Source organism: Dendrobates tinctorius, unplaced genomic scaffold (genome assembly GCF_039654945.1).
Source record: "Dendrobates tinctorius isolate UK_male_01 unplaced genomic scaffold, ASM3965494v1 ptg000270l, whole genome shotgun sequence".
In the NCBI taxonomy this organism is placed as follows: domain Eukaryota; kingdom Metazoa; phylum Chordata; class Amphibia; order Anura; family Dendrobatidae; genus Dendrobates; species Dendrobates tinctorius.
In genome coordinates, this window is record NW_027361937.1 from 10,402,073 (window position 1) to 10,630,989 (window position 228,917).

The 228,917-nt window shown below is 44.6% G+C and overlaps 1 protein-coding gene across 9 annotated transcripts; it reads left to right on the plus strand.

The window, feature by feature from the left end:
* Window positions 1-49,402: 49,402 nt before the first annotated feature.
* Window positions 49,403-211,679, plus strand: GSS (glutathione synthetase). 9 transcript variants are annotated; one of them, XM_073559421.1, is made up of 14 exons: window positions 119,611-119,767; window positions 128,010-128,168; window positions 140,528-140,663; window positions 145,952-146,097; window positions 147,882-147,957; window positions 148,047-148,186; window positions 151,753-151,869; window positions 158,607-158,687; window positions 162,382-162,459; window positions 176,550-176,616; window positions 177,425-177,619; window positions 181,535-181,616; window positions 186,461-186,650; window positions 206,456-211,679. In XM_073559421.1, the coding sequence occupies exons 1-14, from the start codon at window positions 119,751-119,753 to the stop codon at window positions 206,577-206,579; spliced, it is 1,608 nt and encodes a 535-aa protein (XP_073415522.1). In that variant the 5' UTR covers window positions 119,611-119,750; the 3' UTR covers window positions 206,580-211,679. The 9 variants fall into 9 exon arrangements, with proteins under 9 accessions (XP_073415529.1, XP_073415527.1, XP_073415525.1 ...); XM_073559428.1 differs by lacking the exons at window positions 119,611-119,767; window positions 128,010-128,168 and adding an exon at window positions 49,403-49,538; XM_073559426.1 differs by lacking the exons at window positions 119,611-119,767; window positions 128,010-128,168 and adding an exon at window positions 49,443-49,630 and having other exon boundaries at window positions 140,526-140,663.
* The last annotated feature ends 17,238 nt before the right edge of the window (window positions 211,680-228,917 follow it).

Consider the following 228,917-nt stretch of genomic DNA (forward strand, 5'->3'; position numbering starts at 1 on the left):
CTGATAGGTTCATCCACCTGTCAAGTGAAAATGCTGACAGGCTGACTCTTGTCAAAATTAATAAGTCCTAGATTGGGCCAGACTTCTCAACCCCACCGGATGACGATGTAAGGAGGAAGACCGGGCTGCAGGTACCTGTACTGGACCAAGTCCGGAACCGTAAAGGCCGCGTCCCCTGTTGCCCAGGGAAGGAATAGGGGACCGGACAGGTCCCATGAGCCATAAAGAGGGGGCCCGAGTAAGTGGAAAATCAATGGAAAAGCGCGCGAAGTGGGGCAGAGTTTCCCAAAGTGGGGCAGTGTGTCAGGGTGAGCAGCGCATTCCGCACCATGAGCACCAGCGCTGTTACGGGCTGCAACCGATGGCTCCTGATACCACTAGTGGGACATTGAGAGTAAAGAGCTCTGTGCACCCAGTGGCTGTGAGTACCGCGCACGTGCGGAGAAGCGAGGGCCGAGTAAAGGACAGTAGCTTGCGGCCCTATCTGCCATCTGTTACACATCAGCCCACGTTTAACCCTGGGATTGCTGTGGCCCTGTTTGATTTGGCTGTACAGGCTCATTGACTAGGGGCTCAACGCGTAAAACTGGAGACCGGCCGTTGCCGCCAGAAGACGGATCATCGCTTGAGGGACCCCATCTGTGGACATCTCCCCAGCCATTGCCGGTGCTACAACCCACAGGGGATTATCAGAGGTGGAGGAACATAAAGGACACGATAAGTTTAATAATTGGACTGTTATTATTCTGCACTTGCTTTTCACCCTTTAACCATTTATCTCCCTGTGAGGAGTTTACCTACCCTGTTAATTAAATTGTTAAATTTGTTAACACTTACTCTGCCTCCTTTGCATCACTGCATCCAGCAACCTGCTTACATTTGGTGTAGTCGGCAGGATGCAGTCTACAGGCGCAGAGTCAGCAGACCAAGTGGTCATGGGTGCCAAAGAGCCAGCCTGCCACTGGGGGTCATGCTCAGCAATCTCCCGAAGTTTACGGGGAGCAATTCACTGCTGTGGGACTGGACTGAGCAGGTTAAGGGTATGGTGCGGATGCATCCTATGACCCCCGCTATGCAATAGAGATTGCTGTGATGGCCCTGGACGGGGAAGCTAGATGTTCGGTGATATTTCCTTCACCAAGGTGCTGCAGATTCTGCAGGAGATGCATGGATCCCACTAATGTTGGAGAATTGTGAATGCGATTGTTTAGCCGCTTTCAAAGGGAGGGGGAATGTGTGACCCAAAATATGAACGTGCTACAAGAGGTGCATGCAGCGATTGTTAAGCGGGATGATGTGGGCGAGGAACCCCTCCAGATGTGGTTCTGAGAGATCAACTTGTAGCAGGCCTCCGAGATGCACCACTTAAGCAAACTTTGCGGGAGAGCCTGAGACACTTTTCTGGACTGATAGAGCCCACAAAACCCTCAGAGGAAAGTCTTCCAGCAATTGATCCGAGTTGCCCAGGCCCAAGAAACGTCGATTGGAGGAAAAGTTTTGGAGAAAGTGATAGTCCCTGCCACTGCTAAACTCGTACTACCGCCGGGACAGATTGTGCTCCCACTGCCTGTACGAGCCTTCACACACTCGAAGGGGTGGAAGTCCAAACAAAACCAACCGTGATAGACCAGATACCCACAGGACTCCTCATCGCTCGGGCATTAGCCATCGTCTGCGACGGGAATGTAGTGGTGCGGTGTGTCAATCTAGGAGAGGATAGTCTTACTCTTCTCCCAAAAGTGAAGTGGCACAGGTGCTGGGCATGCCGGAAGAGCTGATGCAACCGGAGACCGTGCAGTTGGCGGTGAAACCAGGCGATCTGTGGATTGTGGCTGTTACCATGACTCCAAAGTCCTTGACTGGAAGTATGCAGGATGGGCGGCGAATCTTGAAACAGATGTGGGTTGAATTGACAGGACTTTGACCACAATAAGCGCAACAGGTGAAAGCCGTACTTGAGCGTTACCAGGATGTCTTTGAAAGGCATGAGGACGACTTCAGGTGTATCACGGTCATAACCCACGAGATACCCATTGGAAGTACTGCACCGATTCGGGAGAGGTACTGATAGATCCCGCCACAAATGTACTAAGAAGAAAAAGAAATGTTGGCCCGTATGTTACAGAGTGGGGTAATACGGGAGAGCCAGAGTCCGTGGGCAACTCCCATCATCTTAGTAAGGAAGAATGACGGGACTCTCCGATTTTGTGTTGACTATAGGCGGCTGAAGGCCTGTACAGTGTGGGATTTCTACTCCCTATCCAGAATTGAGTTGTCCGTCTTGGGGAAGGCAAAGTATTTCTCATCCTTAGACTTGGCCAGTGGATATTGACAGATGCCCATGGCTGAGCACGATCGGCCGAAGACAGCGTTCATGTGACTATTTGAGTTCAATCTGACTCCCTTCGGCCTAACTAGTGCCCCTGGAACATTTCAGTGACTGATGGAAAGATGCTTGGGAGATCTGAACTTTGAGGCTACCCTCATCTACCTGGATGATATCATCGTCTACGCAGCCACATTTGAAGAACACCTTCGGCGGCTGGAGCAAGTGTTGAGTCTGAAAGTGCAGCCCCAGATATGTCACCTCTTTTGTAAACAGAGTACTCAATTATTAAGGGAACAGATAGGGCAATCTGTCACAAAGACAGGGATCGTCGAACAGTGTGCTGCCTACCTGGCGCTCGAGTCTGACACATCGCTGATCGGGTTGACAGATTACTGTGCGGGGCTGGTGAGGACCCAGCGGTCATGGTGCACATTGGCACAAATGACAAAGTTAGAGGTAGGTGGAAGGTCCTTAAAGACGATTTCAGGGAATTAGGCCTCAAGCTTAAAGCAAAGACCACCAAGGTGGTATTCTCTGAAATACTGCCTGTACCACGTGCCACGCCAGAGAGGCAAAGGGAAATTAGGGAGATAAATAAGTGGCTCAGGAATTGATGTAGGAAGGAGGGGTTTGGGTTCCTGGAGAACTGGGCCGATTTCTCAGTTGGCTACAGGTTCTATGCTAGGGACGGGCTGCACTTCAATGGGGAGTGTGCAGCTGTGCTGGGGGAGAAAATGGCTAGAAGGTTGGAGGAGCGTTTAAACAAGGGATTGGGGGAGGGTATTCATGTGCAGATAGTGACCTAGGCACAAATAAAGAAATTGGAGGTGGAATGGGGGGGTGGGGTTAGAACAGTTAAGATTTTAAAGAAGAATAGAGATAATGAGAGATGCATAAAGTGCATGTATACTCATGCAAGAAGCCTCACCAACAAAATGGAGGAATTAGAATTAACTTTGCTAGAACATAATTATGACATGGTGGGAATATCTGAGACATGAGACAAGAGCCATGACTGGGCTATTAATTTACAGGGCTATAGTATGTTCAGAAATGACCGCACTAAAAACCGAAGGGGGTGTGAGTGTGTGTTTATATGCAAAGTCATCCTTAAAACCCATCCTGCGTGATAATATATGTTAATCTAATGAAAATGTAGAGTTGCTGTGGGTGGAGATAATGAGGGGAAAAAGTAATAAATTATTGATAGGGACTTGTTATAAGTCTCCAAAAATAATGGAAGCAACGGAGAATATCCTGGTAAAGCAAATATATGAAGCAGCAACTCAAGGAGAAGTCATTATTATGGGGGACTTCAACTACCCTGAAATACATTGGGTAACTGAAACCTGCAGTTCCGGAAAAGGTAATAGGTTTTTGACAGTTATGAGAGATGGTTACCTTTCACAACTAGTTCAGGACCCAACAAGAAGCGGGGGCTCTGCTAGACCTAATCTTAACCAACAGGCCAGACCGCATATCAAATATAAGGGTTGGGGGTCACTTGGGTAATAGTGATCACAAAATAATACGTTTTCATGTATCCTTTAATAAGATGTGTAGTAGAGGGGTAACTAGGACACTAAACTTCAGGAAGGCAAATTTCCAACGGATGAGAGATGATCTTGGCGCAATTAACTGGGACGATATCCTGACACATAAAAGTACACAAGGAAAATGGGAGACGTTTATTAGCATCCTGAAGAGGACCTGTGCACAGTATATACCTTATGGGAATAAACATGCTAGAAGTAGGAGGAAACTACTATGGCTAAATAGAGCTGTAAGAAGCGCAATAAGTGACAAAAATAAAGCATTTAGTGAATTAAAGCAAGTAGGTAGTGATGAGGCATTAAATTAATATAGAAAATTAAATAAACTCTGTAAAATGCTAATCAAGGTAGCAAAGATTGAGACAGAGAGACTCATTGCCAGAGAAAGTAAAAATAATCCCAAAATATTCTTTAACTACATAAATAAAATGAAACTAAAAAATGATAGTGTAGGTCCCCTTAAAAATAGTCTGGGTGAAATGGTGGATGAGGATGAGGAAAAAGCCAATATGCTTAATGACTTTTTTTTCAACAGTATTTACACAAGAATATCCCATGACGGATAACATGATCAGTGATAACAAAAATTCTCCATTAAATGTCACCTGCTTAACCCAGCAGGAAGTACGTCGGCGTCTAAAAATCACTAAAGTTGACAAATCCCCGGGCCTGGATGGGATACACCCTCGAGTACTGCAGGAATTAAGTACAGTCATTGATAGACCATTATTTTTAATCTTTAAAGATTCCATAATAACAGGGTCTGTACCACAGGACTGGTGTATAGGAAATGTGGTGCCAATATTCAAAAAGGGGACAAAAACTGAACTTGGAAATTAAAGGCCATCCTGGATCTGGAAGCTGTCAAGCCAGGGAGGTCAGAGAAAGAGTCCCTGTAGGAAGTGACAGCCAGAGTGTGGGAGCTGATCAAGTAGACAAGTGGACAATTAATCGAGTGCACGAACAGGATAACAAAAAGGGGGTGGGCGACCTAGTAGACGAGAACCTTCGTGGGCTGAAATCAGTCGCAGGAAGAGAGGTCGAAGTGCCGTTTTCACTGGGCTCCTTGTTCCGTTGTCATTTTGTGGTTCACTCAGTTGTAGTTGAAGAAGCTAAGTGTGTTATGGACGGCGGAACGCACCAAATATAAATAATAGTAGGTGCGTTCGCCGCCCGGGGTCCACCGTGCGGTAGGTGACAAGACCGCTGCTGGACAATGGCAGATGCATCTAGTAGGTGCGGTACTGCGCTCGGGTTAACGTCACCCGAACGCTAAGAGCGGCTCCGTAAAAACACAGAGTCGCTTGGCGAACACTAAAGCAAAGGCGCGGGCCCTGTTAGCGTCACAGAGGCCTGCGTGTGGCGTCACAGCCACGAACACCAATAGCTGCTGTTACTACAGCGCAGCGGCAGAGAAAGCCGCAAGCGTAGGCGCCGAGGACCGGGCGCCGAAGGACGCTAGTGTAGGCGTGGAGCAAGTGGCTTGTAGCTTGCCACAACCCTGGAGCTGACTATACTCACTCAGTCACCACTCGTAATATCAGAGGGTAGGGGTTTCATAATGAGTCAGACACCAGTCCATGCATCCATCACCATACACACACAGAATAATATGCTACACTAGCGCATGGCCGAGCCGCCATGCAGGCTTTTTATAGCCATGCGCTTCCGGGACCTTCCAGTACTTTGGGAAGGACCAATCAGATCCGACATAGGACCTGCACATGTGACCCCTGCTCTCCACTGAGAGGACAAGTTGCGGGCATGCCCAGTAGCACGGCACGAGGACTTAGCCTCTGGAGCAGTTCCCTGCAAAGCAGGTTGCGCTACCATTGCTGCACCAGAGGTGGCAGCAACATTCAGGCTCACAGAACGAGTCTGAGGGGAATGCCTGGCTCGCCGTGATTGCTGAGCAGGAGTCTGAGTGGTCGGAGGAGAATGAGAGACCACAGGATGTCTGGCTCTGGATTCCCGCTGTGCAGTGCCAGGAATCTGACGCCTAACAAAGTGCTGCTGTAGAAGATGTATTGTTGGTACCGTGTTGAGAGTCACTACCAGGCTGTTAACCTGGATGCTGTGCATTGCCATAGTGTGAACAGTGCCACATACAAGTTTTTTATTGTGCATTAATATACCAGGCATCCGCCCCCTCCATGTATTGATAGGCTGTGAGCGGTTGTTTCATCAGTATTCTTGCACCTGTGTTGTCATATCTTAATTATATGGGTCCACTGCATCCTGATAGTGCATTTGTCTGGAGGCCTGGACGGGTAAACCTCTCTGCTTTTTGCTGTTTACCGTGTTGAGAGTCCTAAAGGCATCTTGGATGTGCTGTGTCCTGAGGAAAATAAAGTTGAACTGTTTAAGTTTATTCTGGCCTCTGACTCCAATTCTTTGAATACCAGGAAGACAGGGGCGCACCTACCATGAGGCAAGTTGAGCGCTCTGCCTCAGGCGGCACTGCCTCCCTGAAGATAGGGGGCGGCAGATTGTGCAGTTATAGTAACTGAACTTGTGTTGGAGTCGCAGGTTCAGTTACTACTCTATTGCCTTGCGGTCCCGGGGGCTATCCCTGCCTTTCCTGCACTGCACTGATACGCCCCCATCCTCACCCTCCTAGAGAGACTCACCGCAACCTGCAGAGCCGCACACCACATATATGGCTGCTCTGTGCGCACAGGACCTGTGATGAGGTCACAGGAGGGGAGGAGTTAGGGGTCACATGATCAGGGGCCTCGGTGTGTGCAGGACTCTGCTGTGCAAGTTGTCATGGTGCTGGATGAGGGGAATTTTATGTGTGGGGTCAGGAGGGGTTTACAGTAGGGTTCCCCAACTCCAGTCCTCAAGGCCCACCAACAGATCATGTTTTCAGGATTTCCTTTGTATTGCTCAGATGATAATTGCTTCACCTGTGCAATACAAAGGAAATCCTGAAAACATGATCTGTTGGTGGGCCTTAAGGACTGGAGTTAGGGAACCCTGGTTTACAGGATGGATGTAGCAGAGCCTTGTGTGTACGAGGTGTGAGGAGCAGAGCCGCGTGTGTACGAGGTGTGAGGAGCAGAGCCGCGTGTGCATGAGGTGTACGGAGCGGAGCCGCATGTGTACGAGGTGTATGGAGCGGAGCAGTGTGTGTACGAGGTGTGCGGAGCAGAGCCGTGTGTGTACGAGGTGTACGGAGCTAGGCAGTGTGTGTACAACGTGTAGGGAGCAGAGTCATGTGTGTGCGAAGTGTAAGGAGCGGAGCCGTGTGTGTACGAGGTGCACGGAGCAGAGCAGTGTGTGTACCAGGTGTACGGAGCGGAATCGTGTGTGCATGAGGTGTACGGAGAGGAGCCGTGTGTGTACGAGGTGTACGGAGCGGAGCCGTGTGTGTACAAGTTGTACGGAACGGAGCCGCGTGTGTACGAGGTCTACGGAGCGGAGCCGCGTGTGTACGAGGTGTACGGAGCGGAGCCGTGTGTGTACAAGGTGTACGGAACAGAGCCATGTGTGTACGAGGTGTACGGAACGAAGCTGTGTGTGTACGAGGTGTATGGAGTGGAGCCGCATGTGTACGAGGTGTACGAAGTGGAGCCGCGTGTATACGAGGTGTGCAGAGCGCAGCCGCATGCGTACGAGGTGTACGGAGCGGAGCCGCATGAGTACGAGGTGTATGGACCGGAGCTGCATGTGTACTAGGTTTACGGAGTGAAGCCATGTGTGTATGAGGTGTATGGAGCAAAGCCGCATGTGTACGAGATTTACGGAGTGGAGCCATGTGTGTACTGAGTGGAGCCGTGTATGTGCAAGGTGTACGGAGTGGAGCCGCGTGTGTACGAGGTGTACGGAGCGGAGCCGCGTGTGTACGAGGTGTGCGGAGTGGAGTCGCGTGTGCACGGGGTGTGCGAAATGGAGTCCTGTGTGTACGGAGCAGAGCAGAGCCGTGTGTGTACGGGCTGTACGGAGCGGTTGTTAAAAAGGTACTACTGGCCTCTCGGATCCTCAATATTAATCTGACCTGATGGCAAAATGACTATAGTTGCCCATAGGATAAATAGTATATACATGATCTCATTTAAATGGTACAAATAAGTGGTGCTTATAAGAAAAGGATGTTATACCCATACATGTTATTGTGACTTGCTTGGGCAAGTGAATGACATATCCTATGGACAACTATAGTCATTTTGCTATCAGGTCAGATTAATATTGAGAGGCCAGTAGTACCTTTTTAACAACCCTCCATTTTCTGTTCGTTGGTTATAGGGCACTTCCTTCACTGTGGTACCCCTTTGTTTAATTGTTGTTTGACTACAGTAATTTGGCTTTTTACAATTTTACCTCATAAAGGTTAAGTTTTAATATCCACCTTGCTACACAGATAATCTATTTTGTGGATTGTTCTATTCCTGGTTTATATGCTAATTTAGGGATATTATTTCTGCAGTGATGTATTTATTTTATTTTTTGAGGATACTGTTTTAAATCGGTGGGCGGTCCTGTTAATGTGCAGAGCGACACTGTCACTTTTTTTTCTTCATCTGATGTAGTTTAGAATTTTGGATAAAATTAAGTAATGTGTTCTGCAAGCGGTTCTCTAGATAACTGTGCTATTTCCTGCAGAGATGAGCCCTGGCTGGAAGAAGTGACGGGGGTCTGTGCTGGATGATAGATGAAAAGCAAAGATGAAGGACTTCACCTAGAGACATCACTGGTGAGTTAGTTTGTTACCTGTACACTGACACTATACACTGCATACTATATACAGCGGTCCGGTGTATAGTGTCACCAGTGATCACTGTATTACCTGTACACTGACATTATACACAGAGCTCCTGTCTATAATGTCAATGGTGATCACTGTATTACCTGTACACTGACATTGTATACAGAGATCCTGTGTATAATGTCACCGGTGATCACTATATTACCTGTACACTGAATTATTTCTTCTATTGTACGTGTAAAAAACTGGAGTCTGAACTGAGAGTAAGTTAATGTGTATGCACAATGTAAGTGCATATTAACACATGACCATTAATCAGAGAAAACAAAAAGCAAAAAACACAAATATCCTGAACTAAAAAGTAAAAAATAAACTGCAAATAATGCATAAAGGTAATAATAATAATAATAAGGGTATTTAGTAGAGTTGAGCGATACCGTCCGATACTTCAAAGTATCGTATCGGATGGTATCGGCCGATCTTTAAAAAAAGTATCGGTATCGCCGATTCCGATACCGGAAGTCCCATTCAAGTCTATGGGACTTCCGGTATCGGAATAAGAAAAACCCTTTCCTGCCCTTGTACAGCCTCTCTGGGGTCTGTACGGGCCTTTCGGGGGGCTGTGCCGGCCTGCCAGGGGGTCTGTGCAGGCTCCGGTGGTCTGTGCCGGCCTGCCGGTGGTCTGTGCAGGCTCCGGGGGGCTGTGCCGGCCTGCCGGGGGGCTGTGCCGGCCTGCCGGGGGGCTGTGCCGGCCTGCCGGGGGGCTGTGCAGGCTCCGGGGGGCTGTGCCGGCCTGCCGGGGGGCTGTGCCGGCCTGCCGGGGGGCTGTGCCGGCCTGCCGGTGGTCTGTGCAGGCTCCGGGGGTCTGTGCAGGCATCGTCCGATGGGACTACAAGTCCCATCGGGCGATGCCTGCTACCATGACAGTGATTGACACATTAGCCAATGATGGGACAGTAGTAGTCCCATCATCCGGCTAATGTGTTAAATGTAAAAAAAAAAAATAAAAAAAAAAATTACATGCTACATACATACAACATGCATACTACATACATGCTACATTCATACTACATACTACATACATGCTACATTCATACTACATAAATACTACATGCAACATACATACTACATATATACTACATGCATGCTACATACATACTGCATGCTACATACATACCACATATATACTACATACATACTACATGCATGCTACATGCATGCTACATGCTACATACATAACACATATATACTACATGCATGCTACATACATACTACATACATGCTACATACATACTACATATATACTACATACATACTACATACATACTACATGCATGCTACATGCATGCTACATACATACTACATATATGCTACATACATACTACATGCATGCTACATACATACTACATGCTACATACATACCACATATATACTACATACATACAATACATTCATACAATACATACATAGACATACAGTACATATAACATAGAGTAACATACTTACCAATACTTGTCACATTGTTCCCCGAAGCCATTGTCTTTTCCGGGATAAATATTAACATAACAAACCACAAAAATACTCACCCACGATCCGAAGCAGTCCACGAGTGTGTCCCACGACGATCTTGGGTAGAGAACTGCAGCATCAGATGATGCTGCCGTTCTCTACGGGCTGCAGGAATCCAATGACGGAAGGTAGGTATCCTTCCGCACTGTATTCCTCCGCCACTTAAAAAAAAAAAAAGTCCCTAGTCTCACTTTATGCCATTGCTGTGTGGGAAATTCCCACACAGCAATGGCATAAAGTGAGACTAGGGACTTTTTTTTTTTAAGTGGCGGAGGAATACAGTGCGGAAGGATACCTACCTTCCGTCATTGGATTCCTGCAGCCCGTAGAGAACGGCAGCATCATCTGATGCTGCAGTTCTCTACCCAAGATCGTCGTGGGACACACTCGTGGACTGCTTCGGATCGTGGGTGAGTATTTTTGTGGTTTGTTATGTTAATATTTATCCCGGAAAAGACAATGGCTTCGGGGAACAATGTGACAAGTATTGGTAAGTATGTTACTCTATGTTATATGTACTGTATGTCTATGTATGTATTGTATGAATGTATTGTATGTATGTAGTATATATGTGGTATGTATGTAGCATGTAGTATGTATGTAGCATGCATGTAGTATGTATGTAGCATGCATGTAGTATGTATGTAGCATGCATGTAGTATGTATGTAGCATGCATGTAGTATGTATGTAGCATGCATGTAGTATGTATGTAGTATGTATGTAGTATGTATGTAGTATGTATGTAGCATGCAGTATGTATGTAGCATGTATGTAGTATATATGTAGTATGTATGTAGCATGTAGTATGTATGTAGCATGCATGTAGTATATATGTAGTATGTATGTAGCATGCATGTAGTATGTATGTAGTATGTATGTAGTATGTATGTAGCATGTATGTAGTATGTATGTAGCATGCAGTATGTATGTAGCATGCATGTAGTATGTATGTAGCATGCATGTAGTATATATGTAGTATGTATGTAGCATGCATGTAGTATGTATGTAGTATGTATGTAGTATGTATGTAGCATGCAGTATGTATGTAGCATGTATGTAGTATATATGTAGTATGTATGTAGCATGCATGTAGTATGTATGTAGTATGTATGTAGCATGTAGTATGTATGTAGCATGCATGTAGTATATATGTAGTATGTATGTAGCATGCATGTAGTATGTATGTGGTATGTATGTAGCATGTAGTATGTATGTAGCATGCATGTAGTATGTATGTAGTATGTATGTAGTATGTATGTAGCATGTAGTATGTATGTAGCATGCATGTAGTATATATGTAGTATGTATGTAGCATGCATGTAGTATGTATGTAGTATGTATGTAGTATGTATGTAGCATGCAGTATGTATGTAGCATGTATGTAGTATATATGTAGTATGTATGTAGCATGCATGTAGTATGTATGTAGTATGTATGTAGTATGTATGTAGTATATATGTAGTATGTATGTAGCATGTAGTATGTATGTAGCATGCATGTAGTATGTATGTAGTATTTTTTTTTTTTTTTAACATTTAACACATTAGCCGGATGATGGGACTACTACTGTCCCATCATTGGCTAATGTGTCAATCACTGTCATGGTAGCAGGCATCGCCAGATGGGACTTGTAGTCCCATCGGACGATGCTTGCACAGACCCCCGGACATCAGCACAGCCCCCCGGCAGGCCGGCACAGCCCCCCGGCAGGCCGGTACAGACCCCCACAGGGTGCACAGACCACCGGCAGGCCGGCACAGCCCCCCGGCAGGCCGGTACAGACCCCGGGCAGTCCACACAGCCCCCCGGCAGGCCGGCACAGCCCCCCGGCAGGCCGGCAGAGACCCCCGGAAGGCCCGAAATGACGGCGCATCATGATGCGCACACACCGCGCATCATGATGACGTCAGGCCGTCAATCAACTGAACTTCCGATTCCGATGCCGAATTCCGATATTGAAAAAATATCGGAAGTCGGTATCGGAATTCCGATACAGCAAGTATCGGCCGATACCCGATACTTGCGGTATCGGAATGCTCAACACTAGTATTTAGTAAACATAATTTTGATCAAAATAATGTACAAGCCATCCCGCCACGTCACGGCAACCCTTGTGGGACAGTCCCTACTCTAGTATTTAAAACTTTTCACTTGCCAAGTGACGTGAATGTGAACAAGGATCGAGCGACTGAACCACTAGTAAAAGCTTATGCCAGACTGGATCAGAAAGAGCAGGGAAAACCATCCTCTCTGGCCTAAGCTTTTACTAGTGGTTCAGTCGCTCGATCCTTGTTCACATTCACATCACTTGGCAAGTGAAAAGTTTTAGATACTAGAGTAGGGACTGTCCCACAAGGGTTGCCGTGACGTGGCGGGATGGCTTGTACATTATTTTGATCAAAATTATGTTTACTAAATACCCTTATTATTAGTAATATTACCTTTATGCATTATTTGCAGTTTATTTTTTACTTTTTAGCTCAGGATATTTGTGCTTTTTGCTTTCTCTGGTTAATGGTCATGTGTTAATATGCACTTACATTGTGCATACACATTAACTTACTTTCTCAGTTCAGACTCCAGTTTTTTATTCATTTTATTGTGCATTCTGTGCATATATGGGTGTGACCGCCCTCTTTCTGAGCTGGGAAAACCATCCTGTCTTGCCTAAGCTGTTACTAGTGGTTCAGCCGCTCGATCCTTGTTCACATTCACGTCACTTGGCAAGTGAAAAGGTTTTAAATACTAGAGTAGGGACTGTCCCACAAGGGTTGCCGTGACATGGCGGGATGGCTTGAACATTATTTTGATCAAAATTATGTTTACTAAATACCCTTATTATTATTATTACCTTTATGCATTATTTGCAGTTTATTTTTTAATTTTTAGTTCAGGATATTTGTGTTTTTTGCTTTTTGTTTTCTATTGTACGTGTGCAGTAATTTTTTTGAACTTGTGCTTACGGGACCATTGGCTCCTTTCACTAGCACAACAATTACAACCCCTTTTAGTCGAGTGCTAACTATCCATACCTTATATAGAGTGTATACAATTACATTTATTTACAATAATCAACATAATAAGAGCATGTATGCAAATATAGATGAACATGTACATTGTGCAAAGAGTGCTATACAGATTGTGCATAATATAAAGTGCCGTGCAATGTTAATATTATAAACAGGGATTGTACAATATGGGTTTAATCTTAATTGAACAATAATCGCACAGGTGTAATAACTTTATAATCGTTGCGATGGCTTACCCCATTCTTTGCATAAACAACATGCCTTTCAGCGTCCTGTATTCCTCAGTGCACATGCCAGGAAAAGGGTATCTCACATACCACAATGCGCATGACAGAGAAAACAACTAAGACGTCAAAGTACACCTGCGCAGTATAGCAGTTTAGATGGACCCGCGCCATTTTGAATATGGGAAAAAGATTCTAATTAAACAGGGCACAGTAATGAGATTAGATTATAGCGCTGACAGACCGCGATTCGTTATATGATTTATATAAAAAAACCTGTATAAAAAATAAAGAAAATAACAAAACGAAAAAGACTCCTGTCTCAGGGCATATTGCTCTTGTCTCAAAGCACATAGCACTGGATCAGGATTCCCATCCCCATTAATCGTGTGTATAATGACTAAGAAAAAACCCAATAGTGTGAGAACACCCCCCATTTGCTGGGACTGGTAACTCACCACATAGAGATGGGGGAGACGCAAGCCTCACTAAAGGAAGAATCTCAACCCCAAATTCTAAAGGGTTAAATAATTCTCTTATGTCATATATCATTCATAGAGGGAGGGACCTGTCCTTAGATTATAAAGAGAGCCTTCATTTTTTCAGGAACAATTTTTTATTAATTCTTTATAAAAAAAAAAAGAGAAAAAAACGGAAAAAAAAAAATCTTTGACCAATTCTTCAGAAAGTCATATATTGCGATTCTTGGCTGCATTCAAATTTCGCACAATCTAGAGAAATAGAAAAATAAAATAAGAATAAGTCATATGATAAGTGGCACAATTCCAGGAAAAAGAAAAAATCACAGAAAATATAAAAGGAAAAAACACCATAAAGAGCAATACATCACAGGACTGTTTGTAATTTGAAATCCACATTTAAATCAAAAGGTTTCAGTGTATTCAACTATCGAATCCAAAAAAGTTCTCTGATTTTTAACATTTTTACCCGATCACCACCGCTTCTCAAAGGGGGGATATGATCAATACTACAAAATTTTAAATGTTTTTCAGTGTGGCCCTGTTCCAAAAAAATGTTTTGGAACAGGTAGATCAAGTTTCTTTTTTCTTATCGTGTACCTGTGGAGGTTAATTTGACTTTTAAAATCCCATGTGGTTTCACCCACATACCACATCCTACAGGGGCACTCCAACAAATAGATTACATGGTCACTAGAACAAGTCAAGTAATGTTTAATATGAAATAACTCATTGGTAATTGGATGTCGAAAATTCTCACCCTTCAGCATATTAGTTCAATTAATACATCCCAAGCAGGGAAAACAACCTACTCTATTCTTGCCCTCAAGCGACATTTGTTTGCCTGATTTTGTTGGGCCCATATCCGAATGAACCAGTTTATCTTTAATATTTTTGGAACGTTTATAAGAAATCAGAGGTGGAAGTATGATCTCTTCAATATCAGTTAAACATTTGCCTAACATAGGCAAATTTTTTTTTTTACTATCCCCACAATAACGTTACTTTCCTGAAAAAAGTGGTTACCAAAGGAATCCTTTTTATAACATTGTCTCTTTTTACTCTTTTAGACAAAATACTATTTCTATCAATATTCTTGACTTTCTCTGCACACTTTTTTAGAATTCTATTAGGGTAATTTCTTTGCTTAAATTTTTGCATCATTTGATTAATTGAAGTCTCCAAAACAGTGTCATCACTTACTATCTTTTTAACCCTCAAATATTGACTATAGGGCAAAGCCTCTATTAACCTACGAGGATGGGCACTTTCAAATTTTAATAGATTACTTTTATCCATTGATTTGACAAACAATTCTGTAGATAGTTTTAAATTCTCATATTTAACAAAAACATCCAAAAATTGGATTTCTTTTGCAGAATAAAGTAATGTAAATTTAATATCATCATCTAAATCATTTAAAAATAGCTTAAAGTTCTCCAATTCTTCTATGGTCCCTTTCCAAAGGAGGAAGAAGTCAGCTATGTATCTCCACCACTCAAGCACATTGCCAAAGTGGTGGGATACATAGAAAAGGTCCTCCTCCATGGCCAACATCACCAAATTTGCATATGCAGATGCCATATTAGCACCCATTGTGGTGCCTCTTAATTGCATACAAAATTCATCTCTAAATAGGAAATAATTATTATTCAATAGAATATCTAATAATTGCAATATGAAATCAATAGCCTCTGGAGTGTATGTAGAGCCGAGCAATTTTCTACGGACTGCCGCAAGTCTTAGGCTAGTTTCACACTAGCGTTTTTGAGCGCAGCTAAGCCCCGCCCCTGCCGCGCCTCCGCCGGTAGCTCCGCCTACCGGCGCATGACGCTGCATGCGCCCTGCGTCCCCTATCTTTATCACTGGGGGCGCAGGCCGTCGCTGCGCTCAAAAACGCTAGTGTGAAACTAGCCTTATATTGTGATTAATAGATGTATGCAGAGAGATGACGTCAAATGATGCCAAGATAACATCACATTCAATATTAATTCCATTAAGTTTGCACAAAAAGTTCAGTTGTATCTTCCACAAAAGATTGTGTTTGTCTCGATAGAGGCCCCAACACCTTATCTAAAAATATGCCAATATGACTGAAGATAAAGTTACTACCCAAAATAATCGGTCGACCAAGTGGGTCAATTAGTGTTTTTTGTATCGTAGGTAATACATATATTACGGGTGTAATGGGTTTATTCACTAGCAAATATTTGTAAAGATTGTCATCAATAATATTATGACCTTTTGCTTCATCTAATACTAATTTAATTTTTCTTTCTATGTCAAATTTAGGGTCACATGACAGTTTTTTATAGACACTGCTGTCAGCTACTTGGCGCAATATTTCGGCTTCATATTTAGATGTATCCATGACAACGACACCACCACCCTTATCAGCAGATTTGATGGTGATGTCGTCGTCACTAGAGTTGAGCGATACCAGCCGATACTTGAAAATATCGGATCGGAATGGATCGGCCGATCTTAAAAAAAGTATCGGTATCGCGGATTCCGATACCGGGAACCAATGCAAGTCAATGGGGCCAAAATATCTGAATTAAAAAAAACCCTTTCTTTCCTTGTAGGTTAATTCTACATGAAGAAAAACAACTAAGAATAATGTAGAATGTATTGTGGGAGGTGGAGGAGACATTAAAGCCATAGAGGTTTAGCCCAATCAAATGGAATAGCAGGAATTAAACTTTTTTTTTAAAGACGTTAGGAGTTACAAAGATATTGACTATGTTAGCCTCATTTATATTTTGCCAGACATGTATGTCTTCTTCTTCTTTCTTCTTCTTTCTTATTCTTCTTCCTTTTTTTACCTTCTTCTTCTTCTTCTTATTCCTTTTTTTACATTCTTCTTCTTCTTCTTCCTTTTTTTACATTCTTCTACTTCCTTTTTTTACATTCTTCTTCTTATTCCTTTTTTTACATTCTTCTTCTTCTTCCTTTTTTAAATTCTTCTACTTCCTTTTTTTACATTCTTCTTCTTCTTCCTTTTCTTACATTCTTCATATTCTTCTTATTCAACAATTATTATTCTACATATTCAACTTCTTCATCTTCTTCCTATTCTTCTTCATCATATTCTTGTTTGTGTCAGGCATTCCTGTAGTTGTTATCTAGAAAAGTTAGAAGTTTACACCTTCCGTTCTGCCTGTCACAAAAGATTTACAACAGGATTTGTCCGCGTTCAGTTTGGCCTGCAGCAGCAGGCCTTTTCCAGGGGCACCACGAGGAGGAACGGACTCACCCCCATACACTGCTTAGTCTTCTTCTGCTTATAAATAAGATAATATCATTTGCTCAGAGTATTAGTCTTATGCTTAATGTTCTTCTGCTTTGTTTTTTTTATGCTTCTTTGTCTTCTCTCTCTTGTTGTTCTGCATCTTGGTGGTTGTCTTCCTGTTCTTTGTCCTCTTGAACCAGCTGACGGTACTGGCACCCGTAGGGGCAGCAGAAGGAACAAGAGCCAATGGCACTACCGAGGACCAGCTGACGGTGCTGGAACCCGGTTACTAAGCAGGAGGTACCTGTGCTACAAAGCACTACCAAGGACCAGCACACGTTGCCGGAACTCGGATACCGAGATGGAGGCACCTAGGCCAAAGGCTCTGACGAGAACCAGCTGACGGTGCTGGAACCCGGAGGGGTAGCATAAGCTGCAAGAGCAAATGGAAATAGCGAGGACCAGCTGACAGTGCTGGCACCCAGAGGGGCAGCAGAAGGAATAAGAGCCAATGGCACAACCGAGGACCAGCTGACGGTGCTGGAACCCGGTTACTAAGCAGGAGGTACCTGTGCTACAAAGCACTACCAAGGACCAGCAGACGTTGCCGGAACTCGGATACCGAGATGGAGGCACCTAGGCCAAAGGCTCTGACGAGAACCAGCTGACAGTGCTGCAACCCGGAGGGGCAGCTGAAGTTACCCCTGAAAAGCAAAGTTGGCATGCCGCAAGCTGGCCGCAGTTACCGAATCACACAGTCCTACAGGGGGTGCTTGTCCTACTGGCACTACGGAACAAGCCTTTCTTACCAGAACCCACAGTCCACATAGGAAGCACCTAAACTGCTGGCACCCTAGCCTCGGCTAACCCAACCGTAACACGACATGGCAACTTGGGGTGGCAAACTGACATTGACACTTCCCGGAAACAGCAGGCAGGGCTGGAACCAAGCTGGGCAGGAGGGAGTACCCGTGCCAAAGTCAGTTATGAGCAGCAACTGGCGATGTTGGAGCCCAGGGACAAGCACTTAGCAGGCTGAGGCCTGATGTGCTGTCAATTGGGAGGCAGCAGGACAGATTGCCATCAAAACAGCAGGGGAACAGCTGACGTTACTGAACCCCACAAACACAGGAGTTAGTGTTTTACTCTGTGAAGACGGCACTTCCGAGCAACAACTGGCTGTGTTGAAGCCCAGGGACAAGCACGGAGCAGGCTGAGGCTGCATTGAAGAAATTTTAAGATCGGTTGTAGACTTCTACTAATTTTAACCAAGCTCCACTTAGGCCTGTGGCTTCACTGATATTCGTATTTCCCCTGTCCTCCAACCCCGCCAGTTACAGCTCCGAAGTGGCGTCTGCACAATCCACACTTGTTCCTGTGTTACAGGTGTTCAGTCCGGTCAGTTAATCCCCTGATGTGTGTCCGGCAATGTCGCCTAGTTATGGGAATGTGGACAGAGCAGGCGACATTGCCGGACACACATCAGGGGATTAACTGACCGGACTGAACACCTGTAACACAGGAACAAGTGTGGATTGTGCAGACGCCACTTCGGAGCTGTAACTGGCAGGGTTGGAGGACAGGGGAAATACGAGAGACAGTGGAGCCACAGGCCTAATTGGAGCACGGTTAAAAATCAGTAGTAGTACGACTGTGTAGGCAGCAGGAGACTTTGCCATCCACACAGCAGGGGATCAGCTGACGTTACTGAACCCCACTGAGACACGGGAGCAAGTGTCTCTTTCCGTGTGGACGGCACTTCCGAGCTACAACTGGCTGTGTTGAAGCCCAGGAAATAGGAGGGTGTAGGCAGAGGCCTACTGTATTTGGAATGTGGTGACAGCAGGAGAGACTGCCATCCACACAGCAGGGGATCAGCTGACGTTACTGAACCCCACTGAGACACAGGAGCAAGTGTCTCTTTCCGTGTGGACGGCACTTCCGAGCTACAACTGGCTGTGTTGAAGCCCAGGAAATAGGAGGGTGTAGGCAGAGGCCTACTGTATTTGGAATGTGGTGACAGCAGGAGAGACTGCCATCCACACAGCAGGGGATCAGCTGACGTTACTGAACCCCACTGAGACACGGGAGCAAGTGTCTCTTTCCGTGTGGACGGCACTTCCGAGCTACAACTGGCTGTGTTGAAGCCCAGGAAATAGGAGGGTGTAGGCAGAGGCCTACTGTATTTGGAATGTGGTGACAGCAGGAGAGACTGCCATCCACACAGCAGGGGATCAGCTGACGTTACTGAACCCCACTGAGACACGGGAGCAAGTGTCTCTTTCCGTGTGGACGGCACTTCCGAGCTACAACTGGCTGTGTTGAAGCCCAGGAAATAGGAGGGTGTAGGCAGAGGCCTACTGTATTTGGAATGTGGTGACAGCAGGAGAGACTGCCATCCACACAGCAGGGGATCAGCTGACGTTACTGAACCCCACTGAGACACGGGAGCAAGTGTCTCTTTCCGTGTGGACGGCACTTCCGAGCTACAACTGGCTGTGTTGAAGCCCAGGAAATAGGAGGGTGTAGGCAGAGGCCTACTGTATTTGGAATGTGGTGACAGCAGGAGAGACTGCCATCCACACAGCAGGGGATCAGCTGACGTTACTGAACCCCACTGAGACACGGGAGCAAGTGTCTCTTTCCATGTGGACGGCACTTCCGAGCTACAACTGGCTGTGTTGAAGCCCAGGAAATAGGAGGGTGTAGGCAGAGGCCTACTGTATTTGGAATGTGGTGACAGCAGGAGAGACTGCCATCCACACAGCAGGGGATCAGCTGACGTTACTGAACCCCACTGAGACACGGGAGCAAGTGTCTCTTTCCGTTTGGACGGCACTTCCGAGCTACAACTGGCTGTGTTGAAGCCCAGGAAATAGGAGGGTGTAGGCAGAGGCCTACTGTATTTGGAATGTGGTGACAGCAGGAGAGACTGCCATCCACACAGCAGGGGATCAGCTGACGTTACTGAACCCCACTGAGACACGGGAGCAAGTGTCTCTTTCCGTGTGGACGGCACTTCCGAGCTACAACTGGCTGTGTTGAAGCCCAGGAAATCGGAGGGTGTAGGAAGAGGCCTACTGTATTTGGAATGTGGTGACAGCAGGAGAGACTGCCATCCACACAGCAGGGGATCAGCTGACGTTACTGAACCCCACTGAGACACGGGAGCAAGTGTCTCTTTCCGTGTGGACGGCACTTCCGAGCTACAACTGGCTGTGTTGAAGCCCAGGAAATAGGAGGGTGTAGGCAGAGGCCTACTGTCTTTGGAATGCGGAGACAGCAGGAGAGACTGCCATCTCCACAGCAGGGGAACAGCTGTCAGTGCTGAACCCCACTAACACTTGAACGAATGTGTTTGGCTCTGTGGAGACGACACTTCTGAACACCAACTGACGCTGTTGGAGCCCAGGATTAGGTGAAGAGCAGGCTGGGGCCTGTTGCTTTTGGCAGGTGAAGGCAGCAGGAGACTTGCCATCTCCACAGCAGGGGAACAGCTGGCAGTGCTGAACCCCACTAACACTTGAACGAATGTGTTTGGCTCTGTGGAGATGACACTTCTGAACACCAACTGACGCTGTTGGAGCCCAGGATTAGGCGAGGAGCAGGCTGGGGCCTACTGGATTTTGGCAGGTGTAGGCAGCAGGAGACTTGCCATCTACACAGCAGGGGAACAGCTGGCAGTGCTGAACCCCACTAACACTTGAACGAATGTGTTTGGCTCTGTGGAGACGACACTTCTGAACACCAACTGACGCTGTTGGAGCCCAGGATTAGGCGAGGAGCAGGCTGGGGCCTGTTGCTTTTGGCAGGTGAAGGCAGCAGGAGACTTGCCATCTCCACAGCAGGGGAACAGCTGGCAGTGCTGAACCCCACTAACACTTGAACGAATGTGTTTGGCTCTGTGGAGACGACACTTCTGAACACCAACTGACGCTGTTGGAGCCCAGGATTAGGCGAGGAGCAGGCTGGGGCCTGTTGCTTTTGGCAGGTGAAGGCAGCAGGAGACTTGCCATCTCCACAGCAGGGGAACAGCTGGCAGTGCTGAACCCCACTAACACTTGAACGAATGTGTTTGGCTCTGTGGAGATGACACTTCTGAACACCAACTGACGCTGTTGGAGCCCACGATTAGGCGAGGAGCAGGTTGGGGCCTGTTGCTTTTGGCAGGTGAAGGCAGCAGGAGACTTGCCATCTCCACAGCAGGGGAACAGCTGTCAGTGCTGAACCCCACTAACACTTGAACGAATGTGTTTGGCTCTGTGGAGACGACACTTCTGAACACCAACTGACGCTGTTGGACCCCAGGATTAGGCGAGGTGCAGGCTGGGGCCTGTTGCTTTTGGCAGGTGAAGGCAGCAGGAGACTTGCCATCTCCACAGCAGGGGAACAGCTGGCAGTGCTGAACCCCACTAACACTTGAACGAATGTGTTTGGCTCTGTGGAGACGACACTTCTGAACACCAACTGACGCTGTTGGAGCCCAGGATTAGGCGAGGAGCAGGCTGGGGCCTGTTGCTTTTGGCAGGTGAAGGCAGCAGGAGACTTGCCATCTCCACAGCAGGGGAACAGCTGGCAGTGCTGAACCCCACTAACACTTCAACGAATGTGTTTGACTCTGTGGAGATGACACTTCTGAACACCAACTGACGCTGTTGGAGCCCAGGATTAGGCGAGGAGCAGGCTGGGGCCTACTGGATTTTGGCAGGTGTAGGCAGCAGGAGACTTGCCATCTACACAGCAGGGGAACAGCTGGCAGTGCTGAACCCCACTAACACTTGAACGAATGTGTTTGGCTCTGTGGAGACGACACTTCTGAACACCAACTGACGCTGTTGGAGCCCAGGATTAGGCGAGGAGCAGGCTGGGGCCTGTTGCTTTTGGCAGGTGAAGGCAGCAGGAGACTTGCCATCTCCACAGCAGGGGAACAGCTGGCAGTGCTGAACCCCACTAACACTTGAACGAATGTGTTTGGCTCTGTGGAGACGACACTTCTGAACACCAAGTGACGCTGTTGGAGCCCAGGATTAGGCGAGGAGCAGGCTGGGGCCTGTTGCTTTTGGCAGGTGAAGGCAGCAGGAGACTTGCCATCTCCACAGCAGGGGAACAGCTGGCAGTGCTGAACCCCACTAACACTTGAACGAATGTGTTTGGCTCTGTGGAGATGACACTTCTGAACACCAACTGACGCTGTTGGAGCCCAGGATTAGGCGAGGAGCAGGCTGGGGCCTACTGGATTTTGGCAGGTGTAGGCAGCAGGAGACTTGCCATCTCCACAGCAGGGGAACAGCTAGCAGTGCTGAACCCCACTAACACTTGAACGAATGTGTTTGGCTCTGTGGAGACGACACTTCTGAACACCAACTGACGCTGTTGGAGCCCAGGATTAGGCGAGGAGCAGGCTGGGGCCTGTTGCTTTTGGCAGGTGAAGGCAGCAGGAGACTTGCCATCTCCACAGCAGGGGAACAGCTGGCAGTGCTGAACCCCACTAACACTTGAACGAATGTGTTTGGCTCTGTGGAGACGACACTTCTGAACACCAACTGACGCTGTTGGAGCCCAGGATTAGGCGAGGAGCAGGCTGGGGCCTGTTGCTTTTGGCAGGTGAAGGCAGCAGGAGACTTGCCATCTCCACAGCAGGGGAACAGCTGGCAGTGCTGAACCCCACTAACACTTGAACGAATGTGTTTGGCTCTGTGGAGATGACACTTCTGAACACCAACTGACGCTGTTGGAGCCCAGGATTAGGCGAGGAGCAGGCTGGGGCCTGTTGCTTTTGGCAGGTGAAGGCAGCAGGAGACTTGCAATCTCCACAGCAGGGGAACAGCTGGCAGTGCTGAACCCCACTAACACTTGTACGAATGTGTTTGGCTCTGTGGAGACGACACTTCTGAACACCAACTGACGCTGTTGGAGCCCAGGATTAGGCGAGGAGCAGGCTGGGGCCTGTTGCTTTTGGCAGGTGAAGGCAGCAGGAGACTTGCAATCTCCACAGCAGGGGAACAGCTGGCAGTGCTGAACCCCACTAACACTTGAACGAATGTGTTTGGCTCTGTGGAGACGACACTTCTGAACACCAACTGACGCTGTTGGAGCCCAGGATTAGGCGAGGAGCAGGCTGGGGCCTGTTGCTTTTGGCAGGTGAAGGCAGCAGGAGACTTGCCATCTCCACAGCAGGGGAACAGCTGGCAGTGCTGAACCCCACTAACACTTGAACGAATGTGTTTGGCTCTGTGGAGATGACACTTCTGAACACCAACTGACGCTGTTGGAGCCCAGGATTAGGCGAGGAGCAGGCTGGGGCCTGTTGCTTTTGGCAGGTGAAGGCAGCAGGAGACTTGCCATCTCCACAGCAGGGGAACAGCTGGCAGTGCTGAACCCCACTAACACTTGAACGAATGTGTTTGGCTCTGTGGAGACGACACTTCTGAACACCAACTGACGCTGTTGGAGCCCAGGATCAGGCGTGGAGCAGGCTGGGGCCTACTGGATTTTGGCAGGTGTAGGCAGCAGGAGACTTGCCATCTCCACAGCAGGGGAACAGCTGGCAGTGCTGAACCCCACTAACACTTGAACGAATGTGTTTGGCTCTGTGGAGACGACACTTCTGAACACCAACTGACACTGTTGGAGCCCAGGATTACGCATGCCGCATGCAGAGGCCAATGGGCAGCGGTTTTTATGGAGGTTGTTGACTACTACTGATTCTAACCATGCTCCACTTAGGCCTCTGGCTCCACTGTCTCTACTATTTACCCTGGCCTCCAACCCCGCCAGCTACATCTCTGAAGTGGCGTCAGCACAATCTACACTTGTTCCTGTGTTACTGGTGCTCAGTCCCGTCAGTTGATCCCCTGATGTTTGTCCGGCAAGTTCGCCAGCTCTGTCCTCATTCCCACTACTGGTTATGGGAATGTGGACAGAGCAGGAGACCTTGCCGGACACACATCAGGGGATAAACTGATGAAACTGAGCCACAGGAACACAGGAACAAGTGTAGATTGTGCTGACGCCACTTCAGAGATGTAGATGGCGGGGTTGGAGGCCAGGGGAAATAGTAGAGACAGTGGAGCCAGAGACCTAAGTTGGGCACGGTTAAAAATCAGTAGTGGTTTGAATGTTGATGGAGCTGGTGACTTTGCCGTCCACACAGCAGGGGATCAGCTGGCGTTACTGAACCCCACTAACACAGGAGCTAGTGTGTTTCTCTGTGCAGACGACACATCTGAGCGACAACTGGCTGTGTTGAAGCACAGGGATTATAGTTCAGGTGGTAGAAAAATGAACACACCAGCAGACCTGGATACAGTTGCCAACCACTAATTTAGTCTGTAAGAGGAATGGCAAAGTCTTTGGAGATCCAGGCCTTGTTCATTTTCAGAAAAGTCAGCCGGTCAACATTATCGGAAGATAGTCGCGTGCGACGGTCTGTTAGTACACCACCTGCGGCACTAAAGACACGTTCCGATAATACACTGGCAGCAGGGCAAGCCAGCACCTCCAATGCATACTGGCTAAGCTCTGGCCATGTATCCAGCTTAGAGACCCAAAACTTGAAGGGGGAAGAGCCATCTGGGAGTACAGTGACAGGGCAAGACATGTAGTCTGACACCATCTGACGGAAGCGTTGCCTCCTGCTGACTCGAGGCGTCGCTGATGGTGTAGACAATTGTGGTGGACACACAAAACTTTGCCACATTTGGGCCATAGTGGTCTTGCCTTGTGCTGCGGCGCTGCCTCTGCTCCCTCTTTGTGCAGAGTTTCCTCCACTGCCTCGACGCACAGAGCTGCTTTGTAAAGCACTAGCAACAATGCTGTCGGGTGGAATGGAAAACATTATGGACTGCACCAGTGACTCTTCGTACTCCCGCAGTTTACGCTCCCGGTTCAACGTTGGTATGAGCCTTTGTACGCTGTCCCGGTAGCGAGGATCTAGGAGGGTGTACACCCAATAATCAGCCGAGACGAGAATGTGGGCGATGCGGCGGTCGTTTCTCAGGCACTGCAGCATGAAATCAACCATGTGCTGCAGACTCCCAACTGCCAAAGAACCGCGGTCCCCTGTTTGAGGCGTGACCTCGGCCTGCTCTGCATCACCCCACCCTCGCTGTACATACTGAGTAGAGGTTTGTGTACCTCCCTCCTCTGGAGAGATGTCTTCCTCCTCCATCGACTCCACCTCATCCTCCTCACAAAGTGTCCCCTGCCTAGGCCTTTGTGAGGAAACACGTAGCGCAGACTGTCCAGAAGCAGATGGCATTCGGGACTCCTCATCCTCCACCTCTTCCGAAACCTCATCCCTTAGTGCTTGCAGTGTTTGTTGAAGCAGGCAGATAAGGGGGACAGTCATGCTGACTAGTGCATCATCTGCACTCGCCATCCGCGTGGATTCATCGAAGGCACGCAAAACGAGGCAGATGTCCTTCATAGAGGCCCACTCAATGGTGCTGAAGTGTGAACGGCGCACAGTGCGACTTGTTTGCGCCTGATGCAGCTGGTACTCCATGACTGCTGCCTGCTGCTCACACAACCGCTCCAACATACAGTGGGGAAAAAAAGTATTTAGTCAGTCAGCAATAGTGCAAGTTCCACCACTTAAAAAGATGAGAGGCGTCTGTAATTTACATCATAGGTAGACCTCAACTATGGGAGACAAACTGAGAAAAAAAAATCCAGAAAATCACATTGTCTGTTTTGTTTTCATTTTATTTGCATATTATGGTGGAAAATAAGTATTTGGTCAGAAACAAAATTTCATCTCAATACTTTGTGATATATCCTTTGTTGGCAATGACAGAGGTCAAACGTTTTCTGTAAGTCTTCACAAGGTTGCCACACACTGTTGTTGGTATGTTGGCCCATTCCTCCATGCAGATCTCCTCTAGAGCAGTGATGTTTTTGGCTTTTCGCTTGGCAACACGGACTTTCAACTCCCTCCAAAGGTTTTCTATAGGGTTGAGATCTGGAGACTGGCTAGGCCACTCCAGGACCTTGAAATGCTTCTTACGAAGCCACTCCTTCGTTGCCCTGGCGGTGTGCTTTGGATCATTGTCATGTTGAAAGACCCAGCCACGTTTCATCTTCAATGCCCTTGCTGATGGAAGGAGGTTTGCACTCAAAATCTCACGATACATGGCCCCATTCATTCTTTTATGTACCCGGATCAGTCGTCCTGGCCCCTTTGCAGAGAAACAGCCCCAAAGCATGATGTTTCCACCACCATGCTTTACAGTAGGTATGGTGTTTGATGGATGCAACTCAGTATTCTTTTTCCTCCAAACACGACAAGTTGTGTTTCTACCAAACAGCTCCAGTTTGGTTTCATCAGACCATAGGACATTCTCCCAAAACTCCTCTGGATCATCCAAATGCTCTCTAGCAAGCTTCAGACGGGCCCGGACATGTACAGGCTTAAGCAGTGGGACACGTCTGGCACTGCAGGATCTGAGTCCATGGTGGCGTAGTGTGTTACTTATGGTAGGCCTTGTTACATTGGTTCCAGCTCTCTGCAGTTCATTCACTAGGTCCCCCCGCGTGGTTCTGGGATTTTTGCTCACCGTTCTTGTGATCATTCTGACCCCACGGGGTGGGATTTTGCGTGGAGCACCAGATCGAGGGAGATTATCAGTGGTCTTGTATGTCTTCCATTTTCTAATTATTGCTCCCACAGTTGATTTCTTCACTCCAAGCTGGTTGGCTATTGCAGATTCAGTCTTCCCAGCCTGGTGCAGGGCTACAATTTTGTTTCTGGTGTCCTTTGACAGCTCTTTGGTCTTCACCATAGTGGAGTTTGGAGTCAGACTGTTTGAGGGTGTGCACAGGTGTCTTTTTATACTGATAACAAGTTTAAACAGGTGCTATTACTACAGGTAATGAGTGGAGGAAAGAGGAGACTCTTAAAGAAGAAGTTACAGGTCTGTGAGAGCCAGAAATCTTGATTGCTTGTTTCTGACCAAATACTTATTTTCCACCATAATATGCAAATAAAATGAAAACAAAACAGACAATGTGATTTTCTGGATTTTTTTTTCTCAGTTTGTCTCCCATAGTTGAGGTCTACCTATGATGTAAATTACAGACGCCTCTCATCTTTTTAAGTGGTGGAACTTGCACTATTGCTGACTGACTAAATACTTTTTTTCCCCACTGTATGTAACGTTGAATTCCACCGGGTGGGTAGGTCACATATGATGCGATGTTCCGGAAGGCCAAATCGTCGCTGCAGAGCAGCGAGGCGCGATCTTGCCGTGCTGGAACGCCGCAAGTGAGCGCACTCTATGCGGACCTTGTGCAACAGTGCATCAAGATCCGGATAGTCCCTCAGAAAGCTCTGCACGACCAAGTTAAGCACATGTGCCAGACATGGGATGTGTGTGAGGTTGCCTAGGCCAAGAGCTGCCACCAGATTTCGGCCATTGTCACACACTACCAAGCCCGGCTGGAGATTCGCTGGCCCAAACCACACATCGCTCTCCTGCTTGATAGCATTCCAGAGCTCCTGCGCTGTGTGGCTTCGATTCCCCAAAGAAATTAATTTGAGTACAGCCTGTTGACGTTTGGCCACGGCTGTGCTCATATCGGTCGTAACAGGCTCCTGCTCTGCTGTTTCTGAGGAACTTGAGTAGGAGGAGGAGTCTATGTGTACAGACTGGAGTCCTGCAATCCGTGACGTTGGAAGAACACGTACAGCGCCACTCTCCAGATCTGTACCCGGCTCCACAACATTGACCCAGTGGGCAGTGAGGGAAAGGTATCGTCCCTGTCCATGGTTACTGGTCCACGCATCGGTGGTCAGGTGGACCTTGCTACTAACGGCGTTTAGTAGCGCATGTTTTATTTTGCCCTCAACATGTTTCTGCAGGGCAGGGACGGCTCGCTTGCTGAAAAAAAAGCGGCTGGGCACGTAGTATTGGGGGACTGCCAATGCCATTAAGTCCCGGAAGGTGTCAGTGTCCACCAGCCTGAATGACAGCATTTCAACTGCCAGAAGTTTGGCAATGCCAGCATTCAGAGACTGAGCTCGGGGATGGTTTGCCGAGTAAGGGCGCCTTTTATCCCATGCCTGTGCTACCGATGGCTGTGATGGATGGGAATGTGCTGCTATGGGTGGAATCTGACAGGGTCTCCGGACAACAGTGGCAGAGGTTCTTCCTTGGCGATCCTGTGAGGAAGCCGAACCAGCAGTGTGTGAGCTGGAGGAAGAGGCCCCAACACGAACTGAAGAGGTGGTAGGTGGTGCAGTACGTTGGCCTACGTCTTCAGGGTGTCTCTGCAACTCCAACTCGTGCTTGGTGCGCACATGTTTCCACATATTTGTGGTATTGAGGTTGCTGACATTTCTCCCTCTTTTGACTATCTGATGACACAGCTTGCATTTGACAAAGCAAATGTCATCTGCAACTGTGTCAAAAAAGGACCACGCACTGCAAGTCTTGGGAGCGCCCGTTTTGCCTTTGGAATGAGGAATGCTCCTAACGGGTGCCGAAGTGGAGGGTACAGGCAACCAAGTCTTCCCCCTCCCTCTGCCTCCTGTTTTGGCCGGTAGAGGTATCTCTTCCTCCGAGCTGCTCCCACCACCTTCCTGTTCCTCACGCCATGATGGGTCAAGGACCTCATCATCTTCCCTCCCCTCTTCAAACAGCTGCTTCTCCGGGGTTGTCTCGCCAGCACCGTACGCACCAGAAAGTGGCAACTGAGTCTCGTCATCATCTGATGCGTACTGAGGTGTGCTGACCATAGGCACTGGCCCACTCGCCTCTTCAGATTCAGAGGGACAAAGAAGTTGCGCATCACTGCATACTCCCTCTTCTTCACATTTAGGAATGCTGCTTGGCTGGCCCCCTCTTTCCAAGCCAACAGATTCCGAGAACAGAAGTAGAGACTGTGATGGCTCCTGTCCATGTCTCTCTGACTGCCTGGGCACTTTGGCAGGTGGTGAAGAGACAGATGGTTGCTCTTCGGTGCTCTGGTCCTGAGAGGCTGTGGAAGTAATTGAAGTCGATGCGTTAGCTGCCATCCATCCGACAACGGCTTCAATTTGTTCCTCCCGCAGCAGTGGGGTACGTTGAGGTCCTACAAAGCTGCGCATAAAGGACTGTTGCCTGCTAAAACTGGGGGATGCTGATCCACTGGTGCCCGCAGCAGGCCCAGAATCCCAACGTCCTCTACCTGCAGAATCCCCACGTCCTCTCCCTGCAGAATCCCCACGTCCTCTCCCTGCTGAAACTCCACGCCCACGCCCACGCGCCTTACTCCCTGCCTTCTTCATCTTGCCAGACTGCTTAAGATAGGCAGAAAAGTACAAAGGGGGGCCTTAGTGTGCTTATTCCTGAACAGCTGGTTACAGGTACAAGAAACACTAATTTTATGAAGTGTGTGTGTGTGGACTACACTTTAATAGGAGCTGATGTGGCCTACACAAGTTCCAAATGTAGTGTTTGGTGAACTTTTTTTGTGCTTTCTTTGTTGGAAACAAACTCAAAGTATGTGAACAAAGAATTGAAACTGATAGTATCACCAACTTTTTGGAGCTATTACAGTGCAGGCAGGTAACCTACAATGCAAAAGATGAGGCTCCAAAAAAATTGGGTAATACTAATCTGGCTGCGCTGGCAGGGCACAAGCCAGAAAAAAAGGCTCCTCTATCTACTCCTATATAGTGTTTGCAACCAACCAATGTTGATGGATACGGATGGATGCACACTAATAGGAGAAGAAAAAATGAGCTGCACTCAAAGACAAATATGTGTGAGGCAGTGACGCACGTTGAGCGTCCTACAACCAGACGTAGCTGCAGGACACTCTACTCTGCGTGAGCTGCACTCACACACAGTCAGAGACCTCTCAGACAGCCGTGAACAGTGCAGCTAAGTGGGCACTGGCACTGACAGGCTGCAGAAAGGCTCCGCTGTGTACTCCTATATAGTGTTTGCAACCACCGTAGATGGAGACGGATGGATGCACACTAATAGAAGAAAAAATGAGCTGCAATAAAAGAAAAATGTGTGAGGCAGTGACACGCTGAGCGTCCTACAACCAGACGTAGCTGCAGGACACACTACTCAGCGTGAGCTGCACTCACACACAGTCAGAGACCTCTCAGACAGCCGTGAACAGTGCAGCAAAGTGGACACTAGCACTGAAAGGCTGCAGAAAGGCTCCGCTGTCTACTACTAGTGTTTGCAACCAACGTATATGGATACGGATGGAAGCACACTAGATTGAAATTATGTAAAAAATGCAGCTCAAAAATTAAAAGATGTATGAGGCAGCAGTGAGGCACGCTGGGCAGCCTACAACCTGACGTGGCTGCAGGACCCACTCCACAGCGTGAGCTGCACTCACACAGCCCTTGCAGACAGCTGTGAACACTGCTGCTAGGGCAAAGAAGGCTACAGTGGTGGTTTATGTAGCCTGGGTAAAGCACTAGATGTTTGGTGGAATCGCTATTTCTAACTGTCCCTCACAGTCTTCTACAGCAGCCTGTCCCTAACTGAATTCACAGCAGAGTGAACCAGAAATGGCGGCTGCGGTGGCTTATATAGTGCATCATGACATCATTTCGGCAGCCAATCACAGCCATGCCAATAGTTAACATGCCTACATGCCTAACAGGATGTGCCCACACTTCGGAGGATTCCCATTGGCTTAATCAAAGCAAGCAGGCTCATAGCATGATGGGAACTTCCGATTCCGATTCCGGTATCCGATATGACAAAAGTATCGGAAGTCAGTATCGGAATTCCGATACCGCTAATATCGGCCGATACTTGCGGTATCGGAATGCTCAACACTAGTCGTCACCAATCAACTCCAAAAGAGCCTGATTCTCATCATGTGTCATATTAGGTTTTTTTAAAAAAAAAAAAAAATTTCATGTACATGTTTCAGATAATCAATGTCGCTGTTAACTGCACTAATGAAAGTCTCAATAACAGGAACATTAATGATAGGTACAAAATCACTCTTATTGAAAAACATCAATTCTCTTGATTTAAATTCAGCATCAGAGGGGACAGATTCATCCGAATTGAATGCATACCAATATTTCAACTTAATTGTTCTAAATAACTTAAACAATTCTATTTCTAATTGAAACCAATCAATATGCTTATTTGGGCTAAAAGGTAAACCCTTTAGGGCCTGTCACACTAAGAGATATCGCTAGCAATATCGCTATAACTGGTGACGTTATAGCGATATTGCTAGCGATATCGCTGTCTGATACTTACCTACGACCGGCTCCCCTGGTGGTTATCGCTGATCGCGCGAGAACGTTCAGGACTGTTTCTCGTCGTCAGCTTCCTGCTGGGCTTCCTGCTGTGACGACGAGCGACGCGTGGAGCCGGGCGGGAGGACGCAGGATCGCCTAGTCTGACAGGTAAGTAGCGACCCCCGTCCCCAGCAATGTCGCTAGTGAGATCTGCCTGTGTGGCAGCTCACTAGCGACCACTTAGCGATGTACCAGCGATCCTGACTGCGTCATATCGCTGGTCGGGATCGCTTGTACATCGCTAAGTGTGACTGCCTTTATTAAGTACAGATAATTGATTATCAGACAATTGTTTAGATAATAAATTTACCAAAAAATTCAGTCCTTTTTCTTGATAGAGGTCTGCCAATATAGATGAACATGCACATTGTGCAAAATAGTGGTATACAGATTGTGCATAATATAAAGTGCAGTGCAATGTTAATATTAAAAACAGGGATTGTACAATATGGGTTTAATCTTAATTGAACAATGATCGCATGGCTCCCCCGTCCTCCCTGTTAGGGCTGGCGGAATGCACCAAATTATAAAATAATAGTAGGTGCGTTCGCAGCCCGAGGTCCACCGTGCAGAGGTGGTACACTGCTGCTAGGTAATGGCGGGAGAATAGAGCGGCGTAAAAACAGTCACACGTGTGTTACATCACCCAATGTGAACAGGTGCGAACTCTGTTAATGCACAGAGTTGCACAACCGCTGAACGTAGATGCCAGAGCCTGTTTAGCTCACAGAGCCCGGCCAAAAGAGCACACAGTGTACGGCCACAGAACTCTACCCCAAGGACACGGGGTTAGAGTCCTTCTAGGCCCACTGAGCGCGCGGCGTCGCTGCCGCGAGCGCCGCTATAGACGCTGGCTATGAAGTGGAGCACGTGCACTGAGGCGTGCCGAGTCCCTGGTGAGGACTGATGCCTGACTCAACCTCTGTCCTTCCTACACCTAAGCCTGGACGCTAGCAGGCTAGGCTGCACAACACACGTACCAAGGGTAGGGGTTTCTTAATGAGTCATTCACCAGAGACATTCATACGTGCATGCATCACTTACTCCACATAGTCTGTAAATACAGTCTTATCCTAGCGCATGGCCGAGCGGCCATGCAAACCTTTTATAGCCGCGAGCGTCCGGGACCTTCCTGGCTTCTCGGATGGGCCAATCCGAACAGAAGCAGGACCTGAGCACATGACCTTCTATCTCCAATGGGAGATCACTCCACGGGCATGCTCAGTGGCCCGACATGGGGACTTAGTCCCTGGAGAATCTCGCTGCTGAGCAGCATGTATTGCTATAGCTGTGCCAGAGGTGGCAGCAGCAAGCAAACCCACGGAGCTGGTCTGGGCAGAGCGCCTGGACCGACGAGTTTGCTGAGCAACCTCCTTTGTGGCTGGAGAGGAATGGGAGACCGCTGGAAGCAAGGCTCGGGATTCCCACTGTGCAGCGACAGGAACCCGACACCTAACACTTACCCTGCTGTATGCATGGCTCCTCCGTCCTCCCCCTGCTGTATGCATGGCTCCTCCGTCCTCCCCCTGCTGTATGCAGGGCTCCTCCGTCCTCCCCCTGCTGCATGTATGGCTCCTCTGTCCTCCCCCCGCTGCATGTATGGCTCCTCTGACCTCCCCCTGCTGTATGCATGGCTCCTCCGTCCTCCCCCCGCTGTATGCATGGCTCCTCCGTCCTCCCCCTGCTGTATGCATGGCTCCTCCGTCCTTCCCCTGCTGTATGCATGGCTCCTCCGTCCTCCTCTGCTGTATGCATGGCTCAGCATCCTCCCCGTCCTACCCCGTGTATGCATGGCTCCTCCGTCCTCCCCCTGTTGTATGCATGGCTCGGCACGGCACCTCCCGTCCTCCCCGTCATACTTACTCCCTCCTGGTGCGGTCTCTGCACTTCCCTGCTTTTCCGATGGTCTCCAGCACCTGCAGCTTCCTCCTGTGTTCAGTGGTCATGTGGTACCGCTCATTACAGTAATGAATATGCGCTCCACGCCTATGGGAGCGGAGTCGCGTGCATATTCATTACTTTACTGAGCGGTACCACGTGACTGCTGAACACAGGAAGAAGCTGCTGGCGACGGAGACCATCATAGAAGCAGGGAAGTGCAGAGACCGCACCAGGAGGGGGGAGTATTATGTGACAGCTGCCAGCTCCTGCCGCTGCCGACCCCCTGGGACAATGACTTGAGTATAAGCCGAGAGGGGCACTTTCAGCCTAAAAAATGGGCTGAAAATCTCAGATTATACTCGAGTATATACGGTATATTATATGTGTATGTATATATATATATTATAAATGTGTGTATATATATTATACACGTGTGTGTTTTGAAGATTTTTTTTAAAACGATGTGTAAAGGACAGAGAACTGCTGTATGTAAAAGCTCATGTTAAAATCGCATTGCATATGGATGTCATACGGATGTTCCGTTTAAAAATCGCACAGAAATTGCATTGCACTCGTATGACAATCGCATTGCACTTGTCTGTTTTTTTCGGTCCGGAAATTGGACTTTTTTTTTCTTGCAGATGGGTAAAAGAATCTAAATCTAAAAGAATCTTACATTTTGATAGAAAAGAATAGAAAATAATGAATTATTGCCTTTTACAAAGGTCACTCTGTGATCTAAGTGCAGACAGAGTCTTAGTAGTACAACAATAGGAACATTGAACAGCAGACATGTTTGCAGAGGTACTAATTGAGAATGCTATGTAAGTCATCTAGAACATGGCATTGTGGCTTACCCTTACCAGAGAGTTCCCTATTATACTAACACATGGATACTGCTGACAATGAGGCATATCACATTTCATTCTTTTATCTTCTTCCAATGACCGTGAAAGCCAAACAAAAAAAAACTAACATCATATATTTGCCTATGTAGAGTTATCTGACATGATGATAATACTGTAATAATAATAAAGTGATTTAGATCTTTTGTGCAGCTCTTCATACAGTCAAAATTGTATCAAAATTCCATTCACATGAATAGTGGTATCTGAACCTGCATGTAAAGCCATCACTACATTTCACCTGGTTACTGAGGCACATTTGAGTAGCTATACAATATTGTATAGGTAGACTGTCAGTTGGGAAAATTAGGCAGTTAGTCCTAGTTGAAGCTATATTTCTTTGTTGGGCTGACAAATTGACTGCTTGTATTTGATCTGGCTAGAGGTACCAATGTGGATGTATAAATACAATTTCAGGCTCTGCATTGTTGATTAATAAAGAGAAAAGTCCTCCCCCAGTTTAATACCACCTTTCTTTCTGTATTTATATATGGATGCTGACTGCACAGTTTTCATATTCATGATGGGGTACCACCATGTCCATTGTGGGCTTGCTCTAACTAGGAAGACAATCAGTTTACGTCACCCATTCAGCTGTCGTACTTCACCTGTCAAACTCTTTCTACCAATCCCTAAATCTCACTTGATGGTATTTCCATCCTGCTAATAGATAACCTAGGCGACTCTGATCTCTAGGGATTACACTGTATAAAATCTGGCTTGGGACAAAGTGCTGGTGTCTTATCAAGCTTTTCTTTTTCCATTACTCGATGGGTCTATAAAAGCTGACCTTATCTCGTAGAAAAGCGTTGGGAGCAAATCAATACTATAGAACAACTGAGAACTAAAGAACACATGCCAGACATTGCTGTAGTGACATTATGATGTTAGTTTGACATGTGCACATGCCACGCTTTGTTACAGAGTGTGTAGGTGCTTGATCGGAATTGAAAGAGAAGAAACCAAAAGTGCCATGTAAAAAGGCATAAAAAAGTTCAATTTATCAAATTACATAAATAATAACCCCCCCCCCCCCTCTTTTTTTTAACTTTTTTCTTCACACATACACATGATGACAAAATTAAATAAAGCAAAGACACAGACGGGAAATTTTGTCTCAAGGAACTGAGCGGCTGCAGAAATTGAATTTAGAATTTCAAGAACTTTTTTCCTCTCAATACAAAAGACTATTTGACTTACTGAATGCCGAATGCTGTGGGTTCTCAACCCCAAATTAAAAGGCTCTGATCTTAGAATTCTAAATAAAAAAACTGTGGACAAAGCAGAACATTTTTATCAATGCTAATTAATGTCATTGATTGCAAACCACCATGCTTTTGGAGATCGCTTAATGCCTTAAGGCAGGTAAGATTAGATTTCAACTATCCAGACACTTGTTGGGAATCTCTCTCAGGCAAAACTAACAGGTCAAGGAAATTCTTATCCTCTCTTGCTGACAACTTTATCTTCCAAAAGGTAAGGGAGAAAACAAGGGGAACTGCTACCTTGGATCTAATCCTTATAAACAGGGAGGAAATGGTTGAGGAGGTAAAAGTGGCTGGGACCCTAGGAGGTAGCGACCATGCTATTTTAGAATTTTGGATTACTAGAGGTGGAAGACCTGTGAAGACTCAGACGTCAAGGTTAGATTTCAGAAAGGCAGATTTTAAGGGATTCAGAAAGAGAATTGGAGGGATCCAATGGCTGGATATCCTTAAAGACAAAAATGTCCAGGAAGGATGGGAAATCTTGAAAAATGAAATTCTCAAAGCACAGTTGTTAACAATTCCGAAAAGAGGGAAGAATAGGAAGCATTTAAGGAAACCAGGATGGATGAACACAGAACTTAAGCACATGCTAAAAAGGAAGAAAAAAATGTTTATAAAATGGAAAGAGGGAGGCATATCTAAAGAAGAATATAATGCTGTCTGCAGAACCTGCAGGGCACAAATCAGATTATCTAAAGCTGAAAATGAACTGAGGCTTGCAAGAGATGTCAAAAGCAATAATAAAGGATTTTGGGGATATGTCAAAAGTAAAAGAAAAGTCAAAGATGCTATAGGATTTTTACAGGATGAAAATGATGAAATGGTAAGACAGGATGTTGAGAAGGCTGAACTTTTAAATTCCTATTTTGCATCTGTTTTCTCTCAGAAAGGAAATGCAACATCAACTGTTATTCACTGTCCTATTAAGGGAATAGAAGAATCCAGGATATCTATAAACAGAAAGATAGTGAGGAAACACTTAGCTAACCTAAATGAATTCAAGTCTCCAGGTCCAGATGAATTACACCCCAGAGTACTGAAGGAGATAGCAGAAGAAATTTTTGAACCCCTCTCCATAATCTTTGAAAATTCTTGGAGAACAGGAGAAGTGCCAGAAGACTGGAGAAGAGCAAATGTTGTTCCTATCTTCAAAAAGGGGAAGAAGGTGGACCCAGGCAACTATAGGCCGGTGAGTCTGACTTCTATACCAGGAAAGATCTTTGAACAAATTATTAAACAACATGTATGTCAATACCTGGATAAGAATGAAGTGATTAAACAGAGTCAGCATGGGTTTCTAACTAATAAGTCATGTCAGACTAACTTAATTTCCTTCTATGACGGTATCACTGATTGGGTGGATCAAGGAAATGCTGTAGATATAGTATATCTTGACTTCAGCAAAGCATTTGACAAAGTCTCTCATACAATCCTTATTGAAAAAATGACTAAGTATGGAATGGACAAGGCAACTGTTAGGTGGATTCATAACTGACTTAGTGATCGGACCCAAAGAGTGGTCGTAAATGGCTGCACATCCAGTTGGAAGAATGTCTCAAGTGGGGTACCACAGGGCTCTGTCCTGGGCCCTGTATTGTTCAACATCTTTATCAACGATTTAGATGAAGGAATTGAGGGTAAACTGATTAAATTTGCTGATGACACAAAGCTAGGAGGGATAGCTAATACTAGAGAAGAGAGAGAGAGGATTCAAAAAGATTTAAATAAACTGGAGAAGTGGGCAGCAACTAACAGAATGGTTTTTAACAGGGAGAAATGCAAAGTACTACATCTGGGCAATAAAAATGAAAAAAGCATATATAGAATGGGAGGAATAGGGCTAAGTGACAGCACATGTGAAAAAGACTTGGGTATACTAATAGATCACAGACTGAATATGAGTCAACAGTGTGATGCAGCAGCAAAAAAGGCAAATGCAATTCTAGGATGTATTAACAGAAGCATACAGTCTAGATCACGTGAAGTCATTATTTCCCTCTACTCCTCTTTGGTCAGACCTCATCTGGAATATTGTGTCCAGTTTTGGGCACCACATTTTAAAAAAGACATCAACAAACTGGAGCAAGTTCAGAAAAGAGCGACCAGAATGGTGACCGGTCTGCAAACCCTGTCTTATGAGGAAAGGTTGCAGGATTTGGGAATGTTTAGTTTGCAAAAGAGAAGACTGAGAGGAGACTTAATAGCTGTCTACAAATATCTAAAGGGCTGTCACATTGTAGAAGGATCAACTTTATTCTCATTTGCACAAGGAAAGACTAGAAGCAATGGGATGAAACTGAATGGGAAGAGACACAGATTAGATATTAGAAAAAACTTTTTGACAGTTAGAGTGATCAATGAGTGGAACAGGCTGCCACGAGAAGTGGTGAGTTCTCCTTCAATGGAAGTCTTCAAACAGAGGCTGGACAGACATCTGACTGGGATGATTTAGCGAATCCTGCTTTGAGCAGGGGGTTGGACCAGATGGCCCAGGAGGTCCCTTCCAACTCTACGATTCTATGATTCTATGATTCTAAGATTGATTCTTTGTGTGTGCTCCATAGAAAAGAATGTTGAACATCGGTACCTAGATAAAAAAAACAAACAAATCAAGAGTTCTCCCATTGTATTATTGTGACTATATAGGAAAAATTACAAAAGCTATATAAAAGTATGCTCTTCAACTCAATCGGTTGCACCAAGAGTACAACATTTGATCTTGCGTTTATACAACAATCCACTTAAGAAATCTTTTTTTAATTTGTTGTGTTTTGGGGTCTTTACTCTCTCTCATCATATCTATATGACAATTGTTGCGATCTGTTGTGTGTCATACTGGAGGCAGGCCATTAGTTATAGATGTTCGGCGTTCGTGCTGTTGCCATGCACGGCTCATATAATGGCTAGAAGAGGTTTAACAATATACTAAAAAAACAGTGTTAGCTCCTGATGTGCCCACCAGTAGGTGAGTGGGAGAAACTCCTTGAGAAAAGAGATACACATTGATGAGACAGAAATATAATGCTCTAATTATCTCTACAATTATGAGTTAGATATGAATTAATACATGATTCCAGCACCAAGCAGGTGCAGCCTGAAGCATAAACCTGGTCATTGCAAGTGGGTTTGGGGGAAATAGAGATAATATAGTCTCCCATCTACAGGCTGCCTAGGCAGTAGAATTGTGTCACTGTATTTATAAAGAGGAATTTTATATCAATACAGCAAACTCTCTTGTACAACAGCTGCAAATCATTTATGTCAGAGGAAAATTAAAATCCATAAGACATTTCTGACATCCATAAGACATCTCCAGGGAGGGGACATTCAAGCTCCCCCTACCCTAACACAGAATATCAGGGACAAAGAGTTGACACTTGGGACATAAGGGGAAGAGGAAACCAGTTATAGCTAGGAGAGGAAAAGTAATTAAAGCTAATTAAGATAGGAAGAGCTAAGTATTAAAGCGCCCTTAGAAACAGAGGACCACCCCCTGCAGGTATTAAAGAAGAAAGGTCTTTCAGAGAAAACAGATATCAAAAGGAGATGTGTGCTTTCTATACACGGAACTTCCAGTCACACAGCACAGATGATAACCAGTTCATCTCCTGGGTCCAGATTGGAATATTGGGGTATGTTTTTGTGAGATATAGATTTTCAGTGTTGTAGCGAGATGACGGATGCGACGCATTAACTCACATCAGTGAATGGCCACTAGGATCCCTCCAATTGAATAACGGTCTGATAGATGGAGCTATGCCTGTCTATTTGGGGTCTATGTAACGGTAAAATCATGATAAAATATATGACGACAAGGTATATCGATGGGTAGCTTCAGAGGCGAAGATATCTTGTGAGTTAGTGACTTAATAAAATCCTGAATTGCGGAGAACATACCACAAATCCTCCCCACATGAGATCTTCAAGCGGAGGTGTGTGGGTGTAACTTAAGAGCTAATTAAAATCAAATGCCAATTATAATCTGTGTTCAATGCTGGAAGTTACATAGCTGTGTAGGCTTGACCCACGTTTCACCGGACGTTTTTAAAACAAAGTGCTTCTCTTTACTAAGCTCTGAGCTATTTCCGTCATCAGTGTTTAGTGAGTTTCTTTAGTTAATCCTTTTTATTTTATTTAATTGTATATGCTGCATTGTTTTGTCCCCTTTGTAAAATCTATTGTATATTTTTATAAACACTTCCTAGCTTTCTGGATTAAATATAAAATTTTATAGCACTGTTCCTTTTTCTCTGTACACCGCACCCTGAAGCCATACACTACCTATAACGGGTGTCCAATTGGCCTGTAAAATGAATAGTGGTGGCAGCTAATATTTCTTGGGTTATTTTAGAGTTGGCAGTGTCTGTACTTAGGTGTATATATATAGTCCATGAGTTGGAATACACAATACGCTCACTGTCATTTCCCCAATAACTGGCCTAGTAGTGGAAACATCCGCGGCCCCCTTCAGTATTCATCTGTCAATTGCGTAATTGTCCTCACTATAGGAGGCATCAGAGGGCTGTTTTTGACAAATAGATAGCAACGGGTGGATCTGCGTGACCCCCCAGCTATGATCTTTGACAATTGGTGGCAGCAGTGGGATCTACGTAACCCTACCAACTGTGATTGTTGGCAATTGCTGGCATATTACAGTGGATCAGTGATTGGTCTGGTTTAAGAAATCATCCCTGGCCCTGAAAACTTGCATGGTTCTTTTGACAATTCTGTGCAGAGTTTTGAGGATCAGACAAAACTGGATGTGTAGCGATTACACCTGTCTGGTTTTCTAGTCCTTCGTTTATTTGGCAAGTGACTGCTAAGATGAGTGTGAATTCGCAGAGCAGCAGACCAAGGCTGAGACAGCTAGGTGTCCAGCTGAGCGGGAGTACCAGATTAAATTAATCCAACTCCAGAAGGAGCAATTTACCCCCTGAACATTGAGTCCTGCAAAGCCAACTACTTTAAACCCAACCTGAGCATTTTCCTGCTATGGAAACGGATGGAGACTTGGACATATTTTGGCTCGAGTATGAAAAGGCCTCCAGCTGCTTGAGGACCAATGGGTCGGAAATTTAACCCCAGGGCTGTGAGGAAAAGCTCTGGAGGTGTTCTCATCTCTCCCTCGAGATCAAGACAGAGACTATGAGGCCATCAAACAGACCCTGATAAAGAAGTACCAGCTGACTTCTGAGGTGTACTGAAATAAGTTCCTAACTTTCCAGCGTGGACCCCACGACAGCTACAGTGATGTGATGGACAGACTCAAACCAACTTTGAGCAGTGGGTCCAAGGGCTATCAGTCACCACTTCGGGGAACTGAAGGTCCTGATGGTGAAGGACTAGTTTCTTCATCTTTGCCTTGTGAAGGTTTGACAGTTCATGCTGGAACGGGAGTCAAAGGAGGCCGCACAGATTGCAGCCACCTATGAGGCCAACCATACAGCTGAGATGTGGAAGACATATGTCACCAGCTGGAAAAGGGGTTAGCCAACAACCACCATCAACGTCCCTGTCAGCCAGCCTTACCCCATCTTCCAGCACCCGGCCTTACTCCCAATGGTGCTATAACTGGGACCAAACTGGTCACATCAGACCCATCAGTCCAGGAGTCTACTACAGCTGTTCTGTGTGTGAGGCGGTTGGGAAGGCTCATGGAAATTCGCAATCCGGCTACTGTGGGCGACACCATAAAGGACACTGGTGCAGAACGAACCCTCATCTCCCCTATCTTTGTGTTACCTGAAGAACTCATCCCTAGGAAGACCCTGACTGTTATCTTGTTTGTGGGGTGTTCGCCGTCCCTTACCAATGGCCTAGGTTTTCCAGGATTGGGGTAAGAGGAGGTGGTTAAGGGAAGTGGTGATGTCCGAGAACCTCCCCACAAATGCGTTATTGGAAACTGATCTTGGATGGTTGGGTTCCCAATACATTCCTGACCCAATACATTCCTGACAACCCTCCCTTATCTGGTACGTTAATGTAGTTTATCTGTCAATACTGTGAATGTCAGTGTCATGCATAATGATAACATGTTTTGTGGTAAAGGAAAACTTAGCCATGTTACACTGCAGGGTGATGTTGCTGAGGATTCACTAAAAGGAGCAAGGATCAGTGCTAAAAGCAATGGGAATATACATGAGGATCATGAAGCAGGTAGTCCTGCACAGCTGACCAGTGTCACGATGGACTGTGACATGGCCGGTGGTAGATGCCCCATGATTAGCACTGCTCCTGCAGTATTAGGGGAGAATGGGGAGAAGCACAGATATCATAAGGAAAATGGTCACGTGCAGGTGACCAGTGTCATGACAGACTGTAATATGGCTGGTGGTGGCTGCCCCATGATCAGCACTGTTCCTGAGGTATTAGGGGAGGATGGGGAAAAGGACGGGGGTCAAAAGAAAGGTGGTCTCGTGCAGGTGACCAGTGTCATGACCAGGGCTGCCACTAGGAATTTCGGGGCCCCATACTGGCAAAATTTATGGGGCCCCCTTGAGACTCCGCCCAGGCTCCACCCCGAGTTCCGCCTCCACCCTAGCTCCTCCTTCACCATGCGAACCTTCCAAAATCCCTCCGCGCTTTCATCGAAAAACTTCACCATGCCCTCAATCAGACCAAATATATCGGGGATCCAACCGCTGTATGTCAAAAAGTAGATCCAAATAGAAAAAAAGAAAGCATAGTAGACATACACACATGCAGGGATCACCCTTATAAAGTTAATTTTTAGTACATATAGATGTGCAGAAAAACACCACAAATGATAAAAACATTTAAAATATATGCAGGTGTCACCAAACGTGACCTGTATATAAGGGAGCGGCTAGACGGTCCTGGGCAATATATAAATGTACAACAATATTCAATAAAAGTTCCGTATTCTATGTAGCATGCCAGAGCTACAAGTACATAATAAACACATATATTCAGTGTATTAGTTGTGGCCAATGAAATCCTCCGAATTTCAAATAACTCTACAATCAAAAAAGTCTTATGCTTAAACAAGAAATATTGATGATATGACAACAAGCCACCTTATAAATAACAAAGCCATGTTAGCAATAGGATTGGCACCTAATAAAAACCAGATACAAGCGGATAGTATGTTAATCAAAAGCCCAAGACAATAGAAAAGGCCACTTTGCAATACCCTTTTCTTATGATAAGCCACCCTTGCTACTAGCAGAACAAAGACATGCTCACTGAACATGACGAGCCATAATGAATGCCCTGGTCCCAGGAACGGGATGCCACTCTTGTTACTCGACGCGTTTCGTCACTAACGTGACTTCATCAGGAGTGGAAGAAGTCACTTTTCATAAGAAAAGGGTATTATCATTGACCCTAGTATTTCTAGTAACCCCTTTTTTTCTACTCTAACTTTAACCCTGTTTACAAAGCGGCCTTTTCTATTGTCTTGGGCTTTTGATTAACATACTAACCGCTTGTATTTGGTTTTTATTAGGCGCCAATCTAAAATCTAATTTTATTTTCACAAAAATGATCTTTTCACACCCAATGTTTGTTTTTCCCCAAGTGTAACATGAGAAATTGGACCCTAACAGTAGTTGTGCAATTTGTCCTGAGTAGGCTGATACCCCATATAGGACCACAGGCTGAGCTGCAGATGGAGACAGTCAACATGCTGGTACTGGTCAGCACAGTCTATGCTGACTAAAAGGATAGGACTACAGGCTGAGCTGCAGGTGGACACAGTCAACATGCTGGTACTAGTAAGCACAGTCTATGCTGACTAAAAGGATAGGACTACAGGCTGAGATGCAGGTGGAGACAGTCAACATGCTGGTTCTGTGCATGTGCAGCACAGTCTGTGCTGACGGAAAGGATAGGACTATGGGCTGAGCTGCAGGAGGAGACAGTCAACATGCTGGTACTGGTCAGCACAGTCTGTGATAGCTAAAAGGATAGGACTACGGGCTGAGCTGCAGGTGGAGACAATGTGCCTACTAATCTTGGCACTGGAGATCTGTCCCCCTGGGCCCTGGCTCACCCCATCAGCCGGGCCTCCTGGGCCCCCCCATCAGCTGGGCCACTCAGACCCCCCCATCAGCCGGGCCCCTCAGACCCCCCCGTGAACAGCCAGGCCCCCCATCATCAGCTGGGCCCCTGGCTCCCCCAGACCCCCCCACGGACAGCTGTGCGGGCCCCTGGGTGACCCCCCACGGACAGCCGGGCGGGCCCCTGGGTGACCCACCACGGACAGCCGGGCGGGCCCCTGGGTGACCCCCCACGGACAGCCGGGCGGGCCCCTGGGTGACCCCCCACGGACAGCTGGGTGGGCCCCTGGGTGACCCCCCACGGACAGCCGGGCGGGCCCCTGGGTGACCCCCCACGGACAGCTGGGCGGGCCCCTGGGTCCCCCACATCATCAGCTGGGTCCCCCAGGTCCCCCCATGGACAGCCAGGTGGGCCCCTGGGTGATCCCACACGAACAGCCGGGCGGGCCCCTGGGTGACCACCCACGGACAGCCGGGCCCCTGGGTCCCCCCATCATCAGATGGGCCCCTGGGTCCCCCAGGCCCCCCAATGTCCCCATGATAAGACACAACCAGCCCCCCCGGGCCCCCAGACTCCCCCCCCCTGTGATCAGACAACCAGCCTACGGCGCCGGGGCCCCCAGACTTTCCCCCCATGTTCAGACAGCAACCAGCCCCAGGCGCCGGGGCCCCCAGAGACTCACCCCCATGATCAGACTGAGACAACAGGCCCTCGGCCCAATGTCCCCATCCCCATGATCAGCAGGCTGCAGCCAGACATACAGACATAAAAAGAATTCACTTACCTCCACAGCACCGTCAGACTGCCACCCAGCCCAGGGGCCCAACGTCTTCTGCTCTGCTGCAGGCCTGCAGCCGCTCCCACACCGATGCCACGTGCACACCGCTCTTCAGCTTTCTCAGGAATGAGGAAGTGAAGAGGCAATGTGTGACGTCACATCACGTGAGCCGGGGGCGGAGATGCAGTGACCATCCGACACAGGCAGAGCAGGCTGAGGGGGAGAATGGGGGCCCGAACCGCTGAAATAATTGTAGGGGGGGCCCGGCCAGGACCTGAGCGGCGAGCGCAAACCAGGCTGCAGCGCCCAGCTTGCTCAGGCGCCGCCGTGGCCGCCGGGCCCGGGCGGGCCCCCCTGATCACCGGGGCCCCATACAGGTGTAATGCCTGTCATGCCCTGATGGCGGCCCTGGTCATGACGAACAGTGACAAAGCCGGTGGTAGCTTCCCAATGATTACCACTGTTCCTGAGAAAACAGGGGAGATGGAAAAAGTTTTCTCCCCAGCCTGTCCAAGTGGTGGGAAAGTGTGTCCAACAGTCGATCAGGGTGGTAAAAAAGTAGGGTCAGAGGTGTACCTAGGCTTTCTGGCACCCAGGACAAGAATTCAGATTGGCGCCAACCCTAAGCACAAATGCGATTTGCACGTGTTGACTTGCTGCTTTTCCTAATTCTCTCAATGTTCAGTGACAAAACTGAGAGAAGCAGGAAGAGAAGCTAGTTGGCACGTGACCTTAAAGGGGATTTTTGGAACTTTACAAAAAAATAAAAAATGTATCTAAGAACTAACAGACAAGTAGTTGCTACTTACTTGCCTGTTGTTCACGGGCCGGTTCATCCCCGAAACAGAGTGGTGACAGACCGGTCCTGCCTGGAATTCAGAAGCCTCTGCTAACGTCACGTCTACAGACGTCTTTTCCGGTCCGCTCTGTAGACGGAGTGGAACTTCCGAGGTCATTCTGATTGATATCTGGATCCCCGCTGCCTAACTGGGGGAGTCGGCTGTCGGTCACAATAACCTTGGAAGTCACGCCACGTCACGTCAACAGATGTAGCTGAATACCCGTCAGGAGAGCTCTGTGACCACTCTGTGCTAGGGGAGCATGGCACCATGCACAACAGGCAGGTAAGTATCAATTACCTGCCTGTTAGTGCTTCGGTAAATTTTTTTTTTTGTAAAGTCCAGGATATCCTCTTTAAGGCTGGAGTCACACACAATGTAGAAAAATACGGACCGTATTGTATGGCCGTAATACGCAAAATGGTCCCTAAATAGTGATCCGTATGTCATCCGTTGTCAGGGTGTGGCTGCGTATTTTTCTCATGTAAGCATCCGTATGTAATCCATATGTGATTCATATAGCGTTTTCTCGCAACCTTGCAAAATGGATATTTAACGGTTTTGAGGCCTGCACATAATTTAAATCATCATCACCAACCCTATTTATTGCCTCATCATCAGGTGGCAGCCTCCAATCTGCCCATTTTGGTGCTGTGCTTGTGTTGGTGTCTTGGTGGTTGGTAGCAAACATGTCAGACACACTTCAGTTCACCCCAACTGACCGTATTCTGTTCAACTGGGTTTTGTCCCGGCGCTTTGGCCAGCCATACCCAGTGATTGTGGATCCGAGGAGGAGGAGACGAATGTGGGTGCATCCACATTTGAGACAACGCCTCAATAAAGGCCAATTTCACAGGCATTATGCAGCTCTGAGGACACATCCAGACAAGTTTTTCCTCTATTGTCGGATGACTGTTTCTACTTTTAATGTTTTGTTGGAGACAGTGCGCCCAGGGATCACCTTCCAGGACACCCGGATGCGCAAATATATCTCTGCGGAGGAGCGACTTCGCCTTACGTTACGGTATGTATTCCTCAGCTACAGAATGTATGTAGATGATTATTTTCGAAAAGAATTCTCTCACTCAGTGACACCTTTTTGGCTGAGTAACATTATGAATTGTTCCCAAATATATGCTCTAAAAGTTAGAAGACTTTGATGTGTTATTCCACATTACATAGCCGTGGTACACGTGTACATGTATTGTTTGCTTATCTTCCTACTTAACCACTGTTCTGGTGATCTATATGTAATGTGTGCATCCTTTAGCATGTATTAATGTATATATTTTCTACATTTGTTTAATTGTAGGTTCCTCACAACTGGCCTTTCTTATGCCGCACTCCATCTGGAGTTTTTGATTGGGCGATCGACAATATCTGGCATAGTTCGGGCTACATGTTCGGAAATCTGGTCCAGACTTAATCAACTGGTCATGCCAGAGCCCAAGATGGGAGACTGGTTGAGGATTGCCGGGGGATTTGAGTTGCACTGCCAATTCCCCAATTGTATTAGAGCCCTGGATGGGAGGCACATCCGTGTGCGTAAGCCGCCTAACTCGGGTCTCAATTCTATAATTATAAACAATATTTTTCTGTAGTTTTGTTGGCTCTGGTTGACAGTAACTACAGGTTTATAATTGTAGACATTGGGGCTTATGGAAGAATTGGAGACTCTAGAGTCTTCAATTCTTCCATTATGGGTCGGCTGCTGCACAATAACCAGTTGGACCTACCACCACCACGTCAGCTGCCAGGCTCAAATCAAGAAGCGGTGCCTTATGTCCTAGTGGGGGATGAAGCCTTCCAATTTACCAGGCATGTAATGAGGCCATACCCGTGCAGAAACCTTGAGCACCGGCACAGGATTTTTAATTTGCGCCTTTCACGTGCCCGAAGACAGGTGGAGTGCGCCTTCGGCATTCTTTGTACCAAATGGCGTGTCCTCCAGTCTGCCATTCAGCTGAGTGAAGCCAATGTCAATGAGGTCATCAAATCTTGTGTGGTCCTCCATAACTTCACTACACTGCATGATTGCTCCTCATCTGATGTGACTGAAGGTGTGGTGGACAATGGGGATACGCCTAGGCCACATGTGCTCCCTTTACGTCATCCTCTCTCAGGACTCAAAGTACGTGATGTGTTCACCCAGTATTTTGTTTCACCTCATGGTGCTACTACCTGGCAAGATCAGGCTGTATCTATGTTGTGATGTTCTTATGTGTGTGTATATAAATATTTTTTTTTCTGTTCTATGATTTGTGTGTTCGGTTTATATGGGCTAAAGTTGCCTTACTTATTCAAATGCCTAAACTAATGAAAAAAGAGGCCCAAAGTTAGGGCGTGGCTATGTAGCGGCGGAGAGAGGACGCACTTGGGGAGAGCTCCTCATATCCTAATATTCATCCAGTCAGTGGACTCGAGCCACCGCAATATACCTGCCGGTATCGATCCTTCTGGACCGCGGAGCACCTCTGGACCCCCTGGGAGGCCGAATCTCGGTGGGCTGATAGCTGCACGGGTTGGGGCAGATGGCGGGGCCTGCAGGGACGGCGGCCATCTTCAGAAGCGCGCGCTCTGGCAGTAAGAGACGCGGCGCTGGTTCCCTCCTCGCAGCGCTGACAGGTCGGTGCACACACATCCTGAGGAACTGAAGGGGAGAAGTGGTGAGTGCTCTGGAAGATTGGGCCCCACACTCCCCTCTGCTAAGCCACCTGACTTGCTGGTGTCATTACTCTAGGGGCCTTTGGACCCCCACCTGGCTGATATCTCTGTGGGCACTGCGGATCCCTCCCTGGCTGTAAGGCCTCTCGTTTGCCTGTTAGAACCGGATCTTATCCTCCTGTGCTGCTTAGGACACCTGTCACCGTTATAATATAGCACTGATGTGCTCATAACTTGGATCTGGGAGTCCCCTAAGTGCACCGTTTCTGGTACCCGGCTGTGCCATATTGCTATTGAAAATGAAACGCTCCAAGGGGGCAGGAGCAGCCGAAAAATTGAAAGCGTTTGCTAGACCAGACCATTCTGACACGCACAGTCCCTCAGAAACACCCCCTCACAGTCTCAGCGTAAAAACCGTCCCTCTGAGGGTGAAGAGGGGAGTGAGCAGGAGGAATTAACCCTCAAGCAAGCATCTGAGCAACTGATGCAGGCCATGTCCTTAACTAGGACATTGTTGATGGGGAAAATAGAGGACGTGTATACCGAGGTGAGGCGTCTTCGACAAGATATGCAGGCCATGAGAGGGCGTATTACGGAGGTGGAGACAAGGGTGTCCAAGGTAGAGGACACCATCGCACCCATGGAAGCCAAGCTTGCGAAAGTGTTGGGCTCGGTGAACGCATGGAGGCAAAAAGCAGACGACCTGGAGAATAGAATGCGTCAGAACAACATCTGAGTTATTGGTCTGCCGGAACGCTCGGAAGGTCAACATCTGAAACAATTTTTAGAAGACTGGCTCAAAACTTCTCTGGGAGATGAATTTTCCCCAACATTTGCTGTGGAAAGGGCTCATAGGGTCCCTACAAGACCTCTTCCTCCTGGAGCCCCACCTAGACCTTTTCTGGCGCGTCTCCTCAATTGCAGGGACAGGGATGTGATTCTTCGTCTAGCTCGACAGAAAAGTCCCATCAAGTTCAACAATGCTACGATCTCAATCTTTCCGGATTTTTCTATGGAACTCCAGAAACAACGGGCACAATTCATGGACATCAAGAAGCGGCTCCGGGAGAGGAACGTTGTGTATTCTATGATCTATCCGGCCAAGCTCCAGGTGGTCCATGGGGGTTCTTCTATATTTATTACAGATCCGGCGGAGGTGGCTGAGTGGTTGCGGTCCTACAAAGGGTCTGCTGCGAAGGAATCCTAATGTTTCTACTGTTAATCAGAATTTTCTTTTTTCAGTGATGGTTTGATTGGAGCTCTTTTTTTCCCACAGGCGTCCGGATTACCAACAATACCGGACACTGAGCTCAGTGATGGTATCCCCTTGTTTATTTCATGACGGGAGAGCAGGACTTTGCTCCCGTATTGTTTGTTTCTCCACTTTGTTTCTTTATAGTGGTTTTGTCACGGTCCAATTCTTGGATCCGTGTCAGAGTCTGGGTTCCCTCATGAAAACCTTTATTTTCAGGCTTCTGGGGGCTTGATATGGGTTTTTGCCCCGGTGGCCACAAGTCTCATTACATCTGATACTTTCTTTAGTTTGCCTTTTGCACCCGGTGGTCACTGGAGTTATAGCAGCTTTTGGCCCCTGATCATTTGACCATTCCCTTTTCCTATATAGGGTCACATATATAGGGTCGTCTATGAGCAGATGTTGGTAATAGCAGCATTTTCCTTTTGGAGGCGAACCACAGTGAAGTGAGCAGCGGGCTCTGAGGTGAAGAGCCCCTGCTGAAGCTGGTGTGAACTCTGACTGCCCGGTGTCCGCAGCAGAGTTAGAAGGTGAAGGTGGCAGCTGGCTCTTAGGTGTTGAGCCACTGCGAAAGGTTTATCCGGTGATTCACTCTGCTGCCTGATGACTGCAGCAGAGCAAGATAAGTGTTTTTGTGTTTTTCCCTCTATCCTTTGGGTTTTTTGTGTAGTACACTTTTTCCCTGTCTCACCTCCTGGGGAGGGGGTTGGGGGTTTAGTTCAGGGCTAAACAGGAGACAGGGACAGGTCGGGGACTTGGGCCTCACTACCTTCAAGTGTACCCCCAGGTTAAGGAAAGTCAGGGTACCCCCTTAGTGTTAGGGGCAGTTCAGGGGCCCAGGTTCCACGTCTCCTGCTTTGTCCCAACTGCCACGTGACATTATTACCAACCGACCCATTTTTTCCTGGTGAGCCAAGGCCCTAATGCAGACCTGTCTCCAATTCCTGCAGACCCTCACTGAGGAGCGTGGGGTGCTGCGTGGTGTAGCAGCAGCTGCAGCAGTGGGAGGAGTACGGGGCCTCAGCTCAGATGCAGGCTCAACCATAACCCAAGTTATCTCTCCCAGACAGGTTTTCTGGAGGGAGAGATAATGTTTTGTTTTTTCAGGAGGCCTGCAAGCTACACTTTAGGCTCCGCCCTCGTTCATTAGGGAGTGAGAAACAGCAGGTGGGATTCATTATAGCCCTCCTTAAAGGTGATCCTCAATCCTGGGTCTTCTCCCTGCCGGTTGATTCACCATCTCTACGGTCGGTGGTCGAGTTTTTTGTGGCTTTGGCGAATAAGCCCCCTGTGGTCTCTGCCAGGGAGCAGGACTTGCTCATAGATGTGGATGCACCAGGCAGGTGGGAGGAGTTGGTGTCCCCATGGTGCTGTCTGGGGTACCCCGAGGTGAAGGGGTGCATCCCTGTAGTGAGCACACTGGTGATATGGTCCATGGGGCTCATGCCGAAAATTCTTTACCATTTAAGAAGCCGTCCCCTCCTGGTTGTTTGGAGGAAGACGACCAAGGAGTGTATTTTTCCTCCATATCCCCATCCCCTTCTCCTCCAGTAATGGCAGCAGGGGTGCTGCCAGGGAGTAGGGGTAAGTCGCAACCCTCACCACAAGCTGCCCCTCTGAGTCGGAGTCCTCCTAGGAGGGGGGGGCAGAGAGGAGAGTTTGCCTCTAAGCCTTGTGGGGGTGTGAGTGTTACAACACGGGGGACGCATCTGTTGTCGGTGCTGTGAGGAGTTCACCATCTAGTGGCAAGAGAGTGAATGGCAATAAACGTTCAGGTCCGGACCTGGGTGCGTACGTGTTTACATGGGTGTCTGAGTTATCCTTTGTTATTCCCAGGCCTAGCTCGTTTCCCAGGTCGGCGCTCTGGAGGTTTGTGGTGCCTCCAGAGTATACGTCTTCGCCTCCATCTACCCTCTCTTGCTATGACCCGGAGTGTCAGATGATGGTTGAAGTGAACTCTCATGGAACAAGGCGTCCGCACTGTAGGTGTTATGCAGTGTAATACGGTGTTGAGGGTCCAGAGGCCCCTCATTGAAGGAGGGGTACTGTCACGGTCCAATTCTTGGATCCGTGTCAGAGTCTGGGTTCCCTCATGAAAACCTTTATTTTCAGGCTTCTGGGGCCTTGATATGTGTTTTTGCCCCAGTGGCCACAAGTGTCATTACATCTGAAACTTTCTTTAGTTTGCCTTTTGCCCCCGGTGGTCACTGGGGTTATAGCAGCTTTTGGCCCCTGATCATTTGACCATTCCCTTTTCCTATATAGAGTCACATGGTCTATGAGCAGGTGTTGGTAATAGCAGCATTTTCCTTTTGGAGGCGAACCACAGTGAAGTGAGCAGCGGGCTCTGAGGTGAAGAGCCACTGCTGAAACTGGTGTGAACTCTGACTGCCCGGTGTCCGCAGCAGAGTTAGATGGTGAAGGTGGCAGCTGGCTCTTAGGTGTTGAGCCACTGCGAAAGGTTTATCCGGTGATTCACTCTGCTGCCAGATGACTGCAGCAGAGCAAGATAAGTGTTTTGGTGTTTTTCCCTCTTTCCTTTGGGTTTTTTGTGTAGTACACTTTTTCCCTGTCTCACATCCTGGGGTGGGGGTTTAGCTCAGGGCTAAACAGGAGACAGGGACAGGTCGGGGACTTGAGCCTCTCTACCTTCAAGTGTACCCCCAGGTTAAGGAAAGTCAGGGTACCCCCTTAGTGTTAGGGACAGTTCAGGTGCCCAGGTTCCACGTCTCCTGCTTTGTCCCAACTGCCCCGTGACAGGTTTTATTTGGTTTTTAGGTAGAATTCGCAGCCATCAGCAATTTCAATCTATTTGTGGTGTCTTTAAATTTTGCTCGAGTACTGATATAGGCCATATCCAGTGGAATGAATATGGGGTCTGAGATGATATGCATGACATGGAATGTGAGAGGTATGAAAAAACCCCCGGAAAAAGATCAGTTTTCTCACAGATTAGACATTACCGCCCTCACATTGTGGCCTTGGTGGAGACGCATCTGACTAGGGATACAGCTCGGTGCGTGCAGACGCCTTGGGTACAATGGTCGGTTCATGCATTCCATACTAGTTACTCGAGGGGGGGTCTCACTGTTGGTGCATAGAGATGTTAGATGGGAAGCCAGGGAGACCCTGAGGGTCGTTTTGTCTTCGTATATGCATCAATAAATACCAGAGAATATGTGATTATGTGTGTTTATAATCTACCCCCTGCTAATATGTCCATTCTTCAGAAGGCGAGCTTTGCCCTAAATTATGCGGATGTTATCTGTATGGGGGACTTCAATATGGTCATGAATAACCATGTTGATAAATTGAGATTGGATAATGGAGTATCTGGAGGGGTTCTTTCGCCGACAACAACCCAGCTGTCACTATTTATGGAGGGTAGTGAGTGGTTGGATTTGTGGAGAGTGCGGCACCCTGAGTTAAGGGAGTATACCTGCCACTCATCCACTAAGCGTTCCCTATCACGCATAGATTACATATTCGGATCCAGTGGTCTGGCGATGTGAGTAGATAAGAGCACGGCAGCAAAGGGATCTCAGATCACAGCCCGGTCATCCTCAAACTTAAGTACGGGCAATTAAATAGCAGGATGGTTTGAAAGTTGAACCCTTTCTGGTTGAAACTGATCGTAACCCCCGATAGAACAATCGATCAGTTGCATTGCTTCATTTCGTCCCACCAGGAACCTCAGGATATTAATTTATTTTGGGATACCCTTAAGGCATATCTGAGGGGCTGCTTGTCCGCCACAATTTCTTACATTAAGCGGGTAACCTCAAGGGAAGATGATGTGGTAGAACAGCGTTTGAAGGATTCGGAGGCTTCATATGTGGCGCCCCTGAGGCTCGGTCGCCACAGAGGTACTGCACCTCCTCCTGAAGTGTGGTGCCTCACCATCCAGGTAAGGTGGAGGCTCCTGACCACACTCCAACACCCCACACCACAAAGTAGTGTAGCAAAGCACCCATTGGTGGCTCCTTGCTTGGAACACGAAACGTGGTGGGTGGAGCTTAGTTACATTAAAGAGAGCGGGAAGAGTTTTGGATTTAGTCAGTCAGTCTGACAGAATCAGAGTTGTTGTTGAGCTGGAGAGAAGAAGATCCCAGAGAGAGGGATAGATGGATGGAAGTGCTGCAGCAGATCCCAGTGACCTGGGTCTGCTGGCACAGGAAAGGAAGAGAGAGAGAGCGACATAGACTGAAAGCCTGATTTTCCATAGAAAGATTAGTACGGAACGTGAGGAGTAAAAGAGAACAGAGGACTTGGGTTAGAAAAGAATCCTTCCTAGAAGTTCTAAGCGCAAGGCCTGGGCCTGGTCCCCAAGGTTGTATGGATACTAATGGTCCTGCAGCAGATACCGGAGGAATAGAAGTAGTGACCGCTTTATTCCCACACAAGACTTGGGGGCACAACAGCAACTGGATAGTGAGCTGGGACTTAGTAGCAAGGAGTCTCCGAAGCAGGCTACAGCTGTCTGCCGTACAAGTAGAGTTCATAGGAACATCGGACAGGAGGAACTCCAGTGTAACTCAGTACTAGGAGTACTTCATTTAAAGGTGCTATAAGAGGAGACGTTCAGAAAGGCACATGTTGACGGAGTGTTGGAAGGGAGCATTCCATCTGGCCTGGAAGTTGACTGAGTCACTAACCCGGAGGACACGGCACGGAGGCAGGCACCTGTTTGTACAACAGACTGTGAGTAAAGCTTTGGAACTGCATGCCCTGGTGTCCTCCACTTATTCCTGCGCCAACCTGCCCAGCACTGCTACATCCCTCGAGTCTGACACTACACCATCTAAGTGTCACCTCACCTACGCTGCCCTGGGACTACAGCCCTGCCTGTGGAGGGCTATAACATCACTGCTGCACCACACCATCTGTCCCAGAAGGAGTGGAAGCCAATGGCGGGAAAAGAGCCCAGGCAGGAAGAACGCCATATTGGAAGGAGAAGGGAAGAGGCCTGCGGAGCGCGAGGAGGTTGAGCTGAATCTCCCCGGGGCAATGGCTGAAGGCTCTGACCCGGCTTCCAGGGTGGACTGTCAACAGCTGGAGGAGATTGCCCGGTTGACTCATGAACTGCGGCTGAAGCAGGAGGCGCTCTGGAGGAAGAAGTGGCAGCCAGCCCTGGGTGTGAGGGCGTCCCACATACATATCTAATCAAACTAACGGCAATAGGATTGAGTGGTTGGCTGCCCAGCGATTATACACCCAGCATATGGACACTAAGTCTAAGCGCAAATTATTCTTTGCCCGCCAGTCTTATTTTGAGCTGGGAAACCAAGCAAGTAAATTTTTGGCCTATCTGGTGCGCCAGCATAATACCTCTAATACGATATTACATAGTAACATAGTTATTAAGGTTGAAGGAAGTCTTTAAGTCCATCTAGTTCAACCCATATCCTATCCTAACTTGCCCTAACACGTTGATCCAGAGGAAGACAAAAAAAACCCATGTTGCAAACAGTAAGCTTCACATTGAGGAAAAAAATTCCTTCCCGACTCCACATACGGCAATCAGACTAGCTCCGTGGATCAACGCAATATTAAGGAAACTAGTGTGTAACCCTGTAATATTATACTTTTCAAGAAAGGCATCCAGTCCCTTCTTAAATTTTATTAGGGACTCACTCATTACAACATCATATGGCAGAGAGTTCCATAGTCTCACTGCTCTTACAGTAAAGAATCCGCGTCTGTGAGTATGCTTAAACCTTCTTTCCTCCAGATGTAGAGGATGCCCCCTTGTCCCCATCACAGGTCTAAGCGTAAAAAGATCATTAGAAAGGTCTTTGTATTGTCCCCGCATATATTTATACATTGTAATAAGATCAACCCTAAGCCTTCGATTTTCCAAACTAAATAACCCCAAGTGTAATAACCTGTCTTGGTATTGCAGACCCCCCAGTTCCCTAATAACCTTGGTCGCTCTTCTCTGCACCCGCTCCAGTTCAGCTATGTCTTTCTTATACACCGGAGACCAGAACTGTACACAGTATTCTAAGTGTGGTCGCACTAGTGACTTATATAGAGGTAAAATTATGTTCTAGTCATGAGCATCCATGCCTCTTTTAATGCATCCCATTAATTTATTTGCCTTTGCAGCAGCTGCCTGACACTGGCCACTAAATGTGAGTTTGTCGTCCACCCATACACCCAGGTCTTTTTCAGTGACAGTTTTGCCCAGTGTTTTACAATTAAGCACATAATTTTACATCTTGCTCGTTCTACCCAACATGACCTTACATTTATCCCCATTAAAGCTCATTTGCCATTTATCAGCCCAAGCTTCTAGTTTACATAAATCCTCCTGTAATATAAAATTGTTCTCCTCTGTATTGATTACCCTGCAGTTTAGTGTCCTCTGCAAATATTGAAATTCTACTCTCTATGCCCACTACAAGGTCATTAATAAATATGTTAAAAAGAAGCGGGCCCAAAACTGACCCCTGTGGTACCCCACTGCTAACCGTGACCCAGTCCGAGTGTGCTCCATTAATAACCACCCTTTGTTTCCTGTCCCTGAGCCAGCTTTTAACCCACCTACACATATTTTCCTCTATCCCCATTGTTTTCATTTTATGTATCAACCTTTTGTGTGGCACCGTATCAAAAGCTTTTGAAAAGTCCATGTACACCACGTCCACTGCATTCCCTTGGTCCAGTCCTGAACTTACCTCTTCATAAAAGCTTATTAGATTAGTCTGACAGGAATGGTCCCTCGTAAACCCATGTTGATATTGGGTCATGAGGTTATTCTTCTCCAGATACTCCAGTATAGTATCTCTTAGAAAACCCTCCAGGATTTTACCCACAGTTGAGGTTAAACTTACTGGCCTATAATTTCCAAGTTCAGTTTTTGTCCCCTTTTTGAATATTGACACCACATTTGCTATACGCCTGTCCTGTGGTACAGACCCTGTTATTATAGAATCTTTAAAGATTAAAAAAAATGGTCTATCTATGACTGTGCTTAATTCCTGCAGTACTCGGGGGTGTATCCTATCCGGGCCCGGGGATTTGTCAATTTTAGTGATTTTTAGATGCCGACGTACTTCCTGCTGGGTTAAGCAGGTGACATTTAATGGAGAATTTTTATCCCTGATCATGTTATCCGTCATGGGATTTTCTTGTGTAAATACTGTTGAAAAAAAGTCATTTAGCATATTGGCTTTTTCCTCATCCACCATTTCACCCAGACTATTTTTAAGGGGGCCAACACTATCAATTTTTAGTTTCTTACCATTTATGTAGTTAAAGAATATTTTGGGATTATTTTTACTTTCTCTGGCAATGAGTCTCTCTGTCTCAATCTTTGCTGTTTTGATTTGCTTTTTACAGAATTTATTTAATTTTCTGTATTTATTTAATGCCTCATCACTACCTACTTGCTTTAATTCTCTAAATGCTTTATTTTTGTCCCTTATTGCACCCCTTACAGCTCTATTTAGCCATAGTGGTTTCCTCCTATTTCTAGCAGGCTTATTCCCATACGGTATATATTGTGCACAGGTCCTATTCAGGATGCTAATAAACGTCTCCCATTTTCTTTGTGTATTTTTATGTCTCAGGATATCGTCCCAGTTTATTGCACCAAGATCATCTCTCATCCATTGGAAATTTGCTTTCCTGAAGTTTAGTGTCCTTGTAACCCCTCTACTACACATCTTATTAAAGGATACATGAAAACTTATTAATTTGTGATCACTATTACCCAAGTGACCCCCAACCCTTACTTTTGATATGCGGTCTGGCCTGTTGGTTAATATTAGGTCTAGCAGTGCCCCCCCTCTTGTTGGGTCCTGAACCAGTTGTGAAAGGTAATTGTCTCTCATAGTTGTCAAAAACCTATTAGCTTTGCTGGAACTGCAGGTTTCGGTTCCCCAATGTATTTCAGGGTAGTTGAAGTCCCCCATAATAATGACTTCTCCTTGAGTCGCCGCTTCATATATTTGCTTTACCAGGATATTCTCCGTTGCTTCCATTATTTTTGGAGACTTATAACAAGTCCCTATCAATAATTTATTATTTTTTTTCCCCTCATTATCTCCACCCACAGCAACTCTACATTTTCATTAGATTCACATATATTATCACGCAGGATGGGTATTAAGGATGACTTTGCATATAAACACACACACACACCCCCTTCGGTTTTTAGTACGGTCATTTCTGAACAGACTATAGCCCTGTAAATTAATAGCCCAGTCATGGCTCTCGTCTAGCCATGTCTCAGATATCCCCACCATGTCATAATTATGTTCTAGCAAAGTTAATTCTAATTCCCCCATTTTGTTGGTGAGGCTTCTTGCATTAGTATACATGCACTTTATGCATCTCTCATTATCTCTATTCTTCTCTAAAATCTTAACTGTTCTAACCCCACCCCTCATGCCACCTTCAATTTCTTTATTTGTGCCCAGGTCATCTATTTGCTTTATGAGGATATTCTCTGTTGCTTCCATTATTTTTGAAGACTTATAACAAACCCCTATCAGTAATTTATTTTCCTCCCTCCCCTTATCTCTACCCACAGGGACTCTACATTTTCATTAGATTCATATATATTATCACGAAGGATGGGTTTTAAGGGTGATTTTACATATAAACACATGCCTCCCCCTCGCTTATTTGTTCGGTCATTTCTAAACAGACTATAGCCCTGTAAATTAACCGCCCAGTCATGGCTCTTGTCCAGCCATGTCTCAGATATCCCCACCATGTCATAATTATGTTCCAACAACATTAACTCCAATTCCTCCATCTTGTTGGCTCTCTGTACCTCTATTCTTTCTTAAATTATTAACTGTTGTAACCCCACCCCCATGCCACCCCCAATTTCATTATTTGTGCCCAGGTCTATCTGCACTGTCTTCCCCTCCTATAAAAGGAATACCCTCCCCCCCCCGTCCCTAGTTTAAACACTCCTCCAACCTTCTAGCCATTTTCTCCCCCAGCACAGCTGCACCCTCCCCATTGAGGTGCAGCCTGTCCCTAGCGTAGAGCCTGTAGCCAACTGAGAAGTCGGCCCAGTTCTGCAGGAACCCAAACCCCTCCTTCCTACACCAATTCCTGAGCCACTTATTAACCTCCCTAATCTCCCGTTGCCTCTCTGGCGTGGCACGTGGTACAGTAAGTATTTCCGAAAATACCACCTTGGAGGTCCTTGCTTTAAGCTTACAGCCTAATTCCCTGAAATCATCTTTAAGGACCTTCCACCTACCTCTAACTTTGTCATTTGTGCCAATGTGCACCATGACCGCTGGATCCTCACCAGCCCCTCCCAGTAATCTGTCAACCCAATCAGCGATGTGTCGGACTCGAGCGCCAGGTAGGCAGCACACCGTTCGACGATCCCTATCTGTTCCCCTAATAATTGAGTCTCCCACTACCAGATCCTGTCTGGCCTGCCCTTCTCTCCTATTTCCCCCCTTACTGGAGCAGACACTCCTCCGGCTTTCAGAGGACATGCCTTGCTGCAGCAGTGCTACTCCTCCACTAACACTCCCCTCATCTGCCAACTTAGCAAACTTATTGGGGTGTGCCAGATCAGGACTAGCCTCCCTGGTGCTCTTCCCTCTACCCTGCCTTCTAACTGTCACCCAGCTAGTTGCTTCATTGTCCTGCAGCTCCAACCTAGCATCCCCCCCCCCCCCTCATCTATCCCATTGAGCGTCTGCTCAGTAAGCAGAAGACTCCTTTCCATATTGTCTATGGATCTCAGTGTTGCCAGCTGCACATTTAGATCCAGTATCTGGGCTTCCAAATGCACAACGTGCTCACATCTCGCACAGCAGTATGCACCCACGACCGGCTGTTGAAGGATTTCATACATGCGGTAAGATGTGCACTGGATGGCATTGGCAATAGCGTAGCACATCCTAATGGAGATTGCACCAGACAAAAAGATAATCAAAAATAAATAAAAAGTATTAATAAAATATAACAGCAATTCAGTAATCTCTCTTGGAAACTCCCTGAATCCAAAGTCACTGAATCACAAGTTACACACTTACCACAGTTCGCACTTACGCTCAGGTCACACTCAGCTTGTTCACACTCGCTCAGGCAGGATATTGAAAAGATTTTTTTTTTTCCCTTTTACCAGCACACCACTCTGCTGCTCAATGCACTTTCAAAAGGAGTTGAGCCCCAACCAGCTGCCCCTTATACACCCTTAATTATGAACTCCCACCCTTAATTAACCCCTTGTGAATTTAGTTACACCTCAAGATTTAAATGCAATATAGTTAACCCTTAAAAACACAGATAGTAAAATATGAGATTAACCCTGCAGAAAGGAAAAAATAGGTTAAACAAGCCCCCCAAGAATTGAATAGGTAGAAAGCACTCAGCAACCTACAATTCAGCAACTCACACAGGTATCTGTTATAGGTTTTTCAAATACCTCTTCACTGAATCACAAGTCACACACTTACCACAGTTCGCACTTACGCTCAGGTCACACTCAGCATGTTCACACTCGCTCAGGCAGAAGATTTAAAAGAGTTTTGGGTTTTTTTCTCTTTTACCAGCACACCACCCTGCTGCTCAATGAACTTCCAAAAGCAAGTACATTTTTGGCCAATCTGATGTGCCAGCATAATACCTCTAATACAATATTACAGATCCGTAAGTCGGATGATTCGTTGGTGTCTTCAACTGAGGAGATTCTAGGTTGCTTTTAGGATTACTATAAGTCATTATATGAGTCTAAAAGTGGCTCTGATGATTTGGGGTGTTTGGATTACTTGTCGGATTTAACATTCCCTACCTTAGATCCTGATCAGCGAGCCTTTATGGATACTGAATTTACTGTGGAGGAGATAGAAAATGCTATAGCGGACATGGCCCCTGGGAAGGCCCCTAGACCGGACGAGTTCCCTATTGAATTGTATAGGAAATACCGAGACATATTAACGCCACTTCTGATAAAGGTATTTCGGGGAATATGGGAGGGGGAATCTATGCCTGAATCCTTTTACGAGGCTAACATCATAGTACTTAGGAAGGAGGGGAAGGACCCTTTAGAATGTGGATCCTATTGTCCCATATCGTTAGTAAATGTGGACTATAAAATTTTTACTAAGATTCTCGCAACCAGATTAAATTCGATTATACTGAACCTTATACATCCTGACCACACGGGCTTTATGCCTGGTAAGAGCACTTCAATTAACATCAGACGAGTCCAGTCAATAGTCCAATATAGCTCCCTAATGCCAGACAACAAGTGGGCACTGGCATCGCTAGATGCCGCCAAGGCTTTTGACTCCCTTGAGTGGCCTTTTCTCTCCGCATGTCTACAGAGATATGGCTTTGGTGATAAGTTCATAAAATGGGTCAAAACATTGTATATGAAGCCTAAGGCCCGTATTATTGTGGATAATTCCATATCTGAGCCCTTTTCATTACACAGGGGGACCCGTCAGGGGTGCCCCCTTTCCCCGGCTCTCTTCGCCCTTGCGATTGAGGCATTGGCAATACGTATAAGGTCTTCCCCTGGCATTAGGGGTATAGATATAGAGGATCGGGTAGATACCATAGGTCTATATGCCGATGATATGGTGATATTTATGGACGAGGCGGAGGAAACTTTGCCTCAAGTGATTACTGAATCCGTCTATGGTGGCAAATATTCAGGTTTATATATAAATTGGGAAAAGTCTGCCCTGTTACCCCTCTCCCATGCCCCGACTTGAAGCTCTCTCCTCGTTGTCTATTGTATCTAGCTTTAAATACCTGGGTGTCCATATATCCCATAACAGTACGCTCGACTTACAACTTAATATCTGCACACTGCTGGAACTGGTTAGAGTTAAATTTCCCGCCGGTACTGGTCGCAGATGCTGCGCCAGCATCTCATCACATCCTCAACTGCAATGTGAAGAAAAAATGGACTTTAACCTTTGTGAAATGTGCCAAGCAATATTCCTAACATTTCACATAGTCATGTGGCCTAGTAGGGGCTGCTTTTTAGCTAAATTTTTCGTTAGCAAACAGGGATACCTACATACACAGTATAGGATTGTAGGGGCTACTTTTCAAAAAGCTCACTTCAGGCCTTTAAGATGATTGATAAAAAAGACAATTACTTACAAATTTGTTGTTGCTCCTCACGTGGCCGTTGGGCAAAGTCTGGAAACATCTGCACACAGATGCACCTCTGTAGGGTGGGTGGGCCAGACTGGGGGGTGGTCCCTCTGCTCTGTATACCGCACAGTGACGTACAGACCCAAGATGGAGGCAGGTTTCAGGTGCAACAGGTCCAAGTTTATTCTCCGCCGTCCGAATGACCGCGCTCACAATACACCGCAATCTCTTTTCTCGGCCCTCCGTTACCAGGCCCCGTTACACACACACACACACACACACACACACACACACACACACACACACACACACACACACACACACACTACTTTTCACCAGAGACGTAATTATACGCACAGTCCCTTGTTTCAACTCCATGACACTCCTGACAGCTCAGTCACTGTGGCCCCCTTAGGCCTGTACACCAACAGCAATTTTACTGGTCGGTTGTCGTCTTTAATTCAGTGTGCTTGCCCCCGGGGCCTCGTCTGTATTGCGGTACTTTGTGTCAGGACCACCCCCCTAACTTTCTCTCTCCTCAGTCCCCTGGTTAGGTTTTCCTCACAGTGCACTCACTGTCATAGTCTTCCTGTCACTTGAGCTCCTCCTGGGGACTGGAATCTTCTGGAACCCTCCTGTCCAATTTATAGCTTTCTCGGTTCCCTGTAACTCCGCCCCCCCGACCAACGGTTTCTTAGCCCTAAGCTGATGTCAAGTCCTATGCTCACACTCCTCCCTGCCCTCTAATGTCAATTCCAGGTACTGCACGTCACCTACACTTTCCTAGCTGTTTTCCCTTCTGTCATAACTGATATCCTGCCTGACAAGTGTAAACCCCTTTGAAATCTGACCAGTCAGTCCGTCCGTCAGGTCACCTTCCCTACACCTCCATGCCACCTCTTTTCTGGCCCTGACGGAATAATGGGCATTCCGTTGGTCCCAAAGTTCGGGCCTTTCCTGGACCAACACAATTAAGAGCTCAACATTAATGTGGGTAGACATGCTGCTGGACTCCGTGGAGGCGTACTTCCTGGATGTCTGGAGCGCTTTTTGAGCTAATTTGCATGTCTAAGCTTCCTGATGATGGATTGGCCCATTTCCTGTGACCAGGAGAAGTCTTGCGTATTTCTCGCAAGTCACACATGTGCTCCGTGTCACTAGGGGGCGGCAGGCAGCAGCAGCATTCTGGGCACTTAAAGTAAGTGAGTCTCAGCACCTTCATGCAGTAAAAACTGTCCATGACATTTACGTTTTTTCTGTATACTACACAACAGCTAGCTAGCCCTTGCTCTGTTGGTAACTACTAGCAGGGATAATCCCGCTATTGTTGTTTGGATAATCTTTACCCTTAGATCAATAGCAGCTGGCTAATACCTGCTACTATGTGTACTATCTACTTATGCAAATGTGTCTAGCATAGCACCCGGTAGTTTAATTCAATTAACGGGGCGACAGGGAGCGGCAGCACTCTTGTCACTCCTTGTAAGTGAATCTCAGCACCTTTGGATTACTCAAGGTTGCTGGATTTCTTCATATAGTGAAAACTATTTATGACATTTACGTCTTTATGTATACTATATAATAACGGGCTGACCCTTGCTCTGATGGTTGCAGTGGCGGGCTAATCCCTGTTGGTAGCTGCTGATATAATTGTCACTTTTAGATTAATAGCAGCGGGTCAATTCCTGCTACTATTTGTACCATCTAAATTATACAAACGTAATTAGCGCAGCACCTTGAAGATTAATTCAATTAACGGGTGTGATTTATTACTATGCACTGTGTGTGATAAAAATTCCTCAATATTGACTGTATACATTGAGTTACTTATTTAGGTGTGAGTTTGTGTCTATTATGCCGATCACTGCCTGCATTAGCAATGATGCTCTGTTTTTAATTTTTGTGTAATAAAATTTACTATTTTTGCTAAAACTCTTTGGATCCCTAATTCTTGCTTAATTGTTCAGACAGGGAAATTTATTGATATATATTGTGTTTGGAGTTGTGCTATTACGTGTTTCCCATTAGTAGGGGATATTCTTGCATCTAATTCATTATACAGTGGGGAAAAAAAGTATTTAGTCAGTCAGCAATAGTGCAAGTTCCACCACTTAAAAAGATGAGAGGCGTCTGTAATTTACATCATAGGTAGACCTCAACTATGGGAGACAAACTGAGAAAAAAAAATCCAGAAAATCACATTGTCTGTTTTTTTTTTCATTTTATTTGCATATTATGGTGGAAAATAAGTATTTGGTCAGAAACAAAATTTCATCTCAATACTTTGTGATATATCCTTTGTTGGCAATGACAGAGGTCAAACGTTTTCTGTAAGTCTTCACAAGGTTGCCACACACTGTTGTTGGTATGTTGGCCCATTCCTCCATGCAGATCTCCTCTAGAGCAGTGATGTTTTTGGCTTTTCGCTTGGCAACACGGACTTTCAACTCCCTCCAAAGGTTTTCTATAGGGTTGACATCTGGAGACTGGCTAGGCCACTCCAGGACCTTGAAATGCTTCTTACGAAGCCACTCCTTCGTTGCCCTGGCGGTGTGCTTTGGATCTTTGTCATGTTGAAAGACCCAGCCACGTTTCATCTTCAATGCCCTTGCTGATGGAAGGAGGTTTGCACTCAAAATCTCACGATACATGGCCCCATTCATTCTTTCATGTACCCAGATCAGTCGTCCTGGCCCCTTTGCAGTGAAACAGCCCCAAAGCATGATGTTTCCACCACCATGCTTTACAGTAGGTATGGTGTTTGATGGATGCAACTCAGTATTCTTTTTCCTCCAAACACGACAAGTTGTGTTTCTACCAAACAGTTCCAGTTTGGTTTCATCAGACCATAGGACATTCTCCCAAAACTCCTCTGGATCATCCAAATGCTCTCTAGCTCTAGCAAACTTCAGACGGGCCCGGACATGTACAGGCTTAAGCAGTGGGACACGTCTGGCACTGCAGGATCTGAGTCCATGGTGGCGTAGTGTGTTACTAATGGTAGGCCTTGTTACATTGGTCCCAGCTCTCTGCAGTTCATTCACTAGGTCCCCCCGTGTGGTTCTGGGATTTTTTTTCATCGTTCTTGTGATCATTCTGACCCCACGGGGTGGGATTTTGCGTGGAGCACCAGATCGAGGGAGATTATCAGTGGTCTTGTATGTCTTCCATTTTCTAATTATTGCTCCCACAGTTGATTTCTTCACTCCAAGCTGGTTGGCTATTGCAGATTCAGTCTTCCCAGCCTGGTGCAGGGCTACAATTTTGTTTCTGGTGTCCTTTGACAGCTCTTTGGTCTTCACCATAGTGGAGTTTGGAGTCAGACTGTTTGAGGGTGTGCACAGGTGTCTTTTTATACTGATAACAAGTTTAAACAGGTGCCATTACTACAGGTAATGAGTGGAGGAAAGAGGAGACTCTTAAAGAAGAAGTTACAGGTCTGTGAGAGCTAGAAATCTTGATTGCTTGTTTCTGACCAAATACTTATTTTCCACCATAATATGCAAATAAAATGAAAAAAAAACAGACAATGTGATTTTCTGGATTTTTTTTTTTCTCAGTTTGTCTCCCATAGTTGAGGTCTACCTATGATGTAAATTACAGACGCCTCTCATCTTTTTAAGTGGTGGAACTTGCACTATTGCTGACTGACTAAATACTTTTTTTCCCCACTGTAGGTGGTTGCAGGCTTTAGGATTCTCCCTTGCACAAGTATGTGATTTGTATACTTCTGGCCACTTTCTGACTAGACTTGTCCAGCCTCCCTCAATTCATTTTTGAGTGAGGCCACGCATGCTTATTCGGCACATAACCGCATGTATGCAAATCGAGGGCATGAGAGAATGCTGACAGTGTTCAGTGCAAACTGTGATAATTCAGAAGTCTGCAGTCACATAGAATGACTGCAAACTCATCACAAACTTAGACAGCCCCTTTAATGCTCCTAAAAATAACAATATGAGCTTTAGTCAGTATCACAAAAATTTTTTACATCCAGGTACCTGATAGATGACCTTGTCTCTGGAGTCATTCTTTTCTTCCTAATCTTGTCCAGACGCCATGATTACATTTCACATCTACAGTTTGTCTTTGCAGACTTTCATCTTCTCTAGTCTTGTGCAGCACATCCCGACATAGTGCCCTTAAAGATAAAAGTGTCATTACAATGCTCCTGAATAAAAATATCTGCCATATGCCAAGCCCCTGAATAAATAATTGCCCCTCACTATATTACCTGCACAAAATATGACCGTTCACTGTGTCCCCCCTATACTGCCCAGTCTCTATAGTACGTCCCCTCATCACACTCCCCCCTCCTTGACTTACTATCCCTTTCTGGCTCTGACCTTACACTGTTCCCCCATGCTATCCCCCTACACTACCCAGTCTTTATGCTTTGCCTACTCACACTTTTATCCATCCATACTGTCTCCTCGCACTATTCCCATCAATAGTCTCCTCACACATTTACACTCTCACTCCCCATACTGTCTCCACACACATCCCCTTGATTCCCCATACTGTGTCCGCACCAATCCCATCCCCTTCGCTTCTGATACTTTGTCTACATACATTTTCCTCTCACTCCTCATACTGTTTCCTCATACATGCCCCAATCTCCTCTCTAGAATCTCATAGTGTCTTCAAATTTCTCCTGCTCCCCATTTTGTGTCTGCACCTGTCTCTTCCTTGCTCCCCAAACATGTGTCCTCAAATCATATCCATCATACTAAATATCCCCCACACATACAGTAGATACCACCACAAACAGTTAATACAGACATACACAGTAAATCTTCCCCACAAAGTAAATACTCCCACACACAATAAATCTATCCTAGCCCCATTACACTAAATCCCACACACACAGTAAATCTCCCAGAGCCCCGTTACACTAAATCTTCCACACACAGTAAATCTCCCCCACACCGTAAATACCCCCCACATACAGTAAATGCCCCTGCACTCGGTAAATACCCCCACACACAGCCTCCCACTGCCCCATTATACTACATCTCCCCCCACGCATTAAATACTCCCACATAATCCAATAAATACCCCCACACAGCCTCCCCCGTTACATTCAATCCTTGGTGTCTTCAGCTCATCATTTGGAGCATTTACCACTAATGTGCGCCTCTGCAGCGCCGGTGAGTGATGTCAGCAGCATGATCACATGACCTGATCATGCTCCTGACGTCACTCTGACACGGCTTTCAGAGCTTCACTTTTACTCACGTCTGTCAATTGTTCACTGGGAGCCAGCGTGCTGCAGTCTCTGAGCTGACTGTCAGCTTGATAGCTGGCTCAGAGAACTGCAAGACTCCCAATCTGGGGAGCGGAAAAACGCAGCTGCCGGGGGAGACACTTCTGATCGCCACTTTAGGCGGCCTGACTGCGCCCGGAGTGCATACACAGGCTGCCCCCATAGATACGCCTCTGAGTAGGGTCCCCAGGCTCTCATGGTGGTGTGTCTCACAGCATGTCAGGGTGGTAGTAAAGTATAATCCTCAGTCAGTGAATGTGAGTGGAAATGGTTACTCACAGCCTGTGGGCTGATGAGTAAGCATTGTTGTTCCGCAGGGAGGCAGCCTGCATAGTTGCTGTCACCCGTAGAGTGACCAGAACGCTGGTAACGCGCTGCCTTTTGGACCCTCATCATTGAGTGACCTCATGGAGAAGCTCCTCTCCGAGTCCCAGAAGGACAGGGTACTGTAGGATTCAGAGAGGTTGGGCAGAAGGTGAGCTTTGTAAATCAGTCTCCCATGCCGCCTCAAAAAGGAGGAGGTGTCACAGAGGAAAATTAAATGCATAACACATCTCCAGGGAGGGGCATTCAACCCCCCCAGACACACAGAACATTATGGACAAAGAGCTGACACTTTGGACATATGGGAAAGAGGAAGCCAGTTATAGCTCGGGGAGAAAAAGTAATTAAAATTTAAGATAAGAAGAGCTAACCATTGAAGCCCCCTTTCTTTCTGGGAAAACAGATATAAAAAAATGTGTGCATTCTAGGCACAGAGCTCCCATTCATACATTACAAATGATAGCTAGTCTGGCTCCGGGGTCCAGATAGAACTATTGGGGCTGGTATCCATCCAATATTTGATATAAAGATGTTTGACATTGTAGAAAAGGGACAGACGTGACGCATTAACTCACATCAGTGTAGGGTCATTAGATCCCTCCAATTGAATAACGGTCTGATAAAATCATGATAAAAAATATGACGGCAATGACTAATGCTGGGGAGCTTCAGAGGCGAAGATATGTTGTGAGCTAGGGATTTCATAAAATCCTGAAAAGCTGAGCGCATCCCACAAATCCACCCCACATGAGGTCATCAAGAGGATGTTTGTTGGTATAAAATTAGGAGCCAACAAAAAGCCAATGCCAATTTATGATCTGTGTTCAATGCCAGAAGTTAGATAACCTTGTATGGTTGACCCACGTTTCACTGGACATTTCTAAATCAAAGTGCCTTCTTTCGCTAAGCTGAAATATTTTTGTGACCAGTGTTTTAGTTTTTTTTGTAATCCTTTTTATTCCATGTAATTGTATATGCTGTATTGTTTTATCCCCTTTGTAATTTTTTTATGTATATTTTTTATAAACACTTACTAGCTTTCTGTATTAAATATAAAAATGTAATAGATCTGTTCCTTTTTCTCTGTAAACCACATCCCCGAAGGTAAATTCAAAAAAGTTCATTTTTTTTTTTTCTCATTAATGTACACTCTGCACCCCATCTTGACTGAAAAAAAACAAATGTAGAACTTTTTGCAAATATATTAAAAAAGAAAAACTGAAATATCACATGGTCATAAGTCTCCAGAACCTTTGCTCAGTATTGAGCACCCTTTTGAGCTAGAACAGCCATAAGTCGTCTTGGGAATGATGGAACAAGTTATTCACACCTGGATTTGGGGATCCTCTGCCATTCTTCCTTGCAGATCCTCTCTAGTTCCCTCAGGTTGGATGGTGAACGTTGGTGGACAGCCGTTTTCAGGTCTCTCAGAGATGCTCAATGGGCTTTAGGGCAATTGGGTTTTTTTAATTTACCATATGGCTGCAATGAAACAAACAGTGAAAAATTTAAAGGCGTCTGAATACTTTCCATACCCACTGTATGATGTGCTTGGCTGCATCTGCCAAACGTTTATTCATTTAGTGGTTGTTCAACCAGTAAACTACTTCTATTTAACCCCTTCTTGACCAATCAAATTTTTTTTTTCATTTCTGCACTTTCACTTTTTTTCTCCCCTTCTACTAAGAGACATAGCTTTTTTTTTTTTTTTACTACATAATCATATGAGGGCTTGTTTTTTTGTGTGGGGCAAATTGTAGTTTTGAAATAGTTTTTTGCATTTTGTGATTATACACGGTGGCTCAGTGGTTACCACTGCAGTATTGAACTCTGGGGTCCTGGGTTCAAATCCCACCAATGACAAGATCTGCAAGGAGTTTGTATGTTCTCCCTGTGTCTGCGTGGGTTTCCTCTGCGTACTCCGGTTTCCTCCCACACTCCAAATACATACTGATACAGAATTTAGATTGTGAGCCCCATTGGGGACAGTGATTATAATGTATGTAACATGCTGTGGAATTAAAGGCGCTATATAAATGAGCAAAATAGCGTTCATTGAGCAGTATAAATGACCTGGCAATATGATTCTTCAGGTCATTATGACTAAGGTAATAGCACAAACCTATAAAGTTTTTTTTTTTTTTTTATGTTTTAGTGATAAAAAAAAAAACCCAGAACCTTGTAAAAAAAAAAAAAAAAATAAATATTTGGCTTATGTTGCCATATTCTGGGACCCATAACTTTATTATTTTTCCATCTTTTGACGTGTTAGGGCTGTTTTTTGCTCGCCAATTTGATGTTTTCACTGATACTATTTTGGGTACGTATGATGTTTTGATAAATTTTTATTGCATTTTGTAGAAGTGCGGCAAATACAATAACCAGCTGCTCTCACATTTTGATTTTTCTTTTCAGGGTTTACAATTTGGTAAACAAACTTGACAGGAAAAATATTTCTTTATTTTTTTACTGGGTTTAAAATCTTTACATTTTATTTATTTTTTAAATAATTTTTTTAATATCCTTGGTGGACCTGAACCTGCGATCATTTGATAGCTTAAAAGGAATCGGCCAGTAGGATTAACCTAAGCTTATATGGGCATAAAAGGTTGAACACAATGGTATCTTGATATCTGAAATCCGATGTCTTCCTCCAGAGAAATGCATGTTTTTCTTTATACAGTATGTAAAGATTATTATGATCTATGGGCAGAACACGGATTTCCCCAAGAATCTGCCTCAGAGCATATCTACTATATAATTGTCTAATTCTGTCTGTCTGTAAAGGAAATCCCACCTCGCTGACTGGTCGCGGCCTAACTGCCGCAACCAATCAGCGACAGTTGCTTAGTCGTCGTGGCAACATGGCTGCATTGCTTATTGTACAGGCACATTACAGCTGTTAAAGGCATCACTGCTGCATTGCTCATTACACAGTCCTGTACAATACATTAGGTAACAGCAGAAAAGTGAATGCAGCTCTGGGTGTAACTGGAGTACAATACATTAGGTAAGATCTGAACAGTGACTGCAGATCTGTCTGTAACAGGAGTATAATACATTAGGTAAGAGCAGAATGGTGACTGCAGCTCTGGGTGTAACTGGAGTACAATACATTAGGTAAGAGCAGAACAGTGACTGCAGCTCTGGGATTAACTGGAGTACAATACATTAGGTAACAGCAGAACAGTGACAGCAGCTCCGGGTGTAACAGGAGTATAATACACTAGATAGTGGCCCGATTCCGGTCCCAGTAATGCTTAGCGAGAAGGGCCGGAGATGACGTCACTCTCGCGAGAGCGCAACATCATCAGCGGTGTTTCGCGCTAAGCATTACTGGGACCGGAAGATTCCGGGAGCGTGGTGAGAGGAGGGAAAGCGTCCGGGGGCCGTCGGGAGGTGAGTATATCACTATTTTTTATTTTAACAGAGACTCTAGAATACCCGATGCGATTAGAATCGGGCCACCATCTAGTTTTAAATAACAGGGGACATTACCAGTGTGAGACATGTAATGACTGACAGTCTGCTCTCCTGATCTATATCTCACACTAGTAACGCACCCTTTCATTTTAAGAGAAATTTAGACTTCTCTAGAATAATTAATTACATATATTTATTACATAGATATAATTATTTTCACCTTTCTATAACCTGCATACCCATATAAATAGCTTAACATGGCTGATGCCATATAAAGTATGTTTATACTGCAGTATATATTTAAATTAATTTAAAGATCAACAATTTTAAAATTTTCCGTCTCCATTTTTCATGATCTGGGATTGGGTGAGGGCTTAATTTTTGCACACCGAGCTGACATTTTTATTGATACAATTTTATGTTATTGCATATTATCGCTATGTTGCAGCGACCAAGAAAACCTAATTCTGGTGTTTTAAATTTTTTTCTCATTACATCATTTAGCGTTCAGGTTAAAAAAAAATTTTTATATTGATAGATCGGGTGATTCTGAACGCGGCAATATCAAATATGCGCGTATTTGATTTTTTTTATTTTGAATGGCACGAAAGGGGGGTGATTTGAACTTTTTATATTTTTAATAACTTTTTTTTTTACTTTTTCCATGCTTCAGTAGTCTCCATGGGAGACTAGAACCTGCGGTACTTTGATCGCCTCTGCTACGCACAGGCGATGATCAGTCCACAGGGTGGCGCTCATAGCAATCTGGCAATGACAACCACAGGTTTGCTGCAGATCTCTGATTTGTCATGACAACCCATCGGTGACCTGCGATCATGTGACGGGGTCACCAATGGGCGGCGCAAGTGACTCGCTTCCTGTAAGAGCCAGTTAAATGCCGCTGACAGATTGATAGCGGCATTTAACTAGTTAACCGCCGCCGGTGGATTGCGATTCCACCTGCAGCTGTTGCGGGCACATATCAGCTGTATAGATCAGTGGAATCTCGATCCAGGGGGAATCCGACATATGCGTATTATTACGGCATATGTCATGTCAGAAAGATGTTAATGATCCAAGGCACACTTTTTTATCTCCAGTTGTTGAAACACATAACTAAAATTTTCCAATGTCACGAGTACGTGATTTTTGTTTCTTCTTGAATGTTGTTTGGCATGATTTTGGATTATATTTGATGGTTTGAAAAACTTTTATTATTTTTGGAGGTGTGGTGGGATGATAAAAAAAACAATTTGACATTTTCTTTTTAGGGGGGGATATGGGTTCATAGAGTTCACTGTTCTGTAGAAATGACATGTTAACTTTATTCTGTGGGTCGATACACTGCTTAGGCTGAAATACCTCTTTAATCCAGGGGTCCTCAAACTTTTTAAACAGGGGGCCAGATTACGGTCCCTCGGACCGTTGGAGGGCCGGAATATAGTTTAAAAAAAATTATGAATAAATTCCTGTGCACACTGCACATATCTTATTTAGAAGTAGTAAAACAAAAATAGGAACAAATACAATATTAAAAATGAAGTTAAATCATCAAACTTACCGATTTTTTTTTTGGGGTTCTTCGAATATCCTACACTTCGAGTCAATTTTTTCTCTTTCTTGATATCATTGTTTCCTAGGGATTCAAAATTGCTATTAGTAAAATACCAACATATATACAGTGCTACAAAAACAATATACCAGCAATAAAACTGCCCACACAGAGACATACAGACTGCACTGCCCATCAATGCAGCCTGATCAGTGCCCATCAATGCAGCCTGATCAGTGCCATATTGGTGGAACTCCACTTTTACCTCAGGCTCAGACCGCTGTGGTGCAAGAATCCCCAATAGGCAGCATTGGTCCCTAAAAGGCAGGTAAATGTCCCCAATAGGCAGCACAGGTCCCCAAAAGGCAGGTAAATGTCCCCAAAAGGCAGGTAAATGTCCCCATTAGGCAGCACAGGTCCCCATTAGGCAGGTAAATGTCCCCAATAGGAAGGTAAATGTCCCCACTAGGCAGAAAAATATCCCCACTAGGTAGCACAGGTCCCCTCTAGGCAGGAAAATGTCCCCACTAGGTAGCACAGGTCCCCACTAGGCAGGAAAATATCCCCACTAGGTAGCACAGGTCCCCACTAGGCAGGAAAATGTCCCCAATAGGTAGCACAGATCCCCACTAGGCAGGAAAATGACCCCAATAGGACCCGGCATTAAAAAAAAAAAAAAAAAAAAGTACTCACCTATGTCCCCGCGCTGCTCTGAAGAGGCGCCCGCTCGTCTCCGTCTTCTTCCGGCACAGGCCCAGGCGGCGTGACATCATCAGGCGGCGCAGGCGGCGTGATGACAATCACGTCGTCTCTGTGTACTGTGCTGTGGGAGGGCTGCGCAACACCTTTCATCGGCGCCTCGTCCCGCCCGCAATTACACGGCCCGCCGGCACTGAACTGCAGTGCAGTTCAAGAGCTCAAAGTCGGCCTGGCGGGGGCCGGGTAAAAGTCTTTGGAGGGCCGCATGCGGCCCGCGGGCCGTAGTTTGAGGGCCCCTGCTTGAGCAGGAGTCTGATGATGTCAAAGAGGTATTTCAGCCATAGCAAGTTATCACCCATCTGCTGAAAAGGCAATAACATCAATGATTGTCACAGGAAGGGACTTGTGTGCCCTGTTCTCTGACAATGGTGGGAAATAAAGTTGTGTCCCTTACATGTGACCTACTGCTCCATTCTGTCACTCTTGCAGCCATGAATAGTGTACAAAATGGTGCACAGAATCTATTTGGCACAACCTGCTTGGCTTGTTGGATACATTTTTTCCTTATGGTATGTGCACATGTTGCAGATTTGCCTGCAGAATTTTCTGCACAGAATCTGCACCTCTTGCCAGAAAATGCAGGTAAAAATCCACACGTTATATATGCGGATTTGATGCGTTTTTTCATGCGGATTTGTATGCGTTTTGTAAGCTAAATAAAGATCCTTATTTAACAAAAAAAAAAAAAAAAGTTGTGATATCATTTTTTTGTCCAACCTCTTATTTTGCATACTCCATTACACACAGAACGATCTAAAGATAGGTAGATTGATCTATCGTCACCATGGTCTTCATGATGCTCTCTGTGCTTCATACAGAACCCTGAGACTATCACAGAGCAGGTGCATTTATACGGAGACTTGATTACACACAGGTGGATTATATTCATCATTAGTCATTTAGGACAACATTGGATCATTCAGAGATCCACAATAAACTTCTGGAGTGAGTTTGCTGCACTGAAAGTAAAGGGGCCGAATAATATTGCACACCCTACTTTTCAGTTTTTTAATTTCCACAAAAATTTAAAATAAACAATAAATTTCATTCACCTTTACAATTGTGTCCCACTTGTTGGTTCTTCGCCAAAAATTTACATTTGGTATCTTTATGTTTGAAGCATGATATGTGGGAAAAGGTTGAAAAGTTCCAGAGAGCCGAATACTTTCGCAAGGCACTGTATATGTGTGTGTGTGTGTGTGTGTGTGTGTGTGTGTGTGTGTGTGTGTGTGTGTGTATATATATATATATATATATATATATATATATATATATATATGTTGTGGTGTGACTGGTGGTTAATGGAAGGTATGTGTCACAGGGATGGCAGCTCTCTGTGATGTAGCCCGGAGTGTTTTTTTCTTAAGTGTATGTAAATTTAAGTAGTTGTTCACATTTGGGTCCGGGCTACGGGTAGCTATGAGAGTTGTAAGGGTCTAGCTACCCATGTACCACACACTGTGGTGAGGGGGCTCACTGTACCCGGTTTTGTCTGAACATGTGTGTGGTTGTGAATCTGCAGGACCTATGATGAGGTCATGAACATGTGACTAGCCATGTGGTAGATAACTGGGAGTGGATACAGGCAATCTAAGGACGTTGTGTTGCACATGTGTGAGAGAGTGTTGGAGTCTGTCAGCCCAGACAGAGCTCCCATGTTCCATGTGTACAGGATACCTCTGCGGTAAGAGGGATCCGAGAACCTGCGTGGCCAACAGGTAACGGTCTTGAAAACCATATGATACTGACCGGGGTCAGAAAGAGACTGTGTGTGAATGGACATTTATTGGATGCCTCTGAGGATAAGAGGAATCCGAGAACCTGTGTGGCGATCCAACAGGTAATGGTCTTGACAACCGTGTGTTATACTGACCGGGGTCAGTGAGAAGTATGTTTCAGGAAAAGACTGTACTTTGTTCCATGTTTACGGACACCTCTGAGGACAAGAGGGATCCGGGAACCTGTGTGGCCGACACCAGCAGGTAACGGACAGGTGTCCGTGTTATACTGACTGGCGTCAGTGAGAGACTGTATCTGTATTCACGTGTTAAAGCTGAATGTTTAATAGACAGTGAAATGGCTGCTGGAACTGTCTAAATAATAAACTGGCTTCATTTTAACCCTGAGCGTGCCAGTGTTTACCTCCAAGACCAGCAAAGTGAGTAATCCCCATCCACTCACATGGTGGAACCTTAATAATAATAATAATAATCTTTATTTATATAGCGCCAACATATTCCGCCGCGCTTTACAGTTTAACAGTTTCAAAACACAAGTCATAAGTAACAACGCTAACAATACAATAATTAAAGCAAAATAAGACGAAATAAGACGACCCTGCTCGTGAGAGCTTACAATCTACAATGAGGTGAGGGAGATACAGAGTACAGGTGTGTATTTACAATGAAGGTCCAGCCATCTTGCGGGAGTGAAGGATGGATGGAGATAGTGAATGGGCTACACACGCACACTTACACAGAGAATGACTTTGATTAGTGAATGTGATAGGCCGCTCTGAACAGGTGTGTTTTGAGGGAGCGCCTAAAACTATGCAAATTGTGGATAGTCCTGATTTCTTGGGGTAGAGCATTCCAGAGGATAGGAGCAGCACGGGAGAAGTCTTGGAGTCGGGAGTGGGAGGTACGGATTAGTGTAGAGGTTAGTTGAAAGTCGTTTGCAGAGCGCAGCGATCGGCTAGGCCGATAGACAGAAATGAGAGAAGAGATGTAAGGGGGTGCCGCACTGTGGAGAGCTTTGTGGGTGAGAACAAGTACTTTGAATTGGATCCTATAATGCATGGGCAGCCAATGTAAGGACTGGCGAAGAGCGGACGCGTCCGAGTACCGATTACCCAGATGGACGATCCTGGCCGCTGCATTAAGTATGGACTGGAGAGGGGATAGTCGAGTGACGGGGAGGCCAATTAATAGAGCGTTGCAGTAATCCAGGCGAGAGTGGATCAATGCAACAGTGAGGGTTTTTGTTGTTTCCATAGTGAGAAAAGGGCGGATTCTAGAGATGTTCTTTAGGTGTAAGCGGCAAGAGCGGGCAAGGGATTGTATATGGGATGTGAAGGAGAGATTGGTGTCAAACATAATACCCAGACAGCGCGCCTGCTGCCCGGGTGTTATTGTGGTACCACCCACGGAGAGGGAAATGTCAGATTTAGGGAGGTTAGTAGACGGCGGGAGCAGAAGAAGTTCAGTTTTGGAGAGGTTGAGTTTCAGATAGAGAGCGGACATGATATTGGAGACTGCGGACAGACAGTCACTGGCGTTCTGTAGTACAGCGGGGGTAAGGTCAGGGGAAGACGTGTATAGTTGTGTGTCATCAGCATAAAGATGGTACTGAAAGCCAAATCTGCTGATGGTCTGTCCAATTGGGGCCGTGTAGAGAGAGAAAAGAAGGGGGCCAAGGACTGAGCCCTGAGGTACCCCGACAGCAAGAGGAAGAGGAGATGACGTGGAGCCAGAGAACAAAACACTGAAGGAGCGGTCAGAGAGATAGGAAGAGAACCAGGAGAGTGCAGTGTCCTTAATGCCTAGTGACTGGAGCCTAGAGAGTAGGAGATGGTGGTCAACAGTATCGAAAGCTGCAGATAGGTCAAGAAGAATGAGCAGAGAGTGGTCACCGTTACGTTTTGCTGTCAGAAGGTCATTGGTCACTTTGAGTGCAGTTTCAGTCGAATGTAGGGGGCGGAAGCCGGACTGTGAAGGGTCTAGAAGGGAGTGAATGGAGAGGTAACTGGTAAGGCGGGAGTAAACTAGGCGTTCCAAAAGTTTAGAGATGAAGGGGAGATTGGAGACTGGTCTGTAGTTGTTTGTGCAGGATGGGTCGAGAGCAGGTTTCTTTAGTAATGGAGTAACGATGGCGTGTTTGAAGGAGGATGGGAAAATGCCCGAGGAGAGGGAGAGATTAAAGATTGTAGTTAGGTGGGTTGTGACGACTGGAGAGAGACTGGAGGAGATGTGAGGGAATGGGGTCGGTAGTGCATGTAGTCGGACGAGAAGAAGAGAGGAGTCTGGAGACTTCTTCTTCTGTGATGGGATCAAATGTGGAGAGTGAGCCAGGGGAGATGCAGGAAGGGATGGGAGTCACAGCACTTGGTGGTTGGGAGCAGATTTCTTGACAGATATCTATTTTTTCTGTAAAGTGGGAGGCCAGGTCATCAGCACAAATGTCTGTGATAGGGGCTTGTGCTTTTGGCCTGAGGAGGGAGTGAAAAGTGTCAAAAAGTTTCTTGGGGTTGTTGGCTAGTGAGGAGATCAGGGTGGTGAAGTAGGTCTGTTTGGCAAGGTGAAGGGCAGCGTTATAGGTTCTTAACATAAATTTGAAGTGTATGAAGTCTTCTGGTGTGCGGGTTTTTCTCCATAGGCGTTCAGCACTCCTGGAGCATCGCTGGAGAAGTTGAGTTTGCGATGTGAGCCAGGGCTGTTTTACTCTGTTTGGAGGTTCTGAGGGTGAGGGGAGCTACTTGGTCAAGGGTGCTTCTAAGAGTGTCATTGTAGTGATGAACAGCCAGATTAGGACAGGAAAGAGAGGAGATTGGGGACAGAGATGAGTGTAGGGAATCTGAAAGTGTCTGAGGGTTAATAGCTTGTAGATTTCTGACTGTGTGGTAGGTAGGAATGAGCTGGGGTGGGCGAGGATTTGTGAGCGTGAAGGAGAGAATGTTGTGGTCAGAGAGTGGAAGCGGTGAGTTGTTTAGGTGGGAGATTGAACAGAGCCGGCAGAAGACCAGATCAAGGGTGTTACCGTCCTTGTGTGTCTCAGAGGTTGAAAGCTGTGAGAGGCCTAGAGAGGTGGTTAGTGATAGAAGCTGGGATGCAGATGTGGAATTAGGGCTGTTAATGGGGACCTTACAATATCTATGGATATATACAGTATATATATCTATACATACATATCTATAGACAGATATATAATAGCAAGGCCGATGTTTATTAATGAACAATATGTTTAATTTTGAAAAAAAAGCCTAGGAAGGGACCATGGTTATTGCCCCCCCCCCCCGATTATAAACATCTGCCCCCAGCCGCCGCAGAAGTGGTGCATCTCTAAGATGCACCAATTCCGGCACATAGCCTCACTCTTCCCACTGCCGTGTAGAGGTGGCATATGGGGGTAATAAGGGGTTAATGTCACCTTTGTATTGAAAGGTGACATCAAGCCCAGTTAGAAATGGAGAGGCGTTCATAAGACACCTATCCATTACTAATCCTACAGTTGTTAAGGGTTAAAAAAAAGACAGCCAGAAAACCCTTTTAATGAAATAAAACACTACGCAGTTTTGCCACATTTATTATACGCCTAATGCATGTGACGCCTTCGATCTCCTGCAAAAAAATAAAATAAACAAACAAATACTCCCTGTTCTGACATAGTCTATTTAATAATGAGTGTTCCACGACGATCTTTCCTGTAGAACAGTGACATCGGGTGATGTCACTGCTCTACAGGGCCTCCCACGATGCACTGACAGGAGACAATGGCTCCTGCAGTGCATCACTGAAGAGGTTACCTGAGTTCAGGCTCTCATTTTACAGCAATGCTGCATGAGAATTAGGGTTAGGGGACCTCTCTTCTGGCAGCAGAGGGATACATCGCGGAGGATTACCTTCGCCTGTCAGTTCATCGCGGGAGCCCCTGTAGAGCACTGACATCACCCGATGTCAGTGTTCTACACGAGAGATCGTCGTGGGGTACTCGTTATTAACTGGACTACTGCGGAAAGGTATGTATAGGTTGGTTTATTATTTTTTGGTTACAGGAGATTGAGGGTTTTGGGGACTAGGTGATTGGTTAGCATGTACTGTCTGTAATGTATGTGTATATATATATGTATGCATTGTCTGATAGGACTACTTTCCCAGGTAGTTTCAGCCAACAGCACACAGATAAACAGGAGGAATGCACGCCCCAAAGATCCCAGGACCCAACAGGATCAACGACTCACAAGAAACACGAAGAAGGAGCAGCATTCATTCCAGGTGAAGAAAAATCTTTTGCTTTTATTCTGCCATCAATAAATACAACGTTTCGACCATGCCATGGTCTTTATCAAGTACAACAAATAGCAATAGGAGCAGCCTTATATGGTGTGGACAACCCAATCACCATTAAGGAAACGCCCCTTAGTCAAAAGTATATATAAAAACCACATCATATAAGACATCAAACATATAAACCACGCGGTGCATAATATATAATACACTATGAGGACATGGAAATGCAAAAATGCATAAACATTTGTAAACAATGTCCCAAATAATGATCACCCAATTCCCATACCGCATAGTGATCACCACTGTACATGGCCATTTTCATCAAGCAATAGAAGCGCTTCTTAGCGTTGGCGCCAAATAAGTAGCCTATAGCAGGAGTCCACACATATGATGGAACACAGAATTGCTGCCGTAATTACCTGTGTTAGCTCATAGATGGCGTGCAATGGCGCCGCTCAGCCGCAGAGGGGACAGACACGGGCAAAATCTTGCGATGCAGCCGCGTCAGAGACACCGCTCATGCGCAGTGTCCCAGACGGGACGCAAACTACAAGAGTCGACCCCGCTCTGCCCACCCACGAACGCGCAAGCGCACAAGCTCCCATCATAACGTAATGAGCCCAACAACAGACTCCAATACACCAGCAAGGCCGCAAGCATCTGTCAGATCATGAAGGTCGTCACATGACCAGCCATGTAAACAAACCTGACATCACCGACAAGATACCCGCAAGCCCAACTGGAATACACAGTCATAAATCAATTATTCACCAAATCCATGGCATTATTTAGGCTACGATAACTATATTGCATAAAAGCCACATTACTAACTTTATTGCATAACACTATTACAATGATAGCATATAGGGAAGGAAAGAGGGCACGGGGATCGAACACCAAAAAACAACTCAAAAAACACATCACAAAAACATTTTCAGGACTATTCATTCCCATGTCCTCCAGTCGTTCCCAAAACACCACCTGCAAAAATACAAAAAATTAAAAATCAATAAAAACAGCAATATATACACTTGACAATAACAGAGAATGTCAATACATTTGAAGGGTGGGAAAGATTCAACCAGTACAAATGTGTAGGTTATAATCCACATTCAAACACTTCGGCTGAAATGTATCTAATGTGGAAATCCACCTTAATTCTTTCTTCTTCAAAAGTTTAACCCTATCACCACCCCGCCTCAAAATAGGGACTCCATCAATGACTCTAAAACGCAGTTGGTTGACAGAATGTTTATAATCAAAAATGTGCTTAGGTACAGGTAGATCTAAAAGTTTAGTCCTAATGGTACACTTGTGTTTGCTAATTCTCGCCCTTATCTCCATGGTCGTCTCACCTACATACATAAGCCCACACGGGCAAGTAATCAAATAGACAACAAAACTTGAAGAACATGTGTATCTTTCTTTTATAACTTTTTACCCGTCCGTGGATGATTAAAGCCATCACCCTTGATCATATTCCCACAACTCGCACATCCCAAACATGGGAAATTGCCAGACCCAGGTGGGCACAACGTTTGTTGTATTGAAATTTTAGCAGAGCCCACATCAGCTTTCACACGCTTGTCTTTCAGATTTTAGCCCCGTCTATATGAGAGAATTGGTCTGCTAGCAAATTCACTAATCTGCGGTAAACCCCTTTGTAAAATATTCTAATGTTTATTTAAGATACCCCCAATTTTACTACTCAATGGGCAAAACGTTGATACAAATGAGACACGTTTAGAAGTCCCTCTGTCATGTTTATGATGAACATCATCAGATGTCAAACTCAGGGCTCTCTCTTTGTAACGTTTAACTTCCTTAATCGGGTATCCCCTCTCGGTAAATTTATCACACATCTCATCAAGTCTAGTATCCAATCTAGCCTCATCCCTCACAATTCTCCTCACCCACAGCATCTGACTCCAGGGTAGTGATTCCACCATCCTCCTTGGATGATCACTATTGTAGAGGAGAAGGCTATTTCTGTCTGTCTCGTTCACAAAGAGATCAGTGCATAAGACTCCATCCTGTTTATACACCATTGTGTCAAGAAATTGAACTCGATCAATCGAGTGAGTCAAAGTAAATTTCAATTCAGGGAAAATATTAAGCTCAACCTGAAATTTCAACAAGTCCTCACTGCTACCTTCCCAAATACAAAAAATGTCATCGATGTAGCGCCATCAGACCCGGACATGGCGCCAGTAGTTGGAGCAGTACACATGCTGATCCTCAAATACCGCCATATAGATGTTGGCATACGTGGGGGCCATATTGGACCCCATGGCGGTACCCCTCACCTGCAGGTAATAATCATCCCCAAAGAGGAAGTAATTCCTCCTGAGGATGAAACCCAACAGGGTGAGGACCAGCTGTGCACAACCAGAGGCCATGTCCGAGCCTGACAGCACCACATCAACGGCATGTAATCCTTTGTCATGTTCGATTGATGTATATAGGGAGACCACATCAAAAGAGACCAACACTGTATCAGAAGTCACTTTAAATTCACTAATTTTACTCAAAAAGTCATTAGTATCTATCACATATTATTTAGCAGATGTAGCAAATTGTCGTAACACCTTATCCAAGAATATAGAAATATTACTGAAAATTGAGCCTCTCCCCGACACTATAGGGCATCCAGAGGGGTTCAATAGATTCTTGTGGATCTTCGGTAGGGTGTACAAAAGTGGCGTCATAGGAGTTTCAATCAACAGGGAAACCTTTTTGTGTTTCCATGTCCTCATAGTGTATTATATATTATGCACCGAGTGTTTTATATGTTTGATGTCTTATATGATGTGGTTTTTATATATACTTTTGACTAAGGGGCGATTCCTTAATGGTGATTGGGTTGTCAACACCATATAAGGCCGCTCCTACTGCTATTTGTTGTACTTGATAAAGACTATGGCATGGTCGAAACGTTGTATTTGTTGATGGCAGAATAAAAGCAAAAGATTTTTCTTCACCTGGAATGGATGCTGCTCCTTGTTCGTGTTTCTTAGGACTACTTTCCCATCATCGGCAATGCTGTAGTCCCATCAGACAATGGCTGCTTACACAGACATGAGCACACAGACACAGGGACACACAGACACAGGGACACACGCAGACACACACACAGACATGCACACACACATACACGCAGACCCCCGCACACATTCTGTTAGGGGCTGGCAGAACGCACCAAATAATAAAGATGGTATTTAGGTGCGTTTGCAGCCCAGGGTCCACCATGCAGAGGTGTTACCTGCTGCTCGGTAATGGTGGACGTGATATGGCGGTATAATAAAGGGACACACGGGGTTAACCTCACCCAGTGTGTAAAGAAGCGGACTCTGTTACCTCACAGAGCCTCACAACCGCCAAATTATAAATGCCGTAGTCTGTTTGTACTCACAGAGCTCGGCAGTGTGAGTGCTAGCGTATAGTCACAGGACTCTGCCCCTGAGACACTGGGTTAGAGTCCCTCTAGACACGCTAGTGCTCGGCACCACGGCTGCGGTGCCAGCAGGACAATAGCTGGAGGAAACGCGCACTCAGTGTAGACTGCACCGCTCTGGCAGACGCCACTAACCTCGCTGACTAGGGCACAGAAAGCACATGACTTGTGCATGGCGCTGCTCTGGCAGTTGCAGCTACTTACTGCGGTACTGTACTGAGTTGCCTTGTGCTGAAGGGCACAATATGGTGCTAAGAAGAGTGCTGTGACTTAGAGCACAGTGGCGTGAGCACAGCCACCTTTTGGCACTGACTCTAACTCCGAATCCCTAACAACAAGCACAATCAAGGGTAGGGGTTTCCAATGAGTCAGTCACCAGATACATGCATCCATCATCATACACACCATTAGTATTAGAGTCTATACTAGCGTATGGCCGTGCGGCCACGCGGCTATTTTATAGCAGAATCCTTCCTGATGGTCCAATACGAGATGGAAAAGGACCTGAGCGTGTGACCTCCGATCTCCAATGAGAGATAGTCCCAAGAGCATGCTCAGTGGACCGAAAGGAGGACTTAGTCCCTGGAGTAGCTCGCTGCTGACCAGCATGCGTTGCTATAGCTGGACCAGAGGTGGCAGCAGCAACCAAGCCTAAAGAGCTGGTCTGAGCAGAGCGCCTGGATCGACGAGTCTGCTGAGAAGCCTCCTCTGCGGCCGGAGAGGAATGGGAGACTGCCGAATGCAAGGCTCGGGATCTCTGCTGTGCAGCTACAGAAACCTGACGCTTAACACATTCTTCGAACGTACACAGTCCCTGCCCACACACTTCCCTCCTCCAGATCTGCAGCGTTTCTAGCACCCACATCCGTAGTAAATCCGCAGATCTTTTTTTACATCTGCGGTTTTGCTGTGGATGTGCCTGACTCAATGGAAGTCAATGGATGCAGAAATGCTGCAGATCCGCAAAAAGAATTGACATGCTGCGGAAAAAAAACGCTGCATTTCCGCGTGAATTTTTCCACGGCATGTGCACAACAATTCTTAATTTCCCATTTACTATCATTAGTTGTGCACTACACTGCGGATCTGATGCGAATCCGTGCGGCCAAAAATGCTGCGAATTCGCATCTAAATCTGCAACGTGTGCACATACCCTTACATAATAAAAAGATATCTGGTCCTTAGAAGATCTTGACATTAGGTAAATAAAACCTCAGATGAATAAAAACACATGACAAATTACACCATGTCACTAATTTACTAAAACTAGACCAAAGTACCAATGAAAGCAGTAAGGTCGTATCTAATTCACACACAGTTTCTGCATTTTGGCTTACTTTTTGTTAAATAATGACAGAGAATTTGTTAGCTATTGCAATTAATCGAGGTTGTATTTACCAAATTTTAAGACCTTCTAAGGATCAGATGTTTTTTATTATGACTAGAGTTGAGCAACATGGTGTGTTCGGCGCACATCGGCGCACCGTCAAAAGGGCGCAGCGCACGCAAAATCCTACTAGCGCACAGCCAGCGCACGGTCTGCGCACCCTATGCTAAAGATAGGGTGCGCAGATCACATGCAGCACTGTGTGATAGTAGGAGGAGATGAGACTGGAGGGGGCGCGGCAGGGGGCGGGGCTTAGCGGCGCCGTGCACTGCGTGTAGATACGCTAGTGTGAAACTAGCCTAAGCATGTGCATCTGTTCTGCAATTCCATTGCACACCAACTTTTGTTCGATTAAGATTCTCTTATTGCCACTATACTTGGTATGCATATTTTTTTATCGATCCATGCATTCTTTGACCGCTTATCGGATTTTTTTTTGATGGTTACAGTACTGAGAGGTAACTGAAGATATTCTTTGAGCTGATCATTGGATGTTTCTCTGCCATGCTTATTAATCTATGATCTATGGGGATGGTAACTTTCTTTCCCTACCACGTGTTTCGGGGTTTGCCTGCCATTTTAAAGCATTGGAAATCTTTTTTTAATGTGCACTCAGTTATTTTTTTGTACTTCGTTAGACGTTTTCGCCTCTCTGAAAAACTGCTTGGTTAGAAGGCGACAACTATTGGCACAATTATTAGAAATTTGAAGAAACACAAGATGACTGTCAATCTTCCGCGGTCTGGGGCTCCATGCAAGATCTCGCCTTGCTGGGTAAGGTTGATTCTGAGAAAGGTCAGGAATCAGCCCAGAACTACATTGGCGAAACTAGTTAATGACCTGAAAAGAGCTCGGACTAGAGTCTCAAACACTACTGTAACAATCTACGCTGTCATAGAATTAAAATAATGCATGGCACACAATGTCCCCCTGCTCACGCCAGCACATATCCAGACCATCTGGATGATCCAGAGGAGGCACGGGAGAAGGTCATATGATCAGATGAGACCAAAATAGAACTTTTTGGTATCAACTCCACTCGCCGTGTTTGGCGGAAGAATAAGGATGAGTAGAACCCCAAGAACATGTTTCCTAACCATGAAGCATGGTGGAAAAAACATCATACCTTGGGGTACTTTTCTTCAAAGGGGACAGGACGACTGCACAGTACTGAAGGGAGGAAGGATGGGGTCATATATTGTGAGCTTTTGGCCAACAACCTACTTTCCTCATTAGGAGCACTGAAGATGGGTCGTGGCTGGGTCTCCCAGCATGACAATGACCCGAAACACACAACCAGGGCAACTAAATATTGGCTCCGTAAAAAGCATTTCAAGTTCCTGAAGTGGCCTAGCCAACCTCCAGACATGAACCCAATAGAAACTCGTTGGAGGGGGCTGAAACTCAATGTTGCCCACCAACAACCCCAAAACCCGAATGATCTGGAGAAGATTTTTATGGAGTAGTGGACCAAAATCTCTTGCTGCAGTGTGTGCAAACTTGGTCTCAATGTTGCCTACAGACAACCCCAAAACACGAATGATCTGGAGAAGATTTGTTTCGAGTGGTGGGCCAAAATCTCTTGCTGCAGTGTGTGCAAACCTGGTCAAGAACTTTAGGAAACGTCTGACCTCTGTAATTGCAAACAAAGGTTTTTGTACCAAATAGTAAGTTGTTTTTCTATTGAATCAAATACTTACCGTATTTCATAAAATAAAATGTGAATTAATTAAGCTAGTTTCACACTAGCGTTTATTCCACGCAGCGCACAGCGCCACTAAGCCCCGCCCCCTGCCGACTCCCTGCCCGCCCCATCCGGTCATCGCCGCCTACTATCGTACATGGACGCTTGCGATCTGCGCACCCTATCTTTAGCATAGGGTGCGCAGATCGTACGCTGGCCGTGCGCTAGTAGGATTTTGGGGTGCGCTGCGCATTTTTGGCGCGCACGGCGCACCTTCAAAAGTGCGCAGCGCACGCCAAAATCCTACTAGCGCACGGCCAGCGTACGATCTGCGCACCCTATGCTAAAGAGTGGAATAAACGCTAGTGTGAAACCAGCCTTAGGTAAAATCATAGAATGTGATTTTCTTGATTTTTTTTTTTTTTAAGATTCTGTCTCTCATAGATGAAATGTACCTACGATAAAAATTACAGACCTCTGTGGCGCCCCTGAGGGTTCAGTCGCCACAGAGGTACTGCACCTCCTCCTGAGGTGTGGTACCCCACCATTCAGGTAAGGTGGAGACACCTGACCACACTCCAACACCTGCATCCAACACAACATAGTAGTGTAGCAAAGCACCTTTGGTGGCTCCCTGCTTGGAACACGAAGAGTGCTGGGAGGTGAGTGGAGCTTAGTTGCACAAGAGAGCGGGAGATGATTAGGACGAGGTCAGTCTGTGAGAGGAGATCCCCTGAGTGGGATGGATGGAAGGAGGTGCTGCAGCAGTCTCCTGTGACCTGGAGCTGCTGGCACTGGAAAGAGATATAGAAAGCCTGATTCTCCATAAGGAAGAAAGATTTGTATGGAACGTAAGGAGAAGAGAACTAAGGACTAGGGTCGGAGTGGAACCCTTCCTCAAGTTTTAAGCGCATGGCCGGGGTCCGGTCCCCGAGGTTGTATGGATACTAATGGTCCTGCAGCAGACACCGGAGGAATAGAAGTTGTCACCACTTTATTCCCACACAAGAGTTGAGGGCACAACAGCAACGTGAGTGAACCGGGACTTGGTAGCAAGGAGTCCCCGAAGCAGGCTACAGCTGTCTGCCGTACAAGTAGAGTTCAAAGGAACATCTTAAAGGAGGAACTTAGGTTTAACACCCAACCACAAGTACTTCATTACAAGTGCTAGAAAGGAGACGTTCAGGAAAGGCATATGTTGGCGGAGTGTTGGAATGGAGTACTTCATCTTGCTTGGAGGTTGGCTGAGTCCCTGACCTGGAGGACACAGCACTGAGGCGTGCACCTGTATACACAACAGACTGTGATTAAAGCTTTGGAACTACATGCCCTGGTGTCCTCCGCTTATTCCTGCGCCAACCCACTCAGCACTGCTACATCTCTGTGCTTAACACTGCACCATTACGCTCTCCTCACTAGCTCTTCATCTACACTGCCCTGGGACTACGGCCCTACCTGTGGAGGGCCACAACATCAATGCTGCACCACACCATCTGTCCCAGAGGATCTGTCTGCAGCGTCGGCTTAACATCTTCATTGCCGAACACCACAGGTGGCGTCACGAATCATCCACTTATAAACTTTAATCAGCCACGCTTAACACCATCCCCTTTTACATGGACGCCCAGGGCCACGGACCAGGTCACCGCTACTGTGATACTTCCCTCTGAGATACCGGCCCGGTACCGAGTACCCCGCTGCCCTGGCGGGCGATCCATCTCCATTCTTTGAAGGTGGGAAAACTTACAAAATCAGCAGTGTATCAAATACTTACTTTCCTCACTGTTTATGGCACAACGCATCCTGGTATACATATGCCTCCCCCATCCAGGTATATATTGCCTCCCATCCTGGTATCTAAGGCTCCCATCATGCAGGATTATGGGCGTGTGGAGCAGTGAATATTTATTTTCTTTAATAGCAGATACAAGTGATCGCCCAGCCGCTGCAGGAAGCCGGTAGCTGCGGCTAATACATGTACCAGCTATTAAAGAAAATGCTCTTTACTTCCATAGTCCTGTCCTCCTCTTGGTGTGGACTTGAGTGCAGAGAGGTTGGTGGGATTATGGGTGTGGTATTTTTTATTTTGTCCTCAAAGTGCCTACTCTGACTACCCTTCGTCCTGGCCCCTGTGTTACACTGCTATTATTTTCCACATAACTGCATATAGTACTGGGTGATCCCCTTATCTAATATTAGGGGCATCACTAAAAGGCTGTAAGCCAGACACTGTGCACTAAATCTTTGTGATCTACTTGTGTTGCTTCAGCCCTTAGAAAGGAGGTCTGCTGCATTCTGTTAAGTGCATTAGTTTTATGATCTGTTTTGGTAAACATGGCCTCCTTTTTTCTGCTATGTTTTTTGCTGACACCATTACAATAAAAAACAACTACACAAAAATAAGATGTAGGACAACAATCCAACAAAGCCTATAAAAGAAGATACAAACCACTGATATAATTATCATCAGGCTCGGTCTGGCCTGGCGGGGTAGTGGGGAAATGCCCCGAGGGTCACTGGGGCCCTTTAAAAATGCTGCCCTTTTAAATGCGTGGGCCCTTTAAATGCGCATCCGAGGATTTGCAGGGATGCGCGCGCACATACCATAGTGTACCACCCCTCTGACGTGGCGTCGGGCGACCCTGGCTGGCTCTGGCTCCACTGACTCCCCCAGATAAGGACCTTGCGTGACGTCGCTGTTCTTGATGGGTGGTGACACGCACCGTGCTCTGCGTTCCGGCTCTGTTGCTGGCTGCTAGCTGACCAATAGCGTAGCAGCATCAGCGGGTGAAACACAGACACTGAGGACGCCGAGCTCTGCTCTCCCTGCTGCTCCCACTCATATTCTGCTCTCTAAGTGTGTACTGCCGGCTCCGGTGAGTATAGTAGTACATTGAGAGTGGGTCTGTGTCCTCCTCGGCCTCAGGCTCTCTCAGTCTCAGCTCTGCTCTGCCGGCTCCCGCTGTCCTGCCGGCTGTGTGGTGTGAGTGAGTGTGACACAGTCTCACTCTCTTCTCTCCGGGCTCCCTCTGTCCTGCGGCCTGCCCGGTATACCATGGGGCTGTGCTATATACCATGGGGCTGTGCTATATACCATGGGGCAGTGCTGTATATCATTTGGTGGCTGGATGAGGGTAAGTTTCTGTGTGGGGTCAGGAGGGGTTTACAGTGTGGATGTAGCAGAGCCGTGTGTGTACGAGGTGAGCAGAGTGGAGCCGTGTGTGTACGAGGTGTACGGAGCGGATCCGCGTGTGTATGAGGTGTATGGAGTGGAGCCGCATGTGTATGAGGTGTACGGAGCGGAGCTGTGTATGTACGACGTGTACGGAGCGGAGCCGTGTGTGTATGCGGTGTGCGGAGAGGAGCCGTGTGCGTACTAAGCGGAGCCGTGTGTGTACAGAGCAGAGCCGCATGTGTATGAGGTGGACAGAGAGGAACCGCGTGTGTATGGAGTGGAGCCACGTGTGTACGAGGTGTACGGAGTGGAGCCGCGTGTGTACGAGGTGTACTGAGCGGAGCCGCGTGTGTACGAGGTGAGCGGAGCAGAGATGTGTGTGTATTTTGGCATGGGGGGCCCCATTTGAAAGTTCGCACCGGAGCCCATAACTTTGTAGTTACACCACTGCATGTGGGGCTGTGATGTATACCATGGTGCTGTGCTGTATACCAAAGGGGGGCTGTGCTATATACCAAAGGGGAGCTGTGCTGTATACCATGGGGGCTGTGCTGTATACCAATGGCGGGCTCTGCTGTATACCATGGGCCTGTGCTTTATACCGTGTGGTGCTGTGCTGTATACCATGGCGCTGTGCTGTATACCATGTGGGGCTGTGCTGTATAACAATGGGGAGCTGTGCTGTATAACAATGGGGGCTGTGCTGTAAACCATGTGGGGCTGTGCTGTATACCAATGGGGGGCTGTGCTGTATACCATGGTGCTGTGCTGTAAACCATGTGGGGTTGTGCTATATACTATGTGGGGATGGGTTATATACTAGATGGGCTGGGTTATATACTAGGTGGGCTGTGTTATATACTATGTGGCTGTGATATATACCATGGGGGGTACATTATACATTATATTCTATGGGGGAGGCTGTGTTATATAATATGAGGGGCTACATTATATTCTATGGGGAGGTGGGCTGTATTATATTCTATTCGGGGCTACATTATATTCTATGGGGGGCTGTATTATCTTTATCATATTCTCTGGGGGGTGATCGCATCATACTCTATGAAGGGGCTACATTATACTATATGAGGAGGCTACATTGTATTCTACTGTGGGCTGCATTATATTTTATGGGAGGCTAGATTATCTTGTATGGGGGCTTTATTATACTTTATGAGGGGGCTACATTATATTCTATTGGGGCTGCATTATACTATATGAGGAGGGCTACATTGTATTCTATGGAGGGGCTACATTACACTATATAAGGGGCTGCCATATATTCTATGGAGGGGCTGCATTATACTATTTGAGGGGGGCTGCATTATATTCTATGGGGGTTACATTGTATTCTGTGGGGTGGCTGCATTGTACTATAAGAGGGGGGCTGCATTATATTCTATGGGGGTTACAATATACTGTATTGAGGACTATGGGGAATATATTATACTATATGAAGAACTATGGGGTGCATTATACTATGGGAAGTGAATTGTACTACATAGATGACTGGCTGTGTATTATACTATATGGAGCACTATGAGGAGTGTATTATACTATATGGAGGACTGGGCAGTGTATTTTAATATATGGAGGAGTGTATTATATTATATGGAGGTCTGAGTGTATTTTAATATATGAAGGACTGAGGAGTGTATTATACTATATGGAAGACTATGGGGCACATTATATTATATGGAGGACTATGGGGTGTAAACTGTAGATGTGCTGCTGATAACATGAAACTGTATGGGGACAGATTGATCCATTAGTGATTTGTTCTGTATCCATCATTCTTTCTCAGACGGTGGAAAGAGGTCGGAAAACAAGTGTTGAAAGATTTCAATATTGTCGATCACACTCATTTAGCATCCTGAACTCAGTGCATATAACTACAACCGAAATGCTTCTGTGTGATGTGCAATATGTTAGCATTTGGGGCCCCATTTTAAAATTGTCCTAGGGCCCCACTTTGCCTAAAACCGGCCCTGCTCATACACATGACATGATGCAGCATCACAGGTCACAATCTCTGCCAGTGCACTCCTATATAAGATACACACACATCACACTCTTATATGGCCTAATATGTCATATGAGGCCTGTATACCGACCATACAGACCGCACTATCATCCTCCTGTATGCCGTACATAGGCAGAGAGTGCGGTCTGTACAGTAAGAGGGCGACACTCCGTATGTCTTATAGGGGGCCTAATAGGAGGCTGACACTCAGTATGTCTTATAGTGGGCCTAATAGGAGGCCGACACTCTGTATGTCTTATAGGAGGCCTAATAGGAGGCCAACAGTCTGTATGTCTTATAGGAGGCCGCCAGTCTGTATGTCTCACAGGAGGCGTAATAGGAGGCCGACAGTCTGTATGTCTCATAAGGGGCCTAATTGGAGGCCAACAGTCTGTGTGTCTTATAGGAGGCCTAATAGGAGGCCGACAGTCTATGTCTCATAGGAGGTCTAATAGTAGGCTGACAGTCTGTATGTCTTATAGAAGGCCGACAGTCTATGTCTTTAAGGGGCCTAATAGGAGGCCAACAGTCTGTATGTCTTATAGGGGGCCTAATAGGCTGACAGTCTGTATGTCTCATAGGGGGCCTAATAGTAGGCCGCCAGTCTGTATGTCTCACAGGAGGCGTAATATGAGGCCGACAGTCTTTATGTCTCATAAGGGGCCTAATAGGAGGCCAACAGTCTGTATGTCTTATAGGGGGCCTAATAGGCTGACAGTCTGTATGTCTCATAGGGGGCCTAATAGTAGGCCGCCAGTCTGTATGTCTCACAGGAGGCGTAATATGAGGCCGACAGTCTTTATGTCTCATAAGGGGCCTAATAGGAGGCCAACAGTCTGTATGTCTTATAGGGGGCCTAATAGGCCGACAGTCTGTATGTCTCATAGGGGGCCTAATAGTAGGCCGACAGTCTGTATGTCTCATAGGGGGCCTAATAGTACGCCGACAGTCTGTATGTCTCATAGGAGGCCGACAGTCTATATGTCTCATAGGAGGCTTAATAGGAGGCCGACAGTCTGTATGTCTCATAGGAGGTCTAATAGGAGGCCGACAGTCTGTATGTCTCATAGGAGGCCTAATAGGAGGCGACAGTCTGTATGTCTTATAGGAGGCCAATATGCCGTACATACCGCAATATCGGCATCCTATATACTGTACATACCACACTCTCAGCCTCTTATAGAAAGCATCTGTTATAGGAAACCGAGAGTGCGGTCTCTATGTGCTATAGGATGCCAAGTGTACAGTCTGTACGATATATAGGAGGTTTAATACGGTCTGTACAATATATAGGAGGCTGAGAGTGTGGTTTGTATGATATATAGGAGGCTGAGAGTGCGGTCCGTACGATATATAGGAGGCTGAGAGCGTTCTCTTTTGCACACTGTACAGTTTGCTAAAAGGCATACGTTTTAGTGGAAGAGGCCAAAAAATGAACACGTAATAAAACCGTTTATGGTAGCCATAGGGTGGGCCCCTAGAGTTAATTCCCCTGGTGGGCCCTAGGCACCCCAGTCTGACCCTGATTATCATCCAACAGCAAAGCTTATACATGAAGATCAAACTATTATTAAATGACTTACAAAACAGAAATGAGAATAATCATCCAAGTTATACACATCAAATAGACACTGACAACATAATTTGTAAAAGAGAGAGGTTATTGTGATGACAATAGAGCACAACCTGTGAACAAAGGCAAATTTCACTGTGTCAAATCTCCACAAAGCACAGAATGTAAAAAAGTCTAGTGCAACATCATTAAAATAAGAAAACTAAGTTTATAAAGGAAAAGAAAAGCTATTGTGTCTTAAAAGACAAACAGAAAAGAACATATCTAAGCACAAAAGACTCACACTATGGGGCAGATACTTTAATGGATAGAATGAATGACTTAAAGGGGTTTCCCACTACTAGGACAACCCCTTGTCAAACTAAACGTTGGGCCCTGACAAAATGATAAAACCTATATTGTGCTGATGACACAAAGCTAGGAGGGATAGCTAATACTAGAGAAGAGAGAGAGAGGATTCAAAAAGATTTAAATAAACTGGAGAAGTGGGGAGCAACTAACAGAATGGTTTTTAACAGGGAGAAATGCAAAGTACTACATCTGGGCAATAAAAATGAAAAAAGCATATATAGAATGGGAGGAATAGGGCTAAGTGACAGCACATGTGAAAAAGACTTGGGTATACTAATAGATCACAGACTGAATATGAGTCAACAGTGTGATGCAGCAGCAAAAAAGGCAAATGCAATTCTAGGATGTATTAACAGAAGCATACAGTCTAGATCACGTGACGTAATTATTTCCCTCTACTCCTCTTTGGTCAGACCTCATCTGGAATATTGTGTCCAGTTTTGGGCACCACATTTTAAAAAAGACATCAACAAACTGGAGCAAGTTCAGAAAAGAGCAACCAGAATGGTGACCGGTCTGCAAACCCTGTCTTATGAGGAAAGGTTGCAGGATTTGGGAATGTTTAGTTTGCAAAAGAGAAGACTGAGAGGAGACTTAATAGCTGTCTACAAATATCTAAAGGGCAGTCACATTGTAGAAGGATCAACTTTATTCTCATTTGCACAAGGAAAGACTAGAAGCAATGGGATGAAACTGAATGGGAGGAGACACAGATTAGATATTAGAAAAAACTTTTTGACAGAGTGATCAATGAGTGGAACAGGCTGCCACGAGAAGTGGTGAGTTCTCCTTCAATGGAAGTCTTCAAACAGAGGCTGGACAAACATCTGACTGGGATGATTTAGCGAATCCTGCTTTGAGCAGGGGGTTGGACCAGATGGCCCAGGAGGTCCCTTCCAACTCTACGATTCTATGATTCTATGATTCTATATTCCCCTCCAGCGGTGTCGGTATTTGCGGTCCCGAGGCTGTGAAGTGGTGTTGTGACACGTGATCCCGGCATCCAATCAGTGCTGGCATCACTGTCTCCGCCTTCGAACAAACAACATGAAGAGGAAGTCCAGGCTGCAGCTGATCCCTGACTTCCTGTTCTTGTTCAGTTTGTCCGAAGGCAGAGACAGTGGCGCCAGTGCTGATTGGGCGCTGGTGTCACAACACCGTATCACAGTCCTGGGGAGAGTGAGTGCTGACACCACTGTAATGGCACAGGCTTTATTATTGAACATTTAGTTTAAGAAGGGGTTGTCCTAGTAACTGGAGTGAGCTACCATCAAAACTTATTTCAGTCAGAGACCTCTCATGAATTTGAAGAAGGCAGATGAAGCCAGGCCGCATCGTTATTGGCATAGCTGGCCAGGACTGATGTATAACCGTCAAAAGTCAAGAAATCCATGATGCACAAAATTTTAGTGATTTTTTTCTAAACATTTGATGTAAGTTTCTGGCCCCAAAGTGCACTATGGACTCAACAAAAAACCCTCAAAAGATAAGTTATACAAGAAGATTCAGGGTGTTTTTACGTAGTATAGAACACACAGCATGTGAACAGACTGGCTGATAAAATGTTTTATCTTTATCTGCAGTCTGAATAAACATCAAACATTGCTTTGTCCATATTTGTTAAAAAATAAAAATAAAATAATATATAGATATTGTAACGATTGTACTCACTCAGCTGCGTAGGAGGAAACAGGAGGCACATTCTCTTCACCGTCCATGTGAGTTTATTTGCTCCATAAACCCTCAAATCCGCAAAAAAAGAGGTAAACAGTCTTTACATCAGGCAGACATGGCATTAATGTCCATAGTAGAGCTCTATCTGGAGCCACAGACACAGGAATGCTTCTCCTTCTTTGCACACAGACCACTCTAGTGTCCCACCTGGACACATGGAAGTCTGTGCACACTGCCAGACTCCCAAACACTCACTCCCATGTGCTAAACACACCTCAATTACATAGCCTGTAACCACACCCACAGGTGAGGTATGGACCACATGGGCTGGCCACATGGTCATTACCTCACTGCAGGTCCTGAACCTCACGACCATACACACAGGCTTCATTAGGTATTCAGACACACACCCCTTGGGTGGATATGTAGGTGACTGGACCCACCCATCTCTCCAAGTCACCTGCAAGCCTCCCAATGTATAGCAAAACCCTCAGCAGTAGATCTGCTGAGCAAAATACACCCAGGATTCCATCACAGGGCCACCCACCTCTGCGATACATACCGCCCATCAATCACATGACCAGTCGCCATGCCACATATTCCCCCTCTGCCTAAAGCCATGGGGCTTGGCACTTTCTATTACCCGACCAGAAATCCTTCTCGGTCGTCTCTGCCAGTCAAACCGTTTGTCAAAGTCGGGCCCTGCTACTGAACCCTTTTGTAGGCCTGGGTAATCTGACTCTGCCTTGTTCTTTGATAGAGATGCCCCTGTTGTGAGTTCATTTTTCCCTTCACCATTGAGGTCTGATGAACTCCCTCCTCTAGTGAAGGAAGGTAGTGAGACTGATTACCAAACACCTGGGCAGCTAGATGATGACTGGGTGGCTGGAATTGAGGACTGGATATAAGGCTGCCGACGCCCTTCTTCCTGGCTGGTGATTTTCCTGCTGGATTCTTGGAGACCAGTCTGATTCCTGCGTTTCAAAGCTAAGTTTTTCTGCTTTGCTTTGTACTCTTCAGTTTTGTTTTTGTTTTGCCTTGTGTTTTGGGAGTTTTGCCATCCCCGGCCGGGGGTGAGCTGAATTCCATTTTTGTCTCTGATCTGTTGATCTTTTGCTCTGTCTTCAGAATATACCTGAGTGCTGATATAGTCTTTTGAAGCCTAGCGACTTCAGGGCCTGTTTTTCCTATCAGTCGGTTGGCTCATTTTGCGGATGGCAGACAGCAGCTTTCCTATCCTGTCCTATGTAGTTAGCTTGGGCCCCATCATCTGCTCGACCTATCTTTCTATCTGTGTTAGTGTTTTCATCTTGCTTCACCGTCATTATATGTTGGGGGCTGCCTATTGCTTTGGGGTCTGCTCTGGGGCAGTTTAGTTTTTCCCCTTTCTGTCTTTAGGCTATGTAGTTCTCCGGCTGTGATCGAGGGGTCTAGGGCACCGTAGGAACCCCCCACGGCTACTGCTAGTTGTTGTGGATAGGTTCAGGGGTCTGCAATCCGATAGCTGCCAACCTCTCTGGTTTTTCTGGACTTAGCTGGTATTTTGTTTTTTCCTCCTTCGGTGACTCATCATAACATGCCCCCTTGTCAGTCCACCCGCATCCCCGGCGGTCAGTAAGGTGTCGCAATTCCCTTGCACTCATACCTCTTGTCTGGACTGACTCTTTGTCACCTCGTCTGCTACAGGGTGTCCCGCCTAGGTCACTCAGCCCTGAGCTAACTGTGGCATCACTACTTCTTCCTCTTCCATCAGACCACCTTCTGTTATGTCTCTGCTGGCCATTTCTCCCATGGTCTTTATTGCCTGGAGAGCAGTCCTTCCATTTATCTCTATGTCCTCTGTTATCTTCAGCTCGAGGACTTCCAGTCTTTAGAGAACCTCTTCGTCTCTCTATACCGCGAGTACCCATTTCCTGCAGCTCTTAATTGATCTACTCCCTCTCAAGTCTTAGCTGCCCTACCTCTTTCTGGTACGACACGCAATACTCCAGGAGCATCCGGATATTCCCAAGGCTCTCCATGGATCCGACAATGAGGAATGGAACCATCCCATCATCACCCACTTCCTGGACTTCGTCATCAGCCGGAATCCTCACTCTCATCACACCGGAACTATTCACCATCTCCTGCATCACTTCCCAAACCTTCCGATGACTTTCCTCACCAGACCTCTCGGCACTTGAATGATGTCTTCTGCAATGCCCCGCTGACTTTGAACTTTCCTTGCACGCTCTAGACGTCGAGCGGCTTCCTTATTCCTCAACAGGATCATTTTGCTTGATGCGGAGGCATTGTAGATGCATATCCGTCAGGACAGCCACCCGCGTCACTGTGACTTCCCTAGTTGACAGTATGACCAACTGTTTCGTCTCTGGTGCCCAGTTCACACTACATGCTTCTTTTACCTTTCTAAAAGCCTCATGCACATCCTTACTGGCACACTCTTCTTGCATGTCTTTGGGTACCTCTATTATGCACTTGAAACCCGAAGGCTCACCTTCTTGAACATACTGTTGGACCTCCTTGTCCTGAACGTCAGTGCAGTTTTCCAAGACATCGACGTCCCTTGTATGGCCATCTGCATGGCACTTGTGGGACGCCCACCCAGGGCTGTGGGGTACTCGGTACCGGGCCGGCGTCAGGGGGATGTGTCACAGCAGCGGTGACCCGGTCCGTGGCCCTGGGCGCCCAAGTCAATGGCAGATGATGTTTGTAATGTAGTTTATATGGATAGTTCGTGACGCCACCTGAGGTGCCAAGCCGACGCTGCACGCAGATCCGCCGGGACCGATGGTGTAGTGCAGCAAAGATGGTGCAGCTCCACACAGGTGGAGCTGCAGTCCCAGGGCAGTGTAAATGTGGTTGGCACGGGGATGTAGCAGTGCCGACAGGGTAGGAAGCAGACAAGACACAGCGGGGTGCAATTTCTGTACCTTTACTTGATAACTGCAGTCCAGGGTCCTGATTACAGATGGTAACGGAGCAGGCTAGCCTGGCAGCAAAACAGTGATTCTCTCTCACAGACAGGCTGTGCAGTCTCCTTCCTAGCGCTTGTGTAGTGTGAAGCACTCCAGTACTTAGTCACCCTGAAGTTCCTCCTGTCAGATGCTCCCAGAACTCTACCTGCACGGCAGACAGCCGCAGCCTGATCAGGGACCTCCTGGATCCCGGCTCACCATCCGCTTTGCTGTTGTGCCTCAAGTCCCAGATGGGAGCAGGGCATCCACAGCCCCCCACTCCTCCGGTGTCCGTGGCAGGACCGCCAGTATCTGTACCACCGTGGAGACCAGGCTCCAGTTCTTGCGCTCTCAAGCTGAGGGAGCTCGCCTTCTGCAGCTCGACCTCCAGCTTCTCTCTCCACGTCTGCACACTTCACCCTCCGCAGACTAATGAACTATTCCCTCCTCCTGGCCCACAGAGAGCACTCCTCCCCTTAATCCTGGTTCAGAGTTCCCCCTGCTGGCCTGGAGTGGAACTGTGTTGCATGTATGGATTGACTGTGAGAGAGACCCATCATTGCCTCCAAGCCTGGCTTTACCCTCCCCTGGAGGAAGGCAAAGCCACTGTGGCGACCATACTCCTGGGGGCGCCACACTTGCCTTGCTGGTATTTTTCCTCCGTGGAGGCCCCTTCTTTGGTCAGCCTCTCCAGCTCACTCTCCTTCATGGTGATCAGACTGAGAGCGAGTGACAGTTCAATTTCCCGATCATCCGTGTATTTCTGGAGCTGGGCATTAGCCTACTTCTCTATCTTGAGCTCTTGGACAACTTTACCCCGCTCCTCTGAGAGGCAGCGACGCTCATCCTCTCTTCGAAAAAGCTCCTGCTGATGCTCCTCCTGGGCCTCTCTGAGCACCTCCATATCTTTCAATATGACCTTGTTCTCGGTTTGACACGTTAACAGGTGACCTCTGAGCTCAGAGACTTCCTTCTACAGCTCATTCACTCTGTGCTCAGCTGCTTGCCTTAGGACCCTTTCTTGTTCGACGTGCTTTTACAGTCTCTTTAAGCATCTCTATTGTGTGATCCTGCTCTCTTTTGGCCAACACTTGTTGCGTCAAAACTTCTTTAATTAGATTTTCAGATGGGCTCTCTTGCTCACCCACGCTCTGCCTCTTCAGAATTCCACCTGTTCCTGCATCCGCAGGTTCAACTCTCTCTCGACTCTCGGTAACTTCAGAGAACTCCAGCTCTTCAGCATCAGGTACTCTGGAGCCTTCTTCATACTGAGCCATCTCACCCTTTCCAGGTAGTACAGATGTGGGTCTACTACAGGTCTGTTTTAAGTCCAGCCCTACCTCTGTGCTGGGATGTGTCAGAGATAAAGTGACCTCCTTATCAAGGACATTAACCTGACCTGTACCTGTCCCTGACTTTTCCTCATCATCGCTGTCATGATCCCAGTGCAGGTTTTTGAGCTGCACACCGAGTGTTAATGTCTGGAGCTCTGTGCAGGTTTTGACCTGCACACTTGGGGTTAATGATTGTGGCCTCTTTCTGGTTCTGGGAGAGCTTCATAAACCCCTGGGTAGCTTCAATCCCTGCCAGTGATACTTTTGCCTTTGGCCTAGTGTGCTGACCCCCGTGTGCCTGTTTGTTGCTATAGCTTGTTTATATGGTTCTGACCCGGCTCTGTTTCCCGTTGTGAGTTTGCCTGTTGATTTTGTACTGCGTTATTATCTGTGTATGACTCATTGCCTGTGACCTGACTACTCTCTGCTCGCCCCCTTTGGTACCTTGCAGCTATCTCTGTGTGTGACTCATTGGCTACGTCCTGACTATTCTCCCTGTCTATGCCCCCTGGTAACTGTGTCTCGCAGTTACCCTGCTAGGAGTTCTCTTGCAGCTCCTCCTAGCTCTGTGGAGTTTAGGCCACGCCTCTAGCAGTCACGTGCTTCAGGTCCTGCGGCTCTGAAGTACGCATCTATTCGGTTGCTGCCCGCTCCACAGGTATCTTTGAGCACGCTTTCGCTTTACTCAGGACACGCGCACTGGCTCAGTGAGCAAGTTCAGTGCGGTGTCTCTGACATTATAACTGGCCTACAATTTTTTTTTTCTCTCCTCACTTCTGCAGCATGGACCCAATGTGTGCTTTATCTGAGCAGGTGAAAAGCTTGACTCAATCACTGCAGAAGCTTAGTTTGGAACACCAAGCTCTGGCCCAGTCCCAACGGCGGGTTGAGGACTCAGTTCAGGGGGTGCTTTCTGCAGGCTTCCAGCAGGTGGGGAATAGAGATGTCATTTTAGTCCCACCTGAATCCCCGGTTAAATTGCCAGATATATTTTCTGGTAACAAGGATGATTTCAGGGCATTTAAGGAGGGCTGTAAGCTTTTTTTTTTTCTTTGAGACCCCGCTCCCTGGGGATGAGGGTGGGGGTGGTGATGTCTCTGCTTAGGGGGTCCCCACAAGCCTGGGCATTCTCGCTTTCCTCTTCTGCCCCTGAGAGAATGTCTGTGGATGCATTTTTTTTAAGCCTTAGGGCTTATTTATGATGAGCCTGATAGTGTGCGGTTGGCTGAGGACAAGGTGATGAGTGTCTGTCAGGGGGAGCACTCGGCCGAATGGTTCTGTACTGAATTCAAACATTGGGCAGCGGAGATTTCCTGGAGTGATGCCGCCCTTCGGGGGCTGTTCCACAGAGGCCTGTGTGAACGTCTGAAGGATGCTTTGGCACTTCATCCTCCGCCTGACTCCGTGGAGGATGCCATGGTCCAAGCGGTTCGCATGGATCGCGGGCTAGAGGCATTATGCAACTTGAAACGCCCTTATTCTTCAGTGGAGATGAGACCCGGACTCTTCCTATGGCTATGGAGGTGAGCGCTGTCACCTGTGAGGGAAAGGAAAGAAGACGCCGCCGAGAAAAGCAGTTGTGCTTCTATTGTGGGAAATCTGGACATTGGAAGAAGGACAGCCCCTCCTGTCCGTCATCCTCCAAGATGGCGGGAAACGACTAGGTCTGGGTAGTAATCGAGGAGGCTACCCAGACCTTCAGGTACAATTTTCCTCATGTGCAAAAATGGTGCTGCAGGTGGAACTGGAACTTGGTTATGGTCCTGTTCAGACTACTGGTTTTATTGACTACGGTTCTGCTATGAACCTGATTGATACCAAGGTTATGACTCTTAATAAGATAGGGACAGTCAGGCTTCACGATCCTGTTAAACTTGTGGCAATTGACTCATCTCCTCTTACCCAAGACGGTATCTGTTGCAGGTCTGAACTCTTTTCTCTAAAAGTGGGTTCCACTCATGTGGAGAAACTAAGTTGTCTGGTGCTAGATAACTTGCCTGCAGGACTGGTACTGGGGATGCCTTGGCTTCAACACCATAATCCTACCATTGATTGGGTTACAGGGGAAATCACTCAATGGGGATGCAATAATAAATGTGGTAACCAGGGACATCTTGTTAACGCTGTTAAATCCGTGTCTGTGTCGTCTGTCGATCTGGAAGGTATTCCGGAGTACCTGAAGGATTTCGAAGACGTTTTTTCCGAAAGTGAGGCTGAGGCGCTGCCACCACATAGACCCTATGATTGTGCCATTGATTTAGTATCCGGAGCCAAGTTACCTAAGGCTCGATTGTTCAATTTGTCTGGGCCTGAGCGCCAAGCCATGAAGGAGAACATAGCTGAGAGTCTCCGCAAAGGGCATATCAGGCCTTCTGTGTCACCTGTGGCAGCAGGGTTCTTCTTTGTGAAGAAAAAAGATAGTGGTTTGCGGCCGTGCCTCGACTTTAGGGAACTGAACAAGATAACGGTTAGGAACTCTTACCCGCTTCCCCTCATCCCAGACTTATGTAACCAGTTAGCTGGGGCCCAATGGTTCTCCAAGTTAGATCTGCGGGGGGCCTACAATCTGATAAGGGTTCGGGAAGGAGACGAGTGGAGAATGGCATTCCTCACATCAGAAGGACTCTTTGAGAACCTGGTAATGCCATTTGGGTTAACTAATGCACCCGCTATTTTCCAAAATTTCATCAATGTTGTGTTTTCTGATCTGATAGGCCATGGACTCATCTTTCCATGGATTTTATTACCGGCCTTCCACCTTCCAGGGGCAATATCGTGATCTGGGTGGTGGTGGATAGGTTTTCTAAACAGGCCCATTTCATTCCCTTGGCAGCATTACCTTCAGCAGAAACATTGTCAAGGTTGTTTGTGCAGCATGTGGTCCGATTGCATGGGGTACCCCTGAATGTTGTGTCTGACAGAGGTGTGCAGTTTGTGGCCAAATTTTGGAGGGCGTTCTGTATGAAATTGGGCATCTCACTCTCCTTCTCGTCGGCATATCATCCGGAGAGCAATGGTCAGACAGAACATACCAATCAATCCCTGGAACAAAATCTCAGGTGTCTGACCTCCGCCAGACAGGAGGATTGGTGTGATGCGTTGCCGTTGGCTGAATTCGCTTTCAACAACCGGGTGAGTCAGTCCACCAACATGTCCCCATTCCTGATTAACTATGGCTTTAATCCGCATTTTGGGGAGTTTTCTCGGGTGGATTCCGGTTGTCCAGGAGCAGAGGGGTCCGTTCAACGGTTAAAAAACCTCTGGGCTGAAGTCCGGCGTAATATCTCTCGGTCTCTGGGGAGATACAAATATTTTGCGGACAAAAAGAGAGCCTCGGGAGACATTTTTCAGGTGGGAGAGAAGGTTTGGCTCTCCACGCGTAACATCAACTTAAAGGTACCATCAGTTAAGTTGGGACCAAAGTTCATTGGTCCGTACGAGATTATGGAGATAGTCAACCCTGTGGCATATAGGTTGCATCTCCCCGCCTCCTTAAAAATATCTAATGTGTTCCATAAGTCTCTGTTGAAACCAGCAGGATCTGTCAAAGGGAACTCTGAGACTGTTGTTCCTCCAGTGCTGGTGGAGGGTCAATTGGAGTAAGAGGTCGGACATATTGTGGACTCTCGGCGGGTGCGCCGCTCTTTGCAGTACCTGGTCCACTGGAAGGGATATGGACCAGAAGAGCGCTCATGGGTCCCTGCTCGCTCGGTACATGCAGATCGCCTGGTTTGGGCGTTCCATGCCAAGTACCCGGGGAAGCCTGGGGGTCCAGAGGCCGCCCGTTGAGAGGGGGGTACTGTCATGATCCCAGTGCAGGTTTTTGAGCTGCACACCGGGGGTTAATGTCTGGAGCTCTGTGCAGGTTTTGACCTGCACACTTGGGGTTAATGATTGTGGCCTCTTTCTGGTTCTGGGAGAGCTTCATAAACCCCTGAGTAGCTTCAATCCCTGCCAGTTATACTTTTGCTTTTGGCCTAGTGTGCTGACCCCCGTGTGCCTGTTTGTTGCTATAGCTTGTTTATATGGTTCTGACCCGGCTCTGTTTCCCGTTGTGAGTTTGCCTGTTGATTTTGTACTGCGTTATTATCTGTGTATGACTCATTGCCTGTGACCTGACTACTCTCTGCTGTCCCCCTTTGGTACCTTGCAGCTATCTCTGTGTGTGACTCATTGGCTACGTCCTGACTATTCTCCCTGTCTATGCCCCCTGGTAACTGTGTCTCGCAGTTACCCTGCTAGGAGTTCTCTTGCAGCTCCTCCTAGCTCTGTGGAGTTTAGGCCATGCCTCTAGCAGTCACGTGCTTCAGGTCCTGCGGCTCTGAAGTACGCATCTATTCGGTTGCTGCCCGCTCCACAGGTATCTTTGAGCACGCTTTCGCTTTACTCAGGACATGCGCACTGGCTCAGTGAGCAAGTTCAGTGCGGTGTCTCTGACAATCTCTCTTCTCAGAGGGTGTAGCCAGTGCCACCTTTTCTGCGGCCCCTGCGACGATAGGAAGATTTATAATTTTTACTCGGCTCCACCTTACTATACTCTTTCCCTGGCGTTTGAGTCACAGTCTGAATTGTAGTTACCCCCACTCACCCTGTTATCCTGGAACAGCATGTCCCCACTTATACAGGTGTTGGACCCCTTTCCTGGAGCTACCCCGTGTTAGGAATCTGTGTCCTGCCATTCTTATGCAGAGATCCAGATCCTCAAATTTGTCTCCAGAGACTAAGTCCTTTCAGCCAGCTTCTGAGCATGCTCCTGGAATGAGCTCCCATTGGAGGTCAGGAGTCAGGTGCTCAGGTCCTGCTCCTGATTCCATTGGCTTAGCTCAGAGCTCTGGAGATTTCTGGCAGGTCCCGTACGCTATAAAAAGTGCGCATGGCCGCTATGCCATGCGCTAGTATTTTCATACTGCTGCTGTATGTATGGTGACGGATGCTTGGACTGGTGACTGACTTATTATGAAACGCCTTCCCTCTGATATTACGATTGTGTGAGTGATTGGGCAGCCGCCAGTAGCAGCGCTAGCGCCAGCGCGCTCCAGCTATACCTCTCAGCAGCTAGCGTCCTGCATCGCGCCAACGACATTGCGGTGTCTCCTCTGTGGCTCTGTTCACACCGCGCTGCGATTGCAGTTCTCCGGCGTCTGCAGTTGCGACGCCTCCTGTCTTCTTTAACGGTAGGTCTAGAGGGAGTGGTCCTGCTGCCTAAAGGCTACTTCTGTGACTCTAATTACCGTGACAGTTTCGCTGTTAGTCTGTGTCCCAGAACAGACTCAGCGTATTTTTGTATACTTTTGTCTGCAGCTCTGTGAGCATAACAGAGCTCGCTCCTGTGCACTTAGGGTGCAGTTAACCCCGTGCACGTTATCGCCTCAGTGCTCTGTCACTCTAGAAGCGGTTATACGACCTGCCGCACGGTGGACCCCGAGTGGCGAAGGCACTTCATTTATTTTTTATTTAGTGCCATCCGCCACTCGTAACACCCATGGTCACACATTTGGTCACCCCAGCTAAGTCCCCGAGTTGGTAAGACCCACACTTTCTCCCGGTCACCCGGAACTCTGGACTATCGACCTTAGATGGTGCTACCTTCTCCTTTGTGCCACCCCACACTTCATCAACTTCCCATGCATCTTCAAAGAGCACACAGTTCCGGCCCCTCTCAAAAGGGTACAATAAGTTCAGTGGTATACCGCCATCTTGGCATTTGACACTTTTGGACATATCAATTATCACTCTGTCCACAGTATAGTCCACAGTGACCCCATGGATGCAGCGAACCTTGACCTTTTTCTAGGTCAGACAGAGAATGAGAGGAGTTCCCGTCAGTCACCTGACTCTTTGAGTCCAGTTGTCCAGAAACTCCTTCACGGTATAACATCATGGTACACACCTGCAGCCTGTCGTCAAACGGGAAGTCTATGCCGCACTCGGAATAAGTACAACACAGATACCGTTGTTCCTCAGACATGTCCACTGAGGTAACCGGTGCCGCCCCTTTTGAAATTTACGCCCCTTTTTGGGCCACTATCCCCTTTTGCGACTCCGCCTCCATCTGGGACTCCACCCCTTTTTGGGCCACTGTCCTCTTTCGGGGTGTTCCCATGTCCCCTCTACAAGTCTGTGCACAGCAGTCTATCTGCCCCAACAGTACCACAGTACACTTAGGTCTTTCTGGGCTTGCACTGGCCCTTTAAGAGTTTGTGTGACCTGGTTCACACTGTACTCCTATGACACCTCACCAGCTCCTGCTGGCACTGCCACCAACCACCAGCACCTCCAGATGCCGCTCAGAAGCTGCTGCTGCTGCCACTGTAGCCCCTGCTGCTGCAACTTGCAACTGCAGCTCCCGCTACCGCAAGTCCCTGTACAGCTCCGCACCGTAGACTTCGTGGACCCGCCAATCCACAGCAAGCTTCGTAACCCCACCGAGTTACAGCCAGATGCTTGTCACCTTCGTGGCCCCACCAAGCCACAGCAAGTTGTCTTGAAAAAAAACTTTGTGACCCCGCCGAGCCACAGCAAACACCTCACACGTGTTTTACAAAAAAAAACAGTCTCTCACTGACCCCGGTCAGCACAACATGGATTCCTGTTCGTTACCTGCTGGTGTCAGCCACACAGGTTCCTGGGTGCCTCTTATCCTCAGAGGCACCCTATAGCCACTTCTCACACAGTCTTTCACTGACCCCAGTCAGCATACCACAGACTCCTGTTTGTTACCTGTTGGTGACGGCCACACTGGTTCCCGGATGCCTCTTCTCCTCAGAGGTATCCCACAAACATTTCTCACTGACCCCGGTCAGTAACGCTCACATGTGCTTCTTGGACCGTTGCCCGCAGTCTAGCACCAACCAAGTGTAACGATTGTACTCACTCAGCTGCGTAGGTGTAAACAGGAGGCACATTCTCTTCACCGTCCATGTTAGTTTATTTGCTCCATAAACCCTCAAATCCGCAACAAAAGAGGTAAACAGTCTTTACATCAGGCAGACATGGCATTAATGTCCATAGTAGAGGTCTATCTGGAGCCACAGACACAGGAATGCTTCTCCTTCTTTGCACACAGACCACTCTGTAGTGTCCCATCTGGACACATGGAAGTCTGTGCACACTGCCAGACTCCTAAACACTCACTCCCATGTGCTAAACACACCTCAATTACATAGCCTGTAACCACACCCACAGGTGAGGTATGGATCACATGGGCTGGTCACATGGTCATGACCTCACTGCAGGTCCTGAACCTCACAACCATACACACAGGCTTCATTAGGTATTCAGACATACACCTCTTGGGTGGGTATGTAGGTGACTGGGCCGACCCATTTCTTCAAGTCACTTGGAAGCCTCCCAATGTATAGCAAAACCTTCAGCAGTAGATCTGCTGAGCAAAATACACCCAGGCTTCCATCACAGGGCCACCCACCTCTGCGATACATACCGCCCATCAATCACATGACCAGTCGCCATGCCACAATATATATACAAAAAATGGAGGCAGCACACCAATTGCCGTAGATGAAAATCACGTGCGATTTAATTGCCCATATGGCGACGTTTCGGTCCAGAGATGTAGACCTATCTCAACCTATGTATATACACTAGGGTGACCGGATCTCATATGGGGGGAAAAAATGTCAGAATCTTGTTCGTCTGGACCCCACAAAACGATTCCCCTTTCCAGATATTGAGAGAGCCAAAATTTGTGCTCGATCAAACGACGTTAACCCGTGCCGCTCATCGCTCAAAGTTTGAAAAAATCCAAATTGAGGTATTTTAAGATTTAGGTATTTTGCATAGTCTGTTAAACTATAAAGAATGTGACAATAACACTGCAGAAATAGCCCTGACCAAATTTTCGAACCATTTGTGGTATTTGAATGCAGAGTTGGTGGGATTATCGTTTTTTGATCCCACCATTACAGACAATGAAAAGTTGTTAATGGCTAATAAATTGCTCAGTAGCACAGATGAACCATCAGAGCACGCTAGGGTTGTAAATCCAAAAGTTAGGAAAGAAAAATTAAAAGAGGTAGGAAGTAACCGACTTTAACGACCTTCTGACAAAAGATGAAGAACAAAAGCAATATGTCCTGCAAGTTGTAAGCAAATGCCGAGCATTATATTCTGACGTTTCAAAAACTACTTTAACAAAAGCTCTAGAATAGATTAGATAACTATGTAAAATTATCAACTCATGTAGGTTAGCGTGCTCTGATGGTTCATCTGTGCTACTGAGCAATTTATTAGCCATTAACAACTTTTCATTGTCTGTAATGGTGGGATCAAAAAACGATAATCCCACCAACTCTGCATTCAAATACCACAAATGGTTCGAAAATTTGGTCAGGGCTATTTCTGCAATGTTGTTGTCACATTCTTTATAGTCTAACAGACTATGCAAAATACCTAAATCTTAAAATACCTCAATTTGGATTTTTTCAAACTTTGAGCGACGAGCGGCACGGGTTAACGTCGTTTGATCGAGCTCAAATTTTGGCTATCTCAATATCTGGAAAGGGGAATCGTTTTGTGGGGTCCAGACGGACAAAATTCCGACATCGATTTTTTGCGGTCACCCTAATATACACTGCTCAAAAAATAAAGGGAACACTAAAATACCACATCTTAGATATCTCTGAATGAAATATTCCAGTTGCAAATTTTTACTCATTGCATAGTGGAATGTGTTCAGAACAATAAAACATAACAATTATCAATATAAATCAAAATAAATATCCCATGGAGGTCTGGATTTGTAATGATACTCAAAATCAAAGTGGAAAATCAAATTACAGGCTGATCCAACTTCAGTGGAAATGCCTCATGACAAGGAAAAGATGCTCAGTAGTGTGTGTGGCCTCCACGTGCATGTATGACCTGTCATGATCTGACAGTTTTAAAAGCACAGAGTGAACTTTTTTTTCCTTTTGGCAAGTTGCCAAGGTGACTTGACTGTCCCCGGTGGTGGTTAGTGGTATCGTACCTTAGGTTTTCAGTTTAAAGTTCTCTGTAATTATGATTCAGGTGTGGGGCTCTATAAATGAGTCTCAGGGTGTGCAATCACGGGTGGTGATATTCATTCATTGATTCTGAGTTGGTGAGAGCCTGGTGGAAGGATGGAGCTGAGGAGGAGTCCTGCGCAGCTTAGCCAGGGGGACGTGTGTCAGCTATGGTGTCTGGACGAAGGGCTGGCATGGCGTGGTGGGGTCGCAGTGATGGTGTTGGCAGGAAGTGTCTGCATGGACTGGTGGAGTTGCGACTATGGAGAGTGGCACTCACCATGTGGGAATTGGCTGCTGAACTGGACTCAAGCATGCTTGCCTTCGTGGCAGAAGCTGAACTCATCTCTGGGACTCTGTTACTAAGCAGAAGCAACTGGTGGTGGACTCTGCTCCAAGGCTGCACTATGGTGAAGGATCCTGTTATGGTGATGGATCCGGGTGGAGGAGAAGACGCACACAGGTGGAGGGCTCTGTTGCAGGAGCATAAGCACAGAGCATAAAGCTAAGTGGTGTCCCCCTGTATTGTCTCTTCCCCTCATGTGTGTTATTAGTTCAGTGGTGGAATTAGTTTCCGCACCGACCAATTCCCTAGTGAGGGTTTAGGGTCAGGGCGAGCAAGGGCTTTGAGGTACGCGTTCGGCGCCCGGTGCGGAAACGGCATAGGGAACGTTAGGAGTGCAGGGACACTGGCTCAGGGGAGCTCAGGAGGTCTCCAATTCCCTTTTCCCTATCGCAGGGCCCACCATTGTTAATGTTTCCCAGGTCCCCCTTATTATTTAAATTCGCCGTACTGGAGGCGGGGTTTCCAGAATTTATATTAACTTGTAATACCTAAATTCGCCAGGTGGAGGCGGTGTATCCATCTGCACGTATTATTATTTAAATTCGCCACTGGAGGCGTTGTATCCTGGGTCACATGTGTTATGGGTCCGCCTTGCGGTAACCGCTGCGTCCAGACACACGTGGCCGTGACATGACCTCCCTACAACGCCTGGGCATGCTCCTGATGAGGCGGCGGATAGTCTCCTGGGGCATCTCCTCCCCGACCTGGACAAAAGCATCCGCCAACTACTGGACAGTCTGTGGTGCAAAGTGACGATGGTGGATGGAGCGAGACATGATGTCCCAGATGTGCTCAATCGGATTCAGGTCTGGGGAATGGGCGGGCCAGTCCATAGCTTCAATGCCTTCATCTTGCAGGAACTGCTGACACACTCCAGCCACATGAGGTCTGGCATTGTCCTGCATTAGGAGGAACCCAGGGCCAACCGCACCATCATATGGTCTCACAAGGGGTCTAAGGATCTCATTTCGGTACCTAATGGCAGTCAGGCTACCTCTGGCAAGCACATGGAGGGCTGTGCTGCCCTCCAAAGAAATCAAAGAAATGCCACCCCACATCATTACTGACCCATTGCCAAACCGGTCATGCTAAAGGATGTTGCAGGCAGCAGATCGCTCTACATGGCATCGCCAGACTGTCACGTCTGTCACATGTGCTCAGTGTGAACCTGCTTTCATCTGTGAAGAGCACAGTGCACCAGTGGCAAATTTGCCAATCCTGGTGTTCTGCGGCAAATGCCAAGAGTCTTGCACGGTGTTGGGCTGTGAGCACAATCCCCATCTGTGGAAGTCAGGCACTCAGACCATCCTCATGGAGTCGGTTTCTAACCGTTTGTGCAGACACATGCAGATTTGTGGCCTGCTGGAGGCCATTTTGCAGGGCTCTGGCAGTGCTCCTCCTTTTCCTCCTTGCACAAAGGCGGAGGTAGCGGTCCTGCTGCTGGGTTGTTTCACTCCTATGGCCCCCTCCACGTCTCCTGGTGTACTGGACTGTCTCCTGGAAGCGCCTTCAGCCTCTGGACAGTACACTGACAAACACAGCAAACCTTCTTGCCACAACTCGCATTGATGTGCCATCCTGGATGAGCCACTTGTGTGGGCTGTAGTCTGTCTCATGTTACCACGAGTGTGAAAGCACAACCAACACTCAAAAGTGACCAAAACATCAGCTAGAAAGCATTGGTACTGAGATGTGGTCTGTGGTCCCCACCTGCAGAACCACTCCTTTATTGAGTGTGTCTTGATAATTGCCAATAATTTCCATCTGTGGTCTATTCCATTTGCAGAACAGCATGAGAAATTGATTGTAAATCAGTGTTGCTACCTAAGAGGACAGAAGATTGATTTACTTGAAGTTACAGTATATTCTGCTGTTTAAGTGTTCCCTTTATTTTTTTTGAGCAGTGTATATATCATTAAAATTTCTTACACAAACAACTCAAGATATTGTGGCAGTACCACAAAATTTTTCATATCCCAATCTGTATTTTAACCTCTTAATGACAAGTGGTATTTTTGGTTTGGCATTTTCATTTTTTGCTCCCCTTCTTCCCAGAGCCATAACTTTTTTATTTTTTGGTCAATTTGGCCATGTGAGGGCTTCTTTTTTGAGGGAAGCGTTGTACTTTTGAAGGACACTATTGGTTTTAACATATCATGTACTGGAAAATGGGGAAAAAATTCCAAGTGTGATGAAATTGCAATAAAAAGTGCAATTCACAGTCCACAGGTGTTTTTTGTTTTAGTTTTTTACTATGTTCATTAAATACTAAAAATGACCTGCCATTATGATTCTCCAGGTCATTATGAGTTCACAGACACCAAACATGTCTAGGTTCTTTTTTTTATCTAAGTAGTGAAAAAAAAATTCAAACTTTGTTAAAGAAAAAAAAATTGCGCCATTTTTCAATTCCCATAGCGTCTCCATTTTTCGTGATCTTGGGTTGGGTGAGAGCTTATTTTTTGTGCACCGAGCTGACGTTTTTAATGATACCATATTGGTGCAGATAAGATCTTTTGATCATCCGTTATTGCATTATAATGCAATGCTGTGGCGACCAAAAAAGCATAATTCTGGTGTTTTGACTTTTTTCTCACTACACATCGTTCAGCGATCAGGTTAATCCTTTTTTATATTGATAGATCGGGTGATTTTGAACGTGAAGATACCGAATATGTGCATGTTTGATTTGTTTTATTGTTTTATTTTGAATGGGGCCAAAGGATGGTGATTTGAACTTTTATATTTTTTTTTAAATATTTTTAAAAACATTTTTTTTACGTGTGGCATGCTTCAATAGTCCCCATGGGAGACTAGAAGCTCCCTTTATACGATCGGCTCTGCTACATACAGGAGATGATCAGACCACCTATATGCAGCCGAATTAGGCTATGTGCACACGTATGCAGAAAATTTCTGCATGAAAACCGGACTTCTTCCCAGAAATCGCGCGTTTATGTGTTTTTTTCCAGAGCGGTCCCAGTCTCATAGAAAATAGCTAGAAATGCGGACTTTTCCGCAAAATTAATGAGCATGCTGCATTTTTTCCACCCGAAAAAAAACGCATCAATATGCACAGAAAGTGCGGAATTCATTAAAATGAATGGGATGCTTCTTTTAACCGTTTTTTAAGCGTTTTATTTGGTAAAACCGTGAAAAAAAACGCTTACGTGTGCACATACCCTCACTTTCTTACTATGAGCGCCAACCACTGGGTGGCACTCACAGCAAGCTGGCAGTGACAACCATAGAGGTCTCCAGGAGACCTCTGGTTGTCATGCCAACCCATCGGTGGCCCTGGGTTCCTCCTAATGCAGGAAAATGCCAGACCTCATGTCTCGCTCCATTCACCTACGTCACGTTGCACCACAGACTGTCCAGTAGTTGGCGGATGCTTTTGTCCAGGTCTGGGAGGAGATCCCTCAGGAGACCATCCGCCGCCTCATCAGGAGCATGATCAGGCGTTGTACAGTAGGGAGGTCATACAGGCACGTGGAGGCCACACACACATTACTGAGCATCTATTCCTTGTCATGGGGCATTTCTACTGAAGTTGGATCAGCCTGTAATTTGATTTTCCACTTTGATTTTGAGTATCATTCCAAATCCAGACCTCCATGTGATATTAATTTTTGATTTACATTGATAATTGCTATGTTTTATTGTTCTGAACACATTCCACATTTTACACACTTTAATGCAGGTGAGTCACATATGCAAATACATTTGTAAACATGCACTGTTTTTTTCAGTGATTACTTCGACCCACACACACAAATGGTGAGTCACATATGCGAACACATTCGTAAACATGCAGTGCCTTTTCGCTGATTACTTCCCCCCTCACACACAAATGATACACCGTTTGAAAGGTAAACTTGCCACCTTCAGCAAGAAAAGAGCCAAACAAACCACACACTCATGATTTTATCACTAAAAACAGATTAAACATTAATTTCCATAAACCTGCAGAAAGAAACAATGACCTGCAGGAGGCACCTCAACCGGAAGACTCTACTTATCAAACCAATTTATTATATTACCAATCTACATATATAAATATCTGTCTGTTATCATCATCTCATGAAATACATTTACATTTGACCAGCTTGCTTTTTCTGAAATTGCCTGCGCCCCCGACAACCAATGTGCGAACATTTCACACGGGCCAAGCTAGTTATTATTGATTTGTATAGCACCATTGATCCATGGTGCTGTACATGAAAAGGGATACATACAAATTACAGATATCACATTACAGTAAACAAACTAACAATGACAGACTGATCCAGAGGGGAGATGACCCTGCCCTTGTGGGTTTACATTCTACAGCATGGTGGGGAAGGAGACAGAATGTTGGGGGGGGTTGCAGCAGCTCCAGTGATGGCGAGGCGGTAGCTTCCGTAGTGGTGAGGAGGCAGCGGAGTCATTGCAGGCTATAAGCTATTCTGAAGAGATAGGTTTTCAGGTTCCGTCTATAGGATCCGAATGTGGTTGTTTAGTCGGACCGGACATGTTGGGGCAAAGAATTCCAGAGGATGGGGGATATTCGGGAGAAGTCTTGGAGGCGGTTGGGTGAGGAGCGAAGTGTGGAGGAGAGAAGGAGGTCTTGGAAGGACTGGAGATTACGTGAGCGAAGATATCGGGAGATTAGTTCAGAGATATATGGAGGAGACAGGTTATAGATGGCCTTGTAGGTAAGTATTAGTAATTTGAACTGGATACACTGAGGGAATGGGAGCCAGTAAAAAGTTTTGCAGAGGAGAGAAGCGGAGTAGCGAAGAGAGAGATGAATTAGTTGGGCAGCAGAATTAAGGGTGGGACTGAAGAGGTGCGAGGGTGTTAGCAGGGAGGCCATAGAAAAGGATGTTACAGTAGTCGAGGCGAGAGATGATGAGGGCATGGACAATGATTTTAGTAAATTGAGGGTTGAGGAAAGGACAGATTCTGGAAATATTTTTGAGCTGGAGGCGACAGAAGATGGAAAGAACTTGGATGTGTGGTGTGAAGGACAGAGCAGAGTCAAGAGATAAGCCCCCGTCACACACAGCGAGATCGCTGCTGAGTCACAAGTTTTGTGACGAAACAGCGATCTCACCAGCGAGATCGCCGTGTGTGACACTTATCAGCAACCGGCCTCCCTGCCGGGTATCGCTGATCGTGCTCGAATGGCCTGGGCCATTTTTTGATCGTTGGTCTCCCGCTGGCCAGCACGCATCGCTGTGTGTGGCAGGCAGGAGACCAGCGATCAGTGAAGCTGGTAACCAAGGTAAACATTGGTTTTCTAAGCGGCGCTTAGAAACCCAATGTGTACATTAGATATCAGCGCGCTGGTGCAGGGAGCTGGTAACCAAGGTAAACATTGGGTTTCTTTTACCTTGGTTACCAGCTCCCTGCACCAGCGCGCTGGTATCTTATTGTACACTGCGGGTAACTAAGCGACGTGCATCGCTTGTTACCCGCATGTCACTGTCCTGATCGCTGCCTGTTTGACAGCTCACCAGCGATCATGTAGCGACACACCAGCGATCCTGACAAGTTCATATCGTTGTCGGGATCGCTGGTGAGTCACTATGCGTGACGGGGCCTTTACTCCGAGGCAGCAGACTTCCAGTACAGGGGGAAGCGTGATGTCGTTGTGATAGATAGGTCAGGTAAGGAAGATCTATGAGATGCAGGAAAGATGAGCTCCCCATCATGTAGCAACACACCAGCGTTCCTGACAAGTTCATATCGTTGTAGGATCGCTGGTGAGTCACTATGTGTGACGGGGCCTTTACTCCGAGGCAGCAGACTTCTGGTACGGGGGAAGCGTGATGTCGTTGTAATAGGTCAGGTAAGGAAGATCTATGAGATGCAGGAAAGATGAGCTCCCCATAAGAAGCTAACGCGAAACGTACGTTTGGGCGTCTCAGTGCAAACCAGGTTATGTATTCCCTTTATATTTAAGTAGAATTTGCCTCTCTCACAAATTAACGAGCTGTTGCAATCTTTGGTAGCATGTTTGCACCTTAACCATTTACTATATCTAAGCATAGTTTGTCTCTCCTTTACTAATATAATTGATTATTGGAATACTTAGTAGCATGTTTGCACTTTAATATATTTTCCTTTATGGGATTCACTTTATAATTTTTGTTAAGGAATATATTTAATGAGCACTAAGCACTTTACTGCCATCTAGTGGAGATATAAAGCAAACTAACATATATGTAAAAAAAAAAACCTGTGTGAGAGGCTACATACTTCTATATACTTCTTTGTATTAGGTTATTAGCTAGTGATATTAACATAGAGCTATATTTGTAGAAATACCTTTTTTAGAGGTTTATATAAACATTTTTTACTCTGTTAAATATTACATGCTCATTTATCCCTAAATAGGGTTGGTATATAATTTATATGCTATTTTTGCTAAATTTTGAAAACTGAGCTTTAAACTTTTTTATAAATCTGTATGCTGAAGTTTCCACATGCATTGAACTATATAAGCAATAATTGAATTTACAACTGTGGAAACTCTTCTTTGTGGAATTCTGTGATTTTTTTTTTTCATCATATGCTCTGAATATACCAACTTTGTTATGAAACTTGAATAATAGCTTATAATGTGGGTATTTATTCCTGTGGTTTCAGGTCCTTTCAGGTGACATCAAGCCCTGAGGTTAGTAAGGTCGAGGCGTCAATAAGACGCCCCTATTACTAACCCCATAGTCAAACTGTAAAGAAAACCACAGACACCCAGTTAAAAAAAATGCTTTAATTGAAATAAAGACTCAGACTCCTTTATTATTCTTAATTAAACCATACTTACAACCACACCTAATCCATGCGAAGCCCTCGTTCTCCTGTAATAAATATTAAATAAGAATGCAACAATATACCCATACATGTCCGTTGTTGTGTCTCACGCCGTAATCCATATCTCAGGGATATACATTTTTCAACCTGGACGGTGCTAAGATGTGACTGCACCGGCTGAAAAACCACCGGTGAATGAGCAGATGCTGGGAGCGGAGCTTCAGTAACTAGTGGTGACGTCACTGAGTCTGCGCTCCCTCACAGCCTGACCCACGCTGAACTCGAGCGTGGGAAAATGCCAGTTCATTTTCCCATGCTCCAGAGTTCAGCGTGGGTCAGGCTGTGAGTGAGCGCAGCATCAGTGACATCACCGCTATTCATTGAAGCTGTTGTCGCAGCCGGGCTGAACTGCTATGACCTCTGTACTGTGGGAAAATGCCAGTGAAGAGGTCACAGCAGGTCATGCTCTGTGTATTCACAGCTGATCACAGTGAGAATTTCCTGCGATTCTAGGCCGAGAAAATCAGACTGATTTTTCACACGGCAAGTGTGACACCGGCCTAAAGGTGGTACTGGAATCCATGGGACTTTATGAGTTGCCCCCAGCCGAGTGTATAGATTGAGAAGAGTAGGGGTCTACGAACAGAGCTTTCGGTGACTCCAACAGAGAGAGGGTGAGGCCATATACATGAAGCCGTAGACTGAAGTACTGGAGAAATAGATGCAAAGGTACAAGTCACTTAACCCCTTCACGACCTATGACGCCTACGTAGGCGTCATGAAAAGCAGTGCCCAAACGACCTATGACGCCTACGTAGGCGTCATGCTATAAATAGCCCCCCTGCGGGTCGGGTGACCGGGGTCACTGAAAGGTCACCCGATCCGCACACAAAGGACCCTTCAGAGTTAACACCTGGGGGTGTGGCTTAGCCCCCACGTGCCTACGATCGCTCTGATTGGCTGTTAAAAGTGAAACTGCCAATCAGAGTGATTGTAATATTTCACCAATGAAAATTGGTGAAATATTACAATCCAGCCGATGCTGAAATAGCATCGGACATGGCTGGACACAGAGACCCGACCCCCCCCCACACCGACTGACGGCACCGATCGGCTGCCGCCACCTTCTGACGGCAGCGATCGGCAGCCGCCGTCATGATCTGCCCCCCCGCCTTCCCTCCGCCCCCCCAGCCCTCCGATCATCCCCTCTCACCCTCCGATCACCCCCTCACCCTCCTTTGTGCCTCCGATCTCCCGCTATCCGTCCCGGTGTCCTGCTGTCCAGCGTCATGGGCGCCGCCATCTTGCAAGATGGCGGGCGCATGCGCAGTGCGCCGAATCGAATCTGCAACGCTGCAGATTCATTCATCTATTTTGATCACTATGATAAACTTTCATAGTGATCAAAATAATTAAAAAGTAAATCACCGCCCCCCTTATCACCCCCATAGGTAGGGACAAATAATAAAATATTTTTTTTTTTTCCATTAGGGTTAGGTCCAGGGCTAGGGTTAGGACTAGGGGTTAGGGTTGGACTAGGGGTTAGGGTTGGAATTGGGATTAGGGTTGGGATTACTGTTAGGCTTGTGGTTAGGGTTAGAGTTGGGATTTCGTTAGGGGTGTGTTGGGATTAGGGTTGTGGTTAGGGTTATGATTAGGGTTGGGATTAGGGTTAGGGGTGTGTTGGCTTTAGGGTTGGAGATAGAATTGAGGGGTTTCCACTGTTTAGGCACATCAGGGGCTCTCCAAACGCGACATGGAGCCACCATTTATTCCAGCCAATTTTGCATTCAAAAAGTCAAACGGTGCTCCCTCCATTTCGAGCCCCGACGTGTGCCCAAACAGTGGTGTACCCCCACTTATGGGGTATCAGGGTACTCAGGAAAAATTGCACAACAACTTTGGGGGTCTAATTTCTCCTGTTACCCTTGGGAAAATAAAAAATAGTGGACTAAAAATGTATTACTACTGTGAAGCACTTGGGGGTTCAACGTGCTCACCACACATCTAGATAAGTTCCTTGGGGGGTCTAGTTTCCAAAATGGGGTCACTTGTGGGGGGTTTGCACTGTTTAGGTACATCAGGGGCTCTGCAAACGTAACATGACGCCCACAGACCATTCCATCAAGTCGGCATTTCAAAGCGTCACTACTTCCCTTCCGAGCCCCAACGTGTGCCCAAACAGTGGTCCCCCCCATATATGGGGTACCAGCGTACTCAGGAAAAACTGGACAACAACTTTTGGGGTCCAATTTATCCTGTTACCCTTGTGAAAATAAAAAATAGTGGGCTAAAAATCACTTTTTGAGGGAAAAAAAAAATATTTTTTATTTTCACAGCTCTGCTTTATAAACTTCTGTGAAGCACTTGGGGGTTCAAAGTGCTGACCTCACATCTAGATTAGTTCCTTAGGTGATATAGTTTCCAAAATGGGGTCACTTGTGGGGGGTTTCCACTGTTTAGGTACATTAGGGGCTCTGCAAATGTAGCATGACGCCCACAGACCATTCCATCAAGTCTTCATTTCAAAGCGTCACTACTTCCCTTCCGAGCCCCAACGTGTGCCCAAACAGTGGTCCCCCCCCCACTTATGGGGTACCAGCGTACTCAGGACACACTGGACAACAACTTTTGGGGTCCAATTTATCCTGTTACCCTTGTGAAAATAAAAAATAGTGGACTAAAAATTTATTTTTTGAGGGAAAAAAAATATTTTTATTTTAACGGCTCTGCGTTATAAACTTCTGTGTAGCACCTGGGGGTTCAAAGTGCTCACTATGCATCTAGATAAGTTCCTTAAGGGGTCTGGTTTCCAAAATGGGGTCATTTGTGGGGGAGCTCCAAAGTTTACGCACACAGGGGCTCTGCAAACACAACATGGTGTCCGCTAACGATTGGAGCTAATTTTCCATTCAAAAAGTCAAATGACGCTCCTTCCCTTCTGAGTCATGCCGTGCACTCAAACAGTGGTTTTCCCCCACAAATGGGGTACCAGTGTACTCAGGACAAACTGGACAACAACTTTTGGGGTCCAATTTATCCTGTTACCCTTGGGAAAATAAAAAATAGCGGGCTAAAAAATCATTTTTGGAGGAAAAAAAATTATTTTTTTATTTTCACTGCTCTGCGTTATAAACTTCTGTGAAGCACTTGGGGGTTCAAAGTGCTCACCACACATCTAGATAAGTTCCTTCGGGGGTCTAGTTTCCAAAATGTGGTCACTTGTGGGGGAGCTCCAATGTTTAGGCACACAGGGGCTCTCCAAATGCGACATGGTGTCCGCTAACGATTGGAGCTAATTTTCCAATCAAAAAGTCAAATGGCGCTCCTTCCCTTCTGAGCCCTGCCGTGCGCCCAAACAGTGGTTTATGACCACATATGAAATATTGATGTACTCAGGAGAAATTGCCCAACAAATTTTAGGATCCATTTTATCCTGTTGCCCATGTGAAAATGAAAAAACTGAGGCCAAATAAAATTTTTGTGAAAAAAAAGTACTTTTTTTTTTTTTTTTACAGATCAATTTGTGAAGCACCTGGGGGTTCAAAGTGCATATGCATCTAGATAAGTTCCTTGGAGGGTCTAGTTTCCAAAATGGGCTCACTTGTGGGGGAGCTCCAATGTTTAGGCACACAGGTACTCTTAAAACAAGACATGGCAACCGCTAAACATTCAAGCATATTTTACATTAAAAAAGTAAAATGGCGCTCCTTGCCTTCTGAGCCCTGCCGTGCGCCCAAACAGTGGTTTATGACCACATATGAGGTATCAGTGTACTCAGGAGAAATTGCCCAACAAATTTTAGGATACATTTTATCCTGTTACCCATGTGAAAATGAAAAAAACTGATGCTAAAATAAAATTTTGGTTGGAAAAATTAAAATGTCCATTTTTTCATTCCATGTTGCTTTAGTTCCTGTGAAGCACCTGAAGGGTTAATAATCTTCTTGAATGTAGTTTTGAGTAGCTTGAGGGGTGCAGTTTTTAGAATGGTGTCACTTTTGGGTATTTTCTGCCATATAGACCCCTCAAAGTGACTTCAAATGTGAGGCGGTCCCTAAAAAAAAATGGTTTTGTAAATTTTGTTGTAAAAATGAGAAATTGCTGGTCAACTTTTAACCCTTATAACTTCCTAACGAAAAATAATGTTGTTTCCAAAATTGTGCTGATGTAAAGTAGACATGTGGGAAATGTTATTTATTAACTATTTTGTGTCACAACTCTCTGGTTTAACAGAATAAAAATTCAAAATTTGAAAATTGCAAAATTTTCAAAATTTTCGCCAAATTTCCATTTTTTTTCACAAATAAACGCAAAAATTATCGACCTAAATATACCACTATCATGAAGCCCAATATGTCACGAAAAAGCAAACTCAGAATCGCTAGGATCCGTTGAAGCGTTCCTGAGTTATTACCTCATAAAGGGACACTGGTCAGAATTGCAAAAAATGGCCAGGTCATTAAGGTCAAAATAGGCTGGGTCATGAAGGGGTTAAAAGTCTAAAGCGCTCTCTAGTGGTAGAAAAGTGTCCAGACTAATGTTTTTCTTTCCTTAAATTGCTTACGGCATAATATCCAGGCCCAGATGCTAGTTTAAATGACCCAAACTAGCCTCATTTTAGTGAGCTATGATGGTGTCAGTTCGAGTCATAAAACCAAAGATCAGGCAGCAACACTCGGCCTTATGTGGAGGTACACTTATGTGAAAATAGCGTTAGTCCGGCTTCACACATACACAATTCCTGACCTCAACCAATAAGCTTTCGTAGACCTACGTTCGTGTGAGACCCATGGATTGTCTGGAAATCGTGGACCATGCACAGGCTGTGACTGGTGGATCTAAGATTCCAGCCTAAGCAGTGACATCTTATTTCTGCTGCTGATCTGCCTGCAATCAGGAAACAATAATCTGATAGGCTCTTGGCTCAAAACTTCAGACCTGTTACTAGGAAAAAAAATCCTCCATTAATAACTGCCCTAAAAACATATGTGAAGAGCGGCATGTTATTTCAGGGGTCTTTGGCTTCAAGTCTACCATATGTTCTACCCTCTCCCAACCAAGTCTTCACCCAGAGTAAAAAAAATAGATATATCTATATAGTCATGAGCAGCCACATTACTCAGCTCAGGTTTCCACAGTAAACGCCCTTTTTTTGCTACCTAAAATGAAGGCCGCTACAAGCACTTGTCTGGGGCCCAATTACCTCTGTGAGGCCTTGTGTAAGAAGTATTGTACCTACATAGCGTACTCACACACAGTCTGACACTACCTCCTCCCTGCCGCTTGCCCAAACCTTCCCACTGCCTCAGAGGCCACGCCCCGTTCAGCCCTCGGCTGGTTTACTGCACTGTCATGATGAATTGAAGCTTTTTGCTGCAACCAATCAGCTGCTTTACGTCAGGTGCCTTGTTGCGCTCCAAGCCTCGATTATCTAACCAATCAGTAAGAGGAGTCTCGGGACGTTCTTCCCCCTTGTAGTTGGACTGAGGTGAAGTGTGTGATTCTCAGTCCGTGAGAGAGAAGAAGTGGCCAGGATCTGGCGCGATCTGCGGAATGGCACAGGCTGCAGTGTGAGTAATGGACGAGCTCCGTCGCGTCAGTGCTGCTGGCCCCATGTGTGTCAGCGTTATCCTCCATGGGGACTTGGAGTTAATGTCAGATTAGTGCACAAGGTGCAGTTGTCACAGTAACCCCTTATTTTGCAGCCACTGTAAATCGTTGTGCAACCTAAGCCTTAAGGCCCCGTCTCACTAAGCGATCTCGGTAGCGAGATCGCTGCTGAGTCACAACTTTTGTGACGTAACAGCGATCTCACCAGCGAGATCACTGTGTGTGACAGCGATCAGCGAGCGGCCCCCCTGCCGGTATCGCTGATCGCTGCAAGACACCTCTGGACATTTCTTTGGTCGCTGGTCTCCCGCTGGCCAGCACGCATCGCTGTGTGTGACAGGGGGGAGACCAGCGATCAGGTGTAAAAAATAATAAAAAAAATATAGTTATTCTCACCTTCCGACGTCCCGTTCAGCCATCCTGCCTCTCTCCACGCTCCGGTCCCAGTGATCCTTTGCACGAATGACCGCAAGACTTTGTTATCCCGCGAGACCGTGACATCTCGCGGTCATTCGTGCAAAGGATCACTGGGACCGGAGCGTGGAGAGAGGCAGGATGGCTGAACGCGACGTCGGAAGGTGAGAATAACTATATTTTTTATTTTTTTTTTTATTATTTTTTACAGGATGGCCAGCGATGCCGGGCGCTCGGCATCGCTGTGCTGATCGCTGGTGAAGCTGTCTGTGTGACAGCTCATCAGCGATCACATAGCGACTTACTAGCGATCCTGACACCTTCATATCGGTGTCGGGATCGCTGGTGAGTCGCTTAGTGAGACGGGGCCTTTAGGCTATGTGCAGAATTACCTGTGAGTTTTTCCGTGCAGAACCGCAGGTAAAGTGACCTGCGGTTTTCCTGCGGTTTTGCCCTGCGGTTTCACACCTCTACTATGTTAAAGGTGTGAAACCGCTGCGGAAACCGCCCAAACAATTGACATGCTGCGGTTTGTAAACCGCGCGGAAAAAAACGCACCGTGAGCACAGCGTTTTTGAAAATCCATAGGGTTTCATTGTACTGTACTTTGTCAGCGGAACCGCTGCGGAAACGCAGGAGAATCCGCACTGTGTGCACATAGCCTTAAGGGGCTATTCTGGTGTCATATATTTTCAACAACCCCCATATGAGTGTATATTACCAAAAAAGGAACAGTAATGGTTTTCACATCCACAATCCAATATTTTACGATAATCTCCAGTCCTGGCCATCCTCCTCTGCTCCTGTCTACTACAAGTCCCAGAACTCTCGGGGCGTATTACTAAGCAGCCCATGTATGGGTGGACTGTGCGGTGAATGAGGGGGGGCTTTGCCCAGTGACGTTTCTCATATATACAACTGAAAAAATGAAGAGACCACTGCAAAATGTTCAGTTCCTCTGATTTTTCTCTCTATAGGTATATTTTTGAGTAAAATGTAAATTGCTCTTTTATTCTATAAACTTCTGACAACATGTCTCCGAATTTTCAAGCACTAAATTTTGTATTTATTTTCAGAAAATGAGGAATGGTCAAAAGAACAAAAAATGCAGTGCTTGCAGACCTCAAATAATGCTAAGAAAACAAGTTCATAATCATTTAGAAACAACAATACTAATGTTTTATCTCAGGAAGAGTTCAGAATTCAATATTTTTTTGGAATAACCATGATTTTTAATCACAGCTTTCATGTGTCTTGGCATGCTTTCCACCAGTCTTTCACACTGCTTTTGGGTGACCCTATGCCACTCCTGGTACAAAAATTTAAGCAGTTCTTCATTGTTTGATGGCTTTTGACAATCCATCTTCCTCTTGATTACATTCCAGAGGTTTTCAATGGGGATCAGGTCTGGAGAATGGGCTGGCCATGACAGGGATTTGATGTGGTGGTCCTTCATCCACACATTGATTGACCTAGCTGTGTGGCATGGCGCATTGTCCTGCTGGAAAAACCAGTCCTCAGAGTTGGGGAACATTGCCTGAGCAGAAAGAATCAACTGTTTTTCCAGGATAACCTTGTATGTGACTTGATTTATACGTCCTTCACAAAGATTAATCTGCCCAATTCCAGCCTTGCTGAAGCATCCCCAGATCATCACCGATCCACCACCAAATTTCACAGTGGGTGCAAGACACTGTGGCTTGTACGCCTCTCCAGGTCTCCATCTGACGACCAGGTGTTGGGCGAACCTGAAAATTACACTCATCAGAGAAGATTACCTTACTCCAGTCCTCTATGGTCCAATCCTTATGGTCTTTGGCAAACTTCAGCCTGGCTCTCCTTTTGCTTCTCATTGATGAAAGGCTTTTTTCTACCTTTACATGACTTGAGCCCTGCCTCTAGGAGCCTGCTATGAACTGTTCTTGCTGTGCACTTCACCCCAGCTGCCATTTGCCATTCCTTTTGTAGGTTACTGGATGTCATCCTCCAGTTGCTGAGTGACATTCGAATAAGATGATGGTCATCCCGGTCAGTGGAGAATTGTTTTCGTCCTCTGGCGGTCTGTAGCTTTGTTGTCCCCAATATCTGCTGCTTGACCGTTTTGTAATGGACTGCCGTCTTAGAAATTTTAAGGACAGAGGCAACATGACGCTCACTGTATCCCCCTCTGATAGTAAAGCCAGAATTGAGCCCTTCTTTTCCTCTCTCATGACTTTTCTTTTCAACTCGTTTGGCATGGTTAAGGCTGTGTGCCCACATAGCAATTTTTAAGCGTTTCCGTGGCGTTTTTTAACGCGCGATTCTGCCATGGAAACGCTTAAAATAAGCGTTCCATGCATTTGTAATAGAAAACACACATGTGCCAATGGTGCGTTTTTTACCGCTGCGGAATCGCTTAGCGGTAAAAAACGCAGCATGTTCATTAATTTTGCAGAATCGCCCGCGATTCTGCATACCACCAATTATATGAGCAAAAACGCACGTGAAAACACATGTCAAAACACTTGACAATTGCGTCAAAAACGCGTGTCAAAAAGCGTATGCGATTTCCCTGGCAAGGGCATGCGTTCCTGCTCAGGAAAAAAATCGCTTGAAAATCACTACGTGGGCACATAGCCGAAAAGTTATTTTTTCATTCCTATTACTTTTGGGATATTACTAGCACTTGTTTTGCCTTTCAGCTTGTCCTATTGCAAGAGGATTGTGAACACCACAGCAGGTTTTTTATATTTTCCTTTGTTAAATAAGATTTGGTTCAGGTGATCACCTAATCAGAAGCACATTAAGTAGAATGAGGTGTACTCTGGTTGGAATCCAACTGACACTGGAATGGAATGGCTGTCAGGCGTGTAGAGAAGCTGATTTCTATAAAACTGCGCAGTGGTCTCTTAATTTTTACCAGAGCTGTATATATTATATATATCTATCTCTCTTTTGGTTGCAAAGCTAAGTGCACACAGCGTCTTTTAGCACAGCACAGCCACTGATTTTGCCACCATGACTGGTGGTTGTTTTCCCGATTTGGCATCATAGGCGTTCTTGTTGTCGTTCTTGCCTATATACTGTGAGGCATAGAGCGCAAAAGCCACCCGAAAAATGAATGTCACTTCTTTGTACCACATCAAGTGTTTATGAGCCATAAAGCAGTTTAAAGAAGCAACACAAAATGGCGCATGTGCACATATTATGTTGATTTTATGGGGTGCTTTTGCTGCACTCCAGAATCCCCCTGAAAAGACTTCAGGTTCACAAATCCTTACTCTTTCCACAGAGGGAGACAATCTGTTTTATTGGCTCCCAATTCACTTAGCAGGATTGTGCCCAGTAACCTACAGACAGTGTCAGGTCGGCGCCGTTATACTGATTACAGTGATACCTGGTGATGAAATCCGTCTTGTGGTTGTTGTGTAATCTTTATTAGTATTTTTCAGTTAATGAGATTCTCGTGTTCCAGTGTGGCCTGTGGACGAGGCTTTATGTGGTGCTCTCTGGCTTCATCTTCATCATTGTGGCTTAAATATCAGGTCACTGATCCCTAGGTGACTTGCCTCCTATTTTAAATATTGCAGTTAATAAGCTGGGCTTTCACTTTTTTTTTTTTTTTTTTTTTTTTTTTTTTTTTACCTCTAGCAAAATGGTGGCGCATGCTCTATAGCATGTATTGGCAAGTGATGATCTCAATCTGTACAAGAACCACCCACCAGTGGACGCTGCCGCCATCTTGCTGCAGCCAGATATTTTTATTTTTTTTTGCTCTGACTAAATGGCGGTGGCACATGCGCAGTGGCATATATCACCAAGCAATGCTCTCAATCTCTGTAAGCTTGCAAAGATTAGGAGCATCTCTTGCACATCACTGTCCCCATAGTTTGAGAGTTACTGAACATAGAGAAGTCAAAGATGTCTGGGAGCCGCACAGTATGGCATCACGGAGGGCAGGTTGTGCACTTCTGCCTTAAAGTGTTCCATTATTTTCAAAATAGTACGAATTCCATTTCCTCTATGGGATACATGACTATCAATTACAGTAATTCAATGGATAATTCACATTTATAGAAAATTTCTGGACTATACTAGGGCCACCGGAACCGTGCCCAGAGATCCAGGCACTGCCACACATTTTTTGACCACTTAGGAAGCATTTTTTTCAATATATCTTGTATTGTCTTATTGTCTTGTATTGTCTTAAAATAATGTAATACATAATAATAATAATAATAATTTATTATAGCGCCATTTATTGCATGGCACTTTACATGTGAGGAGGGTTAATAATACTACATTGGTCCACATTTAAAAAAAAAAAAAAAGTTTATATTTGTGCTAAATGTTTAGTGTATTCTCTTCAATCCCATCAGTCCATAAGTACCAAACGTTGCACCTTTTGTTAAAACAAATTTGGTGCAATTTACAGCAGTTCACTGTTTTTAAAGTGAACCTGACAGCTGAAATATGCTGCCTGATCCACGGGCAGCATGTATCCAACATTGGCTGTATGGTCTCCGGTAGGCATGTTTGTCTCCGTGAAGAACATACTTTAGAAGCTGTTGGGGGCCAAGTCGAATAGGAGACTAGTCGGACTGGCGGGTCGCCAGCAGCTTCTTCCTGCCACTGCAAGTAAGTGACAGGTCTATCCATATACAAGCCCGCAGGGAGAGACCGGTGATTCCAGAGCAGAGAGAAGCTGCCAAGGATCTGATTAGTCTACCCTACTGTGCAGCTCAGTCCTTGGCTGCTTTTAACCCCTTTAATGACCACCAATATGACTTAAAACTGACCTGCGATATAAGAGCAAAGCATGCTGCGACAGGTGACAATCCAGCAGCTATCAGCTGTACACTATAGCTGACAACTTGCTGCATCAGCCATTATCAGATTTCGCTCCAACCATGGCCATTTAACCCCTTAAATACTGCTGTAAATAGTGACTACAACATCTAGATGGTTAACAGTGTGTGGGGGCTCCCTCTTTAACCCCATTAATACTCTGAGATCTTGATTGTGTGGGTCTGGTTTTTGCTGTGGCAATTCATGGCCATGTAAGGCCTTAAAGTCCTCCAGCTATAGCAGCCTGTTCAGAAGTTAGAAACCTTTAGGTGGTAAAAATACATTTTGCATTAATTCCTGAAAAAGCACCTGAAGGGTAAATAAACTACCTGAAAGCCATTTTGAACAGGTTGAGGGGTGCAGTTTTTAAAATGGTATCACTCCTGGGGGGATTCCAATGTATAGGACCCCCAAATTAACTTCAAAACTGAATTGGTCCCTAAAAAAATGTTTTGTAAATTTCCTTTAAAAAAAAAAAAAAAAATTACTGCTATAATTTATAATGTAAGCTAAATAAAGGAAAATTTTACAGGTATTGCTGATGTAAAGCAGGCAAGAGGGAAATGTTATTTATTAATATTTTTGTGTTGTCTGATTATCTGATTTTTAAATGTTTGTCAAATTTCTGATATCTTTATAAATAAACACAAAACATAGCCTACATTTACCATTTCTAAAGTATAATGTGTCACCAAAAAGCATTCTCCAAATCAATGGTATAAGTTGAAGAGATCCAGAGTTATTGCTACATAAAGTGACAATGGTCAGATTTAAAAAATTTGGCCCGGTCATGAAGGGGTTTTTAACCCCTTTGCACCGGAGCCCATTTTTGTTTTTGCGTTTGTTTTTCGCTCCCCTTCTTCCCAGAGCCATAACTTTTTTATTTTTCCGTCAATATGGCTGTGTGAAGCCTTGTTTTTTGTGGGGCAAGTTGTAGTTTTGAACGACACCAATTGTTTTACCATATTGTGCACTCAAAAACTGGAAAAAAAATTCCAAGTGCGGTGAAATTGCAAAAAAGTGCAATCCCACAGTTTTTTTTGTTTTTTTTTTTTCACCATGTTCACTAAATGCGAAAACTGACCTGCCGTTATGATTCTCCAGGTCAATACGAGTTCATAGACACCAAACATGTCTAAGTTCATTTTTATCTAAGTGGTGAAAAAAAATTCAAAACTTTGTTAAAAAAAAAATTTGCACCATATTCCGAGACCCATAGCGTCTCCATTTTTCGTGATTTTCGGTTGGGTGAGGGCTTGTTTTTTGCGCACCGAGTTAATGTTTTTAATTATACCATTTTGGTGCAGATTCATTCTTTTGAACTCCCGTTATTGCATTTTAACGGAATGTGGAGGCGACCAAAAAATTAATTCTGGCGTTTTTGAATTTTTTTTTCTCGCTACGCTGTTTAGAGATCAGGTTATTCCTTTTTTAATAGATCAGGCAATTCTGAACGTGGCGATACCAAATATGTGTATGTATGATTTTTATTTTGAAAGGGGCCAAAAGAGGGTGATTTGAACTTTTTGTATTTTTATTTTTTTTTACATTTTTAAAAACTTTTTTTTTTTTTTACTTTTGGCATTCTTCAGTAGCCTCCATGGGAGACTAGAAGCTGCCATAGCCTGATCGGCTCTGCTACACACAGGCGATGCTCAGATCGCCTCTATGTAGCTGAATTACTGTATTGCTATGAGCGCCGACCACTGGGTGGTGCTCATAGCAATCCGGCATCAACAACCATAGAGGTCTCAAGGAGACCTCTGGTTGTTATGCCGACGCACAGATGACTCCCGATCACGTGACGGAAGCGCTTGTTAAATGTTGCTGTCAGAGTTTGACAGCGGCATTTAACTAGTTAATAGCCGCGGGCGGATCGCGATTCCACCTGCGGCTATTGCGGGCACATGTCAGCTGTTGAAAACAGCTGACATGTCCCGGCTTTGAGGTGGGCTCACCGCCGGAGCCCACTTTAAAGGGGGAGATGCGACATGCGCTGTACTAGTACGGCACATGTCGCAAAGGGGTTAAAGTGTTTTTTTTCTGAAAAGCCGCAGCGTTCCAGTGTCAAAACATACATGGCTGGGATCAAGCAGGGTCTGATACATGCTGCTCGTGGATCAAGCAGCATATTTCAGCTATCAGATTCCCTTTAAAATAAGACTATAAATTTGCTTTACTTTTACTGGAGCAATAAAAACTTTTATTGGAAGCGCCATGGTGGTAGGCTTGATGTCCCAGGGAAATCTGCAGGCAGCTACATCCACTCATTAATGGACTGAGTATTCCAAATGTAAAGCTGGTTTTACACTTGCTGTGTTTTTTGCGCCCTGTTTTTACCTTCTGGGATCGCCGTTTTTCCCTGTTATAACAAATAGCAGGAAAAAAAAAACGGCGATCCGGAAATACGGTGTAACGCAAAAACAAGGTAACGTTGTTTTTGTGGTACCATTGATTTAAATGGAGGCCATGTCCGTGAGCCATGAAAAATATCGTGCAAGCTCGATATTTTTTCACAGCCGTATATACGGCCCTCATGGCCATACGGGACACAGCGCTCCAATGTATTTTTGCGGGCCGTTTTTGCAGCCCCATAGAAATCTATTAGGGCCGCAAAAACACGGCAAGTGTAAAAGCAGCCTTACTTGTCAGTGATAAATTATTGTAGAAAAAAATGGAGACTTTTTTGGAATGCTACTAATTATTATATTCAGTGTTAGAAAAGAGAAGGAGACCAGGGTGTTGTATGTCACACACTAAAGTTGAATTTTGCTGAAATTGCAAATGTTATACATGTTAAAAGTGATTGCAATGTAAATATTTGTTCAACTTTTTTTTTTTCTAATCCCCTCCATGACAGCACACAGGAGGTTGCCTCCCCATCCTGATTAGGGACAGTAAACAAGAGGTTAAATAGCCCTCCCCTTCCTCTAATCCCCAGTGTTTTCCTGTCCCTAACAGGAATGAAGAGGTTCTATGTGCTCCGTGGATCGGGCCGGAGTTTTCCCTTACCGTGAGCCGGGCAGACGGGGTTGCTCATCCCGCACCTTCCTCCCCGTATGCTGCTCCCGCTGCTGGCAGGACCCGCACCATCCTCCGGTGCTTCGGCAACGCTGGATGGTGAGTGGGGCTGGGGGCCTCCCGTAGCTCCCCATCCCGGGATTCGATTCCCCCCCCCGCGCGCAGCATGCCCGTCTCTACCGAGCGGAATGCACCAGGAGTGACGCGCACCGCCGGGCCCGAAGGCGCGACGTCACGTCCTCCCTGTGTTCCACAGTGGAACGCACCGCACCACGGGAAGTTAAGAAAAAAAAAAAAAGTGGCGCCAGGAACTTAGGGGGAGCGATCTCATCCGATTGGATGAGGTAAAGGAAACTGGATCTCGGTTCCTATTTAAGGACCCAGATGGAAGACGCCATAAAGTAGTGCTATTGTCTGCATGATGGATGCGTCTTCCCTGAAAGCGGCTTCTGCAGAGCCCAGCTCAAACCCTGGCCCAGTGAGTATAATCGGAAAAGGGTATATACCGTTTTGGTTTAGGACCCATCCTTAGGGTCCCCCCTCCTTTTCCCTCTTTCAGGGAGACAAGGATTCTACACCAAAAACGGAAGTAAAACCTATGAGCCGAAAATGCGCCATATGTAGGAAAAAACTCTCCTCCGATTATAAAAAGACATTGTGCCAGCAATGCATGGCAAAAATCGTACGGGAGGAACAACCATCCCTGATAGAGGAAGTAAGAGGGAGGATGCGACAGGAAATCCAGTCGTCCCTGACTACCTTCTCCCAGTCATTCGGGGGGAGGGGGCCCCTCAACCTCAAGGAAGAGGAAATATGCCCCTGAGGACATCTCAGATTCAGAACCTGAGTCATCGGCTTCAGCGTACGGGAGGGAAGAGGGTGAATTAACCCCAGCCCAGTCAGAGGATGATAAGAAATGTTTTTTTCCTCAGATGATATGGAGGAACTATTATCAGCAGTCAGGAACACAATAGGAGTAGAAGAAGATAGGTCATCCTGCACTGAGCGGGGTGGTCTATTTGGCGGCCTGAAATCCAGGAAGAAAATGGTTTTCCCTATCCATGATAATATCCAGAGTCTAATCCTGCAATGGGAACTCCCGGAAAAGAAATTAAGTATCCTGGGCAAAACGAGGGATCGATTTCCCCTGGACGAAGAAGCCGCGAAACCTTGGACTGAGATTCCAAAAGTAGATATCCAGGTAGCTAAAAAGACTACGCTACCCTTCGAGGACTCCTTGCTAGTGTTGAGCGATACCATCCGATACCCTAAAATATCGGATCAGTTGGTATCGGCCCGATACGAAAAAAGTATCGGGTATCGCCGATTCCGATACCGGAAGTCCCATTCAAGTCTATGGGATTTCCGGTATTGGAATAAGAAAAACCCTTTTCTGTCCTTGTACAGCCTCTCGGGGGTGTGTACGGCCTGCCGGGGGTCTGTGCCGACTGCCCGGGGGTCTGTGCAGGCTGCGGGGGTCTGTGCAGGCATCGTCCGATGGGACTACAAGTCCCATCGGGCGATGCCTGCTACCATGACGGTGATTGACACATTAACCAATGATGGGACAGTAGTAGTCCCATCATCCGGCTAATGTGTTGAATGTAAAAAAAACAAAAAAAAAACATGCTACATACATATATACTACATATGTACTACATATATACCACATGCATGCAGCATGCATACTATATATATACTACATGCATGCAACATACATACATACTACATATATACCACATGCATGCAACATGCATACTACATATACTACATGCATGCAACATACATATATACTATATATATACTACATGCAACATACATACTACATACATGCATATATACTACATACAATACATTCATACAATACATACATATAGACATACAGTACATATAACATAGAGTACATACTCACCATCACTTGTCACTTTGTTCCCCGAAGCCATTGTCATCTATGGAATAAATATTAAAATGACAAAACACCAATATACTTACCCCTGATCCGCAGAAGTCCACGAGTGTCCCACGACGATCTTGCGTGGAGAACAGCAGCATCAGCTGATGCTACCGTTCTCTACGGGCTCCAGGAATCCAATGACGGGAGGTAGGTATCCTTCCGCACTGTATTCCTCCACCACTAAAAAAAAAAGTCCCTAGTCTCACTTTATGGCATTGCTGTGTGAGAAATTTCCCACGCAGCTTTTGCCATAAAGTGAGACTAGGGACTTTTCTTTTTTTTTACTGTGGCGGAGGAATACAGTGCGGAAGGATACCTACCTCCCTTCATTGGATTCCTGGAGCCCGTAGAGAACGGTAGCATCAGCTGATGCTGCTGTTCTCCACGCAAGATCGTCGTGGGACACTCGTGGACTTCTGCGGACCAGGCGTAAGTATATTGGTGGTTTGTTATTTTAATATTTATTCCATAGATGACAATGGCTTCGGGGAGCAAAGTGACAAGTGATGGTGAGTATGTACTCTATGTTATATGTACTGTATGTCTATATGTATGTTTTGTATGAATGTATTGTATGTAGTATATATGTATGTTGCATGCATGTAGTATATATGTAGTATGTATGTATGTTGCATGCATGTAGTATATATGTAGTATGCATGTGGTATATATGTTGCATGTAGTATACAGTGCCTACAAGTAGTATTCAACCCCCTGCAGATTTAGCAGGTTTGATAAGATGCAAATAAGTTAGAGCCTTCAAACTTCACACAAGAGCAGCATTTATTAACAGATGCATAAATCTTACAAACCAAAAAGTTATGTTGCTCAGTTAAATTTTAATAAATTTTAAACATACAAGTGTGGGTCAATTATTATTCAACCCCTAGGTTTAATATTTTGTGGAATAACCCTTGTTTGCAATTACAGCTAATAATCGTCTTTTATAAGACCTGATCAGGCCGGCACAGGTCTCTGGAGTTATCATGGCCCACTCCTCCATGCAGATCTTCTCCAAGTTATCTAGGTTCTTTGGGTGTCTCATGTGGACTTTAATCTTGAGCTCCTTCTACAAGTTTTCAATTGGGTTAAGGTCAGGAGACTGACTAGGCCACTCCAACACCTTGATTTTTTGCCTCTTGAACCAGGCCTTGGTTTTCTTGGCTGTGTGCTTTGGGTGGTTGTCTTGTTGGAAGATGAAATGACGACCCATCTTAAGATCCTTGATGGAGGAGCGGAGGTTCTTGGCCAAAATCTCCAGGTAGGCCGTGCTATCCATCTTCCCATGGATGTGGACCAGATGGCCAGGCCCCTTGGCTGAGAAACAGCCCCACAGCATGATGCTGCCACCACCATGCTTGACTGTAGGGATGGTATTCTTGGGGTCGTATGCAGTGCCATCCAGTCTCCAAACGTCACGTGTGTGGTTGGCACCAAAGATCTCGATCTTGGTCTCATCAGACCAGAGAACCTTGAACCAGTCTGTCTCAGTCCTCCAAGTGATCATGAGCAAACTGTAGATGAGCCTTGACATGACGCTTTGAAAGTAAAGGTACCTTACGGGCTCGTCTGGAACGGAGACCATTGCGGTGGAGTACGTTACTTATGGTATTGACTGAAACCAATGTCCCCACTGCCATGAGATCTTCCCGGAGCTCCTTCTTTGTTGTCCTTGGGTTAGCCTTGACTCTTCGGACAAGCCTGGCCTCGGCACGGGAGGAAACTTTCAAAGGCTGTCCAGGCCGTGGAAGGCTAACAGTAGTTCCATAAGCCTTCCACTTCCGGATGATAATCCCAACAGTGGAGACAGGTAGGCCCAACTCCTTGGAAAGGGTTTTGTACCCCTTGCCAGCCTTGTGACCCTCCACGATCTTGTCTCTGATGGCCTTGGAATGCTCCTTTGTCTTTCCCATGTTGACCATGTATGAGTGCTGTTCACAAGTTTGGGGAGGGTCTTAAATAGTCAGAAAAGGCTGGAAAAAGAGAATTCATCCAAACATGTGAAGCTCATTGTTCTTTGTGCCTGAAATACTTCTTATTACTTTAGGGGAACCAAACAGAATTCTGGTGGTTTGAGGGGTTGAATAATAAATGACCCTCTGAATAAACTTTTCACAATTTAAAAAAAAAATAAACAAAGAAATAACATTCTTTTTTGCTGCAGTGCATTTCACACTTCCAGGCTGATCTACAGTCCAAATGTCACAATGCCAAGTTAATTCCGAATGTGTAAACCTGCTAAATCTGCAGGGGGTTGAATACTACTTGTAGGCACTGTATATGTAGTATATATATGTTGCATGCATGTGGTATATATGCAGTATGCATGTATGTAGTATGTGTTTTTTTTTTTTTTTTTTTTTTCCATTTAACACATTAGCCGGATGATGGGACTTCTACTGTCCCATCATTGGCTAATGTGTCAATCACTGTCATTGTAGCAGGCATCGCCCGATGGGACTTGTAGTCCCATCGGACGATGCCAGTACAGACCCCCGGGCAGTCGGTACAGACCCCCCGGAAGGCCCGAACTGACGGCGCATCATGATGCGCACAGACCGCGCATCATGATGACATCATTTCGGCAGCCAATCAGAGCCACAACAGTGACTCATTGCATTATGGGAACTTCCGATTCCGATATTGAAAAAATATCGGTACTCGGTATCGGAATTCCGATACAGCGAATATCGGCCGATACTGCAAACATCGGGTATCGGAATGCTCAACACTACTCCTTGCAGCTTAAAGACCCGCTGGACCAGAAGATGGATAGCCTACTGAAGAAGTCCTGGGAAGCCTCAGCAACTTCCTTAAAAACAAACGTGGCATCGGCCTGTGTAACCAGGACCCTATACCTCTGGCTTCAGCAGCTAGGAGACCATATAAAAAGAGCAACTCCGAGGAAAGATCTCCTAGCTTCTCTACCACTTCTACAGAAGGCAGCCGCCTTTTTGGCAGACTCCTCGGCAGAGTCATGCAAAACAGAAGCCGCGGAGACACCATCACATGTTTCTCAACGCAAGCAATGACCAGCCAGGTCTTTCCCCGGGAAGGAACAACCACGGGAAGGGCAGTCTCGAATGAAGGAAACCACCTATGCAAAACATGGTATCCATCCACAGACAGCTGTTTCGGGGTATTGCCCCTCATCAGTGTGGAGTAGGAAACTGGCTGGTAGGAGCAATGCCTAGTAAAAGACTGTGAAGATGAGGATGAATGAAATCATGGAGATCAACATCCAACACTGCGGAGACACCATCACGTGTTTCTCAACGCAGTGATTCTAGAGCACTGCCCCCATCCCTTATGGGAAATATGCAAAACATGCAAAACAGAAGCCGCGGAGACACCATCACATGTTTCTCAACGCAAGCAATGACCAGCCAGGTCTTTCCCCGGGAAGGAACAACCACGGGAAGGGCAGTCTCCAATGAAGGAAACCACCTGTGCCAAAACATGGTATCCATCCACAGACAGCTGTTTCGGGGTATTGCCCCTCATCAGTGTGGAGTAGGAAACTGGCTGGTAGGAGCAATGCCTAGTAAAAGACTGTGAAGATGAGGATGAATGAACTCATGGAGATCAACATCCAACACTGCGGAGACACCATCACGTGTTTCTCAACGCAGTGATTCTAGAGCACTGCCCCCATCCCTTATGGGAAATATGCAAAACAGAAGCCGCGGAGACACCATCACATGTTTCTCAACGTCAGACAGCTGTTTCGGGGTATTGCCCCTTATCAGTGTGGAGTAGGAAACTGGCTGGTAGGGGAAAGACCTGGCTGGTCATTGCTTGCGTTGAGAAACATGTGATGGTGTCTCCGCGGCTTCTGTCTTGCATGTTTTGCATATTTCCCATAAGGGATGGGGGCAGTGCTCTAGAATCACTGCGTTGAGAAACACGTGATGGTGTCTCCGCAGTGTTGGATGTTGATCTCCATGAGTTCATTCATCCTCATCTTCACAGTCTTTTACTAGGCATTGCTCCTACCAGCCAGTTTCCTACTCCACACTGATGAGGGGCAACACCCCGAAACAGCTGTCTGTGGATGGATACCATGTTTTGGCATAGGTGGTTTCCTTCATTGGAGACTGCCCTTCCCGTGGTTGTTCCTTCCCGGGGAAAGACCTGGCTGGTCATTGCTTGCGTTGAGAAACATGTGATGGTGTCTCCGCGGCTTCTGTTTTGCATGTTTTGCATATTTCCCATAAGGGATGGGGGCAGTGCTCTAGAATCACTGCGTTGAGAAACACGTGATGGTGTCTCCGCAGTGTTGGATGTTGATCTCCATGAGTTCATTCATCCTCATCTTCACAGTCCTCGGCAGAGTCAGTCCGTATTGCGGCAAGAACGTCCGTGTTTTCCTACACCACCCAAAGGGCCCTATGGCTAAAAATGTGGAGTGGAGATATCCTATCAAAATTATGCTCTATTCCATTCAAGGGCGAATATGTATTTGGCCCGGCATTGGACGAATTATTAGAGAAGGTGACCGACAAGAAGAAAAACCTTCCCGAGCCGAAACCACTCAAGAAAAAACCCTATTATCCACCCCAGGCTCAAACCCCGCAATACAGGGGTAAAGGGAAAGCGGGACGATGGAGCTACCCAAAAGGCGGATGAGGCAGGAATATTTTTCACGATTCGGTCAGACAGAGATAAAAAATGACGTCAAGCAGGTAGGGGGCAGAATCACAGACTACTTCCCGAGCTGGCAGGAGATAACAACAAATCAAAGAATCCTGGACTCAGATGGGGAGAAAAAATAGAATTCTCCTCCTGCCACCCGCAAAACTTGGAAGTAACACATCTTCCTTCAGCAAGACTTCAAAATGTTCTACTCTCCGAACTCCAAAAGATGCTATCATCAGCGGTAATCTCTCCAGTCCCAGAACTGGAACAGGGTCAGGGCCACTACTCCCGGCTGTTCTTAGTAAAAAAGCCAAGTGGAAAATACCGGGTCATCATCAACCTGAAGAAGCTAAACCAACATGTCTGGTACCAACGCTTCAAGATGGAATCGATAAAGACCACGATACCACTAATTGGACAAGACTTTGCCATGGCCACTATAGATCTCCAAGAGGCCTATTACCACGTTCCCATCCATCCATCCCATTGGCAATATCTAAGGTTCGCAGTCACTCTAGACACAGAAGTACACCACTTCCATTTCAGAGTTCTACCCTTCGGAATATCTTCGGCACCCCGAACATTTACAAAGATAATGGCAGAAGTGGTAGCATTCCTCAGAGGGAGGGATATATGTGTCGTCCCTTACTTAGACGACCTCCTGGTCTTGGCTCCCTCCAACACCATTCTAAGGCAACACCTACAAACAGTCCTGCAGACCCTGGCGTCCCTGGGCTGGATGGTAAACATGGAAAAATCAGACCTGAATCCCTCAACCAGAAAGATCTTTCTAGGGATCCTCCTGGATTCAAACAACCAAATATCCTTTCTTCCGTCCACCAAGCAGGTAGGCGTGAGATCAAAAGTTCGGACTCTAAAAAGTCAGGAAACAGTGACCATAAGGTTTGCCATGTCAACATTGGGGTCAATGACTTCTTGCATCCAAGCGGTCCCCTGGGCCCAGGCCCACTCAAGGATACTCCAGAGATATATCCTATCCAGCTGGAACAAAGACCCGGAGATCCTCAATACGAGAATCTCCCTACCCCAGCACGTAAAGTTGTCTCTCAACTGGTGGCTCAACCAGGGAAACCTAGCAAAAGGGATACCCTGGATACAATATCCCATGACGTCGATCACAACAGACGCCAGCAAACGTGGCTGGGGAGCAGTATCGCCTCAGGGAGTCTTCCAGGAACTCTGGCCCAGAGACATGGAAAAACAATCTTCCAACTACAGAGAACTGAGAGTGGTAGAAGAAGCCCTAAAGGCAGCAGAAACATCAGTCCAGGGAACCCATGTCCGGATTTACTCCGACAATATGACTACCGTGGCCCATCTACATCATCGGGGCAGCACAAAATACGGAAGTCTGCAAAACGTTTCAGCACGGATATTCGGCTGGGCAGAACACAATCTCCAGTCCCTTTCAGCTCTCCACCTAAAAGGATCCGACAACATCGAGGCAGACTTCCTAAGCAGGACAGACTTAGATGCAGGGTGATGGAACCTCAACGTCAGAGTATTCCATACCTTAACCCAAAATCGGAGTCTCCCAGAGGTAGACCTATTTGCGAACCGGGAGAATGCCAAAACAAAGCATTACTTTTCCATAGGTCCAAACGAGAAACACTCAAGGGTGGACGCCTTCGCTCACCCGTGGAACTTCGGACTGGCATACGCCTTTCCACCAATTTCCCCAATACCGAAAACTCTACAAAAGGTCAGAACAGACGGGGTCAACACTATGCTGATCGCCCCTCTCTGGCCAAAAAGGAGCTGGTTCAGAGCCCTAAATCTGATGAACTCAGAGGGCCCCCTGATCCTGCCCATGGACCACGACCTTCTACATCAAGGTCCCATCCTTCACCCGATTCCCCACAGCTTAAGCTTGGCAGCCTGGTTTCTGAAACCACATTCCTGAAAGCCAGAGGCCTCTCAGATGCAGTGATATGTACCTTACAAAAAAGTAGGAAACCAATCACAAATGCCATATATTCCAAAATATGGAAGACTTTTTCAGCATGGTACAGATCCACTTCTATAGATCCCTTCCACCCCAACTTGACAAAGATCCTAGACTTCCTACAAGACGGCTTATCCAAGGGTCTGAAACCAAGCACCTTGAGGGTCCAAGTATCAGCCCTAAGTTCTTTCTTCGATCAAAACCTAGCAGAGCATCGATGGATCAAGAGGTTTGTCAGCAGCTTCCAGAATCCATCCAAATAAATCCAACATGGTCCCAGCATGGGACCTGAATATAGTACTAAAGGGTCTAACGAACCCTCCATTTGAACCTATCGACCAGGCCCAGATAGATAAACTATCCTGGAAAACAGCACTACTCGTAGCCCTTAAAACGGCAAGAAGAGTGGGCGAAATTCAGGCTCTGTCCATCAGAGAGCCCTATCTAACAATTCTGGATGATAGACTAATTTTCCGGCTAGACCCTTCCTTTGTGCCAAAAGTGTCTTCGGATTTCCACAGATCCCAGGAAATAATACTGCCCTCCTTCTGTGACAACCCAAGGGATGAGAGGGGAATGGGATTACATTCACTTGACGTCCGGCGAGCAGTCCTGATCTATTTGGAAGAGACAAAACTCTGGAGGAAACATCAGAATCTCTTTGTTCAATATGGCGGACCGAACAAGGGGAAGAAAGCATTCAAAAGCTCCCTAGCTAACTGGATCACAAAAGCAATCACGGCCGCTTATAAAAACCAGGATCTACCTCCTCCCGGTATCCCTGAAAGCCCACTCCACTAGAGCTGTCTCTGTCTCCTGGGCAGGAAAAGCTAATGCATCCATTGTGCAGATCTGCAAGGCTGCGACCTGGTCTTCAGTCCATACCTTCACTAGGCATTATAGATTAGATCTTTTGTCAGTACGAGATCTAGCCTTTGGCAGGAAAGTACTGCAATCTGTGGTCCCTCCCTAAACCATTATTCTTTGGTATACCTCCTGTGTGCTGTCGTGGAGGGGATTAGAGAAAATAGAACTACACTTACCGGTAGTTGGGTTTCTAAGTCCCTCCACGACAGCACGGGTAATTTCGCCCCCTAACAAAATTTTGTTCGTGTCACTTATGTGAATAAATAATATTTCAAGCATTCACTCTATGTGGTCCTTGGAAAACACTGGGGATTAGAGGAAGGGGAGGGCTATTTAACCTCTTGTTTCCTGTCCCTAATCAGGATGGGGAGGCAACCTCCTGTGTGCTGTCGTGGAGGGTCTTAGAAACCCAACTACCGGTAAGTGTAGTTCTATTTTTTGTTCAATTTGTTTTTAGTAATCAATATTGAAAATACAAAAAAACATAACATACGACTAAATATAGTATCATCAAATAAGTCATGCAGGCTTTAACAAAACTTTTAATGATAAAAATATTCATGCGGAAATATAAACAGGTCGCTCAACATTGCAGCTGCAAAAAAAAGACCTAAATTTTCATATCAGCAAATGAAAGATTATTCTGAAAATTCCAACATAGAGGTGAGAATTAGGGAAACACTAAATAAAAAAGTTTTTTTTTTTTTTTTTTTGGGGGGGGGGGGGGGGGATTAGAAGGGAGAAGAGGGATGAAAGAGGAGTGGGTTTAACAGGGAGAAGGTGCATGGAAAAAAGGAGGGTGGGAAAGATGAGGGAAATGAGGCTACAATCTTGAGGCAAGCACACAGCAACATTTTTTTTTTTTTTTTTTTTTAAAGGCAACTATGATCTGGATTATTCCAGAGCGGAAGCTGCTATTTGTAGCGCCCCTCTATGTCCATATTCGGTATTGGGTCATCAGGGTTGTCAATTTCAAACTATTTTTTTAGGGCTGTCTCTCTGAGTGATCACATTTCCAGTGATCACTGGAGGGAGGGGGCTGCGCTGTACCCTATGAGGGAGGGGGCGCTGCGCTGTACCCTATGAGGGAGGGGGCGCTGCGCTGTACCCTATGAGGGAGGGGGCGCTGCGCTGTACCCTATGAGGGAGGGGGCGCTGCGCTGTACCCTATGAGGGAGGGGGCGCTGCGCTGTACCCTATGAGGGAGGGGCGCTGCGCTGTACCCTATGAGGGAGGGGCGCTGCGCTGTACCCTATGAGGGAGGGGGCGCTGCGCTGTACCCTATGAGGGAGGGGGCGCTGCGCTGTACCCTATGAGGGAGGGGGCGCTGCGCTGTACCCTATGAGGGAGGGGGCGCTGCTGCGCTGTACCCTATGAGGGAGGGGGCGCTGCTGCGCTATACCCTATGAGGGAGGGGGCGCTGCTGCGCTATACCCTATGAGGGAGGGGGCGCTGCTGCGCTATACCCTATGAGGGAGGGGGCGCTGCTGCGCTATACCCTATGAGGGAGGGGGAGCTGCTGCGCTATACCCTATGAGGGAGGGGGAGCTGCTGCGCTATACCCTATGAGGGAGGGGGAGCTGCTGCGCTATACCCTATGAGGGAGGGGGAGCTGCTGCGCTATACCCTATGAGGGAGGGGGCGCTGCATTATACCCTATGAGGGAGGGGGCGCTGCATTATACCCTATGAGGGGGTGGCGCTGCATTATACCCTATGAGGGGGTGGCGCTGTATTATACCCTATGAGGGCTGCTTTATATTCTATGAGGGGGCTACCCCAACCCCTGCTACATAATTAAGACATGTACTACCTTATATTATACCCTGGTATTAGTGTGTTTTACCACACAGTTGGTGGTCTTGTATTTATTTCTATGTAGCTACATAGTGGGCCCCAAGAATGATTTTCTCTGGTGGGCCCAAGGTGCCCCAGTCCGACGCTTGCATACAGGTCTATTTGCATGCATGTTTTGGGCCTCGGTATAAATTGTGGAAAAACTCTAAACCGGGCAGTACGTGACATTGTAGTTCTTTCTGGAGTAAGTCATAGAGCGCCTTACCAAAGCGGTGGAAGGTCTGGCTCAATGCGGTGCACTGTCTAGGTAGCGCATGTCCTCAGTGGAGTAGGTATATAATGTGTTTTTCTGTAACACATAGTAGGAAAAGTAAAGAGCGTATTGTTGGATTATTGCCTTATTCTGACTGGTAAAGCAGCTTATTGACTTCTTGAGAAGTCATAATTTTGCATACACCTAACCCTGGTGAGTCCGAAAACGTGACGTTAATCTTCAAATACTTCCTCTTTATTGGCTTCTCTTAACACCCCAGTTCCTGGCATTACTCCCAGAGAGCTTGACAACCTCCAATTAGTGCCCACCGTCACAGTGGCCATAGTGCCGCCGGCATTTCTTCAGTTACTTATTGCACGGCTCATACATTCTCTGGATTCATTATATCATTGCTCAACTCTGACCCCTCGTGTTTTTTTTTCTTTTTTTCTTTTTTTGTATTTCCTTCCCTATTTTTTTATAAACAGCAGAGAGTCTTTGTCCCCAGCCAGTTTTATTACACACAGGGCAGCAAGGAAGATTTCTTAGTATTTTTCTCAGTCTCAATTGCTCTATGAGACAAAATAAGGTCAAACGCGAGGATGAGGTTAAAAGATTTTGACTTTTTTTTTTTTTTAATAAATGCACTTATGTTACTGACAAAATGAGATCACTGAGCATCCTTCAGTGAGCTTATCCTGACTGGAGAAAGTATCCTTTCTCCATTTTTCTTCTGAGCTCCTCTCAGCTGATTTATAGAGCACATGAAAGTTGAGCTGAACTTTGTGGTAAGAAATAAGCAGAGAGGAGCTTAGAAGAGGGAATGAAAGGACTGTAAACTTTCAAATAAGAGCAAGCTCTCTGATGGATTCTCAATTTACTCATTCTGGAGCCTGCAAATATTAAAGTCAGTCTCTAAGGAAAACAGAGGTCCTCCATCTGCAACACTATTTTCTGAATATATTGATATTTTTCTCTACACAGCGCCAAAATGTCCGACTTATGGGCAGACATTTATAACAATGCAAAGCTGCTTGAGGAAACAGCCCCCATTGCTATTGATACAGCCCTCCTGCAAGGAATAATTATGAGAACGAAGGAAAGTCCAAATTCATCAGATGTAAGTAATGGAGGTCATAAATGCTGCTGTTTATTGGTCTAGTTGGTTTCAGGGAACTTGTCATTTGAAAAACCGCTATTAACCTGCTGATATGGGGTTAATCTACAGATTAAGGCTATGTGCACACGTTGCGGAATTCCCGTGGAAGTTACCGCGGGAATTCCAGAATTCCATTCTGCGGGAAAACCGCATTTTAAATTCCCGCGATTTTCCCGCGTTAAAACTAGCGATTTGCAAGTGTAATCAGCTTGCAGAATGCAAAGATCTGTAACATCGCTTGGAAAACTGACAGATAGTCACACTCATCAAACACAGTGTTTGATGAGTGTGACCAACTTTTTACTATTGAGGCCGCCTATGCAGCATCAGTAGTAAAAAGATCTAATGTTAAAAATAATAAAAAAAAATTGGTGTTTTTCTCACCTTCCGACGTTCCGCGCAGCGTTCCCGATCATCGCGATGCTGCCGGCAGGTCCCATTCCCAGCGATGCATTGCGCCAATGACCTTTGATGACGTCACGGTCTCGCGAGACCGCTAAGGTGTCGTGAGTCCGCGACTTTATCAAAGGTCGTTGGTGCAATGCATCGCTGGGAACGGGACCTGCCGGCAGCATCGCTGAGGCCTGGTGATGCTGCGAGGGACATCGGAAGGTGAGAATATGAAACATTCCTATGTGGGCGAAATCGCCGCGATTCCCCAAAATTAATTAGCAGGCTGCGGATTTTCCCGTGGCGGAATCACATAGGATTGCATAAGATGCTGTTTTTTTGCGTTTTCGTGGCAAAATCGTGCATTTAAAATCGTCTCGAAAACGCAAAAAAAACGCTACGTGTGAACACAGCCTAATAGTGTTCTAAAGCTGCACTGAGAGCCCCGCTGGCGGAAGGAAATGAGCGCCCACCGCTCAGTACATAATGAGCAGCAGCTGCTGTAACCTGCTATGGCGCTGACTGACATCCGGCTCTGCTGTGCATCAATGTAAATGTCTGATATGGTCATCACTTTTATGACCAAATGAATCCCTAGGATAAGTCCTCAATGTGTGGACTCCCGACGGGACCCAGAAGAATCTGACCCTTCTTTGCTATATTGAGACATAGTAGTATCCATGTGCAAGTAGATGTGTCAGAGCAGAGCTGCAGTAACAGATATAGCTGCATTCGTATGGACGCTGTCATCTCAGACACTGCAGTAAAGTCCCATCCTCTGGTGATCAGTGGATGACAATCGCGCATCCGTTAGTGATGATCATAAGATTAGGTTATACTGTAGATGTTATATCCCTGAAAACACCCTAAAACTTATGATCTTTCAGCAGTATTTGATATTTTTTCCCATTAGTTAATGGTCTGTTGATTTGAGCAGTGTGTCATCGGATATATTTATGATGACATGCTGGTCAAGTCACCCGAGTGCTGCAGTCAATCGCAGGTCTCAGCTGTTGGAACGGCGGCATCAACTCTTTGTCTCACTGCAGACCATGAAGCAGTCTGCTCTGCATCCATCTGGGTGCTAATAGGTGAGCATCTTTTATTCCTTAAAAAAAACAAAACACAGCAAATACATAGATGAAGCCATAGGTTAGACATATTTTCCAAAACATCTGTAACATGAACAAGAATCCACTCTTTGTCCTTGTTTCGTCCAATTTTAATATTCATAGGAAGGTGAGAAAAGAGTAGAACTTCAGACATTAAGAAAAAGACAAAAAGAGAAGAGTAGACGGGCAAAAATGAAGTGTGAAGCAAGGAAAAAAGGGGTGTGAATGGGAGGGAGAGAGTTGAATATCTTTTAATTTTTCTATTTTACAATCTAAGTCACTGGGATTTTTTTTTTTTTGTGGGTGAGGGGTCAGGACAACAGCTGTGATTCATAGAATAATTGAATGTTAGAGTTGGAAGGGACTTTCAGGGTCATCGTGTCCAACCCCCTGCTCAGTGCAGTGCAGGATTCACTAAACAATCTCGGACAGATGTCTGTCCAGCCTCTGTTTGATGACCTCCATTTAAGAAGAACTCACCATCTCTTGTGGCAGCCTGTTCTACTCATTGATCACCCTCACTGTCCAAAAGTCTGCATCTTCTACCTTTCAGTTTCATCTCATTGCTTCTCGTTTTCAATGTGAAAATGAGAATAAGGATGATCCCTTTACACTGTGACATCCCTTCAGATATTTGTAGACTGCTATTAATTTTCCTTTAACCTTCTTTTTTGCAAGCTTAAAATTTCCAGATCCTTTATTTATTCATCATAGGACATACTTTGCTGTCCGCTCATCATCCTGGTAGCTCTTCTCTGAACTTGCTCCAGTTTTTCATTGTTTTTTTTTAAAATGTGTTGCTCAGAACGGGACACAGTATTTCAGATGACACCTGACCAAGAAGGAGTAGAGGGGGATAATGACTTCACGTGATCTAGACTCCATACTTCTCTTAATACATCCTAGAACTGTTTGCCTTTTTTTCTGCTGCATCACACTGTTGACTCATGTGCAGTCTATGATCTATTAGCATACCAAAGTCTTTTTCACAAGTGCTGTTGCTTAGTTCTATTCCTCCAATTCTGTAGAGGGAATTTTCATTTTTCTTGCCCTGATGTAGAAACTTGCATTTCTCCCTGTTAAATACCATTCTATTAGTCACTGCCCATTGTTCAAGCTTATCTAGATCCTTCTGAATCTTTTCTCTCATCTAGTGTTAGTTATTCCTCCTAGCTTTGCATTGTCTGCATATTTGATTAGTTTACCTTCAGTTCCCTTATCTAGATCATTTATAAAAATGTTGAACACTGGAGCCAGGGCAGAGCCTTGTAGTACCCCACTTGAGGATGTACAATCATTTATTACCACTTACCACTCTTTGATTTTGATCATTGAGCCAGTTATGAATCCACCTAACATTAGACTTGTCAATCCCATACTTGGTCATTTTTCAATAAGTATAGTATAAGGTACTTTTCTGAAGTCGAGATATAGTATATCTACCGCATTTCCCTGATCCACCTAGTCAGTGAATCCATCATATAAGGAAATTAGGTTAGTCTGGCATGACTTATTTGCTACAAACACATGTTGGCTCTGGTTAATTAACTGTATTCTTATCCAAGTACTTATATGCTGTTTAATAAATTGTTCAAAGATCTTTCCTGGTATAGAAATGAGGCTGACTGGCATTTTCTGGCACCATCTTCTTTCCTTTTTTGAAGATGGGGACAACATTTGCCCTTCTTCAATGTTCTTGGATGTCCCCTGTTCTCCGGGATTTTTCAAAGATTCTGGCTAATGGTTCTGCAATTTTCTCTAACTCTTTCAGTACTCTAGGATGTAATTTATCTGGAACAGGAGATTTAAATTCATGTAAATTAGGTAAGTGCTACCTTGCCATCTCTCTGTTTATGGATAGTGTGGATTCTTTTATTCCTTCGATGGCACCCTGAAGATCAGTTGATGTTACAATTGCTTTCTTAAAAAACACAGATGCAAAATAGGAATTTAAAAGTTCAGTCTTCTCAACATCATTTTTGACCACTTCACCCTTTTTATCCTGTAAAAATCCCATAGCACCTTTCACTTTTTTCTTTTGCTTTTGACATACCCTCAAAATCCTTTTTTACTGCCTTTGGTCTCCCTTGCAAGCCTTGCTTCATTACTGGATTTAGCTCTTCTAGCGCTTGCCTTGCATTTCGTGCACACAGCATTGTATTCTTCTTTAGATATGCCACCCTCTTTAGATTTAATATACATTTCTTTTTTCCTTTTCAATAAGTGATTAAGTTCTATGTTCATCCAACCTCGTCTCTTAAAATGCTTCCAATTCTTCCTCCTTTTCAGGATTACCTATTGTGCAGTGAGAATTTCATTTAGCAAAATCTCCCATCCTTCTTGGACATTTCTGTCCTTTAGAACATCCAGCCATTGGACCTTTCCTACCCTCTTTCGGAGTCCATTAAAATCTGCCTTTGTGAAGTCCAACCTTAAAGTCTGAGTCCTCGCTGGTCTTCCTCCTCTTTTAATCCAAAATTTGAGGATAGCATGATTGCTTTCTAAATTGCCAGCCACCTTTACTTCCTCAACCATTTCCTCCCTATTGGTAAGAATTGGGTCCAAGATTGCAGATCCTCTTGTTCTCTCTTCTATCTTTTGAAAGATAAAGTTGTCAGCAAGAGAAGATAAGAATTTTCTGGACCCGTTACTTTTGTCTGAGAGAGATTCCCAACAAATATCTGGATAGTTAAAAATCTCTTATCACTGTCGTACTTTTTTGAGAACAGGGACATTTGATGTAAAAAGAGTTCATCCATATCTTCAGTCCAGATGGTCTATAGTAAACACTTACAATAGTATCCTTTCTGTTCTTCTCTCCTTGTATTCTTACCCAAACAGTTTCTGTAGAGCTACCAGTCTCTGAAGCATGGATCTCTGTGGACATATACCGTTTCCTAACACACAATGCACACCTCCTCCCTTCTTGTTAATCTTGTTTCTAATAAATACATTGTAGCTTTCAAGGTTTGTATTCCAATCATGTCTATCATCCCACCAAGTTTCATTGATGCCTATGGCCTGTTTCACACATCAGTTTTTTTGGTCAGTCAAAATCCGCTAAAATGGCGGATAACGGATCCGTTACTGTACTGACCACAACGTTTGGCATCGGACCGTTATTTTAATGGATCCGTCAAGGGAAGAATTTTAAAGGAACTGCTGCCGGGGGAAGGAGAGAGAGAGATTTTTCAGCTCTTAGGGTTAAATTTGCAGCTGAGTGACGTCTTTCGGGCATGCGCAGTGAGAAATGCGGATCCGGCTGCCCGAAAAAACGTTGCATGGTCGGTTCGGGCATGTCGGCGGACGTCAAAATTTTGGAGGATCCGCAAAAAAACGGATCCAACGGATGGCCATCCATCAAGATACGCCGGTAATGCAACTAAATGGGAAAAAAACGGATCCGCCAAGAAAAATGGTGGATCCGTTTTTTTGCAAAACGGCGGATTTTGACTGATGGACACAAACGGATCTGTGAAACAGGCCTATGACATCATATATCTCTGTTAGCAGCTCCAATTTTCCTTGTTTGTTTCCCATGCTCTGTGCATTTGTATAGCCACATTTTAGTTTGTAGTTGGTATTTCTTGCTCCTCTGTTTTCATTTCAGGGGTGTTGTGAAAAAATAGTTTACATTGCATAGCAGTAAGTTACCAATATATAGTAAGGTACTACCGTAAATAGCTAAGCAAGGCTAAGTATGGGATAGGTATATAACTATTTATTCTTATCTTCCCTGTGTATTAGGTAGTGAATTTTGCTCCTTTCTCTTTGCTTCCTTCTCCTGTACCGAGAGCCCTTTTTGAGCAAGCAAAATCAGTCCAAGAAGATTTTAATCTGCTGGTGGATCGTCTCAGCCAGAACCCCTCATTCCTGGAAAATACACTTTCAAGGTATGGAAAATGCTGCAGTCAACGCTCTTATATTAATACTCAAATCTGTACTTGAATTGTAGTTAAAAGGATTCTGTACAGGTGTTGCCAAACTTTTAACTACACCTTCCCACCTACTAGTTTTCCCTCTATCTCCACTGTTCTCTGGTTCTATGAAATGAGAGCTGTCAATCAAAGAAGGGGGGGTTGAGATACATGGAACACAAGTAGGTGGGAAGGGACACTTAAATGTTTCACCACTGCAAGGGTGGACCAAGCACCTGTATTTGGTTTGAACAGACATTTTCTGCTGAAAAACTCATTTTAGGCTGTGTACCCACGTTGCGGATTGTATGCGTTTTTGCCGCATTTTTCGCCATGAAAATGCTGCAAAAATGCATACAGAACGCACCCCATGCATTCCTATGGCATTCCGCACCTGCTGTGCTAATGCTGCATTTTTTTTCCGCCGCAGAGTCGCATAGCGGAAAAAAACCGCTACGTCATCAAAGGTCTTGGTCGCAAGGCATCGCTCGCTGGGAACGGGAGCATCGCTGAGGCCTGGGGACGCTGCGTGGGACGCCGAAAGCATAGTTTATCACGATTTTTTATTTTTCTTTTTATTATTTTTAACATTCTGTCTTTTAAAGTTGGTCACACTTGTCAAACACTATGTTTGACGAGTGTTACCAACCTGTCAATCACATTCCAAGCGATGCTTCAAATCGTTTGGAATGCGCTTGAATTCCGGACTCGAAAATCGCGGGAAAAATGCTTGTTTTCGCAGGAAAAACGCATGCGAATTTGGTCATGAGCCTGCATGCTTCTATAGGTCATTGCTGTAGTCCCTGGTTAACCCATAACTATCTGTAAACATAAGATAAACATCAACTGAACCTGCTGACTTCCAAATGTCTGTGGAAAATAGAGATTTTGAACATGTTGGTTGTCCATCCCCTAAAATAAGCATGTATACCTTATTAGCAGGCTAATCATGTTTATGGTGGAGTCAGGAGAAAGTTATATGGCCAGCTTGTTTTTAATCAGAAACATATTGTCCTTATAGTAAATTTGGGGAAAAATTAAAAATATTATGGCTATTAACAGGACAACCCCCATATCATAAATTTGCTGAATATGAGCTGATCATCGGTGTCAGCAGTGCCACCAGTGACTGCTATGGCAGGCATCTCCCCAACAAACTTTTTTCCTTCCCTCTTAAGGGCATGTCACACTAAGAGATATCGCTAGCAATATCGCTATAACTAGTGACGTTATAGCGATATTGCTAGCGATATCTCTGTGTCTGATACTTACCAGCGACCGGCTCCCCCGCTGGTTATCGCTGATCGCGCGAGAACGTTCAGGACTGTTTCTCGTCGTCAGCTTCCTGTGGCGCTTCCTGCTGTGATGACGAGCGATGCGTGGAGCCGGGCGGGAGGATGCAGGATCGCCTGGTGTGACAGGTAAGTAGCGACCCCCGTCCCCAGCGATGTCGCTATTGAGATCTGCCTATGTGGCAGCTCACTAGCGACCACTTAGCGATGTACCAGCGATCCTGACCGCGTCATATTGCTGGTCGGGATCGCTGGTACATCGCTAAGTGTGACAGTACCTTTATTGATAAGTAAAATGTTACTCTGTTGTCTCATGTTCTATTATATATATGGCTCAGCCAGCAGTACCATATTTTCAGTAGATGAAGAGGCATTTTTTTTTTTTTGCAATATATTAACCCAGTTCACATTTTCTTCTACATTAACACGTCTTTTCTTAAAATAATCCCCTTTTGTATTATGTTCTAGCACCATAAAAGTGGACGACTTCATAGAGCAGCTTTTCAAGATTTATAGACACGTGCTGAATGAAGGCTTGGCTCAGGTCGATCACCTTTCTTTATAAAAATCCATGAAGCTACCTGTTGCTGACATATCATTTCGAAAAGTAACCATGCTGTCTCTATTTTTCAGACTGTGTTTTTAGGCATTAATCGATCAGATTACATGTTTGACTGCAGAGAGGATGGCACCACGGCTCTGAAACAGATTGAGATTAATACTATTGCTGCTAGTTTTGGTGGACTCTCATCTCGGACTCCTGCAGTGCACCAGTAAGAATGCCAGACAAATGATATTTACCTTTATTACAGTGAATGCCTAATTTAAAAAAAACAAACAAATAAAAACATAGTATACCTTATTAGACAACAGAGTAAATAAAGGAGGTCTTTTACAGTGTCTTGAAAAAGTATTCATACTCTGTGAGCTTTTCCAGTTTTTTTACGTTACACTCAAACTTAAATATATTTTATTGGTATTTTATGTGGTATACCAACACAAAGTAGCAAGTATTAGTGAGCTGTAAAGGACAGGATGAGTGTTTTTTTGAAAATTGTGCCATGCATTTGTATTCAACCCCCTGAGTCAATACTTCGTAGGACTATCTTTTTCTGGAATTACTGTGGCAAGCCTTTTGCAGTATGTCTTTACGAGCTGCACATCTAGAAACTGACATTTTTGCCCATTTTTCTTTGCAAACTAGCTCTAACTTAGAGAGATTGATGGAGGCATCTATGAAGAGCAATTTTCATGTCTTGCCACAGATTCTCAGTGGGTTTTAGGACTGTGACTGGGCCAATCCTACTCATGAATATGCTTTGATCTAAACCATCTATTGTAGCTCTGGCAGTATGATTAGGGTTGTTGTCCTGCTGGAAGGTGAACCTACACTTCAGTATCAAGTCTTTTGCAGAATCTTAACAGGTTTTCCTCCAAGATTGCCCTGTATTTAGCTCCATCCATCTTACCATCAGCTCTAACCAGCTTCCCTGTCACTGCTGAAGAAAAGCATCTCCACAGCATGATGCTGCCACCACCATGTGTGATGGTGGGGATGCTGTTTTTACAGTGCTATACGGTGTTAGTTTTCCACTATAAATAACGTTTTGCATTCAGCCCAAAATATACTACTTTATTCTCATCTGACCAGAGCACCGTCTTCCATATGCTACCTGTGTCCCCTACATTGCTTTTTGTAAACTGCAAATGGGACTTCTTATGGTTTGCTATCAAAAATGGCTTTCTTGTTGCCATGCTTCCATAAAGTCTAGATTTGTGGAGTATGCGACTAAAAGTTGTCCTGTCAACAGATTCTCCCACCTGAGATGTGGATCTCTGGAGCTCCTCCAGAGTGACCATGGGCCCTCTTGTCTGCTTCTCCAACTAGTCCTCTCCTTGCTTGGGATGTCAGTTTAGATGTACGACTATGTTTTGGTAGGTTTGCAGTTGTGCCAAACGCCTTCCATTTTTGGTTGGTGGATTGAACAGTGCTTCGTGATATTGCAAGCATTGTGAGATGTTCAGAGCTTGGACTATTTAATTTTAATTTTATTTTTTTTTTAATAACCTAATCCTGCTTTACTGTTCTCCACAACTTTATCCCTGACCTCTTTGGTGTGTTCCTTGGTTTTTGTGATGCTGTTTGATCACTAATGCTCTCAAACAAACCTTTGAGACCTTCACAGAACAGCTGCAAGCATACTGAGAATAAATTACACCCAGGTCGACTCAATTTACTAATTATGGGACTTCTGGAGGTAATTAGTCACTCAGGATTTTATTTAGGAGTATCAGATTAGAGAGGGCTGAATACAATTACATGTCATAATTTTCAGATTTACATTTTAAAATACTGTATTTTTCGAACTATAAGACAGACTCACTCCAGGATTAGAGAGAAAAAAAAAAAAGTTTTCCTATTGATTAAAACTTCCCCAGCACTGTAAAGTTGAGGGCTCATTTTCACTAATTTTAAAATGTCCTAGTGTAGAATATGGAGGTAATAAATCTATTGTTGTTTTTTATCTGCAGTGTGTATTATAAAATGAGCTGGCTGCAGTGTATAGTCATGATATGCTGCGCTGTCTAATAATGAAGTTCACTGCAGCTACTGCTGCCTCGCTTTTCATTATAGCTGACCATCAATAATAAGATCCCCCTACCTCTGGCCAATTATATGATATAAGGGACCTTGATTAGCGTTAACTTAAGCTACATAGTACCCTATTACCTGCATGCTGGGATTTTAGTGGTTCACAGTTGCATAGCAAATAAGAAAATTGATCAGCATGGAACAGTGATCCAATATTCAGTCAATCCAAGTACTGACTATATGGTGCCTTATTATTAATTTTAATAATTTTAAGCACAAACTGTAAAAAAATAGCATTTTATATTTAATCTATTCTTTTATTTCTAAACACTGTTTTTCGGTGATTCCATTGTATCCCCGTTCATACTGCACCCACACACACAAATGATACACCATTTGAAAGATAAACTTGCCCACTTCAGCAAGAAAATAGCCAAACAAACCACACATCACGATTTGATCACAAAATACAGTTTAAACATTATTTTTCATATACCTGCAGTAAGCAAAAATGACCTGCAGGTGGCACCACAGTACCCCAAAGCACACTACCAACACATTTGTATGCATGCACTGCTTTTTCGGGGATTACTTTGCCACACACACACACACACACACACACACACACACACACACACACACAATACACCATTTGAAAGGTAAACTTGCTCCCTTCAGCAAGAAAACAGCCAAACAAACCACACATTTACGTTTCTATCACTAAATATAGTTTAAACATTCATTTTCATTAACCTGCATGGGGCACCTCAACTGCAAGACTTTTTTTGGCCTCTACTTATCAAACCAATTTATTGTATTACCAATCTACATATATAAATACCTGTCTGTGTTCATCAGCTCATGAAATACATTTACATTTGACCAGCTTGCTTTTTCTGAAATTACCTGCGCCCCCGACGACCAATGTGCGAAAATTTTACACTGGCCAAGCTAGTAAAAGCTATATTTTAATTGCATATCTATTCCCTCTTTCCTCTCCCTACATTATATGCACATATAGAAACACAACCCCCACCCACCCACATCTTGCAGATTCTGATTGGGACGGGACTGGTGGCTGCATGAGCTGAGCAGCTGAAAGACCTTCCACACAACTAACTCAAGGACCTTTCAGGTTATGTGATCAGTGACCTGAAAGGTCCTTGAATTAATCATGTAGAAGGTCCTTTAGATGCTCAGCTCGTGTAGCCTCCGATCAGGTTCTGGTAAGCTTCCGCTCCTGCTCTACACCAATCAAAGCTTTATTACTTCTCTGGAGACGCTGCAGAGAGCCTTAACACTTACTGATAGGATTCCACATATGATTGCACGAAGTTCCAGCAGGAGAACACTTTATTATCGGTTTACTGCCAAGAAATCCTTTGAAGAAATGTGGATTATACAAAGTGGACAACCCCCCTTTTAAGATATTTGCCATTTGTTTAGTACCAATGCTTCTGATCCCTTTTTTTGCAGGCGATAACCAATTACATTGTCAGCATATTTAGTTGGGAGGCTCATTGTCATATATGAGATGTTGAGAATGTATTTTAGTAAAGGAGGCAGCTTTGGACTCATGCAGTTGTGACCAGAGGGTCTGAGATTTGCACAAATTTTATGCACAGTTATACCTTTACTATATGTTTCAGTTTCTATATTAAAACAGGTAAGCAAAGAATAATCACATGCATTTTTTTGGACAGTTAACTTTTTTCACCTTGTAAGTGAAGCTCTGTATTTCTGTAGACATGTTTTGAAGACACTTGGAAGACAGGAAGAAGCTTGTAAAATTCTGCCAAACAACCCATCCCTTGGGATAGCCCGAGGGATTGCCAAGGCCTGGGAACTATATGGATCGCCAAGGTAAGTCTTGCATGTAAAGCTTGCAGTTAAACATTTACTATAGTTGTTAAATAATTGACGAAGCCACCTTCCGGTGGCGACACGCGTTGGGCATCTCCACAAGCTCCCCCTATTAGAGCGGTATTGTATTGGAACAGTGCGTGCAGGATTATTCCCTGAGATTTTCTAAGGCCTCTTTCACACTTCCGTTTTTGACCATCAGTCAAAATCCGCCAGGTTTTGAAAAAAAAACGTATCCGCCATTTTTTTTCTGCGGATCCGTTTTTTTCCCCATTGAGTTGCATTACTGACGGATGTTGACGGATGGCCATCCGTTGGATCCGTTTTTGTGAGGATCCGCCAAATTTTTGGCATCGGCCGGCATGCCTGGACGGACCTTGCAACGTTTTTTTGTTGTTGGATCCGCATTTTCCATTGCGCATGCCCGGAGAAAGGAAGTCAGGGAGAAAATTAACCCTGAAATCCTTTCTGGCGGACGAAAAAAATTCACTCTCTCACTCTCTCACTCTCCATTCTGCGGAATCGTCAAAAAACGGATCCTGTGGCATCCGTTCACAACAGTTAGGAACGGATCCGCCTTTTTGGCGGATTTTAACTGACACAAAAAACTGATGTGTGAAAGAGGCCTTAGCCTGAAAGAAGGACTGATTATCCTGTGTGCACACTTTGCGGATCCGCAGCGTTTCTGGCCCTGCGGGTCCGCAGCAGTTCCTGCTGCTTTGTACAGTACCATTCTTTGCATTAGTAAAACCAAAAACGCTGTGCACATGCTGCGGATTTTTCCGCGGGTTACAAACCGCAGCATGTCACAAACCGCAGCATGTCAATTCTTTGTGCGGATTCCGCTGCGGTTTCACACCTTCACCATTGTGATGTGTGAAACCGCAGGGCTAATCCGCAGGTAAACCGCAGGTATTTTGACCTCCGGATTTACCTGCAGATTTTTCAAAATCCGCGTGGAAAAATCCGCAGCACTTCCAACTACGTGTGCACATAGCCTTAGGCAACTCTTATTGGTGCCCTGATCTATTTTTAATGTGTTTTTGCCTGCATGCTGTACCTTCTGACTGTCTCTCTTTACCATTACATGTGGCTCTTATTTATGATTATAGTGGCCCATTCATTTCCATGGGCATTGCTAGTAAATAATTTTTCCATTTGGGCATTTCTATAAGTCTTCACTATTGAGTGGTATTATACTGGGACATTGCGTGCAAGATTTACGCCTAGATTTTGTGTGACATTCAGTCTCTTTTTTTCTGGTGATTTTTATCAGCGTCTGGATCTATTCTTAGTGTGTTCTTGCCTGCATTCGATATTTTTTTGAATGTTTAGTTATACCAGCACATTTGGCTATTGACTAAGATCACGGTGGCCCATTCATTTCCATGGCCACTGCTAGCAAAATGTTTCATGTAGGTCTCTTTTGCATTGCCACACATTTACTATTAGGCATGCTTATTTTCTTTTCATTTATATGAGGCGTTCTACAACATTTTGCACATGAATAATATATTGTGTTATCTTAGTGCTCAATTTATGTTTCAGCCACTTATATCATATTCATTATTGCTCTCATAGGGGTGTGTCTTTAGGGCTTTATTATGAGCCATTTTTGGTGTTTTGTGTATATGTCATCTTTATGACTTTTAAATGTTTTTATATGGTGTTGTCTATGTGTACCTAATAAAGATAAAAGAAACCACAAAAGCGCGCCCATAGGGCTTTACCAGATATAATAAGTAAAAATTGAATTGTTCAGGCTACTCACCCTCAGAGGCTGTGTAACGCCACAACTACTAAACGCTCAATCCCATATAATGAAGCTGCAGCAGGAGGGTGTAGACAGACAGCGTCTGCTTCCATTACTCAAAGAGGAGATCCCAAAAGGGAAAAAAAAACACCTGGTTCCCGCGCTGCTATACTTCAAACCTCAAATGGAGGAAATCCAGTCGATTCTAGGAGTAGGTTCCAATATCAATGCTTTATTTCATGGTACATACAAAGACAACGCGTTTCGAGGTCCAGTCCATGACCTCTTCCTCAGGTCAGATGTACTAAAAGTCAATAGGACTGTTAGTGTCCATAAGGGCAAATCTTCCCTCTAGAAATTTAACCACTTGGAGATTCCTTCTAAGGCCGGAGTCATACTAGCGCATAGCATCTGATGCAATATGCTAATGACCCTCAGCTCCAGCTCTGCTGAGATGGAGAGCCGAATCTGCATGAGAAAATAATTGCAGATCTGACCCATGGATTAACACTGGGTTGAGTGCTATGCCATGTTTTATCGCATAGCACTCAGCCGAGTTATACGGCAGTGTGACTCCGGCCTAAGGGTATGTGCACACGTTGCGGATTCTACCGCGGATTTTTCTGAACAAAATCCGCATCTCTAGGCAGAAAACGCAGGTGTGTTTTTGCCGCGGATTTGATGCGTTTTTTCAGTGCGGTTTTGCCTGCGGATTTCTATGCGTTTTTGTAAGCTAAATAAAGATATCTTATTTAACAAAAAAAAAAGATTTGTAATGTCATTTCTGGCCAACCTGCTCTTTTACATTTGTCCAACCCACACTACATGACAGACAGACAGACAGACAGACAGACAGACAGACAGACAGACCTATCCATCCCATATCTATCTATACACTTCAGTGGCTTATGTACGGTAGAGCAGGGACCCATCAGGGGAGGTCACCTTGCCGTGGGTGATGGGCTTACATGAATTGGCCAATTTGTGCACTAAGAACCTTCATTTTCATCTTACTGTAAGTTTAAAAAAAAATTTTGAAAATTTTTTTTGAGGATTATTATCCAAATTGAATGGTTTTAATGTGTTTCTGTGTTTTCACATGGCCTAGATTCATGCACATATGCTGCTGTATTCTTTTTTTTCTATATTGTGCAGTTCTTGCAGCTTGCATGTGTTCACATTAGGAGGTGCTGGTCGGTCCTTTTTTTTTTCTCCATATATTTCCATAGATATATCCATGTTTATTAATGCACAATATTTTGTTTTAAAAAAAAATGGCAATTTTCTGCGCTAGAGGGGGAAAGTCGATGGCTGGGGGCCAATATTTGTAGCCTGCGAAAGGGGGTAAGACCCATGGCCCCTTCCCAGGCTATGAATATCAGCCCGCGGCTGTCTGCATAGCCTTTACTGGCATTAAAATAGGGGGACCCCCCAAAAAAAGACGTGGGGTCCCCCCTATATTTTGTAGCCAGAAAGGCTACGCAGACAGCTGCAGGCTGATATTCATAGCCTAGGAAGGGGCCATGGATATTGCCCCCCCCCGGCTACAAATACCAGCCCAAAGTAGCCCCAGAAATGGCGCATCTATAAGATGCGCCAATTCTGGCACTTAGCCCCTCCCTTCCAACTCCCGTGTAGCAGTGGGATATGGGGTAATAAGGGATTAATGTCACTTTGCTATTGTAAGGTGACATTAAGCCCGGTTAATAATGAAGAGATGTCAATAAGACACCTATCCATTATTAATCTTTTGAAAGGGTTAAAAAAATACACACACACACACACACACACACACATATCAATAAAGTATTTTAATGAAATAAAAGACAACAAGGTTTTCATCTTTTTATTGTACTCCCAGATCCAAGCGGCGCCCTCGGTCTCCTATAATAAACCAACCATATACTCCCTGTCCGACACAGTCCAATTAATAATGAGTGTCCCACGACGATCTTCCCTATAGAACAGTGACATCAGGTGATGTCCCTGCTCTATAGGGCCTCCCAGTGATGGACTGACAGGAGACAATGGCTCCTGCAGTGCAGCACTGAGGTTACCTGAGTTCAGTGTCTCACTTTACAACAATGCTGCGTGAGAATTAGGGTTAGAGTTACGGGACCTCTTTCCCGGCGGAGGGATACACAGCAGAGGATTACCTCCGCCTGTCATTTCATCGCTGGAGCCCCTGGAGAGCGGTCACATCAGCTCATGTGGCAGCTCTCCACTGGAGATCGTCGTGGGACCCTCGTTGTTATTTGAACTACGGCGGAAAGGTAAGTATAGGTTGGTTTATTTTGTTCTTGTTACAGGTGATCGAGGGCTTCGGGGAATTAGGTGATTGGTGAGTATGTACTCTGTTATGTGCTGTATGTTATTTTTATGTTATGTTGTGTGTTCTGTATGTTGTGGTTGTTTTTTTTGTTTGTTTTTTTTTACATTCACCACATTAGCTGAATGATGGGACTACTATTGTCCCATCATTGGCTAATGTGTCACTTACTGTCAGTGTAGCAGGCATAGCCCGATGGCCCTTGTACCGGCTATGTAGGAGACCCCTGCACAGCCCGACGACCCCCGCACAGCCACGGCAGACCCCTGCACAGCCCGGGCAAACCCCCCCCCCTCCCCCACACACTGCCCCGGGAGACCCCCTCACGGCCCGATGACCCCCGCAGCCCCCCCGCACACACACACAGGCCCATACACGCACACAGTCACCGTCCACACTCTATACCCCCCCCCGCCCGATCTGCAGCGTTTCATCCGCAGCAAAACCGCAGATCTTTTTTAGACCTGCGGTTTTGCTGTGGATCAATGCAAGTCAATGGGTGCAGAAACGCTGCTGATCCGTACAAAGAATTGACATGCTGCGGAAATGAACCCGCAGCATTTCCGCGCGGATTTTTCTGCAGCATGTGCACAGCGTTTTTCAAATTACATAGACTTTAATGCTACTGTACAACGCAGGAGATTCTGCTGCGGACCCGCAGGGCCAAATCCGCTGCGGATCCGCGGTAGAATCCGCAACGTTTGCACACACCCTAAGAGTCATAACTGTTTTTAATTTTTCCATCGACATACCCATTTGAAGGCTTGTTGGTTTCTGTTTTTTGTGGGATAAGTTGTATTTTTCAATGACCCTACCTGTTTTTACCATACAATGTACTGAAAAATGGGGGAAAAAAATTCCAAGGTGGAATTTGTAAAAAATAAGTCAGCAATTCCAACGTTCTTTTTTTGGCCTTCGACTTTACTGTGTTGATCTTCTGGTAAAAGTGTTTTGTTTAAAAAAAAAAAAAAAAAAATATATATATATATATATATATATATATATATATATATATATATATATATATATATATATATATATATATATATATTTTTTTTTTATTTTTTTTTTTAAACAAAACACATATATATATATATATATATATATATATATATATATATATATATATATATATATTCATATTCAAAAGAAAAAAGTTGGTTGCTCCATTTGCCATATTCTGAGAGCTGTAACTTTTTTTTATTCTTCAGTTAATTTATTTGTGGGGGCAGATGGGGTAGCCTTTTTTAAACGAATTGAATGTTTTTAGGTTTTATCTGATGGATATGTGTGTGTTAGTACCAGATATGTTTATTTTTTTATTTTTTTTTTACTTTGCAACTTTTGGAAAAAGAGGGTTGATTTTAAATATTTTTTTTTTTCTTTATATATACTTATCTAAAAATATTTTTAAATAGTTCTTAGAAAAGAAGTAAGAGAATAACTTGCTAATCCCTGGAGGCCAAATCAGTGGGCCCTTCAGTGATCCCATGATTGGGGCTCTGGAGTGTTAGGGTATATGCACACGCTGCGGATTTTGCTGTGGGTCCGCAGCAGAATCTGCTGCGTTGTAAAGTACCCTTTTACTCTATGTAAAATGGAAGCCGCAGTGCACATGCTGCGGAATTTTCCGTGCGGTTTTGCTGCGGGTTCAAATCCGCAGAAAGAATTGACATGTCACTTCTTTTCTGCGGACTCCGCTGCGGTTTGCCATCTCCTCCATTGTAGAGGTGATAAACCGCAGGGCAAAACCACAGCCTAATCCGCAGGTCTTTTGACCTGAAATTTACCTGCGGATTTTACAAAATCCACGGGGAGAAATCCGCAGCACCTAAAAACTGTGTGCGCATACCCTTATAGTCTTCGCGTTCTCAACCTCCGCTCCATTCATTGTCATAGAGACTATCGGAGAAAGTAGTGGAGTAAAGTGTTTGGCTTTCTACAACGTCCCTACAGGTGGAGCAGAAGTCAAGCAGGTGCACGTCTGCTAATTTCAAAGTTGGGAATGCAGACCCTCGTTTTCATGCACAATGCGTATCGAAAATGTCTTGATTGATAAGGACGTCTAAGATTATATCTGGAAAAGTGACAGGAAGACGGATCTAAAAAAGTCTGCTTAACTAATAATATGACACCAGAATCTCCATTGCATGGACAGCTTCACTATTTTGTGGTTGCTGAGACATGCCTTACTTTTTTGCAGCTGTGTATTCGTCAGCTATGTGTAAAATTAGAGGTACACCTTAACCCTATGTTACATGCTAGGACAGAGTATATGGAGCCTTGTCCTCTCCCATACACACTAAATGTTGGCAACAGCTGCAATAATAGACAACTCTGATCCCAGTTACTTCTTAGATGCCACAGTTAATTGTGTCCGCAGCATCTGAACGATTTATATACCACAATGCCTTTTTTTTTTTTTAATTCATTATATGGTAGATCAAATGGTGCAATTAAGAAATTGAATTTGTCCTGCAATCAACAAGCCCATATTGTTCTATGTTGATGATAAAATTAGAATGTTGTGGTTCTTTGAAAGCAGCTATGAGAAAACATAAGTGAGATAAAAAAAAAATTAATGTGGGTATTATGTTGGCTATCTGTAGGCTCCACTCTTCTATGAGAATTGTTTTTTTCTTTTTTTCTTTTCAGGGCTGTGGTCATGTTTTTGGTTGAGAACTTACAGAGAAACATCTTTGATCACCGTTACATCGAGAATGAGTTGTGGAGCAGGTAATAATTATTTTAGATTAAAAAAAACACTTTGCCACCGATAAAATAACACAGGTTATAGATTTAACAATATTCATGTTCTCCGTGATATCAAAAGTGATCTGTTGTGAATAGAGATGGGCGAACCCAAACCTTAAAGTTGAAGGTCTGTATCGGACACCTGCTGTACGGGCACAGACTTCACCAGGAAGTCCGTTTTACTTTTTGGGTTTGGCACACCGAACTCCAGCAGGTCTGATCGGCAGTAAGATTAATACTGCTAGTCAGACAGCTGTGGCCCACTCACTGTCTTGTGACAGTGTGAGGCCGCAGCTGTGACTGGAGGTAAAAAGTGTGTTTTTTTTTGTTTGTTTTTTAGCACAACTATAGGATTAGTAATGGATAGCCGTTTTATAGACGCCTCTCCATTACTAAGCTGTGGACTTCATGTCACACGACAATACAAAGGGGCCATCAACTCCACAAATGAACCCCACTTGCCATCACCATCGGGCTTACGTTGTCATTTGATATTGTGGGAACTGCGGCTCTATAATCGGTGGTAATTATTTCACTTACTATCAGAGGCAGTGTTTACCGCGTTGTCATGCACATGACAGCATGGCTAACACTGGATGCTTGCCCCCCCCCCCCCCATTCAAGTGAATAGGGTCCAGGTTCGGGTACTGTTCTGGTACCTGAACCAAACTTTTTTTTATAACTGTTCGGTGGAACCCACCGGACCTGAACATCCAAGCGTTCACCCATCAGTAGTTGTGAATGTTAAAAATAATCGCCATAAAGGTATAATTGGGAGATGTAGCATATTTCATTCTATGAGACCACATGTGGAAAGATTTCTCCGATGACAAGAATATTGTTTCTAATTTTCTTACATACTGTAGGTTGGTGACACGTCACTCTTATAGTTCATGTCTTCATTGTATTTGTGCTAATTACTATCTGTTTGCCTACCCCATGAATGCGATTGTGGAAGTGCCCTGTGGTTGGTTTTGACTAGTAGTTTGCTCGTTGGCTGTTCTATGAACTGACTGCGGATCATAGCATTTGTAAATGGATGACTAAACATTCCATAATTTAGCTGTATTGCTGCCTGTGTGTAGCCTTTTAGTTAATGCGACCAGCCCTTGTAATGGTTTTTATTTTTTCTTATAGTTCTTGAGCTGCTGCAAAACCTTTTTGTGAAGAAGATTGTGGGCTCCTTTGCAATACAAAAAAGTTTGCAGCCAGCCAGATGTGTACTAGATTGTTCCACACTAGGATTTGAGCACTTAGAAAAAACAGCATATGGTTATAAAATAATCTCCACATTTTCTCACAGCTGCCTGTAATTCACATGCATTTTCCTCTTAGGGCCCCGTCACACATAGCGACTCACCAGCGATGCCGACAACGATATGAACTTGTCAGGATCGCTGGTGTGTCGCTACATGATCGCTGGTGAGCTGCCAAACAGGCAGCTTCACCAGCGATCAGCACCAGTGACGACGAGCGCGTGCGTTACTGTGTACCTTAGATACCAGCACGCTGGTGCAGGGAGCTGGTAACCAAGGTAAACATCGGGTTTCTAAGCGCCGCGCGGCACTTAGAAACCCGCTGTTTACCTTGGTTACCAGCTCCCTGCACCAGCGCGCTGGTATCTAAGGTACACAGAGGGTTTCTAAGTGCGGCGCTTAGAAACCCGCTGTTTACCTTGGATACGAGCTGGGAGCTCGCTGATCGTTGCTCTCCCGCCTGCCACATGCAGCGATGCGTGCTGACCAGCGGGAGACCAACGATCAAAAAAAAGTCTAGGGCATTCGAGCAAGATCAGTGATACCCGGCAGGGGGGCCGGTCGCTGATAGGTGTCACACACAGCGATCTCGCTGGTGAGATCGCTGTTGCGTCACAAAACTTGTGACTCAGCAGCGATGTCGCTAGCGAGATCGCTGTGTGTGACGGGAGCTTTACTGTGAGAGATCGCATCCTCTGGCAGATATGTCCACCTTATATTTCCTTTGTATTTTAGGCAAAAGAAATATTTTGTGTATATGTGTGTAAGTAACACAGCTTGTAAATGCTTTTTGTAGCCAGCCAAGAGTCTTTCAGTTCTTGTTTGAGGGATTTTCATCCATTCTTCCTTGGGAAATTCTTCCAGTTCTGTGAGATTTCTCTGTCGTCTTGCATACACTGCTGTTTTGAGGTCTAGCCACCCTATTTTCAGTGATGCTCATATCAGGGGACTGTGAGGGCCATTGTAAAACCTTCAGCTTGTACCTTTTGGGGTAGTCTATTGTGGATTTTGATGTGTGTTTAGGATCATTATCCATTTATAGAAGCCATTCTCCTTACAACTTCAGCATTTTTACACGTGGTGTTGTGTTTGCATCAAGAATTTGTTGACTTTTCATTGAATCCATTCTTTCCTCTACCCGTGAAATGTTCCCCCTGCCATTCTTAATTACATTTTGAACTGCGGAAAGGGCAACTTGAAAACACTTTGCTATCTTCTTATAGCCTTCTCCTGTTTTGTGGGCCTCCACCATTTTCATTTTCAGAGTGCTAGGCAGCTGCTTAGATGAACCCATGGCTGCTGTTTTTTGACACAAGGATAGTTAGTGGAGGCTGGGTTTTTATAAAGCTGGGAAATTTGCATCACCTGACCTTTCCTAATGATGATGGTGAACAAGCCATAACCCTTACAGGCTAATTAGGACTTGTGCACACGTTGCAGATTTAGTGCATTTTTGAAATGCAGATTTGCTAGCAAAACCTGAAGTAATCATAATGCCAGCAAAGTGAATGAGAAACCTCATTGAATGAAGCTCAAGTGAATGAAAAACCTCATTCACGTGTCATGCACACGTTGAGCGTTTTTGAATTGCAGATTTGGTGCAAGAAATAATCTGTAGCATGTCAGTTCTCTTTGCATTTTTGCCATGCATTTTTCACCATTGACCTCACTCAAATAGGTCAAATACATGCGTTTTTGCTGCCAAGAGATGCAGAAATGGTGCACAAATATCTGCATCCATTAACCCAACGTTTGCACATATCCTTAAAAAGGTATTCCCATCTCCAAGATCCTATCCCGATATGTAGTAGGTGTCATAATAACAAATTCCGCCAATTAGAAATGCGCTATAGACCGAATGAGAAAAACTCTTTCCTCATATGCAGGCATTGCAGGACCTTAGGTATCCATGGTTACGACCACGAATACAGTGACAGCTAGTTGCTAGTGGTCTTAAACATGGATACCTAAGGTCCTGAAATGCCTGCATATGAGGAAAGAGACAGTGAATAAGAAAAACTATACTTCTCATTTCTATTTGGAGTTATTTGCTAATATTATTATTACACCTACTACATATTGGGACAGGATCTTGGAAATGGGAATACCCCTTTTAAGGTCTGAAACCTTGGTCAAAGTTATTTGAGCACACAGATCTCCCAGGGTGCCTAAACTTTTGCATCGGCCCATTTTCCTTTTTGTAATTTTTAAAATGGAAAAAAAATTGTAAATTTTTCATTGGGGCCTAAAAAAAGAAAATGTCATCTTTAACTTTAGACCTTTTAGAGATCATTTATTCTTCAACTTGCTTAAATGTTCACAAAAACAGTAATTTTGACCAGGGGAGCCCAAACTTTTACATGCCACTGTATCTCATACATATAATTTTCTAACAGCTTTACCTGCATTTCCTTTTCTAGAAGTATCAAAGTGATTAGGAGACGTCTTACAGATGTCTGTGAGAGAGGGTCTTTGGATGAAAAGAATTGTCTATATGTGTAAGTATTTTTATGCTACTTTTTCTATTTCAAAGTTCCCTTTAACCCCTTCACTACCTTAGACATATCCATACGTCCAGGTCGCCTGGTACTTACCGACCTTGGACTTATGGATACGTCCTGATGATTTTGCACACACAGAGGCTGTGCGTGAGCGATCGCCGCTGGATGTCAGCTGATTACGACAGCTGACATCGGGCTCTCAGAGCCAGAACCGGTGCCCACACCACTCTCGGCACTTTAACCCCCTAAATGCTGCAATCGCAGCATTTAGCGAGCAGGCAGAGGGAAGAAATGTCATTGCGGTGTCCCGATCGTTTCCATGGTATCACCAGGAAGTATGGAAGTTAGTTAGATCATACATAGTACATGAGCTAACTACCGTATATACTCGTGTATAAGCTGACCCAAGTATAAGCCGACACCCCTAATTTTGCCACAAAAAACTGGGAAAACTTATTGACTCGTGTATAAGCCTAGGTTGGAAAATGCAGCAGCTACTGGTAAATTTCAAAAATAAAAATAGATACCAATAAAAGTAAAATTAATTGAGACGTTCCCCATAAGATGCTCCATAGATTATGCCCCAATAAGATGCTCCATATATTATGCCCTCACATGCTGCCCCATAGAATATGCCCCCATATGCTGCCCCATAGACTATGCCCTCTTATGCTGCCCCATGGAATATGCCCCCATAGAATATGCACCCATATGGTGCTCCATAGAATATGCCCCCATATGCTGCCCCATATGCTGCTCCATAGACTATGCCCCCATATGCTGCTCCATAGACTATGCCCCTCATATGCTGCTCCATAGTTTATGCCCCCATATGCTGCTCCATAGACTATGCCCCCATATGCTGCTCCATAGACTATGCCCCCATATGCTGCCCCGTAGACTATGCACCCATATGCTGCCCCATAGAATATGCCCCCATATGCCGTTTAACATGGCCCGGGAGGATGTAGAATGGGCCTTGCAAAGAACCAATTTCAAATTAGAAGAAAAAAGCTTACCCTATTTAGGAATTTCCATTACTTCCAACTTACGCTCTATAGTGCCAGTAAATATTAAAACTCTCGAGGCTAACATCTCCAAAGATTTCTCACGTTTTAACTCTTTGGAGCTTACACTTCTGGGCAGGATACTGACAGTTAAATATTATTTTTCCAAAAATATTGTATATTTTTCGAGCCATTCTGTAAAAATTCCCTTTAAAGCTGATAGATAAGATACAAAACCTGATTAACCTATTCATTTGGGAAAACAAGAGACCACGAATAGACAGGAACACTCTTTTTCGTCAAAAAATCCATGGGGGCTTGGCTGTCCCAAACATTTGGGCATACCAACAAGCGTATCTAGTTAAACATAGTCACCTATGGTTTACCCAAAAGGATCATCCAGCATGGATGGATCTGGAATTGGCGCAAATTAACTATAGTTCATTACGAGATTTTTTTTTTTTTTAAATATATTCTTGTCTCTTCTCTGAAAAAGCATAGACATCCTATTTATGATGCTATTTTTGAAGCGTGGAGGAAGTTTGCCAAACTTAAGAAAAATGATAATAGAGTTTCTATTCTTAAAAACCTGCCTCTCAAGATAAATGATCACAGTCATATGATTGCCCAATACCAAATGCCTGGCCCAATAATAATATAAAGAAAGTTAGTGATCTTTATGATGGCATATGTATCAAGTCTTTCTCTTCTCTTAAGGACAGCTTTCATTTGCCCTCAGGTGAATTCATGTCTTATTTGCTGATTAGAGATAACCTTCAAAAGTTAATAAGCAGTAGAAAGTTAAATTTAGACGTGATTCTCTCATTAGTGGGCAACCCTGCTCTTGAAAGTAGATGGACTCTTAGGCATATTTATCATTGTTTCAATAGAGATAGTGTTTTCAAAGACCAGTTATATGAAAAAAAATTTCTGAGAAGCAGTGGAAATATGCCTTTAGAATTTCCAAGAGATATACAATTTCTATGGGACTACAAGAGACTCATATGAAGGTAGCGCTCCGGTGGTACTACACACCTACGAGACTATCTCATATGAGTGTGGATACTTCTCCATTGTGTTGGAGAGGCTGCCATTGCAATGGAAATTTATTTCATATTGGAGCTGCCCCAAGTTACATACACTCTGGTTACATGTAAAGATGCATGTCAACTCCTTGTCCAAAACCTTTATTGATTTCTCCTCCCCGTATGGCGCTTTTATCCCTAGACCTAGAGGGTATTAGTCCGACAATCAAATTCGTGATGACAACATATTCCTTACGGTAAAGAATTTTTTAGCGCAGTGGTGGAAGAAGCCGGATGCTCCTATTTTCTTGGATATAGTTAACACACTACGCACCCATAGTATAATGGAGGAAAAAATAGCTATCAATGCAGGTTCATTGAATCACTATCATTTGAAGTGGGAGGTGTGGAATACCAAATATAAATGATTTGTTATGTCCTATTTTAAAGTCATGAAGGAATTATCTCCTTCCTTGATGTTATGGATGAATTGTTGTGTCCTATTTTGAAGTCCTGAGGGAATTGTTATGTCTTCCATTTTGTGTTTGAAGTCTGGTATATGATAGTAATAATTCTTGTTTGTAATTGTATGATTTTACTACTTGTAAAATGGAGATCTCTATCTTTTGATTCCTTTCCCATTCCCCTTCCCTTTTAAATTGTTAAACTTTAATAAAAATTATTTGAAAAGAATATGCCCCCATATGCTGCCCCCATATGATGCTCCATATATTTTGCCCCCATATGCTGCTGCTGCTGCTGCAAAAAATGCCATACTCGCCTCTCCTGCTCAGGACCCGGCACCTGAGATATTAACCTGTCCGGCGCGCACTAACTACGTCACCGCGCCCCCTGCTGCCTAAACGTCACTGACACAGGACGCAGCAGACGGCGGTGAGCAGCGATGGACTCGGGACAGGTGAATATTGGATATGCTTACCCCCTCCTGGCGTGGTTTCTGCAGCCCCGCTTCTCCGACTCCCACGGTCTCCCGCAGCTCTTCCTTCCTTCAGGGGTCACGTGGTACCGCTCAGTAAACTCATGAATATGCGCATATTCATGAGTTTAATGAGCGGTACCACGTGACCGCTGAAGGGAGACTGTGGGAGAAGTGGGGGGGGGGGGCTGCAGAGACCACGCCAGGGGGGTCAGTATGATCTGACACCCCCGCTCCCCCTCCCCCGCCAACCCCCAGGTATATGACTCGTGTATAAGCCGAGAGGGGGGGGACTTTCAGCCAATAAAAAAAAACTTTAGTGAACACTGTAATAAAGAAATAAAGCATAGTTTTTTGCCTCATTTTTTATCATATTGCCGAATAAAAAGTGGAATAAAACACGATAAGGGACTAATGTAAATAAAAAAGGTATTGCTGAAAATGTCCTCTTGTCCTGCTAAAAAAACAAGCCGCCAGAAAGATCCATTAGCTGAAAAAGAAATTATAGTTCTCATAATAAAGCGATGCAAAATTTTTTTTCATTAAAGTTTTTATGTAAATACGGCAAAGCATAAGAAGGATCTAAATGTGGTATCCCTGTAATCATACTGACCTGAAGAATAAAGCTGCCTTATCAATTATATGACCATACACGGAACGGCATAAAAAAGCAAAAAAAACAAAAAATGTGAATTGTTGGTTTTTAGTTTAAACTGCCTCCTAAAATCGGAATAGAAAGTGATCAAAAAATGTAATTAGCCCAAAAAATGGTACCAATAAAATCGTCAACTTGTGCCGCAAAAAAACAAGTCACATGATTGTCAGTAGAAATATGGAAAAATTATAGCTCTCAAAATATGGTGATTCAAAACTAGGAACAACGTAAAAAGTAAATACAGCTAATTCTTCACCTGCTGTGTTTTTTTTTTTTTTTTTATTCTGCCTCCCAAGGATCACAATAAGGCACAGCGCATATTTATCCTGCGCTCTACGCTGAGCGCTTATACTGGGGTTTGCGTATAAATCTCTGAAATACGTGATTCAAACGGAATCCCTGACAGAAGATTCCCTATAATGAGGTAGATGGAAACATTGTAGACGCCGGCTGACCTGTGATCTGGCGATGCCTGTCTTTTTGTTAGGAGTGCGTAAAAAGTCCGTCGGCCACAGTTTTGTGTACCTCTGGGGAAAAAAGGACACTGCTGCTGCTACATTATAGTGAATGGATCCCTGAAGGGGTTTAATTTGAAATACGTCACTCTGAGATTTATAGGGAAATTCCGATATACAGTCATATGTAAAAGTTTGGGCACCCCTATTAATGTTAACCTTTTTTCTTTATAACAATTTTGGTTTTTGCAACAGCTATCAGTTTCATATATCTAATAACTGATGGACTCAGTTATATTTCTGGATTCAAATGAGGTTTATTGTACTAACAGAAAATGTGCAATCTGCATTTAAACAAAATTTGACCAGTGCAAAAGTATGGGCACCCTTATCATTTTCTTGATTTGAACACTCCTAACTACTTTTTACTGACTTCCTGAAGCACTAAATTGGTTTTGTATCCTCATTAAGCTTTGAACTTCATAGCCAGGTGTATCAAATCATGAGAAAAGGTATTAAAAGTGGCCACTTGCAAGTAGTTCTCCTATTTGATTCTCCTATGAAGAGTGGCATCATGGGCTCCTCAAAACAACTCTCAAATGATCTGAAAACAAAGATTATTCAACATAGCTTTTCAGGGGAAGGATACAAAAAGTTGTCTCAGAGATTTAACCTGTCAGTTTCCACTGTGAGGAACATAATAAGGAAATGGAAGAACACAGGTATAGTTCTTGTTAAGCCCAGAAGTGGCAGGCCAAGAAAAATATCAGAAAGGCAGAGAAGAAGAATGGTGAGAACAGTCAAGGACAATCCACAGACCACCTCCAAAGACCTGCAGCATCATCTTGCTGCAGATGGTGTCATTGTGCATCGGTCAACAATACAGCGCACTTTGCACAAGGAGAAGCTGTATGGGAGAGTGATGCGAAAGAAGCCGTTTCTGCAAGCACGCCACAAACAGAGTCGCCTGAGGTATGCAAAAGCACATTTGGACAAGCCAGTTACATTTTGGAAGAAGGTCCTGTGGACTGATGAAACAAAGATTGAGTTGTTTGGTCATACAAAAAGGCGTTATGCATGCGCTGTATTGTTGACCGATGCACAGTGACACCATTTGCAGCAAGATGATGCTGCAGGTCTTTGGAGGTGGTCTGTGGATTGTCCTTGACTGTTCTCACCATTCTTCTTCTCTGCCTTTCTGATATTTTTCTTGGCCTGCCACTTCTGGGCTTAACAAGAACTGTACCTGTGTTCTTCCATTTCCTAACTATGCTCCTCACAGTGGAAACTGACAGGTTAAATCTCTGAGACAACTTTTTGTATCCTTCCCCTGAAAAGCTATGTTGAATAATCTTTGTTTTCAGATCATTTGAGAGTTGATTTGAGGAGCCCATGATGCCACTCTTTATAGGAGAATCAAATAGGAGAACTACTTGCAACTGGCCACTTTAAATACCTTTTCTCATGATTTGATATACCTGGCTATGAAGTTCAAAGCTCAATGAGGTTACAAAACCAATTTAGTGCTTCAGGAAGTCAGTAAAAAGTAGTCAGGAGTGTTCAAATCAAGAAAATGATAAGGGTGCCCATACTTTTGCACTGGTCAAATTTTGTTTAAATGCAGATTGCACATTTTCTGTTAGTACAATAAACCTCATTTGAATCCAGAAATATAACTGAGCCCATCAGTTATTAGATATATGAAACTGAAATAGCTGTTGCAAAAACAAAAATTGTTATAAAGAAAAAAGGTTAACATTAATAGGGGTGCCCAAACTTTTACATATGACTGTAAGTGCTCAGTGTAGAACACTGGATAAATGTGATCCAAATCGTTATGTAAAATGTTTCCAATAAAAGTTTTAACTCAATCCACAAAAAAGCAAGTGCCTACTCAGGTCTGTAATCTGTTAACGAAAATATAGGGGGCTTCCACGTTACTCGTAGCACAAAGGCTCTGGGAAACTGAAATGGCCCTCTCTACCCAAAAGAATTTCCGCAAATTGCCCCCTCTCTTCGGAACCCCATTATGCCTAAACCGAAGTTCGTGTCCCACATGTTTGGCATTTCTGTAATGATGAGAGCCCACTTAATTTATGGGTGCATGGGCTGGGCACAATGTACGGGCACTACAATGCACTGGTCCGATCCCCCTGAGGAAGCTACCGCGAAACGCGCGTAGGGCACGTACACATGGACACAAGCATGGTTAAGAGATGTGCACATCTCATCCATTCCTTTCTTGTTCCCTCTCCCCTGGGTAATTTGGCCACGATAGTACTGGATATGTGGGGGCATCTCACTGTTGGATGCTATAAAGAACAAATTTCTGGGAATGGATGTTGTTACTTGGCCCTCCATTCATTGAATCTTATGCTGCACAGTCAGCTTGTAGATACATGTCTCTTTGGATAAATTGAGTATGAGATATATGCCATGTATGGAGGACCTCAATTGTGCTTTGTGCTCATGGAATGGCCTGTTTTTTCTATAATTGGTGCACCTTGACCATTATCATTTAGCTCTGTATTTGTTTATCACTTTGTGTATTAATTGTGGTCTGTTCTTATATATTTGTATCATTAAAATTACTTTTATATTGATACTTTCTCAGACTTTATTGTTATGGATTATCTGCTCCATTTTTTTTGTGTGTGCAATGTACTGGTCACTGCAACGTTCTGGTCACTACAATGAAAGTTTGCAGTTTTCACTCAGCAACATCCACTGTTGCTTGTTTCTGGAAAACACCCATGGAGTCAAAATAATCACTACATTTGTAGATAAATTTCCATTTGGGTATAATTTCCAAAATGGGGTCACTTGAGGGGGGATTTTACTCTTCTAGATCTTAAGTGCTCTGTATATGGATTCCGCAAACTATTATAGAAAATTCTGCACTCCAGGATGCCTCGTGCATAACAGTACTGCTTAGACCTGTTTCTCATTTCAGTTATTTGACGTCAGTCAAAATCCGCCACGTTGTAAAAACAACGGATCCGTTTCCGTTGTAGCCCAAATGGATGCCACCGAATCCGTTTTTTGAGGGATCCGCTTTAGTAAGTTAGTGACTGAAATTTAAAGGAAAACGAGTCTGGAAAAGAGAGAGTTTTTTTTTTTCTTTGCACGGCTGTTCCGGAACGCTACTAAGGGGTTAAAAGCCCTGCTACAGCGAATCTGGCGGGCGCGCGGAAAAAACGTTGCAGAGTCCGTCTCATCCGCCCGGGAGACGCTAAAATTTTGATGGATCCGTCAAAAAACGGGTGGGACGGACGACCGTCAGTCAAGATCCGCCGCTAATGTAAGTCTATGGGGGAAAAAACTGATCCGCCTTTTTCGAAAATTGGCGTATTTTGACTGACGTCAAAAAACGGAAGTGTGAAACAGGCCCTTAGCCATACCGCAAGACTGGGGAGTCACAAGTTTCTCTGTATGACTAAGTAGTACTGTTTTTACCCTTTTCCCAGTGTGAAAATGGAAAATGTGGTGTTAAAATAACATTTTTGTGGAAAAGATTTTTTTTTTTTTTTTTTTTTAAATTTTCGCGGCTCCACGTTATAAACTTCTGTGAAGCAGCTGGGGGTTCAAGGTGCTCATCTCACATGTAGATAAATTCCCTGAGGGGGTCTAGTCTCCAAAATGGTGTCACTTGTTGGGGGTTTCCACTGTTTAAGCACATCAGCGGCTCTCCAAATGTGACACGGCATCCACAAATTATTCCAGCAAATTTTGCTTTTAACCCCTTCACTACCAAGGGTGGTTTGCACGTTAACTACCGGTCCAATTTTTACAATTCTGACCACTGTACCTTTATGAGGTCATAACTCTGGAACGCTTCCATGGATCCCGGTGATTCTGACATTGTTTTCTCGTGACATATTGTACTTCATGTTAGTGGTAAAATTGTATTCAAATAACTTGCGTTTATTTGTGAAAAAAACGGAAATTTGGCGAAAATTTTGAAAATTTCGCAATTTTCCAACTTTGAATTTTTATGCCCTTAAATCACAGCGATACGGCACACAAAAAACTTAATACATAACATTTCCCACATGCTTACTTTACATCAGCACAATTTTGGAACCAAAATTTTTTTTTGTTAGGAAGTTATAAGGGTTAAAAATTGACCAGCGATTTCTCATTTTTGCAACACCATTTTATTTTTAGGGACCACTTCACATTTGAAGCCACTTTGAGGGGTCTATATGATAGAAAATACCCAAAAGTGACACCATTCTAAAAACTGCACCCCTTAAGATGCTTAAAACCACATTCAAGAAGTTTATTAACCCTTTAGGTGCGTCACAGGAATTTTTTGAATATTAAAAAAAAAATGAACATTTAACTTTTTTTCACAAAAAAAATACTTCAGGTTCAATTTTCTTTATTTTACCAAGGGTAACAGGAGAAATTGGACTGCAAAAGTTATTGTGCAATTTGTCCTGAGTACGCTGATACCTGATATGTGGGGGGGAACCACTGTTTCGGCGCATGGCAGACCTCAGTAGGGAAGGAGCGCCGTTTGACTTTTTCAATGCAAAATTGGCTGGAATTCAGATCGGACGCCATGTCGCGTTTGGAGAGCCCCTGATGTACCTAAACAGTGGAAACCCCCCAAGTGACCCCATTTTGGAAACTAGACCCCCCAAGGAACTTATGTAGATATGTGGTGAGAACTTTGAACCCACAAGGGCTTCACAGAAGTTTATAACGTACAGCGGTACAATTAAAAAATCATATTTTTTCCACAAAAATGATCTTTTCACCCCCAATTTTTATTTTTCCAAGGGTAATAGGACCCTAAAAGTTATTGTGCAATTTGTCCTGAGTACGCTGATACCCCATATGTGGGTGTAAATGACTATTTGGGCGCATAGCAGAGCTCGGAAGGGAAGCAGCGCCATTTGACGTTTTTGGCTAGATTTGAGATCGGACACCATGTCGCGATTGGAAAACCCCTGATGTAGCAAAACAGTGGAAACCCCCCACAAATGACACCATTTTGGAATCTAGACCCCCCAAGGAACTTATCTAGATGTGTGGTGAGCACTTTGAACCCCCCAGTGCTTCACTGAAGTTTATAACGTCCGGGCGTGAAAATAAAAAAATCGTATTTTTTCCACAAACATCATCTTTTAGTCCCCATTTTTTTATTTTCCCAAGGGTAACAGGAGAAATTGGACCCCAAAAGTTGTTGTCCAATTTGTTCTGAGTACGCTGACACCCCATATGTGGGAGATAACTACTGTATGAGGACACGTCGGGGCTCGGAAGGGAAGTAGTGACGTTTTGGAATGCAGACTTTGATGGAATGGTCTGTGGGTGTCATGTTGCCTTTGGAGAGCCCCTAATGTACCTAAACAGTGGAAACCCCCCACAAATGATCCCATTTTGGAAACTAGACCCCCTGAGGAACTTATCTAGATGTGTGGTGAGCACTTTGAACCCCCAAGGGCTTCACAGAAGTTTGTAATGCCCAGGCATGAAAATAAAAAAATCGTATTTTTTCCACAAACATGATCAATTAGTCCCCAATTTTTTTATTTTCCCAAGGGTAACAGGAGAAATTGGACCCCAAAAGTTGTTGTCCAATTTGTCCTGAGTACGCTGATACCTCATATGTGGGAGAAAACTACTGTATGGGCACACGTCGGGGCTCGGAAGGGAAGTAGTGACGTTTTGGAATGCAGACTTTGATGGATTGGTCTGCGGGTGTCATGTGCGTTTGGAGAGCCCCTGATGTACCTAAACTATTGAAACTCCCCACAAGTGACCCCATTTTGGAAACTAGACCCCCCACGGAGCTTATCTAGATGTGTGGAGAGCACTTTGAACCCCCAAGTGCTTCACAGAAGTTTATAACGCCTGGGCGTGAAAATAAAAAAAACATTTTTTTCCGCAAAATTATATTTTTGCCCCCAATTTTTTATTTTCCTAAGGGTAACAGGAGAAATTGGACCCCAAAAGTTGTTTTGTAATTTGTCCTGAGTAGGCTGATACCCTACATGTGGGGGTAAAACACTGTTTGGGCGCATGGCAGAGCTTGGAAGGGAAGGAGCACCATTTGACTTTTTCAACGCAGAATTGGCTGGAATTGAGATCAGACGCCATGTTGCCTTTGGAGAGCACCTGATGTGCCCAAACAGTGGAAACCCCCCAATTATAACTCCAACCCTAACCTCAACACACCCCTAACCCTAATCTGAGCCCTAGCCCTAACCCTAGCCCTAACCCTAACCCTAGCGGGAAAATGGAAATATATACATTTTCTTTTAGTTTTATTATTTTTCCCTAACTAAGGGGGTGATAACGGGGGGGGTTTGATTTACGATTTATGGCGGTTTTTATGTTTGGTGGCTGTCGCACGCTAAAAGACGCTTTTTATTGTAAAAATAGTTTTTGCATCACCACATATTGAGAGCTATAATTTTTCCGTATTTTGACCCACCGAGTCATGTGAGGTCTTATTTTTTGCGGGACGAGTTGACGTTTTTATTGGTACCATTTTCGGGCACGTGACATTTTTTGATCGCTTTTTATTTCGATTTTTGGGACGCAGAATGAACAAAAACCAGCGTTTCATGAATTTCTTTTGGGGGGGTGCGTTTACACAGTTCCGCGTGCGGTAAAATTGATAAAGTGGTTTTATTCTTCGGGTCAGTACGGTTACAGCGATACCTCATTTAGGTCGTTTTTTTATGTTTTGTCGGTTTTTTGCAATGAAAACAATTTTATATAAAAAATAATTATTTTTGTATCGCTTTATTCTGCGAGCTATAACTTTTTTATTTTTTTGCGGATGATGCTGTATGGCGGCTCGTTTTTTGTGGGACAAGATGACGTTTTCAGCGGTACCATGGATATTTATATGCGTCTTTTTGATCGCGCGTTATTGCACTTTTTGTTCGGTGGTATGATAATAAATCATTATTTTTTGCTTTGTTTTTTATTTTTATTTTTTAAGGGGTTCGCTAAAGGGGTTAACTAATGGGACAGTTTTATAGGGCAGGTCATTACGGACGCGGCGATACCAAATATGTGTACTTTTATTGTTTTTGGGTTTTTTTATTTTGAAAAAATGGATTTATTGGGGAATATTATTATTTTTTTTTTTTTTTAACTAATTTATTTAGCGATTTTTTTTTTTTTTTTTTTTTTTTAATTATTTTTAACACTTTTTTTTTTTTTTTTTTTTTTTTTTTTTACTTTATTACCTTGTCCCAGGTGGGACATCACTGTCCTGTGACAGATCGCTGATCTGTCACATCACAGATCACTGTGACAGATCAGCGATCTGTCACAGGCACTGCTGCAGACTTCCTCATGCCTGCGCTTTGCAGGCACTGAGGAAGCCAGCTTCCTCAGGCCCCCGAAGGCCCCCGTCGCCATCTTGGATTCGGGGGCCTGGAGGAAAGGAGCCCCCCGCAGCAGCGCTGCACATTGCGCTGCCGTGGGGGGCTCAGGGAAGCACGGAGGGAGCCCCCTCCCTGCCGATGCTTCCCTTTAACCCCCGGTACACCGCGATCGCGTTTGATCGCGGTGTGCAAGGGGTTAACGTGTCGGGGGCGGTGCATGACCGCCCCTGACACATTGTGCCAGGTGTCAGCTATGATAATTAGCTGACACTCGGCCGCGATCAGCGGCGCTCACCACGTGGGCGCCGCTGATCGCGATGACGTAATATTCCGTCCATGGTAATTAGGTCCATGGTCACATGGACGGAATATTACGTCAATTGTAGGTAAGGGGTTAAAAAGTCAAATGGCGCTCCTTCCCTTCCAAGCCCTGTCGTGTGATTTTGAGGACCTTGAGGGATGTAGTTTTTAGAATGGTGTCACTTTTGGGTATTTTCTGACATATAGACCCCTCAAAGTCCCTTCAAATGTGATGTGTGGTCCCTTAAAAAAAAAAAAAAAAAAAAAATTGTAAATTTTGTTGGAAAAATGAGAAATCGCTCATATTTGTTTAATATAGAATGTAAGTCCGCAAGGACAGGGTCCTCTCCCCTCTGTACCAGTCAGTCATTGTAAATTTGTTTACTGTTAACAATATCTATTACTTTGTATGTAACCCCTTCTCATGTACAGCACCATGGAATTAATGGTGCTATATAAATAATTTATATGCCCTTAAATCAGAGTTATACTAAGCATGAAAATTGCCACATTTAATTTTTTTTAACAAACGCAAGTCCTATCAAAGAAATTTTACCACTATTATAAAGTACGATATGTCACGAAAAAACAGTCTCAGAATCGGGGATCCGTTAAAGCGTTCCAGAGTTATCACTTCATAAAGTGACAGTAGTAAAAACTGTAAAATTTGATTCGGGCATGAAGGAGCAAACAGCCTGGAGGTGAAGAGGTTAATATCGTAGCTCAACAGGAAGCATTAGTGCACATGGCAAGTGCTCTCATTGGCAGTGAATGGAACAGAGATCACACATGCATGCTACCACTCCATTCACATGGTAGACACTGGACCCCTGTTCACATGATTAGAGGTGGTCCTGGCAATCTTTACTTTAGAGACATTATCCATTTATCACCTACCTATAGGGATACATGCCGTAAAAAGTTTGTAAAAGTCGCAACAGTTTTGCACAACGTAAGGCTCCACAAAAATTTGGTGACTTGGCGTTTTTTTGCCCAACTCTAACAAAGTGGTCAGTGCTGGGTCAGGACGGGAGCGTTGTGACACTCCGTTTATCAAATAGATGATGAGTGGCTGCGTTTCTTATGCCACAAATCTCACTCAAGTCCAAGATTAAAGTAAGATTTGTGGCGATGGGCACATGGAGACTTATGCCAATTCATGCATTGCCTGATGTATTGAGATCTGTGTGCCTCTTAATGAATTAGACGCCGTGCGCCCCATCCCTTCCCCTTCTAGAAGACTGACATAAAAAAAGGCCAGTCTTGATGATGATGATGATGATGATAATAATCTTTATTTATATTGCACCAACATATTCCGCAGCGCTTTACAGTTTAACAGTTTCAAAACACAAGTCATAAGTAACAAAGTTAACAGTAACAATAATTAAAGCAAAATAAGACGACCCTGCTCGTGAGAGCTTACAATCTACAATGAGGTGAGGGAGATACAAAGTACAGGTGTGTATTTACAATGGTGTATTTACAATGATGGTCCAGCCATCTTGAGGGAGTGAGGGATAGATGGGGATAGTGAATGGGGTACTCATGCACACTGACACATAGAATGACTTTGATTAGTGAATGTGATAGGCCTCTCTGAACAAATGTGTTTTGAGGGAGCGCCTGAAACTATGCAAATTGTGGATAGTCCTGATTTCTTGGGGTAGAGCATTCCAGAGGATTGGCGCAGCGTGGGAGAAGTCTACATTTAGGTTTCATCCTGCCTGAAGAAAAGGACTGTTTAAGTTATTCTTTTATAATGAAGGAAGGCCGTTTTTGTTTTTGTATCAGTAAAGTTTATGACGGACAATAAGCTACACGCTATTTTGATATACGGTAAATCCCTGTGCCATGTGTATCCAAGCGGTTGCCCAAGAGCATGAATGTGTAATAATAAAAAGAACATTTTCTAATCACTTGCAAAACCAAATAAGTTGTTTATATCATTTTCTGTCCATATTCTTTTTATTATACAGGAAAATTATAATATCAATGTTTGTATGATTTCGTGAACATTTTCATTCTATTTCTACAGGAAAGGGATCACTAAGATTTATAAAGCACATCCAAGAGAAACATGGGTCTAATCCTCAATGCCTGCGTTTTGCAGGATTGGAAGTAGTTAAATGTCCACCATGCGAAGGTGATCATAACAATATCCTCCTAAGACGGGAGGCAAAATGGATCATCAAAGAAAATGCGCAAGGTCCCTTAGGACTGAATGAAGGATTAGATTACTCCTGCTTCTTGTAATAATGTGCTTATTATAATTTCTATCTGAATTGCATTTTTTTCTATCCTTCATTTAATAATCAGACTTGAGCTTTGCTAACATTACAGTTTCTTCTAGGGATGGCTATGAGGTTGCAGTAGCCTATTTCAGAACCGGATACATGCCTCAGGATTACAATCAGCAGGTCTGTATAGTCCGCTAATAATGCTTTTCTCAGCTACATGAAAAAACAGAACTTTTGTTGTACAATGGAAATAGTTGGTTCACTTGAAAATGTACCAGAAACAGACATCAAAGAGATTGTATCACCATGTTGTACAAAATTAAACCAACTGCTAGAGTTGAATAAAAAAGTTGAGGGCCCTGCAAACTTCCTATGCAGCATCCACAGCACTTCTGCTGATTTGAAGGCCCAGTGCGACGTCCTGCTAGAAGAGGCATCTGGAAAGATGGCAGATAGGAATAGGTTAGCAGGGCTCTTATGTGGTGGCCACTGACTACCAATATGACTGCTGGACCAGGGTCAGGTTAACCATTTTGCTCAACTCTACCGGATAATGCTATGTTTCCAATCTATATACCGAATTGTGTATTTTTAATGTTTTCTGTATAAAATTTTGAGGTTCATCATGCTGCCTGAGCATACAGCAATATGCTTTACAGCAACCATGTGTACCATAGACATCTTACGGCTAAGTTCACACACAAGTGTATAAAATCATATCAAAATATCTACTGGATATCAAGGGAATATTCCAATACAATTTGTTTATTTAGTTTAGTTGAATTAAAAAATAAAATAACAAAAATATCAAATCTAATTGGATCTGTCGGAAATTGTCATTATAATTCACTATGTCATTGATTCCCACAGGTGTAAATCACGGTGAATGTCATTAGTCTTCCATTCTCTAGGGTTTGAAACCTTATTGAATCGTAATAGTGCCAGGTACATGTGGTATAAAATTAGTTTTTTTTGTTTTTTTTTTAAGGCTTGGGAAGCTCGCCTAAAAATGGAGAGATCCAGAGCAGTGAAATGCCCAGATATAGCAACCCAACTAGTCGGTACCAAAAAGGTTCAACAGGAACTGAGCCGTCCTCTTGTACTGGAAAAGTTCTTGCCTGACCAACCAGAAGCTGTTTCCCGAATCAGAGAGACTTTCGCAGGCCTGTATTCCTTGGATATTGTAAGTGAAGGTTTACATAATAAAATATTCAGTGGTGGGAACATAAACCTTCTGTTTTATCTAACTGTATCGTATATAATAAAATCTGGCCGTCCTCACAGTTCTCCATCACTCTTTAAATGCAGAAGACGTTTATAGAGATGTAAAGTGTTTTATAATGTGAATTGTGACCTACTAATTCATATCATCAGGTGCTGAATTCTATACTTGCTTTGTAGAAACTTTGCTTTATACCTTTTACAATGATACCTTTTTTTTACTATTTAGGTAATTTCACTGCAGTAAAATTGTAGTTTGAATGTACCTCATTAAAATCCACATAAAATAGAATTAATTTGCATCGTGTAATCCTTCTATGATTCCGGGGCTCGTTAATACAGTTAAGTCCATATATATTTGGACAGAGAGAACATTTTTCTAATTTTGGTTCTAGACATTACCACAATGAATTTTAAGCAAAACAATTCAGATGCAGTTGAGGTTCAGACTTTCAGCTTTCATTTGAGAGTATCCACATTAAAATTGGATGAAGGGTTTAGGAGTGTCAGCGCCTTAACATGTGCCACCCTGTTTTTAAAGGGGCCAAAAGTAATTGGACAATTGACTCCAAGGCTGTTTCATGGACAGGTGTGCGCAATCCCCTCATTGTCATTCTCAATTAAGCAGATAAAAGGCCTGGAGATGACTTGAGGTGTGGTGCTTGCATTTGGAAGGTTTTGCTGTGAAGGAAACAAGCGGTCAAAGGAGCTCTCCATGAAACAAGCCATCGTTAAGCTACAAAAACAGAAAAAACCAATCCGAGAAATTACTACAACATTAGGAGTGGCAAAATCAACAGTTTGGTACATCCTGAGAGAGAAAGAAAGCACTGGTGAACTCATCAATGCAAAAAGACTGGGCGCCCACGGAAGACAACAGTGGTGGATGATCACAGAATAATCTCCATGGTGAAGAGAAACCCCTTCACAACAGCCAACCAAGTGAACAACACTCTCCAGGAGGTAGGCGCATCAATATCCAAATCAACCATAAAGAGAAGACTGCATGAAAGTAAATACAGAGGGTTCACTGCACGGTGCAAGCCACTCATAAGCATCAAGAATAAAAAGGCTAGACTGGACTTTGCTAAAAAAAACATCTAAAAAAGCCAGCACAGTTCTGGAAGAACATTCTTTGGGCAGATGAAACCAAGATCAAGCTCTACCAGAATGATTTAAAGAGAAAAGTATGATGAAGGCGAGGTACAGCTCATGATCCAAAGCATACCACATCATCTGTAAAACATGGCGGAGGCAGTGTGAGGGCTTGGGCATGCATGGCTGCCAGTGGCACTGGGTCACTAGTGTTTATTGATGATGTGACACAGGACAGAAGCAGCCGAATGAATTCTGAGGTATTCAGAGCCATACTGTGTGCTCAGATCCAGCCAAATGCAGCCAAACTGATTGGTCGTCGTTTCATACTACAGATGGACAATGACCCAAAACATAAAGCCAAAGCAACCCAGGAGTTTATTAAAGCAAAGAAGTGGAAAATTCTTGAATGGCCAAGTCAGTCACCTGATCTCAACCTAATTGAGCATGCATTTCACTTGTTAAAGACTAAACTTCAGACAGAAAGGCCCACAAACAAACAGCAACTGAAAACCACTGCAATAAAGGCCTGGCAGAGCATCAAAAAGGAGGAAACACAGCGTCTGGTGATGTCCATGAGTTCAAGACTTCAGGCAGCCATTGCCAACAAAGGGTTTTCAACCAAGTACTAGAAAAGAACATTTTATTTACAATTATTTAATCTGTCCAATTACTTTTGGTCCCTTTTAAAAACAGGGTGGCACATGTTAAGGAGCCGAAACTCCTAAATCCTTCATCCAACTTTAATGTGGATACCCTCAAATGAAAGCTGAAAGTCTGAACTTCAACTGCATCTGAATTGTTTTGTTTAAAATTCATTGTGGTAATGTCTAGAACCAAAATTAGAAAAATGTTGTCTCTATCCAAATACATATGGACCTAACTGTATATCATATTCTCCTAGGTCGTTATGAGATTACTCTCCCCTACAGTTTCGGTTAAAGGTGGATCCAATGAGGTTTAGTTTCTCCCAGGGGTGGACGCTTAATCCATTTTGGCTTAAAATTATTGACGGTAACAATGTTAAGGGGCAACTATCAGAATTCTTTTTTTCCACAAATTTGGCCTCAGCACACAAGCGTGGTACAGGATGCAATGAATGCCTTCTTGAGGGGTGTGTTAATAAGAGAAATTAAAAGTCTATTACGGATAACTCCCAAAAGAGGGGGGTTGACCTGGAAAACAGAGTTCGGCATACTGAATTATGGTTTATTCAAAACAATAGCACAGTGTAAGGAATCGTAAAAACAGCTTTGGACATTCCAATTAGAACAGGCCGATAAGAAACGTATGCTTTTAAAACAGCAATTCTATGAGGAGGGAGAGACTACGGCTCAGTTACTTGCAAAGATGGCCCAGACCCAAAAAGAAAATTCTTTTGTATATCAATTAAAGGATGTAGAGGGCAAAATGGCTGTCCAGACCCCGGATATAGTAAAAGTCTTACATGGCTTCTATTCTAATCTAGATTGGTCTAAGGTCAATTACTCGCAAGATGATTTGTCGTATTACCTCTCGGGGATTACTCTCCCTTACCAGGAGCATAAAGATAGATGTTTTTAGATCAAGCAATTTCTGTGGGGAAAATGACTAACAAGGCCTTCCGAAATAAATCTATAAACATTTTGAGGAAATATTACTGAACTACCTGGAAATGATTAATAATGCTTTTTTATCAGGGGTGTTACCAAAGTCGTTATATGAGGCGGTAATAGTTGTTCTGGCCAAGGATGGAAAAGATGGAGAACTCTTACAGGCCTATCTCACTGCTGACAACAGATGTTATGATATTGGCTTAACCTTAGATGCCACCAAAGCATTCGATAGTGCTGAATGGGGTTATATTTGGGCTGTGCTAAAGAAAATGGTGTTTGGCCCTAACTGTATAAAACAGGTTATGCTGATGTATAAAGCACCAACTGTTAAAATAAGAGCAAATGAAGATGTTTCCGTAACCTTGAGCTTCACAGGGGAGTGATACAGGCCTGCCCACTCTTGCCCTCAGTTTTTGCTATAGCATTTGAGCCGTTAGCTTGTATTAGACAAGATAATGGGATAAAGGGTTTTAAATATAGGAATCAAGAAGAAGACTGCATATATGCAGATGATCTCTTATTATGTCAAGAATATACATATTTTGCTTAAAGTTAGAATGGGATCTATAGAGAGATTTGGGGCCTTCTCGGGGTTGACTATAAATTGGTCACAGTCTGCGCTGCTTCTCTTGGATGATAAATACATAACAAAACAAAGTCGATCTTTCATGGTCGCTGTAGTCTCAAAAGCTCTTTGCCGTAGTGTGTGTGTGTGTGTGTGTGTGTGTGTGTGTGTTGGGCTATATGGGAGACATTGGAAATTCATCTCCACTACAACTGGCTATAGCCAAAATACTGTATCAAACCAGACAGACCATAGCTAAACACTGGTTAGCAAGACTTTCTCCGTCAGTGGAAGAGGTTGTGAGCTGTTTAAATACCACCATTCTGATTGAGAAAAAGATATACATAAAATGTTGAGTAACATTGCAATTAGTCTGTATGTACTGATCTTCAAGTAAATGTCTTATTTTGGATAGTAATTTTGTCTGAGTGCATGCAGCACAGCGAAGAGGATTGCATTAAATGCGCTCAGTTTCACTTTTATGGATCTGTCTGTTTCATTAACAGATTCCATCAGCATCTACCAGGAATCTGAATGTTAAAGAATAAGTACAGCATGATTTCTGCAGTCTTTTAACTTTGTTATATAAGGTATGTAGTAATACTTATTTTTTATTATTCAGGGTGAAGAAGGAGATCACACTGTGAAAATTGCACTGGAAAACCCAGATCACTATGTTTTAAAACCACAAAGAGAAGGTGGAGGTAAATAGTAAAGATTGCAGATTTTTTTTATATACTGTACATTGCTTATCGGGGTTGACACTTTATTTAGCAGTATAGACTAGGATTATTGTAAAGTACACAACCAGACAGTCTATGGGTGCTATTTTTTCCCTTCTCCCATGACGGCACCACCTGAGAGAGGGTATTCGCCCACCAGGACAGGAAACCTACTGATTAAAAAGGCGGTACCTCTCCTCCGCATCAGTTTGTTTTCCTGTCCTCGTGGGAACCTGCAGAAGAAGTGGTACACTTACCCGGGAGGGTGTCCGGGAACATAGAATGCCATCTGCGGATGAGGTAACGCCGACTAGGAAGTTTGTGCAGGCCGAGACCACTTGGGTAAATATCTCCTAGCCGACACGGGTCCAGGGGCTGCGCGCGCTGGAGGTTGCAGGAGCGCCCTAGCGATGTGCGCCGTCACGCGTTTCTGGGTCTGCGCACGGCTGAGGATGCTGGGGAAAGCCGGCGTGGCCTGGAGGTCTAGGCCTATGCCAGCTCCAAACAATACCTCTGTGGGATTTAAATTTAGTCCTGGAAGCCTTAACAAAATTGCCCTTTTGAAGCCCATACATGAGGTGCCAGATAAGATACTAGCACAAAAATGGTGATTCTAGTGGCCCTGATGTCGGCCCGCAGAGTTAGTGATTTGCAGGCCCTATTTATTAATCATCCTTTTATGGAGGTATTAGATGAAAGAGTGGTTTTGAGGCCACATCCAGCGTATCTCCCCAAAGTGGCCTGGAAGTTCCATAGGAGTCTTGAGGTAGTTCTTCTCTCTTTCAATAGTAAACCAAAGACTGCAGAGGAACGCAAACTTCACACATTAGACATCAGGAGAGCCCTGATGCAGTACTTGGACAGTACTAGGCAATGGAGGAAGGATGAGGCCTTATTTGTGTCATTCCAGGGAATCAGGAAGGGATGTGGTGTTACAAGGGGGACCATAGCTAGATGGATAAGGGACGCCATTAGCTTAGCTTACACCTTCTATAGACACTATGGCCTCAAACTGTCCTCCTCTGTTGACCTGTCCTTTGGGAGGAAGGTATTGCAAGAGGTGATCCCTCCCTAGGGTGCTTTGATCTATTTTAGTCTCTCAAGTGGTGCTGTCATGGGAGAAGGGGAAAAAAAATCTTAGTTACTTACTGGTAACAGGATTTTACAGAGCCCATGACAGCATCCTTAAATTCCCTCACCCGCTTTGTCACTTGTGATGTGCACTTTTAAGGGTGTTAAGAAACATGTATTTGTTGACGGTTGTGTTACTAACTGTCTGGAGGTCCTCTTGTGCTCTCAAACCAAACTGATGCGGAGGAGAGGTACCGCCTTTTTATTCAGTAGGTTTTCTATCCTGGTGGGCGGATACCCTCTCTCAGGTAGTGCTGTCATGGGCTCTGTAAAATCCTGTTACCGGTAAGTAAGTAAGATTTTTTTATTTTTTTTATTTTTGCACCTAATACAGAGACTGTATAACACTTTAATGGTGTTCTTTAGAATTGTTGCTTTTACTGGTTAATCACATAAGGGTTTTGGTGTTGAAAACTATTGTTATTCAACTGCACATCGCTACAGAAACCTGTCACCATGAAAATATAGTCAAATTAAAATATAGTCAAATTAAAGGGAACCGTTCACCATGAAAAAGCAGTCCAGTCTGCAGGTTCCATATTATAGAGCAGGAGGAGCAGAGTAGATTCATATATAGTCTTGTAAGAAAAGACTTTGTATAACTTATATTTTAATCACCTAAACCTCTGCCCTTTCTGGGATTTTCAGTCCTATCAGTGACTAATAGCTGTCTTTGTATAAGTGTGTGTAGATATCGCTGTCAATCACTGATAGGACCGCCCTCTGGACCCAAAATCCCAGAAAAAGAAGATTGTGTAATGGTTGATTTAATCACAATCTAACTAGCTATATTAATCTTTTACACGTTTTATTGTGTTTTTCTGTGTTTCAGCCTTTTGGTGTGAACCCTGTTCTACAGACTTGTTCACTGTGTGCAGCGCCCATGTGTTTGCATTTAGATTGGGCTGCGTGTTCATGGTGAACGGTTCCCTTTAATTCCCAATCTTTAAAAATTTAAACTGCAAAATTTCAGATCTCCAAATCTGAAAATGCAGAGGGCTTGTAGTTCTTCAGCCTTCTTGTACTAGTGATTTTTTGGCTTATGTGACACTCACATGTGATAAGATGTTTAACCCCTTCATTAACGTTCTCTTAACCCCTTAACATCCATTGACAGACATAGTCCGTCATGGCCGGGTGTAGGTTCCCGCACCCACTACTACTTTCATCCCACTATGACTCTGTCCAATCATAAAAAGGCAGCGTCCATAAGTTGGAAAATGTAGATACCCATCTTTTTGACCTAAATGAAAAGCCAACTGAGGTCAGGAACGGAGTCTGTCTCACCTGACAGGCAGTAAGCAGCATCAGAGTGAGGAGCATTGGGATGGCCGCTGAGGGCCGAGGGTTACCGTGTCAGCATGATTGTGAATTAGGCAAAGTCTTGTGTGACCACACTGAGGCAGTTCCTGACCTCAGTGGGCCATTCATTTAGTTCAGTAATGTGGGGGGTCTCATTTTTGCTACATATGGACGCTGCCTTATTATGATTGGACAGAGTCATAGTGGGATGAAAGTACAGAGTACAAAGTACAGAGCTGAGTCAATTGAAATGCGAAGTTGAATAAAAATAATGAACACATTAGGTGCCAGTTATTTGATGCCCTATGTCTCCACAACAGAGTGAATAAAAAAATAAGTTTGTACATACATTCCTTTTACTATGTGCAGGAGTATACAGTTTGTAAAAATTGGTAAAAGGTTCTTAAAGGGAATCTGTCAGCTGCCTTAAGGGCCTGTCATACTAAGTGATATCGCTTGCAATATCGCTATAACGTCACTGGTTTTTGTGACGTTATAGCGATATTGCTAGCGATATCGCTATGTGTGATACTTACCTCTGACCGCTCCCCCGCTGTCCATCGCTGATCACGCGAGAACGTCCTGGGCCGTTTCTCGTCGTCAGCTTCCTGCTGGGCTTCCTGCTGTGGAGACGAGTGACGCGTGGACGCGGGCGGGAGGACGTCAGGATCGCCTCGTCTGACAGGTAAGTAGCGACCCCCGACCCCTGCGATGTCGCTGGTGAGATCTGCCTGTGTGGCAGCTCACTAGCGACCTCTTATCGATGCACCAGCGATCCTGACTGCGTCATATTGCTGGTGGGATCGCTGGTGCATCGCTAAGTGTGACAGTACCTTTAGCCCCCCCCCCCAAAACCACCAGCATGTCTTTATTCACTCCATATCTACTGTGAACAATTTCACTGCCGCCTCTTTGCTAATCTTAAGCGTATGTGTGACATTCTGCATCCCTGGGAATTCACAATGCAATGAAGCCTTATGTATGCTCCTTGGCTTCTCCAGCGCATCGCGCATGTCTAGGAAGGCAGCAGTGATGCAGAGGCATTCCATAGTCACCAGCCATAGAATATAAGGCCCGTCTTACAGTCCCCCATATCCCACCCATATCTAACTAATCATGGGCAGTTTGCTGGAGAGCATACACCCAACTTCACTGCGCAATCAGTGAACTATCATTACTATTACAGTATAAACTTATTACCCTCACCCACAAAGCCCTCCATGGCTCAGCACCACCCTACATCTCCTCCCTTGTTTCAGTATACCACCCTACCCGCGCCTTCCGTTCTGCTGATGACCTGAGGTTAGCATCCTCAATAGTCAGAACCTCCCACTCCCGTCTCCAAGACTTTACACGCGCCGCGCCAATTCTTTGGAATGCACTTCCCAGGTCAATACGATTAGTCCCCAATCCCCAAAATTTTAAGCGTGCCCTGAAAACGCATTTATTCAGACTGGCCTATCGCCTCAACACATTAACCTAATCTATCCCTGTGTGGCACAGCCAAAAGTTTTACCATAACCAGATTTCCCGCATCATGTTCCCACATGCTTTATGCATCCATTAGCCCTCTGTGTCTGTACTGTTGCACACTTAACATTATGGCTGGTCCATACAATCAGGGCAATTGTTACCACCCACCTTTTGTGTCTACCTCTTTCCTCATAGACTGTAAGCTTGCGAGCAGGGCCCTCTTTCCTCTTGGTATTTGTTATAATCTACTGTATGTGCTTATTGTTATGCTGTAATGTCTATTGTCTGTACAAATCCCCTCTGAAATGTAAAGTGCTGCGGAATATGTCGGCGCTATAAAAATAAAATTTATTATTATTATTATTATTATTATTACTATGTCAGGAGCAGGGTCTCCAGCTTAGGAAGACGACCATTTAGCTCTTGGGTGTATTTCTTTCTGAAACTTTATTCAATAAAAGTGGAGATTTTGTATGCTAGTCTTAATGAATTTGGTGGATCTTACTAATGTACTCCCTTTATTAAGTGGCTTGAACCTCGCAATGAATTTGGTGTAGTGCACATCCCAGAAATGAGCCTCAGGCAGTGGCTGGCATATGGTTTCCTCGTAATTTTACTTGTCCCATATATTATCATGAATTTGTTAGGGCTTGGCCACACCATGTCCCGCACAAGCTCTGCCAATTTTTCAAAAAGTTGGCAGAGGTAGGCTGGATTAAAAACGCCAAAAGTTGCAACATATTTGCGCAACTTGGTGTTCTAGAAAAATGTTGTTACATTTACGTCAGTTTTACTCCAGAATCCTGGCATAAACCACTTGATGCATGGGGCCAAAATGTTTTTTTTTTTTTAATGCATAAATTCCTGCCGGTTTCAGATTTAGAGGCCGCATTTATTCAAAATACTATTTCTTTTATCAGGAAATAATATCTATGGTAATGAAATCAGAGAAGTGCTAGAAAGGGTTAAGGACAGCATGGAGCGCACTTCTTATATACTCATGGACAAGATTAAGCCTCAGCCAGTGAAGAGCTGTCTTCTCAGAGCCAATGGCAGAGTACAAGTGTCAGAATGCATCAGCGAGCTGGGAATGTTTGGCGTGTATGTGAGGTAAGTGCTCATTATGGATACTATTCCTTTGTTTTGCACCTAATGCACAGAGAATTTATTACATTATATCTGGGGTTCTTTCGGATTGGTGCTTTTACTGGTATTTGATGGGAACCTGTCAGCTGATTCATTCTCCTCAAACCACTGGCAGCATGAAGAAGAGCCTGGATACATGACTGCAGCCAGATACGTTTTACGCTGAAGATCCAGCCTGAGATCATAGCAATAGGACAAGACTAGTCTGGCTTTTCTCCCTGCCACTCTCGTTCATAGACCTGTTTCTCCCCATATACACATATGGGAGAGACCTGTTAATCACCTGGGGTAGGGCAGGGAGAAGCCAACTTGTCAAGTCTCTCTTTATGGTTCCTGGCCGGATCTTCAAACTATGTTTTCTCTGAAACTCCCACAGCTGAGGCAGCATGAATCGGCTGACAGATTCTCTTTAACTCCTTCACGAGCTTTGACATACTCTTATGTCATGGTCGGATAGGGGTTCCCGACCTTTGACAAATGTGTATGTCATGGCAATCGTGCAGGGCACAGGAGCTGTGCCAGTGCGATTGCCAATGGGAACTTGGTTGGCTGACGTGATAGCCAAGACCCGACTCTCACAGCCGGAAACGATGCCCGCACTGCCCCGGCTGTTCAACCTCCTTAATGCTGCAATCGATATCTATCACAGTATTACCCAGTCGTTACCGCCATACAGCTCCATCAGTGGAAAAATAAAAAAAAGTATAGCTCATGGAATATAGCGATGCGGGAAACAATTATTTTTTTTTTTTTTATAAAATAGTCTTTTTGTAAAAGAGACAAAACATAGAAATGTGGTATCCATGTAATCATACTGGCGTGAAGAATAAAGTTGTGTCATCACTTTTACCATTTGGTGAACTGCACAAAAAATAAAATTAAAAAAAATCCTGAAATGCTGGTTTTTGTTCATTTTGTCTCACAAAAATTGGAATAGAAAGTGATCAAAAAATGTTATGTGCCCGAAAACGGTACCAATAAAAGGTCAACTCGTCCTGCCAAAAACTAGCACGAATATGGCTGTCGGCAAAAATATACAGTGCCTTGCGAAAGTATTCGGCCCCCTGGAACTTTTCAACCTTTTCCCACATATCATGCTTCAAACATAAAGATACCAAATGTAAATTTTTGGTGAAGAATCAGCAACAAGTGGGACACAACTGTGAAGTTGATCGAAATTTATTGGTTATTTTAAATTTTTGTGGAAATTCATAAACTGAAAAGTGTGGCGTGCAATAGAATCATAGAATCATAGAATCGTAGAGTTGGAAGGGACCTCCTGGGCCATCTGGTCCAACCCCCTGCTCAAAGCAGGATTCGCTAAATCATCCCAGTCAGATGTCTGTCCAGCCTCTGTTTGAAGACTTCCATTGAAGGAGAACTCACCACTTCTCGTGGCAGCCTGTTCCACTCATTGATCACTCTAACTGTCAAAAAGTTTTTTCTAATATCTAATCTGTGTCTCCTCCCATTCAGTTTCATCCCATTGCTTCTAGTCTTTCCTTGTGCAAATGAGAATAAAGTTGATCCTTCTACAATGTGACAGCCCTTTAGATATTTGTAGACAGCTATTAAGTCTCCTCTCAGTCTTCTCTTTTGCAAACTAAACATTCCCAAATCCTGCAACCTTTCCTCATAAGACAGGGTTTGCAGACCGGTCACCATTCTGGTCGCTCTTTTCTGAACTTGCTCCAGTTTGTTGATGTCTTTTTTAAAATGTGGTGCCCAAAACTGGACACAATATTCCAGATGAGGTCTGACCAAAGAGGAGTAGAGGGAAATAATGACTTCACGTGATCTAGACTGTATGCTTCTGTTAATACATCCTAGAATTGCATTTGCCTTTTTTGCTGCTGCATCACACTGTTGACTCATATTCAGTCTGTGATCTATTAGTATACCCAAGTCTTTTTCACATGTGCTGTCACTTAGCCCTATTCCTCCCATTCTATATATGCTTTTTCCATTTTTATTGCCCAGATGTAGTACTTTGCATTTCTCCCTGTTAAAAACCATTCTGTTAGTTGCTGCCCACTTCTCCAGTTTATTTAAATCTTTTTGAATCCTCTCTCTCTCTTCTCTAGTATTAGCTATCCCTCCTAGCTTTGTGTCATCAGCAAATTTAATCAGTTTACCCTCAATTCCTTCATCTAAATCGTTGATAAAGATGTTGAACAATACAGGGCCCAGGACAGAGCCCTGTGGTACCCCACTTGAGACATTCTTCCAACTGGATGTGCAGCCATTTACGACCACTCTTTGGGTCCGATCACTAAGCCAGTTATGAATCCACCTAACAGTTGCCTTGTCCATTCCATACTTAATCATTTTTTCAATAAGGATTGTATGAGAGACTTTGTCAAATGCTTTGCTGAAGTCAAGATATACTATATCTACAGCATTTCCTTGATCCACCCAATCAGTGATACCGTCATAGAAGGAAATTAAGTTAGTCTGACATGACTTATTAGTTACAAACCCATGCTGACTCTGTTTAATCACTTCATTCTTATCCAGGTATTGACATACATGTTGTTTAATAATTTGTTCAAAGATCTTTCCTGGTATAGAAGTCAGACTCACCGGCCTATAGTTACCTGGGTCCACCTTCTTCCCCTTTTTGAAGATAGGAACAACATTTGCTCTTCTCCAGTCTTCTGGCACTTCTCCTGTTCTCCAAGAATTTTCAAAGATTATAGCAGAAGAAATTTTTGAACCCCTCTCTATCTCCTTCAGTACTCTGGGGTGTAATTCATCTGGACCTGGAGACTTGAATTCATTTAGGCTAGCTAAGTGTTTCCTCACTATCTTTCTGTTTATAGATATCCTGGATTCTTCTATTCCCTTAATAGGACAGTGAATAACAGTTGATGTTACATTTCCTTTCTGAGAGAAAACAGATGCAAAATAGGAATTTAAAAGTTCAGCCTTCTCAACATCCTGTCTTACCATTTCATCATTTTCATCCTGTAAAAATCCTATAGCATCTTTGACTTTTCTTTTACTTTTGACATATCCCCAAAATCCTTTATTATTGCTTTTGACATCTCTTGCAAGCCTCAATTCATTTTCAGCTTTAGCTAATCTGATTTGTGCCCTGCAGGTTCTGCAGACAGCATTATATTCTTCTTTAGATATGCCTCCCTCTTTCCATTTTATAAACATTTTTTTTCTTCCTTTTTAGCATGTGCTTAAGTTCTGTGTTCATCCATCCTGGTTTCCTTAACTGCTTCCTATTCTTCCCTCTTTTCGGAATTGTTAACAACTGTGCTTTGAGAATTTCATTTTTCAAGATTTCCCATCCTTCCTGGACATTTTTGTCTTTAAGGATATCCAGCCATTGGATCCCTCCAATTCTCTTTCTGAATCCCTTAAAATCTGCCTTTCTGAAATCTAACCTTGATGTCTGAGTCTTCACAGGTCTTCCGCCTCTAGTTATCCAAAATTCTAAAATAGCATGGTCGCTACCTCCTAGGGTCCCAGCCACTTTTACCTCCTCAACCATTTCCTCCCTGTTTATAAGGATTAGATCCAAGGTAGCAGTTCCCCTTGTTTTCTCCCTTACCTTTTGGAAGATAAAGTTGTCAGCAAGAGAGGATAAGAATTTCCTTGACCTGTTAGTTTTGCCTGAGAGAGATTCCCAACAAATGTCTGGATAGTTGAAATCTCCCATGACAACTATGTCATATTTTTTGGAGAACTTGGCCATTTGATGCATAAAGAGTTCATGCATAGCTTCAGCTTGCACAGGCGGCCTGTAGTAAATGCCTACAATGGTGTCCTTTCCATTGTTCTGTCCTTGTATTCTTACCCAAACAGTTTCCACAGAACTCCCAGTCTCTGAAGCTTCAATCTCTGTGCAGATATACGCGTTTCTAACATACAATGCGACACCCCCTCCTCGTTTATCAAGTCTGTTTCTTGCAAATAAGTTGTATCCTTCTAGTCTTGTATTCCAATCATGTGTATTGTCCCACCAAGTTTCAGTGATTCCAATGACATCATATTTCTTTTCCTGTGTTAGTAGTTCCAATTCTCCTTGTTTGTTGCCCATGCTTTGTGCATTAGTATAGAAACATTTTAGTTTGTGATTGGTTTCTCTTTCTCCAATATTTTTATTAATTAGATTCTTTCGTCTTTGTTCTTCCTTTCCACTTCTAATAGCAGAGTTCTCAATAGCATTTGTCAGGTGTATGGCTTTTTCTGGTCTTTTGCTTCCCTTCCCATGTTGTTCTAGTTTAAAGCTCTCCTTACAAGTGTAGCAAGGCGACTTCCAAATACATGCTTTCCAGTCTTCGTAAGGTGCACCCCATCTCTAGCAAGTAGTCCATCGTATAAGTAGTTCACTCCGTGATCCAGAAATCCAAATCGTTGCTGACGGCACCATCGACGTAGCCAGTTGTTCACCTGCAGAATCTTATTCCACCTCCTTGTTCCATGGCCATCCACTGGGAGGATGGAAGAGAAGACCACCTGCGCTCCCAGTTCTTTCACTTTCTTGCCTAAGTCTTCAAAGTCTCTGCAGATGGTTTCCAGGTCGTTTCTTGCAGTGTCATTTGTCCCCACATGTAGTAGCAGGAACGGGTAGTCATCTGTAGGTCTGAAGAGTCCTGATATCCTGTCAGACACATCTTTAATTTTTGCACCTGGAAGACAACACATTTCTCTTGAAGTTATATCTGGTCTGCAGATAGCGGCCTCAGTTCCTCTCAACAGGGAATCCCCCATGACCACCACTCTCCGTTTCTTCTTCACAACATTTTTCTTTCTCCATCCAGGAGGACTCTGAAGGCGTACAAGGTTGCTGCTTGTTGGCAAAGTCTTATCCTGATGTATTTCTTCATTGTTTTCCTGCGTGAGAGCCTGGTATTGGTTTCTGAGCAGTATGGGTGCTGACTGCCTCCTGATCCTCCTGCTTCTCTGGGTCACATGTCTCCATTCCTCTGTTTCTTCAGGTGCACTTCGAATTTCTTCTCTTTCTGTAACATGAAAAGATAATTCTGCTCTGTCCAAGAACTCTTCACCTTCCTTAATGATCTTCAACGTAGCTAACCTCTCTTCGAGATTTTGCAACTTTTCCTCCAACAGGGACACAAGCTTGCATTTGTGGCATGTGAAGTTTGGCTTTTCCACTGGTAAGTCTGTGAACATGTAGCAAGAAATGCAGCTCACCAAATGGCTCCTGGCCTCTTCCATCTTGAGATTTCTTAAAAACGATGAAAGATGAGCCCAAATTCCGATTTTTCCGATTTCCTCTTTTCAGCTGCAACGGCCAAAACCCAGTGATCGTTGAGCTCGCGGAGACTCTTCACTTATCCCAGAAGGCACTGGGAATATGCAAATGATCTCCTCAAGACTCTTCCCCTGGTTTTCCGATTTCCTCTTTTCAGCTGCAACGGCCAAAACCCAGTGATCGTTGAGCTCGCGGAGACTCTTCACTTATCCCAGAAGGCACTGGGAATATGCAAATGATCTCCTCAAGACTCTTCCCCTGGTTTTCCGATTTCCTCTTTTCAGCTGCAACGGCCAAAACCCAGTGATCGTTGAGCTCGCGGAGACTCTTCACTTATCCCAGAAGGCACTGGGAATATGCAAATGATCTCCTCAAGACTCTTCCCCTGGTTTTCCGATTTCCTCTTTTCAGCTGCAACGGCCAAAACCCAGTGATCGTTGAGCTCACGGAGACACTTCACTTATCCCAGAAGGCACTGGGAATATGCAAATGATCTCCTCAAGACTCTTCCCCTGGTTTTCCGATTTCCTCTTTTCAGCTGCAACGGCCAAAACCCAGTGATCGTTGAGCTCGCGGAGACTCTTCACTTATCCCAGAAGGCACTGGGAATATGCAAATGATCTCCTCAAGACTCTTCCCCTGGTTTTACTCGGCCCCTTTAACTTAATACTTTGTTGCGCCACCTTTTGCTGCGATTACAGCTGCAAGTCGCTTGGGATATGTCTCTATCAGTTTCGTACATCGAGAGACTTAAATTCTTGCCCATTCTTCCTTGGCAAACAGCTCGAGCTCAGTGAGGTTGGATGGAGATCGTTTGTGAACAGCAGTTTTCAGCTATTTCCACAGATTCTCGTTTGGATTCAGGTCTGGACTTTGACTTGGCCATTCTAACACCTGGATACGTTTATTTGTGAACCATTCCATTGTAGATTTTGCTTTATGCTTGGGATCATTATCTTGTTGGAAGACAAATCTCCGTCCCAGTCGCAGGTATTTTGCAGACTCCAACAGGTTTTCTTCAAGAATGGTCCTGTATTTGGCTCCATTCATCTTCCCATCAATTTTAACCTTATTCCCTGTCCCTGCTGAAGAAAAGCAGGCCCAAACTATGATGCTGTCACCACCATGTTTGACAGTGGGGATGGTGTGTTCAGAGTGATGAGCTGTATTGCCTTTATGCCAAACATATCGTTTGGCATTGTTGCCAAAAGTTCAATTTTGGTTTCATCTGACCCAAGCACCTTCTTCCACATGTTTGGTGTGTCTCCCAGGTGGCTTGTTGCAAACTTTAAACAACACTTTTTATGGATATCTTTGAGAAATGGCTTTCTTCTTGCCACTCTTCCATAAAGGCCAGATTTGTGCAGTGTACGACTGATTGTTGTCCTATAGACAGACTGTCCCACCTCAGGTATAGATCACTGCAGTTCATCCAGAGTGATCATGGGCCTCTTGGCTGCATCTCTGATCAGTCTTCTCCTTGTTTGAGTTGAAAGTTTAGCGGAACAGCCGGGTCTTGGTAGATTTGCAGTGGTATGATACTCCTTCCATTTCAATATGATCGCTTGCACAGTGCTCCTTGGGATGTTTAAAGTGTTGGAAATCATTTTGTATCCAAATCCAGCTTTAAACTTCTCCACAACAGTATCATGGACCTGCCTGTTGTGTTCCTTGGTCTTCATGATGCTCTCTGTGCTTCAAACAGAACCCTGAGACTATCACAGAGCAGGTGCATTTATACGGAGACTTGATTACACACAGGTGGATTATATTTATCATCAATAGTCATTTAGAACAACATTGGATCATTCAGAGATCCACAATCAACTTCTGGAGTGAGTTTGCTGCACTGAAAGTAAAGGGGCCGAATAATATTGCACGCCCCACTTTTCAGTTTTTGAATTTCCACAAAAATTTAAAACAACCAATAAATTTTGTTCAACTTCACAATTGTGTCCCACTTGTTGATTCTTCACCAAAAATTTACATTTGGTATCTTTATGTTTGAAGCATGATATGTGGGAAAAGGCTGAAAAGTCCCAGGGGGCCGAATACTTTCACAAGGCACTGAAGAAAGATTATAGCTCTCGAAATATGGTGATGCTTTTTGTTTAAAAAATAAATAAATGTTTTTGGTGTGTGACATCAGCCAAACATAAAAAAAAATATAAATCTGGTATCGCTGTAATCGCACTGACCCCAAAGAATAAAGTGTCCGTCTTTTTTTTTGTTATTTGTGTATAATGGTGCGGTTGGCCACAGTATTGTGCACAGAGGCCAGACCGAGTCCAGAGTAACTCTGCTGCTTCATTATAGAGAATAGATCCTTCAAAGGGTGTAGTGCGCCTGATGAATGTGCTCCAAAATGTTCTGTAAAATGTTCCCAATATAATCTTCAACTCAGTCAACAAAAAAGCAAGAACTCACTCAGGTCCGTCATCAGTCAGTCAATGGAATATAGGGGGCTTCCATGTTGCTGGTGGCATAAAATAAAGTCTCTGGAGAAGCGCTGTGCTCCCCCCCCCCCCCCCCCCCAAAAAAAAAAAAAAATCCAGCGACTTCTGCGCTCCCAAATCTAAATACTCCCCTCCCTTTTGCGCCCCACAGTGTACCTAAGCCACACTTGGCATCCAAATGTTTTGCATTTCTGTAGCGATGAGAGCCTGCTTTGGGTTATTCCAGATCTTGGAATAAAAATAAACTCCACAATTGGATGTGTTTAAAAAAAATGTTCCTGTGCTGAGATAATCTTATACATGTGCCCCTGCTGTGTACTGTGTAATGGCTGTATCTGACTGTGGAGAAACATGGTCAGATATACCACGGTTACTCTACAGGAGAGGAAGCAAAAGCCTATACAGACATTACAGCATGGGATCACAACCCATTCTTTCTTTGAGGTAAACTATTGTTTAACCCCTTAGTGACAGAGCCATTTTGCAGCTAAATGACCAGGCCAAATTTTACAATTCTGACCACTGTCACTTTATGAGGTTATAACTCTGGAACGCGTTAACGGATCCCGCTGATTCTGAGACTGTTTTTTCGTGACATATTTTACTTCATGTTATTGGTAAAATTTCTTCTATATGACTTGTGTTTATTTATGAAAAAAAATGGAAATAGGTCAAAAATTTTGCAATTTTCAAACTTTAAATTTTTATGCCCTTAAATCAGAGATATGTCACACACTTCTTAATAAATAACATTTCCCACATGTCTACTTTACATCAGCACAATTTTGGAAACAACATTTTTTTTTTTGTTAGGAAGTTATAATTGTTAAAATTTGACCGATGATTTCTCATTTTTACAACAAAATTTACAAAACCACTTTTTTAGGGACCACATCATATTTAAAGTCTTTTTGAGGGGTCTATATGGCAGAAAATACCCAAAAGTGACACCATTCTAAAAACTGGACCCCTCAAGGTGCTCAAAACCACATTCAAGAAGTTTATTAACCCTTTACGTGCTTCACAGGCACTGAAGCAATGTGGCAGGAAAAAATTTACATTTAACTTTTTTTTGCCAAAAAATTTACTTCAGAACCAATTTTTTTTTTTTATTTTCACAAGTGTTAAAAGAGAAAATTAACCACAAAATTTGTTGTGCAATTTCTCCTGCATACGACAATACCCCATATGTGGGGGTAAACCACTTTTTGGGCGGACGGCAGAGCTCTCAAGGGAAGGAGCGCCGTTTGATTTTTTTTTCAACGCAGAATTGGCTGGAATTGAGATTGGACACCATGTTGCGTTTGGAGAGCCCCTCTTGTGCCTAAACAGTGGAAACCCCCAACAAGTGACCCCATTTTGGAAACTAGACCCCTTAAGGAACTTATCTAGATGTGTGGTGAGCACTTTGAACCTCCAAATGCGTCACAGAAGTTTATAACGCAGAGTCGTGAAAATAAATCCTTTTTTTGAATGCAATATTGGCTGGAATCAATGGTGGCGCCATGTCACGTTTGGAGAACACCTGATGTGCCTAAATAGTGGAAACGCCTTAATTCTAGCTCAAACACTAACCCCAACACACCCCTAATCCTAACCTCAATTCCAACCCTAACCCTAATTCCAGCCCTAACCCTAATTCTAACCCTAATTCCAACCCTAACCCTAATTGTAACCCTAATGGAAAAATGAATTTTCTTTATTTCATATATATCTCCCTAACTAAGAGGGTGATAAGGGGGGGTTATTTACAATTTTTTTTTTTATTTTGATCACTGTGATAGGGTTTATCACAGTGATCAAAATGTACATTGAATGAATGCATGGAATCTGCCGACCGGCCGCAGTGCACCCGCCATTTTCTTCCCGAACCAAGATGGCGGCACCCACCGGAGGCAGGAGGGCCTGAAGACGACCGGGGGGGATCGGGGACCCTATTTCTCTGTCCTCTGATGTGCGATCATATCAGAATAGAGAGAAAGTGAAAGCAAAATCGCGGCTTTTTTTTCTTTGCGGTCGCCGTTATACGGTTAATAACGGCGATCGTAAAAGTGGGGTCGGTAAAAAACGACCCAAATCATGTTCACTGGGGTCTCGGCTACCCCTGGCAGCCGAGACCCCGGAGAAAATCCGACTCTGGGGAGCGCTATACACTTTTTCCACAGCTGTTTAAGTACCCTTAACTACCGCAGTTAAAAGGCGTATCGGCTATCGTTAAGGGGTTAAAAACAGGCAGTGATTCAATAAATTATTCAGCACTAACTTCCTGAACTCTCCAGAAACGGCTGTACTATCAATTTTTCCTATATCCATTTTTACCATTAAAACGGGACTATTTAGAGTATTTTTAGCTGCAATGAGAAAAATTATTCCCAGACTTTGGAGATCAATCACCATTCCTTCTAAATTGTTTGAATGGGTGGAGACGGTAGATAACCTTATTCACATAGAAGAGCTCGTAATCTCTGACAGTTGGCTGAATTTGGGCTCATACGAATATATGAGAGCTTGGTTACCCTGGACATCATTCAGAAATTTATCTGAATTTAGAACTTGGCTAACATCGCCATTCTAGTGATGTTGAGCCATTAATATCCCATTCAGAATATACAAAATTCCCCTCCCTATACCTTCCTCCTGTGTTGGCCTTTGTGTTCCCCCCCCAATTCTTCCCTATTGTGTCTCGTCATTTGAATATAACAATTTGTTCACATAACATGATAAAACGTTTCAATACTAATTGTTGCAATATACGTTCCCTTTCCAAACAAGTATATGCTAGTTATTAAACTTACATTTTGTTGATTGTACCTGTTGTGTAACCTGAATTTGATTTTGATGTATGTTAAAACGTCCATTATTAATTATAACTTCAATAAAAATATATTGAACAATAAAAGCAGGCAGTGAAATGCTTTACTCACAAAAAACAGCTGTGTTCCCATGCTGCAATGTGAGACACAGCCATTACACAGTACAGAGTATATAGATTATCTTGGCACAGGAACATTATTTATAAACCCATCCAATTGTAGTGTTTAATGTACGGGATTCATGTCTCCAGAAGCATGAGCTGGGCATAACGTACTGTTCACTACAATGGCAGAGTTGCAATTTTTCACTCAGCAACATCCACTGCTGCCTGTTTCTGGAAAACACCCATGGAGTGAAAGTCGTCACTATACCTGTAGATCAGTTCCCACAGGAGTGTAACTTCCAAAATGGGGTTTACTTGAGGGGAGATTCTTCTCTCCTGGCACTTGGGGGCTCTGTATATGGAATCCGTAAAGTATTCTACAATAATTTGTTCTCAGAGAGTCAAACAGCGCTCCCTTTTGAGTCTCTCCGTATGACTAAGCAGTATAGTACAGACACATATGGGGTATTTCCATGTTCAGCAGAAAATGTGTGACAAATTTTAGTGCCATTTTTACCCATTTCCCAATGTAAAAAATGTAAAAATCTGGGTCTAAAACATTTTTATGGTAAAAATGTAACTTTTTTCTTCACTGCCTAATGGTATAAAATTCTGTGATGCAGACCTGGACAGAAATGATGGTACCCCTGAAAATAATGTGACAAAAGGGACATGTTAAATCAAGGTGTGTCCACTAATTAGCATCACAGGTGTCTACAATCTTGGAATCAGTGAGTGGGCCTGTATAGAGGGCTACAGATACTCACTGTGCTGTTTGGTGACATGGTGTGTATCACACTCAACATGGACCAGAGGAAGCGAGGGAAAGAGTTGTCTCAGGAGATTAGAAAGAAAATTATAGTCAAACATGTTAAAGGTAAAAGTTAGAAGACCATCTCCAAGCAGCTTGATGTTCCTGTGACTACAGCTGCCTATTTCATGAGTTTTATTTTTTTTTAAATTCTGTGGAAGCATGGTTGAAAAGCAATGTCTGACTTTCATTTGTTCATTTTCATAGATTTTTGATTATTTATTACTTTCGTCAGATTCAAGTTATTTCTGTGACCAATGTGGGTTTTTCTGTCATTAAACGAGGGGTACCAACAACTTTGACCACGTGTACAATAACAGGGACGGGGGAGCCATGTATACCAGGACAGAGATGAGCGGACCATGCATACCCGGCTTATACTCGATTCAATAAGCTTACCCAGTTTTCCGTGGCAAAAGTAGGTGCCTCGGCTTATACTCGGGTCAGCTTATACTCGAGTATATACGGTATATGATTTTTTTCATTTTTTAATTTTCATAGCTCAACATTATAAAATTCAGTGAATTTTGTGGGTTCAAGGTGCTCACCACACCTCTAGGTAAATTCCATGAGGGGGGGTATAGTTTCCAAATTAGTGTCACTTGGGGGTTGGTGGGTGTTCCACTGTTTAGGCACATCAGGGGCTCTACAAGTGTAACATGGCATCCGCTGTCTATCCCATCCAATTTTGAGCTCCAAAAGTTGAACGGTGTGCCTTCTCTTCTGTTCTTCTAAACAGTAGTTTTGCACCACATATAGGGTATCTGTATTCAAAAGAAACTGCACAACAAATTACACAGTTTATATTCTCCTGTTATCCTTTTGAAAGTGTAAAATTTAAGGCTAAAGCAATATTTTTGTGGGAAAAAGTAAAATTTTCATTTTTTCCTTCCACATTACTTTAAATCTGGTGACTCTCCTAAACGGTTAATAAACTTATTTAATCTGTTGGTGACCAGGCCACTTTTTTTCAAAAGTTGAATGATTATCCCTTTAATCCAAATAGTCATACCTCACAAAAACATTAATAACAATTACCTCATGTCTGCTTTACATCAGCACCATTTATAAAAGTTTATTTAGTTACACTTTTAAAACTTCTAAAATTCTAAACAGTAATTTTTCTTTTTTCAAGAAAATTTGGAAGATTTTTTTTTAGGGATCTGTGAAGTTTTGAAGTGATTTTGGGGATCCTATATTTCTCGTTCGCCTTATTGGGGGACACAGAGACCATGGGTGTATGCTGCTGCCACTAGGAGGCTGACACTATGCACAAAAAAAGGTTAGCTCCTCCTCCGCAGTGTACACCCCACCGACCGGCAGGCGAATTCCTCAGTTTAGCTTAGTGTCAGTAGGAGGTGGACACGGGTCTTTTATTAGACCCATATCTACCTCAGTGTGCGTCGTTTCTTTACAGGTTCCGGAGGGATACGGAGTGAACAGTCACATCCGTACTCCCACAAAGAGACTGAGTACGGCGTGTACTGCCACCCCGTATCCTCATAGGTCTCCGGAGCAGGACCAGGAGCCTCGCACAAGTAGGTGCCAGCCGCACTGACGGTCCTTGCCCCCCCGCCTCCCACCCTCTCGCCTACCAGAGCCTGAAGTTTGGATGAGGCGCGGATTTCATAGAGACAGACCGCGTGGGATTTTCAGGTACCTTTATTGTAAGGCCCCCTCAGTCTAGGCGGTTCCCCGGCGTTTTCTCTTGGAGCGGTCGCCAGGGGGACCACGTTAGGGTCCATGCGCACCCCGCATCCCCCCACGGTCTCCGCATCCATGCAGGCCCCGGGTTTTCACGGGCCTCGTTCTGCGCTTCTCCCCATCCCTTTTTCCATCTCGGCAGGGGTGGCGCAGGAGTCGGGTAGCTCTGGGCAGGGACGTGGGCCGGTGTTGCGGCGCGCTTCCGCGCCGACCCCCTGCTGACAGGCGGCCGGCGCTATTAATTTAGGCCCCGGCTTCTTTCGGGCCTCCCTCTGCGTCGCGGCCACGCCCCCTGCCCCTTTCTTCTAAGCGGGCTTTTCTCCCGCCCGTCTTAGGCCCTCTCAGCCCCCTTTCCTTGCACCAGCCTGCCATTGGTCGGCGGGCGGTGCTGAGGGGATCTCTGCGGCGAGCTCCGCCCTTCTTCCTTCTCTGGGAGCGCGCTTTTTCCTCCGGGGGTCGCCATCTTTTCAGCCTGCCAGCCGGACCTCATTCCCTGCCGAATATCGTCCACTTGGTTCTGTTTCAGCCGGTTTGGCCTGGCGCATCCTGCAGACAGATCAGACAGCGTCACCTTCTGGGGACACCGGACCGTGAGTAGCTCTGCATTTGCAGACTGACACCCTTCTCTGCCTTCTGTCCCCCAACCGGCCGGCACTGCCTCATTTTTCACTATGTCTAATGCTAAGTCTGATCGTACCCGCTATGCGGCTCCCCCTAGCACGCTAGTGAAGTTCTTTGCCTGCTCGTCCTGCAATCGCAAACTTCCCTCAGGTCAGTCCACTCCCCTCTGCCTGGACTGTAGCAATCCAATTCAGCCCGACGCCGCTCAGGAGCCATCCATAGCTCCAGTGGTGAGTGAGCCCCCCATGCCGGGCTGGGCCTCCTCTCTATCACAGTCGGTGGCAGACCTCACCAAGGTGTCTCAGTCCCTAGTAGCCGTTCTGGATAAGTTGCCCTTGGGATCTTCGGCGGGACCCAGCACGTCTCAGGACGTCCCATCTGAGCCAGCCAGCGTCAGTCGCAAGAGGCCCAGGCAGGATCTCCAGGCGGAGTCCTCTCCTCGTCCTACCTCACCCCACGGTCCCCAGCAGTCTCCCTCTCGGGCCTCGTCTCCCGAGTCGGGCGAAGCGCTTTCGGAATCTGAAGGGGTTTTAGAGCTGGATTCGGACCAGGATGCGAGCATGACGGTTACGGTGCAGAACCTCATTGCCGCGATTCACCATACCTTCGACATCACTGACGCCCCTGCGAAATTCTCAGATCAGGGGGTTTCGTTCAGACGGGCGGAAACACCATCCAGGGTGTTTCCCTTACCAAGGAGAGGGATGATCCGACCAGACGCTTTCAAAGAGGAAAGCGTCTCGGCGTGCTCTATCCGTTTGCTAAAGAGCTCTTGGATAACTGGTCCGCTTCTCCCTCAGTGGACCCTCCCGTGTCCAGACTTTCTACCAACACGGTTCTCCCGTTGTCGGGTGTGGCGTCTCTGAAAGATTCTAACGACAGGATCATAGAATCTCTAGCAAGGTCTGCCTTTGAAGCGGCATCAGTGGCGGTATGTCCAGTCTTTGCTTCATCTTGGGCAGCAAAGGCCATAGCTACTTGGGCAGAGGATCTTCGTCAGGGCATCCTGGATAAAGCTCAACCCGAGCACCTGGCCGATCTCGCCAATCAGATTTCCCATGCGGGGGATTATCTGCTTTCTGCTTCCCTGGATGCCGCCTCCTGCGCGGTTCAGGCGTCAAGCAACATCGTGGCGATCCGCCGTACAATTTGGCTCAAGGCCTGGCAGGCGGACTTGTCCTCTAAAAAGTCTCTGACTAATATGCCTTTTCAGGGAGTGCGCCTCTTTGGGTCCCAATTGGACCAGATTATTAAGGACGCTACCGGGGGGACGAGTTCTCTTCTCCCTCAATCCAAGCCTCGCAGACCTCCTCCAAGGCGTCAGTTTCGTCCCTTTCGGACTTTCCGCCGTTTCAATGCGGTGGAAAACCCTTCCAACCAGCAAAGACCACAAGCTCGTCAGGAAAGGAAGAAGGTTTCTTTCAGACCCACTCCGTCATGGCGGTCGCACTCTTCCCAGGGCCGATCATCCAGATCTAGATCTGGACGGTCTACTTCTGCATGACTATCGTCGGTCTCCAAGGGGTCCTTTTCAGTTGGGAGGTCGACTCCTTTTCTTCAGCGATGTCTGGCTCGCCTCAGTGGAGGACGCTTGGGTCAGGGACGTTGTGTCGACAGGATACAAGATCGAGTTCCTTTCTCTGCCACGGGATCGTTTCTTCCAATCCCATCCGCCAAGAGATCCGGCCTTAATCCCTGGATTTGTTTCGGCCATCGCCTCTCTTCTCAGTTCCGGGGTAATTGTGCCCGTTCCCGAATCTGAACGATTCACAGGGTTTTATTCAAACCTGTTTGTGGTGCCGAAAAAGAACGGGGCAGTCCGACCCATCTTAGATCTCAAGCTACTCAACAAGAGAGTCCGCCTTCGACATTTCAGGATGGAGTCGGCTCGCTCGGTCATCGCTTCCATGGAGGAGCAGGAATTCCTGTGTTCGATAGACATTCAGGATGCCTATCTACATGTGCCCATATTTCCCGGACATCAGAAGTTCCTGCGGTTTGCGGTTCGCCATGAACATTACCAGTTTGTCGCGCTGCCTTTCGGGCTCGCCACCGCTCCCAGAGTCTTCACGAAGATTATGGCTGCGTTGATGGCCCTGTTGAGGATCAGAGGTCTCGTTCTTTTTCCGTACCTCGACGACATTCTGATCAAAGCTCCCTCCTTTCAACAGGCCCACCTAAGTTTGACGATCGTTCTAGACACCCTGTCCAGTTTTAGGTGGATCGTCAACAGGAAAAATCCTGTCTGGTCCCGACTCAACGCCTTGTGTTTCTGGGCCTTCTGTTCGACACTTGTCGGTCAAGGGTCTTTCTCCCCCATTCTGTCCAGGTGGAACAGGTCGGCTCTATCTCTGGATCGTCCTGTTCGTCTTTCATGCCGGATCAAGCAGTCTCTCAACTGGTGGTTGACGTCTCCCCTCATTCTCTTGGGTCGATCTTTTCTTCCCGTCCACTGGCAGATTGTCACGACGGACGCCAGCCTCCTCGGCTGGGGGGCAGTGTTCCGCAATCACACTGTTCAGGGTCGATGGTCGGCTCAGGAATCAGCTCTGCCAATAAATGTCCTAGAGATACGAGCGATTCATCTGGCTCTCGTCCACTGGGAAAGGCGCCTCAAGGGTCTGCCGATCAGGATTCAGACAGACAATGCCACAGCGGTGGCATATATCAACCGCCAGGGAGGGACACGGAGTGTCTCGGCCCTGGCGGAGGTGTCCAGATTTCTTCAATGGGCAGAGATATCTGTTCCTACGATTTCCGCGGTTCATATTCCCGGCGTGGACAACTGGGCCGCCGATTTTCTCAGCCGCGAGGGTCTCGCAGCGGGAGAATGGTCCCTACATCCGGAGGTGTTTCACCTGCTCTGCCGTCAGTGGGGAACCCCGGACGTAGACCTGCTGGCGTCTCGCCTCAACAGAAAAGTCCCTCAGTTTGTCTCCAGGTCCCGGGATCCTCTGACGGTGGGCGCCGACGCACTGGCCGTTCCCTGGTCGCAGTTCAAACTCCCCTACCTGTTCCCTCCCCTGCCTCTTCTTCCCAAGTTGTTGAAGAAAATCAAAGCAGAAGGGATCCCAGTCATCCTCATTGCCCCAAATTGGCCCAGAAGGTCTTGGTTCGCAGACATTGTCAACCTTCTCGCGGACGCCCCCTGGCAGCTTCCCGACAGGGCAGATCTGCTGTCTCAAGGCCCGATTTGCCACCCCAATTCTCGGTCGCTCAATTTAACGGCGTGGCTGTTGAGACCGAGGTTTTGAAACGGGCAGGATTCTCTGATCGAGTAATTCAAACCATGATCCGTGCCAGAAAGCCTTCTTCTTCCAAGATCTATTATCGTACTTGGAAAGCCTATTTCTCCTGGTGTGAAACCAATGACGTCGCGCCCATGATTTTTTTCACTCCCTTCTGTTCTGGCGTTCCTTCAGGCAGGGCTGGATGCGGGGCTTGCCCTCAGTTCTTTGAAGGGTCAAGTTTCGGCTCTGTCCGTTTTATTTCAGAGGACACTGGCCTCCCGGCCCCAGGTCAAAACCTTTCTTCAGGTGGTGGCCCACACGGTTCCTCCGTACCGTGCTCCCGTGGATCCTTGGGACCTTTACCTGGTCCTTGAGGTTCTGCAAGGTTCTCCTTTTGAACCGCTCAGGGACGTTCCCCTTTCTTTCCTCTCTTGGAAAGTGGCCTTTCTGGTGGCCATTACTTCCATCCGGCGGGTGTCGGAATTGGCGGCTCTTTCTTGCCGCTCTCCCTTTTTGGTGCTTCATCAGGACAAGGTAGTTCTGCGGCCTCCGCCCTCTTTTCTTCCGAAGGTGGTATCCTCGTTTCACCTCAACGAGGACATTGTTCTGCCATCCTTCTGTCCGAGTCCAGCTCATCCTCGGGAGAGGTCCTTGAACAAGCTGGACCTAGTCAGGGCATTGAGAGTATCTAGCTAGGACGACTTCCTTGCGAAAGTCGGACTCTCTATTCATCATTCCTGATGGGGAGAGAAAAGGGCACCCAGCCTCAAAGGCCACTATTGCTCGTTGGATCAGATCGGCAATTTTGGAGGCATACCGGGTCAAGCATCGAGTGGCTCCTCCAGGGATCAGAGCGCACTCTACCCAGGCGGTGGGTGCCTCCTGGGCGGTGCACCACAGAGCTTCCGCGCTGCAGCTTTGCAAAGCTGCAACGTGGTCTTCGGTTCACACGTTTGTGAAATTCTACAGAGTCCACACCTACGCTTCGGCGGACGCCAGCCTAGGTAGAAGGATTCTGCAGGCTGCGGTGGTGAGTCCACTGGCCTGATGGAAGTTTGTTTCCCACCCCAGGGACTGCTTTGGGACGTCCCATGGTCTCTGTGTCCCACAATAAGGCGAACGAGAAAACAGGATTTTTGGGTTGCTTACCGTAAAATCTGTTTCTCGGAGCCTTCATTGGGGGACACAGCACCCTCCCATGTTCTACAACTCCTGTTCTTATGTTGTTTGTTGGTTACAGTTGAGTTGTTTGTTCTCAATCTATTCTGTTACTTCTCCTACTGCTTTCTCACTAACTGAGGAATTCGCCTGCCGGTCGGTGGGGTGTACACTGCGGAGGAGGAGCTAACCTTTTTTTGTGCATAGTGTCAGCCTCCTAGTGGCAGCAGCATACACCCATGGTCTCTGTGTCCCCCAATGAAGGCTCCGAGAAACAGATTTTACGGTAAGCAACCCAAAAATCCTGTTATTGATACCATTTTAAAAAAAGACAACCCCTCATTATATTCAAAATTGCATTCAGGTAGTTTATTTACCCTTCAGATGCTTTTCAGGAATTAATGCAAAGTGGCATATCAGGAATGAAAAAGTGTACTTTTACCATGTAAATGTCGATAACTTCTGAACAAGCCGCTATAGTCGGCATACTCCAAGGCCATTATTTGGTCATGAATTGCCATGGTAAACATCAGGACCACATGATCAAGATTGCAGGATGTGAAGCCCCCACACAGTTAGGGTACCGTTACACGTAGCGACGACCAACGATACGATCTGGCTAAGATCGTTTGTGCATCGCTAGTAAGTAGTCGTTGATAAGGGGCGTCAAACACAGCGATGCATGCTGGTCAGCGTGACGCCAGCGATCAAAAAATGATCCTGAACGTTCGCGCACAATCAGCGACATCGCAGCAGGGAGCCGGTCGTTTCCGCGTGTCACACTTAGCGAGATCGCTAGTGATGTCGCTGTTGCGTCATAAAATCGTTGTCGCTTCAGCGATATCACTAGCGATCTCGCCGTGTGTAACGGGGGCTTTAACCGTCTAGCTGCTTTAGTCATTGACAGCAGCATTTAAGAGGTTAAATGACTATAGTTGGTACCAACACTGATCGTGGCTGATGCAGCAAGTTGTCAGCTGTAGTGTACAGCTGACAGCTGCTTGATTGTCACCCGTGGGGGAATGCTATTCTCATATCTCAAGTCAGTAAAAAGACATTGGTGGTCACTAAGGGGTTAATGTTATTTTGAACACTTTGAGGGGTGTAGTTTTTAAAATGGTGTCAATTTTGGGTATTTTCTGTCATCTTGGTTCCTGAAAGTTTTGTAAATTATGTTGAAAAAAAGAGAGATTGCTGCACTTTTTTTTGCAATTTCACCACACTTGGAACTTTTTTCCAGTACATTATATAATAAAAGCAATGGTCTCGTTCAAAAGTACAACTCCCTCGGCAAAAAAAACAAGACCTCACACGGCCATATTGACGGAAACATGAAAAAGTTATGGCTCTGGGAAGAAGGGGAGTGCAAAATGTAACTGAAAAAAATGGAGAATGGCACTGGGTGAAGGGGTTAATAGCATAACACAGATCACTATATTATCACTGTGCGCTGATTGCCTGGGCGCTGCCCTTGTATACTACAGCTAGGGTCCTGCTCATCCAGATCAGAGAAACTTGCCATTTAAACCTTGAATGCTGCAATCAAAACACAAATCACTGTATCCTCAAGGTGTACAATTGCTGCATCCTGATATGATAAATAGTTGCCGTAATATTATTTTTTGTGTTCTTTCTGTAGGGAAGGTGAAAAGATGGTTCTCAATGAACGTGTGGGTCATCTTCTTAGGACAAAAGCCACTGAACATGCTGATGGTGGGGTGGCCGCTGGAGTCGCAGTCTTGGACAATCCTTACCTTGTTTAACAAACGATTCTTTTGTGACCTCTAACACTTAATGTGCCTACTTATCCATGCTGCACACCAGAAGAACTTGTTCAGGAAGTCCCACTTGGTGGTATATTATTTTTCTATTTTTCCATCTAACAATTGGACATACTGTATTTTTCAGACTATAAGACGCACTTTTTTTTTACTCCCAAAATGCGGAGGAAAATGGGGGATGTGTCTTATAGTCCGGATGTACCGGCTATGGTGGGGAGGTGGGGGGAGCGGTTTTGGCGGAGTAGCGGGTCACAGTGGCAGGAGCCGGAGGCTCCGGCTAAGTCCTGTGCCCGCTGCTAAAGAGAAATGAATATTCACTGCATTCCACGCCCATGGGTGTGGGGGGAAATGAATATTAATTTCTTTTTGGCATCCTGGTATGATTGGTCCCTTCCTTATTCTGTATGATTGGCTTCATCAGAAAAGATTAAAAAAAAAAACATTACACTTGCCTTCCTCCACTCCCTCGCGGTGTTCTGCTCCGGTGCCAGCAACTGCTTTATGGTTGTAAGCAGAGCATGGCAGGGACCTTCATGCACTGCTCACAAGCAGAGCACAGATGCCGGAATACTGTTGATCACAGACAGCAGTAATTATTCATTGCTCTTCAGTAGCGCGCAGTGTCAGCCACTGGCTTCCTGCAGCTGCTGGCGGTCACGTGTGCCGATACTTAAGAGAAATGAATATTCTGAATGTTCATTTCTCAAGTATCGGCACGTGATTGCCGGCAGCTGCAGGAAGCCGGTGGTTTACACTGCGCGCTACTTAAGACCAATGAATACTCACTGCTCTCTGCGATGAACAGTCCCGGTGAGTATTCCGGCAACTGTGCTCTGCTTGTGAGCAGTGCATGATGGTCCCTGCCATGCGCTGCTTACAAGCATAAAGCAGTTGCTGGCACCGGAGCAGAACACCGCGAGGGAGCGGAGGAGGGTAAGTGTAATGGTTTGTTTTTTTAAATCTTTTCTGACTGGGCCAATCATACCAGGAAAAGGATGGGGCCATGCATACCAGGAAAAGGATGGGACCATGCATACCAGTATAGGGATGAGGGCGATCATTCCTGCCAGGATAAGGATGAGGGGGACCATTCCTACCAAGATAGAGATAAGTGGGTCTTGCATAACAGGATGGGGATGAGGGGACCATATTTACCAGGATAGGGGATGTTAAGTACAGAATTGACCACATTTTTTGCTTCAGTTCCCCCCTCCCCCCTAATTTCCTCCTCCAAAACCTAGGTGTGTTTTATAGTCCGAAAAATGATACACTTTCGAACAAGGGCTTTGAGAGACTGAGATTTTACAAAATTTACAATGATCGTAATCTAAAGTAGATTTTTTGTATACAAATAAATGGCTGATAGAAGTGGAACAATTTTATTATGAGATCAATATATCAAGTGATGAGGTAAAATAAACCTCTAGTTTTACCAGCTCCCCAATTCTACACACTTATACAAAGTGGGCCTTTTGTATGTCATTTACCTTTTGTTTTATCAAATCCAACACACCCTAGTATGTTCTGATCGGTTATGACCATGTCGTCCGGTATTTGATTATTTGGGGACCAGATATACTGCTGCTGACTCAGAGTAGTTTTATTTTTTTCTAAAAATATTCCTTTTTACACTCTGTTATATTTCCTATCCATGTTATTATTTATATATTTCTACCTATATTATCGTTTTGTGTGTGTTTAAAAACTAGAGAAAACAAAGCTATTCCATTTCTGTGATATGTTGGATTGAAGATATACACATGTAAGTGCAGCTTAACGCCTTCTCATATGTATATACATCGTGCTGGGAAGTTGGCTGCTTTATCAGGACTTGTATACAGCAAGTGAAGTAAATGCTTATCTATGGCTTGATTACTTTCCTGTGTGAATTGGATTGGTTGTTACCAACATCTGGTGAGCATGTCATGTCAATAGCACCTTTAAAAATAGATTTACTTAGAAAATTGTACTACATAAATTGTGCAGTGTATGATCTTATGTGATCACATGTTGATCAACCGATCACCTGTTCAAATCCGCTTGTGGGACTAAAAGTGTATAAAAAAATGTAAAATTGCAATCCCTCAAATCCTATATTTTTTTTAATAAATTAAAAAAAGCACAACAGAAATGCCCTATAGAAAATAAAAAATTAAGCATATTTAATATCGTCCATAACAACCTGTACTACAAAACTATATGCCTACCACAAAAAAGTGATTTTATTTTGTAAAAGTAGTATTAAATTAAAGATATTACTACAATCGTATCAACCCATACGCTATAAAAATACAAAAAAGAACCAGAGGTGCAGGATTTTTTTTTTCCTCTCTCTCCTACCGCATTCACACTGTGTGCTAAAATACAGCGCATTACAGTTACAGCAAAATGAATGATATTTCAGAAATCTCATGCACATGCTGCTTATTTTTACCTTGCAAAAACGCTGCAAAAAAATTGACATGCTGCAGATCTGGATGTTTTATCCATTCAAATGAATGAGGAAAACGCATCAAAATCGCAAGCAAACACATTTTTCCTGCCAATACTACAGTATTTGCTGCAGATTCTTCTACTGCACATACTGAACATGTGCACATACCCTAATAAAGCAGATAAGAGAACTGCACATATGCAAAGCAATGTCGTTTCTGCATTATGTGGCAGTTCTGTGGTGCTATTTCAAGTGGAATCTGTAAAAAATAAAAAAATAACGTGTGGTGAGTTTTTCACCAATACCGGAGACACTTACACACTTAGACCCATTCAAGGGAATGGGTCTGCGGGCATGTCAGCGTTTTTCCATGGGCAAAACACTCTGACGTGTCTGTTTAGCAGCATCACAGGCCGCAAAATGTCCTGCACATCCATGTGTCATCAGTGTGACACGTACTGGCACCTGGGAATCAGCGGCTCCGTTCCGCTGGCATGAGGTGCTGAAGACCGCTTACATCATTGTCCCCTGCTCTGTCTGCAATCTTGTATTCAATTCATGTTTAAAATTCGCATTGCACTTACCTATCACCTAATCCCCTGAAGCTATTGTCCTCTGTAAACAAACAAAAATAACTATCACTCACCTGTCAATCTGTCCCATGCCATAATCAATGTCTGCGATAAATAGTTTTCAACCTGGACGGTGCCAAGATGCTACCGTCCAGGCTGAAAACCACTGGAACTTGAGCTGCTGTGAGCGTAGCGTCAGTGACCTCATTGAGGTTACCGCATGTCACTAAGGCTGAGTTCCCAGCCGGGCTGATGAACTGTTGGACCAGATGGCCCAGGAGGTCCCTTCCAACTCTACGATTCTATGATTCTAACTGTGGTGACCTCAGTGAGATCACTGCTAGCGCCATAAGGAAAAGTGTCATGGTGCAGCTCTGAGTTCACTATTAGGCTATGTGTACACGGTGCGGACTCTGCTGTGGAATTTTCCACGCAGATTTTGCTAAATCTGCAGGTAAAATGACCTGCGTTTTACTTGCAGATTTAGTGCAGTTTTTGTGCGGATTTCCCCTGCAGATTTCTATAATGGAGCAGATGAAAAACTGCTGCAGAACTGCACAAAAGTGACATGCTGTAGTTTTAAATCTGCACGGAAAAATCTGCAGCATGTGCACAGCATTTTTTGTTTTACATAGCCTTAAATGGAACTGTACATCACTTGCAGTTCTGCAGGGCCAAATCTGGTGCAGAACTGCACCAGAATCTGCACCGTGTGCACATACCCTTAGAGGTTCTCACGGTGAACTGCAGTGAACTCACTGAACTCAGTGCTGCACCGTGACTTTTATCTCACGGTGCTAGTGGACATCCCATTAAAGTCACCGCAGTTCACCGTGAAGCCTGCTCTCGCTGCAGCGAGTTATTCTCCCCAGCTTTTGTGTGAGCAGTTGCCTCTGGCTACCGCTCATGCTGATGAGCAAATGTCGCACAGAAGGATTACGGTATGGGACACTAGATTCTTTCAACTTCAGACAGGTGAGAGATATTGGTGTTTTTTTTTTTTTTTGTCTGTTTACAGGGGATTAGGTGTTAAGGTGAGTATAATGATTTTTTTTTTTATTTATTAATTTTACACTTGAATACAACTCACAACATTGCCTGCGATCAGCGTGAGCAGGGGCCAATGATGTGAGCAGTCTTCAGCACCCAGCGCCTGAGTACAGCGCGAATGGAGCAGTTTTTTTTCTCAGGCACCGATAGGACACACTGTTGCCACACGTATGCAACACACGGATATCTCCAGTACTGGCTTTTCCAGTAACAGCATTATTAGGCCATGTGAAAGAGCCCTTACAGGTAGAGCTATTTTCCATCCAGATATTCTTTTCATGTCCAAATGGAAACACTGATGAAAAATCTGTCCATGTTTTTCATCAGTGAGTTTCTCATGAGTAAAAAAAAAAAAAAAAATTGCAAAGCTTCTACCCATTACAGTGTTAACACACAGATTGTCTTTCTATGTTTATCCGTTGTTTTCATGGACCCATAGACTTGCATTGAGGATTTTGATCCAGATCACGGATTCAAATGGACAGGTTTCCGTGATTTTTTTTAAAAAAAAGCAGGCGAGTATAAGTTTTTTTTTTTTTTTCTTCTCTTTTATGGACGCCAAACAGATTGTCCTAGTAGTGGATAACCCCTTTAATTTGAAAAGTCATGTCAGAATAGCTGTATAAACCTGTTTGAAAGTTTTTTCGATTTGATATTAAAGTGATTATTTTATGAACGGAGCAAGAAGTCACTGTGGAACGGTCTCTTTAACTAGTCATCCAAGGTGTATTGGCCGGGCTAGCATTTTAAAGCCTGTTTTAACACCCAGTCTCAGATTCATGCAGCCTATTGTTTGGTCAGCATAAATTAGCTGCCTGGTTACCTTTTAATCACAGTATCCTTTTGTCCTGTAATCCATTTGATCTATGACATGCTGAGAAATCATTTTAACTGAGTTTCACTTTAACCCTACACCTCTATTTAGAAATTCCTGTTCTGATATCCTAGTTTTTAAATAAATGTGTATGTTGAGAAATGTGAATGGAAAAAGACAATAAAATGATTTTGTATGGTCTTGTCACATTATTATTACCGTATTATTTATATAGCGCCATTGATTCCATGGTGCTGTAAATGAGAAGGGGTTACATACAAATTACAGATATCACTTACAGTTAACAAACACAGACTGATACAGAGCAGAGAGGACCCTGCCCTTTCGGGCTTACATGCTACAAGATGGTGGGGAAGGAGACAATAGGTTGGGGGGTTGCAGCAGCTCCAGTGATGGTGAGGAGGTAGCGGGATCATTGCAGGCTGTAGGCTTTCCTGAAGAGGTGGGTTTTCAGGTTCCATCTGAAGGATCCGAATGTGGTTGATAGCCGGACGTGTTGGGGAAAAAAATTCCAGAGGATGGGGGCTATTCGGGAGAAGTCTTGGAGGCGCTTGGGTGAGGAGCGAATAAGTGTGGAGGAGAGAAGGAGGTCTTGGGAGGTCATTACTGATAAGGCCCCGTCTCACTAAGCGATCTCGGTAGCGAGATCGCTGCTGAGTCACAACTTTTGTGACGTAACAGCGATATCACCAGCGAGATCGCTGTGTGTGACAGCGATCAGCGAGCGGCCCCCCTGCCGGTATCGCTGATCGCTGGAAGAAACCTCTGGACATTTCTTTTGTCGCTGATCTCCCGCTGGCCAGCACGCATGCGACCAGGTGTAAAAAATAATTAAAAAAAATAAAAAATATAGTTATTCTCACCTTCCGACGTCCTGCTCAGCCATCCTGCCTCTCTCCACGCTCCGGTCCCAGTGATCCTTTGCACGAATGACCGCGAAATGTCACGGTCTCGCGGGATAACAAAGTCTCGCGGTCATTCGTGCAAAGGATCACTGGGACCGGAGCGTGGAGAGAGGCGGGATGGCTGCGTGGGACGTCGGAAGGTGAGAATAACTATATTTTTTATATTGATTCTATTTTTTACAGCGATGGCAAGCGATGTCGGGCGCTCGGCATCGCTGTGCTGATCGCTGGTGAAGCGGTCTGTGTGACAGCTCACCAGCGATCCTGACACCTTGATATCGGTGTCGGGATCGCTGGTAAGTCGCTTAGTGTGACGGGGCCTATAAACACAACAAAGCACTGGATCATTTGCATTATTGTACAAGTAATGAAACCTTGGAACTGTTTTCAAGTTTTGGTGTGTTTTTTTTTTTTTTTTACCAAATCTACTATTTCAATTAGTTACATTGCCCTGCAATTAATAAAACCTCATTTAACTTGTGTTCCAATTCTATAAATGATGCATTACCACAGTTAGATAATGTTTAGATTCTTTGCTCCACAACTGCTAAAATCTTTTTGCTGTTGGCACAGAGAGCAGCTGATCGCTGGGGGTGCCAGGTGTTGGTTTCCCACCCATGGACTGATCATCAGTATACAAAAGGTGGAACAACCCTTTGCCTACATATTAACTTTGTTCTGTTACAGGACAGATTTGATCAGTGACTGCAGCCAAATTGTATATTCTAATGGAACTAGATCTACCTCCTGCTCGTATTTTTGCTTTGTTTTAGAATTTATTTCAGTGTGGTAATAAGACCACCATATGAGGTGGAGTGTCTCACAGTGGCCTTCTGGTTAGTTATGTAATTAATTAGTTTTGATGGTGCAATAGAGATGACTTTTACTTAATGTAAGGCTGGAGTCACACACAATGTGGAGAAATACAGACCACATTTTACAGCCGTAATACGCATAAATGGTCCCTAAATAGTGCTCCGTATGTCATCCGCTGTCAGGGTGTGGCCGAGTATTTTGCCCATGTAAGCATCAGTATGTAAGCCGTATGGCATTTCTCGCAGGCTTGCAAAATGGACATATAATGGAGCCTAATGACAGGTTTTCAGACACAAACGAAAGAATAGATATACACACATAGAATACATATATATGCATTCTATGTGTATATATCCTTTTTATTAAACCTGTTATTTACTGTATCACTGAATTGCCGGCTTTTCTAAAGGACACCGGGTGCGTATTTCTCGCAAGTCACACAGGTGGTCTGTGTGTAATGCGCATTTTCAGCGCACCCATAGATTGCATTGGCGTACTATGGTCGTAATACGCTGACAATCGCAGCATGCTGCGATTGACACGGACCATATAAAATACGCGACAAAAATATGGCTGATGGGAGCTGCCCCATAGAGAATCATTGGTCCGTGTGCAATGCGTTTTTTAATGCCTCTCACTCGTCCGTATTCCTCTCTAGTGTGACGCCGGCCTTGGTTCATACAACACCAAATATTTTTTCCATTTCAAGATAGTATTTCCAAGATATTATGGCATTACCCAATTAGCCCTCAGCTAAGGAGCACAATTGTGGTCCTCATTGAAGGTTACATCCTTCTCTCATGTATAATCACTATTTTAAACGGTTGGTGGAAGAGTGCTTTCTAGAAATTATATCAATATCTAATGTGAACATGCCAGTCACAGACAATAGTAGTTATCGTCTCCTAACACAAGTCCCTTTCCTGCACTGTTTTCACACGAGTGCGCATGGCTCACAAAGCATTATGGACTATAACTTTTTTTTTTTTTTTTTTTAATACAGAGCAAATATCTGCCTTAGTGTTTGACTAATCAATCTAAATATACACTGACACCAGAGATTGGCACGGTATGCATGGCTGAGCACCTGGCTATTCACACTGTCCATGACCCAGCATCACCTAAAAGTGGTTTATACATTTTATATAATACAACATACTAAGCCTGGACTGATTAGAAGCACCTTCACATATTGTACTAACAAAAAATATAGCAAGTGTAGAATTTATAGAGTAAATCTATAATTCAGTTTTTATTTTTCACCGGTGGCTAACTGTTTCATTTCAGCTTTTAACCATATTTCATGGTTTAATCATAAATGGCATAGAAAACACTTCTATACACCAGTCTTGATCAAAAGTCCCCTTAAAGTGAGCCCATCATCTTGTTCACAATGCCTGAACCACAAGCAGCATGAATTACACAACACCTGCATTATTGCAGTGGTGTATCTTTACCTTTAAACTCTGTAGCGTTTGAGAATTCATACTTTGAAAATGTTGCCAGGAAATATGCAGCTCACAGATATGCCACACAGGCAGATCTCACCAGCGACATCGCAGGGGTCGGGGGCCGCTACTTACCTGTCAGACGAGGCGATCCTGACATCCTCCCGCCCGCGTCCACCCATCGCTCGTCGTCACAGCAGGAAGCTGACGAGAAACAGTCCAGGACGTTCTCGCGCGATCAGCGATAACCAGCGGGGGGAGCGGTCGGAGGTAAGTATCAGACATAGAGATATCGCTAGCAATTTCGCTATAACGTCACAAAAACCAGTGACGTTATAGCGATATTGCTAGCGATATCGCTTAGTGTGACAGGCCCTTAAGACTAGCATTTTATATACCAGTATTAATGATGGACATGCAATAGGAAGATGCACCTAATTCTTTAATAGGCACACTCCACTTAGTGAATTAAGCAGACCTCATCACTGGCATGCGCCTCACCAGAAGTGTTAATCTAGTCAGGAACTAGAGTACAAATTATGCCACGAAAGTGGCATAACTTTTTGAAAAATTTGTCAGGGTGGCTTCACCATGCCGCGTGCTGCCCACTTTGGGGGATATTCCTATATCTGGCATGAAAACATCAAAGTTGCTAAATTTTTACCCAACTTTCAGATGACATGTTTCCTTTAATATATTTTGCACATCTTTTGAGGTGGCTGTATGCTAGTGTCAGAAAAAGCACTCAAGTCAAGGACAAGAATTTATTTTAGGCTTTATTCACACATCAGTATTTGTATGCCAAACCACAAGTAGCTCCAAAACAAGCAACAGGTGTCAAGCTTTCATTTATAGTTTTTTTTCTTCCAGTCCCCCACTCCTGGTTGTGGCATACAAACAAACACTGATGCAAAATATGGAAATGTGAAGGTAACCTTACAATGGATTCCATTTTCTAGTGTAAATTATAGTTAGCATTGCAGGCTGTGCTAAGCCATGTCCTTTTGCTTTTCAGAAGTTATGGAGTGCACCCCTCCCACCTAATAAAAAAAATATATTTTTTTTGCTCAACTACTTATTGTGCAATCTATGTGTTTTACAGACCTCTGTGGCTTTTATAAGGCCAATTTCTATTTAAAACTGGCCTTATAAGGCTACTGTGAGCAGCGTGTGAGATAAGCGAATTTGATCGGGACAGGACTTATTCGGCAAGCTATAGCGCTTGCCGAATAAGCTACAGCGAACACCCGGATACCTGGAGTGCTCCGGCTGATCAGCTGTTCAGCGCCTTAACTGCATGTGTTGCGGCTGTGTGACAGTCATGACACATGCATGGAGATCCCAACAAACAGGCTCTTCATGCATGTATCGTGATTGTCACACAGCTGTAAAGAAGAAAATTAAAATTCATTTTACAGAATACAGTAAGATGGCATGTTCCTAAAAGATTAACTAAAAATGCATCAATTAGTTTAAAGGCCTTGGCCCAGCTTCATAATTTGGGATTCTTGTAAGTCACTAATGCACTGAAAAACAGAAAAAATAAACCTGAATGCAATAATGAATTGGGCCCCTTGTGTCTAAAAGAGAAGTAATTATTTCCTACTTTAAAAACTTTAAGAAATAAATAAGGAAAAAGACAAAGTAAGAAAGGTGAATTTTACTCTATTCAGCAGAATGTGAAAATAGGAAAATATATGTACCAATCAGTACATAAGGGTCATGAGAAAAATGCAATACTAGACATACAATAGACATTGCACACTTTAATATTTCCCTTTATTCAGCAACTATGGTAGGGATCAAAGCAGAAATCATTCAACATAAGTGATTCCCTGGGAATACACTGCTTTCTCCAACTAAGACACATTGGTAGCTGCAATGATATATGCATTACAAATTGATTATTAGAATGTCTTTAACGAGTAAAAGCATTAAAAAGTTATTCTTCACTATAGGCCCCCTACCATTGGAATCACAGAGTAATGCTGTTGGATTCCATATGACATGGCAGGTCCCTCTATGAATCCAATGAGGCTTACTATTTACACAAGTTCAAAAATGACTTTAAAAGGTAACACTGACATACACACCAATAATTAGTTGAACATTCCAATCTACAGAAGCTTTTCTGCTTTTCGGTTACAACCCATCTTCTATATCGGTTTGATCTGAACAAAGTGTTCGGAAATAATAATGGGTGAATTGATGGAGGCAGCCGTTGGCAGATCAACTGTCTAGATGACAAATATATCAATTGCCAGCTCCACAAAATGATCTGCATGGATGGCAGTAATATGTGCACAAAGTGTAATCCATGTCCTCAATAACAGTAAATAGCTAATTGTAGGTAAATAGACACGTTAAAATATATACATCACTTTGTGGATCAACTAAAATGGTATAGTCTAAAAAACTAAAGCCTAGGGCTCTTCAATAATGCCTTTGACAATGTTCTTTATTTCCAACCTGTTCTTTATTTCAGTCGTTCATAGAAGTCATGTTACACCAGTTTCAATATATGATGAATCCCAGCCAACCGGTAAAAGAGGGTTATTTGCATTTTTACCATTTAAACAGCAAAATAGCGCCACACATTGGTATCATCTTGCTGTCAATGGCAATGTGAAGACAAGACCAACTGAATCAAGTTTAACCAATCCAACCTAAGGGTCCCCCATAGAGAGTACTGATATCACCACCTTGGACATTTGACATAACATACAATACATATCTGATAGATGTGGGTTCCTCCCCTTACCATTTTATCAAAGTGAAAATGTCCCTTTAAAAGTTTTACAATAAATACCTGAAACGAGATCCAAGAGATAAGTGTGTCAAATTTGGAATGTACATCCGGAACTTTTGTACATACATGACCTTCATTGTTCATAAAAAAAAATCCATGCATACGGTATATTGATCTTCACATCAATATCACATCAATATGAACATAGATTGTTTTACCACTACACTGTCCTTTTACAAAAGAAAGTTTTCCTTAAAGCATACCTCTATTAAATCACACAAACCTCTTCAGAGTATTGAAGTATACTTCAATGTGTGAATTTTGTTTTCTAATGACACACTTATAAAAGGAGTGTTGTATGCATTTTGATGTCCATTTCATTATGGTGCAAAGGCCTTAAAGTGTAAGTGCACTTCCCATGTAAAGACTTTTCAGAATATGCTGTTGTGTGTGTATGTGAGGGATTATCACTAGTTCTGCTGTTACTTATGACTGTTGTGTTTTGAAACTGTTAAACTTGTAAAGCGCCGCGGAATATGTTGGCGCTATATAAAGATTATTATTATTCTGCCCATTGCAACTTGGATCCTGCATTTTAGGGTTTATTGCTTTTGTTTTCCCCCTGCTTCTCAGATTTCTAGGTGTCATTTGCATTCCTTAAAGGGAACCGGTCACCAGTTTTGTGAAAGAGCAGCTAAAAATATCACCTTATTCAGCATCTGCTATGCATTCCCTAAATCCATTATAGGACCCCCTGACTCCCCTTGTATACTCCTGAAAAACTTTTTTAGTTTCTCCTGTGCTGTATGGTAATCTCATTCCAGTCCGATGGGCGTGGTTTCGGGCTTCTGCTTGCCGTCTTCCCGACATGGATAACAATCCACATCGCCATGCGACATCTCGCGTCTGCTCAGAAATAGTGTTTTGCGCCTGCGCAGTATGCTTTGCCCAACTGCGGAGTGTGCATGTGCTGGCAAACAGTTCCGGTACATGAGCCAGAAGTATGACATTTCTGTTTTTCAACTTTGCCTGCAGTTGGGCAAAGCATACTGCGCAGGAGCAAAACGCAATATTTCCGAGCAGTCAAGAGATGTTGCATGGCACAAAAGGCATCATCCATGAAGTAGGACGGCAAGCAACAGCCGATGGGAGTGATGTAGAGGCCTGAATTCACATCCATCAAAGCGGACTGAGAAGATTACAATACAGTGTGGGAGAAATTAAAAAGGTTTTTCGGGAGTTTACAAGGGGAGTCGGGGTTATATATATTTATGGAATGCATAGCAGACACCGAATAAGCGGATACTTTTAGCTGCTGTGTCACATAACTGGTGACAGGTTCCCTTTAATACAGATGGATTTGAACAGTTTGACAGTGAATGATCATTCCAGGTGAGGAAAAAACTGACATGTGGGTAAATCGTTCATTAATTAGGGTGATTAGCTTCTATTGTACTATTTATAGCTGCAAAATAAGTAGATACTATTAAAATTACTGCAGGCAGTTATTAAAACAAGAAAATCTAAATCTATGCATATCAAGTGAAAGCTACATGTGGTTTGCCTAGTATAGTTACAAAGAAGGATGAAAATGGCTGTTGGAATATACGAGAATGACTATGTAACAATCACACATTACAATGCCCAGTATGTAAATGGTCTCTCATTATTATTCACCACTAAAAATGTCCATCATATCTTCTGCTGATTTCCTATTAATGTAGCATGTGGCTGTATTTAGGCCCTCTAGTATAATATTAGCGTAATACAAAACTTCTCAATTTGTTACCAACAAAATACAACTGAAAGGTCACTTCAGGCATCTTTTTCTTTTAAAGTCTCCTATACAAATATGTTGCCACCATTGTCAGTTAATGACACTACTATGAATAACGAAAATACAATCCCAATTTATTGCCTGTACCATTATATTTCACCTACATTTAGGCTATGTGCACACAGTGCGGATCCTCCCTCGGATTTTTCTAAATCCGCAGGTCAAATGACCTGCATTTTTCCTGCGGATTTCTCTGCCGTTTTTGTGCGGTTTTCCACTGTGCTTTTCCACCTGCGGATTTGTAGAATGGAGCAGGTGGAAAACCGCAGCAAAACCGCACAAAAGAAGCGACATGCTGCTTTTTTTTTCCGCACAAAAACAGCGTGGAAAAATCCACAGCATGAACATTTAATTAAAAAAATATCTCAGAATACATTGACCATAGAAAAACCAAAAGAAATAGCCCTGGCCTTTGAGAAATTTTACTCAAATCTATACAATATAAGGGAAGGTGGAACTAATCCCCCCCCTACTGAAGAGATGATCAACAATTTTTTAGGAAAGGTAAAATTGGGAGCTTTATCTTCGGATCAGAGGGAACTCCTTGATTCACCTCTCTCAGAGGGTGAGGTCTCTCTTGTAATTAATAAACTAAAAAGCAACAAAGCTCCAGGCCCAGACAGGTTTCCAATAGAATATTACAAAACATTTCAGAAAGACCTTGTCCCATATTTAACGAATACCCTAAACTTCATAAAATCAAAAGGAGTATGCAGTGCAGACATGCTGAGGGCCACAATAGTGGTAATTCCAAAGCCGGACAAGGACTCTACAAAAATTGAAAATTATAGACCCATATCCCTTCTGAACGCAGACATCAAAATTTATGCAAAAATACTAGCGGAGAGGATGCAAGATATCCCATGCCTTATACACCCAGACCAAGTGGGTTTTGTAAAACAGACAAACCTCTGACAGCTCTAGAAGTGTTTTGCACCACATACATATATGTAATAGGAAAAAAATTCCTAGTTTATTTATAGCTCTTGATGCCGAGAAGGCTTTTGATCGAGTCAATTGGGCTTATGCTTTTGCAGTATTGGGAAAGATGGGTTTTGGTGAGGAGATGATAGGGAGTATCCGAGCTCTGTATTCTCAGCCGTCTGCCTCTGTACTGGTAAACAACACCATGTCTGGAAAATTTTCCATAACAAATGGGACAAGACTGGGTTGCCCCCTGTCCCCAATTATCTTCATCCTGAGTCTCGAGCCACTGGCTCAAATGATAAGAGATTCGGATGGGGTGCGGGGTATACGGCTGGGAGACTCGGAGCATAAATTGAATCTATATGCAGATGATATTATACTTACTTTGACTGACCCCGTTGCCTCTTTAAAGCAGATCTGGGATATTATAGAATTGTTTGGCTCAGTTTCATACTACAAACTTAACATAAAGAAGACTAATGTTTTGTCACTTTTCATTCCAGTTTCTATTAAACAGCAATTAAGAGACAGATACCCTTTCAATTGGGAATGTACTAAGATTCCATATCTCGGAATATGGCTTACAGGTAACCTAACACACACATGGGCGAGATAAATACTGAATACCTTTTACGGTCTCTCGAGCTCAAGCTGGGAGAACTGTCAAAAACCCCAGCCACCTGGATGGGTAGAATAGTTCTGTACAAAATGTTCTGCCTCCCAAAGCTATTGTTTCTCTACAGAAACGTACCATTACCTCTTTCAACACAATCAATACAGAAATTCACATATGAAATGAACAAATTTATATGGAACAAAAAAAAACCTAGGGTGAGGAAACATACTTTACTCAAATCCAAAGAGAATGGCGGGATTGCCCTGCCAGACCTAGAGGCATACTACTTTGCTACTGTGGCTGAGTTAACAAAAATGTGGTTTATGGAGCGGACTGAATTGGGTTGGCCAGAGATTGAGAAAAATCTGATGCCTAATAAGGAGCCATTATTATTTATATCTTACTTTCTCCTATACAAAAAGGAGATTACAAACATAGAGAATCCAATACTTAGAGCTTCTATGATCTGTTGGTCATATCTATGTAGAAAGAAGTTTAATGTCTACCCTTATTCGACTAAAAAGTTGAAAATTCCCTTCCTGTCACCTATCAGAACCTCCATGAGACCACTGTTTGATAGTTGGTCTAAATTCTCTATTACATTTGCTGACGATTTACTTTACAGCAATAGAGTCATACCCTTTGAATTGGTTAAAACTAAATTTGGAATTCCCAATACCGAATACATGACATACCTCCTACTCAAAGAGGAGTACAGTAAATATAAGAAATATTTCAGTAGATTGGTTATGATTAACCACACTATTCATAATTTTTTAACCAATACACACCCTAGTTACAAGAGTTCCCTACAACCCCTATACAATATTCTAACCAAAAAATATATTTTTTCTGACAAAGGGTGTTTTGAAAAGTGGGAGATTACTCTGCAGAGACAGATACAAATCCCCCAATGGACAACATCATTCAGGGTAGCGACAAAATCCACAAAATGCATGAACATCCTTGAAACCTATTATAAATTGGTTCACAGTTACTACCTGACTCCGAATAGACTCAAATATTTTGGAGGTGGAGGTACTGGACTTTGCTGGCGAGGATGTGGATCACAAGCTGACCTGCTTCATGTGTTTTGGGGATGCCCTATTTTAAAGATATATTGGCTCAAGATTTTCCAATTAATCTCGATCATATGTAACTGGCGAATACAACCACACCCTGCTCTAGCCTATTACTTATTGGAATCTATAGGTTAAAAAAAGATACATTCCTGGTCGCTCATATTCTAATGTCTGCAGTGTATCTAATAGCGAAAGGTTGGAACAGTATGCAACCTCCCAACATTGTTACATTGATTATGTTGGTTGATAAACATTATACATATGAAAAAATTCATTATATCAATAACTTATCAATAAAATTGTTTGGGGATAGATGGAATAAATGGACGGATCTCAAATCTAGAATAGAAAATGAGTTTATTTCTTGAACTCTTATTCACAGTGTGCTCATAACTCCATACTTGTAAGTACCGGCCGGTGCTCACACAACTGCCTATTGGTTTGTTTTGTTTATTGTTATGTACATTCATCTCAAGTGTTGATATTGTTTTGATATATGATAAAAATGGTAATATACTGCTTTGTATTATTAATAGAGATTTGAATCTCTATATGGATATGACACACAATTATATGAATGTATGTTTCTTATTTCTTGAAAACTTTAATAAAAACATTGTTTAAGAAAAATCCACAGCATGTGCACAGCCGTTTTATTTTCCATAGGCTATAATGGTACTGTACATCACCTGCAGTTCTGCTGCAGATCCGCAGTAGAAACCGCACCGTGTGCACAGAGCCTTAGGCTTCTCATTTGCATCTGTGTCTCATGTATCCATACAGACCGTAACAGCAAAGTCTGATCTACAAAAGCGAATAACAATAGGACATGCTGTGAGCCACACAGATCTCTCTCACTCATCCATTCTACCTTATTGGGTCTGAGTGTGGTCCAAATATATATAAAACATCTGGATATCAATCAGATAATTCACACGTGTGAATGCAGCCTAAATGTAATAAACAGCCTAAATGTAATAAAGATCTATCAGAAAATCCATTTTCTGTCCATTTTTTTTTTAAATTGTTGCCTCTATAAGGCTATGTGCCCACGTTGCAGAAATGCTGTGGAAAAGTCTGCAGCATTTCCGCGACTCCCTGCCACGGGTAAAACGCATGCGGAATTCGCATGCGTTTTCCCGCAAAACGCAAGCGTTTTTAGCTTGCAGAATGCTTGCGCTTACCAAGCGATTTGCAGCATCGCTTGGAAAAGTTATTGACAGGTTGGTCACGCTTGTTAAGCATAGTGTGACCAACTTTTTACTATTGATGCTGCCTATGCAGCATCAGTAGTAAAAGATAGGATGTTAAAAATAATAAAAAATATGGTTATTCTCACCTTCCGATGGCCTCCGATCTCCTCAGCGGCGCTCCAGGTACATTCAGAGACTGCGACGTCATTTCAGGTGATTTGCACAATGTATCCCTGGGAACGGAAGATGCTGGCAGCATGGCTGAGAGGCAGGAAGGCTCCGGGAGCCATCAGAGGGTGAGTATATTCTGATTTTTTATATTCTATTTTTAACAGGATTATGGTACCCAGGGCATGAAGGAGTCTCCTGTTCTCCAGCCCCTGGGTACCATCCGCACATGGAGCGCGCACTTTACGCATGGTGGGCATAGCCACATGCGTAAAGTGAGAGTTCCAATACAAGTCTATAGTGGCGGAATCGCTGCGATTCCGGTCAAATAATGAAAATGTGTATTTTACCGCGATGCGATTCTGCAGCGGAAAAATACGCAGCAATACCATAGCAACTGCGAAATGCTATTAAAATTAATGGAATGCGTTTTGTTAGTGTTTTCGCAGCGGAAAAACGCTGTGAAAACGCTTAAAAAACACAACGTGGGCACATAGCCTAACATGTAAAAAGATGACCATTCACCAAGTTCATATCTATCATATTTTCCACAAAGTACTAGGGGTGCAATAATTATTTTGAAAAATGGATATATTAAAAACTGGAGTTTCTCATTTTATTTATTAACCCCTTCATGACCAAGCCTATTTTGACCTTAATGACCAGGCCATTTTTTGCAATTCTGACCAGTGTCCCTTTATGAGGTAATAACTCAGGAACGCTTCAACGGATCCTAGCGATTCTGAGATTGTTTTTTCGTGACATATTGGGCTTCATGTTAGTGGTAAATTTAAGTTGATAATTTTTGCGTTTATTTGTCAAAAAATCAGAAATTTGGTGAAAATTTAGAAAATTTTGCAATTTTCAAATTTTGAATTTTTATTCTGTTAAACCAGAGAGTTATGCGACACAAAATAGTTAATAAATAACATTTCCCATATGTCTACTTTACATCAGCACAATTTTGGAAACAAAATATTTTTTTGTTAGGAAGTTATAAGGGTTAAAAAGTTGACCAGCGATTTCTCATTTTTACAATAAAATTTACAAAACAATTTTTTTTAGGGACCACATCACATTTGAAGTCACTTTGAGGGGTCTATATGGCAGAAAATACCCAAAAGTTACACCATTCTAAAAACTGCACCCCACAAGCTACTCAAAACTACATTCAAGAAGATTATTAACCCTTCAGGTGTTTCACAGGAACTAAAGCAATGTGGAAAGAAAAAATGGACATTTTAATTTTTCCAACAAAAATTTTCTTTTAGCATCAATTTTTTCATTTTCACATGGGAAACAGGATAAAATGGATCCTAAAATTTGTTGGGCAATTTCTCCTGAGTACAACGATACCTCACATGTGGTCATAAACCACTGTTTGGGCGCACGGCACGGCTCAGAAGGGAAGGAGCGCCATTTGACTTTTTGAATGGAAAATATGCTGGAATATTTAGCGGTTGCCATGTCGCGTTTGGAGAGCCCCTGTGTGCATAAACATTGGAGCTCCTCCACAAGTGACCCCATTTTGGAAACTAGACCGCCCAAGGAACTTATCTAGATGCATAGTGATCACTTTGAACCCCCAGGTACTTCACAAATTGATCTGTAAAAAAAAAAAAAATACTTTTTTTTTCACAAAAATTTTCTTTTAGCCTCAGTTTTTTCATTTTCACATGGGCAACAGGATAAAATGGATCCTAAAATTTGTTGAGCAATTTCTCCTGAGTGCACAGATACCTCATATGTGGTCATAAACCACTGTTTGGGTGCACGGCAGGGCCCGGAAGGTAAGGAGCGCCATTTGACTTTTTGAATGGAAAATTAGCTCCAATCGTTATCGGACACCATGTCGCATTTGGAGAGCCCCTGTGCACCTAAACATTGGAGCTCCCCACAAGTGACCCCATTTTGGAAACTAGACCCCCTAAGGAACTTATCTAGACATGTAGGGAGCACTTTGAACCCCCAAGTGCTTCACAAAAGTTTATAACACAGAGCAGTGAAAATAAAAAATAATTTTTTTTCCTCAAAAATGATTTTTAGCACACTATTTTTAATTTTCACAAGGCTAACAGGAGAAATTGGACCACAAATCTTGTTGTCCAGTTTGTCCTGAGTACGCTGGTACCCCATATGTGGGGGGGAACCACTGTTTGGGCACACGGCAGGGCTCAGAAGGGAAGGAGCGCCATTTGACTTTTTGAAATGCAAATTACTTCCAATCGTTAGCGGACACCATGTTGTGTTTGGAGAGCCCCTGTGTGCCTAAACATTGGAGCTCCCCCACAAATGACCCCATTTTGGAAACTAGACCCCCTAAGGAACTTATCTAGATGTGTAGTGAGCACCTTGAACCCTCAAGTGCTTCACAAAAGTTTATGACGCAGAGCCGTGAAAATAAAAAAAAAATTTTTTCCCTCAAAACATTATTTTTTAGTGCGCAATTTTTTATTTTCACAAGGGTACCAGGATAAATTAGACCCCAAAATTTGTTGTCCAGTTTGTCCTGAGTACGCTGGTACCCCACATGTGGGGGGGAACCACTGTTTGGGCACACGTCGGGGCTCGGAAGGGAAGTAGTGACATTTTGAAATGCTGACTTTGATGGAATGGTCTGCGGGTGTCATGTTACATTTGCAGAGCCCCTGATGTACCTAAACTGTGGAACCCCCCAACAAGTAACCCCATTTTGGAGACTAGACCCCCCAAGGAACTTATCTAGATGTGTGGTGAGCACCTTGAACCCCCAAGTGCTTCACAGAAGTTTATAACGCAGAGCCGTGAAAATAAAAAATATTTTTTTTTCCACAAAAAAAAAATGATTTTTAGCCAGCAATTTTTTTTTCACAGGGGTAGCAGGATAAATTGGCCCCAAAAGTTGTTGTCCAGTTTGTCCTGAGTACGCTGATACCCCATATGTGGGGGATGACCACTGTTTGGGTACACGTCGGGGCTCGGAAGGGAAGTAGTGACATTATGAAATGCTGACTTTGATGGAATGGTTTGCGGGCATCATGTTACATTTGCAGAACCCCTGATGTACCTAAACTGTGGAACCCCCCCACAAGTGACCCCATTTTGGAAACTAGACCCCCTAAGGAACTTATCTAGATGTGTGGTGAGCACCTTGAACCCCCAAGTGCTTCACAGAAGTTTATAACGCAGAGACGTGAAAATAAAAAATATTTTTTTTCCTCAAAAAAATGATTTTTAGCCAGCAATTTTTTTTTTCACAAGGGTAGCAGGATAAATTGGACCCCAAAAGTTGTTGTACAGTTTGTCCTGAGTACGCTGGTGCCCCATATATGGGGAGGAACTATTGTTTGGGCACACGTAAGGGCTCGGAATGGAAGTAGTGGCGTTTTGAAATGCAGACTTTGATGGAATGGTCTGCGGTCGTCATTACGTTTGCAGAGCCCCTGATGTGCCTAAACAATAGAAACCCCCCACAAGTGACCCCATTTTGGAAACTAGACCTCCCAAGTAACTTATCTAGATGCCTGGTGAGCACTTTGGACCCCCAAGTGCTTCACAGAAGTTTATAACGCAGAGACGTGTAGCCCCCAATTTTTTATTTTCCCAAGGGTACCAGGAGAAATTAGACCCCCAAAGTTGTTGTGCAATTTTTCCTGAGTACGCTGATACCCCATATGTTGGGGTAAACCACTGTTTGGGCACACGTCGGGGCTTGGAATGGAGGGAGCACCGTTTGACTTTTTGAACGCAAAATTGGCTGGAATCAATGGTTGCACCATGTCGCGTTTGGTGACCCCCTGATGTGCCTAAACAGTGGAAACCCCTCAATTCTAACTCCAGCCCTAACCCCAACACACCCCTAACCACAGCCCTAACCCCAACACATCCCTAACCCTAATTCCAACCCTAACCATAACCCTAACCACAAGCCTAACCCTAATTCCAACCCTAACCCTCTTTCCAACCCTAACCCTCTTTTCAACCCTAACCCTCTTTTCAACCCTAACCCTCTTTTCAACCCTAACCCTCTTTTCAACCCTAACCCTCTTTTCAACCCTAACCCTCTTTTCAACCCTAACCCTCTTTTTAACCCTATCCCTCCTTTCAACCCTAACCCTCTTTTCAACCCTAACCCTAACGGAAAAATAAAAATAAAAATATTTTCTTTATTTTATTAGTTCTGCCTACCTATGGGGGTGATAATCGGGGGGTTTATTTACTTTTTCTTTCATTTTGATCACTGTGAGAGTGATGAAAATGAAAGAATGGAATCTGCTGCCGGCAGATTCGGGCGGGCGCACTGCGCATGCGCCCGCCATTTTCAAAGATGGCGGCGCCCATCATCCGGACCCGAGGGACACCGGGAGGGACGGGGGACTCAGGAGGTACCGGGGGGGGTGAGGGGGGGATCGGAGGCTGGCGGGGAGCAGAGGGAATGGGAGGGGGGCAGATGATGACAGCGGCGGCAGATCGCCGCTGTCATTCAGTTGTGGGGGGGCGATCGCCGGTGAGGGGGGGTGGGATCGGTGTCTCCAGCCATGTCTGATGCTACAGCAGCGTCGGACATGGCTGGATTGTAATATTTCATCAATTTTCATTGATGAAATATTACTATCGCTCTGATTGGCTGTTTCACTTTTAACAGCCAATCAGAGCGATCGTAGCCACGTGGGGGCGAAGCCACGCCCCCTGTGGTGAATTACAAAGCCCCTTGTATCTGCAGGTCGGGTGACCTTTCAGTGACCCCGGTCACCCGACCTGCAGGGGGGCTTTGAAGTCATGACGCCACATAGGCGTCACTGGTCAGATTTGAACCAGGTTTCATGACGCCTATGTGGCGTCATTGGTCGTGAAGGGGTTAAAGATGAAGCCGTAGTTGGGTATACAACTCAATTTCACCAATTACATGGTTAGAGAACCTTCTCGTCACCAGCATTAAATAAAAGTATGAAATGAGGTCTTGGCAGTTTGAGGTAGATGTTTCTGAAGGCAAAATGTGTGTCAAGTGCCTGAAATGAACACAGTCCGCAGTGGTTCCCAGATACTTGGCAACCTATAGTCTCCTAAATGAATTTAAGGGAGTCTATCGCCCCCCCCTCTATAGCACACATATGAAAGAGTGATCCTCGGCACACTCGTGAGCTGGCCAAGGACTCAGTGCGCCATTCCGCCCCCTCAAACATTCTCCATGTCTTACCTTACCTTGATTGACAGAGCACACTGTCTGAATTGGATCCCCAGCCCTGCATGTCCACACTGAGCCTACAAGAGCAGAATATGTTTACACAGTATTAGTGCGAGAGCGCTCTCTTCCCACTTGCTACTGTGTGATGCTTTGTGCAGCACACAGGCATGGAAGTGCTCCCGTACTGTCGGTTCTTGTACTATCAGTGCAGATGTGCAGGACTGGAGAGTAAAGTCAGGCAGAAATCGGTGCGCTCTGTCAGTCAAAAAAAAAGAGATGTGTAGCCTGTTAATAGAGAGGGCAGACCAGTGAGCTGGGCTCTTGGCCATGCTATGGGTGCACTGAGGACACCTCACTTACATATGAAATAATTTCTGTCCAACTAAAGACTAAAACTCACATCTGCAGTATAGATTTTACTACAGGTTATGCAACATCCTCTATAGGACTTTATATGCACGTTTTGGGAATGACATATGCTTTGTCCAATTTACATTTTAAAATTTTGAATGCGATTTAAAAAT

Excerpts from the sequence above, each read along its gene's own strand:
- GSS (XM_073559421.1), top strand. Across the intron at positions 146,098-147,881 it reads CTGGAAAATACACTTTCAAG|CACCATAAAAGTGGACGACT; the intron begins GTATGGAAAATG and ends ATTATGTTCTAG. Across the intron at positions 176,617-177,424 it reads CTCAGGATTACAATCAGCAG|GCTTGGGAAGCTCGCCTAAA; the intron begins GTCTGTATAGTC and ends TTTTTTTTTAAG.